At 55.4% G+C, this 218,883-nt stretch overlaps 10 protein-coding genes, 1 long non-coding RNA gene and 1 pseudogene across 17 annotated transcripts; 6 read left to right on the top strand and 6 right to left on the bottom strand.

Moving 5' to 3' along the window:
* Positions 1–7,697: 7,697 nt before the first annotated feature.
* On the bottom strand, positions 7,698–35,827 carry PIWIL2 (piwi like RNA-mediated gene silencing 2). 5 transcript variants are annotated; one of them, XM_090055800.1, is made up of 24 exons: positions 35,652–35,827; positions 35,169–35,370; positions 33,484–33,577; positions 33,211–33,346; positions 31,708–31,917; positions 30,655–30,765; positions 29,876–29,993; positions 29,219–29,343; positions 27,160–27,240; positions 24,313–24,426; positions 23,539–23,727; positions 23,309–23,393; positions 22,480–22,569; positions 21,270–21,410; positions 19,891–20,004; positions 19,025–19,213; positions 15,688–15,789; positions 14,521–14,640; positions 13,847–13,935; positions 12,913–13,018; positions 11,148–11,401; positions 10,388–10,495; positions 8,810–9,180; positions 7,698–7,791 (listed from the first exon to the last, which is right to left on the bottom strand). In XM_090055800.1, the coding sequence occupies exons 2-23, from the start codon at positions 35,349–35,351 to the stop codon at positions 9,024–9,026; spliced, it is 2,916 nt and encodes a 971-aa protein (XP_089911926.1). In that variant the 5' UTR covers positions 35,352–35,370; positions 35,652–35,827; the 3' UTR covers positions 7,698–7,791; positions 8,810–9,023. The 5 variants fall into 5 exon arrangements, with proteins under 5 accessions (XP_089911926.1, XP_089911924.1, XP_089911925.1 ...); XM_090055798.1 differs by lacking the exon at positions 35,652–35,827 and adding an exon at positions 35,548–35,602; XM_090055799.1 differs by lacking the exon at positions 35,652–35,827 and adding an exon at positions 35,548–35,587 and having other exon boundaries at positions 35,169–35,367.
* Positions 35,828–38,513: 2,686 nt separating this feature from the next.
* On the top strand, positions 38,514–41,105 carry LOC149862335 (outer mitochondrial transmembrane helix translocase-like). The gene is made up of 3 exons (XM_090053911.1): positions 38,514–38,629; positions 40,245–40,366; positions 40,870–41,105. Exons 1-3 carry the CDS (start codon positions 38,514–38,516, stop codon positions 41,103–41,105), a joined length of 474 nt encoding a protein of 157 aa, XP_089910037.1.
* On the top strand, positions 38,532–43,382 carry LOC149862334 (outer mitochondrial transmembrane helix translocase-like). Its single transcript, XM_090055808.1, has 6 exons — positions 38,532–38,629; positions 39,631–39,729; positions 40,245–41,552; positions 41,717–41,806; positions 41,937–41,987; positions 42,787–43,382. The coding sequence occupies exons 3-6, from the start codon at positions 41,277–41,279 to the stop codon at positions 43,063–43,065; spliced, it is 696 nt and encodes a 231-aa protein (XP_089911934.1). The 5' UTR covers positions 38,532–38,629; positions 39,631–39,729; positions 40,245–41,276; the 3' UTR covers positions 43,066–43,382.
* A 1,772-nt stretch (positions 43,383–45,154) lies between these two features.
* LOC149862333 (profilin-2 pseudogene) lies at positions 45,155–45,589 on the top strand (annotated as a pseudogene).
* A 1,417-nt stretch (positions 45,590–47,006) lies between these two features.
* On the bottom strand, positions 47,007–54,737 carry POLR3D (RNA polymerase III subunit D). 2 transcript variants are annotated; one of them, XM_090055806.1, is made up of 9 exons: positions 54,692–54,737; positions 53,836–54,013; positions 52,192–52,235; positions 51,785–51,942; positions 50,996–51,123; positions 50,215–50,386; positions 49,225–49,496; positions 48,963–49,115; positions 47,007–48,457 (listed from the first exon to the last, which is right to left on the bottom strand). In XM_090055806.1, exons 2-9 carry the CDS (start codon positions 53,998–54,000, stop codon positions 48,335–48,337), a joined length of 1,215 nt encoding a protein of 404 aa, XP_089911932.1. In that variant the 5' UTR covers positions 54,001–54,013; positions 54,692–54,737; the 3' UTR covers positions 47,007–48,334. The 2 variants fall into 2 exon arrangements, with proteins under 2 accessions (XP_089911932.1, XP_089911933.1); XM_090055807.1 differs by lacking the exon at positions 54,692–54,737 and adding an exon at positions 54,417–54,664.
* Positions 54,738–58,837: 4,100 nt separating this feature from the next.
* Positions 58,838–75,433, top strand: PHYHIP (phytanoyl-CoA 2-hydroxylase interacting protein). Its single transcript, XM_090053568.1, has 5 exons — positions 58,838–59,086; positions 68,213–68,396; positions 70,450–70,624; positions 71,262–71,379; positions 71,983–75,433. Exons 2-5 carry the CDS (start codon positions 68,232–68,234, stop codon positions 72,515–72,517), a joined length of 993 nt encoding a protein of 330 aa, XP_089909694.1. The 5' UTR covers positions 58,838–59,086; positions 68,213–68,231; the 3' UTR covers positions 72,518–75,433.
* A 6,950-nt stretch (positions 75,434–82,383) lies between these two features.
* BMP1 (bone morphogenetic protein 1) lies at positions 82,384–148,764 on the bottom strand. The gene is made up of 20 exons (XM_090051181.1): positions 148,548–148,764; positions 120,390–120,503; positions 118,605–118,766; positions 117,637–117,754; positions 114,010–114,188; positions 113,684–113,789; positions 108,112–108,236; positions 102,214–102,329; positions 100,688–100,790; positions 99,571–99,687; positions 99,291–99,436; positions 93,449–93,644; positions 93,040–93,165; positions 92,710–92,870; positions 92,132–92,312; positions 84,978–85,103; positions 84,663–84,790; positions 84,014–84,227; positions 83,517–83,767; positions 82,384–83,080 (listed from the first exon to the last, which is right to left on the bottom strand). The coding sequence occupies exons 1-20, from the start codon at positions 148,684–148,686 to the stop codon at positions 82,946–82,948; spliced, it is 2,943 nt and encodes a 980-aa protein (XP_089907307.1). The 5' UTR covers positions 148,687–148,764; the 3' UTR covers positions 82,384–82,945.
* On the bottom strand, positions 85,491–92,123 carry LOC149862330 (uncharacterized). Of its 2 annotated transcripts, XR_016442909.1 has the most exons (4): positions 89,798–92,123; positions 88,770–89,336; positions 86,868–88,262; positions 85,491–86,048 (listed from the first exon to the last, which is right to left on the bottom strand). It is a non-coding gene; the product is annotated as an uncharacterized LOC149862330 (long non-coding RNA). The 2 variants fall into 2 exon arrangements; XR_016442908.1 differs by having other exon boundaries at positions 88,770–92,123.
* Positions 148,765–171,487: 22,723 nt separating the features above from the next.
* LOC149862328 (surfactant protein C-like) lies at positions 171,488–177,055 on the bottom strand. The gene is made up of 6 exons (XM_090051976.1): positions 176,967–177,055; positions 175,989–176,432; positions 175,144–175,278; positions 174,459–174,569; positions 173,540–173,655; positions 171,488–172,489 (listed from the first exon to the last, which is right to left on the bottom strand). Exons 1-5 carry the CDS (start codon positions 177,006–177,008, stop codon positions 173,551–173,553), a joined length of 837 nt encoding a protein of 278 aa, XP_089908102.1. The 5' UTR covers positions 177,009–177,055; the 3' UTR covers positions 171,488–172,489; positions 173,540–173,550.
* Positions 177,056–181,053: 3,998 nt separating this feature from the next.
* Positions 181,054–184,883, bottom strand: SFTPC (surfactant protein C). Its single transcript, XM_090052155.1, has 6 exons — positions 184,725–184,883; positions 184,453–184,599; positions 183,895–184,035; positions 183,170–183,280; positions 182,188–182,315; positions 181,054–181,373 (listed from the first exon to the last, which is right to left on the bottom strand). The coding sequence occupies exons 1-5, from the start codon at positions 184,764–184,766 to the stop codon at positions 182,199–182,201; spliced, it is 558 nt and encodes a 185-aa protein (XP_089908281.1). The 5' UTR covers positions 184,767–184,883; the 3' UTR covers positions 181,054–181,373; positions 182,188–182,198.
* Positions 184,884–187,108: 2,225 nt separating this feature from the next.
* On the top strand, positions 187,109–196,067 carry LGI3 (leucine rich repeat LGI family member 3). The gene is made up of 8 exons (XM_090054332.1): positions 187,109–187,579; positions 189,829–189,900; positions 190,448–190,519; positions 190,894–190,965; positions 191,534–191,605; positions 191,899–192,068; positions 192,217–192,381; positions 192,666–196,067. Exons 1-8 carry the CDS (start codon positions 187,368–187,370, stop codon positions 193,481–193,483), a joined length of 1,653 nt encoding a protein of 550 aa, XP_089910458.1. The 5' UTR covers positions 187,109–187,367; the 3' UTR covers positions 193,484–196,067.
* A 3,380-nt stretch (positions 196,068–199,447) lies between these two features.
* On the top strand, positions 199,448–208,189 carry REEP4 (receptor accessory protein 4). The gene is made up of 8 exons (XM_090053332.1): positions 199,448–199,754; positions 203,404–203,476; positions 203,972–204,048; positions 204,525–204,645; positions 205,284–205,397; positions 205,815–205,950; positions 206,515–206,675; positions 206,854–208,189. Exons 1-8 carry the CDS (start codon positions 199,723–199,725, stop codon positions 206,917–206,919), a joined length of 780 nt encoding a protein of 259 aa, XP_089909458.1. The 5' UTR covers positions 199,448–199,722; the 3' UTR covers positions 206,920–208,189.
* Positions 208,190–218,883: the final 10,694 nt, after the last annotated feature.

Here is a 218,883-nt window from a genome sequence, read left to right as displayed (position 1 = left end):
CCTAACAAACCACTCCAGCAGAAACCAAGGAGGCTGGTGCCAGGCCTGTTGGCCAAAGCCCGGCTGAGGGAAGGCATGCAGCGCTGTGTCAGTAGGCAGTGTTTGCTGACAAACAGGTGGCAAAGGGGGAAAAAAAGTGTGTGGATTTGGGTCTGGAAACTGCAGGCAGCACTGGAAGGGGTAATCCTGCTTGCAGGAAGGACAGTTACACAAAATGTGTTAGAGAAACGGCCCGCAGCTTGCACACACACTATGTTGGCTTTTATCTCTGCCTATACAGGGGTGCTCGAGGGAGCCTGGGCAGTTACAAGCAGCAGCATGGAGCTAAGAGGCAGACAGCAAGTGAGGCTACTCTGTGGGCACATCTACACATGCACCTTAATGCGCATGAAAGTGTCACTAAAAACCATAGTATTTAATTAATGCACATTAAAATGGGCTAATATGCATTAAGCGCCACTTAAAAACCATGGTGCTAGTTAGTTGATGCGCATTAAGTCAGGCTAATATGCATTTTCCTAATACCTCTCAATGGAGGTACTAGATTTAATGTGCATTAACTAAAGTCTGTTAATGCACATGTAGATGCACCCTGTGTGCCATGTGGGACTGGGAAGAAGCAGCTTGCTATGTGGACACAGTGCTTATTCAGAGCATGTCCAACACTTTACCCAGCCTCTTCTTGTCCCAGAACCTCAAACGCAGCGCTGGCAGGATTGCAACCAAGTTTGCAGAGCTGGAGCAGACTCGCAACACAGTGGAAGCAGAAGCAGATGTAGAACCTCCCAAGAGACCTTCCTTGTTGGAATGGTTTCCCTGACTTAATCCTCACTCCAGCTGGTTTCGGCCATAAAGATTAGACATACAGACACTGCAAGCGGAGGCACAGCTGCAGCTCCCACAGACACTCTAGAGTCAAGTTTTCACCTAGCCTGGGTGCTGGTAGCAGTATAGCCAACTGTAGCCAAAAGCTGCTTTAAAGTTAGCTCAGGCACGCCCACATGAGCTGCCCCTCTGATAACAGCGTAGACGGACCTAGAGGTCAGCAAGCCACTTCCAAGCACAAAGGCGCAGCACTATCACAGGTGGAAAAGGGACCCACGACAAAGGCCAGGCACTGCCATAGTTCAGCAGTCCACAGTGGTTTAGTTATAACAACTATGAGAAGGGAGCTGCCCTGCCCTGCGGTTCTGAGCATGTCATGTTATCCCATGTCCCAGCGCAGCTCCCGAGAACTTGCCCTATAAACCTACTGGGCTGAAGTGCCCCCCAGGAGCTGGAGATCCAGAAGGAATGATATCAAGCCTGATACGGCCAGTGCTGCAAAGGGTTGCCAACTCAACAGCTGCATTCTCCACCCGGAGCCAAGTGAATGCAGGGTGCACCCAGCCAGCCCAGGAGACCAGCTTCCAGCTCTGGGCAGGAGGACAACTGACACATTGCCAAGTGGGCTTCCTGTAAGGCAAACTCCAAGGTGGACCAGCTTCCCCCAACCTAGCTGATTTGCAGCCTCAGGCTAATTTCCTTTTTAATGATACCTGCCATGGAGCAGGGACCTTTTCATGGCATCTGGGCATTTTGAATGGCTGGATGAGCCCAGATCTTTGAAACGAATGCAGATTTGCCCTTGCGGATGCTACAGACTTCTCAGTGATGGAGGACTAGTGCAGGATGGCGTGTCCCACATGCAGCAACACCAGTGTTGCGGCTCTGACTGTGCATCAGAGATGCCATTAGTTGTGTTACAGTGGTGGCTGGAAATTCCTCGCAGACCGGGGACCCCACTGCCTCAAGCTTGATGCCAGCACATAGTAACAGCCAAGCAAGGGTGGGAAGGAAGCCAAATGCACTGGGAGGTGAAGTGACTTGCTCGACGTCACACAGCAGAAGAATCGCAGAATTGGGAATAGAACCCAGGTCTCTCTTCCTGGTTCACTGATCTAGACCACATTGATTCCCTCCTGAAACCCTGGACAAGTCACTGCCCTTCCATAAAACAGCAGGAGTAAGGGACCAATCACACTTAATGAGCACACCACCCGTGATGTGGGCAGCAAACATTGGGAAACCGAAACTCTACAGAAGTGCCAAGCATCATTAAAACTCCTTGTTGACGCACAAGAGAAAGCACAAGGTTACCCCAAGAGCAGAGTACACGAGCCCTGCCAGAGGTTGCAACGGCAGCAGCAGAAACAGCATGTCAGCAGATGAGTCCTTAACAAGAGCAGATGGGCTCTTAACAAGTAGAAACAGGATGCTGCCAATGTGCACTTACGGCATTGTGCTGAAGGAGGGAGACCATTCCAGGTTAAAACAGAGCGGAGGACAGAGGCACGGACCTGAGCACACAGCGTGGCTGTGGCACACGCAAGTTGGCAGCCATCTGCCAGCCTGCAAGAGTGGGCTTGCTACAGGGGGATGGGGAGAGGATCGACCCTTGTAGTGAGGGAGCAAAGGCTTCAGGGTAACCCAAAACTAATGTTGATTCGATGTATACAAGAGCTCAGGGGGAAGCCTGCCCAAACCAGGGAGCTTGCACAGGACATGCAAGCTGGGACAGAACTTCTGCCCCTAGCACGCAAGACAGCGCCCATGAGAACCACTGGCACGGGCACATTTCTCTGCCTAAAGGAAGCAGCCCTGGACAGGATCCTACCCAAAGGGATCTCTTTCTCTTGCAGGGACAGCCGGCAGACCGGGGGAGTATGGCTGATCTGGGATAAACCTCACGTGACAGACAAACAGAGCAGTGGAATGGGTGGCCCTTTCCCCGTCCCAAACTTTTGATGTCTGAAAACACAAGCTAGAGGAAATCCAGCCTCTACAGAGCCCATGTGCATCCCCCTTAGACAGGTATTTGCTTAAGTGAACATTACAGTAATTGGCATGCGCTCGGAAGCAGCCAGCAAAGCTGCACTAGGCTTTTCCTTCCGGCTAGAATCAGGACTCTCCTGGAGGGAGGAATGGTTTAGAGCTAGCACGTTGCTACTTGCAGAAACTTGTCTCCTACTTACCCCCTCTTCTATCCCAGTCCAAGGGAGGCCCAACTGCTTTTACCTTGTGATATAAGCCACATCTGATACAGGAACAAAGTTGATATGGCTCTTACCCTGCAAGATGGCATCTCAGAAAGGCAACATGCAGGCATACCAGCTCCTAGTGGGTTTGTGGGAAGTCCCAGGTGGGCTGGGTGCCTGGATTACTTCCCAGGCATCTTGCTCTAGGCCTGTTCCATACCAAAGGAAATATTTTCCAGGGCAAATCTCAGCCTTAAAAATCAAGCAACTGGAAAGGGTCAAAACTTACCCTTGAATACAGCTACGAAAGTACAATCATGGCAAGACACCCAGCCTTGACAATCACTACCCTTTGGATCTGGGAGAAAGCAGAGGGCGAGGCAATGGCTCGTGCAATAAAAGTGTGGGGATATAAACCATGTCCTCCCTTCAACGCAGCTATGTTGTTCTTAACCAGCTTTTGGCAAAGGCTGCCAAAGTTCACATGGGCAGTGATACAGTTGGCAAATAAAACAAGATGAAATCTGCTATCGGCAGCTCGTTAGGGCAATATTGTTGGCACATGGTAAAATATTAACCTGGGAAAGAAAAGGGGTGCAAGGGAGACTGGAGGTGTGTGGAAGGAAAAGACTCTGTTTTTGTATGTAAAGCTGTGCATGAACCTAAGCTTCCCTCTTGCCTTATTAGCTCAGCCCTGCCAGATGTATCCTGGTGAGGATCCTCTTACCACTAGAGCCAACTTATATTAGCAGCATTCAAACTGACTGGAAAGTGTGCGTGCCACCCTCACCACCCTTAGGTTCCCAATCTGAGCTGCTGGCGCTGGTTTCAGGCAGTCATTAGATAGTGCTCACTACTTAAACAGAGGTGGAAAGGCCTCTGGTTGGTTTCTAGACTTGGCACTGACAGCTATCCACAGCCTCTGGTATGCCATTTCTATGCCATGTGGCCTGAGCCTAAGACAAGTGACAGCCACCACCTGCAGGCTTCCTGCTCCACAGGTAATGGCTTGGTCCTCCAGCCCCTTAGTCTCCATGTGTGTTAGCCTAAGTTGCAAGATCTCAGCACCTCTTAAAGCCAGGCCCTTTCTTGATGTGCCTACCATCAGAGGTCAGCCTAGGTTTTCAAAGGAGCCTACAGGACACTAACTTAGGCTTCTAAAGCACCAGTTCTGGATTTAGAGATTCCAGCTGAGGCACCCACATGCAAAACTATGGCCTAACAAAACCCCCACCAATGCCATACCAGGGCAACGCAACTGCACCAGTGAACCACACTGTATATCGGACAAAAGAACCCAAAATCAGGCCTATTGCCTCATCCCCTCACTGTTTAACATTATCCAGTTACACAGTAAGGTCTTCAGTACAGGGACCTTGGCTTCTGATCTGCCTAATGCACTGGACATACCATCTGTGTCTAATATAAAGCAATGTCTCTGGCTCTAGCTTGGCTTCTGGTTTAAGTTGAACCGCAACTATACAGGGAGCAACTATGCACTGGAGGCACGGCAAGCACTGGACAAGAGCCACTCAAGCAGTCCTAGCAGGAAGGGAGAATGAAAATCTCAGCCTTTATTTTGGACTCCTGTTGCAACACCCTCCCAGGGGATCAATTCAGCGCACGTTGCCCTTCTCCAGCACTGCTGCACCTAGCCCAAAGCCACAACCTGCTTGAACACTCAGCCTGGCCAACTCACATTATGGACACAAGGCATCACCAGTCTCTCAAGAAGACCTCCTGGTAACAACAGCCTTGCCCTTTGCATGCACCGCTTAGAGATTGCGGAGCAGCCTCTCTTTTCAGAAGCAGGGAACAGAGTTGCATCCTTTTGGCTAAGGCCACATGGCAAATGCCTTCTCCATCTCTGACTGTGAAGAAGAGACTTGATTCCATGTCCCTTTTCTGAGTCCCTAGGTGGGATCATTGCTCTTAGCAGCTAATCTGGCTTTCTAGAAGACACAATCCCAAGGATGCCTGCCTACGTTGTAGGGATAGCTCCCATTTCACAGAGACCTCTACCTAGGATGGTTATGACAGAATAAGAGAGGGTATTACTCAAAAGCTCTGTACCTATCCCTTTGTGACTCTTGAAGTAGAACCTCTCATTCAGGGCTAGTGATATCTTTTTCTCATTTTCTTTCTTTCACATGTAGCTATGATGCATTCACGACTAGCACTGAGCTACTGCATTAACAACCAGGACAGAGCAGGCCACGAAGTGGACTCTTTCTGCCTCTGGGGACAGGGCTGGCAGGGGGCAGACAGTCTGCAGGGGAGTGGGGTGGTGTTCTAGTTTGGGGAAGCGATATTTGTCTCCAAGACACTTGTCACCTGGAAGCCTTGCTGGAACATTGGGGAATATATACTGCTCACACAAAGGCAATGGCCAGAGTAGGCCTGACTAGCGAGCCCGCCTGAACTCCTTACATTAAAAAACTTGGCACGCGAGCCACATGTGCACTCCTGCCAGCAGATGAGAGGGGGAGACGGCTGTACAAAGTGTAGGGTAGACCGGCATGCTGAGGTTGGAATGGGAACACCCAGATCAGGATGTGGAACAAGCTCATGGTACGGGATGGCTTAAAATACTCAGTATACAAGTAGAATATAATACGTCATTTGTTTGGACCACTGTATAAAAGGAGAATTGGAAATTATGGGAACATTGTATTAAGGGAGCCTGTGTGGCATTTTGCCAATACTTTGTCATGGGCGTACATGCATTACCACCTTGTCTGTCACATCACAAGCGTGTTAGGGCCATGCCTTGCAGACAATAAACCTGGGCGAGCATTGCCACCAAACTGAACCTGTGGTTGTTCTTTAAGACAAAACTGGTGTTGGACTCTCCCGGTAGCAACTTTTTGCTGGTGCTGCAATACCCAAGACTTCAACACTGACAACACATCAATAACACTGGATGGAGACAGTGACAACAATATCACCAATTTCACAATTCACTTGCTTGCAAAAAATACTGTGCATAGCGAACACTTGCAAAGGACTATGCATCACATGAATAGCAGGAGAGAAAAAAAAGCACATGCCTCATTGATTTCTTCTTGCCTGGTCCCTTTGCCATGCTCATTGTATAGGCAGGGTTCATAAATCCTGGATTTTGACCACCTGGTCTTTGAGACAGAGAAGATCAAATAATTCTGATAGACTACAAGGGGAGGGAGACGACTTCTGCTTCTGAACTATATTTTTTTGTTTCTACACAGCTGGGCTGAAAGCACAGAGCAAAGGAGGCAGCTCTCCCTGCTCCTGCTTATAGCCTGCCTGCTCCCCATATAATAAATGATAAAATAGAGGAGAACAAGTCCAACATTTGCAAGGCCAGTCCTGGTGGAAAGAGCCTGTGGAGAAATTTCAGTCTCACAAAGGCCCAGAGAAAACCCTTTGCTTAAGGGTTGGGGATGTGAGTGAGAAGACAGGAGAGTCCCTCAGTTCCACTGCATCAAAAATGTATCACCCTACTCCACTGTTGGTCTCCAGCTAGGAAGAGACAGCATCTGAAATTTATACACCGGTTCTGGAATTTCCTTAGCTCAGTACAACGGGACCGATGTAATGGGATGAGAACAGAAACACTTCAAATGCAGTCTCAAAATCAAATTCCAAGCACCTCACTGACAAATTTGACAGCCAACAGCACAAGGTCTAGAGCACCATCTAATGCTTACTCACCGGCACTTATAAAACCTCACATCCCTGTCCACAGGAACATCCCCTCATAAATAAAACCAACCGCATTTGAAAGGACAGAAGGGTTCTGATGCACAACCGTACTTTGGGATACTCTGCGCTTCCACGCCAATTGGGAAGCTTTGGTACTTTCTGCCATAAAAGGAAAGGAGTTTTCTTCTGCTCACGGTAATGAGCAACTTCTGCACGTATTTTCCAACTAACAAACAAGATCCAAGGTTTCGTTAAGTCCAAGATTAACAAAAATAAACCTCAATGTAAAACCTTCAAATGAGTCCACAGTGACACAGAGGGGTGAGAATGAAACAGGGATGCCGGGTTTCATAATCCACTATCACTCTTTGTCAAGCACCACACACAACTCCCTGCTATTGCAAACGCAGAGCATCTACTCCACAATGTCATTTTCTTCTATAACAGTGCTCTTGATTTAAAACTACCTACCAGAAAGATAGTGAACAATTCCACAAAAGTGCCCTTATCAGTACAGCAAGAGCTCTAGCACAGATTTGGGGCCAATTTGGCAATCCTGTTAAAGGGCTATTTTCCTAGTGGGTCACAATGGATCAGTTAAAAAAACTCAGTGCCTTTTAACACCAGCCTGTTACCACATAGAGACACTTCTTCACTAAAGCACCCTTTCCTTTGGAGATACTGCTCATTTGCATTCCAGCCTTTGGATGCCGAGACAGAAAACTGACACATCAAGGATCCTCTTCCAGATTGCTAGCCCAGCCTAGGCACATGCCACCATATTAGCAAATTTAGGCAAGAGTTTTCTAGATCCAGTTGCAATCTAGACTCTGCAGGGTAGACAAGGTCAATGGAAACCAAACTGTACAGGAGGCTAGTGGCCTGCATCCTTTTCACACCTGCAAGCCAATGGGCAGAAGTGGCTTAAGTCACAAGTGAAATGACTAAGGTGGTCTCAGCCTGATGGGTAGTCACTCTCACTTCAGAAGCAGTTCTGCCCTTGCTATTCAGCCTTCAGCAGAGAGTTGCGGCAGAGATCAGGCAAGCCGAGGACCAGAGAAGGAGAGGTGCTTTCTTGAGGTTCCCCATCCTACGAAGACACATGAGCAAGACAATTAACTTGGTTGGTGCTGTGACATTCCCCTCCCATTCTTTCTCCTGTTCATTACATGGCTCTAAACCTCCTTTCCCATGGAAATATGGGGTGCAAGGCTGTCCCAGGTACACTGCTTCTCACAAGGCTGCTACAGACACCCTGCTGACCCACCTGCTCTGGAAGGGCAGGTCTCCTCTCTTCTGTTCCTCAGTTTGAAACAGTCTGGGGCTCTGGCCTAGCATTGCTTTTTTACCTCAAGTTTTAGGATGGGAATGACAGACAGAGGGCCGGACAGGAAAGATGCCTCTCCCTGCACTGACCGTTCCTGGTACTGTTTTCATATTGCATCTGGCCAGCACAGGAAACCCTTTCTCCAGCACCAGAACATCACACACCCAACCCCAAATACAAGCAAGAACATCTCTCAAAGCCTCCTCTCCCACCCAATGCCCACTCCCATCAGGCTAGAGAAAAACATATGGAGTCTGGGCTGACAGTATAAGTACCAAGACATTCCTTACGATAGCAAAACCCAAAACAAGACTGGTGCACAGCCCATGCTCCTTCTGACAGCTACATCCCACTCCATTTTCTTGGGTCAGCTCATGACAGGAAGTAATGATCTTGTTCGCAAACTGAAGGCTGCCCCTTGAAACATGATTTACCAGCTGCTGTTGCATCATCCTGTCCTTTGGAAATGACCCTTGTCAAGCAGCCAAAGACAGAAGGTGAACATCCTACATGGGCAGTGCCACATTGCAGGAATGCTGCCCTGGTGTCAAAGCTAAGGCATGCTTATCTTCACCAACTACTTTCCTCACTCCTGACCAAAGCCCTGATCATCACCTGTCTTTTGGGCCCTTCACTTCTTCCCAGTTTAGCCGGCCTCCCTGCCATCAGCCCAGCAGGATGGTGTTGTCACCCTGGCATCCTGCTTCCATTTTCATACACAGGAAGCAGAACCCAGAACAGAGCCCCCCTTCCCTCCCACATCAACATCCCTTCCCCTCACCTTAATGCTTGTGTCAGCTGTAAAAGGACTCGACTCTGAGTAACAAAATGTTCTTTTTATTATTTTTATAAAACAAAACTTTAGGGGAGAAAAAAAAGTCTCCCTTCCAACAAATCGGCACAGGCAGCCAGATGCAGTGTCCCCAGAACAGCAGAAACAGTTCCTGTCCAGTGTGCAGACCTGGATTTTCATCCACACTTCCCAGCTCTCCAGGTTACAGGAAGAAGAGCTTGTCACACAGCTGAATTGCCGGCTCATGGTGCAGTACTTGCCCTGAGAGGAAGGCCAGCTTGTGGGCATATTTGCACGGGGCTGGTACACGGATAGTGCCTGACCAGTTCCAGTACATGTGGCAGAGCTTGAAAGTCAACCTGCGAACGTGAGAAGGAAAGAAGAGTGTATGAAGATGCATCTCTTCCACCCCAGGACTCCCTTCTTCTACGGAGCAATACCACTTGTCACGAATGTATTAAAAGTACTCTTTGCAGGTGCATCAGAAGTGCTTTTGAAAGATCGGCCCCACTCACTGACTTGCCATGTTGGGGCAGATCCCTGTTCCCATTCTGACAAGGACTGGTACCCAGCTACTTCTGAGGAAGCTGAAAAACCCCTGCTGGGCCACTATGGAAGTGACCAACCTGCAGAGGAAACTTTTTCCCAATCCCCATCAAGAAATGGCCAGCTTGAGTTTACAGCACAAGGTTTCACCTCTTTCTCTTCTACACAGAATAAATTACTGTACTCCATGCGACTGGGTGTGTGCTCAACATCCAAGGGAACATCCAAGTTTTCTGGCAACCTTTCTAACCTTTTATCTCTAACAATACACTGCAACAATCTGGTCCCCATGCTATCCACGAATGGCGCAAAAGATGATTTCTTTCCATCTGCTTTAAACTTGTTTGCAGTTCTCTTCCCCATTTCCTCGTCTTATGGAGAAAATTACACAAAAGTATCCAATCTTCCTTTTCTCTTCTATCTTCATGCCCCCACGTCCCTGCTGTTCAAGCCCATCAGCTAAGGCAGGACAGGAACAGACTTGACCTTGTTCTTGTATAAATATGCACTGGGCTCTAGTTAACTCTCTTGCAACATCAAGCCTGGGAAAGAATACTAGCTAGGATGCCAGCAAAATTCTACGCTTTTTCAGGCTGTACCAGAACATTGAGAAACTCTGGTAAATCCTACTGGAAAACATCAGATTACAAGAAATGGCCAAAGTATTCCAAATCTTATGTCATCATCACTGGACTTCTGAAAAGGACTTCTCTTGAGAGCATGCAGGAATACCTCAAGCTAATGTTCCTGTGAACAAGCAAGGTGGAAAACTAGCCAATGATTCTGCCAGCCCAACCATAACACACTAGCTCCAAAATGGAGATGGTGAGCCACGCTGAGTTCATCCCCTGTTGTGGCGAGGGGAGGCAGTTAAACATAAGACACATCTGCACTCACATCCAAAGATGTCAGGGAATCACCATTCACCACACTTTACGACAGGGACTGAACTAGGAAGCATTCTGGTGGCATCATGTTGCATGTCACGTTTCTTGGAGGACTTCCCAACCCTACTCTTACCTCTGCATGTGATCAGGACTCAAGTTGGCAGTGTTAAGCACACAGATGTAGTGGGTGGGGAGGCTGCAGCCTTGTCGGACGTGGTGAGCCAACAAATAAAAATCTACCCTGAGGACAAAGAAAAATATCTGTGAGAAAGCATCCAAATTTGTGCCTGGAACAAGTGGGGAAAAGCCCGTGCCAGCTCCCTCTGCACCTTATGTGAGAAGGGTGCAAGGTTTGGAGACTGAAATTTGTTTTAAGGCATCACTCAAAGCTGAAATCATAGTTTGACCTTCCTGCCTATTCTCTTAACGTGCCCTTCTCAGTAAACGAGCATCACAACCTTGAGTTGCAATGCCACAGATACAGACTTAGAATGGGCTTTCCCTCCCAAAGCCACATTCCTTCACTACCTTAGAAATGCAGTCACTTGTGCTGTGGCAAGGAACCCACATGCAGGTCAAGAGCAATGGAAAAATACCCCACTATGAAAAATGCTGTTGCAATGCACATGCAGAAATGACACATCCTGCTCTTTGTATACAAAAAGCAACCTGTAGGAAAGAAAATGCATCATTAGACCTAGGTACCAAACCCATTAAACCCTCCAAAAAGAATAGACAGCTTCTGGCTATAGGGCAGGGCTGAGCCATGCCCAACCCACACCACAGGTGAAGCATGCAACCTTTCTTCTTCTAGCCTCACTTAGAGAATGACAGGAAAGGCAAGAGCTAGATGATAACAAAGAACAGGCCTTTTCAGGCTGCCTGCCACTCACCACTCTCTGCTGGTGACCGTGTGGTCAATGACTGTCCCAGGGGGAGGACACCCAAAGTCCTCTGAAGAAGCTGAATAGAAGTTTGCACTGATTTTCTTCTGAACCACAAAGACCACCATCTTGGGCTGGTAGTTCTTAAAGGCTTGGAAACACATTTGGAGCTGTGGGATCTCGTAGTTGGCCACCATTTTCAGCTGGCTGTCTGACACCCCGTCTCTGTAAACCACTATCTTCTCGGGTAAACAGTGGTTCACCTGAACGAGAAACAACGTAACATCATGGATGGCCCAGGATCTTCTATAGGGCTGGATGGCTTGCAGCAACCCATACCTGTGAAGGAGGCCACATTATATTTGGGATTTTGGCTTGCAAGGGCACAGCCCGCCTGCCTGGTAAGCACAGCCTCTGCTGACAAAGTGCAGTTCGCAAGGAGGAGGGTAGAACACAAGCCTTTTAGTTAAAGTGACTGCTGCATTCAGCATCACTTGGGAGGAAAAACAATGCAGCACTGGAGAGCCTGAACTGAACTGCCTCTGAATTTAGCAGCTGAGGCATTGGTGTTCACGTTCAGACTTCACCCCCACCACCCCCCACCTCAATCTGGGAATAGTACTTTTTAGACACTGCCATGCCAGCTCTTACTGGGAAGCGTGCCACTTCTATCAATTGAACTACAAATTCACACTCCCTCCCTTCACATGCAAGGTATCACTTTAAGGCAGACTCATGGGTCACAGAGTTCACCTTCTGACACTTCAGGCTTGAGCACAGTACCTTTTGCCTCTGGTGCTAACTTCCTTGTTTGTTCAACTCTTGTGTGAAATGAGTTTGCCAAATCTCAGTTTAGTTCCAAATGGGCAGGTATTTACACCCTAAAACCCATCACCATCACTAGTACCCTTGGGAGCCAGGAAGGCTGTGAACTGAACAGGTCATGGAGGTCTGAACCCTTTTGCAGGAGTCTACTTCCAGATCATGGTGAAGGGACAACAGGACCAAGGTGAAGAATAGTTCATCCTACACCCAACACTGCCCATTAGGGACCTGCTATATAACTTGTTTCCAGAGCTGTTAATTTAGTGCCTTTCCCAAGGGAAGCTTAAGAGAGAAAAGCCTACAGAAGAACTGGGCTGAAAATGCACTAAACAGATGGAAATATCCTCCACAGGTGTAGAGGCAATGGACGCCTGTTTTGGAGGTACTGGCTGCTATTCTGGAGCAAATTAGGTAAATCAAGGAGCTGCATATGTGACCCAGTACTTTTACACACATTGTAACAACATTCCTTTTCTTGCATGGAGAAGTTTTATAGTAATATAAAAGGTTGCTATAAACCGATTGCTTGGTGATGAGAGGATCTAACCAGTTAAAACAGATAGCAGGAAGGAAACCAAGAAAAAGAAATCAACAATGGCCCCAACTGTGCAGCAATCCTCATCAAGGTAATTGAGTGAGTCCCTGAGATACGGATAGAAGGTCTCACATTTTGGTCCAAACAAGAGGTCGGTGAGTTCTGCAAAGCAACCACTCTATTACTCTTACACTTCCACTGAACGCAGACTTAGACCCTGAATTTTCACACCTTTTCTGAGGTGTGCCATGTAGGCCAGCTCTAGATATTGATATCCGCAGAAGCATCCAATCACTTTTGAAGGCAGCAAGTGGTCCCCACAATGGTGCCCCGCAAATGGAGCAGCACTCTAGCTCACAGGAGTGATGCACGTCTCAGGCAAGGTGCAATTTCATCCATCTGCCATGTCCTTACCTCATGGAATTTCTGTAAAGCGCCCACCAGGCACAGCTTCAAGCCGTCTGCGATTTCCTGATGAGGCATCTGGAACACAACCCTAGAGTACCATTTGGTAAGAGTACTCAGGGTAGAGGGAAAGAGATGGGTACATTAGATACAGGTGCACAAACACCACAGTTCAAAACAGTTGCACAAACTGAAGAGAGTCTTAGCGCTGGCTTCACATCACCCTTTCACCCCCTTCCTGAGTCTTGAAAACAACCAGAGTATATAGTACTAACGGCATCACGATAACAGAACTAATGCCAGCCTAACCTCAGCATTAGATACTGCAAACAAACAAGTTAATAAACTTGTTACAAACTCTCTTGTGGAGAAGTACGATCAGGGTTAAGTTAATACCTCCTTCCACTAATGGTACTGCCCTGTCCTTCCTAGACAATGATCTACTTCAAAGGAAAAGAGCTCTGCTGCTAGCCAGGTGACATCATTTTCACTACTACAGATTCCCATTTGAAGTGGGAATACTCCCAATTTGCAGGCACCTCTGCTGCATACAATATCACAGAACAACCTCTCCTGACACAAAAACTGTTGCACACTCTTTCCCTCATGAAGGCATCTGCACTTGTGGGTTTAAGACTGTTGCGAGTCCCCTGGATTCTCTTGCTACAGCCCATACCTGACTTTGCTTGATCAATGATGGTTCAGAAGCCAGGAGTGGCACGTGAGCAGAAGACAGTGACGCTGCAGTCTCCCTAATGTGACTACCATGGAGAAAACCCTATTTAAGACCACATCCCTCTACCTGTCCCCGCTGACCCTGGCATTACATGCAATCCAGATAATATTGGCTGCACACACATTAGCAAATGCCAAGCTGCTCAGATATCCAGATTTCAGAGGCATATGCATGTGTAGCCTGTACCTGAACTTAAAAACCACTTACTGATTGGTGCTTGCGACAAAGCCGACAACTGAACGCATGCCTAGGCTGGGGTCATGGTACACATCCATGCCAATCACCATCAGCTGTTTCTGGGAAGGAGGAACGAAGCCCAGCACAGGGGAAAACATTACTCAATTATATAACTCACCATTTCATTGGAAATTGCAACTGAGCTCTTTATTAAGGGATGTAAACACTAGGAAGAAGCCCAAGTCCTTGGGCTGCCATGGGCCTCATAAAATGCACTCTTTATCAGCAGCCAGCTCCTTCTACTTGGCTGTTGTAAAGCCTGGGGGATACACGACCCTGAGATACAGGGATCTGCTGCTGTCCCTGCTTTACAGATAAGTAAGGTGACAGAACCTTACTTGTTCTCTAAGTAGGTACTTTGGGGCTTATTTCCCATGGAAATTAGATACTCAATACTGGTGGGGGCCTGGCTTGAGGTGCCCCAGGTCACCCAAGGAACTTGTGCATAGTAGGGACTCAGACCCAGTTCTTCTATGTTCCAGGCCAACATGCTTATTGCTGCGCTTTCCCTTACACCCATGGCCTACAAGAGAAGGGAGAAGAAGATGTGCCTTACAAAAGATGTGTGAAAGGGGATGCATTTTAAGGAAAGACTAAATCACGCTCCACAACAGGGAGGTGGAAGTAATGCTTGCACAGCTTACCAGTGGGATATCTATTCCCCAGAGCTCCCCACCTAGCTTGCAATTCATCTGCAGGAGAATTTTCTGTGCCACGCTCCTTAGTTTGCTTGGCTGGCCAGTGACGGTTCTAGCATTGACAACCTGTGGCAACAGGAAACACTAGAATCAGTTAGCTCCAGCTAAATATGAATAACACCAAAGTCCAGCCTACTTTTTCCGTAAGCCAAAGATCTATACTAAGTCAGTTGTACAGGTTATATTTGCCCACTGAAAGGCATCTGGCTATAGGACTTTGATGGGTGAGTTTATTTCCATTAGCATTCTATTCCTTGGCTTTGTTTGAAACCTTCCCAAGTACTACAGGAAATAAAATGAAGAATCTGCAACCAACTTCAGACAATGAATTTGCATGTACAATTCTCACGCACCCATCCATAAACTGTCTGAGAAGATCTCATTTCCTGCCACTAGAAAACTACAGAATCTTAAAAAAAAACTCAAGAGGTTGGTGTTGCCTCTGCATTGTCACTCTTCACTAGATGAAATCAAAGCTGTTCACCAGGTACCACTGCTGGTAAAAGAACCTCTAGACGTCTGATGTTTTGGACCAGGAGGGTCAGTCCTACACTTGCTGCTCTGAGAGCAAAGGTATGCAGCACATGCAGTCTGAGCTGGTCATGGATACATAGGGGTAGCCATGACAAGGTCTTTAGGGAAAGACAAGGCAGCAACAGTTCACACCACAACTTACATTTGACTGCTTATAAGTCGGTTTTATACTCCTTCAGGCTACGTGACAATGCAGGTATTGCTCAAGTCACACACAACCATGTTGCTCACCTTGCCAGCTTTGTTACTCTGGCAGTCACGGCCCTACTTTATAGATTTACTATATTCATGTAGTATACTCAAATGATGCCTTCAGCATCTGGATAAATGACCAGGGGTTCATTTTACTGGAAGGGTGACTACACTGCATCAGGTAAACCTGGCTCCTCTCCTACCCAACCCTGGTCTGCATGGTCTCTGGACAGGGTTGCAATGGGAAGCTCAGTACAACTGATGCTTTGTGGTCTTGGAGCTTCAGCTGGAAGACCATGACCTCCATTGCAAGAACTTCATCTGGATGACTATGGCCTCCACTGTGTCACACCCCCAAGCAGCTGCAATATGAGTGAGCAGACTCACCTGAGAGGGTACTGGACACTGCACACAGCACAGCTTTTTAATGGCCCCATACAAGTCATCTCTGGTCCCCGTGATTATGCACACGACCAACTGCAATTTGCCCTTCAAGGAAACAAGTGTAAAAAGAGTCTACTTTCAACATCTTAAGTTTCACTGGATGCTCAGCCCCACTCTGAACATATATTAGCCCTAGAATGTGATGCTCACAGCCCTCTTCTTCCCTGCCCTGCATGTATCACTGCAACAAAGGGAAGAGACACACAGTACTAGGACATAACGCAAGGCTGTTTATATGGTCTCCCACACCATATCTACAAGCAAGCTGAGGAAGTACAGGTTGAATAAATGGACTGTAAAGTGGATACAATACTGACTGGATCATGTGGCTCAACAGAGAGCGATCAATGGCTTGAAGTCTAGTTGGCAGCTGGTATCAAGTAGAGTGCCCCAAGAGTTTGATCCTGGGGCCAGTTTTGTTCAATATCTTCATTAATAATCTGGAAGATGGGATGGATTGCACCCTAAGCAAGCTTGCAGAGGACACCAAGCTGGAGGGTGTAGTAGATAAGCTGAAGGGTAGGGCTATGATTCAGAGAGACCTCAAGTAATTGCAGGATTGGGCCAAAAAAATCTCATGAGGCTCAACAAGGACAAGTGCAAAGTCCTGCACTTAGGACAGAACAATCCCATGCTCTGGTACAGGCTTAGGAACAACTGACTAAGCAGCAGCTCTGCAGAAAAGCACTGAGGGGTGACAGTGGACAATAAGCTGAATTTGAGTCAGCAGTGTGCCCTTGTTTACAAGAAGGCTAACAGCATACTGGGCTGCATTGGTAGGTGCATTGCCAGCAGATCGAGGGAAGTAATTATTCCCCTCTATTCCCCTGGTGAGGCCACATCTGGAGTGCTGTGTCTAGTTTTGGGCCCCCCACTGCAGGAAGGATGTAGACAAATTGGGGAGAGTCCAGTGGAGGGCAATGACAATGGTTCAGGGGCTGGAGCACATGACTTCTGAGGAGAGTCTGAGGGAACTGCGCTTATTTAGTCTGGCAAAGAAAGGCCATGGGGGATTTGGTGGTTCCAAAGAGGATGCAGCTGGTTCTCAGTGGTGGCGGATGACAGAACAAGGAGAAATGGTCTCAAGTTGCAGCAAGGGCAGCTTTGGTTCCATGTAAGGAAAAGCTTTCAACACTAGGAGGGTGGTGAAGCACTGGACCAGGTTACCTAGAGAAGTGGCAGAATCTCCAACCTTGGAACAAAGCCCTGGCTGCAATGATCTGATTGGGAATGGTCTTGCTTTGAGCTGGGGGTTGGACTAGATGATCTCTTAAGCTCCCTTCCAACCCTAATTTTCTATCATCTATGACTCCATAATAATGCAACAGTATTCATAAGTGCCTACTGAAGGGTGATAAAAATCCTCTCCCAAAGCTGGAAACTGGTTATTGTGATAATGCAAATGCTCTTAAGAATAGTTTCAGTACCACTGGCACTTTTACGGTAACATCGGTCTCATGAGCTGCCAGAAATCCTCAGCTCCCTCCACCCGTGTGTTGATAACCAAGCAACGGAGACCAGCTGAAGTCTGAAGCATGGGGCTTTCAGTAACAAGCACTGGGAATTACACAGCCCCAATGTTCCCTGGCTGATGGGCTCCCATCCAACTGACTATATGAACTCTAGCAACAATAAGCAAACCTGTGCTTGGCTGAATTATGATAACAAGCACCAAGGTGCTTGATAGCTGAGCCTTACAAATGATCCCATGACACCAAAGGCATTACCCAGCCCTTCATGGTACTGAATGTTCCACTGATAACTAATGAAAGCAGGCCAAGCCCTTATCTCCATAGCAATGCATAGAAGGTGACAACGTCTGCGCTAGAGCGCAGGCACAGGATACAGGCAAGCAGCAAGGCATTTCTCTCAAGACCAGTACAGATCCTTCTCCCAGCCCCAAGAGCCACGAGAATTAGGAATGTAATAGGATGCAGCTCAAGAGCAAAGGAACAGCACGTACTCATCCTGCAAATACTACACGTGGAAAATATGCTACAGACAACCTGGCTTTTGCTCAGGGTTTCTTTCCTATGTATGGGCCTCTGCAGGGTCTTCCAGCTCCTAGAATTTGTATTCAAGACATACATAAGTCTTTCATATGTGTCTCAGTAAGAGAAGCCCTGCTGAGTGCAAGCCGCAAGTAGAAGTGTTGATATCGGAATATCGCTGATATAAAAAAAATGTTCTGCATCAGAAATTGACCCGATGCGGCTGATAATTTGTCCGATAAATGCCCATGCGTGTGCATAGCCGCAGTGCAGCGCATGTAGGCAGCGAGGAACAGAGCTGGTAGCGTGGAGAGCTGTGTGCAGTTGGTAAGTATGGTGTGGTGGAAGAGGAGGGCTGTGGGCGGCCAGATCAAGGCCCCGGCAGTGAGGGAGGGTGTGGGACTGGGGTTGGGGCAGGTGCAAGATGGAGCTGCAAGCGGCTTGTCTGAGGAACTCGGGGGTGGGGGGGAAGAAAGGAGGGGATGTGCCCCCCGGACCTGGGTGGCATAGGGCAGGTTGCAGCTGCGGGCTGGGACAGCTCCCACTGCTTGTCTGGGAGGGCATGCAGGGGGCAGCGTGTGCCCCCAGATCTGCCCAGCCAAGAAGAACCCAGCATAACCCCAGCCCACGCCCACCCCCCGCCATCATGCCCTCCTGGATGGGCAGTGGGAGCCGCCAGATGAGCACCAGATGAGCTGTGCACAGCGGCAGGAGCACCCCCCACTTTGTGCCACCCTGCCGCAGCCCTAGCCCGAAGCTGCAGCCCACCCCACACAGATCTGGGGAGCACATGCCCCCTTCCCCCAGGATGAGCTGCTTGTGGCTCCGTCTCCCTGCCCAGCTGGGCAGCCCCAGCCCCAGTCCCACTCTCTTCCTCACCAGAGGCCTTGATCTGTCCCCCCCCCATCCCAGACTTACCAGCTGGATGCAGCTCTTCAAGGTGAAGAGCTGCATATTGGAAAATGGATTGGTATCAGCCGATATGCCTCCTTAAAAATCAGCTACTGGTCCCAAAAATCTCTATCAGTGCACCCCTAGCCACAAATGATGCTTTTCCCACCTCAAGGCAAGTATGCTGTGCCCTGACCTCTCTGTGTGGCTTACATAGGTGTCACACCAGAAGCTGAGCAAAGATGGCAAGTGATTAAGTACAAGGGAGATTTGCAATGAATACCTTGTCATTATTGCGTTTTTCACACATGCAGTCAGGGCTAAGCCAACCCATTGGTGGCTTGAGAATACCACCTGAACAACTCTTCTGAGCAGACTGCCCAGACCTGCTTCTTTACCTCTGAACCCAAGACAGATTTGATGGTCCTGGCATAGGTATCTATCCGGTCATCCTTCAGTTCCACCCAGGCAGGCTGATTTAACTTCATGCCAAGTGGGCCACAGATCCTTTCCATCATGCTGACCAGCTCACGTGCCTGGTCCAGAGCACGTTTGGGATAAAACAATGCCCAGTAATGCAGGGGAACCTAGGATACAATCAGAACATCATCAGCATCAAATAGCCACACGTTGCATTTATATGCCCACTCAAAGGACCTCAAACCACCTTTTTGAAGCCTTTCTTCCACTGAGGTGGGTACATTCTTGTTTTAGAGGAAACCGAGACATAGAAGTCAAGGGACTTGTTCAGCTTCAAGTGAGTCAACAGAAAAGCTGGGGAAGAGGCATGAGTCCCACCAGTTAGACGCTTCTTCCCTCCATTCCCTCACAATATTTGGGGCCAGATAGGCAGAGAGCAGACATCCACCTGCACTGTACAGACAGCTTCTGCAGCACAAATACATCATGTGCTTCAGGCCAAACAAGTTTAGGGAAAGGAAAAATGTGTGACATTCACAAAAGCAGAGGATCCCAGGTTTTAATGTATAGCATCCATTCCTGTTTGGACATTGTAATAAGGCAGTGATAAAGAACCTTTTCCAGTAACACCTTGGAAAGAACAAGACCCAGTTAATAAATCTACAGCTTTAGGGAACTTCAACTCCACGTCCAGACAGGATTGGCAGAATCAGGACTCCAACTATGCTTGTCTAACATCAATCAGAAATGAAGGGGATGTTGTTTTAAAGATGGCATCCAAAATTCTGCTCTGCTGTCTCCCTGCCAAGGGGAAGTTGCCTCCCATTCTGCAGAGGTAACTTACTGTGGAGAGGGAGGGTTCTCTTGTTATTTCTTTGGTCCAAATGAGGTCTTCAGAAGTCATAAACGAGCTGTTCCTCATGTTGATTCTTTCCATGGGAAGAACACGCCCCTGTGTCTGAACAAAAACCAAGTGCCACTGTTGCGATCAGGAAACTCCTCTCAAGCCCTCAATTCTACCCATGTAGCCTGAATGCTTTGTAAGCTAACTCCATACAGTCCCACAAGTTATTTGTCAAATACACCAAAAACAAAGAAGAATCTCTTTATTCCTTCGACTCTCCCAAGACATTAAACGTTTTCAACTAAATGGTGTTTTGTTATGGGGGGCTTGCCCAGGAATTAACATCAAATACACTTAATTTCTTTAGTTTCTTTAAGGAAAAATAAAAATAAAGAGCAAAGATAAGGGCAGTTGTGAGGAAAAATGCCCTCAGTAAACAATAACAAGGCATGATTAACAGTATAAAGCGCAAGATTAATTGCACAAAAGCCAGAAGAGCCAGAGTCAACGGGATTTGCATTTTCTTTTTAAGCTCTGGCCTTTGTACATAAGCACTCCAAAGGGATCTTTCCCTGTGCAGTCACTTAAATGCAGTTCCAGTGACTGCAGGGAGCTGCAGAAATGGTGCAGTTTAGCTTTCCATCACATGCAAAGCTGATGGCAAACAGGGTCTGACAAAGGGCAAGGAACCAGCAAAATAATGGAAGGAGCCCCTGAACCTGCCAGATGGAAAAATGCTTCACTAGCAAAGGAAAAGATGCCTACAAGGGCTGTTCCTGTCTCTTTCAAGGAGTCACGGCATAACCTCGAATATGCAGAGTTTTTAATTAACCAACACTCTACAGCTACTGGCAGATTTCCAAAGGGCACCCCAGGAAGTCAACTGTTTGTTGCAGGTGGAAGACAGGATAATGCAGCAACTACATGCTGCCCAATACCCCTGGCAGTGTGGTATACGTGGCCATAGGAGGATGCACCACACCATCAGCACTCAGAACTGCCTTTGGGTTCTTGCATGTGTAGTAAAATCAGGTGGGCTCATGCTGAATCACTCCTATATGCTGGTGAGACCCACATGGTTTACTTTCAAAGATGAAAAAAGGCACTGTGTAGTCTTATGGTGTTAGGGTCAAGAGGCATCAGGATATAACTACTTCTACCATGGGATCCCAACAGATCACAGTACTCTCCAGGGGGCTTACTAAGCACTTTAAAGCCTTGCACCCTGCCCTGAAGAATTAACTCCATTTAATAAACAGGGATGCAAGAGAGATTAAAGCTGTAAAAATCAGGGGCAAGACAGAGGCTCCCACTAGAAAACCCCATTGCTCTATGCACTAGCCTATGCTGCTCACGTATGGTGGGAAAGCTCTTCTTACTCTAGAGACGTCTGTGTCCAAACGTAGACCCCATCGCAACAGTTCCTCACTGGCAGCCTCATTCTGCTTAATTCGTTGCAGGAGAGTACTCAGAGAGGTGTGGTGTTGCTTTGGACTCAGGTGGATTTGATAGGTCAGGTCCTGAGCAGGGCGGGAAGAAATGACAGATGTCTGTAAACACCAGCATGTGATCAAATCCTTCTACACGCAGCCACTCCATCAGACCATCACGTCTAAATGCTGAAGGGCCAGCTCAATTACAGCCCCACTTGAGATGTCTGACCAACCACCCAAGGGTGCAATTGTACCAGTATACTTAACCTTGCACTTCAACCATTAGAGACCATGTCACATAATATTCTGTCTGTGCAACGGTTCATAGTTGCAATTACCTAAGTCATCAAAAACCCAGCAGGACACTGTACAGACATCAAAAAGGCTCACAGGGATATAACAAAGCTGCTTGTTGATAAACACATCACAGAGTGGAGCAAAGAAAAGTGCAAGGATTGCACCCGTTGTTCCCTGGATGAATCTTTACAGCAGAGGCAGAAAGGACTTATTGGCAGACCTCATTTGCTAGGTCCTCTTTATGCACTGGGTAACACATGGTGATCTATGACAGTATTTATATGAGCACCTGCTACCTAGCATCCTGTTGCTGTAAAGAAGGCACAATTTTAAGATACCACAAGCTCATCATACTATTCACTACTCACACTTTTGTACAGCTCAGAACATACTGCAAGCTGAGCCTTGCTACTAACCATCCCCTGCTTCATAACAATCCCTTCCATCAAAGTAAATCTGCAAAGCCTGATCAACCACTAAGCTTTGGGGCTCAGCAGAAGGTCCCTCAAGTTGTGCACTGGCACAGTACCAGAGGTAGGGTTCAGAGTGCTCCGGCCAGGGCTGTGGAGAACTTAACTCTCAGAACCATCCACTCCACAAAGCCCCTGGACTCTACCACCTGAGACAGGAATGAGAGGGCTGGTGAAAGGAAGTTAATCTGGAAGTTACTGCAATATGGTCAGAGAGCCAGAGTCAGTAAGTGCCCATCACTTTTAGATCCACCCAGAGGAAAGCCCCGCTGAGCCCCCATTTGCAATGCCCAGTCTCAAGAGAGGGCCTTGGCACAAATGGAGCCAACAGCCATAATAAATGCCAGCTTATTGGGTTCGGTTCTGCCCTGCTGCAGCAGCGCTCTGACCTTCATGGCTCTGAAGTCCTTCCTCATCTTCTCAGGGATCCCTGTCATGAAGGAGAGCTCTGGCAACAGCAGAATCTCACCCCTCAGCAGCTGCAGGAAAATAGAAGCCAGAGCATGCTAGCAGCCTGCCATGTACAGGGAAAGTCCTGCCATGCCCAGCTACTGCAGTAGTGAGCAGAAAAGAGGGAAGCAAGCAGAGAGATCACACTGGCATCTTGTCTTCCCAGAGACATTCATCAGAGATGATGGCATCCCCGTTACTTTCAATGGGGGCAGAGGTTTCGTCCGGTTAGCGGTGGGCCCCCTCCACATGGGCTCATGAGCTTTCTAAAAGAAAATCAAGTTAGTCTATGCTTTGAGGTATGTATCCTGGCATAAGTGCAGAGCAGCCAATCTGCTACAATGATAGGACATGCTCTGAGGAGACCCAATCCTCCAACACTGGAGAGGTAAAGAAAGCTGCAGAACAGCACAGAACGGAGACTGGCTGGCCAAGAGAACCAACAAATGAATGCCAGGGGAGCAACAGAAGCTGGTCTCTCAAATAGCCAGATCAGCGGTTGTGGGGAGGAGCAACTGTCTCTCTCTACGTGTCATTTGAATTTGGCACTAAACAGCCTTGCTCAGCAGAGACCAAGAAACAGGTAGGCCCAGAGACTCTCACTTCTAGAAAGGATCCCTGGTCCAAATCAAGTATAGGGCACCTGGACAGAGGGCCTATGAAAGAAGCTGCTGCTTCTGGATAGGAGCCTTCATCACGCAAGGCCATCAGCTGGTCGTTGCGAAGTCATCACTGAAATGTCACTGCTGAGAGACTTTTAACACTCACCTTCCCATCAGGACTCTGCTTTTCCTTGGGTCTGTGAATCAGCAGTGGCTGGCCCAGGTCTCTAATGGCTATCCCATAGTTTTTGCTGAAAGAGGAGCAGGGAGGTAATTTTAAGATGACACTTCCATGATGCTGAGTTAACAAGCTCAACTGGATCATGTTATTGGTTACAGATGCATCTTTCCTCCTACTGCACTCCCCTCCATTGTGAGAACTGCAGGTATTCCTACCTGTAATAGTCTATGAAAGTGATCTCCTTCCCATCGGACGTGCTGAATTTGTCCTTTGGAGTCTTGCTCCACTCAATGTCATCAATGCGGTAGGTGCGATTGTTATAGCGGGTAATGACAATGTTACCAAGCAGCTGCTTGGTACACTCATCCTGGAAGTTCTCTCTGCTCTGCTGGTAGATTGCTTGCCTTCATGGAGAAGAGGGGGATAAAAATCTCAGTCAAGTCAGAGTTCAACCACCTTCCCATACAGGGAGTAAGTACAGTTTGAAAACATACAGGAGCTGTACTTCAGAACCCTGCTTTAAGGAGTAAATTTCAGCTAGAACATCTGATCAAGGATGAAATACTGGGATGCACTTTTTTTGTAAAAGGGCTATTTGGTGACGTTGCCTCAACTCCGGGCTGTCTGAATCGCTTAAGCAATCAACACTACTTGCATTAATTGCTCCTCTTCCCAGGGGTCTTAGCAGAGAAGCCAATGATTAAATAGGCCATGGAAACCAACTACTCCAGAGACCTTAAAAACCTTTCTTCTGGTTCCTGGCTGAACTGTACTGACAAGGCAACACTGGGGAAACTGGACACTACTTGGACCAGAACTTCTCCATAGTGAAACAAGAACCAGCGCATCAGTGCTCAGACTCCCAACTCACCCTCAGCACCAATGCTGAGCTTTCATTGGTGAATGTCTGTATGTACTCTTCTCCTTGCCAGAGAACTCTATGTTGGCCCTGCCAGATGCATAAGCTGTGCTTTCCTTCTCTTACTCACATGACGTCCAAGACAGAATCATTTCTGATGACCTTGTGGGAGACATCAGCCAACAGGAAGAGTCCTCCATCTGTCCTCCGGATGCTAGCTGAGTAACCTGGCCAGATCTGCAATCTTTGGGGTACAGAAAAGAGAATCCACGGGTGCCTATACACATACACTGATGCGCTGTAATAACAGTGTGTCAGAGCAGACTTGATTACTCAGGTCTGCTGGAGGGTGGCAATTATCGTGCTCCAGCAGACTCCAGCGTCATGTGAAAAATGGCAGCAGGGGCATTTTAACTAAAGCTCATTCAATGCTTACAAGTAACACTCTGGGTGCTCTAATTAAGCCCGCTCTTCCCCGCTCCCCCTAGAGCCCACGTATAAATGCCCCACATGAAACACACTCATTGGCTACCTACTCATTTGGCTTCTTTATGTGACAGTGCGGACTCAGGAGGAACTATACCACCAGCAAGAGGGATGGTAACAAAAGATCATGGCTGGCACAGCAGGCAGCCAGAATCTCAGTTCAGTAAGATCTTCAGATGACTTCTCAGGAAGCGAGCAGGGCTTTTTCAAGTTACAGTTACCAAACTAGGCAGACAAGGTTCTTTAGGTAAATGTAATAACTTCTATTAGGCCAACTAAATAGTTGGAAAAATGGTTCTTTGCAAGCTTTCAGATACAAACACCCTTCTTCAGAGACTCTTCCTCTGCTTGAAGAAGGGTGTTTGTACCTGAAAGCATGCAAAGAACCATTTTTCCAATTACTTAGTTGGTCTAATAAAAGATATCACATTTACCCAATGAATCTTGTCTGCCTATGTCCTTAGACCAACACGGCTACAACCTACACCCCCAATTACCAAACTAGATCCTCAGCATTAAAGCAACGCACACAACAAGGGCTCTGCCTGCCAGGTTGGCATTTCTAGAACTGAGGTTCTCACCTGCAGCTCAAGCATCTGGGCTGATGCAGCATACAATGATCCTGGTTGGACTGAACACTGCTCATCAGGACCTAAGTAGGATCACCACTACTTAGAGCAACCTCCAACAGCTCACGGACAGACTTGGACTTCATAGAATCAAAGGACCGGAAGGGACCTGCAAGATCATCAAGCCCAGTTCCCTGCCAAGGGCAGGAGGTTTTTGCGCTCAAACAAACTCAATGAGGTGCTGTCCAGCCTCTTCTTGAATGCCTCCAAAGATGGTGACTGCACCACCTCTGTTGGCAGCATGCTCCAGATTCTAGATACCCTTATGGAAAAGTTTTTCGTAATGTCCAACCTACATTTTTCCTCAATTAGCTTGTGCCCGTTGGTCCTCATTCTCCCTGGGGGTGCCTTTCTAAAGAGTTGCTCCCCTAGATCTTGGTGTTCACCCTTGACATACTTGTAGGCAACTATCAAGTCACCTCTCAGTCTTCTCTTGCGCAGACTGAACAAACCCAGTTCCTGGAGTCTCTCCTCATAGGGCCTGTCCTCCAGGCCCCCAATCATATGGGTGGCCCTTCTCTGTACTCTTTCAAGTTTATCCACATCCCGCCTGAAGTGCGGTGCCCAGAACCGGACACAGTGCTCCAGCTGTGGCCTCACCAATCCCGAATAGAGGGGGAGGAGCACCTTTCCGGATCTGTTGGCAACACATCAGCTGATGCATATCAGAGTTCCATTTGCTCTGCTGGCAACTTCATCGCACTGTTGGCTCATGTTCATCTTCTGGTCGACTGTCACCCCCAAGTCCTTTTCAGATGCAGTGCCAACCAGTGGACCACCACCCATCATATAGTTGTGGTCAAGTTTCTTCCTACCCAGATAAAGGACCTGGTACTTGTCCCTGTTGAACCTCATCTGATTGCATTCAGCCCATAGGACCAGTCTGTTGAGGTCATCCGGGGTCTTTACCCTGTCCTCAGATGTGCCCACATTTCCCCACAGCTTGATGTCATCTGCAAACTTAATCACTGCACTTTTCACCCCCTCATCCAAGTCACTGATAAAGATGTTAAAGAGCACGGGCCCAAGCACTGATCCCTGGGAGACACCACCAGGATAAGGCCTTCCCATCAATTACAACCTTCTGGGATCGGCCTCCGAGCCAAATGTCAACCCACATCACTGTAGACTGGTCTAGGCCAGTACCCTCCAGTTTAACTGAAAGGATTTCATGGGAGACAGTATCAAAGGCCTTGCTGAGGTCTAGGTAAATGATGTCAACTTCACATCCCTTGTCCAGCTGGTTAGTTACCTGGTTTGTTAGGCATGACTTACCCTCGACAAAGTTGTGCTGGTTGCTTCTGAATACCCCACCAGTTACAAGCTTGTGGTTGATGGCCTCCTGGGCAATTTCACTAGCACCTAAACTGCATTTACAGAAAGCAGTTTAGGTGCTAGCGAAGGAAGCAAGAAGCACATGGGGCTGGCATGGCCTGTCTGTGCTGAGAAAGCATGGAGATTTAAGGAAGGGGTTGTCCATGACACGCCATGGGAAGGGTCTTTTGTTCAGAGGAAACCATGAATATGGGACAAGGGACAAGAGCCAACACTGCATGTTATTCCCATCTCAACTGTAGGCTTTGCCTCTCTGCCTGTGTGGGCTCTAAGCTTTTCAGGGCAGGGACTATACCTCCTAATAATCTGTTCAACTCCCAGGTCACCCACACAGTAGAAGCCCTCTTCCTGGTGGATGCCTCTGGTCAATAACACAGCACAAACAACACAGTGAAGGCCCATGACCTAGCAGCTGTGAGTTCATTCATCTCTCATCCAGGCAGTTATGCCGCACTAGAACATTCCTAGAGTCAGTTGTGTGGATACTATGGCAATAAGCACACAAACAGACAAGTTCCAGTACTAACCTGTACTGGGGCAGCACTGTAGCACTGGTGGGGTCATAAAAGTTTCTTCCAACAAGTTTCATCTCCAAAATCTTCATCACCCTAGAACAGAAAACCAGTATCATTTTGGCAAACAGAGGGCTACGACACACTGTTTTGTTGCAGTGTGTAACTCACCATCTGCAAAAGCCCCAAAGGCATCTAAGCTGTGATCCTTTGAGACCCTTTCCAGTCTTTGCCTCAGAAAAAGGCCCACTATGTTGTGCAGGCTGGAGCGCTGAAGTAAATTAAAAATTCAGAACAACGGATTTCATCCACTAAAGAGAAGAAATAAGCATGGGTTCTTTCCTGGGCAAAGGCTGGAAAGGATCTTGTAAGTTCCCCCCAACACAGTTGCTTGTTTTAACTTCCTGTGCCAGGTTATTCAAGTTTTACCTCTACTGCATCTTGTGACGGACTACAGAATCAGGTGCTCTCTACATTCTACGGTCTCAGATGAAGGCCAGTGACTGTTTTACAAAGGATTTCTTTTTTGTCAGCAAGTTTGTCAGTGTTGACATTAAAATGTTGTGTTAGTAAAATGAAACGCTTAAGTAGAAACTAAAAATAAAACCCTACTCTGTTGCTTGGATTCCAACCCCTTGTGATACCACAGTCCTACAATTTGCCAAATCAGCCATACTCTTCCAGGAAAGAGCAGATACACAAGGCCTCAACTTCCCAAATGCAAATTTCAGGATTTATTTCTACATCAGAATGTTCCCACCTTTGGGACAATTGTGAAAGAAGCAGTTTAGCTTCCTAGATCACTGTCTTCCTTCAGTTGACTATTATTGGGTTAATCTATATGAGAGAATAACCAATGCCACCTGATCTTGGATATAACTTTATATGACTCACTAAGATAACACAGGCCACTCTGGCATTTCTCCTGGCCAGAGTTGTGAAAACTACTAGCTTGATTTTACACTTACAGAGTCTCATGCAGTAGCTCAATAGTGCAAAGTTTGGGTTGCAAGCATAAAGGGTAAGATTTACATCCAAAGAACAATTCTGCTGGCTTTTCTGTAAATCACCATACAAACCTTTCTAGCCACGCTGAGTTTAACTACTTCTCCCTACTAAAATACCAGTGTCTTCCTACATAAAGTTATTTTACTCATTTCCAAGAGCTGGATGAACTTGCAGTAAGTGAGAGAATGCCAAAATAACCTTCCTGACGTAAAGGAACCTCTGCATCTCTTTGCAACCTCAGTACTGAGTAAAACTGAAAAAGCTGAGTGTGCCCTGTTCACACGCACAGCTTCAGGACAGAAAGCTCTGAGGCCTCAGGCTACATATGTCAGGGTTTAAACATCCCTCTTATTCTAGAATGAATTTGGTCATTTCCACCAGAAGGCAAGGCAGACAAAGGGCTACTCTAAGGCAAGAACTTAAAAATCCCAACTGCTTTTAGTCACAAAAGCAAGTGGTATTAAAGTTGAGGGTGCAGAAGTCAGCCTGTAGTAATATAGCTATTCTCTCCCTCCGTCCACCTTGACCTTTAGTGGAACATGCTCCTCTGTGAAGGGCTGTAGACAAATCCACTCTCTCTATATATTCCCTCAACACATACCCCAGGTTATAGTCACAACCCTCCAGACCAAGGGTGGGCAAAATGTGGCCTGCGGGCCAGATGCGGCCCACCAGGTCATCTACCTGACCCATGGGGCCCCTAAAAATTTAGAAAATTAATATTTATCTGCCCCTGGCTGCCTGTCCTGCAGCCCTCAGTGGCTTGCCAGAACTCAGTAAGCGGCCCTCCGCCCAAAATAATGGCCCGTCCCTGCTCCAGACCAAGACTGAAGCTGTGCACAGTCCAAAGCAATCATTATCTTCTTAGTCTGTGAGAACTGCGACTGTACAGAAACTCAAGTGAACCCAGAAGTGAGAGACTAAAGACAGACAAAACTCAAATCTCTTGGAGAACACACCCAATTCTACTTCTGCAAGATCCAGCAAGATCCACTGGCTAGGACCTTCACATCCAATTCAATGGTTAAGCAGCATGGTGAAAACACCAGTCTTAATTGTTCCTTACCTTTTGAAAACAATGTTGTAAAATGGAATGCATAGGTCTGAACTGGGTTCAAGAATTTTGGTCATCTGAATCCTTATGCTGATCTCAACTCCATCAGTCTTCCTCTGACTCTTCAGATCAGAAGTCTAATGTGAGAACACAGACATCCCATCAGTAGTAGCAAGAAGAGCAATGGCAACCGTACATGTCTGTTGGGTCAAAAGTGTTCTGGGCCACTGGCTTAAAGTTTTTTGAGATTGTAGATCCTGGTGGATCTCTGTGAATGCCAAGGATGGAGAACTAAAGACTTCTCCAGATGGAGAACTGGAGCTTCTGGAACTTAGGTCCTACACACTGGGGTTTTAGAAACTTCTTACTTACAAGTCTACCACCACACTCCAGTCCTAACATGCTACACCCTCCCCTACTCCAGTCCTGGGTCTCCGAAAAACCAGTGCAGTCATTCTACAACATGCAGAGATATACTATAGGGAAGAGAGGTGCAATCCCTTATCATAGATAGCAAGCTGATCCACTGAAAACCCCTCCTCTAGCTCTATTTTCCAGCAGTGCATACAAGCCACAATCTGGAGTCTTATATGAGCTGTCCAAGGTTCAAATAAACCATATGGCTGTTGACTCTTCAGCCTTTGTGGTTTTTGCATCAATGTGTCTTACCTGAGGCAACCTGATGGGCAGGTAGAGGATCAAGCCATCAAATGCCGTTACATCTCCTGTCACCAATCTGTGCTCCTTCAGCATACCAAACCGCATGCTCTTACACTCCACATTAGGACTGCAAGGTAGGTGAGGAGAAAGAGAGGAACGTTGTTATAGCACTGACAATCTATTTTCACTAGAAAATGTAAGGCTCCTAGAGATTATAGTCAATGTTACAGCGCAGATTATAAGTTCGTCAGTGTTTTAGCAAACTGAATTCTGCCCAAGTCCAAGGGGGAACTCAGAAGCCACATGAAAATTAACAGACGAACTGAACATGAGATCACAGATTGCCCGAAATCAACTTTCCTGTGAGGCCAAAATAGCTCCAGTCCTTACCCTACAAAGTTACAGCTTTTCACTGCAATGGATTTAAAAAATGACCAACTATATTTGTGACTGCTGCCCCATCTAGTGGCTATCGCGAAAAGAATAACTGACCATTAATGCTCCATGTCAGGAGAATGGGTAGGCATTGCACCACAGGTCCAGGACAGTCCTGTGACCACTAAATGCTATTCTGGAAGAACTGGTACCTTACAACCCAATTTGATTCCACATTTTTTGATAGCAAAGACTACTCTGGGCAACTCATTTTCCAGCTCTCAATTGCTTGAAATTCATTCAGTGGAGGTACCTTATGGAAGTCATCAAATTCCACTGATTTATTTCACTTGTTTCCCTACATCTAAGCCAATCCAGTTAAGATAGTGCTGAAATGTACTGGGTGTCGCTACCTGAAAGTCACATGATACTGGTAAACAGCTTCATTTCGGCAATGTATTTTAATCAGGTTCAGAGCCAAGGGAAAAGCAGTTCCTTTTGATCCTTTCTTCACTACTGGGTCCCTGTAAGGACGAGGGGGGGAAATCCAGAAGGCATATGTGAATATTTTCTAGGTTAAATACAAGGAAGAAGTACAAGTTGGTGATGTAACAACAGAACAGCAGTGCCTGCGCTAATGATGAGCTTAGACCTCCATGTTTTACATTCATGCAACAACTGGCCTACACTGAGAACAATGCTTTTGTGCTTTTTGTATGGGGGTCTTAAAGCATTTAACAAGGAGTCAGTGACTCCTAAACCGCCCACCCTCTGAGATTTCCTGTATCCAGTTTAGTTGGGCATGCTCAGGAGTTGAGAAGTGATGTGATGACTTGCCCAAGTCTGCCCATGGCTCCTCAAAACCCTCTCTCTCAGAATCCTGCTTTGATTCTACACCAAGTCCTTAGCCAAGGTCAGTTTGGTACAGACAGTGGGAGTTTTTGCCTTCTTTTGTAGTGGTGGGGGCAAGGCCTTTTACCTGGGATCTCTCAAACGTATATTAACCTTTTACAGAAGCAGGACGTTGGCTGCTGTGGCTCCCCTCCTTTACCTGTTGCAAGTTAGGGTATTACGTCAGGGTTTATGGTATTTTTAGCAAGAGTTTAAATTACGGTTTGTATGGGATTGTTTGGATAGGGATGATCCTGGTTCAGGCAGGGACTGAACTACATGACTTCTGGAGGTCTCTTCCAGATCTGCTCCTGATTTCTTTGCTAACCCACAAATCAAAGGTCCCCCACCCCACCAGAAGATGACAACACAGACTTTAAGAGACAGGTACAAACCCCCTCTTTCTCCTCAACAGCATGAGACTCTCAAGGCCTAAGGAGTCTACCATGGATGCGTCCCATCCCTGAAAAGAGGACAGGTGTGCTTGCCTTACTGTTTGCTATAACGTAAAAGGTTGATCTATCAATGCACCTGCTACCTGACAACGTCTGGACCCCACCCCACCTCTCACTTACTTTCTTTCCACCTGCTCAACAGAGACGGCTGGGGGAATCTCTGCCCTGTGTGTAAACATGGGAGATGCTGGCTGTAAAGGAGGAGGCCGAGATGTATTTGTATTCAGGAAAGGGAGGTCTCCAGAAGCTTTGGGCATGGCCCTGCCAAGCACCAGGGCTGCTCTTCCAAAAGGGACAGGTGGGGCAGCTGCTTCCTTTTGGCCAAAAACCCTGAAATAATGTAATGAGATGAAAGACAGATAAGTTAGTCCAGTGGACCAGTTGCTTTCCCCCAGGCCAGAGCTGAAGTGACCTGCTTTTGCACCAAACAGGTCATAGGGAAGCAAGATTAATCCTTCATTTCACTCCTTTGGTTCCAACACTGATATTTATTTAAGCCCAAAAGTGAGATTGGTAGAGTGACCAACAACTGGCACAGCTGGAGCCAGACTTGCAACACGCTTGTGCATCAGCAGTCACATGACATTTGTCCACTTTGTTGATTGGCCCTTATCCTGATAGCCCAGATAAAGCTCCCAGAACCCCCAAACCTCCCCCAGCATCCTTGCTGCAGAGCCACAGGACAAAGCAAAACCACTCCTCACAACATATTGTTTTTATTTAATTTACTGTAGAACTTAAAGGGATGTGAGCCCCGTTCTGCTACGTGCTGAGCAAACAGACATTCTCTGCCCAGAACTACTTGTAGTAGTTCAGCCAGGCTAGCTCTGAGCCTTCCACCCATTCCCTCAGGAATACGTATGAAAACAGATAGCTACGGAAAAGCAAATCCCTTCAGATTCTTGTACAAGTCAAAAGCTAATCGGTGATGCATGCCAAGAGCTTGCTGTTTCTGTCTGGTTTCAGATCTGCAATAGTGTAACTGCTAAGTTTCAGTGAGAATGAGGACTTTACTAGTAGGGAGGCTGAAGTAGTGAAACCATATACCGCTACTTGTGTGCTTCATCTCTGGGTTCCCTCTACAGCCTAGAGCTTAGAAGGCACAGCTGCCCATGCAACAGCCACTGATGCAAACCATTCTCCTGACTGGGGATATGACACGTGATCAGCGCACTGAAGCACGCCAATCTCCCCCAGAGAAAGGCAGGACCCATTTCTTACCACCAAGAAATTTCAGCTATAGAGAGCTCTCAGGGGTCTCCTCAGTCACCTCCAAATGTTAATCTGTTTGCTGTGGGCACGCTGGCCCTTCCAATGGTAAAGTCAACAATGAAACAGTTTAAGAGGGGAAAACTCTGATTAAAAACACCAAGGTAAGCTTCCCCCAAGTCAGCAGAACAAAACATGGCATAATCCTTGCTAGGATTCAAGCCTTGGAATCTAAGGAGCACTAGCATTTCAAACTGGAGGCTTGTTCTGCTCAGCCAACAGCAATGCCTCTGTGATACCTACTACACATATGCAGCAGATAAACTGGGCTTTCTGGACTATAAAAAGCTATCACTGAGCCAGCACTGCACACACAGTTCCATCAGAAGCAGCTCAGGCAATTATTTTACCCACATGCCACAAGCGATGGATGTCCTCCCTGCATTGTTGTCCCCGGCTCCCATGGCTTCTGGCGCTGGAAGATTGGGCTGCACTGATGTGCCAGGTTTGGCCTCCATACCACTTGTGGCCCAGCTCAAGACTCCACGACCTGAATGAAGGAGAAGATTGTAAACATATCAAAAGAAACCACCCAAGATTAGAAACAGGGACTTTCCTTATCGGTCTAAATACAATCCAGCAAAAAAGCCCCTGCAGGAAGAGTTTCTAAGAGTTACGCTAACTTACCCAAAGGCTGAGTCACCCGTCCCAGCGCAGGTCTTGGGACCATCTCAAACCCAATCCCTCGGAACATGGAAGACAGATCAGATGCAAGAGGCTCCTGCAGAAAGCCAAAAGACATCTCCACACTGTGGGCCCTAAAAGGACTGCTGGTCTCAATGATTCTCTGCATTTCCAAGTAGGAAGCTCTCTTTTAGTGCTGTCACACAACTAATACTGGGAAAGCATCTAATTGGGGAATCAGAAGCTCTGCTTCCCAACACACCCCAGTTATCCAATAACAGCATTTTTCTACTACAGATATCTACTGGCTGCAGCTGTCAGCTTCCCTGAAGGAGTTTATAGACTGAGGACCTCAAATCAGACGCTTGCAACTGTCAAGGAATTCACTTGCAATTTTCAGCTTTCCTTAAAGCCATAAAGAAAGCGGGTGCATTACTGAGTGAACCTCACATATAGTCACTGCTGGCTCTGGTTCCAGATCTGAGCTGGGACATGAACAGCTAAAGACCAGACAGAGCGCCTACGCAAAGCCACACGAGGAAAAGCAGCCAGGCGCGGATGCAGTTCTGAAGAGCAAAGCAGAAGCTGCTCAGACACGGTCGTGGCCTGGCTACAGGAAGCATGTTGGGAGCTTAGCCTGCTACTCAGCACATCCTATGAAACAGCAATGCAAACTGGAAAACCGTGGGACATGTTTAGGTTTGTGTTAATGCAATATCCACAGCTGGTGCCCATACTCTCATACAGCCTCCACTGTCTATTAAACATCCCCATAGCCATAATAAAGGGGATTCATTATTTACTAAAAAACTAACTGTGAGGTCAGAAGACATGCAAAGCGGAGGCTCACGGTATCACAGAGATCACAGGCTGAAGCAGCTGTTGCCACATAAACTTGTGCTCTGGTCCCTTAGCCACCCTTATAGTAAGAATCAAGACATCAGTGATCAGTATTTGCTGCAGCCCCTGTCTACACAACCCCTTTACTCATAGCAGAGGGGTTTTGTGGATGAGATAAAACACAAGGAGCTGGCATAGACCCCGTTTCTCACATTCCCACTCAAAGCGTCTCAAAGTAAACACTAAACAATAAAAGATATCAGATTTACCCAAAGAACCTTGCCTGTCAAAGTAAACTCGGCACGTTCAATCCAAGTTGAAGCAGCTCACAACAGTGATGAGAAACCAACAGAGCTGGGAAGTTAAGGAACTTAGGAAAAGCGAGGGGGGGAGGCATTGAACCACTCTTGTACCTGGGACCTAGACAACATTTCCTGACAACTACGGTAACTTCAGAGCCATGTTTTCTTAGAAAAACGGCTTGCCTTCCCTCTTGTGACTAACTTGCTGATGATCTCCATACATACAACTTTCCACGGAGTGGGAAAATACACTGACTCAAAGCCAAGCACGTGCCAGCACAGAGCAAACATGCCCAGGAGACAGACACTTGTCATCCCTGCCTAAGCCCCCTCAGTTTGGGGAATCCCAGGCCTCCCTCTGCCCAGGCGCAGCTGTCAGCGTGACCGGCCCTGGAGGCAGCACCACAAGGCAAATCAATAGGCAGGACGCTCTTAGAGAGATCAGGACTTGGGGCTCGGCCTGCCCAGCGCGACACAGGGTCCAGCACCGGGGCGCAACCATACTCAGCTGCCCTCAGCGCCGCCCCCCACCCACCACTAACTCACCTGCCGGCTATGCCCCTGGGGCGCTGCGGGCAGTCGGGGCTCCCCTGGCGGCCACCTGCCTGCCCGGCCCCAGGGCAGGCTCTTGGTGCAGGACGAGGGGGGCTCAGCCCTGGGCAGGGTGGTGCCGAGCGGCATGCGGCAGGGGGCTGCGCCCGCGAGGGGGGGACGCCACAGGGGGTCCATCGTGGAGGCACCACAGCTGCTGTGAAGGGGAATGGGCTGCAGTGAGGTGGTGCCCAGCAAAGGCACTGGGATGCCCAGGAGACATGCACCCCTCCCCCCAACACGGGGCAGCTCCTCCCCCACCAAGGGGGACAACCCCAACCCCCCCAGGGGGGCAGCCCATCCCTCCCCCAAAAGGGACAGCCCCTTCCCCCACCCCAAAGCACCAAGCCTCGTCCTTGCCCAGCCAGGCCCTCCAGCCGCACCCTGACGGCCCGCCCCCGCCGGCGCCGCCTATTGGCTCCGGCGCCCGCCACTTACCGCGCCGCGCTCCCATTGGACCACAGGGCTCCCGGGGGGGGGCTGTTGATGGGAGCGACCAACAGCCGGGAAGCGCGGGGGGAGACGGGGGAAAGGGAATTGTGCCCCTTCTTGTGAATGGAGCGGAGTGGGAATGGAGCTAGCCTTCCCGTTGCGCGGGGAAGGGAGCAGCAGTCCCTGTGTACACAAGGCGTTGGGCAGCCCCTGTGATATTGACCAATGCCCCCCCCACAAGGAATGGAACATTCCCTTGACACTGCTCCCTATACACGGGAGATGGAACAGTCCCTGTGCACACAATGCGTGGAGCTGTGATATTAATCAGTGTCCCCCAGGAAATGGAACATTCCCTTGATACCAGTGCTGCCGCTGTACACATGGAACATCCCCTGTGATACTGACCAGTGCCCCCCCCCGGAATGGACCATACCCTGTGATATTGACCAATGCCCCCCCACAAGGAATGGAACATTCCCTTGACACTGCCCCCTATACACGGGAGATGGAACAATCCCTGTGCACACAATGCGTGGAGCTGTGATATTAATCAGTGCCCCCCAGGAAATGGAACATTCCCTTGATACCAGTGCTGCCGCTGTGCACATGGAACATCCCTTGTGATACTGACCAGTGCCCCCCCCCCGGAATGGACCATCCCCTGTGATACTGACCAATGCTCCCCCCGGAATGGACCATCCCCTGTGATACTGACCAGTGCCCCCCCACTACAGAGTGCCCATGCATGGGACATGGGTGCGGGCCAACCCACCCTATGACCTGTGCACCCTGGGCAGTACTGCCTGCTAGGGCCCGCTGCAGCTCCTGCCATGCCACCCCCTAGCCCGCAGGCAGTGCTGGGAAAGCCGGGCGAACCCTCCTCCAAGGTTTTCCAGGGCTTTGCAGTTTCCACGGTCCATGGCTTATTTTCCTGTGAGTAACATCTGTCTCGTCCAACCCCGGCGGCCCCCACTGGGGCTCTCTGCCTTGTCGCCTTTGCAAGTCCCTCACTTTCCCTTTCCCCCCTCCTATTTTGCCCTTGGGAGTTTAAAAAATAGAGAGAAGGGAAGGGGAAGTAAACGGAAACGATGGCCCAAAGCTATCACCCGCACTGCCCTTTCCACTCTCATTTTTACTCCAAAAGAAACTGAAGAACAAACCTGCAGCCCCCCACCCTCAAAATGACTGATTTTATACAAGAAGGAGCATGTGGAGAAGGGTGTTTGAGCCCGAAAGTTTGCAAAGAAGACTGTTCCCAGCGACTGAGGAGGTCAAATAAAAGAGATCACATTCACCCGAATAACCTTGTCTATGTCTTTAGACCAATTTTTCCAGCGATTGAGCTGGTCAAATAAAAGAGATCACATTCACCCAAAGAAACGTGTCTATGTCCTTAGACCAATTTTCCCAGCCATTTAATTGGCCTAATAAAAGGTATCACAATTACCCAAAGAAACGTGTCTATGTCTTCAGCCAGCTCTGCAGGACACCGTGTGCCCCGGGCTGGGGGTGTCTCAGGACACCGCACCCCCGCTTCCAGGCCCGCTGGGAACTGTTGTCGCCGGGTAGGGAAACTGAGGCACGGTGGGGGAGGAGGCCTTGACGGGGTCCGCTGCTTGCTCGGGTGTATTTTGCGCGGGGTTTGTCCGGAGCCGAGCAAGTCCTGTTGCCACCCCAGCTCAGGCGGGGGGGCAGACAGGCCCTGCGGCGGGATGCGCGAGCAGAGGGAGCGAGGGAGGGCCCCTCTCTCCGCCCGTGTCCTTGTGCGGGGCTTTGCGGGGAGAGAGGCGGATGCTGCGGCGGGCAGGTGAGTGCAGCCGCCCCTGCAATGCCCCTGTGCTCCGGGGTCGGGGGCAGGGGAGGGGGCTCCCCCGGGGCAGGGCAGGCTGGCGCCGGTCCCCACGTCTAGCACCAGGAACAGCAGCCCCAGGGCACGCCGGCTCCGGGGCGGAGAGACCCAGAAACCTGCCCCGGGCACAGGCGCCTCCCCTGCGGCTGCTGGAGGGCGCAGCGAGCGGGACCGGCCCGACCCAGCACAACTGCCCCTCCTGCCCCCCGTTTCCCTACAACTTCCCAGGAAAAGGGCTACACGTTTCCCTCCCCGCCCTTCTTCCATCTGCAACTTGCATCATCATGGGCTCAGTCCTGCCGGATGCTGGGTGTCTTCACAGCCCCTGGGTGCATCAAGCCCCGCCCCTCTTCTGAGCTCTGCGCTGTCTCTCATCCCTTGGGGTTGCATCTCAGTCCTCATCTATAATGCTCCAGGAATCATTTATCTTTTTCAGTGCGGGAGGCTTTCTCCCATCTCCACTTCTCCATCTGGATCTTGCTTTAAATCATAATGGCATTAAAGCAGCACAGAGCTATACAAGGTTGCAAGGTTAAAAGCCTTGGGATGATGCTTAGGCATCCTTTCCCATATTAAGATCAACATCTTTATAATACTAAAACTCAAAAGACTTTTGCTTCTCTTTCCTTCTCGCCCCTTACCTTTCTGAGCTGGCTCCTGAGTATTGTTTTAGGCTGGAGAATGAAAATAGACAAGTCAGCCTCACCTCTTTCCAGGGTCAGTATTATTCTCTCATTAGCCCTCACCAATATGTGCGTGCATGTGCACTGGTATACGGGGCTGTCATGCAGGTCCCCTGGCACCTGTGCCTAACACCCAGGGATCAAATTTAGGCCTGCTGTATAGCTGATGCAGCTCCCCAATGCCTACTGGCCAGTCCCAAACTTCTGACTTCCTCCGAAGTGTGACACTTACACGTGCATTTGCTGCAACTCTCTCATACGGACTCACCAGTCCTTCCCCTTGCTTTTTGTGACTGGTGCAGCTTCCAGCCTTGAAGCCAGCGGTGCCTAGAGATGCTCCTGGGAGAGATCTCCAAAGGCCTCCTGACCCGGCCTCTGACATGGAAGGAGGTGCTGGGTCTGCTCTTCCACCTGACAGTTTTAGGGGTGGCTATGTACTACAGCCTCAGGTGAGTGTCAGATCCCTGGGACCCCACTCGAAAACAGAGGATACACTTGAAGAAAAAGGTATGGAGCCTCTGGGGACACATGGATGGCAGTAGGGAACTGGTGAAGGAGGGACACGCAGGTCAGGGACCTCTTGGATTGTCTGGGGTCAGCACGCATTCATTTAAAACCAGGGTTAAATAGGTTTAAAATGAGCAAGCAAGGAGCCTTGATCTATATCATTCATTTGAGTTTCCTTCTGCTTTTGCCCATTTTGCTCTTTCTATTGACATCAGCTAGTAACTGTTAGAGCACATGGGTTATCCCCCAACTACAGGTTTGCTTCTAAAGCTGTTCTTTTTGTGAATCTGGGGGAGATGCTACATTTACCCATTACTATCTGAGCAGATCTAGAACGTAACACCCAATCGTTTCAATGCTCAATTATAACCTGTGCTTTATTATTTTTTCAAGCTCTGGCAGCAAATCTGGTGCTCGAATCTTCTTTTGTATGTACATTACCTCATTTTAGTAGCACCCCCGAAGTCTGAGCTGTAATTCAGGTTGGCAGCATTTTGCATTTTCACTGGATTTATTTAAAAACATTCAAATTTCAACTACAATTTGAATCGGAAAAATCAGATATTTTAAGCAAAAATCACTTAATTAAATATTTTGAGCCACCTTATATGAGTCCCATGGTTTTGTTTCTGTTTGGCCTTCCAACTAAGAGCTGTCCTAGGCCTCCTACCTCCTGGTTGTGTTCAGTGTTTGCCACCTCCAGCGCAGTCCTCTCTGGGTAGCTGGTGCGCTTGGAGGCTGGGTCACACCATGTCTTCTCCATCTCCTGGCGTTGGCGTGTAGTTGCAGATGGCCCGGGCTATACTTAGCAGAAGCCAGCTGAGGGACAGCACGTATCACGGGGATGGCAGAGGCTTGAGAAGCCCAGCCTATTTCTATGGCGAGGCTGATGCCAGTGCTCTGGGATGCCTGGCTGGAGCCTGTCACGTGGCTGTGTTGGCAGGCTGAGCGGCTGATGAAGCAGATCGGAGTGAAAGGGGTCAAGCTGACAGAACATGAGACAAGCATCGCAGTGCACCTGGTGGACCCCAGAGACATCAAGGTGAGACACAAAATGGGGCTTGCTTCCTTTCTCCAGCAGGGCCACTTGAGTCCAGGCTGAATCCCTCACTGTATGGGCTGGAAACTGCTCGTCAGGAACCTGAGCGGGGCTTATCTGTGATCCTACTGCAAGTGTGCCCTGGCTTTAGCATCGCTCTGCCCCCTAAGAGCTGGCAGCTGCAGGGCAGGGCACTGAACAACCCCTATATAGAGCTGTATAGCATCCACTCAGAGGACAGACTTCCCTTCTCAGGGAAAGGGCCAAGGCTCAGTCTGATCCAGCGATCTTGGGATCTCGTCCAAGTGACCCATCCCTGACCAGCAGGGACATCCTGCAATCGGAGAAGAGCCAGTCAGGCCCTGTTGGAGTATGTAGCTGCTATAGTCCAGAAGACTGGTTACCAGCAGGGGCTGAGGGCAGACCCAGCCCAGCACAGGCTGTCAGTGTCCCCTGAGCCTGCCCCTCCACTGGGGAAGGGGCCTTTCCTCCCTGCCTGACTCCAGGGCTCCCCCCAGATTACCTGGAAGGACATTGCCGGACGTGGACGACGTGGTCACCAAGCTCCAGAACATGGTGATCTTGCCTTTCCAGAAGAGGCACCTCTTCCACCGCTCCAGGCTCTTCCAGCCCCCCAGAGGTATAGCTTTGCAGGGCGGGTGGGCAAGGGAAACACCAGGCACAGACAGGAGCTTGGTTTTAATCCTACTCAGAACAGCGCCCGCTGCCAGCACCCCCCATCCACACCTGGTGGGAACGTGATCAGCAAAGATCCAGCTGTTCCCTGCACAGAACCCCCTTCCCTGCCCAGCCTCAGGGCAAGACTGAGCCAGCCGGAGAGCAGATGATGGAGATAGTCACTGGGCCCTGAAGCCTTGTGCTCCCTCGGGCTGGCAACCTTCCCTGCAGGATGCCAGCTCGACCATGGCATGGGCAAGACTGGTGGCACAGTGCTTGAACTAGCAATGGGGCCCAACCACCTGGAGCAAATGAAGGAATCTAGTAAACAGAGGCACTGTTTTGGGCCTGGCACAGACACACAGGGCCCGATTTCCTGAGTTGCCCGCTTGGGGGTCACAGCCTCTGAGAGAGGAGCTCACTGGGCTGGGCAAGAGCAGCTGCTGAGGGCCTCTCCCATTGCAGGGGTCCTGCTTTATGGGCCCCCTGGCTTTGGGAAGGCCCTGCTGGCCAAGGCAATGGCACGGGCCTCAGGCTGCCAGTTCCTGAACCTGCAGGCATCCACGCTGGCTGACAAGTGGCATGGGGAGTCGCATAAGCTCACCGCCACTGTTTTCACACTGGCAGCCAAGATCCAGCCCTGCATCATCTTCATCAATGAGATCGGTGAGTGGAGCAGGGGTGCAAGGGCCCCACCTTAGGCTGCAGTGAGCCAGGGACTTGCTAGGATTGGCACTCAAAGGTGCTGTCTCCTGCCCCACCAGGGCTAGGTCTCTGTGCAGGGAGACTGGTGGGATTGCTCAGACTATTGGGCTGTGCTGCCTCTGAGCTTTATGCCTGAAAGCAAGAGGTGCCTGCCCCCATAGGGTCTAATGCTGATCAGCAGTCCCTTGCCCTCACTCTGCCAGCACTGTGCAAGCCCCGGCTCACTGGCCCCTCGCGCCGGCATCCAGTCTCTGCAGCGGTGTGGCGGAGAGGCAGGGGCAGGGTGCTGGGGTGAGGCTGCGGTCTTGTCCTGGGGTCTTGTCCTGTCCTTGGCAGATGCCTTCCTGCAGAGCCACTCTAGTATGGACCATGAAGCCGCGGCCATGACCAAGGCCCAGTTCATGAGCCTCTGGGATGGGCTGGAGACCAGCTCCGACTGCCAGGTACCAACGGGAGGCAGGGTGGGTGGATGGCAAGGCTCTGTGCTCTGACAGAGAGCCACCGCTGGGGGGAGTTGCAGCCCTGTGAATCCTAGCTCCCTTGCTCCCTTCTGCACCCCTGGGTCCAGGATCCCCCCCTCTCACCCACCCACATGCTTGTGTTGAAGGTGATGGTGCTTGGAGCCAGCAACAGACCGCAGGATGTGGACCCTGCCATCCTGCGGAGGATGCCTGCCACCTTCCAGATCAGCCTGCCCGTAAGCCAACACCCAGCCAGGCTCCCCCAGTACCCCTGGATCCCCGAGCCCAAACCTGCCCCTGGAGGCCCTCAAGCACAGCCTCAGCCCCTGCCCTTTTCACACAACCCTGGGTCTCCTCTCCCTGTAGACACAGCAGCAGCGCCATGACATCCTGACGCTCCTCCTGGCTAGAGAAAATGTGAGTGCCGTGGCTCCCTTGCTGCACTGTGTGTAGAAGCCCCCTCCCTGCCTTGCCCGCAGGGGCTCTGGGACGGCACACAGCCCTTAGAGCACCCAGCCCTGTGAGAGCCTGGTGCTGGTAGAGCCAGGGAGGAGCACCCCATGCAGTGGGCAAGCACGGCACGTTCCGGCCCTGACTTCTGCAGCATGACTGGCAAAGTTGGGCAAACCCAAGGCACCCCCTCTGAGGCTGCCAAGTTCCCCCCCACCCCACCAGCAGCAGCAGCAGGTCATCCTCATGGCAAAAAAAGCCTGTCTTATGACCTGGTGCTACTACCTGGCTCACTACGCTGTCTCCACACTGCTCCCCCCTGCCCCAGCTTCTCCCATGCCCACAGCCAGAGGGAGGTAGGGGCAAGAGCAAGGGGTTGGAGTGCAGTGAGGGGTAGGGGCTCTTCAGCGTGGGGGAGATGGGGTTGGGTCTCACTCCATGCCAGAGCCTTGCCCCAGTCCTACCTGCTTCTCAGCAAACCCTGCACAGCAGCCAAAAGGGGATGGCTCAACATGCATTAGCCGGTGGAGTCCATAGGACATGCACAGGGGACAGCAGGCTGACCCTCACCTTCTGCAGAAAGGTAGAGGTCTTTCCATGATGGCTGTTAGCAAACAGGGCCCTGTCCAGGCCAGCACCTTGTCCAATTTGCAGCAGTCCCTCTCCCCTGGTTGCAGAAGCCCCTGACCTGGGCAGCATTGGGGAGGAAGGTGTGGTTGGCTTTCTGTGCCCTCCGCAGCTTGCACGCCTGGTGTTTTTGCAACAGCTGAGCGTGGAGGTGAACCTTCAGCAGCTGGCAGAGAAGACGGGCGGCTACTCGGGCAGCGACCTGCGGGAGCTGTGCAGGGACGCCGCCACTTACCACGTGCGTGACTACTGCCGCAAGCAGCAGATGCGGCACATTGCCCGCCTGCTACAAGACAGCCAGGGTCCTGCTCACAGCAGGTGGGGCTCTGCATGCGCTCTCTGCAGTCCTTCTCCAGGGCACGGCCCCATACTGCAGCCACCTCCCCTTGCCTCTGCCCCACCTCCCTTGAGGCAGTAGCGCTGACTTATTTTCCACAGCCCACAGTCTCAACCCCTTTGGCTCCAGTGCCCAGGTACAGAGCACCCACCTACAGGGGACAGACAGGCTTTCCCTCATCTGTGCCCAGCCAGCAAGGCTGAAGAGCAGGGCACTAGGGTCTGTGCTGGGCCGAAAGGCTGCAGGGGCTGTGATGGGATGTGCAGAGCAGGCCCCATTATATCCATCCCCTGCCACCCAGAGAAAAGCCTGCAGGTGTTTATCCTGGATCACATGCCCAGAAAAACTCCCCTTTGAAGCCCAAGTCAGTGGTAAGGGGCTGGAGGAGTGGGACTGGGAGGGGGAAGTCTGCAGTGCAGAAGGAGGGACCAAAAGCAGCCCCACGCATGGGGCGACCCCCTGATGCACGCAACTCTGCTACAGGGATGCAGAGGAGGAGGAGGAGGAGGAGGAGGAGGAGGAGGAGGAGGAGCAGAGTCTGCGGCCACTCATGCAGCTGGACCTGCTCTTTGCTCTGGACAAGATGAAGGAGTCCAAGGGAGCAACAGCTCTGAGGCCAAAGCTGAGGAAGCCAGTGCTGAACTAACTGTCTGGGCCTGGGAACAGCACCCCAGAAGCAGCCCCCACTCTGGGAGAGGAGCTGGGAAGCCCACCCCAGCCTAGGTCTGCTCTCCTGGGCTCAGACGTCTGTCTCGAGCTGCAGAGGGGCTCCAGTGGGTGGGGAGGAGGGGGAGATACCAGTCAACTCCAAACCAACAGCAAAGGAGATTTATTGCTCCAACAGGCCCAGCTCTAAAAGAAGGACATGAGGCTGCTGCAGGAGGGGCCTGTGGGATGCAGTGAGCAGAACATTGTAGGTAGCAGCACACAAGGGGCATAGCTTAGTACCAGGTGGGGGAAGGGCAAGGGAGGTGGAGGGGGGATTAGGGGCAAGTGGGGGCTACTTTTAGGCAGGTCGCTGTCCTACGCTCATCAAGGCTTGCAAGGGGAGCTAGGAGCCTGGAAAGATGGCAGCATCCTGGCTCTTACTGGGCAGGACATGGTACCCTGAGCAAGAAGAGAACAGCAGGACCCAGGAGGAGGGGGACTGGCACAGGTTGGCTCAGCGGCAAAGCAGATCCAAGCTGCAAGGCAGCACCAGAGGAGCTGCTTTCTTGGGACTGCCAGGTCACAGCCAGCATGTGCCTATACACATACAGAGCTGTATTGGCACCCCGATCAAGTCAGTGCCTCTGCTGCCATTAAAGAGATCTGACTGCAGCCAGCAGGACTCTGCCTCCATCACTATATCTGCACTCCTGGGCATACAGCAGAGGTGGGCAGGGATTGAGGCTCCTTCTCCTTATTCAGCCCACCCCAGCTGCAGCACAGCATTGCTGGGGCCCTGGAAGCACCACTCGGAGACAGCACACAGGGTCCTCTGTGCCCTCAACTGCTGTGCCAGTCCCAAAGCTGGGCACCAAGGACCTCTATGCCCCTCCCTGCTGCCAGACAGTCCCCGGGGGTGGGGTGGGGAGAGCAGGTGTCATGGCCCATGACACCTGTTTTGCAAACCTGGTCATTCAGTTGGGGGCAAAAGGTGTGGGAGGAAGATATCAGCAGTCCCCTTGCCCACCCCTCTGCTACGGGGTGGTTTCCAGCACCTCCTGGGAGAGTTGTGGGCGCCCTTGTCACCGCCTGTCCCCTTGAGACTAGACACAGGAGGAGCCGCCAAGTACACAGCCAAGGCTGCTCTTCCAGGGAAGAGACCTGGGGAGAGGCCAGAAGTCCCGGCTGAGCTGCAGTCACTAAGCTGTACTGTGACATCACAGAGAGATGACCTCATTCCCATCACATCACTGCCCGGTTTCTGGAGCTCTGGGCAGAGCCATGAAGGGCAGCTGAGCCTTTATCGTGTCGGGGGCGGGGGTCACTCACCACTGCCAGGACTGCGACATCTCAGGCCGGAGACTCACCTACATGCAGTGGGCACCAACAGTAGTCACTGCACTGGGCTGGGGGTGCAGGATGCTACATTAGTCTTCTCTTCCACCTGGCCTCCCTTTTGTCCCCACTGCCCGTTGGAGCCAGTAGGCCAGGGCTCGCTCCACCCTGCTGCCCTGATGATAAGATGGCCGGCTGGCAAAGCTACATCAACAGCCTAATGAAAGATGGGCTGTGCTGTGATGCCGCAGTGGTCTCCGTTCCCCACCAGCAGCTGTTGGCCGCTCACCATGGCGGGGTCCTGGCCAACCTAACCCAAGCCGAGATCCAAACCCTGCTTGGCAGACACCGAGCCCCCCTGCTCACCCAGGGACTGACGCTGGGTGGGCTCCAGTGCCTGGTGATCCGGGACAACCTGTATGAGGAAACTCACAGCTATACCATGGACCTACGGACCAAGCACCTAGAGGATGATATGGACAATTATACGCATGCTGTCGCAGTGACCCTGGTCAGCTCCGTGTGCCTCATCCTTATAGGCCACAAGGGGATCCAGGGAGGGACGCTGAACCTGAAGGCCTTTGAGATAGCTCGGTACATCAAGGACACCATGTGCCAATAAATAGACCTGGGGTGACCTTTTCCACCGGGCTGATGGTCCATCCTTCCTCCTGTTCCTGCCCAACAGCAGCGCTTGCACCCGTGTCACCCCATGGAAGCTGGAGCATCCTCCAGCAGTCGGCTGCATCCTCCTGGGCCTCCAGTCTGACAGCGCTAGCAGCTTTGGGCCACTCTGTCCTGCCAGGTGGTGATGGCAAGTGGGGCATGGGGAAGGAAAAAGTACTCAGCACCATACCATTCCCCAATGGTTCCAACCACTGCCCATTACTCACCCACCAAGGCACATCCTTCCCCATCTTCTGCCTGTGGTTAGAGGCCTGGGAGCCTTGCAATTCTTGTTTCTTTCCATGAAAAAGAGGAGTCTGAACAGTTGAACTTGAGCTCGAGCCATGTCCAGAGCCCACAGACATCATCTCCCCGAGGGATAGATTTCTTTCTCCTGCCCGACAGACAGGCCTTGCTTGGCTGCGTCAGTACCTTGCACAAACTGGGAACTTGCTGAATCTCTTGTGTAGACTTCACAGATTTTTGGACACAAGCTGGGCTTCGAAAGCCACGCACCTTATTCCAACTCTTGGAGCATTCAACCACAAAGCCCAATCCAAGAATTAACCCTCATACTGCTGCCCCTGTAAGCAGTATGTCCAAGTGTTATCAATTGCAGCTGTACCTATAACGCTTCTGTAGCTATGAGGAGGGAGATCTGGTTCTTGGCACAGAAAACGCAGATTATCTGGACATGCAAGACTGTCGCCGTGGCGACCTGACATGGATGCTTTCATCAGCTAAATCTTGGAGACTTTGCAGGGTGTTTGTCAGATGGGTGCCCCATTCACCCAGGTAATGAAATGATAACTGAATGACTCCCTTGCTTCCTAGACATGCACAGGTACATTAACAGAGGGAAGTGGCACATAAAGAACAGTGCTCCTGAGTTCCTGTTTGTTGGCTCATGAACTGAGTTATGTCACATTTTTGCTTTGCTTTCTCCGTCAGCTTCAAGAAGCTTACCTGTGGAAAGCAACATTCCCCATGGCCAGGGGGGAATAGGGGCAGGAGTCTTGCAGGCAACACGGTGCCCACAAACCATGGGCTGGGGACTGCTACTATAGTGAATGCCAAGCTGCTCAGTCATCCTGACTTGTGACAGTAGCATCCCATCAGGGTAGAGGGCTGGGAAGGAAGGATCCAGGTAAAAGGCTTCTCACACGGGGCGCTGCAGGGACCATAAGGATAGAGGAATGGGAAAGGGAGTCTCATTGGCAGGGCTTGGGAGACAGGTCTGCAAGACGCCACAGGTAGTAGTGACAAACCTGCTCCCAAAAAGTGGGCACATCAATACCAGCAGGAGCAGAGGGCAGAGCGTGCAGATGGGAAGCGCTGTAATTGCAAGGAAAATACTGGAGTCCTGCACCATGCACAGAGGAGGAGGAACATTTATTCCACTTCTGTTTCCTAACACAACTGACACTGTTTCCTGGGGGAACCCAGTCGCCTGGCCACTGCCTGCCAGCACTGCAGCCTTCCCTTGGGCATGACCAAGCCAGGGCCTGGGCGCATTTGTCCCGGTCTTCCCAAGAGCAGTGCCTGTGGGAGGAAGTCATTTCAATGGCACAAGGAGCCTGGTTCCATCTGATCACATGGGCACGAGGGCAAGGCCAGGGACTGGTGCAGTCTGCAGGGGTGGTTTCTCTGAGCACAGCAGGACCAGAGCTTTCACCCCCAATGTGGCAGGCATCATCCAGCTCCTTCACAGCCCTGAGGAGCCACATGCAGCAGGGGGAAGGGGCAGAGGCCAGGTGGAACCAAGGCCGCACCCAATATTCAGCTCCTCCTAACACTGAGGTCAGCAGTTGGTGACGTTACTGGCAAGTCCTTTCATGGGGTGCTCCTGGGAATGCTGCACCCAGGCAGCTCCAGGCACTGCACCAAGGTCTTCAGATTTTGCGGGGGGGTTGGCAGTTCTTCTACAGAGCCTGCTTGCAGGATTTAGGCGAGACCCAGCCTATTTCAATCCTCATTCAAGGGGGCAGTTTCAGGGTGACAGCACAGCCCTTTGCACTCAAGAAAGCTGCAGGGAAAGACCGTGAACCATGCTGTCAACAGAGTCCAGTGTCTGGTTTGAGGTCTCTCAGCACCAGGTCTTGGGAGCATGACACAGAAGCTCGAAGGAAGCAGCTTGCGCCACTTTGAACCCCTGGCCCTTAGCTCCATGACAGTGGCTGCAGGCAGGGGACAGGAAGAATGGAATCCTACCAGCTCATCTTCAGTGCAGGGCAGGGAAGGGAGTCACTGGTACCACAAGACTGTGTGAGAACCCACCACACCCAAAGATGACTGGGTTTTAGGGTTGCAATCTAAAGCTGGGGTCATGGACACAGAGGCTGGTACATCTGCAGCTTGTCCAACACAAGGTGGTAACAGTTCCTCTCCATACAGCATAAGGACACACATGCCAGCAGGGACAGGACCGCTTCTACCCAGTCTAACATGAATGGGTAGCTACTGCTAGAAGGGAGAAGCCCGTCTCCCCCAGCCCTGTGAGCACAGCCAGAGAATGTAGCTGAAGGCTTGTCAGTTCCTGATGGCTGTGGCAGGGCAGCCCCATATGGCACACACCTGTCTTCCTATGACCCAAGGAGATGACTGCTGCCCAGAGTGATGCATCTGTAGCAAATTACAGCCCCTAGAGTGGAGAAGGGAGCATGCCTTGGAAAGCTCCCCTCCCACGCTGCCTTCTCCCTTCCTATCGATGCTTGTGCTCCAGCAGGGCCTCAAAGTCCGGGGAGCACACCAGCTTGTGCTTCACATGCCCTAGGACAATCATCTCCCCGGTCCTGCCATCTCCAATGCCCACAGACACCAGCTCCTTGGTAGAGGGGAGAAAAATGGGTTATTGCAGTGGATCTCTTCTTGTCTGCCCCAATGCACGAGCCCCTGGGACAGCTCTGAGCGAGCCAGCAGTGGCCTGTCCTCTTGGCATGCAGGAGGAGCGTTTCAGACACAGGGCCCTACACCACCAGGGGGCTGGATTAGGTCAAGCCGGGAGAAGGGGCTGACTGCTAGATCCTTGCAGTGGCCACTACATGAAACAGGATGGGAGGTCTCAGTCCATTTCTTCATGCACTGGCCTCCATGAGGAGGACTTGGGTCCATGGAGGCAGACATGTGGGTTATAGACCCACCATGGCTGGCTCCCAACAGACATATTACAGGCTCAGGAAATTCTCACTTCTCTAGGGTCCCTGCCAGGCTGGGCAGGACACATGGTGGTGGGGGGCAGGGAATGGAAGAGGCTTTCCCAGGGCTCCCACTGCAACCCCTCTCTAGCATGAAGTTTTCCCTGTCCCACCCCAGCCTGCTGCGAGCTCTACCTGCAGGAAGGAGCAGGGTGTCCCCATGGTCACATCCAGTGTCACTTGGCCTAGGACCAGCTGCACCTTTCCTGACTTGCGGATCAGCAGCTTCCCCACCTGTCCCTCAGGCAGGTCTGCCAGGGTGCAGATGTTCTCAGCCTGTTTGGCCTCCTGTGGAGACAGAGCCCAGGTTACCATGGTGCTTCCTCAAAAGCAGTGGGGGAGAGGAGCCCCCCTCCCACACAAGTTGGGGGCAAGCAGTGCCCCACTGGGCTCATACCTGGCTCTTCTCTTGTTTCACCACCATCACCTGCCCGTCCTCAGTCTGTACCTCTGTTTTGATGGGCTTGGTGTCCTGTGAGGGTGGCTGCCCAGGCAGCGTGTCTGGCAGCTGCAGGAAGAGCAGCTCATCCTCCTTGGACAGGCTGAGGCTCTGCAGCAGCTCAGCCAATGATATGTCCTGGGGGTAGCCAGGGGGTGCCTTGGCGTGTGCCGGCAGGGCTGGGGGTAGGGCCCCCTTGGAGTCCTCCTCATCCTGAGGCTCTTCTTTTACTAGAGCCAGAGAAGGTGATGCAGAGCTCAGGGGACAGTGCTACATGGGATAGGCTCACCCTCTGAGGTAGGGAGTCTTAGCCTCACATGCAAGTGCTATATGTTCCCCTGCAGTTGAGTGGCAAGGCATAAGGGGCGCTAACACATTCACCATGCCTCTGGGGCTCTGTCCTGTGAGGCATCTGGCTCCCCAGGGAGTCAGTGGTGTCTAGCACATTGCAGACCCTGCCCCGATCACAGGGATGACTTGCTCCCAGTTTGTTCACTGGGGTTAAGCCACAAGGCTCCTCAGTTACAGTCATTTCTCATCCCCTTATGAGCTGGAGACTGGAGCTGTGATGGTTACTGGGCAGGCACAGGCACAGGAGTACTTCCTGTGCTGCTGGGAAGCTAACCCATCCCATGCCCATTCAACTTTGCTTCATGCACCCACCTTTCTCCTCTGCATCTGGGAATGCTTCTACTCCCAAGCCCAGCAGGGCTTAAGGGGCACAGGTCAGACCTCATGCATAAGTGCTGCAAGGGAGAACACCACCCAACCCATAGCTAGTGAGCTTTGCTTGGTACTTAGCACTACCCCAGCCCTGCAACTCCTGGCCCTGAGACTCAATGAGTCTGGCTCTGAGGGTGGAGTCAGGGTAGCTGAAGCTGGGCCCAGGGGTTCCCTCAGCAAGGGCCCCAGTTCAGAGGCTGACCATGATGGATGCAGACCCGGTACCTTTCACAGCAGGCACATCCACTTCCATCTTCTCCTCCTTGGTGCTGGCACCCCAAGGTTTGGTGTCCTCCTGCTCGTCATTGTCCTCCTTGAACAGCCAGCCTGAGTTGGCCAGGGGCAGCTGGACGGGTTTGTTCCGGATGTCGTTTTTCAAGCCAGGGTCATCAAGGAACTGATCAGAAAAGGGGTGAGAAGGGGGAAACCTCAGCTAGTCCCATGGGGCTCACCAGGAGGCGCCAACAGAGGACACGCTTCCAGGAGAACAGAGCAGGACTATGCAGGTAGGCTCTGCCACAGCTCTTACAGAGGGGGACAGAGGCTGGGAGTTGTCATCCCCAGCACCCACTGCTGTGCACTAGCTGCCCCCAGATAATGAGGCTGCAGTCATGTCACTGCCATGCCCAGTCTGCTCCTGCCAGTGTTATGAGTAACAAGACCCCTGGGGCCAGTGGGGCTACTGCAGACACGGACACCAAGCCTCCCTTCTTCCCCACCAGGCAGTAGTTAGACATCTGCCCTTGACAAGGAACGGGCGACTCCTGGGAAGCAGCAGCTTTTGCTTCTCTGGGAAACAGCTGCCAAGCCCTCAACCTCTTGCTAGAAGAGCTGGTCACCTGGGCTTCAAGTCAGGCTCCCCCAGGACCTAGGGGACCTGTACTTCCCACCAGGTCCACCCCACCTTGCCCAAACTGTTTCAGAGCAGGCTTTTCTGCCCCTGCAGGCTGAAGAACTCCAGCCCTGCACCCCAGGCGATGCCTCTTCCTCCTCCAGCCCCGCTCACATCATCCTTCTCCAGCATACGCAGGATCTGCTTGGTCTCCTCATCCGTCTCCCTCTTCTCCTTCTTTATGTTGATGATGTGGGAGGGACCAAAGTCCGACAAGTCCACCGTCTTATCCCAGGTGCCGGCTTGGAAAAGGAGAGAGGCACAGTGAGGGTCTGGACAGCAAGTAGGGTCCTCCATTAACACGTGCTAGCACGAACGCCTCGTGTCTCCTGAGGCTGGGGGGGCACGGCAACCGTCTGCAGGAGGTGGTGGTGAGCAGGCACCGCCTGCAGGCAGCCATGGTGATGTTGGCGGCAAAGACGGGCTGAGCGGGAACTTCCCGCAGGTGGCTGCGGCGGTGTTGGGGGGGCGCTGAGTCATGATTGGTGACCGCCCGCAGACGCCACCGGCACCAGGGGGCAAGCTGCTACTGCCCGCAGATGCCACTGGCAGCGGCCAATCTCAGGGGGTGCATGTGCACCTGTATGCACCCCCTACACATTGCCAATGCTTGCCACCTCTTTACTGAACACAGTTGCTTCTCCTCTGGGTTTGGGGCAAGGTTCCTGGGTCTGGATTCAGAACCCTGGAAGCCTGAAGCCCCTTGTTCAATTCCTGCTGGAATTGGCTCCAAGAAACACGAGTCAGACAAACCCCCATTACTACAGACCCCTTCTTACCACTCTACTTTGTGTAAGTCATCTCCAAGGAGGACAAACAGAGCAGAGGGGAGGAGAGCATGAGAGCAGCATCCGTGATCATCCCTGCAACTACAGCAGCCTATGCTTCTCCTTCTCCTCATACCTTTCTTCTTCATCATTTCCGCTGGGCCTTGCTCAAAGATGGAGTGGGACTGGATGACCTCCGGCCTGCCTCTGCCTCTGCCCCGCCCATGGCCATCACGCTGCCGATCCCGGTCTCTCTCTTTCTTCTCTTTTTTGATGGAGACATCCTCTTTTGGCCTGAACAAAGAGTTTATGGGTCATGTGACAGAACCCACACCTAATCCTAATACGTTTGTAATTAGCCAGCCTCCCAATTTACATTACATGAATTCCAAAGTACTTTGCAAGTTATCTGTGTTGCTAAGATGCAGCCACCCCTGGGGTGGAACATGGTATCTGATGAACAGCGGACAGCAGCCAGTCCATGTTCAGTTCTTAAGACTAAGACGTTCCACCCCACAGAGAAAGCATAAGATGGCCACTTACTCTTCTTTGATCTTCCTGCTAATTATGTTGGGGGTGAAAGTTTTCTGTAAGCAAAAACAACAGAGCAAGTCATCAATTAAGAAAGTGCCAGGTCCAAGTCAAAGACACCAAATACGCAGCTGTGGGCTGGCCTGAGCCAACAGACCACACACACTGCAGTTGAACTCTGGAACAATGTCAGACTCTGCAAGGTGTCCAGTGCCCACAGAAGCTGCAAGCATTTTGGCTCTGGGCTCCTGATGGAAATTTTGCCCTGTGAAGGCAGTCTACATTAGCCCCTTGTTTTATCCTGGCCCAGCATGTTTCTTCCTCACACTGGCCATGCAGTTTACCACGTACACAATAGTGTTGCATTGCAGGTCTCCAAATGTCTTATCAGGATCAGACTTTCCTGGGGAAAAACTGGCTCTACGGGCAGGCGTGGCTCAGGAGGAGGAAATGTCATGTGCAACCAGCCTGGCTACATTACAGACCCAGACTCGTGTACAGGCCCCAGCCTAAAAGTCTCTAGGGAAGATACAGGCCCCAGTTACACGACTCGCTTCCACAGGCATCAGTCCTTTGAAAAAGAGACCACAGAGAACACTGCAGGGAATTCCAGGATGCCCCTTCCTCCAGGACAATTCTCTTTATGTAGGTCCTATTTTCAAATTGCTTTTCCAACACAAACTAGTTAAACCTTCTGCAAAAGACAGTGACAAAGGTGTTTGCCTCACCTTTCAGAGGCAGAAATGAAACTGAAACCAAAGGGGATTTGCCCATAACTGCAAAAGGAAACAATGTCAGGGTCAAGAAAAGAACCAAAGAGCGCTGGTCTGCAGAGCCCCCCAACTGAACACTATGCAGCCTAGGCACAGCCACACCCGTTGCAACCCTGTCCTGTCTAGTATGGGACACTTTCTTGGCTTTCTCAAGTGCACTGGAGAAAGATCTAAGGCAACCTAGATGGATGAGTATCCAACAGCAGACCTGTGAGCGAGGTTCCTTGGTATCCCCAAGAGTTAACCTTTTATTTACATCACTATGAGAGACAGGCAGACAGATCCCTGCCACATCTGTAGTGCTTTTAATTTCAGAAACGGGCAGTCTGACTGCCTGCCCACCATGTACTTCGAGTGGTGTAACTTCCATTGGTCTGTGCACCCAAGGAAGTTACATTGGTGTCCACAGCAGAAAGCACACAGGGGGACCCCCAAGGTGACCCCGATAAAAGCTGTGGATGCACGATCCATCCTTTGCTGTATAGTTATTCCCACCTTTCCAAGCAGTAGCTCCTCTGCTACACATTTACAGCTACCACCCGAGGCAAGCATGTAACGTGTCCAAACCCTTATGCTGAAATGAGCCAAGAGCAACTGGCATCCCCTATTTAACAAGTGTCCCTGGCACTGGGACAGCACTATGCACATCTGCTTCGACTGCAAACCCTCTGGTGCAGGGTTCATGTCTTCTTTACTGGCCAGATGGTACTGAGCAAGCCACCTGCATGATGCACCACAGCCTGCTCATTGGAAGCCCATGGGCCAGCGCTGCAGGCACAAAATCAGGCCCAGTGGCAGTCAGATCCATGCTCTCCCCTGTGCCATTTACTTGGTTAAGGAAAGGCAGGAGGACAGTTTTCTGCCCAGAATGAGGGACACTTGCCTTCTTCACTCCTCCAAGGGTGAGGTCTCGGGAGCGGATGGAGGGGAGTCTCCCAGGAGTAATAGGGGTGGCAGGTCTCCTCCCGATCAGCCCGCGGGGTCCAGAGACGCCCGGGCGGAGATTGCTTGCGTTTCCAGCATCGTTGCCTGACCCTGCTTCCGACATCCTTCCACAGGACCTGGGAAGAGATGCATCAGAGGGAGCCACGTACCTGGAGCCCCAGCAGCCCAGAGACCCGCCCTGCGGCCCATGGCGTGAGCACGGGGGGCAGCTGCAGATGGCGGCTCAGTGGGAGCTCTCTGCACCCCACAGATGGCAGGATGAGGGCAACTGCTAGGAGGACAGCCAGAAAGATGCTGACCACCAGGGGCAAGCAGGACCCGGAGAACCAGACACGAGCGAGGGCTGCATTGGAGCCCTAATGAGGCAGGACAGGACTCGGGCTAGGAGCCCTGTCCCAGGGCTGCCGTAGGCGGCCCAGATCTCTGCCCTGGAGGCGACCATCCCCTGCACAGCCCCAGGCTATAGGGGGCCCTGGATATAGGATCCCAGGCTAGGCAGGGCCAGGCTAGAGGGCCCACCTGGATATAGGAGCCCAGGTTGTAGGGGACCCGGGGCTATAGTGGGGCTCCTGGATACAGCAACCTAGGCTATAGGGGGCCCTGGATATAGGGGCCCAGGTTATAGGGCCCCCAGGCTATAATGGGGCTCCTGGATTTAAGAGCCCAGGCTATAGGGGCCCCTGGATATAGGAGCCCAGGCTATAGGGGCCCCACGATAGGGGTCGTGGATACAAGCAGGCCAGGCAATGGGGGTGCCCCCACGCATGGCGCTCGCTGCCCCCTCCCCCCATTACCTCGCCCGGCAGAAGCAAAAGGAAGCCCGTGGCCCGGGATTCCCCTTTGAACTCCAGCGCGCATGCGTAGAAGCGCAAACGCCATCCTAGCGAAGGGCAAAACCCGGAAGGACGCCCGCCCCGCCATGTTTGGGAAGGGCGTTCTCGGGCAAGGGCGCCGCCATGTTTATCAGGGCCAGTGGCGGCGACGGGGGCCGCCATCTTTGTGAAGGGCACAGGCTGCTGTAGGGCCAGGGAGCTGGCAGAGCAGCAGGGGCTTGCTGAGGGGACCAAGGACCCAGGGGGCCTGCCCCTCCTGGGTTCACCATTAGCCAGGGGCTGGCTTGCAAAGCCTTCAACTGCACCCATCCTCCTTTGCCCTGCAGGCCCCTGACCCCCTGCCTGCCTTCAGGACCTCACACCCAGCTCAGGGCTGTCCCTCTTATCCGGGGGGTCTAGTTGTGCTCCCGTCCCCTCGTTGCTCTCCTGCATAGGAGATGATCCTGTTTTCTTATCGCAAGCCGTGTCACACATAAATATTGCATCAGCTTGTGATACTTTCACATCCCCCTGCTCCTTCCTGCTGCTGGTGGAGGCTAATTTCAGGAGACTCTCAGCCGTCATTTAAAAGAAAAAGAAAAAGTATGTTCCTCATTCCCTTGAGAGCACATGAAAAGCTGAGAAACCAGAAGACAAGAAGTTGGGGAGGGAAGGAAAGATAAAAAATCCCTTGTTTTTCATCCATCTCATGCCGTGGAGGCCAAACTCAATTGCTCGGGAGGCAGCTCGTGACATGTGAGCGCTTGGGGTTGGCGAAACGTCCAGCTGCAATTCTGCACGTGCATCTTGCTGTGGCTCCAATTTTGCACAGGCACTCAATATATAGCGCTTAGATGCCCAATTACCCGATACCCTGGTGCAGCCACAGCGAGATGTCAAAGTGTGCCATCTTCAACTACTTACCTCATAAAACCGGGCCTGCCATTGCTTGCTGGAAAAAAAACCAAATCAGAGACTGCTTTGAACATCATGCCTAAGACCTATTAAAAACAAAACTTCCCCTGGCTGGTGCCAGTGGCTGCTGCTTGCTAGGAAACAGCCTCAGGTGCAACTTCATGTCGGCAGGTGTTAAGTGAAAATGGAAAAACCGAGTGTTGTTGAGTTTTAATTTAACACCTCCGCAGGAGGGAGTATATCCCAGCAATGAATGGCAACTGGCCAGGCCCAGGGGAAAAAAAACCCCCAGCCCCTGTCAGACTCAGTTGTTACCATCACATTCATTTTCACGTGTAACGGTGAAGGTGTTTTTTGAGACCAGCTCCTCTGAAACGAGAGGCTCTGCTCTGCTCTTCCAGCCACTGCTCAGCAAAACCGGAGTGTGTGAAAGCTGCTGGCAAAAAGCAACGTATTGAAGATGCTGCTTTCTCTTGGCATCGCTTGCTTTGGTGTCTGTCCTCTCCCTCCAACAACAGAGCCTCACCTCTTGAAGTGCCGGGGGCACCCACGGATAGGAGCAATCAGCCGGGTCTGATCTGCTCGAAATCGTGGGGTGTGAGTTTAGCACACATCCCCTCATCTCTGGCAAAAGACGTGTAGTGAGCTCTGCCACAACTTCCTTTGTTCCATTTTGGTCTTGCCGGTGGCCTCGAGGCCCGTCAGGAGCGGCATTCGAACAGGGATCCCTATTGTCTCCAGCGCTCAGGCTTTTGTCAGATTAGAAACAGGTGCGTGGGCCCAGGGCTGATTTCACCTCTCCGTGCGTAAATGGGGAGTAGCTTCTTCTAAACCCCCAGCCATCTCCCACAGCTCCACGGTTACAGCACTTGGCTCATCCTTTTCAAAACTGTTTCCCTGGTAAAACACATGCGTAGCTGGGCTCGGTTCAATGTTGCGGGGCTGATTTATAGCAGCTGAGAAGTCGCCCACTTGTGCCTCAGCAGGCAGACAGCTACATGCTTTGCACTGTTCCCCCAGACTTTCCAAAGCCCCCTTTACAAAGAAGGGTCCTGGGAGGTTCCCTTACCCTCAAGCTGCTCTGGTGTTGCCCTTTTTAAGGGGCTTTTAATTACGCGAGGGGCTGGGCAGAGAGCAGATGGTGCAGGTTTCCTCATGCAGTCAACAAGCTGCCCATGAAGATGGCCCATGGGGAAGGTGCCCCACTTTTCACGTGACCGGTATCATGCGTCTGATCCACAGCAAAGGGACTGGGCATTTACCCACAGCTGGGCTGGCTGCGGGCAGCCTCTGGCAGGAGATTGCTGGGTGGTTCAAGCTCATGCCTGGAGGCCCTTGGAGACATCTGAGCTTCTCTGCTGCCGGCCTAACCGTGTCCTCTCTGCAGACCATCCAGTGTTGCTCTCAGGTTTCGGGTTTTTTTTTTAATAATATATTTCATGTTCCAGGTCAAATCAGACAAATCACTTCCAAATCACATCAATTGAGTAGGATTCAATCGTCCCCAAAACTATATTGATTGAGCAAGCAGGGCTTGATTGTTCTAAACACAGCCGTATGGTGCTGCTCTTGGCAAGCATCCTCTGTCCCTGGCTCTCACCCTGGGACTTCAGATACTCCCAAATCCATTGGCAGGCAACCTACGTGCAGGCCCGAGCCTTGAGGTCTTGGGATTTGGATGCCTTAAAGAAACTTCTCAATCTTAGCACGCAAGAGTTTACACTGGTTTAAAGCAGGGGTAACTCCAGTGCCAGCAGGCTATTGAGTGCATCTGAGAGCAGGCTTTGTGTCTGACTCCCTCCTTGCTCCTCCAGGGAGAGCCTGGCAGGACACACAGGGCTTTTCTACTTTCCCTGAAGGTCACTGACTTGTGTTGAGTCAGAAGGGGGCGGGGCTGATGATCCAGATTGTGGGCTGTGCCTCCTGGACAAGGCCCGCTGGGCACTGTCCGCTCAAGCTGATCATAGCTGCCCGGGATGAGCTGGGAGGCAAGAACCAAGGTCCTTGAAGCCAGGCTGATATGCAGCAATAAGCATAGGTTCCCAGCTGGGAGGTCTGGACCACCTAGAGAGGACTCAGGGAGGTGGCAAGTTCTTACTAATATTATCACAACACAGAGCACAGGACATCTTAAAGAATTTTTTTGCAAAAATCAAGTTGGTCTAATAAAAGATATCACCTTTGCCAAAAGGAGTTCTGATTCCCTTTGTCTCTAGACCAATACAGTTACAACCTGGATACCTGAAAATCTTACCCTGCAGTCAGCCTACACCCTTCCCCTTCAAGCGCGAGTGGTTTATAGCAACCCCAAGGAGCCATGTCAGGCTTGCATAATTATCATGAGTGTGCACTTTACTCTTAAAGTAAATGGAAAGGGGGTGGCAGGGGGTGTGTGAAAAGTGTTGGCTTTGACTATGGGACCATTAACCTGAAAAGGCTGAGAAACTGCATTAATCAGCATCCCCTCTCAGCCAGAAAGAGGACCCAGAAGTCCGGACTTTTTGTCCCTTCCTCTCCACATGCTGCCTCCTCTGCCATTCTTTGCCCAGGAGCTGGGAGTGGACCCCACAACCCCTGACTTGCAGTCCCCAGCGATAACCACTGGATCTTGCACCAATGACAGAGCCAGGCAGACGGCCACATTCCTTGGCCTGCCTAGCAGACCGCACTCCCCAACGCTGCCACGCTGCAGAGGTGCCTGCTGCAAATAAAACCTCCTTGCACATGTGAGGAAAGTTAAAGGCTCCCAGCTTGGTGGTCCTGTCACCAGGGGCTGGCCTGGCTGCAGACATGAGGGGCTCCCGGGGGTGCCCTGGCCTTTAAGCTGGGTACATTAGCTCAATACCCAACTCCTGCTCACTCTGCGGGGAGCTGTCCCATTCTCTCAAGGGTCCCTGGGCATCACTTGGGGCATCCGCTTGGCCCTGCTGTCTCCATCCTATGTGCATTTGTCACCCCTCTGCATCCAGCCCCAGAGCCCTGATCCCCTCCCCACGCCTGCTGCTGGTGCAACACTGCTGCCCTGGGAAAAGCCTCTCTGATTTCTCCTTGCTGTCCCTGCAGCTCATGGAAGCCAGGCTGGGAATGTGGCTGCTCATCACCTGATGCTTTGCAGCCTGAGCGCCGATTGGCGGAGAAGGCTTGGATTTTTTTTTTTCCTCCTCCATGCTGCTCTGATTTTATTTTTCCCTCCCCTTTCGGGTGTCTGCTGTTTCCTAGCACTTGGGAGAGTCTGGGCAGCGGTAGCAGCAGCCACCAGAGGCAGAGTAGCAGCATCACTCCGGGAGGAGACAGGCGATTGCATGGGAAGCTGCAGCACCTAGCAGGAGAAACTGCTTTTGCAGCCAAGTTTCAGCTGTGCCTCCAGAATCCCAAAAGCTTGCGCTGCCTGTCTTTGGCTGGCACGCTGCGTGCCAGGCAGCCCCGCTAACCGCCCAGCCTCGGTGGCGCCCGTGGATACAGGTAAGGTAGCTTTCCCTAGCACTTGCGCTCGCGTGCTTAGGAGACCCCGGCTCACAGGGTGCCAGGTGCTGCATCGATGCACAGCTGCTTTGGAGAGTGCGGGGAGTGGTGCGGATCAGGGGACCAGGCAGGGAGTCTTTGACCCCTGAGTGCTGCCCTCAGCTCGGACTTGCTCTGTGGCCTTTGCCATGTCACTTGACTGCTGTTTCCTCACCTGTGAGCTGGGAGCATGGAGGAATCCCTCCCTGGGATTAATTAGGTCACGCTAGCAGGGTGCAGTGGGAGGCCGAGGAGTGCCAAGGAGGTGTCATTAGAGTGGAGGCGGCTGGGGAAATTATCCAGCTTCTGCCGCAGGCCAAGTCCCCAGTGACAGGACAGTGTAGGCAGATGAGGTTGGGTGCTGCAGCCTGGCTCACGGGCTCCAGGAGGCAGCTGGACCGGTCAGGCTGCATTGTGCTGTCCCCAGGGAAATGTGGCAGCCTGTCTAGGTTGGGGGCAGCGCCCAGAATGCAGGGGGGGGGGCAGAGGTGGGAACGCCATACCACATGACAGCCACTGAAATGCCCTGCTGACAAAGAAAAACCCAGGTGGTGTGTGTTGGGGGGGTGCGTGTATGCATGTGTGCATATGTGCATGTGTACATGTGCATGGGAATACATAGATGGTGTACATGTATACGTGTGTATGCATGGGAATACACAGATGTGCGTGGGGTGGGTATGAGTACGCGGGTACGTATTCACATGTGCATGGAGGCATGTATGTGTCAGTGTGGAGTGTGTGGCATATCTGTGAGTGGGGGGTTGTGCACTCGGCCATGACTGCATGCATCTGTATGTGGGTGTGCATGTGTTTGTGTGTTCAATAGGTGTCTGCCTAAGTATGCATGTAGGGCACTGGGATGTGCCTGACAGACATATTTTTGCATAAGCTTGCATGTGGGTGTATATGTGTGGGGTGGGGGTTGTGAGCTGGAAAGCGTACTTGTGCATACATGCTTGTGAATGGCTGTGTTATGGCTCATAATATGAGTGTGCATACCTGTGTGTGGCTGTGTGTCAGCATATAAATATGCTTGTACATAGGGGACTGAGTGTATGGGTGTGCAAGAATGTTAGCAGGTACATACACACAGATGGATTTCGGGGCTGCATGTGATGTGTGTGCGCATGTACATGTGCGAGCAGGTACATCTGCATAGGGAAAATGGGAATGCGAGTACGTGCGTATTAATGTGGCTGTGTGGACGTGGGGGTGGGTAACTACATGTGGGTGCGAGGGAGGTGTGGATGTGTGTCCTAAGGTGTGTGCAAGCATGACTGGGTGTGCGTATCTGGATATGGATGTAGGGGTTTAGTGTGTGTGAGTGCATGCGTTTTGGCAGGTGTGCATGAGTGCGAGTGGGTGAGCATGCTGCGGGTGACTGTAGGGGTGCGCGTGCATGCTGGATGTACACGAGTGTGAGTAGGCGAGCATGCTGCAGGTGGCTGTGCGGATGCGCGTGCATGTTGCGTATGCATGAGCGGGCATGCATGCTGCATGTGGACACTGAGAGTGCAAGTGCGTGTGCACAGCGTAGGGGTGGATCCCTGTGCCATTGCCTGTGTGTACCTGTCCCAGAGGCTGTGTTCACCTGGTGCTCATATGCCCCTTCTGGGTCTTGCTCCCCTGCAGCCCTGCTCCCCTTGCCAGCACAGCCCCCAGGCCAGCCGGCCAACGCAGCAAACAGCAGGGAGTGCGTCTCTTCCAATACGCCCCCACGTTGCCTTCCTGCTTTGGCTCCGCCAAGTGCAAATGGAGCCAGACACTGGGAAGGAATAGGGAGCTGACGGGAGGGCTTGCTGAGGAAGGGTTGGTGTGTACAGGGGCAGAGGTGCTGTGGACTGACATCGATGCGAGGCAGCATTGGCTCTGCCCTGGGGCTGGAGCTTAGGGCAAGTCGGGGCTGCTCCCCATGGCTCCTGGAGGTCCCCCGGTGCGTTTGAAGCAGCATCCATGTCACATTGTGCGCTCATTCCCCTGGTGCTCAGTGCCCTCCCACACAGCCTTGTGCCTCCCTAGTGCTCACTGTAATCTACCTTGGGAGTGAGGCAGTGACTGGGGGACCAGCTGCCTTGAGCACTGCCCCCAACACCCCCCCACCTCCCCCCCCCCAACAGCAGAGCAGCTCTTTGTAGAAAATTCTGCTCCGGCGGGGTAGGAGGTACATACATCATTGGCAGGGACGTGTGTGCATGTCTGCACATGAGCCCCTCTCCTGTGCCCTGGCCTATGTCTCTGTCCTGCAAGCGTGTTGCTACAGGACAATATTGCTGTCCATGTCCATGCATGGACAGAGGGTCAACAGCTGGTTCTCTAGCACGTGCATGTTTCCCCGCACACACATGCTCCTCTTGCGTGGTATATGCCTGTGTGCCTCTCTTCCCCAAGCATGATGGGAGATGAAGTAACAGCTCCACGTATGTACACAATTTCCACTTCTGTATGTGCTTGTGTGTCCTCTGGCGCACACGTGCTGGCAGCTCTCTGTCCATGTGCACAAATAAGAGGACAGAGAGAAAAGAGAACAGCAAGGCACAACATTTTGCCACATACCTGGGCCTAGGTGTCCTGTGCGCACATGTCTGTCTGTCTATGCACATACCCTAGGCCTTTATGTGCAGGTACATCTGTCAATTTGTGGACACTATAGCTTCACATGTGTGCATCCCTGCATGTTCTCCTCATTGTTGCAGTCCGTGTATGTGTGTAAGAATTAATTTGTGTCTTGCTATACAACTGTCTATGTCTTGTGAATGGCTGTGAGATAATGCAAGAGCCATTATCTCACAAACATGCCACCCTGCACATTTTTGTTCTTGCTCGTGTATGTGTGCATGTGTGTGTACCTGTCTCCAGGCACTTCTGGCTGTTATTTCCTGTAACAGGCAAAGCAATTCTTTGTGTGTGTGTGTGTGTGTGTGTGTGTGTGTGTGTGTGTGACTGTTGGTATACCTAGCTGTGCTGTGTCTGCTCCCCCCTTGTGCATACACAAGGGCAAACCACTGGCTTTGTACACAAGTGAGGTGTCTGTCTATCTCCACATCTGTGCCCGGCCCTCCGAGTTTTCTCCTTTATCCGAGCTGGCATCTGTACCTGTGGCAATCTCCCCACCTGTGTACGCTGCCCCTGGCCCCCCGCCCATGCCTACACGCCTCTGCATGTGTGGGTGGATCTGCAGGCACTCATGAGCCCATGTGCACCGGCCTGGTGGATCAGCCTGCCACGGGTTCTCCACCAGCCCTAATTAATCAGAGCTAAAAATGGCCTGGAGTGTCATTCAGACTGCTGCCAGAGCCCAAGCTGAGCTGGCCATGCCAACCACCCCCTGCTGCCCAAGTTGTACGACACAAGCCCCGTATGCATGCTGTGCCGGGCGAGTCCACGGGGCTCAAATCCCAGCGAATGCCCCCAGGAGCAGGCAGCCCCCTGGGGTGAGGTCATGCATCCCCTTTTGCAAAACACAGCTCAGCAGAGGCGGTTTGCTGCGATGGCGCTGTGCTCCTCAGATGCCACCTGGCTCGGGGGACCCTCCTGGTCAGGCCAACGGGGCTGCAGAGCCCCAGCGTCACCAGCTGCCTCTCCCACCCACCATACATTTAACATGGGGCAGGTGCCAGTTTCCAACAAACGTCTCTGCTTGGCCAACCCCCCTCGTCTCCTGCCGGTGCATCGTCAGCAACGCCCCCAACATGCATCATGCTCCCCAGGCTGTTCCTTATCACATCCTCTCCAGCCCCAAGGGCTCAGCCTCCCCCTCCGGTCAGGGTGACCTAGCAAGGAATAGGGGAGAATCAGGGATCAGGAAGCATCCCCCCTCCCCACGAGCTGCTCCCACCTCCTCCGTGTGCCAGGGCACAGTACAGCAGGGCTGGGAGGCTCCTTCTACCATGTGCTCTCCTACAAAAGGGGCCGAGCCCTTAGCAGAGCTGAATTTCATCCCCACTTTGTTCCAGGCTGGTACAGAAATTGGCCCGTCTCCCCAGGACTGGTGGCTGGTGCGAATCCGGCAGAAGGCAGGACAGGCTGGCCCCTCGGGGACCAACTGGTTCGGAGTCAGAGCTCTCTGGACTAGCGCATCTCCAAGGTGCCACCCTGCCCTGCTTTCTGCCTGCCACGAGAGGGGAAGCTGCCCTGGACCACTCTCGCCCCAGGCAGCAGGAGGTGCTGCTGGGCCCGGGGAAGGGAGGCTGGTGTGGGCAGCTCCCTTCTGTGTCCCATGCAGCAGGAGATGCTGCGCAGAGCGGCAGGGAGTACCAGTAGCAGGGGGCATTGCAATGGCTGCGGCTGCAGCCTCTGCCTGCAGTGCCACAGCCGTGAGCTCTGCGCCCCGAGCAGGTCTGCCAGCTACAGCTCCGCCGCAACCGGCCCCTGCCTTGACAGCAGGGAGCCTATGGACCATGCAGCAGGGATCCACGCTACTGCGGGCGCTCCAGGGCTGGGAGTCCAGCACCCTCCACAGGTGCTTAAATCGCTCGGGGGTGAGACAGACAGCGGGATTGTGCAGAGCTGGAGCGGGACAGGCAGGGCTCCCTGCTCTGCTGCCTGGAGCCGGGCATCAGCCCTGGAGGCCAGCATCACGAGACCCGGCTCTGTTCATTTAGGCCACTGGCTTTGCGTCAGCGCAGACTGCAGCCGATTTCAAGGGGAGCGCAAGATGTCTTGCTGGCTCCCTGGAGACCAGCCCTCGAGAGCACAGCGTGTGGCTCACAGAGGCAGCAGGCATGGGCGATTCATCAGCAGGCGCTGCAGTGCCGAGACTCCTTGCCCTGCACAGGGCTGGGTGGGAGATGGGGCTTGAGAGCTGTCTGGCCATGCCAGGCTGGGGCGGTGACGTAGGACAAGGCAGGAAGCAGCACATGAATCAGCCCTGTCACTAGTGGCAAGCTCTATCTGTCCCCTCACAAGCATCTTGGTGTAGGCGCAGTGCAGAGGCACACGCTGAAGCAGTCCTCCAGGGCTGCTCGCAAAGCCAGGTGTTGCACCACAGCTGGTTCTTAGCTCAGGGTGGTTGCAGGCAGCTGGCCCTGCAGGGGTGCTCAGATGGAGCCTGACATCGGGCTCGTGACGGGAGCCAGACTTAGCACATCGTGCACCCTTTACTCATGTGGTTTTGTGATTGCTTGCTGCCGCCAGGCACAGCAGAAGGCAAACTCCACGCAGGTCCTGGATAACCTTGGCGTCGGGTGCAGCACCCATATAACAGACATAGCTCGACTGACAGAGCTCCTTGTCCTGCCACCACCTGGCCCTCCCCACAGCTGAGCTGGCGCTGGGTTAAGTTACAGCACGCTGGATTGGGAGGACTCTTGCCAGCACACAAAAGGTGTGGGCTAGGCATGTAGCAGCTATAAATAAAAGCACCTGCTTTCCCAGCACAAAGGAGCTGTCACTGCAGGAAAGACAATGGCAGGGTGGAATCAGACAGGACTTAGACCCTGAGACAAATCATGTGGCAGAGCAAGGGGTGATGGATAGGGAGCGGAGAGCTCTGCACAGCCCCCGTACCCCGGCTGCCACAGAGCAAGCACTGATCCTGCTCGCAGAGCAGCTTTAATCCCTGCAGTCTCTCAAAGCTGACCTTCACCCCAAAGGCTCTGCAGTGCTCCCATCTACGAGCTATGCAAGCCCATTCCTACCTGGCCAGGGAGGCCTTGCCAAACTCCCAGCCCCGGTGCCTCTGCAGTTATCTGGTATGTGCCCAGGCCAGAGGAACCAGCCCCTGCAGCGAGCGGTGATTCACGCAGCACAAGGTGAGCAGGCTGGCACTGCTCAGATAAGTGCCACGCCCTGCCAGGCTGATTGCTCTCCTGATTTGGTTTAATGGGCACAGCTGCCTCCAAGCCAGGGCAACCTGAACCTGATTTAAAGGCACCTGGACCAATTTGCTTTGTCTGGTACCTGCCCATCCCGCTCAGCCAGTGAAAACGAACAGCATAGGGGCCTCTGCGCTCTGCCACCTGAGCATCCCTCCAGGGGCAGCTAACAGACTTCTACCTGCCCCTGTGAGATGTGGGGAAACTGAGGCATGGCAGCTGGCCGACAGCCTTGTCACAGGTCAAGCAGCGAGTGGCTGGGAGAGCGAGGGACAGAGTCAGCCCCACGGGCCTTTTGCCGCAGCTGGGCCTGGGCTACAGACGAGCGTTTCTTGTCGTGCAGAGCACTGGTGCCTGAGGCTCGAGCATGTCACTCCACACATTTCCCAGCCTCGAGTCCCAGGCTGCTGTTTTTCTCTCCCCCGCCCTGTGTTGAGCAAACGCAGCCCTGTCCTGCTTTGCAGAGCAACTCCCTGCTAAGAAGCAGGGTGTCCTGGCAGAGTGCCACCTACCCCCACGGCCCCAGGGGACTGGCCAGGGGCAGGGCTCCCGTGCCTCGACACGTCCCGCTTGTGCTCATTTGCCCCTGCTGCCTGGTGGGATGAGCCGGATCATCCTGATTTGCACCTACCCACGAGATCACACGCAGACTCTGCTCTGCCTGTCCCATGGCTGAAGCAAGTGCTGCCTGGTATCTCCAAGCTCTTCAGCTCCCCTGTGTCCTCTCTCCAATCTGGCATCATGTGCCATCTCTCTGTCAAAGCCTTGCGGAGGCTCAGGCACCCTGCATATGATAGAGGTGAGAAGAAATACTCCATGACAAATGTTTCAGGTGCTACCAGGCAGCGGGATGCCTGCTAGCTCAGGGTCTTGCACACAGACTGCACGCTCTGTGCTGGGCTCCCCTGGAAGCCCCCAAGGCAGGAGCACCAGGGGCTTCGGGAGCATGAGGCTGCAGCTCCCCAGTGCAGCTTTATGCACCATCCAGGTGCATCTAATGCTGCCTGTTGGTTCCCATCAGTAACTAGTCACCTGCGTAACTAGTAGGATTTCGGATAACTAGTATTACAGGTGCAGCCATCTGGCCGAGTCCCCACTGGTCTCCTGTAGGGCTCTGCACAGGGGGAATTTCCCACAGAGCCATGTTCCCCGTGCTAGCAACTCCTTTCAGACTCCCTGCACACTTGCAGGCTGCAGAACACATACCACACACCCATTGCAGCTGTGCCCCCCACACCTGGGCTCTGCCACTGCACATGTGTGTTGCATGTATGTATTATGCCTGCTTCACACACCATGTGGAGTTTACATGCAGTGAAGCATGGGCATCAATGCATTATGGGGCTTCTGGAGCATTGGATGTTGGCTGTGGCTAGAGGGTGGGAGTTCAGCTGGGGTGCCCGGGTGCTCCCGATGGCACTGAGAGTCTTCCGGGTGCCTGGCTGACAGGTCTTGCTCTAGTCGCTAGGTCTGGGGCCAGGATGAACTGTGGGGTTGACTGGCAAGGGTCCTTGTTGGATTCCTTCCTTTCCTGCCCTGTTTCCTAGGATGAGCTGAGCAGCCTCCCTAGTGCCGCAGTGGCAGGGGCACTGGAAAGGCCTTTGCCTCCCTGGGGCAGGCACTAGGGGCGTGTGTGCAGACTGGGTGCTTTGTGGCAGTGGTGTGCGAGAAGGAGCAGATGTGCACATGAACCGTTTCAGCTGAGGTTTGCTTGCAAATGCTGGGGACTGGGCTTGACCTTGGGGGCTCATCCAGGTCTCTGCTCCCAAACACACGTGACTCACATTGCAGCTGGTATGCACAAGGCCTGTGTGTGCTCTGCGCACACCTGCCCGTAGCATGGCCATGCACCACGCAACACAAGGTGCTTATGCCCTTGGTCCCGAGGCATATGGGCTCAATCCCCTTCCCAGTGTCACTGTAGCCCACGGTCACCTCACTGCACTCTGCCATACACACCAGTGAGTCAACAAGGTGCTTTGGAAGTACGCTGGGCAGTGGTGTCTGGTGTGACAACAGGGCACTGGGGCCCTCCGGACTCAACCGCTGCATGCCCTAGATTGCTCCCACCTGCCATGCCAGCCCCCTGCCTTCTCCCTGCCCACACTTCCCCGCTCGCTCTGCTGCCGGCTTCAAAACAAAATCCCCTTTCCCCCCCTTTTATGTTTTGCCTCTTGGCTTGGAGCCCCTTCCCTCCCTAGCGCCATCTGCCGCGAAGCTGTCCCATCCGCAGCTTGTGATCCACTCCCTGGCACGGACACCTGCAAGGTGCCGTCTGCTCTGTCAAAGCGTGGTGTGGGCTGACACCCGCTCTTCAGATGGCGCCGGGGACGGCGATGGAATTAATTAGGGTGCAGCGAAGGGAAAGGAAGAGAGAGCGAGCCACCCACAGAGACGCACACAGAGGCATGCACACGTACACACAGGCATGTACACACTCGCGTATAAACACACACAAGCGCACACACATGCGCACGAGCAAAGGCGAAGAGACACAGACTGATGGAAAGAGAGAGGAAGTGCCCCCGGTCTAAGTGCTGCTCTGTGAATTATTTTCACGGGACTGGCTGGTCCCTCCTGGGCAGCCCCAGCACAGCTGGCCTAAAGGCACAACCCAGTTCAGTTTTGTATCCCGGCCCACCTGCTCCGCAGCGCCCAGAAAAACTGCTCCTGACCAGCCCGCATTCACTTGTAACCGGTTTACACCCATCTGCTTTCACACTCCAGCAGCTCCAGCTGCAATCAGGGTCCTCAAGTGCAGGGTGCTGCACAAACAGAGATGAACCGTGCCTCAGCTCGTTGTTGAGATACAGCTGTGCCAAAGAAGTTACCAAGGGGAAGTGAGGCACAGGAGAGCACTGGGCCAGCAGTGGGCTGCTGTTCCTCTAGGGCTCTATCCCAAGCCCGGGCAGCTCATGATCTGTGCAAGATTTGCAGCGATGCACCTCAGCTAGTGTGTTAGGGTGCCCCTTAGCCGCTGTTTTGTAGTCTTCCACTAAAGGAGTTAGGACTGAAGTTTGCTCTCTCTTTGCTCTCCTGGTAAAAGGGTGACACCAGCGTCTCCCATGGAGAGAGGCAGCTTTGTCACCGACCAAGGCTACGGGCTACATGTTGAACCCATTCAAGTCCGGGGGGATCTTCCCGTGGAGCACTGGAGCCGGTCCGATGAATGGAGCAGCCTCCCTGTGCTTGGGGTTTTGGCTGCACCGGTGGAATAAACTCTGAGTCCTGAGTCTCCTCTCTCTGCTCCCCTTCCTCCCGTGCCCCATAGGAGCTGAGCGACCCAGACCATGGAGCTGCTCTCCACGCCCAAGAACATTGAGATCAACAACATCACATGCGACTCATTCCGCATCTCCTGGGCCATGGACAAGGGGGACTTGGAGAGGGTCACTCACTACTTCATTGACCTCAACAAGAAGGAGAACAAGAACTCCAACAAGTTCAAGCACCGGGTGAGCGTGGGGCAGCTCGTGCATGGTGGGGTGGGATGTGGCATGAAACTGGAGCCGTCACTGGATGCCCATGGATACTCAGCTATGCTCTCCGCCAAAGTGGGTGCTCTTTGGAGCACTCAATCCAGCCATACGCCCCATGGCAGTGCTGCGAGCTGTTATGAATGGCACGGCTTGGCGTGTGCATCACAGAAACCTCCGGCTCTGACACTGGCTAAGCCCCCTTACAGGCAGCTTGCATGGAGGGACTGGTGGGTGGGTGGCTTATGGAGCCTTGGAAAAATCCCTTTAGGATAGGGGCCAGCATCATGGATGGGGTCAGAAGGGAAAGAGCTGTCTTTTGGTGCATGTCAAGAGTACCTAAGAGAGTCAGGTTCAGATCCAAGCTGCACATCCCAGGGACGGAGGCCAGGGCCCTATCCATGGTGGGGAAGCATGGGACACCTGCCCTGCCCAACTCTGCTCCAATGGCCAAAGGTTACACCCAAGGCAGGGGCCAGGGCAGTGTACCCTGGAAAGGTGTGCCTGCTCCTGTAAAGCAAGGGGGAGATGGGGTAGGGAGGCAGCTGGAGAGGAATGCTAAACATCCCCTCCAAAGGATAGCCAGAGGAGACGTGAAGCAAATTACTCACTCTGCCTTCTCCCTCTGGAACCGAGTCACTAATTCGGGAGCTTTTTAGCGGGATGGTTGCCACGGTGATGCTATTTAATGCTTAACATTATATTTTTCCTCCCCAATAATAAGCTTTTTTTTTTCCCCATGTCTCCTGACTCTTGAGCATTTGCTGTTGCCACAGAAACAGCACAGCACTGAAGCAGTGTTTTCATGGCCTATTGACACTGCAATTTTTGCTAAAACAAAGGGGGTTGCAGGACCCGTCAGGGCTGGGTTCTCAGTGTTCAGGGTCCCATGCAATTCCTTTGGCCCATCTCCCTGTGCCTAAGCAGGGCACTTAACACCTGTTCCCAGAGCCTGCGGGCAGGTAGAAGAAGTGGCAGCCGTCTGCAGGGCTGAATACGATGTCAGTCAGCTCTACAGTATGATGCAGCATGCACCAGCAGTGACTGTCACAGTGAGCTGCAGTGTAGGGGCCCAGGCGAATCAGTATTACAGCATCCTACAGTAACAAATAGCAGTGGAATAAACACTACGCTATTCAGGAATAGCAAACAGCATAGCAGCCAGTAGTACAGTCATGAGTAATACGTACCACAGCGTTCTGCAGCAGGAAATAGCAGAAGCATGCATACTACACTATTCTACAGTAACAAGTCCTGCTGCCTTCCCCAGCGATGAATACCACGGCAATAGAGAGGGAGCTAGCTGTGTTAGTCTGAAGTGAGGCAGAAGGCAGGGTAGAGAGGCACCTATAGACAAACTCAGTAAGACATATATAGATATATACCACTGCAGTAAGCATTACAGTATTTGGTAGTAATGAATCCTGGTGTAACAGATAGCACAGCAGCAAATCCTAGGGCATTGTGAGCCAAAGAGTGCCACCCCGATACATCACTCTGCAGGAACGGGAGCTGGAGTATTCCACAGAAATGAGCACCAGGCTTGTAAATGCCACAGGACTTCATGGTGACAGCTGTGGTAGCCACAAATGCTGTAGTACCAGACACCGTGGTACTCCAGCAGTACTCAGGGGATGGTGGGGTAATGCTAGAATGGGGTAGCCTAGGGCATTCTGCACAGCAGTGTCTGGCCTCGGGGCATCGGAGGCAGAGAGCAGCTGTACCAGGTCTTGTGCAATAGGGCACATTGCCCACACCATGCCCTGGCTGCATGGCAGTCTGTGAAGCTGTGGCTACTGAAGGCAGCATGGCCTGCCTCTGTTCACTGCAGTGAGCCTGGCAAGGCTGCTCCAGGCAGGTCCTTCCAGTCCCAGTCTGCAGTGGGGCTGTGTGCCAGGTCAGCCTTGTGCCACGCTCTGCGGCTGCTCCTTGGGTGCCAAGGCTGGGGAGAGGGCTGCGGGGTGCTAGTCCTGCCTCAGGCCCAAGCCTGGAGGGAGTTTTGCATGTGCCCTTGGCTTTTGTCCTTGAGCAGGATGTTCCCACCAAACTAGTGGCCAAGGCAGTGCCGCTGCCCATGACCGTGCGGGGCCACTGGTTCTTGAGTCCTCGGACCGAGTACAGCGTGGCGGTGCAGACCGCTGTCAAGCAGAGCGACGGCGAGTACCTGGTGTCCGGCTGGAGCGAGACCGTGGAGTTCTGCACGGGGGGTGAGTGTGCGCAGATGCTCTCGGCTGGGCTCCAAGCTCGCTGCACAGCCAGGCACCCCTCTGCACTTGGTTTCCCTCCAGATCCACAGGGGCTGGCACAGAACGGCTGCCATGTGCTCCGCGCCGTATGCTGCCAGCTTCCCTTTCCCCTCTATCAGCCAGGGGAGCAACGGGGGGACTACCACTGTGGAAGCCCCCTGAGTTTCCCCCCAGCAGCATGCTTTGTAGGGGTCCCTCTTGGCATGCCACGCTGATCACAGGCTCCTGGCCTCCAGCTCCTTGCTGCAGTAGTTTAGCAACAGACAGCCCATTTCAGCCTGGATTTTTCTAGGCAGCAGCAGGTGGAACGAGGAGTAGGAAAGTGGGGAGCAAGGTGGCGGGGGATAATCCTGTGCCGAAGGCATGTGAAACCCAGAACTTTTTGGAGGCAGAGAAGGCAGAGCGGAGCCTGCTGGGGCCATGGGGAGGGGAGCGGAAAGCACTGCCTGGCTGGTGGAGCAACAGGGGAAGAGTGGGAGGCAATGGGTGTGAGAGCTGGTTGCAGCTGGAGTGGGGAAGGGGAACCTGGCTGCAGCCTGCTGGGGAAGAGGTCAATGGGCTGGCGGTACTGATAGCAAGTGCCTCTCACCCCGTGCAGACTATGCCAAGGAGCACCTGGCCCAGCTGCAGGAGAAGGCAGAGCTCATTGCCGGCAGGATGCTCCGCTTCTCTGTCTTCTACCGGAACCAGCACAAGGAGTATTTCCAGCACGTCAGGTAAAGTCCAGCTCGGTGTGACGCAGACCACGGCCAAGGCTGTAGACTGGGGCCGGGGCAGGTTCAGGGCCAGTAGGGGCACAAAGTGCGAACAACCAGGGCTGCAGGGCAGGTTTCTCCTTTGGCTCTGCCCACTGGGTCCTGCCTGCAGCAGCTCTGCTTCCCCCCCCCCCAGCATGATTAAATCCAGGTGTCCTGATGGCTACATCTCATCCCTGCCCCTCCCCAGAGCAAGGAAGACAACCTAGGCATCCTTTCTCTTAGCCCCCACCGTTTTAGCCTCTGGACCAATGGTTTGCAGTCTGCAGGGCTGACAAAGCTGTAGTCAGAGGCCTGCCAGTCACAATGAGCATCTCCTTTTGCAGCATCAGGCTTGGTACTAAGTGGGGAGTAGTCCTCTTTCAGGCCCGAGAGCTGGAGAAACCCCTGCTTGAGCCCCTGCCTGAACTAGGAAGGGGACCCGGGAGCCCTGACTCCAGTGCAACCAGCATCTGCCCCCTGACTTCCTCGGGACCGTGCCAGGGTAGTCCCTAGTTTCTAGCAGGGCAGAGGTTGTCTGAGCCATTGCCCCTGACAGCCTGTGGCTTCTCCCCCTCCTGCCAGGCTGCACTGTGGGAACGTGATGAAGCCATCACTGAAGGACAACAGCGGGAGCCACGGCTCACCCACCAGCGGCATGCTGCACGGCATCTTCTTCAGCTGCAACACCGAGTTCAACACGGGGCAGCCCCCGCAGGACTCGCCCTACGGCCGCTACCGCTTCCAGGTCCCGGCCCAGCGCCTCTTCAACCCCAACACTCATCTCTACTTTGCGGACTTCTACTGCATGTACACGGCCTACCACTACGTCGTCCTGGTGCTGGCACCCAAGGGCTCTGCCGGCGACCACTTCTGCCGGGAGCGCCTGCCCCAGCTGGACATTTCCTGCAACAAGTTCCTGACCTGCTCCGTGGAAGACGGGGACCTGGTGTACCGCCACGCCCAGGATGTCATCCTGGAGGTCATCTACACCGAGCCGATCGACCTCAGCCTTGGCGTGCTAGGCGAGATCAGCGGCCACCAGCTCATGAGCCTGTCCACGGCCAATGCCAAAAAGGACCCCAGCTGCAAGACGTGCAACATCAGCGTGGGGCGCTAGCGACTGGTGTGGGGAGAGCGGGCAGGCAGGAGGGCGTGCGTGTGGGAGGGAAGGCAAGGCTGTGCTAATGAGAGGCCCTTGGCAGCGGACACGGGGGTGGCTGGGCACTGGGCAGAGCAAGCACCATTGAGGTGGGGCCTGGCTCTGGCTTCTCTCTCTGCGCACCCCACTCGCCAGTGTAAATATGAACTCTGCAAAGGACCACGGACCCACGGGAGCGGCTTACACAGGACCCTGGCCCAGGGGTGAGGTCTGCTGGCCCTGCTCTCTGTTGGCTTGTGTAGGTGCAGCTCTGCAGCTGGGAGAGGGGCAGCCCCTAATCTGATGTCTTCGCTCAGAGCGGAAAGAACCCCCTGCCTGGGACCTCACGCGTGGGCCCCCTGGGAGTGGAGCCGGACAGTGGTACTTTCCCACTGGAAAGGACAAGAGCAGGTGCTGGCACTGCAGGACTGCAGAGCTCTTCCCTCCTGCAGCCAGCGCCCTCCTTCCTCGCTGCCTCCCCTGGCCTCCCTTACCCCTTGTGACTACTCTGATCTCCCCAGCTCCTTTTGCTGAATGCCCAGGTGCACCGGAGTCTCACCTGCATGCAGATGCCCACTTGGGCACCACTTGGGCAGCCCTTTAGAGGCGCAGTGCTTAGCTGGCACCTAGGTACTGGGGTTACAGCCCGCTGGCCCGGCCGTGGAGTCTGATCCCAGAGCCCCCCAGCTCTCGGGGAGCTTGGGAAGGAGCTCCCTGGCTCTGCACCCCACTGGCCAGCGCCCTGGGGTGTGACAGCTGCCTGCCCCAGTTCTCTCCATGCAGGGGTGGGCAGTCCCGCTGCGGGTCCCAGCAGGCCTGTGGCGCTCCAGGGGCGTGCTGGAATTCAAGTGGGTGGCTGCATGGGGAACGCGCCCTGATGCGCCCATCACGCTGGTGGAGCCAAGCCCTGCTTGGGGGCCCCCACCCACCCACCCATCCAGCCAGGCAGCAGAGGAATGCTGTCTGCCTTGGCAGTGTCCCAAACTGAGCCCCAGCTCCTGGGGTGGGGGAGAACGTGCAGGCTCCCGTTCATTTTCCCCCCTTGGAACAACCCCCTTACCGGGGGGGATGTCACTCACCTGCTCTTGGCTCTCCGGGGCTACTTGCTGATCGCAGCCCACCCTGCCACTACCCCGATGCCTCGCAGGGAGTCTCCAAGGCAGTCTGTCCCCTCCCCAGCATCCTGCCCATCACACTTGCCCACCTGTGGTGCCTCCCCCTGTCCAGGCTCCTCTCTCTTCCCTGTATAAATACTGCTGGCTTCTCTGTGCTGCGCTGTGATGTTAGCTTGCAGGACAGCCTGCCTGCACATGGCCCCTCTGCCTCCCGCCATGCTTAGACATGGCCCTCAGCGCTGGGACAGGACAGCAGGGTTCAGAGAGTGCCGCTGTGCTGCGGTGCAGGGGCTGCACACGCAGCAGGGGTGGGTGCCTGCCAAATTTTCTGCATTTGAAAGAAAATCACCCCGTGGAGGGGCTGCAGGGCTCCCCAGACTGGCACAAAAGCACCACTCACTGGGAGATGCTCTGCAGTGCCTCGATCCTCCTTGCCATCTGGCTACTGAAGGGCTTTCACTGGGAGGACTGGAAAGTAGGACCTTCCTATCTACAAGCCTGAGCCGTGGATCCCCACATCCAGGATGGTCTTGGCTTACCTTTTCCATGGTCCAGACACTTGCTGGCAGTAAAGTTCCTGCAGGCTTCTGGTCATCAGGCTCCCCAAAGAGGTATGAGTGGGGTATTGCCTGCTGTCTGGAGATGCAGCGTGGAGCGTGTTTACTGAGGCAGCCCTTAAGGCGATGCTTGAGCCTTGGCGGCGGATGCAGGGAAAGGGACTCTGCTTGGGAGTGCCATCATGTTTTCGTTCTCCATGGCGTTTGGGGTGCCCGCCGTGTCGCGCAACCAGCCGTGCTGTGTTTGCCATGTGCTGTAGCAGTGTTGTGCTGTGCGTGCTGCTGCCATGCAGTGATTCGGGCCTTGCCTTTTTTGACACTAGCTTTTTGGTTTCCCCCTCCTCGTCCTGCAGAAAATCCAGGCGTGCACTGACTGAACTCCCCATGGGGATGCTGCCTGCACTGAGGCTGCTGCTGCCCACAGCTGCATGCGTTTTCCTGGACAGTGCCATGATACTTAGACATGCCTGGTTCCCTAGGGGTGCCGTGTCCTAGGAAGGGTTTGCTGGCGGCTGGCTGGATAGCTCCCGCCTGTAAGGGCCAGGGGTGAGCAGCCAGGCCCTCCTGGCATGACCTCCTGTCAAAATGTAGCGTGATCTTCTCCTGGGGACAGGGAGAGTCAGCCTCCCCTGGGGACAGCTGGAGGAGGGTGACAACCCGCCTCTTCTGGAGACAGCAGGGTGAGCCCTTTTGCCTCTCCCAGGGGACAGGGTGGCAGAGGAGGAGGGCGTGAGCTGTGCCATGAGGCGGGGTGGGCGAAGGGGGTCAGAGCTGCTTGCAAGCTCGAAGTGTGGCTGAGGAAGCCTAGGTTGGCATCAGGGAACGGGGAAGAGCGTGGTGCGAGCTCCGTCAGTGTCGCCTGCAGCCAGAATCCATTGGATGCCCCAGCTGAATGCATGGCCGGGGACGGCAGTGCCCACCAGCGGTGCGGGAGAAGCCTCCCTTCCACTCGGAGCAGATCCAGGACCCATTTCCCTGCCCACAGCATCAGCTTTGGAGCCAGAAGGGGCTGGGGCTGGTGGCCCCGGCTCTGCCCCTTCCCCTCTGTGCCCCGCATGTGGCAGAGAACCGCGGCATGGCGCTTGGGCAGCAGCGCCCGCAGCATCCCCGGTCCCGCGTGGCGCTTCTCTGGTCTGTGTGTACGGTGCACGCTGTAAAGAAAACCCCAAACCCACCTGTGCTGTGCTGACCGTGTGTATCAATAAATGAACTGCCTGTGTGCAGCCCTGCCTCCTGCTTCCGTCCACCACGCTGCAGGGCTGGAGGAGAGGGCAGGCCAGGCGACACGTCTGCTCTCGTGCAAAGGGAGCCTGGGGTGCGGGGAAACGCAGGGACATCACCGACTGGCCCATCGCATGCAGCACCCCTGAGACACTCAGGGAAGAGGCAGGCCCTTCCAGAGCATACACGCTCTGCAGTAGCGCAGCGGGCATCTCCCTGGGGGCCGTGCCAGCCGTCCTCCAGGACGGCCGCAGAACCAAGTTGCACCCGGCTTCAAAGGCGGCTCCCATGCTCTGCAGTCGTCAGCGGCACAGTGTGCAGCAGAAACGAGGGCCCGGTGCAGTGCCACAGCGCTCAGTGCTGCTTCCACAAAGACAGAGCAGTTTCTGGCCCGCTATGCCACGGTACAGGAATTGGGGTGTGGGTCTCATAGGAACAGTCCACTGCTGCTTGACAGCATGCAGTAGATGCTACCATGCCACACAGAGGTGGCAATACCTGGCCAGCTGCTGTGGTCCCTGCTCTGCCCTTGGCTAGGCCTGAACAAGGACTGCCGCTGTGGCCCATTAAACTTCAGGCTGTCCCAACCACAGACTTCCTTCTGATGAGGGCTATGAGGCTCTTTTGGCCCATCAGGTCCCTTCTTGTCCTCCCCGTTTTCCCTGGGATCTTGGGGGCAACGGGGCTGTTCCCAGCCTGGCCACTCAGAAGTGAAGTCTGCCTAGTTTGGCTGGTACTGCACTGGGAACAAAGCCCCAAGAGCCTGCAAAGCAGAGGAGGGGGGCTTGCCCCGGACACATTCACACCCAACTGAGAGGCAGACTAAGCCACAGCAGACCAGCAATGGGTCCGGTTTGGTTTTCACCTGCTCTGGGGCAGAGCTGTGCTCCAGCCACCCAGTAACACTTCTCCAACTGTGCTGGGACATGCATCTCCACTGCACTGGGTCAGGCAGCCTTGAAAGCCTTTTCCAGCAGCCTCCTCCCACGCTCTAAAACCCAAATCCCCCGTCATGCAGCGTGCTCTTGGCCAGGCCATCTCAGTTACCTGGCTAACTGTGGCACAGGGCTAGGCAAAGGCAGGACAGGGGGACCCGCCTGACCCCGGCTGGCGTGCAGTGCAAACCCTGGGTCATGAGGATGGAGGGCTCTCTTCTCACTGTCCTCCCGGTGAGTGCCACTGCACATATTTTTCTCCCTCAAGTCTGAACCGGTTATTAAATTACATCTATAACGCACCCCACAAAAAAAAAACACACGCACACAAGCTCCCCTTACAAATTAGGCAAGCTACAGAGAAAGAATTGCTAAATAAGTTCCTGACTAACTGGCAATTAGCACGCAATTACCCATCATGCCTTGCACTGTCATTATCCTACTTGGAATATTAGCATGATATACACGAAAAGAAAAGAAAATCTTGCCACAGGGTTGGTGGGGGGAGGAGGCGAGTGGCTGGAGCTGTATCGACTGCCTTGGGTGTTTGCTGAATGGGGCCGTGAGGTCCCAGGTCACTGTATGCTCATGCTCGAGCTGTAGCCCACCTACAGCGTTACTGCAAAGGGTCTGCAGCCACTGTGACCATGACCAGCAGCCTCTGTGCCCAGAGCATGTACAGCCAGGCCAGCTGCATGGCAAGCAGGCTTTCCTCCCAGTTTGCTCAGTCAGTCTTCAGTATTGCAATCAAAGCTGCCCAAGCTAATCAGCACCTACAAAACTGGTTTTGTTCAATATCTTCATCAATGACCTGGAAGATGGGATGGAGTGCACCTTCAGCAAGTCTGAGGATGATGCCAAGCTGGTAGGTGTAGTAGATACACTGGAGGGTAGGGCTAGGATTCAGAGAGACCTTGAGTAACTGGAGGGCTGGACCAAAAAAAAACACCTCTCTCATGAGGTTCATTATGGACAAGTGCAAAGTCCTGCACTTAGGACAGAAGAGCCCCATGCACCGGGACAGGCGGGGGCTGACTGGCTAAGCAGCAGCTCTGCAGAAAAGGACCTGGGGGCTACAGGGGACAATAAGCTGAATTTGAGTCAGCAGTGTGCCCCTGCTGCCAAGGTGGCTAACGGCATCCTGGGCTGCATTGGTGGGAGCGATGCCAGCAGATCGAGGGAAGCGATGCTTCCCCTCTATTCTGCACTGGTGAGGCCACGTTTGGAGAACTGTGTTCAGTTTTGGGGCCCCCCACTATAGGAAGGATGTGGACAAGTTGGAGAGACATAGGCATCTAGTGGAGATGCCCGGCCCCAGAGCAGGTTTGGGAAGGCACCCATGTGGGGATGCTCTGTGGCCTGTAAAATATTTGGGCCTGTTTCTGCCCCCTAGTCTTTCCCTTCCCTGCATTTCCCCACTTTCCCTATACAGTCTAGGAGTTGGAGAAGAGGAACTAGCAGAAAAAAAAAAGAGCCCCTTGAGGAGTGCATGCTCAGTCCTCCCGTGTGCACATACATGGCAGTGCGCCGCTCAGAGATGGGCACCGGAAACATCCAAAGCCACAAGCTTTTCCTTTTGCAGCCAAGTCATGACTTGAAATATTGCATTGCCTTGGCAACAGGTATCCTCAGTACCATGCAACAGGTAACCCTGGCAACGGGTGCCCCCTGTACTATATCCCCCCCCTACAACTTGCACTGTCACTACCAAGGCCCAACACTGAAGGCATATAGTACTGCCTCTCTTCAGAGCATCCTCCTTTCTACTGCTGCAGGTACCCTCCCTCCCTCTACGACCCCGCACCAGCGCAGCGTGGGATGCAGAAGCCCCCAGTCCTGGCGAGTGCCAACGAAGCCCTGAGCGGTGTGGGCTGGAGCCGATTCCCCCACGGTCACACCCACCCACAGCTCGGTGCTTGAGTTCGCTCACAAGGAGCTGCAAAGCGAGGCGGCGCTGAGAAATCGAGGCACTCAGCACAGCCACAAGGAATGTGGGCATGTTCAGGCAGGAGCCCACTGCCCATCTGCTCCTCCCTGCCCGGGGCATGCCGCACCGCACATCCATCCTCACCTCCGGCACCTCCTGCAAATGGGCTCCCAGGGACCGCGAGGATGTTTCAGATGAGCTGCCCATTGTGCCGGGGCCCTGTGCTCTGTTATGTGCTACCCTTTATCCCTGGGCGAGGTGATGTCCCTGTGTAGGACTGTTCCTGCTGGTGACAGGGCCCCTTGGAAAAGGCTGCCTGAACTGCCTTCAAGCTGGAGAAAAAGCCCTAAGAGGCACCCTGCCTCCCTCCTGTGACTGCAGTCGCCTCTGCTGGGGGTGGAGGTCCTAGACTGTGCCCAAAACTTGAGCCCTGGCGCAGTGCATCACAGGGACAGTGGGGCCTGCCAGCCTTTCCTGGAAGGATGGTCTTGCCTCCCCACAACAGGATCACTTAGCTGCCAGCCACAGGTCCCATGTGGAGAGCAAGGTCCCCTTGCCATCCCTGCCCAGTGCACGCTGCCATATTGTCACAGATCATACCTTGGCTGACATGAACCCCTGGCAGGTGCTCTGATGCCCAAGGGCTGTGCAGTGAAAAGGCTTGCCTGGCCTCTGGCTCAGGCCCTATCAGCCCAGCTGGTTACGTTCCCCAGCAGCTCCCTTACAAGCATCCACGTCTCCTTGTGATGCAGACGATCCACAGAGCAGAGCTGGCCCCACGCAGGAGCAATGAAACCCATGCAAATGAAACCCCTGGCAAGGGCGCTGGCTGGGACAGCTAGGACTGGATTATATTCTCCAAATACGCTTCCAAGGACAGCACTCCGTTCCGGATCCGTTCCCACCACCTCGAGCCAGCGCGGAGATTGGCCCCGTCCTCTTCTCCCGTTGGACAGGCCCTGGGTTCGCATGAGATCTCCTCGGGGACAGGGCCCTGGCTCTGCCCTTGGCCCTCGGCTCCTGTCTGGCACTCAGTCACCTGCTGCCTGGCCCTCAGCTCCCCCTCGTCACCATCCCTCTGTCCACAAGCAGCAGCTGTTTGATCCCTGCCTGGCACCAGCTCAACAGAGGACAGGGAAGGGACCTGGACGGCCGCATCCTTGCTCCTCCGCTTGCTGCCTGCTTGCCTCTTGCCCCCCCGTACTGCCTCCTGTGCGTCGCCCAGGTATATGCTTACAGGGACATCCAGCCAGAGGCGGATGGGGATTTCTCTGCCTCTCTGCTTCATGGAGCGGGAAGCCAGGAAAGGTTTTCTTGGCCTTTGGCATTTCCCAGCCCTGGCTCCTTTCCTCCTGCATACATTAAGCCTCCTTGGTCTTGCTTGTCTTGAGGAAAGGGCAGCTTTTCTTGCAGCGCTCCTTCTCCACCGGGGTCTGCGTGCAGGGGAGCCTGGAGGTGTGCTCTTGCAGTAAGATCTTGCACAGACACGAAGGGAAGAGATGGCAGACTCGCCTGTCTCAGCTGCTGGCTGCACACTCACGGCATCTGATGTCAAAGGGGCAACACGCTCACTTGCACCCTCCTCGGCTTTGCTGCACGAAGTCACAGCGACGTCAGAGTCCGTTCTGTCCTGGGCTCTTCCCCCGCTCCTAGGATAACGCGTGCACGGGGACCTGGAGCCACTCCTGGTCCATCTCCCAGGCGCTGGGTGCACGCAGGCCGAGTGCCAGCCAGACATGGCCTGGCAGGGCTGGCGGCAGCTCTGCACAATGAACTGGGCCATGGAGTAGGTGACTCCTATCTTCTTCGAGAGCTGCCTTGGGGTGTAGTGTATGTCCTTCCATTTTCCCTCCTTGAGTCTCATGCTGCTTGCTTTCCCTTTACCTGACCATCTCCGGGCCAACCGGCCTGCCTGCTGCTGGGTTTCCTGTGACATCGGCAGCTGCTCGGCTGATGTCATAGGCACGATTCGTAGCAGGGCTGCCATCAGACACCTCCAAGGCAGGGTGGCTGTAGGATGAACCCCTCAGCTGCAGGGTTCAGCGATGGGTGCTGTTCCAGGGAGTGCTTCGCTCCAGGGCTTCCCCAGCTCAGGGTCACAACCAGGTATTGGAGAAGTTGGGGACACCTGGCCTTTGTCCCACTCCTAAGTGAGAAGGGGCCTCAGGTCAATCTGGATTGGATGCAAAGAGGGTTGCAGTTATGAGAAAAGGCTGATAACTTACCTATCCAATGCATCTCGGCTAGGACAGCCCCTTTCTGACATCCATCTCAGGTGCCTGCTTGCTAAAGGATATTACCTGCTCCCCTGCCACCTCGTGGCAAGGCATGATAACAGCTGTCTACTACAGGAGTTACCCCAGGGTAAATGCAGATCTGTCTGAGCCCAGGGTCATTCACTTTGATACACAAAGCCAGTGTAAGTAGCACAGGGGACTCCTCTCTCTGGCCCGCTGAATACCGAATTATCTGTGTAGGGTGGAAGAGCTCATCGTCGCCAGCAGCCAGGTGGTTCAGGTACTCTCCTGGGATGCTGGGGAATGGCCAAGCAGGGCCTTGAAGCTGAGCGAGCCACATTCCTGATAGGGGCCCAGGCCCCTTGGGTTACTCCAGGGCTGGCTGCTCTGCAAGGTCCTGACCACAACGCCATCCCAGGCCCGGGAGAGTTTCTCGACAGAGGGTTGAGATACCCTTTGAAAGAGAAGAGAGCTCTGTGCCTGCAAAGCACCCTGATGCTGATGCACCACCAAAGGCCATTTTAACAAGAACTGCCCAGACCAGCTCCAGCTCCAGCTGCAGCAGAAGCCCTTATGAAGCAGCTTGTAAAGCAATGGACAGACCAGACAGGCAGGTAGACAGGGGCAAGGCTCGCTGCTGGGTGGTCACGTGCAGCTACGGCCTGTGCTCCTGGATTTTGCTGGGCGGGCAGGAGGAGGGTCGGAAATGCTTCCAGGGCTCAGCTTTTCTTCCCAGGTGCCCGCCACAAAGCACAGGACAGAGCTGGTCTCCGTAGACTGCCTGGGCTGGGGGCGGAGGGTCTGTCCATGGGTTCGGGCTTTTTCCAAGCACACGTTTGACCTAGAGATCTGTACCTCTGTTTCCAGGCTGTCTGCCTCCTGCCAAAGGGCCAGGGCTTGAACACTCCTTCTCATAGGCAACAAATGCTCAAGGTCTGCAAAAGCAGGCCTCCAGGGGTTTAATTGCCATGTAGGATTTGCCTGCCATCCCGTTTAGGGAAAAGGTACTCACTAGAGATGATTCAGAGAGGCTGTCCTCTTCTCCCTGGGCCTTGATTCATCAAAACACTAAGACAAATACTTTGCGGACCAGCTGGATTTCCAGAGAGCAATGGAAAGCCTACCCAAGTGCTGCCCCAAGCCTAGTCCTGTTCAGCCAAGACTTGAAGCCCAGGCTCAGGTTTAAAAAGAGGCGTGCCAAGTCGAATCTGATCCCAAACATGCAAGGTCTTTTCTCCTCCCCTTATTTCCAATCTATGGGGGCAAACGCTTTGCCTCAATTTGAGTGACTCCAGATTTCCAGCTATGTCAGAGGAGGGGCAGGCAAGAAGACTCCTGGATTTTTTTCTGCAGGAAAAGGGATCCCAGCTGGGTGCATCTAGATGATGCTCAAGGGCTATGAAGGAGGCAGGGCAGGAAGCCACTGGAAAGCAGGGAGATGAGACACGGGGGTCTCACTGACAGAGGATACTCTGCCAGGCATGGCTGACAGCACCTGCCAGTGGCAGCGCAGGGGGCCAGGAGACGGAGGACCCCAGCAACTTTACAAGGGGAGAGCAGGCATGCACCAGGGAAGCCCCAGGGGGTTTGGGTCATCACACTTCCCATCCCAATTATTAGACCCCGATTCAGTGAGCAGGGCCCGGTCCTCTCTGGGCATCTCCAGCGCTGTCACCAGGACTGGAGCAGGCGACACCATGACTTGAAATCGGATGGTCAAAACGAGCAAGCCACACGTTTTGGAGATGCAAAACCCCTCCAACCTGATCAGGTACATCCTGCTGGGAAAAGCCATCATAACGCACAACAAATCCCAAGCCATGGAGAGGGAGAGAGGCTGGCAGCTGCCCCCAGACAAGTACAAGAGAGAGTATTTATTACAGCGTTACAAGAGATAAAGAGCACCTTCAGGGCGTGGGCGGCAGGCTCCTTGGGCTCGGGCCTGTACATTCAGAGAGCTCAGCTGAGACCGGCTTGGTTGCCTTCATACAAGACAAGGTCTGCCAGACACGCTGGACTTTCTTGCACTAAGCAGCACCTCTGGGGAGGCAGAGAGTGGGGCAGGGAGAGGCAGGCAGGGGCTGGGGGTGCAATCAATTCAGAAATCAGGGGTGGCAAAGTGGTTAAGGAGGATGTTCACTCCTGGCCTGGCTGGTGCCCAGCTTCCCAAGGCTGAAGAGGCACCAGAACGAACGTTTAAAGAAAGAGCCACCCCCCCCAGCTCCGACCTGACAGCGTCCATGCGAGGGACTGGCCGTGCCTCCCAGCCAGGCCTCGGCGTGTGTCTGAGTGCTGAGGTTTCCTGTGTGTTCCTCCATCCGGTCTGCTCCCGCCCCCCACATGCATTTGTTCCACTCCAGAGAGGACCGCGTCTCCGGGGTTGGGGGCGCCGGGGCGCCTCGTGGCATGGGGCTGTCATTTCCGTGTGTGCAGCGTGTCCTGGAACTTGGTGCTGGTGTACCGCAGGTGGAAGCCCTTCTTGTTGATGGTATCGTCCGAGTGGAACTTGATCATCACCGAGTCTCCCGCCGAATAGACCTCTTCGGGGGGCTGGTGGGAGGCAACACAGCAGGGAGGGCTGTTCAGGGCAAGAGGCCAGGGGGTGACTGCATAAGCATGCAAGGGAAAAAGCCCACGGGGTCCCCTGGAGTGTCTGGGTCGGGCCTGGGCCAGCTGATTGAGCCGGAAGTCTGCTGCTACCCCAGCAGAGCAAGGTGGACGCAGGGCAGAGGCTGGGTGGCTCAGAAAGGTGGCTTCATCCAGGAGGCTGCTTCGGCTGAGTGGCAATGCCCTGCCCCAAACTCCCCAACTTCCTTCCCAGCCCAGGGCTGCCTCACCCCTTTCCCTCTCATTCATTCCCGTGGGCTACTCACAGGCTCTTAACCCGGGCACCCAACACCGGGGCATCTGGGTGCCTTGGCACAATGCCCTGTTATCTCACAGCTCACGCTGCCCCGTGCAGAGGGTGCCCGGAGCGGGAGCTTACCCCAGAGCCGCAGTAGCGGCCCAGGCGCGGGGCCGAGCCATCGTAGCCGTCGAAGAGCTCCATGTAGTCATAGCCGCAGTCCGCCTCCTCCTCGATCTCAAAGGTCTGGAAGATGAGCTCCACCCCATAGCCCTCCTCCGCCATGATCACCCACTCGCAGTCTGTGCCGCTCGGATAGTTGTTGTCTCCAAACTGCGCGTGTGAGTACAGGTCCTTGGTTTTCACCTCCGCTCGCATCTGGCCCCCGCACACTTCAAGTGAGAACACACACACACGGCTGCGGGTGAGGGGTGGGGGGGAGCACAGAGAGGCCATCACGTAAAGCCTGGGTTCAGGGGCAGTGAGAACCACGCCCCTGAAAGGATCAGGAGCAAAACAGCCCCTTGCTTGCTTGAACAGAGCCTTGCATCCGACCCGATGGTACCAAAACCCTCCCCGCATGTTACAAGCCCGGCTGCCCAACGAGCAGAGCCCATGCTAAGCAAATCCCCAGGCACCTGTCGTGTGGCTGGCCTGAAAGCCCTTCCTCTGGACTGAGTTATCGGAGAAGAACTTGAGGAACATCTTGTTGCCCGTGGACAGGATGGGCTCCGGTTTCTTTGCCCCGCAGAACCTGCCCAGGACAGGGGCCTTGGCGTCTTTCCCGTTGTAAGCCTCCAGGTTGTCATAAGTGCACTCCTGGTGACTCTCGATGTCCAGCTCTGTGAAGGTCTAGGAGGAAGGGAAGACAGAGAAGGAAATTAATCTCTATCCATAGTCAGTGGCAGAGCACTGATGTTTCCCTAAGCCTGGGGAGCAGGCCATGGGAGCCCCCCTGCCCAGGCAGCACATCTCCGGCCAGGCTGGCAGGGCCTGTGTTTGGCTACGTGTGGGTGACCGACCTGCTGAGCCAGTGCCACCATGTCAGCAACCAACCCCAAGCTCATTTGGCTACTTTCAGAGCCGGGAGAGTGGCGAACTTCCCCCGAGGACGTTGCTGCATAACTGGCCCCTCCGCCCCAGTGTGCTAGGGATTAAGAGTCCACCATGGAGGCTGCATGCTTGGAGCGGAGTGGGCAGGCAAGGTTGCTGCAGCCCTCCGTGGGGCATGGGGATGGGAGGGGTCATGATATGGCAGGTAGCTTCTTCCACGGCAGCACACATTACCAGCTGGATGCGGTGCCCAGCGGTAGTTGTCAGTGCCCACGTGCACTCCTTCTTGGTCGGGTACTTGTCGGGCCAGTTGGGGCTGGTGATGGTGCCCGAGATGGATGTCACTTTGTGGTCACAGCCAGCTGCAAGGAGAGGATCCCAAGGGTCAGCTTTGCCAAAGGTGGGGGGCCCGTCCCTGTCCCCCCCAGACCAGACAGCTCTGCTGCTCTGCCCTGGCACCGCTCGCCAACCTGGAGCAAGACCTGTGGAGCCCTGCAGAGCCACGAAAGCATGGGGGGGAATGGACTCTTCCCTGGGGGCCAGACCTACCTTCCTTGCAGTCATGCTTGTTGTCATGCAACACAAAGCCGCTGCGGCACTGGCACATGTAGGTGCCAAAGGTGTTGAGGCACTCGTGCTGGCACCCACCGTTGTCCTTGGAGCACTCATCTTTGTCTGTGGAGAAGCAGAGAGAGGCCTTGGGGGTCAGCAGGGCAGGACTGGCCCCGAGGGGTTGGGGAACATGACCAGGTTGCTGCCCACGAGCTGCCCCTAGCACAGGAGGCCCCTGAACAAAACTGCGTGCTGTTACGGTTCACAGCCCAGTGACTGGGGTGGACATCACTCAACAGGACCCAACTCCCTGCCACCCCAGCTCTGGCACAAATGTCTTTTCAGCGAGATAAATGATGAGAGCAGTGTCCACATCCTACTCCCTAGCCACTAACACCAGCTTGGGTTGTCCTGCTACTCAGAGCTCCTGAACCGGCTCAGGATATGTATGTATGTATGTACACACACACACACACACACACACACACACGTATGTATGTACACACACACACACACACACACACACACACACACACACACACACACAGAGAGGACACAACCATTACCTGCTTACTGGACAGGTGGGAAGGTAGAAAACAGACACACAGACAACAAAAGGTGCAAGAAAGAGCAGGACACAGGGTCCCTCTTTACTTATCAACAGGAAATGTCACAGACACAATAAAAAAAATTGGAGACAAGGTCAGCTGGCCAATGATAAACCAGAGGAAAGTCTAAAAACAATTGGCGGAGGGTGGGGTGGGGGTTCAAAAAAAATAAAAAATAAAATTAAAAAAAAAAAGGCCGACAACCAGTTCTGTCAAGCAAGGAATTCAGGAGCCCATTGTGCCTCCTGGGTGGTGCAGCTCCCAGCTGGAGACAGAACTGAAGGACCGAGGGTCCCGCTCCCGTGGAAGGAGGGGCCTGGACCCATCGGAGGGGCAGTGGTGTTCCTGAGAAACAAGAGAGGGCTTAGCCGGCTTCAGTAAGGGGCTCGAGGTCTTTTCTGCCCACGTGGTTTTGAGACAGGCAGGCGCCCTTTCGACGGATGCTGCTGCTGCTTCTTTTCTGGAATGAGAGAGAAAGAAGGAAGAGGAGAGAGAGAAAGCAAATGAAAATGTATCCACGTCGCTGTGCCCAGAAGGGGAGGTGGAGACCAAGGAACAGAAGCAAACTCCGGGGTGGTGGGGCATGCAGAGAGAAGGCCATACTCAACAGCACATATCACAGAGAGGCAGCTGGAAGGGGAAGCACAGGCACAGATGAACACCCAGCGACCGCTGCCAAACAACAGGAGAGGCATAGCACGCGGGAGAGGTGTCAACATCTACCAGAAGCCGCGGCCACGCTGCAGGGCTGCTCCCGGGGCTTCGTACAGCAACCTACAGCACTAGTGTGAAGTGACGGGTGGCCCTACAAGGCACACGCTCAGCCCAAACCTCAACCCCTTCCTAGGGCAGAAGCACAGCCTCCTTTTCCCTGTGGTCATACTCCCACTGGCCTAACACAGTGCTAGCCCTGCATAGAGGAGGATGTGGGGAGGCAGAAGTGGCCTGGCAGACTCTAGGGAGGATGGAGAGAGAAGAGAGTGCTGGGAGCAAATGCTCTCTCTCAAGCTATGGGTCAAAGACAGTCTTGAGTAGGTTTCACCTGTGAAAGCCAATGCAAATGCCAAATGGTTGCTGAAGGTGGTGGGAGTATCTTCAGGGAAAGGCCAGCTGCAAGGGAAGGAAGGAGAGCTGCCTGAGGTCTGGAGAGCCCAAATTCGGGGGAGGCTTTGGAAGACGATATCTGAGGGATAGCTGTTGAGGCTTTGGGGGCCCTGGCTGGGATGCTGCGTGGAGGAGGCCAGCTGGGTGGGTGAGGGGTGCTGCTTTCCCTACTTACCTCTGCACTGCTGGACCCTGGCGGCAACTGGCACTGGGAGGACTTGCCACTGAGAAGGGCTGAGCCCATGCAAAGTGATGTCTTCTTGTGGTGTTGGATGGCTGGTTATTGAGGCTTCCCCATATGCTTCCAGGCAAGGAAGCGAGGTGACTTTTACAGGTGAGTCCCTGGGCTGCAGGACAGGCCCAGAAGCAGGGAGGGCTTCTGGGTGGGCACTGTACTGGGAGTCAGAGGAGCTGAGCTCTCTTCCAGCTCGTGCCTGGCTGGCTGCAGGACCTTGCACTTGCTCTCTTCTATCTTTACCTCATCTCTCAGAGACGGGGATCCCTATGCAGGAGCAGGTCTCCCAGGGGCCTCTGCAGCAGTCACTATAACAAGACTGTGGCCTCAGCTTCTACTGTAAGACAGCTGAACCCTTGGAGATCTCCACTGAAGATGGGCTGATTGCAAAGCAAAAGAGAGCTGTAAGCAAGCCACGATCCCAGCTCTCTCGATAAGCTCCTGTGTGCTCTGCCTGTTCACACAATACGCTCGCTGGGCCTGTCAATCTCTTTAGTCCCATACAAGGCCACGCACACTGCCAGGTAGCTGAGCAAATAGCATGTGCATAGCCCACACCCCTAGTCAGTAGTGGCATTTGGGAACCGACTCCTAATTCACCAAAAGGCTGGTCTCGTCACTGCAGGAAGTCAAGAGGGCTGGGACGGACTTCCAGCACAACCCAGAGACTCACCAGTGGCCCCGGGGCCCGTCATATCACTGCTCTGCGCCTTGCTTTGCCCACCTGCAGAACAGGAGCTTGACAGTCTCTCCTCAGTCTGCTTAGATGCAGAGCCCCTTGGGGCACAGTAAGCCCCTTGCTCTGTGCGTGCTGCATGGGGCCCTGATTTTGGCTAGACCCTCCGACACTTACTGTTGCACAAATGACGAGTCCCATGGCTGTGCCGTGAGTGCGCTTGCTGCCCCTGCGAAGTGATGCGTCTGTGTGTGAGACCTTTCCCAAGGGCTGCATTGAGGTGACTGCATTCAGACCTGCATGGGCTCCTGTTCAGTGCATTGCATGTTCAAGTCATGCTTACAAGCCTGTCTGCTGTCAGGGACAGGTGCAGGAGGGGTGAGTACAACCCTCCATGCTTCCAGGTAACGGAAGGTGTTTCCCATTGTCCTGCTCTTCCACTGGTGTGTGCAGCCAGACAGGTTAGCTTGGAGCCTGCAGACTGGTAAGGAGGCACCTGGAAAGGCCAGTCCGTGACTAGAGGGTGGGTTTTAACTGGCTGGGCAGCGAGCAGAGCAGGGCAGAGGAGTTTCAGTTGAAGCTGGGGCTCTGACATAGTTATTGCAAGAGACAGCATATGCAGCAAGCCCCCTTTTTGAAGGAAGCAGAGGGCACCTGGGCTGGGGAGACAAAAGAGAGAGAATTTGTATAGGAAAAGAGCCTACGGAAATGTCGTCTTCAGCAACTGTTTATTCCATCACCTGCAGCGTGGGAAATACATGGCGGTGATGTCTTACAGCCCCAGCCCAGGACCACACAAACCACAAGCTCCACTCTGCTTCCCAGATGTGGCCAGAACGATCATAAAGGATTAGGCCCCAAACACACACTGCCAGCACGGTCAGATCTGCCTGTATGTGCACTCCTGGAGCTGACCCAAGAACACACCTTCACTGCACGGCCTATGCTCAAGCTGCCCTGACATCCATAGTACAGAAGAGCTCACAGTTAAACTTTCTTAAGTCAGGGCCACCTGTGGTAGTAATGCAGCCACCTCTAGGCAGATAAGGCACTGCACAATAGGAGCGACGAGCTGCAGAGGTCACCAAGCCCCAAGACACCCCACTGCCGGCTCCCAAATATCAGCAGTTCTGCAGAGTGGAACAGATGTTAAAAGGGGGACTCACCTGAGCAAGCCTCTTGTGACCAAGTCCGGAGGATGGGAATCCTGCTACAGGGCTACGGACTGGGGCTTTCAGAGGAAAAGGTTCCCTCTGTGCTTGCTCGACAAGCTGCAGAGCAGCCGTTTCATCTCTGCGGAGGCTCTTGCTGAATGCACGTATCCACGTCCAGCTGCGGAGCCAATTCTCCTCCCAAACAGCTCTTCCTTGGGGGGCTCCCAGGACACTCCATCTCCTGCCATCTTGATGGTCCCCCTTCTCCTGAAGCAGCCCATGAGGCAAGCTCCAGGCTCAGAGGTGGAAGGATTTTCTCGTGGGGCAGGCAGGATGCCAGGGGAATGCATTTGTTTCTAGTCTGAAGGCAGAGTGTTAATGGGCTATGAATAGGAACAGGAGCCTGAGGGAATGGGGACAAATTTAGAGAAGACAGTAACCCGACAAAGCAAATGTCTGGGAGCTGACCAGGGCCGCCCTGGATAATTAGCAGAAAGAGAAAGCACTAGGGTGCATGGGGTGATCCAAGTCTGTCCTGTGACCTCCAGATTCTTCCTGCCAACTGGGAACTGCAGCAACCTGGGTAGAGACAGAGAGAAGGGATGCTCTTGTAACCCCCTTAGTAATTCTCAATTCAAGGAGCAAAGCAATGGGATGTTGTGAAGCCTCGCTGGGAAGCCACCTGCGATTCACCAGCTGCCGTGGCTGGCAGAAGAGGGTGCTGAGTGGCTGCCATGGGTCTGGGATCACCTTTCAGGCTGGTGGGATGTCAGGAGGATGCTGCTCTTCCACAACAGGGGTGGAGAGCAAAGACCAGACATGCCAGGAGGCTGAGAAGGACCCTGACAAGGATCTGATACTGCAGCTGCATCCCCATTGATGATAAGGGGCGAGATCCTGACTCGACCAAAGCCAACATCCACCATCCTGTTAACTCTGCAGGGGCTGGGGGTTTCACGCAGCAAGACTAACCTCAGGGGACAAAGGAAAATACCATTGGGGCCTTTGGCAAAGCAGAGGGGTAGGAGGGAAAGACTTACCTGGGTGCCTCTGGGATGCTGCAGGCTGCTGGGCTGGAGGCTTATCCAAGGTGGCTCTGTGCGGGCTGGCAGCAGTTCCTGAGGGCCGGGTACCCTTACTTGCCTTGTTTTTATTTAAAAAGATGAAGCAAAAGTACTATGCCAGAAGTGGGCTGCCACTGGTTCTTGGTTCATTCCAGCTGGGGGCAGAAACCCATAAGTGACAGGCATTTTGTTGGAGCTACCAGAAGCCTGGGGGGCTCGTGGGATGGCCCCGTGCTGCAGCACTGGGGTGCAGGATGCCCGTCGAGAGCTGGAGGCAACTCTCCCAGCTCAGAGGGCCAGACGGCCCATGGAGAGAGTTGTCCAGGCCAGGCAGAAACCATCGGGCCTCTCAGAGTTTGCTGCCCTCACTCTTCTTTCTCAAGCCGCAAGGCAGGAAAGCCCCGCGGTGTATGCTAAAACCCTTCCCCGCCCAGCTTCACGTCAAACATGCTGCAATCCTGTGTGCTTGGACAGAGCGTAAGCACACACTGTGCGGCTCCCCACATGCTTTCAGACCAGCCCTTCACAGAAACCCTGTCCTGACTGGGCTTCCAGGCTGGTATGAATCAGCCTCCTTCCTTGGCCCAGGCATGTGGAGCACAGATGCACATCAGCTGCAGGAGTTGCCAATAAGTACTTCTTTCGAAATGGGCTGGCCAAAAGGGTTTCCAAAAGGCACGCACAGCGTCGGGCACGTGGGCACAGGGGAGAGAAAGAGACGCACAACACACAGGCAATAAGCAGGTAATGGTTTTCACTGAGTCCATCCCAACGTTTTCTGTCTGCTTGAACGGAAAGGCCCCAGGGGCATCAAGGTTGGACAGCCAGACAAGATCCTTCCCCTCAGGGACTACAGGACAAATCCCACCTGTGCCACAGCTAACCTGCCCCACTGCTACAGGCAGCGCCCTCCTGGATGCCCATGACACTGCACACCCAAGGCAAAAGGCCGGACCACCTTTCCATGCCACCGTGCTGTTACACCTCTAGGAGAGGAAGGGAAATTTTTAGCCCCGTCTAGGTGAGTGCAGGCCCCAGCAAGCAGAGGAAGAGCAGGGCTGCTGGCAAGCAGAGGAGGAGAACTGGGACTTTGCCATCCTAAGCACAGCAGCTGGAGGGGCGTGCAGGGTGGCCACGGAGCAGAAGGTGGCATCATCCAAGCCAAGCTGGAGAGTGGGATGCACTGCGGGGCCAGGCAGAGTGGAAGAGGCACGGTGGAGGCACCCACAGCACAAGGGGAGGAGCAGAGAGCGCAGGGCGGCAGAGCCCTTGAGGCGGTTACAAGAGAACCACGCTAGAGGATGCAGTGCCTAGGAGGGAGGGAGCTCCAGGGACCCTCAGGGGTAGGAGCGAGCACTGCTCATCACTTTACACTGCCAGCTCTTTGGGGCAGGGACCTCATCTTATATTTGTACAGCACCCAGTGCATGGGAGCTTGGCCCCAAGAGGAGTTTCCTCCATGCTCCCACTGCTGCTCCTCCTAATCAGTTTGCAATAATACTAGCAGATGCCAGTGCAAGCATGTGGGCATATGAGGCCTGATCTGCAGCGGTGCTGAGACCCGGCTGACTTTGCAGAGCCCTGTTTCTTAAACAGCAAGGCGAATGCTGCTCTCCCCTGTCCTTACAACTTACGAAGCTCTGTCTGCAGCTACAGCCGACTGGACACTCAATACCTATATGACCCCAGACCAGTCTTTCCTCATCAGGAGCAGTCACTCCTCCAGCTTGCAATCACCTCCCAGCTTGCACAGTCAGGGGGCTGCTTAGCTGCAGCCTACGGGGTAGAGCCAGCAGCAAGCACTCGAGGGCTGGATTTCTACTTCCGTTGCACTGGTGTAAAACTAGAGCCAGTCCGTCAGCTGTTTTCCTCCAGATTTACACCAGGACATGAGCACGAGGTGGCCTGCACACGGCACGGTGTGCACTGACACCAAGGCACGAACCCCCGGTGGATGGAGCCTCCGTCCATCGCAGGGAGATGCTTGTCCAGGGGCCGTTGCTGGTTCAGAACCTATGTCCCTAAGCAGGGGACTTTATTCTGGCTGGGATCTTGGGCCAATGCTCTGCCCGTGTGGCTGGGGGGCAGCAGAACCAGTGCCAAGGACACCACCCGAGCCTGTGCCCGCCTGCTCTCAGCTGCAGCAGAGCCAGGGTGGCGAGGGCGAAGGAGCAGTGTGCAGTGCCCTCCGGCAGAAGAGCCTAGGGACTGCAGGCTCTAGGTGCAGGGAAGAGGCTAGAAGGGGTTAGAGATGGTGTTGGAGGGACAGGAGGCACCGAGGGCACTCATGCTGCCAGCCGGCGGCTCTACCTGAGAAGAAGTGGGCTTTGAAGCCCTTCTTGGAGACTGTGTTGTCGGACTTGAACTCGATGCGCATGTTGTTGTACTGGGAGGTGATGACGTCTGGCTTCTCAGCCCCGCAGAACTTCCCGTGCAGCTTGGAGTCGGCCGTCAGCCCGCTGCGCACCTCCACAAAGTCATACTTGCACACCTGCCAGGGAACAGAGCCAGGAGATGTGCTGGAGCAGGGTGGGAGGACATGGGCCGTGGGGGTAAGCGGCACAGCTGCACTGAGCCCAGGGCTCACTGATGGCGGGTCACTGTGCAGAGTCCTCATGCAGGCAGGGACCGGCACAGTGTAGGGGCTTTGCACCCCTGCAACTGACCCCCTGAGTGCATGAGGTGCCCCGGCTGTCTCCAAGAGCTCCATCACCAATTGGGATCTCTGGTGCTGTCCAAATGCAGCACCAGCATGCAACAGGCCTCCCCTAGCAAAGCTATCCTCCACTCCCCAAGGCCAAGTGGCACCTGCCCTGCATAGCCAGGCCACAGAGAGCAAGGGAGTGGCCCTGCCCCGACCAGCACAGGAGGTGGGGATGGGGACTCACATCGTTGCCTTCTGTCTCAAAGAAGTCGAACTTCAACGAGATGCGGTACTGGGTCGGGGCCACCAGCTGCCAGATACAGTTCTTGTTTGGCGGGTACTCCTTTGGCCAGCCAGGGCTGGTGATGGAGCCATTGAGCTTGGTGAGGAACCCTCCACAGGCAGCTGCAAGAAAGAAAGCATGGTGTTAGCCAGGGTTTCCCTTCCCCCACCTGCCATCCTTAGGGCACGGTACTGGTGCAGGTGGCAGAGCCCAGGGACAGGGAAGGAAGTGCCACCTCAGCTCCCAGGCTAATGCATGGGGTCACAGCATGCCCGGCTCCATAACACTCACCCTCACAGCGGCGCTTGTCTGCAGCCAGTTCGTAGCCGGGGTCACAGGCACACTTGTAGCTGCCCAGCGTGTTCACGCAGCGCTGCTCACACCCGCCATTGTCAGAGCGCGAGCATTCGTCCGCCTCTGGGTAGGGAAAAAAACAGACCAGGGCAGGAGGCGTTGGTGGGGGCCAGGGGCAGGGCTGCTGGGGACCCGAAGCACAGGCCAGCAGGCGGGGAGCATCACACTTGGATCCCACATAGGGGGGAGCCAGGCAGGGCTTGGGGACCACTTTCTCAAGGAGTAGGAAACCCGAGGAGCCACTGCCCACTAGCAGGGAACACCCCAGGGAGGTGGGTTTCCAAGGAAGCTCTCAATGAAAGGCCCCTTTCCCCCAGGTCCCCCGACATGCTGCCTCTTGCAGTACCTTTGAAGAAGGTGACAGAGAAGCCAGCCTTGTTGATGGAGCCGTCCGAGACAAACTTCATCCAGACCTTGTTGGAAGTGGTCTTGATGTCGTCGGGCTTGTCGTAGCCGCAGTACCTGCCAAGTTCCTTGCTCGACTCAGAGGGGCCGTCCCTTATCTCCAGGTAGTCGTAGGCACAGTTGTCGTGTCGCTCGATCTGGGCAGGGGGCAGCAAGCCGGACAGCGGTTAGCTCAGGTGCTTCCAAGAAGCACCCCAGAGGCCCCGGTCTTAGGTTCATGCCCATACACCGCTGCACTGGATCAGCCTGATGCATGGCCATGGCTTCTTTTTGCAGCTAGAGCTTTTTACATCCAGCTTCCCCAGGTGACACAGCAGCAGCCTCATGAGGCAGGGACAATGCCATCAACTGCACTGTATGCTTGAGGAAACGGAGGCACTGAGGCTGGGAGGGGCAGGCCACAGGTCAAAGAGCAGCTCAGCAGCAGGCCTGGGAATAGGACCAAGGAACTGTCCCATGGGAGGTGCGCTACATGCTCTGCTCAGGTGCAAACTGAGAAAGTCGTGTGTCCCCAGATATTGCTCTGCCTGCATTGCTGAGAACACAGATGATGCACGCCGAGGGTGTGATGTCCCTACAGCTACAAAGGGGACAGGTGGAGCACAAGACATGCATTGCCCTCCTGACTCACCCAAGCCTGAGAGCACCACCAAACCCACACAAAGCCACTAAGAACAAGCAGTACACGACTCTGGGGTGATGCACCTGCCCTACTCCCTGCTCTCCCTTGCAATCACAAGCACTCTGGCTTCTGCACCCAAGCTGCAGAGGGGAAGATAGGTAGAGATGCTGGATCAGCTGAAGCAAAGCATTTTGCAGAAAAGTCAACTGTTGGTGAAAAATGCTTCCAGATGCTGTGCTGTCCCCATCGTGCCTTACGAGGAGCTGAAGCCCTGCCATGTGCTTTCCAAAACCCATTTTGGGGTAAGTCTGCTGTGCGTGGAATTTGGAAACACCAAAATTAAATGAGGGTTGACCTGGTGTCTGTGCAGGACTTGGAAAAATGCTTGCTGAGCATCAGGTCAATCTCCCATAGGAATTAATAGGGGTGGACCTGGTGCAGCTTCCTGGACACCAGGGGAGACAACCTGCTATAGAAATGCATGGGTTGACCTCATGTCCCTGCAGGATTGAGAAATGTTTCAACCAGGCACCGGTGCATGATCATGGAAGGGTGTAAACTGTACATGTTGAACAGGCAGGAGAGAAGAGGAGGAGGAGTTGCGCCGTACATAAAAGAGCTGTATGATTGCTCAGAGCTCCAGTATGAAACTGGAAAGAGGCCTGCTGAGAGTCTCTGAATTAGGGTTGGAGGGGAGAGCAACAAGGGTGATGTTGTAGTGGGTGTCTGCTATAGACCACCAGACCAGGAGGAAGTGGTGGGTGAGGCTGTCTTCAAACAACTAGCGGAAATTTCCCAATCACAGGCCCTGGTTCTCATGGGGGACTTCAATCACCCTGACATCTGCTGGGAGGGCAATACAGCAGTGCACAGGCAATCTAAGAGGTTTTTGAGTAGTTGGGGCCAACTTCCTGGTGCAAGTGCTGGAGAGAACAACTAGGGGCCATGCTCTTCTTGACCCATGGCTCACAAACAGGGGTTAATTGGTATTCACTCAGGAGGCCAGTCTGAGCAGGAAAGGTGTCCAGGAGAGCTGGCTGTACTTTAAAGAAATCTTACTGAGGGTACAAGAACAAACCATCCCGACAGGCAGGAAGACTAGCAAATGTGGCAAGCGACCAGCTTGGCTTAGCAGAGACCTCTTCAGTGAGCTTAGACACGAAAAGGATGCTTACAAGAAGTGGAAACTTGGACAAATGATTAGGGAGGAGGATAAGAGCATTGCTTGGGCATGCAGGAATGAAGTCAAGATGGCCAATGTGCAATTGGGGTTGCAGCTAGCAAGGGACGTGAAAGGTAACAAGGGTTTCAATAAGTATGCCAGCAACAAGAGGAAGGTGAAGTGTGGGTCCCTTACTGAGTGGGGGAGGCAACCTAGTGACAGATGATGAGGAAAAGGCCAAAGTGCTCTGTGCCTTTTTCACCTTAGTTTTCACAAGCAAGGTCAGCTCCCAAACTTCTGCACTGGGCCGCACAGTTTGGGGAGAAGATAAGCAGCCAACAGTGGTAAAAGAACAGGTTTGGGACTATTTAGAAAAGCTGGAGGTGTACAAGTCCGTGGGGCTGGATGGGATGCATCTGAGGGTGCTGAGGGAGTTGGCTGATGTGATTGCAGAACTGGAGGGATGTGGGCAGTGGAGTTCCCCAGGGCTCGGTCCCCGGGCCTGTGCTATTCAACAGCTTTATCCGCAACTTGGAGGTGGGTGTGGAAAGCACGCTGTCCAAATTTGCTGATGACACAAAGATGTGGGGCGAGGCGGGCACACTGGAGGGCAGGGACAGAATCCAGCTAGATCTAGGCAGGTTACAGAGATGAGAATAGGATGGAGTTCAACGCAGACAAGTGCAAGGTGCTGCATCTACGGAGAAGGAACCTGCAACACACCTATGGGCCTGGGAATGTCCTTCTGGTCAACACAGGGCTGAAACAGACCTTGGAGTCATTGTTGACTCCAGGGTGGACATGAGCCACCAATGCGAGAAAGCGGTCAGCAAAGCTAACCACACCTTGTCGTGCATCCACAGATGCATCTCGAGCAGGTCCAAAGAGGTGATCCTCCCCCTGTATGCGGCACTGGTCAGGCCGCAGCTGGAGTACTGCATCCAGTTCTGGGCGCCGCACTTCAGGAGGGATGTGGACAGCATGGAGAGGGTCCAGAGGAGGCCACTCGCATGGTCAGGGGGCAGCAGGGCAGGTCCTACGAGGAGAGGCTAAAGGGCCTGAATCTATTCAGCCTCCACAAGAGGAGACTGAGAGGGGATCTGGTGGCCATAAACTCACCAGAGGGACCAGCAGAAAATAGGTGAGGCTCTGTTCCCCCGGGCAACACCTCGGATAACAAGGAATAACGGCCACAAATTTGAGCAGGTTCAGGCTTGATATCAGGAGACATTACTTTACGGTTAGGGCTGCCAGGCTCTGGAACGGACTCCCAAGGGAGGTGGTGCTCTCCGATCTCAAGAGGAGGTCGGAGAGATATCTGGCTGGGGTATTATGATCCCAGCACTCGTTCCTGCACAGGGCAGGGGGTCGGGCGTAATGATCTGCTCGGGTCCCTTCTGACCCTAGAGACTATGAAACTGCTGGCCATTATCTTTGAAAACTCGTGGCTACTGTGGGGAGGTCCCGGACAACTGGAAAAGGGCAAATATAGTGTCCATCTTTAAGAAAGGGAAGGAGGTACCAGGGAACTACAGAGCAGTCAGCCTCACCTCGGTCCCCAGAAAAATGATAAAGCTGATCCTCAAGTAATCCATTTCTAAGCACTTGGAGAAGAAGGTGATTAAGGACAGTCATTAGGGATGCACCAAGGGCAAGTCATGCCTGACCAACCCGATTGCCTTCTGTGATGAGATGACTGGCTCTGTGGATGTGAGGACATACTCTACCTTGACTTGAGCAAGGCTTTTCATTCGGTCTCCCACAGTATATTTACAAGCAAGCTGAGGAAGTATGGATTAGAGGAGTGCACTGTAAGATGGATAAAAAGCTGTCTGAATCATCGGGCTCAACGGGTAGCAATCAATGGCTCGAGGTCTAGTTGGCAGCTTGTATCAAGTGGAGTGGCCCAGAGGGCAGTCCTGGGGCCAGTTTTGTTCAGTATTTTCATCAGTGAGCTGGAAGATGGGACGGTGTGCACCCTCAGCAAATTCGCAGATGGCACCAAGCTGGGGGGTATAGCAGAAAGATCTTGAGTAATTGGAGGATTGGGCCAAAAAAAAAAAAAAAGTCTCACGAGGTGCAACAAGGACAGGTGCAGTCCTGCACTTAGGACACAACAATCCCATGCAATGGTATGGGCTGGGGGCTGACTGGCTGGGCAGCAGCTCTGCAGAAATGGACTTGGAGGTGATGGTAGGAAATAATGTGACTATGAGCCAACAGTGTGCCCTTGTTGCCAAGAAGGCTAATGGCATACTGGGCTGCATTAGTAGGAGTGGTGCCAGCAGATCGAGGGAGGTGATTATTCCCCTGTATTCTGTACTGGTGAAGCCACATCTGGAGTACTGTGTCCAGTTTGGGGCCCCCCACTATAAAAAGGATGTGGACAAGTTGGATGAAAGTCCAGTGGAGGGCAATGAAAATGGTGAGGGGGCTGGGGGACATGACTTGTAAGGAAAGGCTGAAGAAACAGGGCTCATTTAGTCTGCAAAAGAGAAGACTGAGGTGGGATTTAACAGCAGCCTTTACCTCCCTGAAGGAGGGTCTGAAAGCGGCTGGAGCTGGACTGTTCTCCGTGGTGGCAGATGACAGAACAAGGAGCGATGGGCTCAAGTTGCAGCAAGGGAGGTTTAGGTTGCATATCAGAAAAAAACTCTCTCATAGGAGGGTGGCAAAGCACTGGAACAGGTTACCTAGAGGTGGTAGAAACTCCCTCCTTGGAGGTTTTTAAAACCTGGCTTGACAAAGCCCTGACTGGGATGATCTAGCCAAGATTGGTCCTGCTTTGAGGAGGAGATTGGACTAGATGACCTCCTGAGGTCCTTTCCAACCCAAAATTTTCTATGATTCCAGGGATGGGGACTGACCTAGTGACTGGCTGCAGCTCCCTGGATATCAGGTCAACCTGCCATAGACCTAACGAGCCCATGGCACTGGTTCTCCTGACTGATCCTGCTTTTCCTGATGTTCTCTCCACCCTGCTTCCAGGTCCACCTCCATGACACCTAGGGAACCAACCTGAGCACTGTACCTGACCAAGGAGAGAGGGAGGGTGGACACTTGGCAGCAGGAGGCCCAAATCTGGTGCCAGTTTTCTGATTCACCTGATCTGTCCTGGCCTTTGCACCACGCTACCATGGGCTCCTCCTGGAAGCATCACATTTACCTTGGGAAAAGGCCTGGCTCAGCAGGGGAGCGTTCTCACCTACTCCTCACTTAGGAGGAGACACTGGCCTGCAAGGGAGACCCATGAGGCTGTAGTGGATGGGAGCATATGACTCGAGTCCAGGCTGCTCTGTGGTTTTGCTGACGCAGTGTAGAGGTATGCGGGATGTTGGCGAGTTTGTGAGAGGCTTGGTCGGTGGTGGCGTGGTTGTGCAAGAGGAAGGGACTGGGGCAGGAAGGGAGCATGCAGCTTTGCTTCGTGGAGCAACGGGGATTGCTCCAGTGATGAGCAAGGCATGGCTGAGGGCATGGGCTTACAATGTTGTCTACAAGACAGACATGTGCAACCCGATGGGAACTTGCAGGGCTGGGTGCCTCCACCCTACGGGCGACTCTGGGACTCTCAACCTAGGGTCTGGTGGCAGCAGTTTTAGCCCTAATGCTCCAAAGCTCTTTTCTTCCATGGTCTCGAAGGGGCATTGTATCCAGACTAGGAAACCAAGGCACACAAGAGTGGTGACTTAAGAGTCAGCCAGCGGCAAAGTCAGTACCAGAAACCTCAACCGCACCTTGGCACCTGCCTGCTCCCAGTGACGGGGGGTAAACCAGCTCATGCTTTCAAAGCGTCCGGCCAAAGGTGCTAAACACAGCACGAGGCAGAAACCCAGGACGTGTCAAGTTCTCACCAGCAGCCTCGAGGCCACGGAGGGAGTTCCCGTGGCTTGGCCCGTCTCAGGACCAGTTATCACAGATGCATTATAGCAGAGGAACCAGCCCCACCCACCATGCCCTGCACAAGCTCCCCGAGTGGCCCAGTCCCTAGGCAGCCCATACCTCGAAGGACTGGAAAGTGATGCCCACGTGAAAGCCTGGAGAGACAGTGATCTTCCAGATGCACACTTTGTTGGGCCGATAGTCATCAGGGTAGTTGGGTGACTGGATGTGGCCATTATCTTTCTTCACTTCTCCCCCACAGATGGCTGCAAGGGAAGGCAACGTCAACTCCGCTCAGAGCAGCGGTTCGTTTTCACGGACGGATGCTTTCTTCCTGGAGTCTCCTCCGCCCCCCATGCAAGCAGCCCCTCTGGTCCCAAGAGGCGGGAGCACGTGGTACCTTCATAGGCTGCAAAGAAGCCTTTGCCGACCCAGTTGCTGCTGCTTCGAAACTCGATCCAGAGGCGGCTGTCAGTGGAGATGATGGGTTCGGGGAGCTTGTTCCCACAGAACCTACCTGGAGAAGAATGCAAGCTTTATTGATCGTCCTTGCAGGCCACCAGCTGCTGCCCAGGGGTCTCTCACCCACCCCACGGAGCAGCCAGACAGCAGCAGTCAGAAACACCACGATGGCTCTCTGACTGTTTGCATCAGGCTGGGTTTTTTGATGGGGAAGTGGCCCCAGTTGGGGCAATTTTGCCAAACTCCCCTGATGTTTCCAAGAAGGGGCATGACCCGGAACAGGAGGACGAACATTTCCTACGTGGGAATTGGGCTTGCTGGAACAAGCGTGTCATTTGCACAGAAATCAAACGTCTGGTGAGAGCAAGTTACTGGCAAGGCCTTCCCTGGGGAAAGCAGCAAGCTCATGGGGAAGGAATGCCACAAGCCTCGGCGCTGGGCTACTTGGGATGACTGCAGGCAGTGAGGCTGAATCACCTCAGCTGTTTTTAAAGGCAGGGCAGGGCAGTAGCCGGGGGAGCCTGGACACCCGGGACTTCTGGGTTCTGTTCCCAGCTCTGGCACCGACTCATGGGATGACGTTGGGTGAGATACTCAGAGCCCGAGCTTTCCCAAGAGGCCAGAAAGCTCCACTCAAAACCTAATCCAGCATCCAGGTCTGTGGGAAATGGAGATCGTGGGCAGCAAGGGTTCCTGGGCTGAAAGGTCGCACCTGGTGCCGATGCATACAGGGATCACTGCACCGCAATCAACAGAGCCCTACGTGCTTTGTTTGCAAAGCCGACTTCAGACGGGGTAACTTGGGGTGAGCTAACCTGGGGGTCCCTGGGATTGATCCTGCAAGCAGAGCATTACAGGGTGAGTGCAAAGGGAGCCAGGCCAGGCTGGGAACATGCTCCCCGAACCCATCTTTTGTTGCGTTCAGCACAATGTTGCAGGCCAGGAAAGCAGAGGGGCTGTGAGGAGTCTGGGTATTCCTGGGCCTGGGGGCTCACGGGGGAGGGAGTGGTAAAAGGACCAATTTCCAGCCAGGCAAAGGGCTTCTGGTTGGTTACCTCGCAGTGTGGCCTTTCTCCAGAACCCGTCTCTCACCTCCACGTAATCATACCAGCACAGCCGGCTTCGGTAGATGTCCAAGGTCGTGAAGTTCAGGATGATCTGAAAGGGTGCAGAAAGCAGAGGTCCACCCAAGCCTCTTGGAGGGCCCCAGTCCTAAAGCATGTCTCTGACAGGCTGATGGTAGGATTATCCTTTTAATGGCTCATCCACTTGGAGTAACAGCTTACTACCGCCACCATCTCCGGGAGGGATTCCACCGGCGTTATGGCCACTGCAGGGAGCCCCAAGGCAGCAGCTTTTCCATGGGGTCCAGCCCAGCTACGTTTAGTTCACCTCTCTCAGTAAACTAAGATGCAAGGAGGCCAGCCTCTCCTGCAGCCCAGCGTTCGCTCTGAACGTGAGGTTTGAACAAACTCCTGGCAGAGGACCCAGGTTGCACTTGATGTTGAGGGATGAACCACAAGCTTTCCAGGTGGCTCAGGAGAATGACGAGCCCTCTCCAGCTCCATGGGTAAAGACTGAGAACTACAGGGTGTCTGACCACGAGGCTGGCTTGAACTACAAGCCCTGCTGTGAGATCCCAGCCCAGCCTCCTAACTCAGCTGCTGAATTCAGCCAGCTTGAAATGAGCAGTGACTGCTGATCTGGGATGAAGATCAGCCCAAGGCTCAGGCACGTTCAGATCTGGGCCCCTCTCCAGCATCCTGAATGGGTCAAGATGAGCCACCTACGTATCACATGCGTCATGCGTGTCAGCTGCTCTGCTTTAACTGCTGCATGCCTGCTCTGTCCTGTGGTGAGTGGAAGCTGAACCGCAGTAACTTTGCTCTGTTTCATGCAGGACAAGTTGCCTCGACTTGCCCTGGGACAGCAGTGAACACACAGAACAATTACCGCAGAGCCGATAAGCATCCCTGACACCTGCTGGAAGCCCGACTCCCATGCCAACTAGTCAGGAGCCTGATAATCCCAAAAGCCCTAAGCTGGGGTGCATGCAGCATCCCTCTGGGGTGCAGGAAAGCAAGTGCACACAGCTCCTGCTTGCACCTGCACCCAGGGCTCCAGGCAGAGCAGACCCCTGGTAAGGGGAAGCGGTGTGCTGGGACTCGGGGAGTTTGTGGGGAAGCAGCTGCAGCTGTATTGCAGTCAGCTGGAGCAGGAGCACTGGTGGGAGAGACCCACCAGTGCACTGTTAGCTAGGGCTCACCTGCCCAGGGGGAAGGTAGGCAACAGGGGAAATGTAGGTGCAATGTGCACTGTGAGGGGCCCTCCGGAGAAGGGGATCCAGAAAGGCTTGATGGAGGTGTGGGGTGGAAATGAGACAGACAGACAGAGGCAGGCAGGTAGTGGGGAGGAAAAGGAAGAGGAAGGAGATGAGAAAAGCAGAGGGGAAGGGAGGGTGGAAAAGGACAGATTCCCAGGGAGCACATGGAGAAGAGAGGAAAAGAGCAGCAATGCAGGAGAACAAGTCCCTTCCTGGCCCCTGCTCTGCCCAGGCTCTGTGGGGGTGGACAGTAGGTACCTTTTCCCCAGGGGTGACCGATATCCTCCAGACGCAGTGTTTGTGTGCAGCATATCCATTGGGGAACTCCGGGGAGGAGAAGTTGCCATGACTGTCCTGCAAGGTCTCTCCACAGTCTGTGAACAGAAGCGGGGAAGGGAAAGGGTTGAGAACCTGGCAGCAAAGCCAAACCATCTTGCTGCCCCTTGTCTGCACCCCGACGAGCCCAAACTCCCCCGATACAAGTCAGCAGTCCCACAGCGCATCCAGCAGCAGGATGGGTGGGAAACAACCAGGTTCCTGGTGGGAGAAGCGGCTAGCCCAGTGAGGCACCTGCATCTCAGGTGGTGAGAAATGCTGCTGCTTTGCTTTCAACACCTCCTCTGCATCTCAGCTGCATGCCCTGCAGTGCTGCGGGGGTTGACACGGGTGCCCTTGAAGCGCTGCCTTTGCCCCTGCCAGCTCAGGAGACTGGTGCCACGAGTCTCCGAAGGGCTAAGCCGCAACCTTTCCATTTGCATCCCTCTTTGTGCCAGCTGGAGGGAGGGCGAGCAGAAGGTAGCCAGGGTAGGGAGCAAGCCATGGTCCCGATTCCCATACGATGCTGTGCTGCAGGAGTGCGTGCCAGGAGCGGCCCAGCTAGAGGTAGTCTGTGGCAGGGCATTGCAGGCAGTCAGTCCCGGAGAGGGGCGTCTTGACCTGCTAGTCTGTTCTGGGGCAGAGGAGCAGCAGGAGGTGGCAGGGAGCTGGCCGGTCCATGCCTGCCAGCCTGCCTCATCCCTGGGTGTGACGGCTGCAGCCCGGGCCGTGGACCCACTTCCGGAGACTGGCCAGACAGCTGGATCACGGGGGCTTTGGGGACCAGCTAGCCCTTGGCTCTGTAGCTCCACCTGCCCATGCAGTGGCAAAAGAGAGTGAGGACAGGCCTTGGCAATAAAGCAGAGCAGTTCAGTCCGATCGGTGCAACCGCATCTATGGCCAAGATGACATACATGTACGTCTTACAGGCTGAGACCTGGGGCACAACTCGAGCTGTCAGGTAGAGCTACACCGAGCATAGTCAAGGGACGCCTCTCACAGTCCCGGAGCACGGAGGAGGCAGCCCGCTTTGCCCTGTTTTGAATGGGAGCTGCCCTGGGCTCCGACTTCCCAGGCACACGGGGGTCTTCATGCCCCAAACCAGCACAAACTCAAGATGCAAACCTCAGCTTAGCCTTGAACTGGCCATGCCAAGGGCCACGGGGCTTTCGAGCCAGATCCGCCCCCACCCCAGAAGCCATCCCCGCTGGCGGGCCTGCTCCGAGGACCTTTCTCCCTTTTGTCTCTGGCCTTTGCTTCCTTTCACCCAGGCGACAGAACCGCGGCCTGTGCCTCTTTAAGCTGTTTCCCCCCAACCCCAATAAAATCAATAGCTGGGATTGAAGTTCCCAGGTAGCCATGGAAACCCAACCCCGTGCCATGTTGCCACAGCAACACAAGTCCCAACTTTAGCATGGAAAACTGAAGTTTTCGTACTCCCCTCCCACTGCTGCCTCTCGCTCCAGTCCCAGTCTTTCCTCCTCCTTCCAGCAAAGCACCCTGGGGTCCAACAGTCTCCTACAAACAACGTCCCCCCTGCTTCCTCGCTCCCAGCAGCAGTGAACAAGGGCCCCAAGCCCTGCCAGGATGCCCTGGCTGCCTCCAAGTGCCAATCAAAGCCTCCCTTCGCACTCGCGGGCGCTGTCAACCATGCCAGCCCTTTGCCTCCCCTGCACCCTGCCACGCTGTGCCGTGGTCCTGCAGCCAGCTGGGCCCCTGATAGGTTTTCTGCTCAGCGCTCTGGAGTTAGCCCAGCTCTACCATCTGGAAGCCACATGAGCAAGTCAGAGGTGGCAAAACTCAGGGGCGCTTCAACCCTGCGGTCTGCAGGCCAAGCCGTCCTCCCCCACCTCGGCGAGGCTCGAGCCAGAGCAGGCGCCTGTTGCAGTGGAGCCAGATCGAAGGTGAAAGGCAAGGGATGGTTTAAAAACTGGGCTCTGTGCCTTCCTGCTCCCTCCCTGCCTTCGGGATGGAAAAAGGAGCCCTGGACGTCTTTTTCCCCTAGTAATCACTTTTCCTGCTTGGCGCTTAACCTTTGAAATATCAGGAGCGCCGAGTCTGGTCTGCAGGAGGAGGTTCGATGAGAGCTCCTGGGCCTTTGGAGCAGGGGCTGGAGATGTGAGGAGCCTTTATCCAAGATGCTAGTCATGGGCATTAACCGGGAGCTAACGAGGGCCAAACTCCTGGCTGATGCAAAGAGGAAAACTCCACAGACGTCAGTGGATCCGCACGTGCTTCCGCCACAGAGAACGTGACCCGAGATGTTTGAGCTGCTTGGGCCCCCACGCAGCAGCTCAGTGCTTTGCTTCCCCAGCCTGTGCAATGTCAGAGTTTGCGTGAGATCTGATGGAGCCATTCAGCCTCCTGGGAGCCTCAGGTGCTACTGGAAAGAGAGGCAGGGAGCCAAGCTAGCCACTTCCCCCTTCCTCCTTATTTCCTAAAACAAAACCCCTCCCTTCCAACCTCTTTCTTCTGCGAGGAGGCAGCGAAGCCAAGACCCATACAGCATTTTAATATGAGCTACCTTCCAGCAGGATGAGTCTACACCAGGTGTGAAGTGCTGAAGCTCCAACTGCACTATATGGCGGGTCTGTAACACCTTGGCTACTATAGCCTCTGCCAGAGGAGCACTGAGAGTGCCCTCCACACCGATAGCACCTCCAGCCTGGGGACCCACCTTGTTCTCAGCCTGGTTAGACTTAAGGCCCCCTGGGAAAATGCCAGCTCTTCACTTTCACTTGCCTGCACAAATCCGCTAGAGCCATGCTTCTGCTGCACAGAGCTCAGAAAGGCCTGAGAATGGCTTTGACATTGTGAATTCCTATTGGAAATCTCTGCATTTAACTTGTGACTTGCGTGTTGGTGTTTGCATACCTGATGTACTCCCAGGAGTCAGCCAGTCCGTGGCAGAGGCAGGAATGCAACTGGGACCCTTTGGCTCCTAGCACTACAACCCTTCAGCTCACAGTGCTGGGCGCTGATCTCCGGCTAAGCCAGAGAGAATCAGGATTCACCTTGCTGATCGTTGCAGCTCCAACAATGTTCAAATCTGGCCCCGGTGGCAACCTGGAGACCTGGGTGGCAGCTCCCTCCCCTGGGCTAGGGTGTATATTTGTGTCTCCAGCGCTGCTCCGTGATGGGTCTCTGCTCTCCGTGGGCCGGTGCCCGTGTTACATGTGCACTATCACACCTCCCGTCCCAGGGCAATCCTACAGAGCTGCTAAACACAGGTCCTGTCTGCCATGTCCTTAGGAACGGCGTCAGGGAGCGATCGTGGCCTGGCTGCTATGGGAGCTCTCTTGGGAGCGGGTGGAGGCTGGCAGTAGCTTGCACCACAGATGCCTTTCTTGGCTTGCTGGCCGAACAGGGCTTCCACTGCCGGGACTGCTGGTGGGGGTTGGCATTTCATATAGCAATGGGAAAGCAGCAGGGAGGACAATGAGCCATGAGAGGGAAAGCTGTTTTGTTGCCGGTCTTGGTCCAAGATCTGGGCTCAAGCTCTTGTTTTGTTCTGCTCCAGTTTGCGCATAAGGACACCAGCTCTTCCCTTCTCTGCCCTGCCTGGGAAGTTTGTGAGGCGCTGGAGAGAGACAGGCTCCCCGCTGCACATGCCTAGAGCAATTAGATGCAAAATCACCTTGATCTCCTGCCTGCTAAGGCAGCCTGCATTTCAGACACCATCCTGCTGGCCCGGCAGGACTCAGCAGCAGGCCGGGCGTGTCCGAATACCAAGCTAAAAGATCCCGGGATGCCTGCAGGGAGCTGCAGGGCAGCAAGGGAGACCGACAGCTGCATGTCAGCCTGCCCTCTCCAGTCAGCACCCTGTCACCCGGGGGTGGGAGATGCTGATGAGGCAACCGTCACCAGGCGCCTGTCTCCATGGTTATGGGACGTGGGCGGCGGTCCAGGGCCCTGCTCCATATGCCCGGCACACGGGAGCTCTGCAGAACATCCCTCTGTGCAGCTATCTGGAAAACAGCACTGCAGAGATTTACGATGGAGCCACTGACCTGCAGCCCTCTCCCAGGCAGGCAGGCTCCAAGGACAGCTGGGAAGAGGGCCTCCCTGGGGCTGAGGGGAGGCACAAGATTCAATTGCCTCCATTCACACTCATTTCGGACTGCGCTGAAGGGGCATGCCCAGGGAGCAGCCCCTGTTAGAGCCAGGCCAGCTCCCTACCCACAGCTCTGCTTGTGCCCCAGGTTATTCCAGCACTGGGCACCCACCTCAACTCTCAGTCCTCTCCAGCAGCCCCCTACCCCTCACTCCCTTGGCACTGACTCGCCGCCTGCTTCCAAAGCATCCTGTTGTAATCCCCGAACTGGAAAACCGTCCCCCAGCCCTTTCTGTTTACAGGCCTTCATGCTTTCCACGGAAACACAGCAAGTGGGAATGAGTGTCTGGGAGCTCCGGGCCAGACCGGGACATGGGAGTCAAATGGGAACCAGAAGTTTCACACACCCCGGGCGCACATCAATGGGCCAGTCGTCCAGGCCCTCCTCTCCGACAGCTGCGGGATGGCCAAAGCCAAGGAGAAGGGTAGGCTGGCCCCCCTCCAGGGCCTTGGCGAGGATGGGAGCCGTCCCTCCAGCCCAGGATCCCAGGCCCTTGCTGATGTCATGCTCTTTCCATTCATAAAGCGGTGGGAAGAACTTGGAGCAGAGCACGATGCCCCACCCTGTGGGATGAGCTGCTCCAGCACAGGGGTGGGCCGTCGTGACCCAGCATCCTCCCAGCCGCGCTCCCAAATAGAGGCGTGACCCCCCAGCAGGGCTCCTCGCCTCTCCTCTCCTCTCCTCTCCTCTCCCTCGGTCACTTCACTCCTGCCGTACCGAGGCTTTCATTCACAGTGGTAAGAACAGATGACCCATAAAGCAGGGGTGTGGGTTAGATGGGAAAGAGAAGCCCAGCAGAGCTAGGAAAAGGCCACCTGGGTGTGCCGGCCATGCAGATCCCAGCTGGGCTTTGCGGTTGAATTTCTTTGTGAATTGTCCAAAAACATTCCCCTGATTCAGTGTTATTTTGACCGAAATGTTGTCAGTGCTAGCAACAGAGAAAGCAGGACAAGCAACCCACCAAAACGGGGGAAGGGGTCAAAGCTGTTTTGCTTTACTCATCCAAAGATGATGCTTCGGTATTCCAGCCGCCGGGGATGAATTAAAGCACACGGTTTGGGGGTTAAAGCCCTGGCAGCTGGAAGTCCACAGTCGCTCCCTGGCTGTGCCACACGCTCCCTCTGTGCAAGCACCTTCAGGGCATCACGTCTCAGACCCTTCCCTAAGAACGGGGAAGACATTGCCGCTGGGCAGCAGTGACAGAGGGCAACGCTTTTCCCTCAAAAGTGTCGATTCCTCCAAAGCAGAACGACTCATGGGAACCTTCTGACAAGGATGGCGCTTCCCCTTGCCCACCGCGCCCAGCCCATAGCCTGGGCGGCACCGTTCGCCCAGAATGGCACACGCCCGGCACCGGGTCCTTTCTCCGCCTATTCCAGATCCAAGACAGCAGCACGGGGCGAGCACCAGATGTGCCCGACAACAGGCTGCTGGAAGCAACAGTCGCCTGCTCTCCTCATTGAAAAGCAACCGGAACAAGGAAACACTCAAAATCTCTCGAGCTGTCGAGACAGGAAACCTGCTCCCAAGTTCTTGCAGATAATCAACCGCCCCAACTTCTCCTGCGGTAGTGCATCTGGTCTCGGACCACAAAGCCCCTCGCTGTCTGAGCATGTATTACAGCAGTTACCACCTCCGGGCCCCCGAGCTCAGATCAGACCGCGGGGGCGGCTACAACACAGTCAGAGCCGGGGCGTGTTGTACGTGCCCAGCCAGTGGGGCTTACCTGGGCACCTGTAGAGCTTGCGGGCTTGACTTATATCACCTTTGCTCAGGCGAGTGCGCTGGCCAATGGAGGGGCGCAGTCCTTGCACTTCATATTTGGGCAGGATGGTATCAAGGAAAATCCCCCTGGAACAAAAGCAGAGATGGGGTAAGTGGTCGGGAGGACACCGTCTGCTCATTTCCCCCAGGCTCTGCACAGGGCTGGCCTTGGTCTCCCCTGGGGTAGCTGCCCACACAAATGCACAGGAGTGAGATGCTGGGCCTCTGCCCTGAGCGCCCAGTGTGGCTCAGCTCTCTGCTCCGCGGCTGCCCACTGCCCAAGCAGCCCACATACCCAGCCACCCTGCTCAGATGCCCCCGCTCACTGCCGTTACCCAGTCTGGCTTGATCTATTTAGTCGAGTGCAATGGAAGTTCAGCCTGGTTTTCTTCTGCAACAACCTGCAGCATATGTGCGTGTGCACATGCAGTGTATGGGGAGGTAGGGAAGCAAATCATCCCCAGCAAACAGCACAGCCTCCTTCTGGGAGACTTTAGGACCGCGTGGGCAGAGGAGAAAAGGTGGATGGAGAAGCAGATGGCAAGAATCACAGCTGAAGAGAGAGGCAGGGAGGAGGCAGGAGGGCTCAGGCTGCAGCATCTAAACAGACAGCAGGCACCCAAATGTGCATGGTCCTGTCCATGTCAGCAGCAGTACGGTGTGCTAGAACTAGTATTAATTAACAGAGAGCTGCTTTAGGTTACCAGAAACATCAGTACTGCTACCAGTAGCATCGTCACTAGTTGTAGCACTGCTATCAGCAGCACCAGTATCAGTTCCTAGGAGCATCAGTGCTATATTACTAGCATTAGTACTATCTGTATTGCATTTGCAGGTGGCAGCTCCACTGTTTGCTATAGGTGTATAGCAAGTCTGCACACAGGGAGCTCCGAAATTCCTCCCCTGGCTTGGCTTCTCGAGTCTCCTGGACTACGGAGGATGCTCTGTTCGCACTCGACATGGTGGAAGGGCAGTTTGCCCTGACAAGCCATAGGAGGGAGGGATGGGGAAAGGGGACCCAACACAGCACGGCTATTTTGGATGGTTTTGCAGCAGCAAAGCCCTGGCTTTGGATGCCCTGTCCTGCAGTAACACTTGAGCCCCTGTGCACAGGGTGTTGTGGGGACGGGGACCGCAGCCAGAGCCAAGAGGAGCAAAGCAGGCTTGTTTGATTCAGACCGGGGTCATGACCCTGTCTGCTGGGTCTGGCCTGGCCTGCTGGGACCACATCAAGGCCCGAGTCGGCGCTCCCTCACATGTGGGCTTGCCGCCTCCCCCGGGCCTCGGCGCGGGTTTCAGCCGCTGCGAGGGTGGCACAGCTGTAAAATTCCATGCCTAGGTCAGCTCCGCTCCAGGAAAGGAGGGATGAGCTGCTAAAAACAGCTCCGCCGCCCCTGTAATTAGAGCGCTTGCTGTATATGTGTGGGGACATGAGTCAAGCAGGCCAGCAGCCCAGCTCGGTGCAACCCACAGCTGGAGCCCCCGGGTGCGGGACAGCAGCAGGGCTGGGCTGCCATGCCCTCAAGTGGCTTGAGATGAACAGGATCCAATGCTCTGGGAGAGAGAGGACAAGGGACACAAGAGCAGAGAAAGGGATGAATGCGGCCAACATCGACACAGCAACAAGGAAGCAGCGATGTGCAAGGGGCAGGAACTCGGGCTCTCCCCCAGCCCCCAATTCACCGGGGCTCCACTGCGAGTGAGCACAGCCTTTCCCTGCTCCCGTCACCATATGGACATGTTTAAGTGGGGAAGGGGAGGGGAGAGGGGCCTGCATTTCTCCAGTGACCTATAGTTTCCATCCTCTTGCTGAGAGCAATTTCCCAGGAACGCTTTCCTGGCCCGGTGCAGCAGCATAATACGCTTCACCCAGTTGGCAGAGCCCTTCTTCTGGCAGCTGGGAGTAGCTCAGGAATTCAAGAAAGCAGCACCAGGCAAGACGGGACATCCTCTCCCTGCAGCAGCACCATGCACGGCGAGTCATCCCAGAGAATGCCCCTGACCAGCTGCTGAAGGAGGAGAAAGCTTTTGGCTAGAAAAATAATGATGAAATCTTGAGGCCAGCTCTGCAACACGTAACCATGTGGGGAGCTGCCAATGACCCTGGGAATATGAGTCATCAGGGAGCAGCCGGAGCAGAGTCCCTCAGCCTCTCCCCTATAGCTAGGCCCCAGAGGCTGGATTTCATGAAATTGCAGGGCAGGGTGCATATGCCAGCCAGCCACATTCGAGGGAAAGACATATCTAGAGCAACCTCAATGATGCAAAGCTCTTGTTGCAGAATGGGGACATCAGGGACACTGGCTCCCCTGAGGCCACTCTCCCCATCGACAACTGAGGGCAGCACGGTGCAGCAGCCCATGTGCTCCGGCAGGCTGCATGGTTTCTGCAGACCTACACGGTTCTGCTGTTCGACTGGTGACCCAATGTGCAGGGTGGTGATGGCAACCAGCCCTTGTGTCCCTTGCACAACTGAACCTGTATACACTCACAACCTCAGGCTCCTCCATCAGAGAGGGACCCCAAAGGAGATCAGGGTGCTATTGTGTTGGCGGTGGCACGTGATATGAAAACGTTCCAGCTCCGAAACACTCACTGGCTTGTTTCTCCCCCAGAAACAGAGCAGGACAAGCACTTGGGTGGCATTACTCAATCCCACAGTGCCTGAGATCTCAGTGTGGACTTTAGCGAAGTCACACGGGAGGTTATTAGTTTGGATAGAGTAGACGGGGATTACTAAGAGCGCTGCGAGGTGGGTAGGGTGACACAAGCAGGCGGTGCTCGAAAGGGAAAACTGGCTGGAGGATGGTTTCTCAAGGACTGGCCACAGCAATCATCTTATTCGATATTTTCATTAATGAGCCTGGTACTTAAAGGAGGAGCGTGCTGATGAAATATGTTAACAAGACAAAGGCAGGAGGCATCGTCTCGACAGAGGAGGGTAAGAACAGTATGCAGGACGGGAGAGAAACAGTCCTCGTGTACACGACTGTGTGTTTTGTTCTACCGGTGAGACTCTCCGCTATGAGCTGGGGGTGGTAGGCTGGGGTGGGCTGAGGGCAAGGAAGATTACAATTCAGGCAGTTACAGAATGACTGAGAGCTCCCCAGGCAATGCAGCCATCATCAACAAGGCAAAAAGACAATACCGGCGTGACCCAGGCAAGGCGTTTCCAGAAGAGACAGGGCAAGAGAATACCAGTGCCATCGCCCAAGGCTTCAGGGGGGTGTTGTTACGCCCAGCACACTTAGAAAGAGCAAACTCCTGCCCGCACAGGTAAGGAACTATTTAAGCTAAGTTTAGGACAGTACCATGCCAGTGCCATGAATAAATGCAGTCTGACAATTCAGAGGAGGTTTTCTAACCATGGGCAGAGGGGAGGTCTGGACCAGCCTGCCGACAAGTGCCATGGGGGGAAGAACCAAACCTAAGGAGGAGTGGGGTCAGCATGTGGAAATGACTCCATGCGGTGCTGACCCGGGATAACAAGCACTGCTCGTCCTGTGCTCATAAGACGAGGCAGGCAGGAGAGGTGAAGTGACTTAGCTTAGGTCAGACGGCAGCTCAGTGGCAGAGCTGGGAGGAGGACCCAGGTTTCCCGACTCCTCTTAGGTTTGTGCCCTACCCCGTGGCCTGCCCCGAGGCAACAGGACCAAGGCGTGGGGCCCAATTCAACAAGGCACATGTGGTCGTGTCCAGCAGTAAGCACCTGTGTGTGACCCTGGAAAGGTCAAGCACATGCCTAAATACTTTGCTGCACTGCTGCCTGTGTCCTGCTGCTCTGGCTGGTCTTTAGTCTACCAAGATGCAGCAGGCTCAAAGAGGCAGAGATCCAGGCTCTTGGCTACCGGGCTTCAGCTCTGTGATACCCTGTGTTAAGATGCCAGGGGGGCCTGCTGCTGTTGCACGCTATAGGCAGTTCTGCACATGCTGGGCTTGCTCTATCTGGTTTGCCTTGTGCGGCTGTTGCAAAAGCAAGACCCAGGGGCATGTCCTGGGTAGCATGGGTGAAGCTGGCAACAATACCCGCTGAAAAGTGCCAAGCAGCAACCCAAATAGAGAGCAGAAAGAACATGCCAGACACACCTCAGCAGCCTGCAGTGACAGGCATCTGCGGGGCTCACCCCCATGGGCTCGGCTAGGAGGAGAAAGGACACACCTGCTGAGGCAGCCACCCCAAGGGAAATCCTGGCAAGCCCAGCAGCAGCTACAAAAGGAGGGCTAATCCCCAGACAAGAGGCTCAGCAGAGGACAACATTGCCTCCACAGTGCCCAAGAATGCAGCCCCGCTGAGAGATGGGCGGTGGCTGTCACTCCAGGCACAGTGCTGCTGGCTCGCTCCCAGCGCTCGGTGTGCCCCAGCAATTAGTGAGCTGCCTTTGCAGAGCCCTCTCCCTGGTGACGGCTGTCGGCTGAAGATTAGGAAGCCTTTGCCAGCGAGGATGGGTCTCTGGGGCTTTGGACTCAACTCCCCAGCCGTCAGGGCACTGAAAACCCCTGGGGGCAAAGACTAATCTTGGATTAGAAGGCACAAAGGAGGACTAGCATACTGAAGCTAGGTAGATACAGAAGAGCAATCCTCATCTTCCTGATTGGAGGAAGGCTTGATCTTGATGACCTGGAGTCTGTATAGCGCAGTACAAGACCGGAGCAAAGAGGCACCCAAAGCTGAATAACGGGCCAGGCAGAACGGATCTGGGGCTTACAGTGGGCATGGGTTGGCGTCAGCAATATGATGCTTTGGTCGCTCCTCAAAAAAAGAGGGGAACATCATTTTACAATACATTAACAGGAGCATTATATGGTAGACGTGAGAAGCAGGTCTGCCCTGCGTGCCATTAGTGAGGCCGCAGCTACGTCCAGTTCTGGGCACCACAATTTAAGAAAGATGCAGATAGACTGGAGCGAAAACAGGGCAGAGCCATGAGAATAAGAGGTTTGGAAAGCATGACCCATGAGGAAAGCATGGAGAAAGCGGGTTTGTTTAGTCTGGAGAGGAGAAGACTGAGGGGAAAGATGATAACAGCCTTCAAATATGTAAAAGGCTGCTATAAGGGGTGGCTATCAATTGTCTGGAGAGGAAGAGAAGCGCTTGGCTTCATGTGCTGTGAGGAAGGTTTAGGTTCAACAGTAGGAAAAAGTTTCTAAGTATATAGCTACAAACTGGCTCCAGCTGCCCGGGGAGCCTAAGGCAGCCCATGCTGACAGGGTTTTAAGAACAGGTTATACAACCATCTCCCAGGGATGACCTGGGTTTCCTTGATCCTCAGAGCAGAGGGATGGACGGGGTGACCTCTTCAGCCTCTTCTGGCCCCGCACTTCTGCATCAACCCTTCTGTTTTTCTAGTCCCCCTTGCTCTCACATGTCTGATGCTCATGGAGCAGGCGAGACTCATTCCTGCATTTGCTCCATCTGAGCCAGAAGAGCCAGGAGGAGAGCTGTGGGCCACGGTGCAGCTTTCCTCAGGGAGCTTGGGTGGGAGGGCTGGTGCGAGCGCCTGGGCTGAGTCAGCAAACCACGTGGGGCAGCTCACCTGGAGAAGGTGTTCCTGGCATAGTGCATGATGCTGTCGAAATCATACGTCTCACCAAGTGTCTCCACCTCTTCAGGCTCCATCTTCAAGAAGTTGTACTCCTGCCCTGCGGAAACGGGGGGGAGACAGAGCCATGGACAAAAGGCCCTACGGCAATGCCAGGCAGGGAGGGCGCTGTGGTCTGGGCCTGGCACAAGCCAAGAGCTTTCTCCCCAGGGCTGCAGGCTGAGAAGACTCACCCATGGAGGGGGGCAAGAGACCAAGAGCAAGGTGGGGGAGGATGGAAGGAAAGAGGAGGGCAGAGAAGTGAAAGCAGGGGCCTATACCTGGTTGGATGTTCTCCTTGATGATGGCCACGTGGTCATCCCGATCCGGGCGGGTGTGCTCGTGCCAGAACCCGATGACGTGTCCCAGCTCGTGAACCACGATGCCGAACTTGTCACAGTTTTTTCCAATGGAGATGGCCTGGGGCCCACCTCCCCTGCGGCCCACGTAGGAACAGCACCTGGATTGGGGGAAAACAGGCCTCGTGTTAGCATTGAGGAAAAACCGGCTGAGCTAGATGCTCCTGAGCCCAGGAATCACTGAGGTTACTGGACTCGCCCAGGGGTCAACACCCAATGGCAAGGTAATATTCACCACATGAGATTCAAGAGGAGCAGAAGTTTTCCATCTCACTGCCAAAGGGCCAGGATGGAGCTGGCTCGGGGCCACTGCAACATCCACAAGGGACCCCCAGGCAAGTGCAAGCTGCCAGCCCAGGGAGGGGCACAGTGCTTGCTGCACTTCCCACCATGGCATGGTGCCCTGCCCTGGGTGAGCCAGCATCCTCTGTGGTGATTGCAACACCTCTCCCCTCCTCCACCAAGAGCTGGACAGGGGAGGGGGCCTGGTGCTGGTGCTTTAATGGCAGGGAATCCCCGGCCCTCTGAACGGTGAGCAACTCCCTGGGGTCAAGCGTCTTCTCCCAGCTGGGTCTCTGCGAGAGGCAGCACATCTGGAAAATCATTACAGCTGCCCCAGTGGTGTGGAAACTTTAATGGCCTGCCCACGGCTTATGCAGAAGCCAGGCCTGGGCGGCTCTGGCTAGGGAAGCATGTGGAGAGGGCTCAGCGCATTCCCCACCATTCCCACAGCCCTCCTTTGAGGCAATGTGCCACTGCCCCCAGAGCCAGCCGCAGCCACCCCCAACCCCAGCAGCTTGAAGAGGTGTTTCTTTTGGGCCCAACTCAGGGCAGTTCAGGGCACTCCCTGCCAATCACTTCCTGCCATCCGCTCAGCATCTAGGGCTCTAGCAAATCCATCTCTCACACTACCAGTGCTCCGGCACCCAGCACCCACTTGCATGGCCTGGCACTGCTGGCATGGAGGGCTCTGAAGATAGACAGGCTGGGAGCTGGCCGACATCACTAAGTCTTCACAAAGGGAAGAGAAGCTGGCTTGGTGCTGCATCATATGCAGACCAGTGGTGGTCACTACAGAGTCAGGCTAAGGTCATCTCCCTTCACTGCTCCCCAGGGCTGCGCCCTCGCCCTGCTGAACACCCAGCCCCAGCTGACCTGTGCAGGAGACTTCATTCCTGTGCAAGGAGGTGGGCTTCTGGCTGGGCCCATCAGTCTGCAGGCTGAGAGCATTTCCGCTGCTCTGTTGTGGGTCACCTCTAAGAACCTGAGTAATCTGCCCCAGAGGACTGGCTAATAGCCGTGCCTTGTTACATGGGCACCACGCACCCAGACCAGGCAGCAGGGCAGCATGTGCCAGGCTCCAGCACTTGGGTGGGGGAGCCTGGAGCCAGAACCCTGTGCTCCAGCCTCACTGCACTGGCTTAGAGACAGAGGAGCAACTCCCCTTCCTCCCTGGAGCCTGCGGAGATGATCCCAGGCTGGCCCCTGCACAGCTCTGCCCAGTCCAGCCTTCAGTAACTCAAGGCAAGCAGAATCATAGACTCATAGAGAAGTCGAGTTGGAAGGGGCCTCCAGGGGTCATCTGTACAAATCCAATGCCTAAATTCTTAGCAAACTGCACAGGCAACCCTGGCACAACCACAAGGCATAATACCTGATCCTGCCACTGGTAAAGCGGGGTGGGGGGACCATGGTGGCTGACATCCTGCTGTTGCCAAGGTTGCTAAAACACCTACTGGCCCCTGCAGGAAAGCTCCTGCCCCTCCCTATGAGAGGCAATTTGCTGAGCATCAGCTTATACCTTCCTGTTGCACTCCAGCCTCTCCCAGTCACAGCGAAGGGTTCACCTATTTACTAGGCATCCTCTTTCCCACACTCCTGGTCAGCTCTCCCATTCCCCCCCACCTCTTCATTGCTGCTGCACCCCAATAGACAGACTGGGCCATTCTGATCCTTCCCCACGGTCCCAGTAGATTTGCAAAGCTCTGCACCGTTTGTAGGCACACCGGCACAAAGCGGGCTGCAGATCCAAGGCACTGTCTGACTCAGTCAGCCCAAAGGTCCCATCCAGCCCTGTGCTGCGACTCCATCAGGGACCAGTGGGGTGTTTGTAGGGAACAGGAGGATAGTCACTCTGGCCCCTCAAGGGAAGGAAGCAGCAAGCAGGTGTAGGTCCATTTATCCCAGTGACACTTTCTTCCTATCACCCATTAGGGGCTAGTGCATGCCCTAAAGCATGAAGATATCCATCTCCTCCAAAACTTGCTCATTATTTATAATCCTTTCTGTTGGGACATGAGATCTCCTCTCTCTCAATATATAAATCCCCTACCTGGCCATACACACAGCCCTGCTGACCCCAGTTGCATTTGGTGCCACCTAGTCCCAATCCTTGTCCTTGGGCTTCCTTCGAATCCCCCAGGAAGGACCAGCTGCCTTGGCCTGAAGACCCTCTGCGTTCAGCGGTCCGAGCCCCGCTCTTCAAAGGTGTTCAGGTTCCCAACTCCCCCAGCCAGGCCAGGCACCCACACACCCTGGAAGATCTGGCCCAGGGAGGTAGTGGACCGCATGGCTGCTCCATGGGTGTTTCAAGGCACATCAGTCAGGCCTTAATTGGGCCTAATTAGCACTCCCACAAGAGGCCATGCTCTTTAACTGCAGCTGAGCATCAGTCACAGCAGGGAGGGGATCAGGCTTGCCACGGAGCTGTGGGAACCCTGCCAGATCTCTCCATTAAACCTGAACCCAGCAGCCCAGCACCCAGGCACAGCCCATCCCCAGCTGCGATGGAGCCTGCCTCCCAGCCCCTGTGCCAGCAGCTCCAGGAGCAGCATGTGCAGCTTTCTCCTGGCAGCTGGGCGAGCAGGCAGGCCACTACAGACACCTCTGGATTCCCCGGGGAGGGAAGGGCTGCAGGATCAGGTCCTGCAGCAGGTGCCTGCATGCTCTGGACCCAAGCCAATGCTCCTTTAGGTGGAAGGGAAAGAGCCAGGGAGCATGTGCTGCTGGTTAGGACCCAGAGTCCTGGCCCTGCCACTGAGCTGCTGTCTGACCCTGAGTGAGTCACTTCACTGCTCCTTGCCTCAGTTTCCCTGCCCACCCTTCTAGGCTCTAGGACAAGAACCAAGTCCATGTGCGGCCCCTACCATCAGGAGGATCTGGCCTGAACTGCAGCCTCTAGGTCCTGCTGGAACATGAAGAATGAAACCCACCTGTTGCCTGTAACCACAGCTGGACAATGGCAGGCCCAGGCCCTGATCCCCCCTGAGCACAGCTCTATGCCCTCACAGCTCCATCATCAAGGGTTGGGGTACTGCAAACCTGCACCAGGAATAGCAAGAGGGGGACCGGTCCCTCTGTATAGGCGGGGAGCAGCCAGGCCCCAACCTTTGTATCCTATCTGCCAAAAAGTTTCCTGCCACCTCTGTTAGATCCCAGTGGGAGTTGGGTACTAAGACTGCCAGCCCACAGTTTCCACTGGGCCTGTCCCACCCAAAGTGCCCCCCTAGACCCAACCTTGGGTCCTGCCAGGACAAAGGCCCAGCTCACCCGCAGGGCCGATAGGTGAAGATGATGTAGCTGTCCTCCTCGGTGCGCTCCAAGAAGGTGACACATGTGAACTTCTCCCAGTGCCGCATGGCCTGCCTGAAGACTGCTCTCTGGGTGCCTGCAGGGGAGGCAGGGAAAGACCAGGAGCTGGGTGCAGCCCTCCTGAGACTAAGAGGAACAGGGGTGTAGCTGGGCTCAGGGACGAACCCCCTGGGTCAGTCTTAGGGGGTATATCTACATGTGCTTATTAATGTGCAGCAATAAACTCTGGTGCACATGGCACCGGAGTTTATTGCTCCCAAATGCTGCGTTTGAACATGCCCCCAGGCTGGCACGAGGTCTGGGGGGTCAGCCTGCCCCTGGCTCAACATGCTGTAGAGGGGCTGGCTGGAGCGCAAGGGTGCTCCAGTGCTGCTAGCTGGCAGGCAGCCCCAAACTGAAGCACCCGTGTGCCCCTGCCAGCCAGGTCAGTGTCTACATGTACATTGCTGCACACAAAAACACTCGACAGTACGATAGTACGTGCATTTACTAGTACTAACCTGCTGCAGAGATTATTAGTTCCCTGCGGCTTAATAGGGCTGCACATGTAGATGCTGAGACATTTACCGCAGAGCTAATTAGGCTGCTCTGCAGCACGTAAACACGCTCAGGGGTAGGTTAGCAGACACGCTAAGACTTGCTGCTGCTGATGGGCTAGCCCATGGGTCTCTGGGGGAGGGAAGATTCCTCACCCCCCAGCTTCACACCTGGGGAAACTGAGGCACTGTGAGTAGGAAAAGGAGCTGAGAGCAGAACCCAGCGGTCCTGTCTCGCTGCCCCTGCGCATGGTGCCTTCGCTTGGGATCCCTTCCCACCCCCACCATGTATGGTGACAGTCAACCGGGGCAGCAGAGTTGTGTCCCCATTATGGTGCCACCCAGCCCCACTGCCCAGCTGGCCTGCCACTGCCAGCTGCCCCCACTCACCACTGAAGTTCCCACTAATCACATAGGGGATGACCCCATCTGGCCACACCCGCTCCGGGCGAGACGTGGCAGCCCGGCGACTCCGCGAGTGCTGCCGGACCAGCCACCCGTGCCTCTTGCGGTGCCTCCTGGGCCTCAGCCTGGTGGTGTTGGTGTTGCTACCTGTGGGTAGGAGAACAGCTAAGCATTGTGGTGGGACCCAGCAGGAGCCAGGGGACCTACCCCTCTCAGGGCACCTGCTTCCTGCTAGGGTAACTCAGCTGATGTCAGCTACACCAGCAGCGGATGTGGCCCCAAAAAGATGCATCCCACATAGTAGAGGAAACCCAGGCTGTGAGGGCCCAAGTCAAACCCACAAAACATTATACTCCTCCACCAAGCCTGACAGGTCCCTCTGGTGCTGAGTACACATGGCGCTGGTACATCCTGCAGTGGCCTGGGAACGAGCAAAGCCAAGGCAGGAGAGCACCTGCAAGTGCTGCATGGTTGGCTGGGGAACCAAGGCTGCTTCCAGGATCTTGGCTGAGCCCAAGGAAATGAAACCAAGAGGGACAGAGCAAGGCAAGTCCTGGCTCTCCAAATCAGCAGGGACACATGCGGGGGGCTGTGCTGCCACGGGGAAGACATGGTGAGGGCCCAGAGGGGACATTGCAGGGCTATACAGACTGGCTTCCTGGTGAGGAGAGGCCATGGGGGACTGGCCCATTCCACAGGCCACCTGGCAGCACCCGAAACAGGAGTTGAGACAGCACATGCAAGACAGCGTGAGGCTTTGGGGGACACTATTCCTAGCATTGCCCCCCACATAGCCGGGGAGGGTTGGAACAGGCCCAAGCGAGCCAAGCTACCTTTGTCCCATCCCTAGAGCCTGCAAATATTATCAATGGAGCCCCGCCAGAGTGGCCGTGCCCTTTCCAGCCTCTCACGGTGCTAGCAGCTGAGCTAACAGTGCAGCAGCTTGCGCGGTCTAATGACCCTTGGCTTTCGGTGGGAGCTGTGCGGCTGGGCCCTTCTGCTGGGCCGTTTGAGCGGCGATTGCTGGAAGGCAGAAGAGGTTTGGGAGCCCTGCCGTTAGGGCTATGCCAGGGGTCCTGTGCATGAGTGAAGGAGCCAGGATCATTGAAAGAGGGTGGGGGAACTATCTGTGAATGAGTGCCCTAGAGGTGCCCCCTCGGCTCCAGGTCACAGCAAGGCACTGGCTTTGCTCAGTGTCCTGATAGTGGGCTCCTACTAGAGCACCTTAGGGTGACGGTGAGCTGGAGCAGACAGGTTCCTCTGCATTGGCTGGAGGAAGGCAAGTGCTCACCACATTGTTCTGGTTACAAGTTGACCGCAACTTGTCAGGGCCAGTTTTAGAGAGAAAAAAAATTTCCCCAGAAAAGAAGCCCTGCTACAGCCCTTGCAAAGTCCTACAGGAGAATTGGGTAAGCAAGGGTAGGACCCAAAAGGTGAAGTGCACAGAAAATACTTAAATACAAATGGCACTGCGAGGAATCTGTGACTGGGGGCTTTATCACATGCACAGAAGAGCTACAAGCACAGAGGCCAAGGCTGTCACGGGCCCAACTCCAGCGTGATCCTGTACATCAGCAAAAAGTGATGTTATTGGTCCTTTTGGAAGGGGAAAAAAGGTGCTGCTCTAATCAGAACAACGCGGTGCTCGGCCGAATGAGGAGAGGGGTGACTGTGGGTGCAGGGGAAGTCCTGAGTCAGGCCCTTCTCCACCTCCTGCAACACAAGCTCCAAGGGAAGGGGCTCTGGCAGCTGAGCCGAGGGCTGCTGTACCTGAGGAGTTGGCGGCCACCCTGAGCGTGGCGTGGCGCATGAGGTCCGTTACGCGGTCTGCCTGGAACATCCGGAGGTCTTCCTCGTCCAACGCGATGTCTCCCAGGAAGGCAGCTGAAAGCAGACGGGGGCAGGTTATGGGCGTCCTGGAAGGGGACTTGCCCGCTCAGATGGTCAGTCATGCCGACAGCTTGGGAAGCCTCCCAAGAAGAGGGCCAGGATTGCCAGCAGCTTTAGGACCCGATTGCCAGAGCAGCTGAGGCCCACATCTTCAGAAGATGCTGAGGAACCTGACTCCCCACCATTTCGGCAGGGTCAGGCACCCAACTCTCTTCTGCTCCCAGGAGCTCCCATTTGCAACGCTCATGGGTGCGGAGGAAAGTCCCATTATAAGACCTACAGAAGTCCAAGTGCAGACTGTGGTCTGGCGAGTTCACAACACCCCTGTGAGATCAAAGTAAGAGCCCTGTCTTACCGGATTAAGCAGAGAGATGTAGGTTGTAGCCATGTTGGTCTAAAGGCTTAGGCAGACAAGGTTCTTGGGGTAAATCTGATCTTTTTTATTTGAGTCGGTTTAATAAAAGAGATCAGATGTGCCACACGAACCTTGTCTGCCTAAGTAGAGAGACGCACTTGAGGTCACACAGACCATCCGTGGCAGGGCAGGGACTCCACCCCATATCTCCAGAGATGGAGGGTAATCACCGGAGTCTCCTTCCCCTCATGGACATGATGGCCACAGCTTGAGTAGGCAGTAAGTGATGGCTAGGACTTATTGTGGCCCGCTGTGGGCAGGAAGAGCTCACCAGCACCACCCAGGAGGGTGCCCAGTGCTCTGGAAACCTCTCCCGCTCAGGGTTTTGCAGGGCTCTGGACCAAGGGTCCCATTTGTGACAGGAACCACAGACCATGGGGCCAGCCAGGAAAGTGAGTCACTGCTGCTAGACCTCCCAAGAGGGCCTTGCTGCCAACTCCCACTTTTGGTTGCAAGTATCACAGCGTTGGGCACATTTTGGAAGGTACCTTCCCTTCATCAGGTGGGAATGTGACTGCATCTAAGAAAAAGGACACAGAGCAAAGCTGGGACACGCAGTGACCTGGAGGCATCTGGAGGACTCTGAAACCAGGTCCCAAGGAAAAGAGATCCAGGTGTTATTTGTAAAACATCTCAGGGTTTTTAAGCCACTCTCCTCACATGTTGCAGGGCCTGAGCCCTGGTTCAGAAATGCTGGGGCTGGCTGTGCTGCTGGTGCGTCCTAATTTTTCACGGCAATGCTGATGCCTCATCCACGCATGCGATACACAGATGGGCCGACAGGTATTCACAGATCCTGCACAAGCAACTCAGCACAAGAGACCAAAACACAGACATATATACCTCTCCCATCCCTCTGAAACATTACTGCAAGGCCGTGCAGGGGGGCCTCTTTCTCAGGAGTGAATTTCTCTCCTGTGGCCCATGATACAGAAGGCAGGCCGAGCCAGCTGGAACGCAGACCGTTCTGCCTACCACGCGCCAACCGGTCAGGAGTGGTGGAAAAGCCGGGAGGCACCTCTTCCTTGGAAGCTGAAATGGGAAGTCGTGGGCCGAAACTGCAACAAGGGACACGTAGGTTGGAGACAAGGAGAAGGAACTTCCCACAGGAATTAACTGCGCGCTAGAGGAGCGTGGCTGGGGACACCCGACCCTGCCTTGGGCAGGGGTTAGACTAGATGACCTCCCCAGCCCTGCCAGAGCCGTCTCTAGGACTGCAGGGCACCCTCCCTCCCCGCGGCAGGCCAGCAGCCTCAGTCTGCCCCAGGTCAGCCCTTAGCACAAGAGGCTGCTACCCGCTGGCAGCGTACAATACGTGCGGGGTCTCGCTCCCCTGCCCTTTCAATGACTTGGGAGCACCTGCGTTCCCTTCCCTGGGCTCCAGCTCGACAGAGCAGCTCTCAAGTTCCCTGCAGATGCAGGCTTTGGCTTCTCTGGCAGCTTCACATAGCCAGGGAGAGCCCTGCAAACCCTAGGAGACAAAACCATTCTCCCAGGGACTTCCCAAGGGGCCGTGTCCCCAGGCGGGAAGCACAGGGCTGTCATACACATAGTCCCTTCCTCCATCTCCCCTGCGCCCCCGCCTCCCCCACTGCCGGGACAGACAACATGCAGACTCCTGCTCCCCCTGCCGCGCCCCTCCCGAGGAATGCAGCCTCCCCCAGCCTTTTTTCCTGTTTCTCCTCTTCCTCGCCTTGTACACCAAAACCCGGCATGCAGGGGAAGCCCTGCTGCTGGCCGAGAGCAACGCGGCGCCCCTCGGTGCTCCCCCCTCTGCCCGAGCCGGCTCACCAGCTCAGCTGGCAGTGGCTGCGCTCCCACATCTGGTTTGCATCACAGCCGGCTTCATGTCTTGTTAGGGTTTTTCTATTATTACTATTACATAAATTATTTTAACCTTCACTGCTTTTGCAAGTTCCCTTTCTGGACCCTCCTCTCTCTCTCTCTCTCACACACACACACGGACCGGTCTGGACTGGGATTGCTAAGGGATACTCAAATAACCTCAGCTTCATCTGCCACAAGGAATCTAAACCATATGGGCCAAGGGAAAACACAGGAGTGCAAGCACAGGCCCTGCCTCCATCCTCACCCGGGGCCTGCATTGTGCTCAGCTGCTGCTGCATGGACCCACGGTCCCAAAGCCCAGCGCAGCCTCTGCAGCAGAGGCAGGACGCTCCCAGGGATGGGTGCGTGGGATCCGGCTGGTTTGCCAGCCCCAAGGGGATCGGAGGGCAGGAGGGGGGACTCCACTATTTCAAGGGCAGAGGAAACACAAGCTGCCAAGTCCAGATTCCTGTTTCCAACACTCTCCCCCCGATCTGGACCCAAGCTTTGGGGCTGTCGTGCTATAACGATTAGGGGCCTCTGCTGCATCTTTCAGCACTGGGACTGGATCCAGGGTTTAGGTTCAGGTCTGTCTGCAGTTAAAGAGCTGTGAGCCAGCCCCTGCACTTACCCCCAATCCCTTCCTTGGGCCAGGCTGCTGACTGTGCTTAGATGGAGGATTTGAGGCTTAGGCTCTGCACATAGGAGCACTGCTCAGCCCTTCGCCCAGGATTTCACCCAGCACCAATGACACCAGATGCTGACATCCAGTGTCACAGCAGTCCGACTGCTGCACAGGGCCATGGCACAGGGAACGGCCGGCCTAGCCCACGTGCAGAGCAGCCACCGCTGTGCGACAGACCTGTCCTGGTGACAGCAGAGGTGACAGCAGAGATCTGGGCACAGGGAGTGGGAGTAGCCAGTGCTGTGGGTGGGAGGTGGGATCCCCTAGCATCCCACCGTTGTGCTGGGACCCCAGGGAGAATCTCGAGAGGGCTGGTGAGGACCGGCAGCTCTTCTGCAATGCAAGAACTTGTCCTGATGGCTGGGCTTAGCCCATGCTCTATGCTAGGGGTTGACAGGCACCCCTGCTGGTCCCAGGGAAGGACGGTCCTATGGCAACAGCATCACGTTTAAAGGATGCCACTTGCATTGCAAAGGTGACCCCCCCCAATGTTAAAAGGAGTGGGGCTGGCAGCTGAGGAGAGTGAGAACGAATCCCCCAGACCGGCAAGGAGAAGCACTGAATAACCAGTTGGCAGCAGACGAGACCTTCTGATCCAACTCCCAGCTCCTCCTCCCCTGCTTCCTCCTTCAGGAAAAGCCATCCAGGCTTCCCCAGAAGCCAGCTCTACAGACCTGGGATCCACACACAACCCCTGGGGGGGGCGGAGGGGCTGGGTTTCAGACACCATCTGCTCTCAGATGGGTGATTCAGCTCATGGGTTACAGGGACCCGTGAGCAGGAGAGTGACATAGGCCATCTGTGTTGCTCTGACCACAAGGGAAGGTGCAAATACTTGGATTACAGATGCTTTGGGGCAGGCCCATGGCTGGGGACGATCTTCACCCTAGGGTTCTACAGGAACTGGCCGAGGTCATTGCGGGACCCCTGGCGTGGCTCTATGAGCACTCGTGGTGCTCTGGTGAGGTGCCGGAGGACTGGAAGAGGGCCAATGTGGTCCCTATCTTCAAAAAGGGAAAAAAAGAGGACCCAGGAAATTACAGGCCAGTTAGTCTTACCTCAATCCCGGGTAAGCTCTTTGAAAAAATTATCCTGGCACACATCCAGGAGGGCCTTGCGGGGGAATGCATGCTCAGGGGCAACCAACATGGGTTCATCAGTGGCAGGTCTTGTCAGACCAACCTGGTGGCCTTTTACGATCAGGTCACCAAATCATTAGACGCAGGGGTTGCCGTGGATGTAGTCTTTCTGGACTTCCGGAAGGCTTTCGACACTGTCTCTCACCCTGTCCTCATCAAAAAGCTGGGAGACTGTGGTGTCGATGCCCACACGGTCAAATGGGTCGCCAACTGGTTGGAGGGCCGCACCCAGAGGGTGGTAGTGGATGGGTTCTTCTCGACCTGGAAGGACGTGGGCAGTGGGGCTCCGCAGGGCTCGGTCCTTGGGCCCGCACTGTTCAACATCTTCATCAGTGACTTGGATGAGGGGGTAGAAAGCACCCTGTTCAAGTTTGCTGATGACACTAAGATGTGGGGGGATGTGGGTGCACTAGAAGGGTGCAATAGGCTACAAGCTGACCTTGACAGCTTGCAACGGTGGGCGGATGAGAATAGGATGGGGTTTAACACTGATAAGTGCAAGGTGTTGCACATGGGGAGGAAGAACCGGCACCACACTTACAGGTTGGGGAACTCCCCTCTTGCCAGCACGGAGACGGAAAAGGATCTTGGAGTCGTCATTGACTCCACGATGAACATGGGCCGGCAGTGTGGGGAGGCAGTCAAGAAGGCCAACCGTACCCTGTCATGCATCCACAGATGCATCTCGAGCAGGTCCAGGGAGGTGATCCTCCCCCTCTATGCGGCACTGGTCAGGCCGCAGCTGGAGTACTGCGTCCAGTTCTGGGCGCCACACTTCAAGAGGGACGTGGACGATATGGAAAGAGTCCAGAGGAGGGCCACTCGTATGATCAGGGGTCAGCAGGGCAGGCCTTATGAGGAGAGGCTACGGGACCTGAACCTGTTTAGCCTCCACAAGAGAAGGTTAAGGAGGGACCTTGTGGCCTGCTACAAACTGGTCGGGGGGATCAGCAGGTATTGGGGGAGTCCCTGTTCCCCCGTGCGCTGCCAGGAGTGACCAGGAATAACAGTCACAAGCTGGCGGAGGGTAGGTTTAGATTAGATATTAGGAGGCGCTACTTCACAGTCAGGGCGGCTAGGGCCTGGAACCGGCTTCCAGGGGAAGTGGTGCAGGCTCCTAGCCTAGGGATTTTTAAAAGGAAGTTAGATGAGCACCTTGCCGGGGTCATCTGACCCCGGTGCTCTTTCCTGCCAAGGCAGGGGGTCGGACTAGATGATCTTCCTAGGTCCCTTCCGACTCTAGCTACTATGAAACTATGAAAGAGCAGGGATACTGAAGGAGATGCTCAGACTGGGTAAAAGGATGCACTGCCCTCCCCTGCAATGCAGTCAAGGGGCAGCCAGTGCCCATGTTGGAAAGGGAGAGCTCCAGGTGCAGCCATGGGCAGTGGACCGAGTAGGGCCCCGCAGCCGGTGCTTACAGCTCCCTGGGGATTCATGGCTCTGAAGGAAAAGTGCATGGGAGAGACATGAGAAGTGAGGAAATCAGGTGGTGAGACTGATTAAGGCGCAGTGCTTTGACACGATTAATAAGAGGCTCCCCCAAAGAGCCTTTCATTACTAGAGCAAGGCAGCATAGTTAGGGTAAGTAGTGGATGGCTTCAGACAAAGGCGACCTGCAGGCAGGGTGAGGAACAGATCCCAGCCTGGCAAGGACCCTGGCACCTACCCTTCTTTTTAAGAGGGGCTGAGCAAATGGCAAGTGCTTTGGGCTCAAAGCAGTGCCGTGGTCCTGGCCCGTTCCTCCTGGCAGCAGGCATGATGAGGCTCAGAAGAACGATCACGTGTGCACATCTCACGGCACTTCAGCCAAGAGGAATCGCACAATTTCCCCCAGTGCATGGAGCAGGGGAAGTTAACACTGAGGGGCAGGGGGGCAAAGTTTGTGGCAAAGTCAGGAAAAGATCCCTCTCCTAGCATCTGGCCCCTGCTGCGCCCCACTGCTTCCTCAGTCCCTTGGCCATTCCTTGTGCCATACTGGGAGCCATAATGCAATTAGATGAACAAGCTGGAGATGGAGTGAAGCCAACCAAAGAAATACAAAAGCTAACAAAAAAGGGATACAGCAGCCAGGGGGCTGCATCTGAGCCTGCAGCGCATGCAGGGAAGGGGAGGGATGGTGGGGATCCCAGCAGCCTGAGCCATGTGTGGACAATGCTGGAGCCAAGGACAGTATGGAAAGACAGGGGAAAGCAAGTGTGCAGCAGCAGACTCAGGGCTACAAAGTGACCGAAATAAAGAGGCTGGTGAGCAGCCAGGTGGTGGGATTTATAGCCTGGGAGAGAGCAGGGTCGTGGAAATGAAAGCAGCAGGGTCAGTCCCTTGCTGGCTCGCACCCACTGCCTTCAGCGCCAGGCACAGAAAATGCACCTCCAAAAAGCAGCGACTGCCTGCAAAGGAACAGCACCGGTTCATGCCTGCTCAGGGTCTGGCCCTGGGTGTCAGAGCAGCCCCAAAGCGAGAAATGACTGAGGGGCCGCGGCGGCTGAGCGGCGCACGCTGTCTGCAGTGGTCGCTTTAGGGACTTGCTGGGCAGGGATGGAGCAGGGACAAAGCCGTGCGCTTTGGACTGGGAAAGTGCCACGTTGTTGCTTTGCCTCCGAAGTGACAGCAGCAAAACAAAACAGGGAGAAAAAGAAATCAGAACAACCGGCCGTGTAAGCAAACACCGGACGGACCCTGTCCCAACACTGCCTGCTTGACCAAAGTCCAACAGGGGCGCAGGACACGGGAGAACATGCACGGCTCCACGTTCTACATTTCCAAGCAGTCGGCGCAAACGAAGGGAGCACAGGCGCGCTCGAGAGCAGCTGGCCTTGAGCTGCCTCATCCATGCAGAAGCCAGCAGGGCTGCGCTGCAGCCGGGCAGCAGCACAGCTCAAGGCCAGGGAGCAGGTCAGGGAGCCTTGGAGAGGCAGGAGATTCTGGCTGTGCCTGTACTAGCCTCCTCCTGTTACTCTCAGGGCAACCCCATCCTTAGTCAGGCATAATTAAGTGGTTAGGGGGTGTGGGAGTTTGTGGCTGGAAGTATTAGCTCAAGTGACCAACCGTGCCGGGTCTTCTGGGATAGCCTGCGCATCCGTGTCCCTGTGGACTCTAGATAACGCGGCTTCTGTCTCAGCTTGGAAAGACCAGCAGAGCAAACCCGAGTGGGGCAGGGGCTTCTGCAACATCAGCACAGAAAACCCACTTTGAGGGGGAGTGGGCAGTGATAGCAAAGAAGATAATAATGAGGCAGGCGGATCAAGCGACAGAGATGCTGACTGCAGCAGCGATAGCAGCAGCAGCGTGTGCACTGAATGCTCACGACCGGGGCTGGCACCAAGAGACAGTGTAACCGAACCAAGGAAAGGAGTGCAGATGGGTGTGAGGGAGCAGTCGTTGTAATGCGTGTGCAGGTGCGAGGCTCTTGGGATGGGTTTATGGTTTTGAAAGTGCTGTATGGTTTGTAATGGTAGTTGGTATATAAATAACTACCCATTTATATATAGATGTATATATATAGACATACATTTTTCCCAAATCAGCCAACGTGAGATGCACTAACAGTCAGTTATCCATGTCAGGGCCACCCTTAGGCCAGCACAGAGGAAAAGTCTGTGGCTGAACTGTGGCACAGGGCCTCCAAGAGGTAAACCCTGCCCCAAGACAGCACGTAACCAGGGCGTGGGTGAGGTGTGAAGGCCACGTTGTTGGCCCCTGCTCAGGATGCAGCCTGGGCTCCCTTAACGTGGCGCTGTGCTCAGGCCAGCTCGTTCAATGTTATCTGGCTCTGTTGGGAATGCGGCTGGACTGGGCCCCAGATTTTGCCCCCTGAAAGTTGGTCACTTTTTCATTAGCGCATTGTCTACCCCGGCTCTGAGCAGGATCGCATGACACAGGGTTGAGGAAAGATGGCTGCTGGCACCTGGTCCAAGCCCTTCCTGCCACTGGTGGAGCTGAAAATAAAGTCCACTGTAGACAGAGCCAGAGCGTGTGGACCGAAATGGCAGCACAGGACCAGGAGCCAGGACACCTCGGCTCTGTCCATTGCCCTAAGCATGGCCTTGTGACTCTAGCACGGGTCTGGGAGTCCAGACACCAAAGTGCTAGGTGCAGCGCTGGATGGGAATGGGTTTATGGTATACAGCAGGCGACAGGAGTCAGGACTCCTGGGGTCTGTTTGCAGCCCTGAATACCAGAGCTTTGCTACTGCCTCCAAAAGAAGCTGGATTACCATCTCAGCTCAGTAGCTTCCCTGTACTTCTGTTTCCTCCAGCTCCTGTGCCAGCACAGGTGTCACAGGGTTGAATTAGCAATACCTGCAAGGTGGAAGGAGTGCCAAGGAAGGCCGCAGAGTTACTGGGCACCGACAGAGCAGGTAGGGATGTGCCATGAAAAACGTCAGAGGGAACAAATAAAATGATTCAACCAGCTCTGTGAAGGATGAGCCGCAGAGCTCCACCACCACTCCCCAGACAGGAGGGTAAGGAGTCAGAGGAGGGTTAAACCCAAGGGGTAGGACTCCTAGGGCACATATCCTCTCCTTTAAGGCAGGGGCTGTCATTGGTACAATGTTGCTGCAACTTGTTACCCAATTAGCAGAATGGTTGGTGATGTCTGGTGTTTGCCGTTCACAGGTGATGGCAGATTAGCAAACAGGGAGTGCTCCTTGCAATTATTCTCTCTACATGGCACAGGAGCGAGGAGAGTTTTGAAAGCAGTCTCATGTCGCTAATAGACCCCCAAACCTGAGCCAGGAGGCCCAGCAATTTCACTGTGCCATCCACAGGGTCACCAGTGTAAGACACTCCTTGATCTGGTGTGGCCACACAGTGGGAAGAAGCTGGTTTGGCCCATAAGTTTTAAGCAGCTGCAAGGCTCAGCAAGAAACTTTTGCCCAAGGAAAGGGTAACTGGGCTTCAGAGAATAATCCAGCTCTCTCCAGGCTACCGATGTGGCCCCATTGTAATGATCAAGTGGTGAGGAGATATACAAGGACCCTCCTGGAGACAAGTGGGCATTAGAAACTTCTAAGCAGCAAGGAAAGACACAAGAAGCCATGGCCAGAAGCTGGAGCCAGACCACTTAAATTACAAATCTGGCACAAATTTCTGACCGGGCACATGATTAACCACCAAGAGAACCAGCCAAGGTTAGCAGCATACTCCTGTATGGGCTTCAAGCCCTTTGGGAGGATGCTTTAGTGGAAGACAAGTCACTGGACTCAGGACAGGGTTTGCCAGATGAAATGCCCTGTGCTAAAACCTATAGGAGGTCAGACCCGATTGTTTCAGCCCAGAGCTATGTGCAATAATAAAAGGACTCCATTTAGACTGCAAGAACTTGGGTCTCTATTAGCTGTGCCATGTGCTCAGTACTGCGGCTTGCAGCCACGAGGTGCAGCATGGGCTTGGGGCTACTGCAAAACTCTCCGAGGACGCAGAGCCTCCAAGTCATCCTTACAACTTCTGCTCCACTGTTACACAGATGATCAACATCGTCTCCTCTGCCCTTCACACTTACACATGGTCCAATGAGACCTCAGAGCAAACCCAGCTGGTACAAGTCCAGGCTGGGTTCTTCAAAAGCCACTACTGGACTCGGCCAGGTTTGCATCAAAAGCCTTTGCTGGTATGGCAGTGGCTAACACAAGTGTAACTTCCTTTGGAGACATATATATGTCTCGTCCAGGAAGCGGATAAGTTCACCTATCTCGGCAGTACACCATCACGTGCGGGTCACATCGATGATGGCACCAATGCCAGAATTGCCAAAGCGAGCGTGGCCTTCGGCAGACTACGAGCATAAGTGTGGGAGCGCAGAGGCATCAGTCAAACAAAACTGAAGGGCTACAAAGCCATTGTGCTGCCAATCCTGATGTCTGCATGCAAAACCTGGATGGTGCAGATGGCAAGACAAGGTCCTAGACACCGGGGCTCTCACATGGGCAGGCATTTCAAGCATCCACACTGCTGATGAAATCACAGATGAGAGATGTCAGATGAATGGACTGCCAAAGAAGATCTACGGTGAGCTAAAGGAGGGAAAGTGCAGAAGAAACGTTTCAAGGACTCCCTCAACTCATCCTTGAAATGTTTCAACATTGGCCTGAAGCCTCGGGAAGATCGCGCTTGTGATGGCTCCACCTGGCAAAGCCTCAGCCATACTGGAGCTACCATCTACGAGCAGAGGAGACCTGTCGAGGCCGAGCAGAAGTGCAAACAGCAGAAATCTTGCAATAGCAGCACGTCCGCTGTCGATCAAGCAACCCAAAGTGGCATCTCTTGCTCAGCGCCGCAGACAGGTCAAAGCACAAATTATCCTGGTCAGGCACTCACACGCTCACAGAAACCAAACTGAAGAGTGACGTCACAGTCATCTTCAAATTCGAAGGATAAACAACAACAGTATACATAAATACGTACAGGCAGTCCTTGGACTAAATCACAATTGGTACCTGAAAACCGCATCTTAAGTCAAAGCATTGTAACTCGGAAACAATTTTCTCATAAGAAACAACATTATAAATGGGGGGTTGGTTCCAGAACCAAGGCCCAATACCCTATTTTCACCAAAAATACCCCAGAATTTTGTACTTGATCAATTATAGATGAGTAATATAGCTACATTAATATATTTATATTGTAAACAGTAATCATATGGATTTGGAAGGACTTCTTTGAGGTGACTTTGCTGGACTTTCTGAAGGGCTCATGGTCAAACTTTTTGAAGTGTTGTTGGCTGGAGTCTTCTCAGACGTCCTGGCTGCAGGTTTTTCTGGAGCCTTGTCTGCTTTCTTAAAGAAAGTGTGCAAGGAAATTTGGACAGATGCTCTCCAGGGAGATGGGTGACGCAGTGAACTTGTTCGCTGGCATGGAGTCGCGTCGGATCAAGCATTGTAAAGTTGAAACTGCTGGACTGTTCTCAGTGGTGGCAGAACAAGGAGCAATGGCCTTGGCTGGGATGATCCAGTCGGGGACGGTCCTGCTTTGAGCAGGGGGTTGGACTAGATGTGACCTCCTGAGGTCCCTTCCAACCCTCACTTTCTATGATATACACACACACACACACAGACCTTTTTTTTTCCTAGACAAGAGCCCTTCCACAGGTGCAGTTAGAGGGGCAAAGGCAGCTGCAATTTATTTCACTTGGAGAATACAGCCCATCCCAGAAAAGCGCTTCTTGTCTGATGCAGGCTTGAAGAAGCTGCTGGCACTGGCAAACAGTTTACAAGAGCAGACAAGGGCTTAAACATCTCTTCCCGCTTGGTTTCAAAACCATTCCAAGTAACACTGGTTTCTTAAGAAAGAAAGAAAGAAAGAAAGAACTGCTGATGTGCGTGGCAGCACCTCGCTCTGGATGATGCCCTGCCATGACTTCATAGTGGTATTAAGCTGCCTTGCCAGCTCTCACAGAGTTATCTTAGGCCTTTTGATTAGTGGCTTTTTTCTTAGATGCTCCACTCCCCAAGCAGAGCGGAGCTTGAGGCTCTTGCCTTTACTATTTGTTTCTAACCTGGTGGAGAAGAGGCTGAAAAGAAAATGATGCCCCAGGAAAGGTTCCACAGCCAGGAGGCAAATGCACAGAAAGCTCTGGATTAATTTTAATACACAGAAACGAACAAAAATGAAAGCCCTGGAGAGTTTTTAGGGAGAGCTTGACTCAGGGCTGTTCATACAGATGATGTCACCACCCAGAGGCCCTGGCCAGAGCTCAGGGTTTGGCATGGTAGATGCTGTTTCTAGATGTGTTCATGCAAAAGCAAGCGATTCATTGCTGCACTGTACTTTGGGGAGGCATGCTGCAAAGGATGCTGACCTGTGCTGTGTGGTCCAGTGAAGGGTCACTGAATAGCAAGAGGGGAAACCTCTTGGTCAATCATGCAATGGACAACCTGGAGAAAGTTGCCTCTGCTCCCATCCCGGGTCTATTCTGACTCCGGTTTTCCAGGCAGGGGTTTCTCTGTGCAACGTGCAGCAGCCCTTAGACCCTGCTGCAGCAGAAAGAGCCTACCTCAAAATACAGTACTGCCACCCATCAACAGTGTCTCTGCCTCCAAATGACAGTGGCAGCAGCACACTCAAGTGCCTGTCAGAAAAGGGCAGAATTCACTTAATTGCATAACTTCACACTAGTCCCAGGTTGTTGCTTATTAGTTATGTTGCACCAAATTCCAGTTAAGCACCTAAGCAGTTATACTTAACTGGGCAGTGTCTCTTGCTCCTACTGCCCACTCTGAAATATAACTGGCCCCTAGTGCACTGCAGACATGGAGAAAGGGAAGCACCTGTCAAACGGCTGCTATTACAAGCCTGGAAAATCAGGGGAGTTAGTAAATTCTGGGGCTGCTATGTCCACAGCACTGACGGTGCTGCGTGCTTAAAGAGTGCTGTTCACATGAATGGTGGATAAGTGCCTGATATATTTTTCAGTCCCAAGGCTTTGCATGTGAAACACAGCACGCTGTGTTTTACACTCCTTTTGCACTGGTACAAAAATGCGAAGCAGCACGAGTCAATCAGGCCCTGTCCTAAAGAAGAGGCGGAAACTCAAAATCTGCAACCAACTCCACAGTTACTCGTATTCTTACGGCTGATATGACCTCAAGTGGTGCATGGCAATATTATTTAGACAGACAAGCTACGGCAGGCCCGGGCCGAAAGATTCCTGAACTGGTTTGGGGAAGGCTCACGTACATCTCCTTGATTCTTGACAGAGAGGTGTTGATTTGTTGTTTCATATCCGGTGGTATTGACCTTCTGGTTCTTCACTATACAGAGTCGAGGCCATAAAAGGCAGCAGCTGGGCCTGCTTTCCATTTCCTAACAATTCCCCTGGAAGGGGTAAAAAGACTGAGAGATGAGGAGGAGAAGCCTCTGAAGATGCTTATGAAGTTTAGGTGGGCAGGAAATGCCTGGTTGTTAACTGAACTGGTTGCATGCTCTTTAGCAGGAAGACACCAGCATCAGTGGGCTAATCACTCCCTTTATGTGAACAGCAGCCTTTGAAGATCCAACGCTTTTAGTGTCGGTGCTTTGCCCTCAAATACACATATCAATCTGGCAAGGGGGGGAACGGGTGTCTCAGAGGAATGGTAATCACGCCGCTGGGCCTTTCAGCTCAGGGACACCTCTCAATAGGTGCTGGAAGCTGTTATCTGTGTAATGGCCAGTGCAATGACGCTCCCCTGTGAGCAAGACTTGGGAGGTCAAGGCATCAAGACTGGGGGTTTCAGAAGGGCCTAGACATCTTGATACACCCTAGAAAGAGAAGGCCAAAGGCACACCTGAAAGCCAAGGCACCCCAGAACTCCCTGTCCCTTTGGAGACCCTTAGCCGAGCAGTGGTACTTGCAAACAGATGCCAGCTGGGACCGGTGCCATGCGAAAGGTGTTGCGGTATGGGGAGTAGAGCCGGCTTTAGGGGTGGATGACGTGGGCACTCCCCCCACCCCGTCCTGCTCCCCTGCACCATGCCGCTCCACCTCCCCGCTGGGCTGTGCCCTGCACCTCTGCCTGCAGCAGCGCCCATGGCTTGTGGAGGGAAATGCACCAAATTACAAGTTCACCCAGGGCGCCGTACTCCCTAAGGCCGGCTCCAGCGTGGAGATGGTAACACTCAGCATCTGCACCTAGCTCTCTACTGGGCACGTCCCAGCACAGGACTCCCTGGCTCATCTTTACTGAAATCCCATCTCAGAGCTGCCCCCCAGCAGGGCACTGCCACCACAGGGGACCCTTGCCCTCCCGCTGCCCCTGCAGCACCCACTCTGCTGTTACACGAAGGCGCTCGCACTCCAAGAGGCAACCCTGCACCTACCAACCTGCGGCTGGAGAAAACACACCAGCCCCGATTCGACAGTGCAGGGTCACCATGCACAAGCCCCAGCCTCCTGCCGACGCTGCACTGGCTTAATGGGGTCAGCAAAGGGGTCTCTGAGCAGCACACCCTTCAGACACGGTGGACATCCTCTTGTGGCACCAGGGTCCAGGAGAACAGGAGCAAAGACCAACACAGGGAAAGCCTCTCCCCGAAACATCCCCTTGCACAGCCTGGCAGGGACAGCGCTCCCCTCGCTCCAGGACCAGACCCAACAGACCCGCTGGGAAAGGAGCAAGCTTGAAACGCTGCATCCCCGCAGGCTGCTCTGCTGCTGCCTGCTCCAGCAGCCGGGCTGTTCTGCGCACAGCTTGGAAGAAAGCCTCGCCAGAGTTTCCGACTGACTCCTGTTGCTGTAGATCGCCAGCAGCACAGAGGGGAAGGTGGGAGTGGGAGGACGATGGGGCAGCACGGCAGCCCCACCGCCCGGGGTTTCATCTCAGAGATGTGCAGCAGCCTGCTGGCAACTGGGGAGCAGGGAGGGGGCATCGCTGGGCATCAGGGAATTGCAGCACCAGTAAATTTGGGGCCCAGGAGCTGCAGCTAGCGCCGACACTGCAGAGCAGAGCAGCTGCAGAAGGCTCAAACACAGAGGCCTCGGGCAGGGCCAGGGCCAGGGCCAGGCAGGAACACCACACCGCAAGGGGGAGAGGGATGCCAGGAGTGAAAGGGCAGTGGATCTTGGCTCAGCCAGCCGTCTGGGGCATCCCAGACAGTACTCAAATACACAGCTTCTCATGTGCTCCCCACCACCCGCCCACCCCACGGCGAGAGCTGTGCTGGGACAACAGAAACTGGGTCCCTTTTAATGCCCAAATGGCTGCACAGACTTTCTAAGGAGAGCCTCGCTGCAATTTGCTGATGCAAGACATGACCGAGCCACAGAGCCCTGCCAGACAGCTGCAGAAGCTGCCCAGCTCACCCGCGCTGGAAAGGAAAGGGCCCCAAGCTTCACAAGGGGACTTTTCCTGCAACCCTTGCGCCAGGGCCCCTCTTCCAGCCACACTGGTGCTGTGGGGCCCAGCTTCTTGCCACCTCTGCCAGCTGCTACTCCATGCTTTTCACAAAGGGCCGTACCTGGAGGAGACCAGGCTGGACCCCAGCAAGGCCGTGCAGGAAAAAGGGCAAGCACAGGCGAACACAAGAGCCGCTTAGCGCCTCCCTCCCTCCCCCTCCTCCCAGATCAAGGCCAGGGCAGCAGCAAAGGGAGGAAGACAGCACACTGACCTAGAGGACTAACAGGCTGAAGGTCAGCCCCATGGTCCTGATGTGTTTTCCCTGCACAATAACTTTGCCCTAGTTCCCAGGCCCAGCGGCCGAGTGTGCTGGTACACGATGTGGGGAGGGAAAAGAGAGAAGAGCCTTCCGTTTCTCCATGCTCTCTTTCACTTCCCATCCTCTGCACGGGGTACCCATTGCTAGCACGTAGCTTTGAAAGTGCTCCCTGCTGCCCAGCATTGCCGGGTGCGACTGGCATGGGTGCTTGGTCTCGGTCAGCTGAGGTTGCATCCAGCCTCCCTCCAAACTCTTTAGCTAGGCCAGCAACAGTTATAATAAAAACACCCTTTGCTTCTGACTCCTTTCCTGGACCATCACGGCCACAATGACATCCCAGCTTCATGGCTCCCCCCGCCAGCGCTGAACCTGATGAGCAAGGGAGGTGCTGGAGGTAGCAGCTCTTGGTCCGGCCCTCAGCAGGTCTCGACACAGAGAAGGACTTTGCAGCACACAAGCCACACTGGCTTGGCTGACTCTTGGATCATGTTAGGCCCCGTCTGCACTCCCAGCTTTCGGGTGTGGGTGCTCAGCATCACCAAGGACTCAGGTTCCCAGTAAGGTCTAAGGCAGGGAAGATGGTGATGGGCTCTAGGCTATCGATCCGCACGAGGGAACTCAGAGCTACGGCAGCTGCTGGGGCAGGATCTTTTAACTGGGTGTTGATACAGAAGTCCAAGTGGATTGGGATCTCTGGGTGCTGCCATAGATTGCTCTGTAGCTATATACAGACAAACCCTATAAGACCCGCAGACAGTCTCATAGTATGACACAGCCTCCTTTGTCCCCCAGGCAATTGGGCACTGGGGAACCCAATGCATTGCTCACTACTGCCCGACTCACACAAATAGGCAAGTCTACCGCCCTTGCTCCACCTCTGCAGTGTTCCAACTCTCATGATGTCTGGCGTTGTGCTTAAAGTCTATGCTTCAGGTTGTGAAAAACTTAACTTTTTCAGATAGATAGATATAAAAGAGCTAAGGTTTTCACGTTCCCAAAGCATAGACTTTAAGAACAATGCCAGACATAATGAGAGCGGGCCATACTGCCTCTGTTCCCTCCCTGAAAGCCAGGCTCCTGCAGCATATCTCCAACACTACGCTTCCTATTTTTTGCCTTGGACCCGCTGTGCCGGTTTTTTCATCCCGAATCCCAGGATGATGCTGACCCTCCCCACCCCAGCAGGAACAGAGTGATATTCCATTTGTGACAAGCTGAAGAGGAAAAATTCACCTCTGTGCCAAGAGCCAAGCCAAGGCCTCATGCCCTTGACAAGCCCTGCATAAGCAGAAGCCCCAAATCTATGTGCTTATCCTCTGCCAGGACTGGAGTGGGTCCTCACCCCATCCGAGCCACCTTCCCCCTGTGCCCACGTCACTTGTGGGGCAGGCCAGAGAGCAGCGTGGAGCAAAAGCACGCTTGCCAGCAAGTCACCCCGGTGCTACTGTGTCGGAAGCACTAGGCTTGCACCCTGGGTTTGACAGATCATTTCCCAGAGCTGGAAGATAACTTCGTCCTCAGCCGTTGTTCTGTTTCTTTGAGGTCCTTGGAACAACGTCATCATCGCTGGGGCAAGCTTTGTACAAACAGTACTTGTATTATGACAGAAGCCAGCCCCTGACATGCAAGCGGCACGCTCCTCAGGTAAACAGCGCTCTCCTCCCCTCTCCTCCTCACGCATGCCAATCCCTCCCGCTTCTGCCTGCCCCCTCACCGGGCATACCCATGGCAAACCATGTCCAGCTACCTGCCCCAGACAGCTGGCACTGGCAGATAAGCTGCTCTCAGAGCTGCAGCCTTCAGGGAAAGGGAATCTGGCTGGATGAGGGACTACTCTTTCCCGAATCCCTAATGGCAGTGACGCAGGGATGAGCTGGGCCTGGCTCTAGAGCAGCCTGCCCAAGACGAAGCAAATGCAGCGTTCTCATGCGTGAGTGATGCTGGTGAGGGCGGGCGGGCGAGATCAACAGGGCCAGATTGCGTTTTGGGTCACGCCGGGTGAGGCGCGTTTCTGTGCACAGGGCCAGGAAAACAGCCCTTTGCACTGCCCTCAGTCCCACACATGGGAGCTCTCCAAATAGGCGCACAGCGGTGCGTGGGCTGACCTCCCTGCACAGGGCTGGCTGCGAGCAAGGAGTGCCGTGTCCAGCTGGGCAACGAGGGACTCAGCTGGATCCCTTAACCCATGTGGAGCCAGCTCTGGGTAGGTGCCCTCACCGAACGTGACCCCAGCACCAAGAGCACAGACATCACGGTGCAACTCAGAACCTCCCCAGATGCAGGCTCCTTGTCACCTGCAAAGCCGAGGGTCTGCAGGAGTATCTGGAGGTGTCCACAGAGCAGCAGCAACTAGCTCTGTGGGACTACCGAGGTGTGCCAGCCACTGGCCCCAGCCATCACTTCCAAGGGCACCACTTCGAGGGGCTGTGGCATGCCCCAACCAAATGGGGCAGCAGTGCCAGAGAAGTCAAGGCTGCCACAGACAGCCACTGTCCATCCAGCAACCCACTGCAAACTGCCCAGATGCACAGGATCCAGGCTCTACGGTACTAGCAGAGCTAGCAAGGCCTCTACACTAGATGAATTCAGGGCAGCGAGCAGGTCCAGGGCAGGCCATGCTCCGAAGGACCACAGGGAGCGAGCGAATGGGGCCCAACATCAATTAGGGGGTGATGAAACTTTATGGGTGCCAGGAGGGATTTGCTTCTCACATGCTACCTGCTGGGGGACAGCCAGGATCTGAGTATGCAGGGCCAAGCCTTTAGCTGGTGGAAGGGGGCACACCTCCACAGAGTGCCGTACCGGTTGGTCCTAGCTGGGGCTGCAGCCTTCCAGCTCCCCTTTTACACTGATGCGGTCTCCAGCACTGGATCCACACCACTGAGGACACTGATGATTCAAGACAAATGCACAGGGGTGAGGCTGATAAATCACCTCCCCCAGAAGGGCCAGAGGCCTCGCACACAGTTGTTTAGGGCAGGACTTGAGAAGCGTCCGGGAAAGACTGCAGAAAGGCAGCCAACTTTTTCTGGAATAGCCCCAGGGGCACAGCAGTGCCTTGCCGTCCCTGAAACGCCCTCAGATGGTGGGATCGTGTAACAGGGTTAAGCTGAGACTGTGGGGTGGGGACTCTCCCCACGCCTCTTCCAGGAAGGCTTGCAGCTTCCTTGCAAGCAGCTGGCATCACGTACTCGCAGAGCCAGGATGGTTGCCTGGATGAGCGCAAGCTCCAGGCCGGCATGGTGAGTCCTATGCCCCTATTAAGCCCGTCCCTACAGCTTTAGTCCCCAGCTGGACCCCATGCACAAGCAGAATGGATTCAACTTGCAGCTGGCAGGAAGGGAAGACCTTGGCCCCTGAGTCCCAGGCCCACCCGAAAGGGCCCGAGTGCATGCGTGGACACGAAGGGGCAAGGAAGAGATGCGTCTGAAAGGTGCATGCTGGCCAGCTGCTGATCTGGCAAGTAGTGCCGACTCCCAGCCAACACATCGGCATCCTCCTTGCTTCCCAGAGTCGTCAGCTATGTCAGGAATGTTCCCTGCTTGCTCCCCCCTCGCAGGCACACACCATCCAGCTGCTGCACATGAGCACACTCTGCTCACTGCCGCCGACACCCAGACCCCTGCCTGCAAGGACCAGGTGGCTGCAGCTCCTGGGGCAACGGTTCTCAACCTGCACAGATTCAGAAAATGACAGCTCTGAGTTTTCACTCGATTTTTGACTACAGAAAACCAACGGAGCATTTTTTTCCGGTGCAGAGACCTCAGGAAAACTAAATGGCTCAGCATAGTTTCAACCATGTGGATTCTTATTTGAAACCTCTGCATTTGTCTGGTGAATCACATTTGCATCCCTAACAGTGCTAACGCTGTGGCACCTCATAACACCCTGGAAAGGATTTCAAGGCACTCCAGTTGAGAACCACTGGTTAGGGGCTCCTCTGCTATACTGGAAGCTGTAGGACAAGGCAGCGGAGGGCTGCGCTACAGGGGCTACCCTCCGCAAGTACTCCAGACCCCACTTCTCACAAAGGGCTCAGAGTTTAGGAAGAAAACCCAAACTTGGTTATTTTCAAATGGCACCAAATGCTCCAAGAGTTGCTTTCCTTGGACCAGCAGGCTGTGCTGCACAAGGGCACCAGTGCAAAGGACCTAGGTACTGAGGACTTTAGCATTAGGGTGGCACAGTGCATGCACATGACTTCTGCATGCTTGCACCCAGCACTGCCTTGTGATGGGGCTCTCTCCAAGGCCTATGCCACCGGTTTTGTCCCTTGGCCTCGCTGCTCTCTCTTTGGGATACTTGCGCAGCCTCCCATCAGCACGATGCCTGTGAGATGCAGCAAAGCTGCCCTCATTTTACAGCGGGGCCCAGAGGCGGAAGGGCCCTGGTACCAGGGTGCAGCAGGGGAGGGATGGGAGCCCAGGACTGCACGGGACCTGTGGCTTCTCCAGAGCTGGTGCCTGATTTCTCTTGTTGGCACTGCCCTGCTGGGAAGCTGAGCTCATCTCAGGGCTGAGAGGTCACTCCCCTTCCTGGGCACCTGGCACCTCTTTTCCACCATTACCAGCTGTACTGGGAGCTGCAGCCTACAACAGAAAACCTCTGTATGCCCATCACCAAGCCTCAGCATCAGTGGGGTGCCCCTAGATGACATTAGTAACTACATCACACACTATAGGGAGCAGCACAGCCAGCACCCAGCTGTGTGCTAAGTGCCCCCCTGCTGCACTGTTGGTGGGATCATCGCAAAGCTATGTCCCACCAGCAGTGCCATCGGTGAGGACACACGAGTGCAAGCAAACCTTGCTGCGTAGCCCACCCGCTGAGACGAGGCTGCAGAAGAAGAGGGCACAGGAGTGTCTGGATGGGTCTGCAGGGCTCTCCCATGCCTATCCCTTCGCTGTGCTGAGCCTCACAGGGCTGCATGTGCATGTCCTTTCTTGTGCCATCGTTCAGCCGAGACACCAGCAGTCAGACCAAGATGGCCCCATCACATCCTGCGGGTACTTGCCAATGTCATCCATAGCCAGATGTTAGAACAGCTGGTGGGGACCATGCACTGAAACGCAGGTGGCAAACCCACCCCTCCCTCCAAAACCTGACCCCGGCTCCGCAGAAGCGGCTGCTTCCCGCTTCTGCGGAGAGAGACGTGGCAGAGAAGAAAGCTTGCCCCTGCCAGGCTCCCGCACCACAGTCAGGGATGAGCGAGGCGGCAGGTTACCAGGCACCAGCCCCAGTAGCCAAGCAAGCTGCTATTCCTCCTCACCCTGGGGCCTCTGCAGCCTGCTAAGAGGCCAGCTCTGCTCCTGGGATGTTTGCCCAGAAGAGCTTCTGAGGATAGCGATGAGTGCCAGAGACATAGCGGGAATGGGGGGGAAGTCCCCTCCTTCCCCCAGATTCCTCCCGGCTGCCACCCCCCCCCCAGCAGCTGCACCAGGGACAGGGAGCACACAGCTTACAGGCTTAGCATTGGGAGAGTCTGGTGCTTTCCATGCACATGAGGCAGGGCAAAACTTTTGCTCATCTCTAGCAGGGCTGAGGGCCGAGGCACCAAGCCCCTGGAGCCGGGCAGGGGTGGGAGGAGAGCCCCACAGTCCCATCTCCAGAGTTTCTCTGGCAGGCTTCTCCGCCGTGCTGGATGGGTTATGCTATGGCTCAGCCGTGTCCGCAAGCAGTGAGTAAACAGTCAGGACAGCCGTTCCAGTGTCTGCCTCAGCGTCTGCTCCAACCGAGATCTAAAACAGTTTCCCTTCACAGCTGAGACGGGGCCAATCTCACCGTCCAGGAGGAAAAACATCGGGCCTGATCACCCTCTCAGCCTGCCTCTGCTCCACTGGCCATTCATCACTCCTGACCCCGTGGGACCAGATCTGCACACAAGGATCCAGAGGTCTGGCCAGGGCCTTGTGTAATACCCTTAACATTTCCTTATCTCTACCGGCAGCGCCTTGCCCAGGATTGCATTTTGCTCCTCCACGGCCGCATCACACTAGCAATGGACTAATACATGCAGGGCTTCGCTGTCGGCAGGCAGCAACCGAGAAAAATCACAGCTCATTACCAGACCCCCAAGTGCATGGCCTTGCTCATTATACTGTTTAATTCAACCCGTGTCTATTATGTCAGCCCCCAAAATGACTCGCTTCCTCCTGTCCGAAAGTCCAGTCTTCCTTAATGCTAAGGATCTCACTCAATTGTGCCATTAGCAAGTTTCATCAGCACATACCTCTGTTTCATGCCAAAAATCAGTGCAAACTATAACAAACCAGTCATCAGGCTCAACCTTAAGCAACGCACTTGCAACTTCCCTCCAACTCAGTAATGGCACTGAGAAACACAGCCCATCATCACCTCCGCTTTGCCAGTTCCTTACCATCCTGACAATTCCTGGTCTTGTCCCCGGCTTTCTACAGCTAGAGCAATATCCTGTGTGGTACCACATCAGATGCTTTATTGAGGTCCAGAGGGATGAGATGTGCCACATTCCCTCTGCCTAGAAAGCCAGTTCTCCCCGCAAAACTTAACTAGTCAGTCTGGTGCCATCTGCCAGCTGCATTTCGACTCCAGTCCCCATCTAGCTGCATGGCCTGAAGCATTCGCTCTTTCAATTTTGTTCTAAGGCTGTGCTTGCTAATGAGGCATCTCCCATTCCCACACCCTCCTTCTCACCAGTCCCATGTTTCCACCTCGCTGTTCCTTCTCCTCCTCTTTGGAAACTAGCACACTTTTCCTTCGTTTCTGGGCCACATCAGCATGGTCTCAGCTTGACCCTGCCCTCACTGCATGGATGCTCTGCTTCCCCTCTGCCCCCATGCTCTTCCTATTTCCCGTGGCTGAACCCCTTTCACTTTAGGATACCTTGCAAGGTCTGCCTCAGCTGGACTTCGGCAGCTCCCACCCTCTCCCTACCCATTGTGGCCCTGAAGGTGTAGGTTTCTTCGTTGAGGAGCGCTCAGGCCCCTGGTCCTTTCAGATCTCTGCTACCTCCAACCCACTGTCTCCCCTTCTGAAGCTCTGCTGCTGGATCCTGGCTCGTCCCAGTTGCTCTCCACCTTAACTGTGCTCATCTCTTCTCTCTTGGCTTGCAAAGAAAGCATATAATTACAGACTCTGGAGGCTCCAAATCCCTGCTCACCACAGCACGACAAGCCACCAGCCCTGTCAGTGCTGTGCTAATTTGGGCTGAAGACTGGGTGCATCTCAGGCTTGCCAGTCTAGCAGAAGACCCACAGGACGCGCTGCCTCGACAGGCAGATGCAATGGAAGTGGGAGATGGGGCATGGTCTAGAGACAACAGGGGGGATGGAGGAGTGGGGTGCCTTGAAAACAGGGGAGCCAGCGTCTTTGGAGACTAAGCCTGCGCAAAACACAGCCCAGGGAGGGAGTTGGCAGAGACCTGATCCAGCAGCAGTTACAGGTAGCACAGGTGAGACAGGCTCTCACTCTGGAATGGCCCAAGCAGCTTGCAGGACCCTATTCGGCATCTGCAGGTGTGGAGACACCCCAGCAAGCATCCCGAGGTCCCTAAACACAGCCGGCACTGGCAAACAGAGGCCTGCTGTGGGTGCACTGGCAAACGGAGGCCTGCTGTGGGTGGAGCTCAGGTTCGTTGCTGCTTGAGAAGGTGATAACCTTTGCCTGGGGCTCTTGGCTGCACCAGCTGGTTTCACCTTCCTGGATGGGAGTAATGGCCAGGATGTAGTGGGACACAGGGTAGGACTCAGGATGCAGCCTTGGCTGCTTCAGGGTTATTAGTCAGAAGCGGTCAGGATGTGCAGGGCCAATGAAGGTGCAACAGTCCTTCCCTCTGGGGAAAACAAACAGGGTCACTGATCACTCCCATCCTTCCTTCTCCTATTGCTTCTGTCCCAGTACCGCTAATGGTGCACAGGCCTGCTCCGGGCCCCTAATGCCTGACCTTGGGAGCCAGGACAGGCCAGAGCCTTTTCGAAACAGAAGACAAGGGTTATTCAGTAAGAAAAGAGCCTAGGAAGAGAGGTGTGAGACTCCAAAATGCATTGGCCCTCCCCATCAAGCTGGATTCAATTTGCAAAGTCAAATCAGCTACAAAAACAGAGCCAGAGCCAGCAGCGGCAGTCTCTTATTAAAAGGAGAGCTGCTGGAAAGGGAAGTTTGGAAACAGCTCGGTGCGGGTGTCGGATTTTTCCTGGATCCCTCTGCCAGCTCTCCAAGAGCAGGGTCACCTGCCGGGGAACGGTGTTTTTGGAGCAGGGGCTGCAGACAGGGCGAGGGGAATAGGGATGCTGGGGTCTGGCCCAGCTGCACCGCTGTAGGGTGGGTGCTACAGACTAGCCTCCAACTGCACAGATGGGGAAAGAGGCCCCAAGTGCTGAAGGGGCTTGCTGAATGCAAGCAGCAAGCCCTCAGCAGAGGTGGGAACGGACCCTGCAAGATGCGACCCTCCATCCCAGACAACGGGAAATACAACTCAGGAGTTTCATAGTTTGTAGGGTCGGAAGGGACCTGAGCAGATCATCTAGTCCGACCCCCTGCCATGGCAGGAAAGAGTACTGGGGTCAAACGACCCCAGCAAGATGTTCATCTAGCCTCCTCTTAAACACCCCCAGGGTAGGAGCCTGCACCATTTCCTCTTGGAAGCTGGTTCCAGATCCTAGCCGCCCTGACCGTGAGGTCGCACCTCCTGATGTCTAGTCTGAATCTCCCCTCTGCCGGCTTGTGACCGTTATTCCTGGTCACTCCTGGCAGTGCTTGGGGAAACAGTGACTCCCCCAATGCCTGCTGGTCCCCCCGACTAGTTTATAACAGGCCACTAGATCCCCCTCAGCCTTCTCTTTTGGAGGCTGAACAGGTTCAGGTCCCGCAGCCTGTCCTCATAGGGCCTGCCCTGTTGTCCCCTGATCATACGAGTGGCCTCCTCTGGACCCTCTCCATGCTGTCGACATCCCTCTTGAAGTGCGGCGCCCAGAACTGGACGCAGTACTCCAGCTGCGGCCTGACCAGTGCCGCATAGAGGGGGAGGATCACCTCCCTGGACCTGCTCGAGATGCATCTGTGGATGCATGCCAAGGTGCGGTTGGCCTTCCTGACTGCCTCTCCACACTGCTGGCCCACATTCATCTTGGAGTCAACGATGACCCCCAGATCCCTTTCTGCCTCCATGCTGACAAGAGGGGAGTTCCCCAGCCTGTAGGTATGGTGCCCGTTCTTCCTCCTGAGGTGCATCACCTTGCACTTGTCTGTGTTGAATCCCATCCTATTCTCGTCCGCCCACCCTTGTAACCTGTCGAGGTCTGATTGTAGCCTGTTGCATCCTTCCAGTGTGCCCACGTCCCCCCACAGCTTAGTGTCATCAGCAAATTTGAACAGGGTGCTTTTTACCCCCTCATCCAAATCGCTGATGAAGACGTTGAACAGTGCAGGCCCGAGGACCGAGCCCTGCGGGACCCCACTGCCCACGTCCTTCCAGGTTGAGAAGGACCCATCCACTACCACCCTCTGGGTGCGGCCCTCCAGCCAGTTGGTGACCCATTTGACTGTGTGGGTGTCGACACCACAGCCCCCCAGTTTCCTAATGAGAACAGGGTGAGAGACAGTGTCAAAAGCCTTCTGGAAGTCCAGAAAGACTATATCCACTGCTACCCCTGCATCTAGTGATCTGGTGATCTGATTGTAAAAGGCCACCAGGTTGGTCTGACAGGACCTGCCACTGATGAACCCATGTTGGTTGCCCCCAAGCATGCAGTCCCCTGCTGGCCCCTCCTGGTTGTGTGCCAGCATAATTTTCTCGAACAGCTTGCCTAGGATCGAGGTGAGACTAACCGGCCTATAGTTTCCCGGGTCCTCCTTCCTGCCTTTTTTGAAGATGGGGACCACGTTGGCCCTCTTCCAGTCCTCTGGTACCTCACCAGAGCACCACGAGTGCTCGTAAAGCCATGCCAGGGGACTTGCAATGACCTCGGCCAGTTCCTTTAGAACTCTAGGGTGGAGATCGTCCGGGCCGGCTGACTTGAATACATCCAACCCCTCCAGAAGCTCTGTTTTTGTAGCTGATTTGACTTTGCAAATTGAATCCAGCTTGATGGGGAGGGCGAGCTCCCCAAGCAAGGACATCCCAGCTATTGTCTCCTCCCTGGCAATGGCCCCCACTGAATGAAATAAGCCAGGCACAGAGCAGACCCTCTCCTGCCCCAAGGGAGACGCCCTCAGGAACTAGCCCACCTCCGCATAAAACCGACCCGCAGATGCTCTGCATCTGCCGCAGCCCCGATGACACTGAAGGGGCCACGGGAGATGAGGCGCTGCGGTGAGGGGGAGCAGACGGACAGCGATTAGGCTCTACTCTGCGGCAGGTGGTCATAGGCAAGACCTTGTCGGGGCAGCATAGGAAAGGGGAGATCCACGGAGCCAAAGCTTTGGAAGCTGGAGGCTGGGAGAGAGACGCCCATGGAGACTGGTACGAGCAGGGATTTCCTCCCACGGGGAGGATGCACTTCCAGCAGGCTGGGCTCTCTCTAGCTCAGGCGGCCTTGCTCTCTGCTCCCCAAAATGCCTCCTCTCCTGCCTCGGTAGCCGCTGACACCCAGACCTCCCTTTCCAGCTGGGGACTGCATGCTTGTCACTGACCCCGGAGACCTCTCTGCAAGTCAGGGAGCTGCCCGAGGCCGCCTGCCCTGCTTGCTCTCAAGGTTCAGGGAGGCACAGCCATCCCTTCGCACCTCCCCAGGGCCAGGCTGGGACAGCGCCCGGACTGGGGAAGCTCTTTGGAGCATGCCCTGCCGGCCCCCAGGGCTGCGCCTACTACAGCAAAGCCCCAGCCGGGGTGCTAGGAGGCACGGTGCTGCCTCAGAGATGAGAGGCATTGGGGACTCAGCAGCCCCCTCGAAAGAAGAGATCCTCCTCCTCCATACTCCTCGCCAGCCTCTCTAGTCACGTTCCTCTTGTCACTGTCCCCTGCGCCCGCTCTGCCTGCTTCCTTTGCCCATTTTGCTGCCCCGTCAGAAAGGTCCACGAGGAGCCCCGCATCCCATCCCCTCTCTAGCAGGTCGAGGCATCCTTCCTCCCCAAGTGCTCCCGCGTGCTCCCCACTCCCATGCAGCACGGCTTGCTGATAAGCTTCAGAAAGCGCCAGATGCCTCTCGACGGGACACGCTGGCATGAATCGACTTTCCAGGATGCTAGCGGTGCCTGTGGAGGGGCGACGCAGCAGAGCCAGACACGTACCAATGTGGTTTGCCATGGGAAATTCATCCGCCTGTCCCCAGGACCGAGACCCCAGGATCCCATACCTGCACCCAGGCAGACAAATGCCACCCGGCTGTATGTATAGCAGCTGAGCAAGAGCAGGTCTCTTCCCAGTCTGCCTCCTGAGAGTCAGAGCCCACTGCAATGTGGGATCAGCAATGGTGAAATGACAGAACAAGATCTTTCTGAAATGGCTGGAGGGGGGAAAAACACATCAGGGGTTTTTTTTCATTGCTAAATTGGTTCAAGAATTGGTATCCACCTCCCAAAGATAATACAAGTGCAAATCTTCAAGCAGTGCATGTTTGCTTAGCACTTACTACAGCCTGGCATGCTCAAAACTCCCTACAAACTTTAGCTAAGGTGAACAGCCTTAAATCCTCACTGGAAACTGCAATCACAGAGCAAGATTGCCCACGGCTGGGCAATCAGGAGAAGCAAGGACCAGTTTCTGGGCTCTAACCATTTGACTGCAATCGCCTCCGAGGCCACGGCATAGCACCCAAGAGTCCCGTCTCACCTCCTATTTCCAACCTCACGTATACCCACCCCAACCCCATCAGCTGCAGAGAGAGCCCAGGCGTTCTGCCTCCCAAACCCAGGGGTGTCCTCTGCCCTATGCAATGCAAAAATGGTGCTGGATTGCAGCACCTGAGACGCGCCCTCGCTTTCCACCCCAGTGGGATCTTCAGCCGCAAAGCTGGCTGGACCATGGGGTCTGGAGGAGTTTCTCAGAAAGGTGCCGATGGCACCCCAGCGGCCCCGTCCTTTGTGTGTGGGCACGCACGTGCACACGTGGGGAGGGGGGCAAGCAAACCCAATGGCAAGGGCCCGGAGGCCCCGGGCAGCAGGGAGTTCTCCACGCAGGGCGGGCGGGCGGGCGGCCTCAGATCACCCCTGGCAGGAGCCGCGCAGCAAAAGCCAAATTCCATTCCCAGCCATTCCCCCTCTGCGCGTGGGATTCAAGGGAGCCACAGCACCGCTCCGAGGGCCAAGGAGTCAGCTGTTTCCGGCCGCGCTTCAAGTCCAAGGGAACTCACAGCAGCGGCCGCAACGAAACAAAAACAACCCCCCCCGAACGTGCACACGTACAGAGCGGGTGCACGCTCGTGGGACGCGTGTCACGGTCCCGGCGGCTCTCAGCAAAGTAACCTCTGCTGCCCCGAAGGCGCGGACAGCTCCCGGCCCACCTCCGACCCCCGGGCCGCTCGGGGGCTGGACGAAGAGTTCAGACACCCCGCGTCCCACCGGGGCCTGATCCTGCCCGTCTGGGCACAGCTACACCAACAACCCTGGCTGCATTAGTCACATCAGGAGGCAGGCGAGGCGGGGGGAGTCCCGCCAGCTGCTCTGCACAGCGCACAGGCAGGGATCCCAGGACCCGGCACTTGCAAAAGGGCCCGGGGTGGGGATGCTGTTTGTCAGCGCGGCAGAGAAGAGCAAGGCGGCGAGGGGAAGTGCCCCCCAAACCCACCCACCCCTGCCCCTGCCCCATCCCAGCCAGCAGGGGCACTGCCCGTGCCTCAGTTTCCCTCCCGCCCCGCGCCAAGTTGCAGGCGCGCCCGGAGCAGGCGGGGAGCAGCCCCCGCCAGCCCACTCCTTTGTCCGCACCGGCCTTGCACGGGTCCTTGTAGTCCAGCGGCTCGGGCTCGGGCTCAGGCTCGGCGTAGTCGGGGTAGTCGGCCACGTCCAGCGCCCGGCCCAGCACGGCGAAGGCGAGCAGCAGGCAGCGCGCCCGGCCCCCGGCCATGCTGCTGGTCCCGGGGCTGCGGCTCGGGCTCCCCTGCCAGGGCTCGCCGCCTCTCTCCCTTCCTCCCAGCGAAACGCGAGCCGGCAGGGGCGGGTTCAGGCGCCGAGCTCGGCCCCTCCGGAGCCCCGCGCCGCCCACCCTCACCGCAAAAACGCTTCTTCCTCCCGTCTAACCTGAATCTAGTTTGCACCCATTCTTCCTAGTGACGCCTAGGGGCGCGCCGGTAAATAGCGCATCTCCGATGCCCCGCTGTCTTCCCTTGATAAACTTGTAGGCGGCTACAAGGTCGCCCCTCGCACCTCTCCCAGTTAAGCGGACAAGTCGCAACTGGGAACCAATCAAACAACGTTATAAGTGGGGGGTGGATAATACCTTTTTCCCACCAAAAATACCCCACCATTTTGCACTGGATCAATTCTAGACGAGCAATAGGCAATATTGTAAATACCAATCAGAGTGATTTGGAAGGACTTCTTTGAGGTGACTTGCCTGGACTTTTTGAAGGGCTCTTGGCTGGAGTCTGCTCAGGAGTCCTGGCTGCTTTCTTCAAGAAAGCGTCCGAGCAGGTTCGGACAGATGTTCTCCAGTTGGTCGCCGGCATGGTGTGGTGTCGCATTGGATTAAGCACTGTAAAGTCGAAAGCAACATCCGAAAGTTGAAACAGGGCGTCAACCGATAAGCGCTGGAAGTGCGAAACGTTGCGACTTGAAACGCTGGAAGTTGAGGACTGCCTGTACTTGCAAGGGTGCTGGGCTGGTCCCCTTCCACTGCCTGGGAGGTCTCAAGAGGGCCCCAACGTCCAACTTGCTTTGCCCACCTTCGAGGAAGAGGGCAAAATTGGCCACAGACAGCTGAGAGCTAGTCACCAAGCGCAGATCCTGCTTTTTACCCAGCTCTTGCCCTTAGAAGTGCAGCGGGACCTGGACTACTAGAGAGTTTCTTTCCTTGCTTCTGCATTCCCGCTGCGCATCAGGGGATCTGGCTGCACAGTTTCTTAGCAAGGAGTGGCCCAATGCATGGAAAAGCCCACCTGACTGAGTCTGTTCCTTATCCCTTCATGGGATTTCATTGGGCTTATTGGTAAGGATGCAAGCCAAGCCTTGCAGAGCCCCAGGGGCTGGGACACGTACCACGTGGAGGCTGGCGTGACTTGACATGGCCTCATTGAGAACCAGAAAGCAACAAGTTGTTGGCAACTTCCTGTTGGACTCTTCCCTGACTGGGTTGCGAGTCCTCCTGATGCATCTAATTGCTCTTTTTCAGCCCTCTGAGTCAGCAGCCAGTTCTCCAGCCTGCAGCTGACTTGGAAATAAAAGAATGCATTTGTTTCTGTGCCTTTCAGAGGGTCCCCAGGCGCTGCTGAGAGCATCCCTGCAAAACAGCCTGCTGAGCTAAGAGGGAGGCCATGCACACTGCTCACTTTCAAGAGAAACCTGGATGCTGGGAAAACCTCAGAAACATCTGGGTTGGGCTCCCTGCTGGTTCCTGCCCTGGTCCTCTGGTCATCTCTGGACTATTTGCCACAGGTGCCCGTGTTCAGGTCTCTTTGCTGAAGCATTGGGAGACTCTTGGCTACATGCCGTCGACATTTAGAGTAGTTGCACTGCTGTTCATTAGCTTGCTGCCACTTCACAGCCAAAGGAGTGGGCTGTGAGCACTGCCTCCTTGCAGCTGGGAAGGGAGTAGGCTGCACACCAGTAAGTCCTGCTAGTCCTTTTTTGGGGCTAAACCTGCACCTTTCCAATTCCAGGCAGGGCATGACTCAGTCTCCCCATGGCAGACCTCAGACGATTGCATGGCCCAGCACCCAAGTGCAAGGTTTCTGCAAACAGCAAGCCAGACAGAAGAAAGGGCTGGGCCAGGATCAGCATCTGCACGCATCCTGCACAAGGTAGCTCCGACTCCAGGCAGGACCTCTCAGCGCGCAGCTATGGAGGTTTAAGAGACTGCTCAGCACCCTCCACAGCATCCCTGCTGCTTCTGCTCCCTGTGATCACGCTGTGCCACAGGGCAGGGAGTGTGACCTCCAAGACAGTCTTGCACCCAGCTGCAAATGCTCCTCGGGGTTGTGGTGCCCAAGGAGGGGGCATTTGTAGCATGGTAGCCGCAGAGCTCCTCCTCTGCTGTGCTGCTAGCATGTGGCCGTGCCCACCAGCACAGAGGGGCTGGGGCTGACAACCGAGCGTGAGGGTGCAGAGCAGACCACGTGCATATCAGTGGCTGTGGCATTCCCTCGGAGGCAGGAGTCTCCTCAGGCAAAGGCGTGACCTACTAACGAGGATGCCGTCCTTGCATCCATTATTTACCAGCCTCCAGGGTGACCGTGCCACTGTGCGTTAGCACAGATCCACCATCAATTATGCAGGGCTCTCATGGTTCAACGCCGGTCCACTCACGTGGGCGGGCCAGGAATCCAGGGCAGGCAGAGCCAGGCCCTGCGGGCCATGCCCTCGCCGGCTCCATGCCAGCCCCGGCTCCCTGGCCTTCCCTTGCTTCCCGCGCGGGGAGCCTCACGGCGTGACCAGTCCCCGTGTCCCGGTGACACAGCAGCGATGAGATCTCTTCTCCTTGCAGCTTGGCCCTGATGTGCAGGCTCAGGCCACGGTCTTTGCTGTCTTGCAGGGGCAGTGGGGTAACAGAGTGTTTTCCCTGGCACATGCCCAGCAGCACACATGTATGTACACACACACACACACACACACACACACCGCTCAAGTCACGAGAGTCCCTCTCCATCATGGTCATGCAGCACTTTATTTTCCATAGATCCTGGTCACGGGGCAAAGCCGGCTGTTTTAGAAGTGAGAGAGTCTGGGGTAAGCAGAAAGCAGCATGAACCTCAGGTCTGATCCCCGTGCGATGCACGGGCTCCTCTGACCTAGCCTGTCTGACCCAGAGCAGCTCTTGGCTTCACGAAGCTGCTGGTCTACCTCCCCGACGCCCTCTGCCTCTCCAGGTTGCAACAAGCTGTTGCAGAGGTGCGGTTCAGTAGCAAAGATCTGCGCTGTATATAGTTAAGCTTTGGCAGTACTTTCAGAAAGCCCAAGCGCCGCGTGCAAGCAGCTGCCCTCTTCTCCAGCGTGCTCAGCAAACGCCCACTGCCTCTCTTGCAAACAGACCAGCCTGATACAGGAGTAACTGCTAGCGCGGTCTTGCAGGCTCCTTCTCTCACCGGCCCAGGCCCTAGGTCCAGACTCCTCTGATCCCCAGGGAAACCCGTGAGCTCACACCGGACTCCTGCTGGAGTCATAAGGGCTCAAGGATTTCCCCTGAAGTTCAGCTTTCCTGAATCAGGGCCAGTCAGGCAATTCTCCACAGAGCCAGCCGGCCCCTGAATTGCACCCAGCACAGCTGTGGCGTGGGCTCCAGCAAAGTGACATTCCCATCCTATGCCAGCCCTGGCTGCATCCTGCAGAGCAGATGCAGAGAGGTGAGGAAGGCTGTGGGAGGGCTGTTAGATGCCCTGCTACCCATCTTTCAGCAATGTTGCAGCGTGGGGTGGATGTTAAGAGTGGGACTCATCCAAGAGTCCTGTGCCTGTGAAGCACCCTGCATGGATGTACCTCCAAAAGGCCATTTTACCAGGAACTGCACAGACCAGCTCCACCTACACCAAAAAAAACACACCTCTTGTGAAGCAGCTTGTGAAGGGATGAACGGACAAGACAGGCAGAGGCAAGGCAGGCTGAAGGTCGCATCCAGCTGCTCCCTGGATTTTGCTGGGCAGGCAGGAGGAGGGTCGGGAATGCTTCCAGGGCTCGGCTTTTCTTCCCAGGTGCCTGCCACAAAGCTCAGGACAAAGCTGGTCTCTGCAGACTGTCTGGGTCAAGGGTCTGTCTGTGGATGCAGCCTTTTCCCAGCCCTGTATTCAACCAAGAGGTCTGCACCTCTGTTTCCAGGCTGTCTGCTTCCTCCCAAATGAGCCAGGGCTTGGGCACTGCTTGCACACGAGAAATGCTCAGGCTCCCCAGGGGTTTACTTGTCCTGTAGGATTTGCCTGCCATCCTGCTTGGGGGAAACGTATTTCCTAGAGAGGATGCAGAGAGCCTGCTCTCTTTTCTCCTGGGCCCCAATTTGTCACACAATTGAGGTATGTGCTTCACGGACCAACTGGTTTCCCAAAGGGCAATGGGAAGACTTCCAAGCACCTCCAGCTGGCCCAGGTCTACTCCTGTTCAACCAAGACTTGAAGCCCAGGTTCCAGTTTAAGCACAGGCATGCTGAGCTGAGCTGTGCTGAGCCTGATCACAAATATACAAGGGCTTTTGTTGTTGCTGAACCTCACAATTTATCACAATCCACGGGTGCAAACCTTTTGCCTCTATTTGAATGACTCCAGATTTCCAGCAGCATCAGAGGGACAGACAAGGAAACTCCTGGATCTTTTTCTGCAGGAAAAGGATCACAGATAGGTGCATCTACATGCTGCCCAAGGGCCATGAAGGAGGCAGGGTGGGAAGCCAGTGGATAGCAGAGGTCAGGGGTGGCAAAGTGATTAAGGAGGACGTTTACTTCTGGTCTGGCTGATGTCCAGCTGAGCTTCCAAGAGCAGAAGAGATGGCAGTTTGGATGTTTAAAGAGAGAGAAGCAGGCAGCAGCAGCATCCAAGCTGAGCTGGGGCGTGGGATGCACCATGAGCCCAGGCAGAGCAGATGAAACAGCGCGGAGGCACCTGTAGCACAAGGGAAGAAGCAGAAAGCACAAGTGGAGCAGAGCCCTTGAGGTGATCATGAAACACCCATGCTAGAGGATGCACTGCCAGAGGCTGGGGAAGCTGCAGTAGTCCTCAGGGGTAGGAGAGAGCATTGCCCATCACTTTACACTGCCAGCTCTTTGGGGCAGGGTCCTCATTGTACGTTGGTATGGCACCCAGTGCATGGGATCTTGGCCCCAAGAGATGCTGCCTCCACACTGCTACCGCTGCTCCTCCTAATCAGTCAGCAATAATAGCAGCAGATGCCACTGCTAGCAGGTGGTCAACTAAAGGCCTAGTCTTCATGGCGCTTAGCCCCTGCAGTCTCCACTGCACTGACATGGCTGAGTGCACGTGCTATAAAGACAAGGGAAACGCTGCTCTCCCCCGCCCATGAAGCTCCATCCAGCTGCAGCCGACTGGACACCCACCACTAACATGACCCAGACCAGTCTTTCCTCATCAGGAGGGGTCACCCCCCAGCTCGCAATCACCTCCCAGCTTGCAGAGTCAGGGGCTGCTTAGCTGCAGCCTACGGGGTAGAGCCAGCAGCAAGCACTCGAGGGCTGGATTTCTACTTCCGTTGCACTGGTGTAAAACTAGAGCCAGTCCGTCAGCTGTTTTCCTCCAGATTTACACCAGGACATGAGCATGAGGTGGCCTGCACATGGCACGGTGTGCAGTGACACCAAGGCATGAACCCCTGGGGGATGGAGCCTCCGTCCATCGCAGGGAGATGCTTGTCCAGGGGCCGTTGCTGGTTCAGAACCTATGTCCCTAAGCAGGGGACTTTATTCTGGCTGGGATCTTGGGCCAATGCTCTGCCCGTGCGGCTGGGGGGCAGCAGGACCAGCGCCAGGGACACCACCCGAGCCTGTGCCCGCCTGCTCTCAGCTGCAGCAGAGCCAGGGTGGCGAGGGCGAAGGAGCAGTGTGCAGTGCCCTCCGGCGGAAGAGCCCAGGGACTGCAGGCTCCAGGCGCAGGGAAGGGGTTAGCGGCTTGCAGAGCCCTCTTGCAGGCTGGGGCGGGCAGTGTAGGGGCTCTGCACCCATGCAACCCACCTCTGGGTATAGAGGCACCCCCGGCTCCCTCAGAGCTTGCTTCCGCCCACGCTCCCCACAAGGCACCACAGTAGGCCAGCGGCATCACAGGTCCCACCCAGGGCAAGCCCAGCCCCTGCTGCTCAGCACCCACCGCATGATCCAAAGAGGCTCCCAATGAAGGGCCCCTTCGCTCGCCAGAGATGCTGCCTCTGTGGTAATCTTGGAGAAAGCGACAGAGAAGCTGGCCTGTGGCCTTGTTGATGGAGCTACCTGAGATGAACCTTATCCAGAGCACGTTGGAGGTGGTCTCAGTGTCGTCACGTGTGGTAGCCACAGTACCTGCCAAGCATTTTGCTTGACACTGCTGTCTGTCCTGGGTCTCCAGCCATTCTAGGCGCAACTGTCACACCCCACAATTTGCACGGGGCAGCAGGCAGGACAGCAGTCAGCACCGAAATCAAGGCCCTGGGCTCGGGTTCCCGCCCAGGTGGCACTGCAGTGGCCAGGCCACGGCTCTTCTTTGCAGCTAGAGCTCATGCCACTGGAGGGAGGGAGGGAAAGGGCCCTAAAGTGGTGTCAACGGTCCAGAAGAGCATCCAAAAGGTAAAGGGGAGGAAAACCTGCATGTTGTCACCTCCTGGGGACACACACAAGAACTGCTGCCCAAAGGGGCATGGGAGAATTAAATCCTGCAAGTGCTGCCCTCCTGTGGCCCGGTGTGGAAACTGCAGGCAGAAGGGGAGGGGGCGAGAGCCAGGGTAGGGGCAGGGGAGGGGAGAGACGGGCGCCTGCCCTTGACCGACCTCCCTGGGTCTGAGCTGGCGCCGCGCACCCACAGCCCATCCCCACCACAGAGAGGACCGGGGCGTGAGCTGGTGCCCGAAAGTTTTGCTACTCGCCAGAGCCGGAACCGCGTAGCTCCCGAGATGAGCCCGAAGCGGTGCGTTCAGTGCAGTCCGGCTGTCGGTGCTGGAAAGCCCCCTTCAGGGGTCAGGTCAAGAGCCCGTGCACCTGCCCCTAGACCTGCCGAGGGGTGGCACTGAAGTGAGAGTGAAAGTGAAGACAGCCAGGGCAGCACAGGCCAACGCAGGGCATAACTCTGAATCCTAATGACTTGGGATTGACCTGGTGCCCACGCAGGACTTGGAAAAGTTTTTGCTGGCCACCAGGTAAACCTCCCAGAGGAACACATGGATCGTCCCAGTAGGCTCTGGGTGTGAGCAAGGTCCCTCATAACTCAGACTGATTTTTGAAACATGCCTCCTGGCTTGTCTGGGTGATCAGGCTGGGAACTGGGGCCTATTTAATCCTTTGCTAAAGGTTCACGGAAGTTTTCAGGAACACCAGGAGTGCAAAGGGAGCCAGGCCCTTGCCCCTGGTTATTCAGCCTGGTCAGGCTAGGAGCATGCAGGGTGTTCAGCAGAGGGGATGCAAGGAGCCTGGGCATCCTTCACTGGGGTGGGGGTGCCAGAGGGACCAATCACCAGTCAGGCAAAGAGCTTCGAGGCGATTACCTTGCAGCACGGCCTTGCTCCAGAACCCGTTTCCCACTTCCACGTAATCATACCTGCACAGCCGGGTTTGGTAGAGGTCCAGGGTTGTGAAGGTCAGGACGATCTGAAATGGAACAAGCAGCAGAGGTTAGCACAAGCCTCTGGGAGGGCCCCGGTCCTACAGCATCAGTCTCTGGCCGGCTGGCTGAGCACCTCATCCCTTTCATGGCTCATCCAGAAGGAACAGTTTACTATTGCTGCCAGCTCCTGGAGGGGCTCCACTGGCGTACAGCGTATCAGCCACCAAACAGTGGGGGCTACCAGCTCTCTCCATCACCAGGTTTCACGGCCAGTGGAGTGAGCCCCAGGGCAGCCCAACTAAGTTTAGTTCACTTCTCCTGGTAGCTAAGGTGCAAGGAGGCCACCAGAGCATCCTGGGGACCCCTTGATTGTGGGCCTAAGTATTGAAGAAGTGCTGCACGATTCCAGCCCACAGGCCTGGGTTTGTGGGTGTTTGGGGGTGCGTGGCACCATCTACAAGCCAGGGCTGGTCACGCTGGGTGTAGCACAATTGAGGCACAGCAAACCAGTTCCCCATGAGCTGAAAGCAAGGTGCACACACTGCAACTAGACCAGTGCTTGTCCCTGGCAGGCAGGCAGGCCAGCTGGGGAAGCCCACTGCTTTGGGTGGCGTTCGCCCCCTCTTGCAACCCGGGGTTTACGCCGAACAAACTCCTGGTAAAGGACCTGGGTTGCACTTGATGCTGAGGGCTAAACCACAAGCTTTCCAGGTGGCTGAGGAGAATAATAAGCCATCCCCAGCTCCACAGAAGATCCTGTGCTGTAGGGCCAGGCAGCTGGCTCAAGCCCTGGGGTGAAATCCCAGCTGCTTAAATTAGCTGGCTTGAAACAAGCCGTGAGTGGTGAACTGGGATGTGGATGAGGCTTAGTCCGAGGCTCAGGCATGTTCAGATCTGGGCCCCTCTCCAGCATCCTGAATGGGGTGGGATGACCCATCTAGGCACAGCACACCCGCTGCTCTGCTGTAACTGCTGCCTGCCTGCTCCGTCCTGTAGGAAGTGGAAGCTGAACTGCGTTAACTTTGCTCCGTTTCCTTCACAAGCTGCCTCTACTACTACATGGCACATAAGAGTGTCCCTGACACCTGCTGGACACCCAACTCCCATCCCGACCAGGCAGGAGTCTGATGATCCCCCAGTCCCTAATAGGGGTGCATGTAACATCCTTCTGTGGTGCAGTGAAGCAAGTGCACACAGCCCCTGCCTGCACGGTGCTCCTGCACTCCCCCACAATGCAGAGCCCCGTGCTGGGGCCTGGAAAGTTTGTGGGGAACCACAGGCAGCTCCCAAACCCCTGTATTGCAGCCAGTGGGAGTATAGGGTGGAGAAGTGGCCTTGACTGTCTTGCAGGATCTCTCCGCACTCTTGCAACAGGGGCAGGGCAGGGAAAGGGTTAAAAACCCAGCAACAAAAGCCAAGCCAGCTCACTGCTCCTTGCCCACAGGTAGCTGAGCCGGAGCTCCCCCCTACAAGTGAGCTGCCCCACAGTGCATCCCGCAGCAGGAGGGATGGGAAAGAGCCAGGCTGCTGTAGGGGCAGGTGTGTGAGGGCCAGCTGGCCCAGCAAGGAAGACCCACATGCAGCAGGGGTTGAGAAACCCTGCTGCCTTGCTTCCAGCCCTCCTCTGGATCCCAGCTTAATGCTCCCAGGGGGTTGAGGGCTCCTATGCAGCGCTGCCCCTGCCAGCAGGAGGGGTTTGGTGGAGTCGGCCCCAGGTCTGTCAGGGCCGAGCTAGGCACCTCGCCTCTGCCACGCCTTGGCCACTATAGCCTCTGCCAGAGGAGGACTGATTGGCTACCTCTTGCACCTTCAGCCCAGGGACCCAACAGGTCCATCCAGTGGCTCTCAGCCCTGTTAAACTCCAGCTCCCGCCCCCCCTTGGAAAATGCCAGTGCTTCACTTTCATTCATTACTTGACTGCAGAAATATAGTTGAACCATTCTTCTGTGGCACAGAGCTCAGAAACCAGGTCTAAATGGCTTTGACATAGAATCATAGACGTCGGGTTGAAGGCACCTTGTAGATCTCCAAGTCCGACCCCCTTCCTGAGCAGGAGAAAAAACTGGGCTCAGATGATCCCACCTAGGTAGGCATCCAGCCTGCTCTTAAAGACTCCCTGTTTTTGTCAGCCCACCCCTGTAACCTATCCAGGTCTTGCTGCAGTCTTTCCCTCCCTACTAGCGTGCTCACCTCACCCCAAATTTTGGTATCACCAGTGGATTTAAACAGATTGCATTTCACCCTGTCATCCAAATAGCTGATAAAGAGATTGAACAGCACGGGCCCGAGGATCAAGCCCTGGGGGACTCTGCTGCCCACTTCCCCCAGGTCAAATATGACCTGTCCACCACCACCCGCTGAGTCCAACCCTTGAGCCAATCTGCAATCCATCTAACTGTGTAGGCATCAATGCCAGTCACCTAGTTTTTTAATGAGGATGGGGTGGGAGACGGTGTCAAAGGCCTTGCTGAAGTCTAGAAAGACTACGTCCACGGCAACAGCTGCATCCATTGCCTTTGTGACCTGATCAGAAAAGGCAATCAGGTTGGTCTGACATGACCTGCCCCTAATGAAACCGTGCTGGTTGCCCTTGAGCATCATCCCTGAAGCTGGCCCATCGCAGATGTGCTCCACGATGATCTTCTCAAAGAGTTTCCCTAGGATTGAGGTAAGACTGACGGGCCTATAGTTGCCCGGGTCCTCTCTCTTCCCTTTGTTAAAGATGGGGACCACGTTGGCTATCTTCCAATCATCCGGCACCTGGCCCAAGCACCATGAGCGCCCATAAAGCTGTGCCAAGGGCCCTGCGGTAACCCCTGCTAGCTCCCTCAACACCCTGGGGTGGACAGCATCTGGGCCCTCTGACTCTAACACGTCCAGCCCCTCCAGAAGCTCTCTAACCCGGTCCTCCCCACCCTGAGGTCTGGAGGCATCCCCCTCAAGTCCATCTGGCATCACAGAGGGGAAGAAAATGGAGGTGAAGAATTGGTTAAAGAGGTCTGTTTTCTCCTGTGGTGCAACCACCAGATTGCCCACAGGATCTTGCAGGGGCCCCACATTTCCTGGTGCTTTCTTCATCCTCCCTATATATTTGAAAAAGGACTTTTTGTTATCTTGGATTTTGGATGCTAGTCCTAGCTCTATGTCTGCCTTAGCTTTCCTGACAGCCCCCCACAGGCCCGAGCAGAGGAGGTGTACTCCTCTTTGGAGATAGCACCCCCCTTCCACCCAGTGTACTCCGCCTTTTTGGCAATCAGGCATTCCCAGATGCCCTTGGTGAGCCAGGGGGGCTTTCGGGCACTCTTGCCCCCCTTGCTTCTTGTTGGGATGGTCACCCCTTGGGCCCTGAGTATCGTCTCCTTAAGGAACAACCACTCATCTTGGACACTGGGCTCCCCTGCTCTCGGGACCCCAGCGCCTCTCTCACTAATCTCCTCAACTGATTGAAGTTGGCCCTCCTAAAGTCTAGGGCTACCGCCTTGCTGCAGGCCCTCGACACCCTGCGCTGGACGGTGAACTCCAGCAAGTGATGATCGCGATCACCCAGGTGGTCAAGGACCTGGAGGCCCCTGACCAGGACCAGGTCCAACAGGGCCTTTCCTCCGGTGGGGCTGTGCACCTCCTGAATTAAGCGGAGGTCCTGTATCTTGGCCAGGAGCCTCCTGGGACAGTCAGACCTGGCTGACTGCTCCTCCCAGCAGATGTCATGGGAGACTTAAATTACCCGGACAACTACATCCCTTGCTTTAAGTGCCTCTACAAGCTGGCCCAAAAATCCCCAGTCCAGCTCCTCCCCTTGGTTGGGGGGTCTGTAGTAGACCCCCACTGTTAGATCCCTCTCCCCACAGCCCCCTTGTATCTTGACCCAGAGCACTTCTGCTTGCCCCTCTGACCTCATTTTGCTGGCAGAGGATGTGTAGTGCTCCTTGACATAGTGACATTATAGATTCCTATTGGAAATCTCCACATTTATCTTGCATGTCACACATTGGTGTCTGAATATACAGTGTGTCCCCAGGAGCCAGCCAGTTAGTGGCAGAGGCAGGAATACAACCCAGACCCCTCGACTCATTGCTCCGCAACCTTTCAGCTCACAGTGCTGATCTCAGGCTAAGCCAGAAGGGGAAAAAAAAAAAAAAAAATCAGGATTCACCTTGCTGATAGTTGCAGTTCCACCAGTGTTCAAATCTGGCCCTGGCAGTAACGAGCAACCTGGAGACCTTGGGTGGCAGCTCCCTCCCCTGGGCTGGGGTGTATATTTGTGTCTCCGGCGCTGCTCCGTGATGGGTCTCTGCTCTCTGTGGGCCTGTGCTACACATCGACACTTCCCACCCCAGAGCAATCCTGCAAAGGGCTTGGCAGGACTTGCATTTAGGAAAGTCACTGGGGATTGTTCTTGCCCTGGCTGCTATGGGAGCTGTGCTGGGAGCAGGTGGAAGCTGCTTGCCCTTCTTGGCTTGCTGGGTGAACAGGACTTCTGCTGCTAGGGCTCTCAGGCTGGGCAGTTCTCATTTTATCCAGCCACAGGAAAGCAGTGCCACAGCTTGGGGATGACACAGTGAGCCTCTCATTCCTCCAAAGGGAATGTTGTTTTACTGGGGGTCTTGGTCCCAGGTTTCAGAAGATCTGGGCTTAAGCCCTTGTTTTATTTTGCTCCCGTCTGTGCATACAGACACCAGCTCTTCCCTCCTCCATCCTGCCTGGGCAGTTTGAGGCTCTGGAGAGAGACAGGCTCCCCCCTACATCACCTTGGCCTTCTGGCTGCAAAGGCCACAAGCATTTCAGACACCATCCTCCCAGCTCTGCCCTTCACTCCAGTCCCTTAGTACCTACTTCCCAACCATCCTTGCTACGATCCTTAAATGGCTTGGTTGGAAAAAATAACCCTCCGCTCCAACAGCTGCACCACCTCAACATGCACAGTGCAAGTCAGGCCAAAGAAAAGATGAGACGACTGGCACCCCGCTCCAAAACCTGGGGGGGGGTCCCTCCAGCCCAGGATCCCGAGCTCTTGGTTATTTCATGCTCTTTCCCTTTGCAAAAAGGGAAGAGGAGCTGCAAGCAAAGCATGTCAAACCTGCAGCAACTACCACCTCAGTAGTAGCCCCTGAGTTCAGATCAGACTGTGCAGGCTGATAAAACAGAGGCGTGTTGTACATGCCCAGCCAGCAAGTCTTACTTAGGCACCTGCAGAGCTTGTGGACTCGGGACTCATATCACTTTTGCTCAGGCAAGCGTGATGGCCGATGGAGGGGTGCAACCCATTCACTTTCTCTCTGATACCATCCTGCCCAAATATAATCCCCCTGGAACAAATGCAGAGTGAGGGGTAAGCGGCAGGGAGGACACTAATCTGCTCAGCTCCCCTGGGCTTCGCCTCTGGGGTAGCCGCCTCAGATCAGTATGCAGGAGTGACATGCCAGGCCTCTACCCCAAGCACACTGCCCCTGTGGGACTCTGGAGGGGCCAGGCCCAGCCTGAGCACCTGGCACAGCTCAGCTCTCTGCTCCCAGGTTGCTAGTGTTCAAGTCCCAGTCTGGCTTGATCCATTTGGTTGAGTGCAACTAAAGTTCAGCTTGATTTTGTGTGTGTGTGGGGGGGCTGCATGTCACACATACGGAGGGCTAGGGAAGCAAGTCATCCCCAGCAGACAGCACAGCCTCCTCTTTGGAGACCTTAGGACCACAGTGCCCAACTTTGCATGGTCCTGCCTGTGTCGGTAGCGGTGCTGTAGGTTGGAGCTAGTATTACTTACCAGAATGCTGCATTAGACCCCATCAGCATCCAGTACTGGAAGCATCAGGCACCACAAGGGAAGAGCCAAACCAAGCAAGAAGCAGGGTCAGCATGTGGAAGTGACTGTGCTATGCTGGCCCGTGATAGCAAGTACTGCTAGTCCTGCATTCAGAAGATGAGGCAGGCAGGAGCGGTGAAGTGACTTAGTTAAGGTCAGACAGCAGCTCAGTGGCAGAGCTGGGAGAACTTAGGGCTCCCGACTCCTCCTAGTCCCATGCCCCATCCCCACAGCCTACCCTAAAAGGAGCAGGACTAAAGTCATGGGGCCCAATTTAGCCAGGCATGTGTGCTCCTGCGTGCCCCTGGAGAGGTCAGGCATATCCACAGCTAGTTTGCATCAGTGGTGCCTGCATCCTACTGCTCTCCTTCAATCTGCCAAGACTGCACGGAGGCAGTGAGCTGACAGACTCGAAGAGCCACACTCAGGCTCTCGGCCACCAGGTTTCAGCTCTGTTATATCTAGTGTTATGCTGCCAGAGGGATGTGCCCCTCACCCCATCCCCTGTAAACAGCCAGTGATTCTACAAGTGCTGGGCACACTTGATTTGGCTTATTTTGTGCTATTGTTATAAAAACAAGACCCAGGAGCATATCCTGGATAGCATGGGGGGGAGCTGACAGCAATATCTGCTGAAATGCACCAAGCAGTAATCCAAAGCAGAGAGAACATGCCAGGCCATGCCTTGGTAGTATGTAGTGACGGGTGTCAAAGAGACAACAAAATGGGGAATAATTGACCAGGCAGCAGGTCAACAGAAGGGATTTGGGACTTGCAGTGGATACAAATTGAAAACACACACACAAAAATCAGCAATAGGTTTTGCTGGGGGATGCAAAAGTAGCAGAGGGGCAGGGGAATGCCATTTTGTAATGCATTAACAGGAGCCAGGGGAAAGCAATGAAAATAAGCAGCAGCTGACTGGAGAAGGCATTCCTGCCATAGTGCATGATAGTTGAAATCTTGTGGATCACGGAGTGACTCCACCTCTACAGGATCCATTTTTCAAGGAGTTGGGCTTCTTCCCTGCAGAAACTGGGGGAGATGGCCCCATGGACAAAAGCCCTGTAGCAAGGCCAGGAAGGGAGGCATGGAGATCTGGGCACAGTACAAGTCAGGAGCTTTCTTCCCCAGGGATGCAGGCTTGGACAACTCATCCACAGACAGGGCAAGAGACTGACAGCAGAGTTGGGGTGGGAGGGAAGATGGAAGGAAACAGGAAGGCAGAGAAGCAGAGGAAGGGGGGTACAGGGCCACTACTTACCTGGATAGTGTCCTGGATGGCAGCCATGGGGTTGTCCAGGTCCAGAAGACAAGTGACAAATCCCAGCTCATGAATGACCATGCCAAATGTGTCACTCTGCTGATCAAGTTGGCCTGAGGACTCACTCCCCTGCAGCCCATATAGAAACAGCACCTGGATGAGGGAGACAAGGCCTTGTGTTAGTAGTAAAATAAGGGGCCAAACTGGATGCTCCTTAGCCTAGAGATCGCTCCCTGTAGTGCTTAGCAGAAGGTTAATGACTTGCCTAGTGCTGAGCACCCAGTGGCAGGGCACCTCTGCTATCCATCACTGCCACTCATGGGTCTCCAATCTCACAGCCAAAGAGGCAAGATGGAGCCAGCGTGGGCCCCTGCAGTATCCACATGGGAAGAGGGACCACCAGCCAAGTCCAAGCTGCCCAGCCCAGGGAAGGGCACAGCCACAAGCGAGGAGCACAGTGCATGCTGCACTTCCTTCCATGGCACGATGCCCCATGCAAACATGCCCTACCCTGGGTGAGCCAGTGCCCTGTGGGCCACTGCAACACTCCTCCTGTCCAAGAACTGGGCAGAGGAGGGAGCCCAGTGCTTTAAAATAGGGAATCCCCAGCCCTCTGAATGGTTAGCAATTCCTTGGGGCCACATGTGTTCTCCCAGCTGGGTCTCTGTGAGAGGCAGCACATCTGGAAAACCATTACAGCTGCCCCAGCAGTGTGGAAACTTTAATGGCCTCCCCACAGCTTATGCAGAAGCCAGGCCTGTGCATCTCTGGCTAGGGAAGCATGTGGAGAGGGCTCAGCTCCCTGCTCCCAGGGCTCCCTCTCCATTGTCCCTCCTTCGAGGCATGCTACTGCCCCCCGCAGACCCAGCCACATCCATCCCCAACCCCAGCAGCTAGAACAGGGGCTTCTTTTGAGCTTACCTCAGGGTAGTTTTGGGCACCCACTGCCAATGACTTTGTGCCATCTGCTCAATATCTAGGGATCTAGCAAACCCACCTCTCACTACCAGCCTCCCACTTCCCCCAGTGCTTCCGACCAGCACTAGGCACACAAGTACCCTGGAGGATGCAGGCCAAGCAGTAGAAGGGAGGTAGCATACATGGCACACCTGCTCTGTGGGGTTTCAGTGAACTTCAGGCAGGTTTAATTGTGGAAAGTGCTAATTAGGCCCAAGCCATCATGTTCCTTAACTGCAGCTGAGCATCAGTCACAGCAGGGAGGGGCTCAGGCTTACCATGGAGCTGTGGGAACCCTGCCAGATCTGTCCACTGATCCTGAGCTCTGCAGCTGCCACCCAGGCAGGCACTGCCCATTCCCAGCCATGGTGGAGCCTGCCTCTCAGCTCCTGCACCAACAGCTCCAGGAACAGCATGTGCAGCTTTCTCCTGGCAGCTGGGTGAGCAGGCAGGCCACTACAAACACCTCTGGATTCCCCGGGGAGGGAAGGGCTACAGGATCAGGCCCTGCTGCATGCAACTCTTGTGCTCTGGACCCAAGGCAGCACTCCTTCAGTTGGAGGGGAGTGATCCAGGGAGCATATGCTGCTGGTTAGGACCTGGAGACTGGCTCCATTTCTGGCTCTGCCACCGAGCTACTGTCTGACCCCAGGTTAATCACTTCACTGCTCCTTGCCTCCTCTTTCTCTTGCCCTGGAGTCTAGAAGGGTGGGAAGAGAAACAAAGTACATGTGCAGCCCCTAATATTAGGAAGCTCTGGCCTGAACTGTGGTTTCAAAGTCCTGCTGGAACATGAAGAGTGAAGCCCATCTGTTCCTGTAACCACAGGTGGACAGGGACAGTCCCAGGCCCTGATCCCCTCTGAGCACAGCCCTACACCCCCATGGCTCTGTCAGCACAGGTTGGGGTACTGTGATCCCCCACATAAGCTGAGTGAGAGCTTGCTGGTTCTTTTGGAAGGGGGGAAAAAAAAAAGAAGCATCATTATAATCAGAGCCATACAGTGCTCAGCTTCACAACGGGAGGGGGCAACTGTGGGAGGGTGCAGGGGAGCTCCCACTTGTTCCCCACTCCTGCAACGCAGCATTCAAGCCAATGCCTGGTTGGGAGCATGGGAAGGGGCTTTGGCAGCTGAGCAGTGGCTGGGGGCTGTCATACCTGAAGAGTTGGTGGCCACCCTGAAGATGGTGTGGCACATGACATCCGTGATGCAGCCCACCTGAGACATCCAGAGGCCCACGTCATCCAATGCAAGGTCTTCCAGGAACGCAGCTGAAAGCAAGAGATATGTTGGAAGGAAGCTTATCCTCATCTCCCAGTGGGCATACCTTCCTGCCCAGGGCTAAATATTTGGCCCCCTTAGGCTCTCAGACCCTCTGGCCCCATCCACAGCCCCTTCGCCAGACTCTCAGACCCTCTGGTCCTGGCTCTGCCCTTCCCTGGGCACATGGACCCTCAGCTAAGCACCTCAAACCCTCTGGGGGTTAATATAAAATAAAGGCCACTTACCTGTAAAACCCAGTCCTTTTCTGCCCAGGGAACTTGCCTCTCTCCCCAAGGTTACAGAGGTGTTTAGCTACACCTAAGTCCCTGCCACTCTACCACCAGGAGCTTCTCACTTCAAGGATGCCAGGGCAGGCTCTGCTCCTATATAGCTCCAGCCTCTTTCATCTGGTCCCCCGAGTCTCTCATTAGCTCCCTCTGCCACCTGCAAGCAGCCTCTCAGTCTGTTTGCTGTTAAAGGAGCAGGCACATCCCAGTGTCCTGCTACACCACATCACAAGGAAAGGGAATCCAGTTGTTATTTTAAAAATGCCTCAGTGTTTTTCAGCCACTCTCCCAATACAGTGTGCAGCCTTAGTCTTGGCTCAGAAAAGCTGGGGGCTGGCTGTGCTGCAAGCATGGCAGTGATGATGCCTCATCCACAGGCAGACAGACAGGTATTCAGACACCTGCACAAGTAGCTCAGTACAAGAGGCCAAACATGAGCCTCTACATCTCTCCCATCCCTCTGAAACCTTATTGCAAGATTTCAACTTCCCACTGTCTCCTACCTCTAGGTTCCCAGTGCATGGGGCAGGAGGTGGGGGGGGGGGGGGGGGAGGGACATGGGGGCCCCTAAGCAGCCCCTCACAGGCTGGACCTTTGCCAGCCTTCAAGGGAAAACCCAGTTTCTCATGTCTTTCTTTTAAAGGAGAATCCATTTTTAAAGTTTGATTGCAACCCTTTCATGCAGTCTTGCAACCCACTGATTGAGAAACGCAGGACTAGACACAGCCCACCAAGCCCTGCCAGAACCGTGTCTCTAGGGCTGCAGGGAGCCCTTCCTCCCCATGGCAGGCCAGCAGTGTCAGCCTGTGTCACAGGATGGGGTCCCCAAGGATGGCTGTGTTACCCCGCCCCCAAGGTCCTTCAACCCCGTTCAGACCAATGGGCACTCTCTAGTCTCACCCACCATGTCTTCTTGGAATAATTGGTAGAGGGAGGCTGCTTTTTAAACCTACCTAAGCACAGTTGTGATGGATTTCCCTGAACCCCATGGGTCCCAGACCCCTCATGAGTCCAGTTTCAAAACAGATGTCCCGGGACACCCCAGCCTTATGGGCTATATGCACAGCTCCAAGCACTCCTTTACCATGCCCCAAGCCTCACAGATGGTACCGACATGGTCTTATCAAGGCCTGGCTATAATTTGGTCCCCTTGTTCTCTGTAGGCTCTTTGCAGCCCTGTCCACTTCTGCACCCCCAAAACAGTCATGCCCACTCTGGCACCAGGGTCTCTACAGCCCCAAATGCCACACCCCTCTCTGGTGCTGGGGTCCCCACACTGCAGTGGGCCCCCTATGAGGCCTCTTCCTTCCCCAAATAGCCTCACCCAAGCCACCAGTGGTATGAAACAATACACAAAACACAAGCCCCTGGGCTATAACCTAGTGCAAAAGATAAGGGTGTACTCTGCCCCCTTAAAAGCACAAAACTTTCTCTCTAGCCCTTAAATATCTTATAGGCAAGGGTACCTGCATAGCTCACAGAGCCACATTAGCCCCAGGTACAATGTACTAAGCAGATGCTACATCACTAAACACTTCCTCCCTAAAAACTCCTTTCCCTCCAGCTACTAACAGGAAACTGGGGGTTTATATGCACCCAGGGCCTTGCCTCTTCCACATGCAGGTGACCACATGCAGGTGCAGGCTAATTTGCTCTCTGGCTTGTTGACTTCGTAATCTGCACCTGGGCTTCTGCCTCTCTCTTTGGGCTCCCTCCGCGGGCAGTTTCTGCCCTTCTAGGAGCAGGACACATTAGTGCCCCTGCCACAGTCTGCCCCAGGTCCTGCCCTTATTACAGGAAGCTATTACCACCTGTCAGGGTACAATAGGTGTGGGGTCTCACTCTACTGCGCTATGGACTAATTGGGACTAATCAGCCACCCTATGTGCAGCTTCAGCAGAGGCCACAGACCAGCTGGGCCCCAGAGCCCCAGTTTCAGGAACCCGCTGAACTCAAAGCATCTGTGTTTCCTTCCCCGGGCACTAGCTCAACAGAGCAGCTGTAGGCACCCCCTGCAGATATAAGCCTGGACTCTCTGGCATCCCTACAGGGCCATCGAGAGCCTTGCAAACTCTGGGAGACCAAATTGCTCTCTCAGGGACTTCCCAAAGAGGCTCCTTGTCCTGAGGGACTCCCCTGTCCTCATGCTGACATCAGAGGATGCTATCCTTGGTGAAGCTGGCCTCCAGCTGAGGGCTGCGGCATACACAGTCCCTTCCTCCATCTCCCCTGAGCTCCAGCCTCCCCCACGGCTGGGACGGACAGCATGTGGGCTCCTGCTCCCCCTGCTGTGCCCTTCCCGAGGAATGCAGCCTCTCCCATCCTTCTTCCTCCCTTTCCCTGCCTTGTACACCAAAATCCCCGTGCACCAGGGGAAGCCCTGCTGCTGGCCAAGAGCTAAGCAGTGTCCCTTGGCACTCCCTTCTGTCTGAGTGCTGGCTCATGAGCTCAGCTGGCAGTGGCTGCACTCCCACATCTGGTTTGTATCACAGCTGGTTTCATGTCTTGTTAGGACTCTTCTATTATTATTACATAAAATATTTTCACTCTCACTTCTTTGGTAAGTTCCCTTTCTGAATCCTCTCTCTCTCTCTCTCTCTCTCTCTCTCTCTCTCTCTCTCTGTCTCACACACACACACACACACACGAAAATAATTCAAGGGCTACTGATGGGGCCCCACTGAAATGATCAAGTAGTGAAAAATTGTACAAGGACCTTCCTGGAGACAAGTGGGTATTAAAAGGGCCCTTTTAAGCTGCAGCCGGACCATTCGAATCAGGAATCTGGCACAAACTTTTGACAGGGCGGATGATTAATTACCAGAAGAATCTGCCAAGGGCAGTGACACACTTCAGTATCAGCAGTCTTCAAGCCTAGATGCCCTTCAGAAAGATGCTTTAGTGGAAGATAAGTCATTGGACTCATAACAGGGATTGCCAGATGAAATTCCCTGCGCTGGCATGTAAAGGAGGTCAGACCAAATTGTTTCAGCACAGAGCTATGTGCAATAATAAAGGGACGCCATTTGGACTGCAAGAACTTGGGACTCTATTAGCAGTGCCATGTGCTCCGTACCAGGCTCGGAAAAGTACATGGAGCTTCCTAGTGTCGACCTCCAAGTCATCCCCGCCACAGCTTCTGCTCCATCGTCACATGCATGATCAACATTGTCCCCTCTGCCTTTCATACCTGCACATGTTCCATCACGGGCAATCCCTCGCAGCTGAGGAAGATTGGCTTCCATGATTGTCTTATCTGTGGGTCCAAAGATGGCTGATGGGCATATCTGTGGTCGACAGACTCTGTTGCAGCTCGGGTACATGTTTCCATGCAGGGTGGGTAGCTCTGGTTCTAGATTCAAGCTGGGACTTGCTGTTTTTGCTGCTCCCATTTTTCTGTCTCCTGTTCAAAGTACTGAGATCCCTGCAGCAGACTCTTCCTCCATTTGGGGCAGCCCGAGGCGATAGTCTCCCACGAGTTGGTGTTGCATTTTTTTTTCCAAGTTGGCCTTGAGGATGTCCTCCAAGCACTTTCTCTGCCCTCCTCTTGAATGTATGCTTTGATTAAGCCTGGAAAATTAAAAGTTGCTTGTGGAGTCAGCCATCTGGATGACATGGCTGACCCAGTGAAGCTGATGTTGGATGATCACGTCCTCGATGCACAGGGTGCTTGATTGTGAGAAGATGCTAATGTTGCGTCCGTCTACCCATGGGATTCGAAGGAACTTCCACAGCCAGCGCTGATGGCACTTCTTCAGTGACTTCTCCTGTACTTTGTCCGTGTCTCAGTTGTCCACACATCTTCCAAAGTGACCTCAAAACAAACTCAGCTGGTACAGGTCAAGACTGGGTTCTTCAAAAGACCCCACAGGCCTCGGTTGGGTTTGCCTAAAAATCCTTTGCTCTTGTAGTACCGGCTAGCATGGGCATGGTTTTGTTGTTCTGGAGACACTTTTTTTTCAAGGCAAGAACTCTACTACAGCTGCAATTAGAGGGGTCGAAAAAGCTATGATTTATTTCACATGGAGAATACAGGCCAGGAAAAGCACTCCTACGCTGGTACAGGCTGGAAGAGGCTGCTGGCACTAGCAGTTTCCAAGAGCAGAGAAGAGCTCAAGCATCTCTCCCTACTCAGTTTCAAGATGCTGCCAAATAACAGTGTCTCTAAAAGAAAGAAAAGTGATGATGTGTCATAGCCCTCTGCTCTGGGTCATTACTCCACAGTCCTAGTATGCCACCTTGCTCTCCCAGGTTTATCTCAGGCCTTTTGATAACTGGTGTGTTGTGTAGACCTTGCGTTCCTGAAGCAGAAGGACGCTTTTACTTCTTGTTTCTGACCTGGTGGAGAAGAAGCTGAAAAGAAAATGACACCCTGGGAAAGACCCATAGCCAAGAGTCTTGTTTCTGACCTGGTGGAGAAGAAGCTGAAAAGAAAATGACACCCTGGGAAAGACCCATAGCCAAGAGTCGTGCTCAGAAAACTCTGAATTTCAGCTTAAAGCAGAGAAACAAAAACCAAGCCAAACCCCTGTGATTGTTCAGGGAGGACTGGAGTCAGGGTTTTTCCTATAGGTGATGGCATCACCCAAAGGCCCTGGCCAGAGCTCAGGGTTCGGTGTGGTAGACACTGTTTGTGGATACACTAAAATAAAAGCAAGTGATTCGTTGCTGCACTACACTTCAGGGAGGCATGCTGCGAAGGATGCTGACCTGTGTGCTGTGTGCCACGCGGTCCAGTGAAGGGTCACTGAATAGGAAGAGGGGAAACCCGGGCTTGGTCAATCCTGCCATGGGTGGCCAGGAGAAAGTTGCCTCTGCTCCTATCCCAGGTCTATTCTGACTCTGGTTTTCCAGGCAGGGGCTGGCCCTGTGCAATACGCAGCAGCCCTTAGACCCCGGGGCAGCAGGAAGAGCCCATTTGAGAACGTGGCGCTGCCACCCATCACCACCTGCTCTGCCTCCAAATGCTGGTGGTGCCCGCACACTCAAGTGCCTACCAGAGAAGTGTATTCACTTAGCTGTGTAACTTCACGCTTATGTTGCACCGAGTCCTAGTGAAGCATGTGAACAGTTTAACTGAAGTGAGCAGTGTCTTGACTTGAATGGCCCACCCAGCCAGCTCCTTGGCAGTGAGACCATGAACCCCACAAGTGCCTCTGCCTGCGCCAGGCTGCAGAGCAAGGCGGCAGCTGCTGGCCTAGAGGCAGCGCTGGCGCTGGGAGCCAGAGCCCATGCAGGTCCAGGGATGCTGTTGGCAGCCATGAGCAGCAGCAACACCTCTCAGGTGGGCTCCCGTGCTGTGCTCCAGCTGCCCCCCGTGGCTCCGGGCAGGCGGCCGTGCCCACCAGTGCAGAGGGGCTGGGGCTGACAACTGAGTGTGAGGGTGCAGAGCAGACCACGTGCATATCAGTGGCTGTGGCATTCCCTTGGTGGCCCCGCGGAGGCAGGAGTCTCCTCAGGCAAAGGCGTGACCTACTAACGAGGATGCCATCCTTGAATCCATTATTCACCAGCCTCCAGGGTGACCATGCCACTGTGTGTTAGCACAGATCCGCCATCAATTATGCAGCGCTCTCATGGTTCAACGCCGGTCCACTCACGTGGGAAGACCAGGAATCCAGGGCAGGCAGAGCCAGGCCCTGCAAAGCCCAGCCAGCTGTGCCCTCCGTGCCAGCCTCGGCTCTGTGGTCTTCCCTTGTTCCCCTTGCGGGGAGCCTCACAGCGTGGCCAGACCCAGCATCTTGGTGACACAGCGGGGATGAGGTCTGCCCTCCCTACAGCTCAGGCCTGCTGAGGTCAAGGGCTTTGCTGTCCTGCGTGGGCTGTGGGGTCACAGAGCGTTTTCCCCGGTACACGCTCAGCAGCACGCTGCGTGGGGTTTGCATGTATGTACACGCACCGCTCAGGTCACGAGAGTCCCTCTCCATCACAGTCATGCAGCACTTTATTTTCCATAGATCCTGGTCACGGGGCAAAGCCGGCTGTTTTAGAAGTGAGAGAGCCTGGGGTAAGCAGAAAGCAGCATGATCCTCAGGTCTGGCCCCTGTGCGATGTACAGGCTCCTCTGACCTAGCCTGTCTGACCCAGAGCAGCTCTTGGCTTCACGAAGCTGCTGGTCTACCTCCCTCCCCAGCCTCATCCCTGCCTTGGTTGCATTAAGCTGTTGCAAAGGTGAATCACAGCAGCCAAAACTTGCGCTGTTTAGTCAGGCTTTGGCTCCCAGCTGCAGCCCCTCTGCCTGCCTGACCAGACCTTTCTCCTTCCACTTCATACCCTCTGCTGGTATTTATAGACTGAGACCAAGTCGCCCCTTAACCTTCCCCTGGGGCTAACTGCTCTGAGCTCCCAGCTCTCACTCTTTGATCATCCTTGGGGCTCTCTCCTCACTCCTTGCTTGGAAAGAGACTCAGGGCTCTGCTGTGACCCCGTGATGTCCTTTAGTACAAGCCCCCACCCAGAAACCCTCTTTCTTCTCTCTACCTCCTATTTAATTCTGCAGAGCAGGCAGAGGGAAGGGGATTTTTTCTGACAAGATTTGCTGCGAGAAGCGCCTGAGGCAGGAGCAGGAAGAGGTGCGGGCAAGACCTTCCACCTGCCAAAGAGCAATCCTTGGCGAGGCGCCGAGGTCCCGGCCATTCGAACCCTGCATTTCTGACTCACAAAATTCAACCGAGAGCCATATAATTTTGGAGTCTGTCTGAAAGGAACAGCTGGGGTGCAAATGGGGTACAGATGGACTCTTTCTGAAATCATGGGGGCTCAAGGGTGTGCCTTGAAGTTCAGCTTTCCAGAATCAAGGCCAGTGAGAGAAGTCTCCGCAAAGCCAACCGGCTCCTGCATCGCACCCAGGGACGTGACCAGTAAAGCTGTGGTGTGGGATCCAGCGAAGGACGTGGCTTTCCCATCCCATGCAGGCCCTTGCTGCATCCTGCAGAGCAAAGGCAGAGAGGTGAGGAGGTGTCAGCAAAGACCTGCCCAGTCATCACAGGTGTGTGCTGGAGACAGACCTAAGAAAGCAGGGGAAGGGTCCCAGACTGGTTGCACTAGTGTGCCCAAAGAAAGCAGGGGCCTACATTTACATTTCAAAGCAGACCCTGTAACAAAGACTGGAATACCTGGGAAGAGACAGACACTGAATGCATGCACGAGTGGTATGCCGTATGTGAGGAACGTGAAAAGCATGCTATGGTCAAGGCAATTGGGACTCATAGTAGAAATTATATCTTCTACGAGTCCTGATTGCCTTTTCCTCTAGACCAATACGGCTATAACCTGGACACCTGCTACGGTCAAGGCACCCAACAGGGAGAAGGGGTGCAGATTTGCCTCTAAAAGCTCAGACAGAGATGAGGCCTGTGGGGTCTCCTTGTCATCATCTACGAAGACCAGGGGATCCTCCAGAGGGACTTTCTGAATACCTGGGTGAATCTGCCCTCAGGATTACGTCCGACTTACACAAAGCTTTCTGCGGTCTTTTTGGTTTGCTGCATTGCATTTTAAGCTGCATGTGCTGTCATGGGCATAAGTTTTTCTGTTGTTCTTTTGTCGTGTGCTTGAAGTTGCAAATTGCTGCGCTCAATACATGCTCTCTTCAGAGAATGGGCTATTCTTGTTCAAGCATTTATGGATTCAGTGCCACTAACTAAAGTAACAGAGGGCTGCGGGGGCTGCTGAGCCCCTGGGGCTAAGCCAGGGCTGGCCCACTTGTTTGTCTTGGTAGGGTGCGCAGGAAGAGCTGGGTTTGAAGGGCCCTTGGTGGGAGCTTATCAGCCTGACAGGGCTGCAGGCCTGGCTGGCCATTCCTGCAAGACCCTGCTCTGCCGGGCAATGAAGCAGCTCCTGGGTTAGTCCAATCTGTGCCCTAGCAGGCCCTGTGTACTTCCTTCTGCTGAAGACAGTGTACAATGGGTGGCGGTCAGTGGAGGGCAAAGTCAGTCATCGTGTGCTACTGTCCCCGTCAGCACTGCTGGGCACCTACCTGAGCTGCTGCTAAGCCCAGTAGATGGGAAGGTGGCTGCAGAGGATGTTGATGGTGGTGCCCAAGGTGGAGTGATCGGCTTGGGTCACGGGGAAGCCCTCGTCCTGGCCTGCACCCTGTTTAGGAGTCCGGACAAACTGCTTTAGAGGCAGATTGGAACAGGTGACAAGCTGGAAGTGGGCCGACCATCCCCCTGACCGTGACCCCTTAGTAGCAGTTGTAGGTACCTCTGCTAATGTGAGCTGTTTTTCTACCCCTTCCAGCCCTGCTGTGAGAGCAGGGTTTCAGAGCTGGACAGCCTTCCTGATACCAAAAGCTTATAGCGAGGTCACTGTGCTGGAAATGTGTCCCACTGCAGCAGGCTGTTTGCATAGAGATGTGTGGGTGAGCGGCTCGGGCCTTGGGGGCTTAGCTTCTGCTGCCTGGAGGCTCTTTGGCTTAATAGCAAAAGCAGGGGAGGAGGAGGCAGTGCTCCTGGATGCTGCACATACCCCTGACCCAACTCGCTTTGTGCAGCATTTAACCTGCATGCAGCTCAGGTCTCCCGTGAGGATTAATCTGTGTTCAGCAAAGGGGCCTCTGTACCCTCGAGGGGCATCGCAAGGAGGCTGGGGCCAGCTGGACCCACAAGGAGCCTGAGCCTGTGTTTGCATGGGCACAGAGAGATTATATAGACTCGTGGCTAGCCCTTCAGGCAGATGGGCATTGGCCCATTGGATCGTGCACTGGTGGCTGCCAGCAAAACTGCGGCACATGCATGAATCCCTGAAAGGTCTGCACAGCCTCCTGTTTCGTTACCCTTGCATCAGTCTTTTACCTACTGTGTTCCCTCCGGGCCCTGTATTGCAGATGGCATGAGAGCCATCGCCCCTCCATGCCCAGCCTGGCCCAGGCTGCATGAGTCTAGCCGGGTGCTCACCTGATGATACTGGAATGCCTTGGTGATGGCATCCACGCCCTGGATGTTGTCCTTGTCCATCCTGGTGACGTAGCAGGCTTGGCCCAGCCAGGATCTATAGCCGATGAGCAGCTATTTGCAGACAGAGCACATGCTGGTTCAGCCCTGGTTTCCCCTTACCTGGCTCATACTCACCGGAGCTGCATGGCTGCCTTTGATCGCACAGCCTCTTTTGCCTCCCCTAACATTGCCCCTCCATTCCCCTCTTGTTCCCTGGCTGTAACATGCAGCCCAAGAGACTTTTCACTCCTCTGTGGGCCTGGGATTCAGTGACTGCAAAGCCACTGGCAGAGAAGGGCTTGCCCCCTCTCCCAGCTCGGGACACTGGGTCCATATAACCCACTTGCCTGCCTCCACAAAGGCTTGGTTTTGCAGATTAAGTCTTTGCAAACACAAACCCTGACCTCTCAACTCCCTGCCACTTCCCCAGCTCCCTCTCTCTTGCTGCCAGAGGGAGCACAGCATCCTTCACCCTGCCCCATCCCAGCCCAGCTCCAGGGCTGGAGCTCCTCTTTGCTTGCATGGGGGTTGGTGACTGCGTGGTGGTGGGTGGGGGACGGACGGCTGTTAGGAGCTCCCAGGCACTGACAGCCCCAGAGGCAGGTCAGTGTGCTCGGCTGGGCCAGCACCCAAGCACCCTGCTTACCTTACTGTAGTCGTACACAGCCGTGGCGGGGTTGTTGGCTCCTGCATCGAGGTGGAAAGTCACTGCCTCTTCTTCCCACGCCCTAGCAAGCCATGGTCCTTCCCCTTCCAGTGCCTTGGCTGTCATCTGCAGGACCTGGGGCGAGCATGGAGGTAAGGAGCAGGAAAGCACGGTGGGGCACCTTTTCCCTGGCAGCAGGAAAAGCCAAGTGGCTCTGCTTTGCCTGCCCACAGACCAGACTGTGGCTGCATCTGCTCAGAGACGTCTGGAGCGGCCCACGGACACTTAGGTGGGCTCTTCCTTCCTCTCTGCCTTCTCACAGCTGTATCTTCTCCTCCCTGCCCAGTTTAAGGCCCCCGTGTCCCACCCAGAGCTGGAAGGGGGAGTGTATCTGAGCGTGGCTGCTAGTTTTTTCCTGGTGTCAACGTGACAGAGCCAGGCCGCTCCTTCCCATAGAGGGAGAGACTGGAGCTGGGCTCTAGCCTGTGTCTTTGAAGGGACGTCTCCTATCTCCTGGCCCCTGGTATTGCTGATTCCCAGCTGTGGTCTGTCCTCGCTGCCCCATCCCTCTCTCATCCTCTGCTTGATGTCACTAGTCCCCTCTGCATGTAGGTGTACCCTCTGTACCCACGCACAGCTGCTCTGGCCCTGCAGCTCAGCTCCATTTGTGCCAGAGGCTAAGATGCAGGCAGGGTGACAGCATTGCCTGCCACTCATGCCTTCATACAAGTCCCACTCTGTAAGTGCACGAGGCTGCCAGGGTGGCTGGTTGCATTGGCACATGAATGTAGCTGTCCCTGTGTACTGCACGCCCCTGGTGACTGGGTGCCTCCCCCATGACTTACAGCCTCAGAGCGCTCCTGGGTGATGTGCAGCCCCAGCAGCAGGGCCCCCACGATAACCAGCACGACCACCACGACGATCACCACGATGATCAGGATCCTCTTGAGGTGCAGGGAGTGGCCGATGAGCTTGGGGAGGCTGCAGAGCAGCCGCGGCAGGCAACACAGGTAGCGCAAGCAGCACCCGCACCCAAGTTGGCAGCAGCCCTCGCACCCGGGGCAGGCACTGCAGCAGGTAGTGCAGCTGGGACAGCCAGCCCCACAGCCCATGCAGGAGCAACAGTCACCACAGCCAGGACAGGTGGGGATGCTGGGGCTGGGGCTGGGGCTGGGGCTGGGACTGGGGCAGGGGCAGCAGCTGGAGCAGCAGCTGGGGCAGCAGCAGCAGACTGGGCAGCAGCAGCTGGCATCACAGCAATCCAGCTCCGACTCCAGGGCATCATACCCCTGCGGAGACAAGCCAAGGCAGACCCCCATGAGGAAGGGAGGAGGTTACAGGGGTCGGGAGGAGGTGGGAGGAGGAGAAGGGCATGCAGGGAGAGAGACCAGGGGCAGGATGGGCAGGGCCTTGTTTCCCCCACTCCTCATCTCCCTAGGTGTTGTGCACAGCAGCAAGCTGGGTCACAGCCCGGGGGCTGTGCAGGATGGAGACCTGGCTGATAGCCTCACTCAGCCTGGAAAATGCTGGCTGGGTTGGAGGGTCATGGCTCTCCCTTCCTCTGTCAGTCACCAGCCGGTTTTTCAGAGGGACCGGCTGGGTTTTGGAGGGGCTCTGTCAGTGGCTCTCGGCCCAGATGGGCTCCGCGGCTCAGCTGGCATTGGAAGATCAGGAGGGGATGGGAGAAACAGTAGCCATGGATGTATACGTTGGTACATGCCTGGAGATGTGCACGCAGAGGCGGCCACACAGGCATAGACACAGCTGCAGGGGACAGGAGAGCTTTTCTGTCCCCTTTGGCCAGGGGTGAGACTGAGTCTTACCAGCGGGTCCTCAGCCAGAGCCTCCTTCATGCCGATTTCCATCTTGCCCCTCCTCTTGCTGGACCAGGCTGTCCCTTGGGCATCCCTACAGCAGGGAAGGACTTATATAGAGGGTTGTGCAGTGGTGGGAAGTGAGGGGGAGCTCTCCAGCCCCCTTGAAGGCCCTTTCAGCCCCAGCTCAGGCATCTCCTCTCATTTGCCCGCCTGCTTGCCCGGAGCCAAGTCCCAGATAAGCGCCCCCGGAGCAGGTCCCTCAAGAGTCCCTAAGGGCTCTTGTCTGAGGGCACATGGGGCTCTTGTTGTCCTGAGAGCTGCCCCTTCCGGGGGGCTGAGGGCCAAAGCAAACCAGCTCAGGCGGGCCATGACTTTCAAGCAGAAGCCAGCTCTGGCTCATTGCCCTAGCCTCTCAGCCTGCTCTACTGCCTGGAAGTGCTTCAAAGACAAAGCCCCAGTTCAAACTTTCTTTAAACCCCACCAGTGTGAGAGCTCCCAGGCCCCAGCAGAGATGGGCGGGGGGAGGTAGGGAGAGCATATCTGGAAAGGGCCTGAACTCGTGTCATTTCCAACCTGTTGTCCAACCTCTCCAAGGCTGGGACCTGCCAGGAAGGGGTGCACCGCTGTATCTCTGTGCTGGTGCCATTCCTGGCTATAAGGTCAGGGGGAGCATGAACAGCCCAAAGGGCTGGAAGGGGTTGGAGATAGGAAGGGGACAAGTCTGGCTGGGACTTGCAGCTGGGGGAGGCGGCCTGCTCAGAGAGGGGTGCCTGGGGGAAGCACCCCTGCAGCGGAGCAGAGTGATGCTGGGGTCGCATGAGAGCCTTGCTGATGTGGGGCATAGGCTTAGTGCTGGCCTTGGATGGGGAAGCATCTGCTCACTGGTGCACATGGGGCATTGCAGCAGAACACAACACCAGCAGCTCATCTCTTCTGGCCCCTGCTCCCTGTCTAGACCAGCCCAGATAAATGCACGTCCAGCTTGTGTTCACACCCTTCAGTGGTGGGGACTCAGCAGCTTAAGCCTTGCCAAGCCATCAGGATAGTGTCCTGGCCCTGCTGGAGCCCATGGCAAAGCGGTCCCAACCTTACAGCTGCCCTTGCCCCCACTGCTGGGTCTACATCTGTCTGTCTGTCTGCATGTCCCACCCCTCTGTTCTTCTGTCTAGCCCCGTGCACACCTCTTTTGTGTTCAGTCGCTGTTTAATATAATGTTCCCATCCTGCTGCTCTTCACTGTGGTCTCAGCACTCTTCTCCCGGTGCACCAGTAGCAGCCGGCAAAACCTCAGTGGAGGATGGAGCCTCTGGCACCTCTCTCGTGCCAGGAGAGACCTCTGCTGGGGTGGGATTTTGCATTGTTAAAACAGTTGTTGCCTTCCTGTGGGGTTTGTCAGCCAGTTTGGTTCAGACTGGCCCTGGCATTGGCAGGGGGCTTAGGGAACAGAAAGTGCGTGTCTGGATTGGCATATGCTGTACAGGTGGAGACCAGGGTCTTTTGGGTAGAGGTGTCTGTGCGTGGGTTTACTGGGTTGCTTTGCACACCCGGGTGCTTAATGCCAGTCTGGTGGTGGAGAGAGCCTTTCAGGATGAAGGTCCTCTTGACCCCAGTGAAGGTCAGACTGAGGATTTGCCTTGCTGCCCCTAGGAGCTGGTTCCTTGGCTGAGCTGATGGGGAAAGTCTTTTCCCAGGTCTCTCACACTGCCCCAGGATCTGTGATCTGCTGGTTTGGTTTTCTGTATGGGGAAATGTGGGTCTTTGCCATTGCCAGGGCATGTATTGCCTGCTTCAGGGCTCAGGACTGAAGCTTAACCTAGCAAGGGCAGCTGCTTGGGAGCCAGTGCAGGGACATGAGCATGAACCTGGGGCGCTTGCACCACCTGAGTCTTGCAGCAAGCAGGCAGCTCCACTACATACCAGCTGGAGCCTGGGCATCCTCTGTTTTGCTTCTCTATCCCTGGGGTACAGCTTGACCTGGCTGCCCTTCCTGCGAGACCAGCTCTTGAATGCAGCCTGACTCCAGATCTTGAGCTAGCCAGCAGCTTCAAGGGTCCTGAGGCATGGCTGTTCCCAGCTGTCTGCCTGGACCTGGAGAAACACAAGGAAACATGGCACATTTCTCCCCCACAAGGTACCAGGCCCCTCGCTAGGCACCTGGGTCCTTGCTCCCTGCCAGCAGCTCTATTCACTAGGCTTTGTCTGGTCAAGTGGGTGCCCTCCAGGGGAAGGTTTCTTTGCATCCATACCCCCACTCTGCACAATATGTTTCTTTGGGGAGGAGACCAATGTTTAAGCACCTCTTGGGGATGTTTCCTCTTAAACACTTCATGCCGGTAAGAGGCCTTAGAAGCCTTCTCAGCTCCTTGCATTGCACAGAGCCCTTCCCAGATGTCTCCAGTTCACCACCCTCTGGGAACCTGCTCTTGTTCAGCTCACATGCTTGTCACCAGCACCAAGTGGACAACGCCAAGACCAGAGACTTCAAAGGATGGAGTGGAGCCAGGCACGTAGGCTTATCGGTGGCTCACTGTTGCAACACACTGGCACGTGGCTTGGCCCGGTGTCTCCAGGGCAGGGGCTAGTTCATTACATCTTTATGGTGGCAACTAGGGCCTCCATCCACCGCCTATTTCCAAGCCTTGAACATTTCCTGCCAGCCAGGGAGCTCTTGCATGTAATTTGCTGGTCACCACAAGCTTAGGCAATCCCATAGTAATGAATCGAGGGCTTGGACCCCACTTCCTGGGGATATCTGCCAGCTTTTAGGGGACAGTGATTGGACTGGCCAGGCTACTCCTGACTTTGCTGGTGCTGGATCTCAGCCGCTCCTACTACATGCTACAGCAGCAAGTTTCAGGTCAGGCAAAAGTGTTGCCCTGTCTAGTTGTTGCTTATTCTCTGGAAGCGTTGGTATGGGGCTGGAGCGTCGGATCCAAACTTTCCCAGTGTTCAGGGATGTTCAGATCCAGGGTTTTTGTTCAGCTTGGTTCATAAACAAGGGACAGCAAAGGCCTAGCTGAAGAGCTGGGGGTATGGGACGGCCTCTCTTATTCGGCACCTGTTTTGGGATCACTTGCACCTGTGGCTGTGGCAGTAGGTCACTTGATCCCCATCTCCCCAGCTCAGCAACTTGAGCCCCTGCTGATGGCATCAGGCTTCTCGGATGCTGCATCAGGAGGCTGAAGTGAGCAGTAATGAAAGCAGGCGCTGAGGTACCGGGGTCACCCTGCTGCGCCTGCTAAGGTGAGGTGCCTGCTCCTGCCAGCAGTGCCTGCTGGTGCTGAGAAAGGCAGCCCCTTCCTAAATCATGGCCCCGAGTGTGTGCTTGTTTGCCTCCCTTGCCCCTGGCAGCAGGAGATTTTCTCCCTGTTGGCTGAGGACAGCGACAGGGTTGTGATTTTCCATGCACTGCACCGAGGGCCATGCGTCTAACCCCTGCAAAACTCAGCCCAGGGCTTAGTACTGGTTGTACTTCATTTGGCCCTTGCATTCCTCCAGCTAGGGCTTTGCTGTGCTAACTGGAGTCATTCGACAGGGCCTGGCTGCACTGAAAGCTGCAGGGGGCCTGGACCCCAGCTAGGCACCATGTATGTGACTGACTGACTCTTTTCAGGCTTTGGGGTGAGTTGTGTCCTGTGGGAGCAAAGTGAATTCAAACACTGTAGCTGGGGCACGTGCCGGAGTAGTGCCTCAATGCTCCAAGTCAGGACTGCTGTGCTAGGTGCTGTACATAACACTGCGATCCCCTACCCGCACCCGTCTATGGTACCTAATGCAGCAGGGTCCCCATAATCCCTCCTGGTCTCTCAAGACAAAGGGCAGGAGATGAAACAGAGGTGACGTGGCTTACCCAAGGTCTGAGAGCATGCCAGAGGCAGAGCCAGGAAGGGACTCGGGTTTCCTGATTACTGGCCGTATCCACCAGACTAGGCTGTTGTTTACAAGTGACGTGGCCATGCAGTCCTACTACGTGAACATGCCTGGGCCTTGGCACGGGGCCGAGCAAGTTCAGTTAAACAATGCTGCCTGGGGGTGTCTGGAAGAGAAGGGCAAATCCCCGGACCACTTGATGAAGAGAATGAAGGAAGCAGAAGTTTGGTTTCATGGCACCTTTTATTTTCAAACAGAAGCATCAGTTCATAAGCAAACAGTCCCCTCTCTTTGCATTGCAAGCTCCCCTCGGACGCCCAGCTGCTGGGAATCACAGCAGATCAACTGCTTTGCAGTGCTTAGAGCAACGGCAACCCAGTGGCTGCGAGTGCCCAGCTCCAGCAGGCAGTGGGCTGTGCCACCATGGGATTGAATGCCAAATGTAGCTGTCAGAGCAGAAGAGAAGCCTGGAGCTGCAGGTAGGCAGGAAGCGGCAAGAGCATCACCCCTCTTTTTGGGGCGCTGGTTGGGACCTCGATGGTGCCTGTAAGGTGAGCACAGGAGTGTGAGAAGCCATGCCTGTATGCCCCATGGCCACAAAGAAACCCCCAGAGCAGTGATTCTCAACCTTTGTAGACTCAAAGCAAGGCACCCCTTGTTAGAATCAGGGCACCCCTTAGAGGATGCCCGCTCTTTGTTTTCACTCGCTTTTTGACTACTACAGAAAAATAATAGAGTGAAGAACTCAGAAAGACCACAGCAGGGCAGAACTTATTTAACACAGTGAATATCTATTTGAAATCCCTGCGTGTATCACGCGACTTGAGTGCACATCTAATAGTGCTAATATTGTGTGACATCCCTGAAAGGATTTCAAGGCACCTCACCACCCTGGTCGAGAATCACTGCTCCAGAGAGAGAAAGGTCTGCTTTGGGCAAGGAAGCATGCCTGGTTTCTGTCTTAGTGTTTATTACTCAGTTTGTGATAGCAAGGTCCCAGCTGAGACAGGGCACCTGGGGTGCGGTACAGTGCAGCACAGCCCCCGCCTCGGGAGCTTTTACTCTTAATAGACAAGGCAGATGAAAGAGCCCATGGCAGAGCAGGCCGGCGCTGAGCAGGCGGGTTGCTGGGCTTTTTATCGGTTACAGGGAGATGCACGTTCAGCTTGCTCCTTGCTGGTTTAATGCAGGATGGTCAGGATGGGATTTGCTTGTGGCCAGGCTGGGGTTGGGTCGAGGGCTTGTTGCTTTTCCAGCTGGAGTGGTATGTGCTGGAAAGGGAGGAAGTATCCTGCCAGCAGTGCTGCTTGTCCAGCTCCTGGGCAAACCCAGCACCCCTCTGCACTGTGCTCACCCACCTGAGCTGCTGCTAGGCCCAGTAGATGGGAACATTGCTGCAGAGGATGTTGACAGTGGTGCCTAAAATGGAGCGGTCAGCCAGAGGCACAGGGAAGCCCTTGCTCTCCTTTTCCTTGCCCTGCTTGAGCTGCAACAAGAAATAATAAAATCGGATGCATGTGGTTTCCCACCCATCGCTGGCACGGTGAGTTGGAGCCAGGCCTGGGGGCTACAATTCCTGGATGCAGCCGGGTCCACACTGCGTGCTCAGGTCAGCTTTTCCTCTGGGGAATGCAATGCTCCTAATGCTCCAAGGTGTCCTCCATGACCACCGCGGTGCATTAGCAATGCTCCCCCAGTGCAAAGACTGCCTTGCCATCATATTAAGATTGCACGCATGTTGGAGGGGCAGCGTTTTCCAGTAGTGGGGCTGGGGTGAAGGCTTCTGGGTCGTTTCCCCGCTAGCTATTTTTTTGACAGGTGACCTTGGTGAAGTAATTTTCCACCTCGGCTTCCAGTTCGCCTATTAGGAAAATGAATAGCTTCCCTGTGCTCCGCATGAGCGTGGGGCTAGATCGATTACCTTGGCACAGCCCTCTGAGAGCTCTGGACAGGTGCCACTGCACAAAAGCAGCTTATGCCGTGCGTGCAGCCCCGTACGGCCGCATCCAAGCCCTGTCTGTGGGGGTGGGCAGAGGGCTCTTGGGCTGCCCCGCAAGCTGCTTGGGGCCTGGGCTGCCTGGGCAGGGGCAGCAGGAATCCTCTGAATAGCTGCGCAGTGGTGGAGTTGTGGGCCCCCCACAGAGCCTGGTGCCTGCAAAGCTGGGTCCTGTATCCAGGAGCCTGTGCCTCCCAAGGCAAGTGAACCAGGACTGTGCAGCTTGCCATTCCCCAGGTAACCAAAGAGCATCCTGCACCCTCTGCAATGGACTGGTCTTTCCTGGTGTCCTACCATCTCCCCTGTGCTCCCCTCCACACCCCGTAGGCCCACCTGGTGCTCACCTGGAGACGCTGGAACTCCTTGGTGATGGTGTCCAGGCCCTGGATGTTGTCCTTGTCCATCCTGGTGATGTAGCAGGCTTGGGCCAGCCAGGATCTGTAGCTGATGAGCAGCTGTTTGCAGACAAAGCACATGTTGGCTTCAGCCCTGGTTTCCTTCCTGGCAGCACCTCACTTGTGCTTACCAGAGCTGCGCGGCTGCTTCCAGTGGTGCAGCCCCGTCCACCTTTCGGCATGCATATTGCCCCTCTGTGCCTCTTGTTTCCTGCCTGCCACACATAGCCTACAAGTCCCTTGCCCATTCCATAGGCCTGTCCTTACCCTAACTCTTTCCCTTTCACTTGGACCGAAGGTGCGCCTCCCTGTCTCTCTGCGGATCACACGACACTGAGCAGTATTATCTTGCACTCACTTCCCCGACGAGCAATTTCTGCACATCCATCTTGGACTCCTTTGCTCAGTCCCTCCAAGAGGCCCATGGAGAGACAGCATTTGACATCAGCTTAGTGCTGGCCCCAAGCCACAGACCCCAGATGTCCAGGGGCAAGGGCATATTCACATCTGGGGGATGTGGACTGAGCCTGCTAATGAAACACTGACACTGGCTCAGTTCAGTCTTCATTCAGCGTCAGCACCTTGGCTTGTGAGATCAGGGCATAGTATGGGCCCCTGGGTTGCAACCCACCTCAGTCTGACCTGCCAGCTCCCACCCAGACCCAGCTGCTTACTTTGTTATAGTCGTACACAACCATGGCAGAAGAGTTGGTGCCTTCCTTGACGCAAAAAGTCCCTGCTCGCTCCTTCCTGCTCATGGAGAGCTGCTGTGGCAACTCCTCCCCATCCCGGCCCTGGATGGTCATTCGCAATACCTGGAAGCCCAGAAAATCCTCAGAGCCAGGTCTGACCAGAGCTGGGAGACTCAGGACAGGCAATGATGCATCAGACTCTTGCTCCTGTTGCTTGAGGAAGCACCCGCAGCGTCTCCCCCCATCAGTCCTGCCAGCCTCATGCAAGCAGAGACATTAGCAAACCAGGCCCTTAGGTTGGCATCAGTTGTTGCTAAGATGTTTCTGGGTTTCTTGGTTTCTTTGCTGGCCTTGCTAATCAAGCCCCATTCCTCTAACAACCCCGCAGGGCAGGGTGCCACAAACCCCATTTGCACTTGCCCGCAGCTCCACCTACTTTCTCTGTATACCTGCATACATGGCAGAGCAGCCCCTTCGGCCACCCCTGAACACCAGCGCAGTGATGCGCATGTCTTTGCATGGGGGTAATGCCCCACTTACTGTTTCTGCGTGCTTCTCAGTGATGTGCAGGCCCAGCAGGAGGAAGCCCACGACCACCACCACCAGGAGCACGAGCACCACCACGACAATCAGGAGACACTTGACCTGGTGGGGGATGCAGGGGAGCCGGGGGGAGGCTGTGTACCTCTGGGGGAGCACAAGAGGAGAGAAGGTTAGCACTCGACATGCAAGGAACCAGGGTACGATCGCAGGAGACGGCCCTGGGTCAGGGGCTGATTCATCAAGGGTAAGGGTGTGAGGATGTTCCTTACCGGAGGCGCCTCTACCAGAGCCTCCTTGCTGCTAATGTCCATCTTTCCCCTTGTCCTGTAGTCTTCAGTTTTTCCAGTGTCCTGCCAGCTTCTGGAGAGCCTGTGGGTGGCGAGAGGCTTATATAGCGGATGCTGAGGCGCTGGAGAAGAGAGCGGCGCTGGACTTCTCCAGGTTCTTTGGCTTCAGGTCAGGAGCTCTTGCAGGCGATGTTTGCTCGGGGCCCTTCAGAGCCGGCTCCCAGATAAGCCCCTGGGAGCCTGTTGGTTGAGAATCTCTGAGGACTCTTGTCCCTGGGGGCACTTGTACACGCTACGATTGACTCTGTGCTCTTTGTTGCCCCAGCAGATGTACTTGCAAGGAATCTGAGGGCCAAAGCAAACCCACTCTGAGAGCCTGGCGCTGCCTTTGGGGTTGGAGTATTCCAGCCTGTCAGTATGGCCTGGCTCGGCACCCCGGGTCTCCCAGCCAGCTCAGGTGCCTGCAGATGTTTCAGCTATTCAAAGGAAAAGCTGAAAATTAAGGGCCTTCCCGGCTGTGCAGATCCAAACTCTGGTTCTCACTGCTTGCTGACTGGCCTGGCCTGGGCACTTCCCAACATGCCAGCTGTCCTGAAGTGACGTCTGACCTCCCTGCTAGGTGCCAGCCAACCTCTAGCCCAGCTCAAGGCTGCTCAGATCTTCACCTGCCTGCATTGCCTCCAACCCCACGTGCAGCTGCCTGTGGACCTTGGGGAGGAACAAAGAGGGACCGTGGTTGCGGCACGCCATCTGCAACCTGTAAGCGCCGCTGGCTTCCAGCCTGCAGGCCCAGAGGCTAGGTGTTCGAGCCCAGGCAGCACTTTTCAGTCTGTGTGCTGGCTTTGCAGGCTCTGGGCACGTGCCAGCCCCTTCAGTGGCCTGGGGTATTCTCCTTGCTCAGTACAGGATGTTCTGTGCCCAGTCTTCCTGCTTCCTTGCAAAGTGACCACCCTGGAGAAATCTGGATAGAGCAGAGCCCCATGCCAAACACATGAAACTGCCCGGATCAATTGGACTTCAGTGTTGCAGTGAAGCCCTGAGGGGGCTTCTAGCTGGCAGCTCCCTCTGCCCATCTCCCCTCTCCACCCGGGATATCAGGGGAAGACCCCCAGGCTGGTATGCGGCTGCTCCCCCCCTTGCTCTGCCTTTGTTAATCCCTGTGGTTCTTGTTTGTTTGCTGCCAGCATCTCAGCCTCGCTGCCCAGCTGCAGCGGGTAAGAATGCCCTCTATAGAGCCATCGCTCATTGTTGGCTGGGAGACAGCAGTGCCTGGGACGGCAGCTGAGACCCAGTTTTTGACTCATAAATTAGCCGGAAGCAGCTCCACTATGGCTCCCCAGGGACCGGTCAGAAAGGGTGGGGTAGGACAGTTAGGATGCAGGGGGCAAAGGGGAAGACTGGGGGTCTTGGTAGGGCACTGTAGACCCCAGCACCCAGAGGGGTGTGAAAGAGTCAGGCTGGGGGCACAGGCCAGGCTACAACTTGTGTCAAGCAGACGCAAACTCCCCTGTAATGATCTCAAACTCATGTATGTGCTTCCATGTTCATGCACGCATGTCTGGAGCATAGGCAGCCTGTGCACATAGTAGCCAGGCAGTCGCACACCAACTCCCCAGCCCTCAGGGACCCAGTCCCAGCCCCTTGCAGCTCATGCTGACATGCACACACAGCCTTGCACTCAGGCTCATACATTTCCTGGCATCCACACTGCCTGTGCCTGACATATATGCACATGCCTGCACAAGTGTTGTCACACTCACACGCATGCATGTATGCATTGCAGTATGCAGAATTGGCACATGGAGACCCAAGCACTGGTCTGTCCAGTACACAAACACCATGATGCCTGCCTGCACAGGAGCCTATGCATTATGTACACACATTCCTTCTGGCATGTGTATTATTGCACCAAATACAAACATTACACACATATGCACGCACTGTTGTATGCTTTATGTGTGCACACGCATGTACATTGTTGCTTGCTATATCCATGCGCACATAATATGTCCACACACTCCCACCTGCACATGTCTTTGCCCAGAATATATATGAGTCCCTAATACCTGCAGGCATGTGGTTGTGTGAAGTCTGCACACATAAAGACACAGACACAGACACATGCACACACATATGGCTGCACACTGCGTGTACATACATCCACATACATTTGGTTGCATGGAGTTTCCACACACCTATGCATGTTCACTACTGCATGTGTGTGCATGTGTGTGGGCACACACACTGTCTCCCATGCACCGGATAGGAGCCCTTAGCAGTGAGATCACTTGGACGAATCATCCAGCAGCGGACATCTTCCATCCCCCTCCCACCCCGCTCCTCCAGTAGTCGAGTGTGGTGCGCTGCAGAGCAGCATGATGGACTGTGGCATCCTTCCTGCCAGGATTGCTTCAGCTGAATATTAAAGTCACTCGGAGGGCTCAGGCTCAGCAGGAGGGAGGGAGGAAGGGAGGGAGGCACAGAAAGCCTGCACACTGCAGCTGCTGGGCTGAGGAGCAGAGCCCGGAGAGGTGGGGAGGATTACACAGCAGGTTTGAGGGGAGCAGAAGCCCCAGCCCAGGGGGGGAGCCTTCTTCTGGAGGGGAGGGAGGCTGCTCCAGGGCAATGGCTGAGCTGCAGATAGGGAAAGTGGTGCCAAGGGGGCAAGTCCTTGCCCTCCTACTCCTCGGCCTGGCCTGCCTCGGGTTGCCTGTGGGGGCTAAAAGGGGGCCCAAGCTGCCCCCCTGTCCCCGGAGCTGCTCCTGCACCCGCGACACCGCCTTCTGTGTGGACTCCAAGGCAGTACCTCGCAATCTGCCCCCCGAGGTCATTTCCCTGTGAGTATCGCTGGGGCTGGGTGGGGGGACAGGTGGGCACGGTGGGGGATCTTTGGGTTGGGGGCTGAGAGCCATGGGGTGGGCTGGATTGAACTTGAAATCAAAAAGCTGAGCACCCTGGATGCCACTGTAGGGTCTCTGCTGCTTGGGGTGACGTCGGGGTGGGGTTGTTGGGGCTTCGCTCACAGACGGAGGTGAGCACCTGAGGTTGGGTGTGAGTGGGAGAGCATGGTGTGCTGGTGTGTCGCTTGGGCATGACCCTCTGTGTGGGCAGCACGCAGCGTGTGCCTCTCATGGGCAGGACATAAGGGCTTGTTTGTGTCCAAAAGAACTGTGTGTGTGTGAACGGGAGCATCTCTCCATGACCACACCAGGAGTCTTAGTGCAATGTGCGTGTGTGCACGTGAACATGTGCACGTATTTATCTTTGGTCATTTGAAGGGGCTGTGTGCGTCTCAGTGTCTGCATGTGTGCAGCTGTGTGTATGTGCACAACATCCATGTGAATCTTGAAAGCACACAGGATCTGTGCATAGATGAAGGGCATGCGTGTTGTCTAAGCATGTTTTGTGTATATGTGTGCGTGTGTGTGTTTGTGCATGCATGTAAGCATGAAGATGTGAGTGAACAACATCTAAGTTAGGAAATTAGTATCTGTGCATCTGTCCTTGTAAAGTATTTGTGTGTGTGTGTGTGTGTGTGTGTGTGTATGTGTGTGTGTACATGCTACCAGGACATGCTTTTCCTAATGTGTTGCCATCTCAGGGGGCACTTTTCAATACAGACAGCAGGCAGAGGGTTCCTGTCACTGGTCTAGTTACCACAACAGACACAAAACCTTGCAATACACTTCTGATTCTTGCTGCCCCAGCAATCCCTGTGTGCGTGCATGTGCATGTACGTGTGCACCAACCTTTGCCTAGTGATGTCTCCTGACCTGAGCATAAATATTAGCTCACCCCATGGACTTTAACCTAAAGTAATTTAGGAATCAAGATGCTGAAGCTTGGCCTTTTAAGATTGCAGCCTGAGGGGCTTTGGAGGGTGTGTGTGTGTGTGTGTGTGTGTGTGTGTGTGTGTGTGTGTGTGTGGAAGGAGGCATGCGCTTGTGTTGGGCTTTGGGGCCTCTCTGCAGGCTGGCTGGTGACTGTGAGTTGGGTCTTGCCTGCTGCGTGCATTTGGTGGCTGTGCTGGTGCGTTCATAGTGCGTGCAGGTCTGATGTCCCCGTCTGTTTTATCATGGGGGTGCATGTATGTGGCATGTCTAATGTGTGGGCAGGGGCCCTCAGTAGCAGAGGTGGAGTGCTCTGCCCTGTGCTAGGGCTCACGTTGCTCTCGTGGGACCAGGAGCCCCGAAGTGCTCCTGAGTTCTGCCACTCCCGGGTCCTTCTCTCCTTGGCCCCCATCCTCCCCAGATCCCAGTGGCCAGGCATACGTGTGGGTGCAGGGCGCACCAGGTGGCACTCCCTTCTGGAAGCTTTTGCATGGCCTGGGAGGCTCATGGGTGGGCGAAGCCACCAGCTTTGTGATGGCCCTTGCTGGGCCCAGGATGGGGAGCCTAGAGACGTCCCTGCTAGGGCTTGCACTGCATCAGCAGCTCATGGACACTGACATCACCCCCACCTTCATTTCCCATCACTGTCTGTTTGTTTCCAGTCCTCTGGCTGGTTGTCCAGGTGCCAGAGCACAGCAGCTCTCTGCAACGGGGGGCAGGCAGGCTATTGATTAGTTAAGTGGTTCCAGAGCTCCCCTTTGCCCCAGCCCTGATGGCTGTAATCACAGCACAGGCAGAAGCAGAAAGCTCCTTAAATATACCTCTGCCACCAGAAAATGCAGTGCAGCTGCAGCCCTTCAGTTGTGGGTTGGCCCGTGCCAAGTTCCCAGACCAATCCCTCTGTAATGCCAAGGAGAGCAGGAGACCCCAGGCTGGGGTAGTCAGAGCTCCCAGCCAGCCTGGAGGGGCATCAGGCTGGGTGAGGGGCTGGGCGATGCTTATGCAGACAGGGACCAGTGTCCTGCTCCCAGGAGGACGCTTGAGGTCTCAGAAAAGTTCAAACTCAAATGAAAAAATCCTGCCAGGTCAATGCGAGCACCTCGTTTCACTAAGCGGCTTCTGTTCACACACGTTGGCTTTCTCTCTCCTGGCTTTGCATATAGCTGTGTCTGTCTGCCAGGCACCCGGAGGGGGCAGGTGCGTGCGAGCACTTCTGGCGCCCCTCCGGGAATGACCCTGAGGTTCTCTCTCCACAGGACCATGGTGAACGCGGCTTTCACGGAGGTCCCCGAAGCAGCCTTTGCCCACATCCCGCTCCTGCAGTTCCTGTACGTCCCTCCGTCTCCAGCTGCACGGCTCTCCCAGTTCAGGGGGCTGGGGCTTGTCACCCTAACTGGCTTTCTGCAGGGAAGGAAGGCTTGGGGCCCTTCCTCAAATTGCTGGCAGTGCAGCACGAGCTAGGAAGGGTTTCTAGCCAGGGAGCCATGGAGATGGGGTATTTGAGCTCCAGGGAAGTTCAGGGCTCTGTGGCCTGTGGTCCCCGGGTCCCCGCTATGCTCGTGGTGTGGAGGAGTTGCCCTCCACCACCTCTGCCCAGGGCAAATCCCTGGGTGAGAGCTCCTGTGCCCCCAGCACCCTACCCCATGTCCTCCCAGGGCTATTGAACAGTAAGGATTCCTCTGTGCCACTGGTGGGTACTGCTGCGTGTAAGGAGCAGCCCCAGATCCCAGCCAAGGCGCCAGTCTGCACTGCTGCAGGGCTGCCAGCATCCTCAGGGCAGCACCCAGCAACGGGAGGGGTTCCTCTTGGTCTGGCACCCCTGTCTCAGCCCACCCCCCAAATCCCCAGCACTAACCTCTTGCTTGTTCTTTGCAGCTTGCTGAACTCCAACAAGTTCACGCTGATCGGGGACAATGCTTTTACCGGCCTGTCGCACCTGCAGTACCTGTACGTGTTCCCCCTGCAGTCAGCTGGTGTGGCAGGCAGGCAGGACGGCTGGGGGTAGGAGGAGCTGGCAGGGAAGGACCTGGACCTTTTGTGGGGACGATAGGAGTGCAGGGTGGGGTGCAAGCCTTGTGAGGGTGAAGAAGGGGGTGCAGGCCCTAGTGGGCTCTCAGTGCTTCTTGCAAGCCCTGTGGAGTGAGCCTGTGGGTGTGGCAATCCAGCCCCCGGGCAGCAGGCAAGCTCCCCGTGCCCTGCAAACGCTGGGCGTTCGGCACCATCTGGGACGGGGCAGGGAGGCATTCAGGTTCCCTGGGGCTATGAGTACCCAGTGGCACAGGCCTCGCGGGTGTGACCCCCGGCTCCATCTGTCCCGGCAGGTTCATCGAGAACAACGACATCCGCTCGCTGTCCAAGTTCACCTTTCGGGGGCTGAAGTCCCTGACACACCTGTGAGTTACGCGTGCGTGCAGAGGGACAGGGCACCCAGGGCTGTCACACGTGTATGAGGACAGAGCGTATTTCGCTCTCTTGAGTCCCATGAGGAGCAGCTAGACGGGCATTTCTTTCAAGATTGTGGCCTCCGAATTCAGCCTGCAGGAGGAAGTGGGGACGGGGAGCGTGGGGATGGGGAACATGAGGATTTGCCTCTCGGGGGGCAGTGCCAGCTTTGGGGCCTGCTCCATCTTTCCAGTCCCCCTTGGGAGGGCGCTGCCCCTTTTCCAGGTCCCGGGGGCTTGTCCACATGACACAGCTGCTCCTGCCATTGCTGTGCTGGCAGAGCCCTGAGCACATGGGAACACGATGCATGCTGGTGAAGGGGTCTTCTGCTGCCCCAGTCATTGCCGGCCCCAAACACCATTAGTTGCACAAGCAGCATCACTAAGTGCCTCGGTTCTGCTGTCCTAGTAATGTCAGTGAGGGCACATGGTCCCCGCACACCCCTAGAGGACACAGCCGTGGTGCCTGAGTCTCACAGCGCAGCCCAGCCCTGAGTCTCTCTTTCCCTCTCTCGTTCAGATCCTTGGCCAACAACAACCTGCAGACACTACCCAGAGACATCTTCAAGCCCCTGGACATCCTCAGTGACCTGTAAGCCTCCTTCTGCCCAGCCCAGACCTCAGTCAGCCTGAAGGGCCTGGTACTGGGAGTGCGGCTGGGCCATGCCTGCTGAGCTTGTGCATGGGATGTTGGCTTGGCAAGGTCCTCTCACCAGCTGACTACCCCACATCCATGGTGTCTTCCCCCCTCCTGGCTTGGAGCAGCTCCCATTTCTGCTCTTTTGGATCCACCTCCCTCTTCAGGAAACTTGCTGGCAGCAGAGGGCAGGGACGGGGTTGCAGCAAGGTCCTGGTGCTTGGGTGACTCCTGGTCTCCTTTTGCAGGGACCTCCGGGGCAATGCGTTCATTTGCGACTGCAAGATCAAGTGGCTGGTGGAGTGGATGGAGAGCACCAACACCACTGTGCCTGCCATCTTTTGCAGCAGCCCCGACCGCTTCCAGGGGCAAAAGATCCGGGACTTGGCACTCAAGGACTTTGACTGCATTACAACAGGTGGGCATAGACACCATCTTCCCTGAGTGCCTGGCAGGCTCCCTTTGCAGGCGGGAGGCAGGCGAGGGTTGTGATGAGCTAGACGTGATTGGAAAGCCTCGGAGCCCTGGATGGTGTGACTGGGTGTAACTGCATCTTCTCCCTCCAGATTTCGTAGTGCATCAGGTGCTGCCCTTCCAGTCAGTGTCTGCTGAGCCCTTCATCTACTCCAGTGACCTCTACATCACTCTGGCCCAGCCCAGCGCCAGCAGCTGCACTGTGCTCAAATGGGACTATGTGGAGCGCAAGCTACGGGACTTTGACCGCATTCCTGGTAAGAATGTGCCAGACTCATGGCCAGGAGTATACCTGTGCCTCTCCAGGCACTCCTCTCCTCACTATGTATGTGCACGTGTGATTGATCACATGTGTGCAAGGAGGCTGTGCCTCTGTGTGCACGCATGCACACCTCCACCTCCAGCATGTGTGCCTGCGTGTACTGTGTAGGTGTGCAAGTGATTGTGGAACGGGTTCTGTGCATGCCCTGTGCCTGGGATTGTGGGGGGCAGAGCATGCCCCTGCTATGACCCTCTCTCACAGCCTGCTTGTCCACTGCAGCTCATTCGGCTGTGTACTGCAAGCCCATTGTGGCTCAGTCGCAGCTTTACATGGTGGTGGCCCAGCTCTTCGGCGGCTCTTACATCTACCGCTGGGACACCAACGTGGATAAGTTCATCAAGATCCAGGACATTGACAGCCAGACCATCCGGAAGCCCAACGACATCGAGGCCTTCCAGATTGACGGCGACTGGTACTTCGTCATCGCTGACAGCTCCAAGGCCGGCTCCACCAGCCTCTACCGCTGGAACCAGAACGGCTTCTACTCCCACCAGGCGCTGCACCCCTGGCACCGGGACACAGATGTGGAGTATCTGGAGAATGACGGCAAGCCACGGCTCATCATCTCCAGCAGCTCCCAGGCCCCCATTATTTACCAGTGGAACCGGTCCCAGAAGCAGTTTGTGCAGCAGGGGGAGGTGACGGAGGTGATGGACGTGCAGATGGTGAAGCATTTCAAGGTCAAGCGGGACAACTACCTGTGCCTGAGCCGCTACATCGGGGACTCCAAGGTGGTCAAGTGGGAGGGGCTGCGCTTCACAGAGGTGCAGACCCTGCCCTCGCGCGGCTCCATGGTCATGCAGCCGTTTGTGGTGTCCCAGCGCCAGTACATGGCCCTGGGCAGCGACTTCTCCTTCACACACATCTACCTCTGGGACGAGGAGAAGCAAAAGTTTGCCAAGTTCCAGGAGCTCTCGGTGCAGGCGCCCCGGGCCTTCCGCTACGTCCCCATCGAGGAGATCGACCTCCTGCTGGCCCCCAGCTTCAAGGGCAACACGCTGGTCTACAGGCACATCGTGGTGGATCTCAGCCTGTAGGAGGTGCCACCGTCACCCCTCCTCACCCGGACACTGTGCACGGAAAGAGGTTCTTCCGCTTGGGACACCCTGCCCCGAGGGGGAGGCTCAGGCTGAGGCTTCCTGCCTGTGCCCACTGCTGCCCCCGGACAGACCTGCCCCTGGATGTGGGTGTGCCCAGCACGTACACACTCCAGAAGGAGACGCACATCCAAAGGCATGCTCGGACCCCTGGGCATGTATGCACTCAGCACACACCCCAACTGAGCACTCATACCCAACAAACACACGTGTGTGCCCCCACATATGTGCGCAGTCTTCCCTCCCTGAACAAGTGTGCCTCCATGCACGTGTAAGTGCCATTGTCTATGCAGCCAGAAGACACACATGCTCAACCCCTGCCCCTCATCCCCCATCACAGACGGCCTCACAGCCACAGCATCCCCATCCCCAGCTCACACAAACACACACACTTGCACCCATGCTCAAGTGTCTGTCCATTCCCACATCCCCCTGTGCACAGGCACCCCATGTCCTGGGTATGTCCATCCCAACGCACACCCACTGCTGCACTTGCCCACACCCATCTGTACCCCACCATGCACAGTATTACACGTGGGCTTGTATACAGTCTGTGAGCAATGCACAGGCCATATTGTCCGTCCACAGGCACATGTCCATAGGGGACATCCCCATAGACTGCAGACCCTGCTATCCCCCTCTGCACACAACCTTGTGGCCCTGGTGCTCAGGCTGGGAAGAAGCACCCAACTCCCTGCAGCTTCTGCTACCCTGGACACGGGCCTCACTTGCTCAGGATGTAGAGATGGAGGTCCAAGCACTGTGCCACATGTCTGCTTGGACCAGTCCGGGGAGCAGTGCAGTGGGACTGCTCACTCCCCCGTCCCTGCTTGCTGAGCGAGGGCCCCCCAAGCCTTCTCGAATGCAGTGGAAGTCAAGTTACCCTGTGCAACCTCCCCACGTGCCTCAGTCGCCCCTTCCTTGCAGTGGGTACAGTAGGGCTCCCTGTCCTCCCTGCTCTGCTGTAAGTACCAATAATTACACATCCTCCCTTTGAAGCACTGGCTCCTGATTTGTCCCCGCATCTGTTTCCCATCAGGTTTCCAGCACAGGGCTTCTGTCATGCATGACGGGAGGATGCTGGGCCTGGATCTCAGAACAGAGAGCAGGCCTTGCAGTTGGGAGGCAGCACAGGCAGGCGTGCTCAGGGCAGGGATGCCTGCATCACTGCCCCCTCCTCCCTTAACAGCACTGCCTAAGTCTGGTCATTAGCAGTCTGAGTCCTGTGGGTGCAGTGACTTCCCTGGCCCAGTCCAGCGAGTATGATCTGCATGAGCCTCGAAGGCCATCTGCCTTCCAGGAACCCCCTGCTCATGACTCACGGCCATCTGGACAGTGCCTGTGGAGACAGGCTGGCCTCGGCACGCTGCTTGCTTGCTTCTCTGATGTTTGCAGTCGTATCCCTTGCTTCTACTGTGTGTGCATAGTTTGGTTACCAGCCAGAGCACGGACATCCCAGTGACCCAGGGCACAAGCCTAACACATTAGTCCAGAGATCGTCAGGCACACACAGGGACATGATGCAGAAGCTGAGTGCAGCAGGCGGGTATAGAAGGGCAACTAAAGGGAAAACTGCATTTCTACCCAGTTTTTACTGCCTGCGGGGCTCAGGCTAAGAGGTGATGGCTCAGCCTCAAACCGTCTCTCGGGGCCAGCCATTGGGTTGCATGCTGCCTTACTCAAGCCACTTTCTCCCCCAGGGCCCACTCTTTATGGCTCATCCACCAACCAGCTCTGCATCTCTCAGTTTGTCTCTGTCCCTGCTCAGCCCGACTCTACCCAGTAGCTTTGATCTCGACCCTGAGAAGAGGGGATGAGGGAAGGATCAGCTGCACATGTTAGGTTTTTCGAACAGGTGCTGCTTGAGATAGGAGAGAAAAGCCTATCCCTGCTGGGGAAGTTACTTCCTTTAGCTTCTGTGCCAGGACCCGTGCCAGGTTGCAACCCGCTGGGCATCTTTGTCAGAGGTTACCTTTGCACAGGGGGCACCTGGAATGACAGGTGGGGGGGATGGGGACATCTCAGTGTAAAGATCAAGTCCTGCTGTCTTCCCCTCTGCCTGGCTTGAGACCCCACTGCCCCAGTCTTTCCCTGGGGCAGCCCGCAAGGCCCCATCCTGCTCCGGCTGTAGGCAGGGGTGGGCTCCACCCTGCAGGCCCCCTGCGGCAGGTGCCAACACAGCAATGCTGAGGTCCCTTGTTCTCGGTGACCGGGGAATCGCCTGTCTGAAGCACGGATCAGAGGAGGTTCTTTGGGTAAATGTGATCTCTTGTATTAGACCAACTAAATAGCTGGAAAAATTGACTCAGCAACGAGGTTTTATCGCCGCCTGCTGGGAAGCAGGACAGGGAAGGCGGGCATGCTCCAGGCACTTCTCTCCGCATGCCATCCTCCTACCAGCTCCCTCCTGTTGCCTCCAACTCCCCCCCAGCGCGTTGTTGCAGCCCCTGGGCAGGACACTCGCCGCGTTATAACCGAGAGGAGCGAGCTCGGCAGACATGCTTCCAGTAATAAACACACTGTGACATTCCCGCCTGCCACCTGCTCTGCTTTGTTGCGGCACGGGGCTCCACCAGGGAACCCAGCACCCACCCCACGGGGGCAAGGCGGGGGACCGCCTGCTTTGGGAGCGCACCGCAAACTCTGTCCTGATCTCCACCTCTTCCAAAACTAGCCACACCATGATCCCATCTCTTCTCTCCCCACACCAGGTCACATCCTCTTCCCTGAATCCCACTAGATTGCTGCTGCTTCATTCTGCAATGTCTCTCTCAGGGAATTGGGGGTCGTAAGGGCTGGAAGGATCCCCTTGCTACAGCGAGGTCTGTGACAGGGATCTCCCAGCTGGATTTAGGCACAGGGGCTGCAGCCTCTCCAAGCTTGCTTTTGTAATGGGGTCTCTGGCCTGGGTCTGGGGCTGATGGGGCAGCCCAAGCTAGGATGACAGTTAGGGTTAGGGTTAGAGTTAAGAGATGGTGCAAGGTTTGAGGCTCTGTGCATGTTTGGGGCTGATAAGGTTGGCACCCAGATTGACAGGGTTTTACTAGGTGGGGAATATTCCCGAGTTAGGGTTAGGCTTGGACTGGTCTGGTTGCCCTTGCCGGGGTGCGGCTTGACCCTCTCACCTCACCAGATGCAGTTGCACTCTGTGGAAATGACAGGCAAATCCCCTTGGTGGATGTCTAAGGCAGTGGTCTCCAAACTTTTTTGATCGCACACCCCTATCAGTAAAAAATTTTTGAGCATGCACCCCCAATATATGAGTGAGGGCGCCGCTGTCAACCCCTCCGCGTTGCGGAGCTCCCACTCTTCCCTCAGGATACCTCATCTGACACAGACTGAGTGAGGGCGCCAGCGTCAATCCATATATTAAATATTAGTAAAGCTTAATTTCTTTCTTATTTTTTTAGATAAAAAATAAATATAAATAGAAGTTCTAATATTTTCTTCCCGCACCCCAATGGATTGTCTTGCGCTGGGGTGCGCGCACCCCACTTTGGAGACCACTGGTCTAAGGCATCTCAGATCCCTGGATCAGGGCCCCCACATCGGGACACCCCCACCAGGATTGAGACCCCCTGCATCAGGACGCCCCCACTGGAGTCAGGACACCTCTGCTGGGATTGGGACCCCTGCTTTGGGGGGTCAGAGATTTTCCCCAGATTGGCCCATGGGCCTGTGTGTTAATCAACCTCTGGGTGACACGGGAGCCTTCAAGGTACAGGAGCACGCAGGGAAACTGGCTGCTTCTACATCTCCAGGGACAGGAGCTCTGTTCTCATGCCATCCTTCGGGATTTCCCAACCCATAGGTGTTTGACACCAGTGTTTCATCAAAGGGTACGGTCGAGTCAGGGATTCACCAGGGCACGGTCTTCTGACACAGGCACTCCATGCATTTTATGAGCATAAATTGTTTCTCGTGGGGTCCCTGTGCTGGGAGCGTCATTGGCCATGCCTTATGCTCCAGTCCTTGGGCATGGGTGGGATGTTGCATGCCTAAATCCCCTTGACTTTACTGCTCAGTGTTGCTGAGCTGAGCTTGTGGAGACCGCCTTATCCCAGCGACCTACGTGTCTCCCAAGGAACACAATGCGCTGCACTAAGACAACAAATGAGGTATGCTTGGATTGGCCTTGTGACTTTCTTTGCAGCCCAAGAACAGCATGACCCTCGTGCAGTACAGCACCACGTTGCAACACGTCTGGTCACAACTCCTGCTCCTGGCTTGGTGAGTCTTCTTTTCCCGTGGCGTTGCGCTGGGGGAAGCCCTTGCCAAAAATACACCAGCCACAGCCTGCAGAATCCCGCCCAGTGGAAGCAATACAGGGATTACTCCAATGTCTGCATTTAGTGCTGAATCCTGTGACCTTTCGTGATGGGTTGAAGTGCAGCCACATGGTTTTTTCTATGCACTGCTGTTTTGTGCGAGGCCTTTTTGCGGCTCGCTGGAGCAGCTCGCAATCAGCTGGGAGCCAAGTGTGCAAACACACCTTTCAAAGGCACTATGACAACACGGTGCCTAGTGACCGTGACCTCTTCAGAAGTGCCATGGCCTTCTGGAGAGAAGTGCCAGGAAAGCAATCTGTGTCCCATGTCCCTAGGATTGGGCTTGGGATTGATTTTTTGCTGTGTTTACAAAGCAGCAGTGAGCAGGTCACAGTTTCCCTTTTGCTTTTTTTCTTGTTGGAGGCCTGTGACTTTGGAGCGTTGCTTGGGTTTGCATCTTCACGTAGCGAGGAAGGCTAAGGCCCAGGATGGTCCAGCACAAGCCCATTGGGATTATCTGGGGGCCTGGGATCGAGTCAGCCCTTGATTACAACTGGCAATTCCAGTGGGACGCTGTTGCATCGGTTAGGATCACCCCGGGCTAAACCCTCCCATCGAAGCGCCTGTCCAACCTATTCTAGGATCACAGGAAAGCCTACGGTGCCTTTCTGGAAGCATAATCGGCTGAGATCTGCCCGGATGGAGGATGTTCGGGATGTCCCTTTTAGCGCCGATGACTGAAAATGCCCGAGTTGCAGCTCCTTTCATTTTTCAACCAAGGCCTTATGGAAATGGGCACGCAGGTGGCGTAGCTAGGACAGTTAGAGCTAGTGAGCGCTTGAGCCAGGGACTGGGGTCCGCAGCAGGAGGACGGGGCTTGTGGGAAGGATGGGAAGAAGCAGAGGTGGAGGAATGGCTTCAGAGCATTAAACTTGGCATGCATTTCTATGAGACTCCTCCATTGCCCTTGGCTGCCGGAGCAGTTTCACCCACAGGTGAGCACGGGGGGCGCAGCGGCATCCCCCTCCGCGGTACCGCTTTTGTTCCAAGGGGACCTGGGAGGTGGCCACCACCAGGGCCTGCCACCATCAGGCAGGGCACCTGGGGAGAGCTACCAAGAAGCGGCTTGCCTGCCTATGTCCTTAGACCAACACGGCTCCAACCAAAAACCCTGCAGCAGGGTCAGGACGCCGTCCTGGAAGAAGGCCCGGCGGCAGGGCTCGTCGCCATTGTCTCTGCCCTGGGCAGACCCGCGACGCCGTTCACGCTGCCCACGGCAGGAAATGTTTCCATGCCCAACGTGCGCCAGGCCCTTCCTGCCCCACAGCCCACGGGGCGCCACAGCCCTTGGTGCTGCGGGCGCCGGGGTCAGCGGGGCCGGCTGGGCACATCCGCAGCTCGAGGCTGGGGGGTGCAGAGCCGCTCTCCCCCCCCAGAGGGCACGGGCATAGCGCACCCACCCACTGCCCCGGTGGCAGATGGGGGGAGGGCATTGCACTGCATTGGGGCGCTTCATTTGGCTGCAGCACAAGCCGCAGCGACCCCGGGCCCATCCTGGCAGAGCAGCGCGCACCTCCCCGGCAGGGCCCTTTTAAGGGCGCGGCCCCTTTAAGGCGCATGCGCAGCTCGCGGAGCCCCGGGGTTGGGCGGAGGCAGTTCCCTGCAACATTCAAGTTGCTACGGGCGCTGCGTCCCGTGCGCGGGGCGGGAGCCGCAGCCGCAGCCGCAGCAGCACCCCGCGCCCCCGGCCCCCCCTGGCGGGGCGGCTCGGCGCCGGCGCGTGAGCCCAGCCTGAGGCCGGAGCCCTGGAGGAGGCCGGCCAGAAGCAGAGCAGCTCTGGGCAGGTCCTGGCGGCCGCCCCCGCCCGCGGCGTAGCGGGCGTCGCTGCCGGAGCCCCTGGCTGGAGGCACCATGGTGTCCTGGATGATCTGCCGGCTGGTCGTGTGAGTACGGCAGGAAGGGGGAGAGCCCCTTGGCACCCGCCTCGCCGCGGGCCCTGCCCGTCGTTTCCGTGCGCTGGGGGGGAAAGAAGGGGAGCGCCGCCTCGTCCCCGTGCCCCGAAATGCAGCCTGCTCTGGGGTGGGCTGCTGTGCGGGAGCGTGAGGGGTTGACCCTGCAGGTGGGGTTTCTTTGGGGAGGGCCTTGCCTTGTCCCTGGCAGTCTCATCCCAGCCACCCGCGGGCACCACACTGCGCCTTGGAAGGAGCGTGGGCTAAGCTGAAGCTGCTGGGGTTAAAAACCAACGGCCCCCGGGTGAACAGACACCCCGCCGGCAGCTGGGCTCTGGCAGGGTTAGGCCTGCGCTGTGATGTGGGGAGCCAGCTGCCCTGCTTGCGGCTGTGGCTCTGGCTTGGCGTGGGCCTGCTGGTGTGCCCCTGAGCCGGCTTGGGGCACCCTGCACCTCCAAACGTGCCCTTGGAGGGCTGCGCCAAGGCCATTCGGGGCTCCTTAGCCAGCAGGTTGCTCCCTTGTTACCTGCAGGCATTGGCCTGTGTGCTTCCATGCTTTCTTGGGCTCGCTCTGCTTGTGGGGACCCATCACCCAGTCTCTTGGTGCCCTTCAAAAGTGGCTCCCAAGTCAGATGCGGGCTCTGCCTGCCATCAGCCGGTTACAGGGGGTGCGCAGAGGGGGATGCATCTGTCGCATCCGTTCTACTCGGCCTGGTTTTGGGGTTGGTGTCTTATGAGATGGGCGCACAGCTTCCAGCCCGGGGCAGCTGGCAGGCCTTGATCTGATGGCTGTGGCCTGGGCTCCTGCTCCTGGAAACCCATAGCAGAGCCAGTCCTGAAGAGCAGGTGGTTGTTCGGGCCCACTTTGCCAGCTTGCGCTGGAAGCACCAAGGGCTGCTGGATGGCCTTGGCCCCACGTTTGTTGGCAGAGGTGGCAAAGCAGGGACGAGCCCAGCCTTTCTTTCCTGTGTCATCTTGGTAGGGGATCTTGTCGTCACAGCTGCTCGGTGTTCCCAGCTGGGCACTTGCCACCCTAGAGACTGACAACAGAGCGGCTGCAGGGATGTGTGGGCTCCCCTGCCCCATCTGAAATGGCCATTGCTCCTTCGTGGCTCCTAAAATAAGGGCCCCTGCTGTGCTTCACAGCGAGGCTCCGGGGCCGCACACCAGCCACCCCGGCAGGAATCTCTTTACCTCGTGTCACCTGCTTTGTCTTCCTGGCCAGCGGGACCTGGCGCGCTCTGGCAGGGGTGTGGCAGGAAGCTGTGGGCAGAGTCAGCTACTGACGTGTATGCCCAGCTATCTCATGTGACAAGCTGAACGGGTCAGGTCACGTGTGTGTAAAGTCCCATCACTGCCCCAAAGGGAAGAGGGTTTGGCACGTCATGAAGACATGCACGTGCTGGCCTCCGTAGGGGCATGAAGGCTGGTGAGAGCTGCCAGAGCACAACCTTCTGGGTCCTGTGTTTGCCAGCCCTCCGTGACGCCTTGGACCCATGGAGGCCTTTCTGCAGTGGCTCGCCATGGCATGGCTCTCGGCGGTGAAAAGCACTGCTCCGTTACCGCTGCCGTTTCCCTGCTGTTCTCCGTCGCGTTTTGCTGGTTCTGCATTAGTCGGAAACCCCGGGGGGTGTGTTTGGTGGCCCTTGAAGGATGGAGGAGTGCAGCGCTGAGAGTCCTTCCAGGCAAGGGAAGGGGTGGTAGGCAGCCAGTTGCCGAGGGATTTGAATGCTTTCTGCAGGCTCCATTGGTGATCTGCCTTAGTGTGCCCCCCAGCCACAGCGCCTAGAGGGATGCCAGTTCGGCAGTGACTCCCCCCCCCCCCCCCCCCCCCCCCCGGAAGGACTGTTTTTGCTGGAGGAGTCTCCATGTCACTGTGGCATGTGATGGGATGGCAGCTTCCTCCACAGCCTGGTGTTGACGTGCTCCGGCATGCCACCTCTGGAGACGGCAGCAATGATCCTGTGTCAACAACTGCGGCCGACTGTGTCCTAACACGCCGTCTTAGTTGGTGTGTGCAACCTCTTGACCTTGACTTCTCCCACGGCTTGGATGTGGCTGTGTGAGGACCACGTAGGAAAGAAGCCAGGCTGTGGGCTTTCTTTTCTTGGGACCCCCAGCGGCGTTCACAGCCCTGGATCTATGCAGCTGGCTTTGCTCACCCAGCCCCTTGCAGCCCTCTCTGGGCAGAGCGGGATCAATCCAGCTCGCTCCACCCTGTGGCACTGGTGCCATCTGGGCAAAGCAGCCCCGGCTGAAGAAATTCCCCCGGAGCAGTGTGGGCGGGTGGTGCATTTGCAGCTGCTGTGGCGGGGCGGTCGTGGGTGCAGGGATGCTTGGTGGCCTTGGGCAGGAATCTCCGGCCTCCAAGAGGCGGGGTGGGAGGGGGAAGGGAGCCCGTCTGGGACGAGAGGAAAGGAAGCAAGGCTGGAAACTCGGAGACGGCAAAGCGCAGCCAACAAGAGGGCAGGGTCACGTGTGCTTGTTTTCGTTGCCTGCAAACCGCTGCGCTCTCCAGCCTGGCTCAGGCCTTCCTACTGCACGATCCTGCTCTTAGCAGCTGGGCTGTGCTTCCTAGCCAGACCCTACACCCTGGCTCCCTCTGCTCAGCCCTGCTTGGTGGGGTTAGGGGAGCTGCCTGCTCTGCCCTCCACCCCATGAGCATGCGGGGGCTGGGAGACGGAGGGCGCAGCTGCCAGGGACAGGCCGTGCCATGCCATCCCGGGTGGCTCTGCCAGCGAGTCCCGGTGTGTTAGAACAAGCCCAGGGCCTGGCTGCACGCTGCCTGCTTGCCTTCGGCAGTCGTTTCCAACCGGTTGGGCTGGTGCGTGGTGCATAGGAGCTGCTGGGGGCCGGGCATATTGGCTAGCCAGGCCCAGGTGAGCGCTCCCAGGTGCATCCGTCACGGCATCCCCTGTCCAGGCAAAGCCAGAGACGCTTCCTGCTCCAGCCTTTGTCCTCCCAGGCCAGGGTGTGGACACCGGGGTGGAGATGGGGCGTATTGCTTTGCGGGGCCGCCTGCGGTTCCTGAGTACCACGTGCCTGGTGATTTCCATCTACTCCCTGGGCGCTGGATCTGCCTCGGGAGTGGGAGAGCACGGGCAGGCCCAGCTGTCATAGTTTCACAGCTGGTCGGGTCGGAAGGGACCTCGGCAGATCGTCGAGTCCGACCCCCTGCCGTGGCAGGAAAGAGCGCTGGGGTCAAACGACCCTGGCACGGTGTTCATCCTCCTCTTAAAGACCCCTGTGGCCAGAGCAAATAGCTGGGTTGCGATCTCCCCTTGGGGAAGCGGGTGCATTGCTGGGGCTCGCCTGCTGCCTCCACCCTGCTGCAGCGCACTGGCTCAGCCTGTCTCTATTGCAAGAGCACCTGGGCTGGTGGGTGAGCCGGGGAGGTTGCTGCAGCGTCACCAGGCTGAGAGCTGACCCAGATATACTGCCCGTGTGACGGCCAGCACTGCCTCTGCGCTCTGCCACTGAGAATGGGAGAGGAGCCGAGGGGGCCGGAGTGGCCTGGGGGCAGCGTGGTGTTGGGGACAGTGAAGGCCAAGCTGCTGCACAGAGCCAAGCAGTGTTGCCTCTGGCTGCTGGCGCTGCTGTACTGGTGGTGGCCGGCCTGCCTCACACCCCGTCTCCGCTACAGGCTGGTCTTTGGGATGCTGTATCCGGCCTATGCCTCCTACAAGGCTGTGAAGACCAAGAATATTCGGGAGTATGTGAGTATGAGGGTTGGGGAGACCCCTGCGCAGCTTGAACAGGAGGAGGGTGGGCACCTAGGTGGAAGGGGGCACAAGGGAATAGTACATGTGAACCAGAAGTGAGAACTTCACCTGTTTTCAGTGGGCTCCAGTGTGGGCGCGTGCTGGGGGTGTCACACAGCTGGGAAGCACCTGGATTCTCAGCCCTGCTGCTCCCTGAGCCCTGTCTGTGGGAAGGATGCAGCAGCCCAAGTTTGGAGGGTGATGCTGGGCTGTATATGCTGTTCCCTGAGGTACTGGGTTCCCTTGTGTGTGAATTCAGGGGCCTTGATTCTGCTTTAAAAGCTGTGTCCCCGCTGGTAGCAGCACATTGCATGCCACCCATTGCACCAGTGTTAGGAATGGGTCTGTGCAAGGCAGGTAGGGGTCCCTTGGTGCATATCTGCAAGCCCCACCTTTCCCTGTGGCTATCTCGGGCCATGTCAGCTCATCTGCTTCCCTGCATCCCTGCAGGTCCGCTGGATGATGTACTGGATTGTGTTTGCACTCTTCATGGCAACAGAGACCCTGACGGATGTCTTCATTTCCTGGTAAGACCCCTGCCCTGGGATCCCTCTCCTGGTGTCTGTACCGGATGCCAGGAGCCTGCTGTAGGGTTTGTCCTTTGCGGAGGGCCCATGCATCAGTGCAGCGTTGATCGGGACATCTTCAGCCCTGCTGCAAGGCAGCAGTGGGCTGGCGCAAGTGTCCGGCCTGGCTGCGGCCTGCCTGGGCTCATTCTCACACCTCTGGCTTGCTGAAAGGGGAACACAACCACATCCACCAGAAGGACCCCATCTCTGCTGTTCCTTCGTCTCTTGGGCTTCCCCCCTCCAAAGTGCTGTGCAGCACAAGTGGGCAGGTTTCCCTGGTGGCCCTGTGGCCTGCCAAGCCCCTCTATCCTGCTGCCAGGGGGAAGCACAGCCCCAGTCCTGGCTGCAGTGTGGGAGGGAAAGGAAAAGGGCTGGCTTCATTCTGCTCCTCTGTGGTGTGCAATGCCCCTCACTGCTGTGGCTCCAACCCCTAGGTTTCCCTTCTACTATGAGATCAAGATGGCGTTTGTTGTCTGGCTGCTGTCCCCGTACACCAAGGGAGCCAGCCTGCTGTACCGGAAGTTCATCCACCCCACGCTGTCCCGCAGGGAGAAGGTAAAGGGCCTCTTGGCATGGCATGCTTGCAACAGAGTTCTCTCACATTGGTCAATGGGGCTGGGTACTGCACCCCACACATCTTAGGGTCCTGCAAATGAGGAGCTGGCAGTACGGTGCCTTTCTCCATGCACAGCCTTGCTCATGCTTCTTCTGCTGGAACAGACCCGGCCCCCTAACCTCGGCATTTTCCCTGTCTTGTACTTGAGTCTCAGAAGCCAGAGTGCCCTCTGCCCGTAGAAAGTTCTGCATCCCGCCCCCGTCTCCATTGAGCTGCAGCATCTCTTGTGAAATGCACCCTGTTTTGACTTAAAACCTCAGCTTTTCTGCCCTGGTCCTGCCCTGCACCCCCTCTGCTATTTCAGACCAGGGCTCCATGTCCACAGCTCTCCCGACACCCCATGCCCCATTCTGCTCTGTGGAGTCCCCTTCAAATTCACTCATTGCCGGGGTGCTCGGCACAGTCTGTGCCCTTTCACTCTGCACTGCAGGAGGGTATAAAGCTGCAGCATGAGTTGCATGTGGGTGAGGGGATGGTGCAGTGGGTCTGAGCTGCTTTTTACCTCCCTGCGGGAGTGATGGTGCTGTGTGACCTGTGGAGCTCCCTGGGATGCTCACAGGTGGGGCTGTCTCTGCAGGAGATCGACATGTACATCAGCCAGGCCAAGGAGCGCGGCTATGAGACCATGGTCAACTTGGGGAAGCGGAGCCTCAACATTGCAGCCACGGCGGCTGTCCAGGCTGCAACCAAGGTACCTGCTGCTCTTACCGAGAGCCCAGCAGCCTGGCCAGGAACTTGCCGCTCTTGCCTGCCTCTCTCTCTCCTGGTTTGCTCTGCCTCTTCCTGCCTTTCCTGTTCCCCCAGATGCCACTTGTGCATGCTCCAAGGAGGTGACCTGCTCTACAACATCCTCAAGGCTGGCACAAGCCTGGGAGCTGTTGTCCATTTATTTCAAAGTAGGTGGCACGTACTCATGGCAGGCACATGAACGTGTCTGTGCTCCTGGCTTTCTGCAGGCCCCTTCCCCTCTGCATCCACCCCACAGAGCCTCCTAGCCTGGTTCCTCGGTGCAGCTGGTTGTGCCTCTGCCTTTCAGCCCCTGGTGCTCCCTGCAGGCAGGTGGGAGCAGGCTTGGATCTCACCCCTCTCCCCTTCCCATGTCTGGCAGAGCCAGGGTGCATTGGCTGGGCGCCTGCGTAGCTTCAGCATGCAGGACTTGCGCTCCATCTCGGATGACTCGCCTGTGCACTACGAGGATCCCCTCTACCTGGAGGAGCAGGCGGCGAGGAGACGCCCACCCATTGGTAAGCAGGGGATGCAGTTGCAGGGGTCTGAGTGTGGCTTGCTGCTCTCCAGTCTCTGTAGTCCACGGGCTAGTTGCTTCGGGCTCCAAGTGGGGAGAGGCTGGGGGGCTCCTGGCTACTTGTGTCGGAGAGCTGGGCCCAGTTTTTCTCTGGCTAAGGACCTCCACGGCAGGCAGTGTCAGGCTGTTGGCTAAGCAGGAGCAGGAGGTTAGCTTTGGGGCTTTGTTTTACAAGGCAGAGGGGCTGAAACCTGGCTGGGGAGAGGAATGGGGGCTGCATGTGACCCTGGGCAAGCAGAGAGGGAAGGTGCCATTTAAAGTGCTTGGTGTGGAGGTGTTCAGGTGGCTGGGGCCATTTGCCTAGCTGGCGTGCCATGCAGGGGCCCTCTGGCTATGGCACAGGAAGGCTGAAAAGGCAGGCAGGGGGTGCAAAGCCTGAGCTCTGGCCAGTTTATCCTTCCTCTGTGGAGAGAGGGTTACATGCTGGGGCTACAGCAGTTCCTCCCTGACCACACCCTCGCCTCCTGTGCCACGTGCTGGCTGACACAACGTGGGGCTTCTGCAGGGCAGCGAGCCGCCTCTGCCAGTCGGCAGCCAGCCCGCGAGAGCGACAGTGAGGAGGAAGAGGAGTGCTGGTCCGACTCCCAGGTCTCTCCCAAGGCTGCACACCGCAGCAAGGACTCCAAGCCACTCTCCCGGAGCCAGAGCCTCCGCGTGGCCAAGAAGGTGGGCAGGGCAGGGCAGGGGAAGCATGCCAGGGTGGGTGCCAGGCACATTGTGGTGGGGAGGGAAGGGCTTGTCTGATGTGCAGCCAGCGAGCTTTGCTTCCCGGGGGCTCGGCTTGTGGGGACGGGAAGCTTGCTGGCGTGTTGAAAGAGACCTGATTCCCACTCCTCCCTTGCAGGGCTCCTCTCGGGTGGTGAGAGGCCGGGCCAGGAGGAAGGTGGTGCCATCGGATCAGGACAGTTAAGCAGCCCTGGGGAGGCCAGAGCCGTGGCTCGCTGGGAGTCCTCGCCTGACCAGGTGTGCTGCTGCGTGGGAGAGGGGCCTGTCTCCTCCCCTCCGCCTTCGGGAGTGGCTAGCTCCTCTGTCGCAGGGAATGGACTCCCCTTGATACCTTGCTCTGTAAATACCTTGGACTTCCTCGTGCCTCCCCTGCTGACACCTGGTTGCTCTTTGTGCCCTGCAAGCTGCCTCCCAAGCACAGTCTCCCTGCAGCTTCTCTCCGCGGAGGCTGGAATCAGTCTTAAAACCTCTTTTTTGGAGGCCCCAGCAGCAGCTCACTTACTTGCTGCTGGGCTAGTAGCACCTTTAGGCCATGGAGCTGCTCTCCCAGCATCTTCACATGCTGCAACAAGGGCCCCGCGATGCTGGAGGGAAGAGGACCCCCTTCCTGTGCCTTTCTTCTCTACGGCTGCTGCAGGCTGGCTCCAGTACCTCTGCCCCCTCCTTCCTCTGGCCTGTGCAGCTCTCCCCGCGCCTTGTTTTACTCAGGTTCCTCTTTTTCCCCTGCTCGGGAGTCCGGGCTACTGCAGGCCAGCCAGCCCATCCAGCGCTGTAGCTACAAGCTGCCTTCCCTCCCATTCAGCTGACACCTCCAGTGGCCCATGACTCCAGTGTGGAGCTGGGCTAGCGGAGAGAGATGCACCAGACCATGCCAGAGTGGGACGCAGGCGCCCTGCATGCCAGGTGTTGGCCTCCTGGCTGTTCAGTTTTACTGGGGGGAGGCAGGTAGCTCGTCACCTGAGCATCCCTTTCCTGTCTCTTGGGGAGCTACAACTGCCCTGCTGTCACCAAGATGAATGACACCAAGCCAGCTGGATGGCTCTGCCCTCTGCCAGTCTGCCCCCAGCTCTGTGCCTTGGAGCCGAAGCACATTTCTGCCTCGCAGGTAAATGTCACCCTAGTGCTGCCTTTGCCGCTGCTCTGTGACTTTTCAAGGCGGGGGTGACTCGGCCCCTGTCGAATCTGCACCGAACCAAAGATGTTGCACAGCAAACCTCACCGTGCTGCTGCGCGCTGGCTCTGACCTGTGTGCCGGGAGCTGGCGCTCGTTTTCAGCCAGGCCCTTCCCTCCTGCCTGTGCTGAGAGACTGGCAAGCCATGGCTGGATCCTCCTTCAATGGAGATGGACTGATGGCTCGGACCCTCTCCCCTCTCTTCGTCCTGCGTGTGTTTTTAAGATTGGACCCTCCCAAGAAAGGATTTTGTATATTGAAATAAATAGCTATGGACACTAAGAGCTGGTGTGAGGACTGTTTTCAGGCCGGGGGGTGCCTTGTGGAGAACAGGGCAGTAGCAGAGGGGGCAGGGGCTGCTCCTGGGGGCATCCAGCCTGTGGGAGCTGGACCCAGGCGAGACTTCTGCCGCTGTCTTGCTTGTTAGCTGGGGCAAAGGGAAGGTGGGTCAGAGGGCTGGGGGAGCGGGGAGGGGACCTTTCGAGGGAATGAGCCTGCAAGGGGATTTGATTAGACTGGCAAGCCACATGCAGCAGGCTGCTGCCTTCCCTCCCCACTGCGTGCTGGGATGCTGCTGGCAGTGCTGCTCCCTGCCTTTAAAAGGAGACAGCGGGAGCCTGGGAGGAGGCAGGACATGGGATAAATCATTAGTGGCTTGGAGAAGCTCCAGTGTGGGAAGAGAAGCGGGGAGGGGAGAGTGCAGAGGGAGCATGCTGAAGGCTGGGCAGGACTGGCTCGCTGTCCCCCAGCATCTTGCTGTGGTCATCTGATCCCAGCAGTCTTTCCTGCCCAAGCGCAGGGGGCTGGACCTGATGATCTTCCAGCCCCTAACAACTATGCAGTACCGTAAAACAGAGGGGCATTCAGGGAGCTGAAGGAAAGGAAGCTGCAATACTCGCTGGAGATCCCCCGGGCAGTACTTTGCTCTCACTTGTGCCCCAAGCAGAGCTGCATGGTTAACCCATGTCCCCTCCCTGGGCTGGGAGCTGCACCCAGCCTGCTGCAGTAGCTGCGGGACCCCACGGTGGGGCAGCAGCAACTGCCTTGCGCAGGTGACTGGCAGGGACCTGGGCAAAGAGCTTCCTGCTTCCCAGCTGGGCTCCACTCGCAGCCCTACGCACGGTGTGATGGAGCCCAGCTGCCACGCCACGAGTCCCGGCCAGTCAACGTCTGGCCACCGGCTGCGGCCGGAGAGGTCCTGGCCGTGGCATCCAGCCTGTCTGCAGAAGGGAAAGGGCCTCCGCGCAGCTGTGGCTTGGGGTGGAGGTAGCGGCGCTGGGCAGGGGAGTCCATGCACAGCTGGCTGCTAAGGGGCATGTCCGGGGCTGCCTCTTCTGCCAGCAGAGCTCTTGGGGACAGCTTTGTACCAGGACATACAGAGCTGGGTACAGACCAGTCCTTACCCCCTGCCAACTCTTGGATGGCTTGAGGAGCAGCCTTCCCTTCCTGTGCCTGCAGACAGCAGCGTGCCACTGACTGGTCTCCCTACCGCCGCCTGCCTTAAGCATCTCTCCCTGCCCTGCCTTGAAACCATCCCAGCTCAGGCCAACCCCACCTTTGTATTTAAACAGCCAGCTCCTCTTGGCCCGTCCCTGGGGATCTGTGCTAGCCCGGCCCCAGGACTGGGGGCCGCGTGCTGAGTGATGCTGCACGGAAAAGGCAGTGGGCCACTGTTTTCAGAGGCAAGGTGCGGAGCTGCCACGGGGCAGAGGTGGCTGGATTAACTGCTTCTTTCTACTTGAGAGACGGCTACTTGGAGCACCGGAGGAGGAAGGGCTGAGGCAGGGGTGGGATACTGCTCATGTTGCTGGGTCTGCATAGGGAGCGCAGTCCCTTCGAGGATACGGCTGGTGGGGAGGGCGTCATGATGTTGCTCATTCTCCAGGATGGTTGGACTGACCCGAGGGGTTAGGAAGCCTCTGGCTCCTAAAGGGCTAAAGGCCATCCCATGAGCCATAGGGTCTTTGCCCGATGAGCCCAGTTCTGGGGGCACCAAGTATCTGCAGCAGCAGAAGGCAGCGCTCAGTGGGTCAGTTCCTAACTTGCCGGGAAAAGGTGGGCACCCAGGGCCATTGCCCAGCCCAGATCTTGGGACTGAGCAAGCGTCCAAGGCTGTTCCTGAGCCCCTGGGAAAGGAGTCAGTATCATCACTCCCTTCTTGCTTCAGAGATGGGGAAACTGAGGCACAGGGAGCAAAGGGACACAGCTTCCCCAAGAAGGACCGGACAGAGGCGAAGTGGAGAAAGAGGCCAGGGCTCCTGGATTATAGCCCCCTATGCCGAGAGTCGCTTGCTTGCCGGCTGCCACCTCTACCTGCCCCACATTCTCCGGGTGCGTGGGCACGGCCCTGGCAGGTGCCGCTGAGGACAGGGCTAGGGGCCCTCCCCCAGCTCAGACGCTGGTCCCAGCTGTGTCAGCTTGCCGGCCTGTGCCAGTCTGCAGTCAGCAAAGCTGTAATCCTCCCCTGGCAGGAGCCCAGCACTGCAATTATCTGGCTGACCTGAGCTCGCCTAGCCAGAGAAGTCTCTTTGCAGCCACGCAGACCTGCCGCCAGGGTCCCGTCCTCCCCAGCCCAGCCAGCTGGCTCCCTGTTGCTGCAGGCAGAGGTGAGAGCAGAAGGGAGAAGCAGCCGGAGAGGATCCCACCAGCTCTACTCTGCGATTTCCCCTCCTGCCAGGCACTCTCAGGACAAAGTGGCAGGTGCTGGCTGGACCCCAGGGCTGTGCAGGTGAGTGATATGCTGAGTCCCCTCCAGATGTGCTCCACCCCGGCCTGGGGTCCATGCACCCGGGTCTACCCTGATGTACGATACGCCCTGTTCCCCGGTGACCCTTCAGCGCGGATGTGGAGCCCGGCAGCCCCCCTGCATGCAGCCCCTCTGGCTCAGGCTGAGTGCTGCCAGGGTTTGAACGCCGCGCTGTGTGGGACAGTGTGGGATGCACCCACCCCCACTGCCTTCCTTATGCCCCGTTGGCTGCTGACCAAGGACTCGGCCCCCGCCCCAGGGGATGCCCTGAATAGCTGAGCACTCAATGTTCCCTTTGTTGGGGTTGCAAGAGGCCACTAATCTGCATGGCCCGCAGTTCCCTAATCAGCTTCCCAGAGCTTGGTTACTTAGAGAGAGTATTAGAGGGAGCAGTGAGGGTCAGGTCACTGGCCTGAGTGAGAAGCTCCCTTCTCCTCCTCCTCTCCCTGCATCTCCAGCCCTTACCTCAACCCACCCGAACACAGCGGGAGAAACCAGACATCCTGTCTCCCAGCTCCTGCTTGGCTTGCTAGGCTCCAGGCCCTTTGCACAGCTGGGAATGCAACCCTGTCTCTTTGTCCTCCATTACTTGTTACGCTCTGGTCCCATCGCATGGATCCGTGCATGGACCCCAGGCCCCCCGGGTGGGCTGGGTCCGTGCGCACATGGCATTGTGCATGGGAAGAAGGGAGCTGGGTTTCTCACTCTTGCTCTCTCATCACTGTGACCTTTGCAGGGAGGAATTTGGTCAAGTTCCCCTGTCACATTAACATCTCATAGACGGAAATACAGGGGCAGCGTCAGTGCAGGGCTTTGGGACCTGGGGGGTGAGCTGCCAGGGCCAGGATTCCTGCATGCCCCGTCACTGGGCTAGATGAAAAGTGATCCCTCACAGAGCCTGGGCAGTGCTATGCGTGGCTCCCTATGGTCTGGGGCAGCAAGTTCGTGGCCGTGTCATAGAAAGGGTGGAAGATGCGGGGGGGCAGACCGGGAGGGGAGCTCTCCAGCTGGGGAAAAGGCAGGGGGTACGCTGGTGTGAAGGGGGCTCCCTCCGGCTGGTGGAGCTGCGGGGTCTGTGCTGAGCTCCAACAGCAGGGTTTCCAGGCTTTTCTTAGGTACCGGGCAATGCTGCTGCATGTTGGATTGTGCTCGCAGGGGCTGTCTGGGGTGTTCGAGTGCTCTTCCGGGCCTTTTTCCTGCGTGCTTTAATTTATGCATGTGTGGGGGTAGTTGGGGAGGGGGATGTCTCCTGCCTGCCTGCCACACCCCATGCTCTCTGCTTCCTGCACTGACTCAGATGGCAGAGCTCATTCAAAGCCCCTGCTTTCCGGAAGAGCTCAGCACCCAGCCTCTTGAGAGAAGGTGGCAGCCCAGCCAGCATCACAGCTTTCCCCCAAGAAAGGCAGGCCACTGGGTTCCTGCTTTCCTTCTGTCTCAGCCACATTCACCTTCCCGTAGCTGCTGTAGGTCCCCCGACAGCCGTGCCCGAAGAGGTCTTCAGTTTGAGACCCCCAGCTGCTTGACAACTTATCCAGGTCACCCCTATTCAGCGAGTGCCTGTCCCTGGAGCCATGTGCTGGAAGCCAGAGGTCAAAGGAGCTAAGGATGGTGGTTTATTCATTAATAGGCTGCAGAGGCCAGATCTGGGGCAGCCCTTGAAGCGGGTCTGGCCCCGGGCCCACAGGAAATGAACTCTGGCCTCCCCAAGCCCATCGGCCCCAGACCAGCTGGCATGTGCCGGTGCCTGGGCTGTGTCTGCGCGCCTTAGTACTTGTGGGACTGGTCCCTCTTCGCTACCATTGCATCCACAAGTGGTTGGTGCCCTAGACTTCAGGCCAGCGGTCCCGCCCTGCAAAACAGCTGGCCTTTGGGTGGCAGAGCAGTGGGCAGGTCTGTGCATGCAGCCGTGGTGTGTCTGAGTACCCAGCTGTGCCGTTCCCCGCACGCTGTGCCGGTGGGTGCCGCGGTGGTGCATCGCAGGTCCACGCGCGCTCTGCCAGCCTGCATGCGACAGCCCTGTCACCTGCGCTGCTGGGGGAGTCGGGGGCAGCCCCCGTGCCCCCCGGGGTTGGGTTTGGTACATGAGGAGGTCTCCTTGCCTGCCAACAAAGCTGCTCATTTCCCTGCCTCCTTTGGGTGAAACAGGCAAGCGATTGATTACAGCCCCCTTCCAAGGCTGCTGTCCTGCCCTCCTCGGTTGTCTCCTAGACTAAACAAGCCCCCAGCCTTGCCCCTTGCCATGCTCTGCAACCCTCTCCCCACTCCTGCAGATCCCCCGACTCTCCAGCCTCCCTGCTCTTCCCTGGAGCGTGGTGCCCCAGCGAAGGGCTCAGCACAGCCCGACGCGTCTCGCCGATGATGCTCCTGCTAATGCCTCCCAGAATTAGCCTGGCCTTTTCTGTCATAGCATCCCGTTGCTGGCTCTGGAGCAGGCTGCGATCCACTCTGATCCTGCCCCACTGCTGCCTGCCAGTCCCGCATGGTCTTGGCATGTTGGGTTGCATGCGCTGAATTTCTGGGCTGCATCAGGATCCTTGGGCGTTCTCATCTTGCTCCCAGCCCTCAGGGGCAAGATGCCGGCAAAATGCTGAGGGCCTTTGCTTTACCCCAGAACTACCCACACCCCTGTCAAAGGGACCCTGCATTGGAGAGGCGCCCAGCCCCCAGCCCCAGGGAGCTCCAGGCCCTGAGTCTGGCTCAGCTTCCAGCAGCTGTGGCCCAGGGGAGCTGTGTTCCCGCGTGACATGGGCACTGAATGGCAGCTCAGTTCAGCGCACCTTGCTGCCTGGCTGTGTTGTGCCCTCTCCCACCTCTCCTTTCCACTCTCTCACCTCCGTGTGCCTCTTGCTCTTCAGTCTCCCTCCTCTTTCTCTTTCTCCCTTGCTCCCATTCACCCCCCTCTCCACCCCCTCTCTCCCTGCCTGAGTCAGCTGCTCCATTGAGAGGCCATGTGAGCCTGCATACACATGGCTCGCAGCGCTGCACAGAGCTGTATTTTTAGCAGACGGTATCAAAAGCATAATTATGTCTGTTGTTTAAATGCAGCCTCTTTGTTGGCAGCTTGCAGAGCCTTGGGCTGGCTTGCAGGCTACGTTACCAGCCAGGAGGGCAAGGAGACGCAATGAGGAACCCCAGCCCTGGCTGCTTGGAGACTGCTTGAGCCCCCAGGGTCCCAAGGGGCAGGGAGAGAGGGGCTCGCCCCTAGGGCTTGGCAGCAGCTTCCAGGCAGGTAGGAGGGAAGCCCTGCCACTCCCTGCCTGCTGGAACAACCCTGGGTGCCTGGGAAGAGGCACCAAGGTGAGCTCACGCCTGCCAAAATCTCCCACCCCTGGCCAGCAGAGCCATCTGGGGCTAGCTGTGTGCTTTGAAGTGTGCAGGCCAGTTTGGGGATGAGGGGCACGCGCGGCAAGGGGCGGCCGGGACATGCTGGGGATGAGTGAAATGGGGTTGGGGTGGGGTTATCCGGAAGCGGGTCACAGCTTGAGATGGGTAGAGGAGTTTGTAAAGGAGCAGGGAAAGACCCATGCTCCTGGCTCTGCCCCAGCCCGAGACCGACTTTCTTTGCCCCAGGGCCTTGTTGGCTACAGCGGTGCTTATTTGGCTCTGTAGGCCTGAAGCTGATTTCATAAGAGATCTGCCATGGGCTGGTACAGGGCAGTGGGCAACAGAGGATCACCTCCTCTGGGGCAGGGCATCTGCCAGGCTGTTATGGCAGAACCAACCCTGCCTTGGGTACCAGAACCGTATACCCACTTGTCTATAGCACTAGTGTCCCCAAGTTGTGGGGCGCTCTGCTTGGGCATGTGCGATGGAAGAGAAGAAGGGGTAGGGGAGATGGGGCTTCCCCGCTCTCTGACCTCTGCCAGGTTCATGGATCATACCCCCGGCAGCCTGGGAGTGGAGCAAGCCGGGCGGGTACGAGGAGTCCTGAGTGCCAGCCTCTAAGCTGAACTCATCCCTGCAGTTGACATTATATGCTCTGAACACTAGGCTTCGTGGCTCTCCCAGAGGGAAAGCAAAACGAGGAGGCTGGTCTCGTGTATCCCTTAGTTAGAGCATGCATCTGGGTCTCAGTTCAGTCCTCAGCAGGAACCACAGGCCCCCCGGCCCCCTGCCACTAGCCACTGCCAACCAGCACGTGGGCGCGGGCTGCTCATGCCTCCCTCTCCTCAACACTTTGCAGGTGATGCCCTTGATGCCATGTGCCAGAGGGAACAGCTGAGGACGGGGGGCACCACGGCTCCCCAGAAACACGGGTCACCCTGGGAGTGCACCTGCGGTAGAGAAGCTGCGAGAGAAGCTTGGATGCCGGAGCTACTGGAGTGTGAGTGCCCATGGCTTGGCTGCGGGCATGGTCTGGGTATGGGGTGCAATGCCTGGGCCAAGGGTGGAAATGCGATGCCTGGCATCTGTGGTTGTCTGTGCAGGGGCTGCACTCTCTGGCCCTGGAGGGCCCTATGCCCCTATGGTGCTTGTGCGGCAGTTTCTGCTCCTTAGCGGGTTTTGGTACAGCCGTGTGGGGCAGGAACAACGTGAGGTCTGTGCCGTTCAGCCCAGTGGGGTAGGGAGGCAGGTTTCAGATGCATTTAGCTGCTAGGGGGAAACAGGTTCTGGAAACACAAGGGATAAGCCTCCGGTGAGAGCTGGCGAGGAACAGACACCCACATGCTAGGACAGCGGATCCAGAGGGAGCTGGGCTCTGGGACCTGGCCATGCCCTCTGTGGGAGACTTACTGCAAAGACGAAGGGAGCTCTGGTTGGCTTTTTGGGGTTGAAACCTGTTCTCACAGAGAGATTGGGGCACCCCTGAGAGAGGAAGCAAGCAGGGGGGCACCAAGCTACGTGCTGTGGGGTTGTATGAATCCCTGGCGAGAGGATTCCCGAAGCTATTCTGTCTGTCACCACAGAGATCTGCCTGATGCTCTGCCCCTCGCACACACGCTCGATCGATTTGCCTGGCTATCACCAGACATCCCCCTTCCCCGCTGTTGATCACCATGAGCATGCCTCTCTCTGACCATCTCCACGTGCAATCGTGTCTCGGCCCGTGCCCTGCCATCTGTCTCCATAGGCACTCATGTCTCTCTCTTGCTCTCTCCCTGTCTATTTTGGGTGTCTCCGATGCTCCTCCCCAAGCACAGGCATAGCTGTAAGTTTTCTCTCTGCTGTGAGTTCACCATCTGCCTCTCCAGTGCAGCTCTCAGATAGGGGCCAGCTTCAGTATGCCTCGCTATGTGCTGCAAAACCAGACCAGTTGCAAAGTGCTATAGCCAGGTGCATCTCAGATAAGCATGGGCTGGCTCCAGCTTGCTGAGCTTTCAGTTCTCAGCTGAGATTTCCCCCTTCCCTGGGGTTGAGCTGTGGCTTGTACTTGTCCCTTTAGCGCCCTTGGCTCGGCTGGGACAGCCTCGGAGCCCAGCCTGCTCCCTGGGGATGTCTGCGGTGCTCTGCATGTGCCTGTTGGTGTCTGGAAGTCATGTTTCAAGACCAGGCATCACTGGCATGAATCTGTGATGTAGCCCACTGCTGGACTGGAGCTCAGAAATAAACCAGTGGGCAATGGGTTGCACCTGATGCCAAAGGGGCACGGGACAGTGACTTCCTTAGAGTCCAAACCCCGCAACACACACACAGCATCCAGTTAATTAGTACATGTGCGCTCCAGACAGGCCATGTCCAGTCCCCCCCTCCCTTCATTATAGGCAGGTGTTAATTGGCCCCCTTGTTTCCTGGCTGAGCCATGATGCCAACGAAGGAATGAGCCGGATAGAGGGAGCCCCTGAAAATGTGGATGAGGCTCATTCCTGCGGGATGCTGCCCTGTGCAGCTGAGAAATGAAGGGTTAGGCTTTTCGGGGGGTCTCCACGTCTTATGGACCAACCAGACAGGAGCTCCACAGGCTGTGCCCAGCAAAGGGGCTCTCTGAGTGTCCCTCCAGTGCTGGGACAACCCCCCCGCCCCTTACCTCAAGGATCCCTATGCCGGTCGCCAGCAGCTCATGTGGCACAAGTCTGCTGACCAGCACCACACTTTGGGTTGGTTTTGAGCCTCTCACCTAGTGGCTGGAGCTGACGAGGAGCCAGAGGTCCTCTTTCATGAGAAGCTCCTCTCTGCCGAAACATTTTCTCCCTTGCAGAACAGATAGAAAACAAACGAAAATTGGAAATACCCTGAGTTTCTCCCCCTCCCAGCTTGCAACTATTTAATTTTAGACAGGTCAGAAAGCTAGGTTTTGGTAAACACGAGGTTGGGTTGTGCTTGGGGCTGGTGGGAGCATTTGTCTTGCAGAAATAGTATTTTTTTTTTAAAGGGATCGAAGCCCAAAGCTGTTTTGGAAGGGGAAATGGAGACTCGGAGTTCCTGTTCCACGTGCTGCGTCCCATCCCTCTTAATGGCTTTCCATGGAAATTGGCGGGGTCACGGAGCGGGTCCCTTTGGGGGAACTGGTATTTTCCCTGCAGGGAAATGTTTTGTCAGATGATTCCTGGCCAGCTCTATGCAGAGAGGCGGTACAGCCAGTGCTGGGGACCCCCATCCCTGCTTCCTTGGGTTTCTGCCCAGCCTGTGAGACCTGCCCCGATGTGCTGAGGGAGGTGCCGTGGTTGCAGAGGGGCTGGCCTCATTGCCCAGTGCCCTTCAGAGACCAGGAACAACTTGTGGCTGGGTAGCTAGGGCCTCACTGCCTGCCAAGCCAATCCCCAAAACAGGCTCGGCTCCCGGGCTAAGCCAGAGAGAGCAGCCAGTGCTGTGCATCTTGCAGCAATTGCTCCCATGCAGCCTCAGATGTTGGAAGCTTTTTTTTCCTGGAGAGAGGAGGGAGCTGGCTGGATTATCCTGGACTCCTGCCCTGGAGATTTTCAGCTGCCACCTACGTAGCCACTGGTGTAGGGCAGGGAGTCCTCCGTGTGTGCGAGAGGGATGTGCCACGCTAAGGCCTGCATGGTGGCAAGGCAGATAGGGCCCTGCCGCGGGTCCCGAGCGGAGGGTTTGGGTTTTGCCCGAGGCTGCTGCCCCCAGTCCATTCAGCTCCAGGTTGCCGCTTGCACCTGGGCGTGATGCTGGCCGTGCGGCTCCATTGTGTGCGCTCAGTGACAGGAACGGAGGCAGCCCCACCTTGGCAGGCAGAGCTCTTCTATCTCTGAACTACCCTCTGGCCTCCCCTGTAGCCCTGGCACCCGTGCTCCCCCTCATAATGCTGCTTTGCATGTGTTAGACCAGCTGTCAGGGCACCAGGGTGGGTGGTTGTGCAGGGTTGGCATGGGTGGGCAGTGCTCCTGCAAACCAAGCCCCTGAGCACCCATCATGACCAAGGAGCCCTCCCTTCCCTTCCCTGACCGGTGCTGGGGTAAGGAGATGACTGGTGACCTGGCAAGATTAGGAGGGACGGAGGGAGGAAGTGCTTGGTGTAGCGGGGCTGAGTACAATGCAAGTCCTGGCTCCCTTTCCTGGGGAGGGATTAAGGCAGGGCTGACAAAAGGCACTGGACAGCGTCCAGCTTGTCCTTGGAGGGACGGACAGAGGGAGTCATGCAAGTTCCTGCAAGCTGTAAGCCCTGGGTCAGGCTCCTCTGGCCTGGTAGGACTCTCCCCATGTCCCTGACTGCCATCGTAAGCCCTCATCCCCTGCGGAGAGTGTTTGACTACATCAGGGCATGCGAATCTGGTTGGGGGGGCTGGCATCAGGCTGCTGTAGCGCCCCTGTGCCCAGAGAGGGGCTCTCTGTTTTGGCACATTATGCTGAAACAAAGACCCTTTGCCCTGATACCCCGGGACTTCCCATGCTGAGAGCCAGGCGCATCTCTTTAAGAGGTGTCGTGCATTTAGAAAGGTTCATCCCTTTGGGATCCCCAGATTCAGGGTCTTCTGGGATGTATTGCCAGCGGGGAAGCTCCTCCTCATGTGCAGCCCCACCTGCAGTTTTGCCTTTCCTTGTTGCATTGATCCAGGGCCTCAGTGGCAGAGGGTAAAGGAACAGTGCCTTGAACGCCCAGCTTTACCTCCTCTCTTAGAGAGAGGCGGCAACTCCAGCGAGGACTGGGAGCTGGGACTCCTGCGTCCTTGGTCTTTGGAGGGCAATGAGCCACTGGTTAGTTGTGGGGGCTTGGGTGTCAGGACCTCTCTGCATTTTGTTCTCAACTCTGGACAGGCCTCTCGGGGAGGCGCGGGAGATGGTGGCCCCCGATGCCTGGGTTCTCGTCTCAGTTCTTGATGGGGGTGGGAGTGGGCAGCGT

This window comes from Crocodylus siamensis, chromosome 6 (genome assembly GCF_052110815.1).
Source record: "Crocodylus siamensis isolate JL-2025a chromosome 6, ASM5211081v1, whole genome shotgun sequence".
NCBI lineage: Eukaryota > Metazoa > Chordata > Crocodylia > Crocodylidae > Crocodylus > Crocodylus siamensis.
Note: the sequence above shows the minus strand (reverse complement) of the source record. Positions and strands in the feature narration are given on the sequence as shown.

Bases quoted from the DNA above. Each gene is read 5' to 3' on its own strand.
- PIWIL2 (XM_090055800.1), bottom strand. From the start codon at position 35,351: ATGGACCCCCTGTGGCGTCCCCCCCTCGCGGGCGCAGCCCCCTGCCGC. The intron at 15,790-19,024 runs GTAAAGAAGCAG...GTTTCCTTGAAG, and splicing joins AATCTGTCTTGGGTTCAGAG to GGCAAATTGCAGTTGGTCGT. The intron at 13,936-14,520 runs GTAAGCTGTGCA...CCTCCTTCCCAG, and splicing joins GGGGAATAGATATCCCACTG to AAACAGCTGATGGTGATTGG.
- LOC149862328 (XM_090051976.1), bottom strand. From the start codon at position 177,008: ATGGAAATCGGCATGAAGGAGGCTCTGGCTGAGGACCCGCTG. The intron at 174,570-175,143 runs GTAAGCAGGGTG...GTCTGCAAATAG, and splicing joins CTGTGTACGACTACAGTAAG to CTGCTCATCGGCTATAGATC. The intron at 173,656-174,458 runs GTGAGCACCCGG...ACTCCTAAACAG, and splicing joins AGGCATTCCAGTATCATCAG to GGTGCAGGCCAGGACGAGGG.
- BMP1 (XM_090051181.1), bottom strand. From the start codon at position 148,686: ATGGCCGGGGGCCGGGCGCGCTGCCTGCTGCTCGCCTTCGCCGTGCTG. The intron at 117,755-118,604 runs GTGAGTGGGGGC...CCTCCCCTGCAG, and splicing joins GATTAGTGGGAACTTCAGTG to GCACCCAGAGAGCAGTCTTC. The intron at 99,688-100,687 runs GTAACCAACCAG...ATTCTTCTCCAG, and splicing joins GAGAAAGGCCACACTGCGAG to GTAGGTTCTGTGGGAACAAG.
- PHYHIP (XM_090053568.1), top strand. From the start codon at position 68,232: ATGGAGCTGCTCTCCACGCCCAAGAACATTGAGATCAACAACATCACA. The intron at 68,397-70,449 runs GTGAGCGTGGGG...GTCCTTGAGCAG, and splicing joins CCAACAAGTTCAAGCACCGG to GATGTTCCCACCAAACTAGT. The intron at 70,625-71,261 runs GTGAGTGTGCGC...CACCCCGTGCAG, and splicing joins CGTGGAGTTCTGCACGGGGG to ACTATGCCAAGGAGCACCTG.
- SFTPC (XM_090052155.1), bottom strand. From the start codon at position 184,766: ATGGACATTAGCAGCAAGGAGGCTCTGGTAGAGGCGCCTCCG. The intron at 183,281-183,894 runs GTAAGCAGCTGG...GTCTGCAAACAG, and splicing joins TTGTGTACGACTATAACAAA to CTGCTCATCAGCTACAGATC. The intron at 182,316-183,169 runs GTGAGCACCAGG...TTCTTGTTGCAG, and splicing joins AGGAGTTCCAGCGTCTCCAG to CTCAAGCAGGGCAAGGAAAA.
- LOC149862335 (XM_090053911.1), top strand. From the start codon at position 38,514: ATGCTCCTGGGAGAGATCTCCAAAGGCCTCCTGACCCGGCCTCTGACA. The intron at 38,630-40,244 runs GTGAGTGTCAGA...GGCTCCCCCCAG, and splicing joins GCTATGTACTACAGCCTCAG to ATTACCTGGAAGGACATTGC. The intron at 40,367-40,869 runs GTATAGCTTTGC...CTCCCATTGCAG, and splicing joins GCTCTTCCAGCCCCCCAGAG to GGGTCCTGCTTTATGGGCCC.
- REEP4 (XM_090053332.1), top strand. From the start codon at position 199,723: ATGGTGTCCTGGATGATCTGCCGGCTGGTCGT. The intron at 204,646-205,283 runs GTAAAGGGCCTC...CTGTCTCTGCAG, and splicing joins CGCTGTCCCGCAGGGAGAAG to GAGATCGACATGTACATCAG. The intron at 206,676-206,853 runs GTGGGCAGGGCA...CCTCCCTTGCAG, and splicing joins GCCTCCGCGTGGCCAAGAAG to GGCTCCTCTCGGGTGGTGAG.
- POLR3D (XM_090055806.1), bottom strand. From the start codon at position 54,000: ATGTCGGAAGCAGGGTCAGGCAACGATGCTGGAAACGCAAGCAATCTC. The intron at 50,387-50,995 runs GTGAGCGGGGCT...TTTTCTGATCAG, and splicing joins GTATGCTGGAGAAGGATGAT to TTCCTTGATGACCCTGGCTT. The intron at 48,458-48,962 runs GTAGAGCTCGCA...CCCTCTACCAAG, and splicing joins CACCCTGCTCCTTCCTGCAG to GAGCTGGTGTCTGTGGGCAT.
- LOC149862334 (XM_090055808.1), top strand. From the start codon at position 41,277: ATGCTGATCAGCAGTCCCTTGCCCTCACTCTGCCAGCACTGTGCAAGC. The intron at 41,553-41,716 runs GTACCAACGGGA...CTTGTGTTGAAG, and splicing joins AGACCAGCTCCGACTGCCAG to GTGATGGTGCTTGGAGCCAG. The intron at 41,807-41,936 runs GTAAGCCAACAC...CTCTCCCTGTAG, and splicing joins CCTTCCAGATCAGCCTGCCC to ACACAGCAGCAGCGCCATGA.
- LGI3 (XM_090054332.1), top strand. From the start codon at position 187,368: ATGGCTGAGCTGCAGATAGGGAAAGTGGTGCCAAGGGGGCAAGTCCTT. The intron at 190,966-191,533 runs GTGAGTTACGCG...TCTCTCGTTCAG, and splicing joins CTGAAGTCCCTGACACACCT to ATCCTTGGCCAACAACAACC. The intron at 192,069-192,216 runs GTGGGCATAGAC...TTCTCCCTCCAG, and splicing joins CTTTGACTGCATTACAACAG to ATTTCGTAGTGCATCAGGTG.